The 203067-nt window shown below is 41.0% G+C and overlaps 4 protein-coding genes across 4 annotated transcripts; 2 read left to right on the top strand and 2 right to left on the bottom strand.

Annotated features, from left to right (window-relative positions):
- The first annotated feature begins 17387 nt into the window (after positions 1–17387).
- INTS6 (integrator complex subunit 6) lies at positions 17388–55330 on the top strand. Its single transcript, XM_079315158.1, is given in 20 exon segments — positions 17388–17467; positions 17790–17949; positions 18199–18276; positions 19000–19149; positions 33587–33676; positions 40493–40676; positions 41611–41736; positions 42547–42701; positions 45399–45551; positions 45688–45820; positions 46282–46376; positions 46754–46864; positions 48446–48661; positions 48769–48895; positions 50081–50223; positions 50752–50986; positions 51733–51998; positions 52000–52099; positions 52545–52638; positions 54758–55330. Coding segments are annotated over 19 exon segments (2661 nt in total). The 5' UTR covers positions 17388–17467; positions 17790–17838; the 3' UTR covers positions 54852–55330.
- Positions 55331–56769: 1439 nt separating this feature from the next.
- Positions 56770–80974, bottom strand: SERPINE3 (serpin family E member 3). The gene is made up of 9 exons (XM_079311861.1): positions 80896–80974; positions 71792–72086; positions 68891–69118; positions 68038–68235; positions 63570–63768; positions 62423–62523; positions 60341–60427; positions 58901–58984; positions 56770–56880 (listed from the first exon to the last, which is right to left on the bottom strand). Exons 2-9 carry the CDS (start codon positions 72048–72050, stop codon positions 56840–56842), a joined length of 1197 nt encoding a protein of 398 aa, XP_079167987.1. The 5' UTR covers positions 72051–72086; positions 80896–80974; the 3' UTR covers positions 56770–56839.
- A 12071-nt stretch (positions 80975–93045) lies between these two features.
- Positions 93046–134887, bottom strand: FAM124A (family with sequence similarity 124 member A). The gene is made up of 4 exons (XM_079315173.1): positions 134653–134887; positions 124372–124403; positions 107871–108610; positions 93046–98573 (listed from the first exon to the last, which is right to left on the bottom strand). The coding sequence occupies exons 1-4, from the start codon at positions 134709–134711 to the stop codon at positions 97782–97784; spliced, it is 1623 nt and encodes a 540-aa protein (XP_079171299.1). The 5' UTR covers positions 134712–134887; the 3' UTR covers positions 93046–97781.
- Positions 134888–160961: 26074 nt separating this feature from the next.
- Positions 160962–167815, top strand: LOC306800933 (uncharacterized protein C13orf42; the record flags this gene model as incomplete). The annotated part of the gene is made up of 3 exons (XM_079303464.1): positions 160962–161375; positions 164069–164216; positions 165038–167815. 3 exons carry the CDS (start codon positions 160962–160964, stop codon positions 165277–165279), a joined length of 804 nt encoding a protein of 267 aa, XP_079159590.1. The 3' UTR covers positions 165280–167815.
- Positions 167816–203067: the final 35252 nt, after the last annotated feature.

The raw sequence follows: 203067 nt of genomic DNA, 5'->3' as shown, positions 1-203067 counted from the left end.
TCCTGATTGCCCACTCAGGCTTCTGTTGCCTATGTAGTAGACAGAGGCAACAGAGGAAAAATAAAGTCAATTCCTTGTGACAGAAATTAAATTTCATCTTGTTTAATAATCTCTGTTCTGCTAAACAAACAAACATTGTCTGTGTGAGTACAGCAAGACATTTAAGCTTTCTCAACTAAACATGACAGGTCCATAAGTGTACTGTAGAGGGAAAGGTCTAAAAGGAACAGCTAGATTGCATTAAATGAATCTGCAGTCTCAAGCTATTTCTCTGAGGATGTGATTTGACTAGTTAGTATATCTTCCTCAGAATTCTTAAAAGGGAGCTACTATTGAAGAGTCAAAGACCCACTTTATGCTTTGGATGATCCTGCAGTCCTAAGGCTTGACTTACAGATAGAAATGCTTGTCTCACTACTTGGTGAGGTGTGAGGTATTCTTTGAAGATTGATAGACTTGTTAGTTTTCAGAATATATCCAACAATGTATTTTAAAAGGAAGTCAGGTAACTGGTGCTGACCTTGCAGTAGTTTGCTCTCAAGATTAAGCATTGTGACAGATCAACAGCTGAGTGTATGTTGCAGACAGCAAGCTGCATGCTCTTGGGAGACCCAGAATACATATCCCAAAAAGACTTTTAAGGAAGAAAGTAGTTGAGGAAATGAGTGTCTTGACAGGCAAAGATATGGATCACAGGACTGGAAGGAGGTCCTACATATCCCCCAAATCAGCTAGATTATCCTCAGTTGCCTACTGAAACATCACTCTTCCCTACGAATCTTGCCCAGGTCCAACTACTCCTTCAAGGTTTAAGACAGTGTTTGGAGGAAAACACTGAAAGGCAGGCATATATTTTGGACTGAAGTGAAGTAATAATATAAAAAAATCAAATATATGCTTTATATAAATGTTTGGTCTTATTTGGAAATAATTTACTCTTTGGGGAGAAAGGAAGGAGGAAAAAAAAAATAGACAGCACAATGCAAGAGAGATTCCAAAATTCCAGTGGCTATTCCAGATAAAATTCTTGAGGGCTTTAAAATTCTTTTAAAGCTTATCTGTAATGGCGATTTCCTCTGCAAGACAGGAAAGTACTTGGATAATGGAAAGGTGTCTGGAGTCTAGTACAGTGTTTTACCAGGTATGCAAACTTGAGGTCAGTGCTCTAGTCTCCTTGATGAGATGGGGAAATAGGGTTGAGGAATTATGGCACACAAAAGCAATTTTGCTATGACTGATGGAAGAAGAGGTAATGTATGGAAACCTGGGGAGAGGAGTAAGGGAGGCAGAGAAGAAATACAAAGATTTCAAAGTGAGAACCTGGATCTTCCTCTTGCATTCTCCCCAACAGGCTTAAAGAGTATTGTGATGGTGGAAAAGACATGGAGATTCCCAACAAGACTCGAGTGTTCTCCCAGGTGTACCACTGTCACACAAAACAATAAAAAACTTCTTAAAAACAATTTTCCTATAATGACAGAAAGTTGGTAATCATGTCTTGTGTGGCCATTCAAAGTTAGAATTGCTATGGACATCAAGTTTAATGAGAATTTAGAGAAGCAAAACTAGGGTACTTTAGAAAACTGTTTCCCCATATTACTGAAAAGAAAAATCAAGCAAATAAATCTCATAAATACTTCCTAGAATATATTTTTTCATTTTCTGTCATAGCTTTTAGGTCAGATTGCATAGATTAAAAGTATTGCTAGGACTGAAAGCAGGACAACAGTATCTGAATCTGAAGCCAAGAAAAGCAAGCTTATTTAGTTATTTTTCTGCATTACAAAAATGTTATAGGATTAAGAATTATAAGATGCTCCTTTGATATTTGTTTTTTTGCAGGAAATTGCAAAAATTACATGATGACATCATTTAAATGCTCTATTTTTTGTCTAGTAGGTATGCTTAGATTATGTGAACTTTCTTGGAAGAATGTATCCACAATAAGACAGAATGAAAATAAAGCTGAAAAATACAGCTTACTTTATATCAAATAAATATTACCTCATCTTTGGTTCTTAGCATCCTTTCTCTTACTCTGTGTGCTGGCATGACACCACAGTAAATGAAACATCCATCCTTCTGTAAGTGTGGCCTTTCTATTCTTGGGGCAGGCTGACTTTCCCTCTTTGGGGAAGAGCAGAATTAGGCTCCCTGCCTGTAAGCAGCAGTCGTGGCTCATGTCATTCATGTGCAGGGTGAGGACAGAACACGCTGGGGAAGCAGCTGTGCTGGTTCGGAGTGATGTGTTCACACACAGTGCAGCCTCTTCCAACCCCTCCTACTGCACCGGAGTCTTGAAGGGCTTCCTCCAATTCCTTATCTGCAGTCTTGTTTGGAGTCCTTGAGTTGGAAAAGCGAATTCCCCATCTTCTCTGGCAATTTGCTTTAAAAGCTGCTCTCTGGCTCCATCTTCTGTTTGGTTGGTTGGGCATGGGATTGGTTTTTTATGTCTATTTATTTTGACATGCAGGGGTGAGATCTTCCAAGTTTTACATACTAAAGTTGTTTGAAGAAGTAGGTAAATCCCATCTTGTGTGGCAGTTTAGACAAAGCAGAGAGAACCCCGACCTGCAGATGGAAAGATTGGTCCAGAGAGGAATCCCAGCTCTGTTGTCAGCCCTGTGTTTACAGATTCTCCTGTTCTGCAAAGTTGTTACCCCTGTTACAAAACAAGATGAAATCCTTTGACCAAAAAGCACAGCGACATGTTCTGTTTTGGTGTAATTGTGCTTTTCTGCATAATTATGACCATTACACGATCTGGCAATATAAGTGACATTTCTCATACATTTCAGCTAAAACTGTCAAGCACTGGGGCCGCTGAGTAGGCATAGGACAATTTAACAAACAGATTGGTCTTTTTGTGAATGCTATGAAAAACAGCCCTTTTACAAAGTGCTCAACAATAATAAGAGTAAAAGTGACGAAAAGAGGTCTGTAATAAAAAAAAGCAAACAGCTGGTTTCTGGTGATTAATTTTTAGGCCCAAACTATTAATGTCCTTTTGAGCCATTAAGTAATCTGATTCCAGTTGCTCTCACCCTGTAAGATAGGAACTAGTGTGGGAGCAAAACACCACTTTGACTGATTCAGTGCTTAAATTTAAAATTGCTCTGTTGACAGAAAGCCAGATTTTGGCTTCTGAGGCCTCTTCCTTAATCACCCATACAAAATCAAAGAACTTACATACACAAAAGATAACCACATAAAAAAGGTGAAAAACCACTTGGCAACAAGTAGAGTTGCCTCTCAATAGTAATTGAATACAGTGTTTTACTCTCTCTCGTGCTTTTCTTCTCTACTTGTTTGCAAATTAAATGTTTTCCAGCTTTACAATATGTGGTATTTACAATTTCTTCTATACCTGCACTTCTTTGCAACTGCAAAAGTGCATGCTTAAAATTCTCTCCTTCTCCTATTTTGTCATCAGTGACAGCCTTCATAAGATTGTTACTGAAACATATTTTTAATTTCAGATGCTACATCATTTTTGGAAGACTGTGGGAAACAAATATAGTTGAGCTCTTTATATAGGAAGGCAAACTTCATAAAGTACCAAAATGTTCTGTGGAAAATTTGCTTGTCCATCTTGCTTAAAAATATGAAACTTGTTACAAAAATGCACCCTCAAATTTAATCACTGCTCCTTATTTTGCTCCAGGTATTTATTAGTCACACAATGAATAGTGTACCACCTATCACATTTCTATTAATAATCCCTACATACTCACTGGGACAGTTTTCTTCTATATTTTAATAGTTTTGATTTATGTGACCATTGAGAAAATGAGGACCTATGAGAAACAGAGCTTGAATCTGCTCTGGGTCAAAGTTATGGAGAGAAAGATTAGCATTAAAAGATAAACATGGCAGTACAATTGTGTAGCACCTTCTCGAGAAAATATATACTCATTTTCAGCTGCCATGCAACTGCTGTTGGCTTTGTAACTGACTGCAAACATGTGAGAACAAAAAAATGATGCTGTGTCAGTGTGTGGGCTGCAAATGAGAACTCCTGGCTCATACATTTTGCCCCATAAGCAGTTCTGGCATTGTATGCAGTCTTATTGCTGTTTTCTTTGTCCTCATTGATCCTGCTATAGTATTACTCACATTTTGGGCTCCCAACTTTCTGTAAAAAAAACCTCTAATTTAATTCACTGCCATATTGGTAGAACTTTCTGACCACTAATTCTTCTCAGCTCATTATTCACATATTTTTCTAGGCTTCAGGACTTAAGATTTTTTTTTTTCCTTCCCTAAATCTTTCTTCCATGATATAGAAGAATCATAAAGCAACATCAGCAAACACAATTTTGTATCTGGAAAATACATTAAAATCACCTATGTAACCTTCATGAGAGGTAAATAAATTTGTCTTACATGATGCATGAACTATACAAAAGCTTTGAAGTATTTCCTTTTTTTCATCTAAAGTGTGTAATTAAGAGCATATCTAGCAAATAACAAGGAACAACTTCTTACAATAACTTTTTGTATGCTTGGCTTTTTTCTTTAATTTTTAGTTTTTCTCACTTTCTTTACACATGAGTCTACAGTAGATGTTGTTAGATTGACAAAATGCTTTCAACCATCGAAACCTCACCAAGTTCAACAAAGCCAAGTGCAAGGTCCTGCACCCAGATCAGTGTTTCCAATACAAGCCAGGGGATGAATAGACTGAGAGCAGCCCTGCATAGAAGATCTTGGGAACACTGGTGAGTGAAAAATTGGGTATGACCCAGCAATGGGCACTCACAGCCCAGAAAACCTGTCACACCCTGGGCTGCAACAAGAGCAGCACAGCCAGGGAGGTGATTCTGCCACTCCACTCTCCCTTTGTGAGACCCACCTGCAGTGCTGCATCCAGCTTTGCCATCCCCAGCACAGGAAGGACATTGACCTCTTAAAGCTGGTCCAGAGGGGACCCACATAAATGGCCAGAGGGCTTGAACACCTCTCCCATGAGGAAAGGCAAAGAGAGTTGGGGGTTGTTCAGCCTGGAGAAGAGAAGGTGCCAGGGAAACCTTATTGCAGTCTTTCAATAAAGGGAGCCTGCAAGAAGGACAGAGAGACTTTTTACAAATGCTTTTGGGGGCAGGACAAGTGGCAAGGGTTTTAAAATGAATGGAGGGATGTTTAGATTAGGCATAAGAAGAAAATTTTGGAAGGAAGGTGGTGAGACAAAAACATGTTCAGAGAATTTGGGATGCTTCCATCCCTGGAAGTGTTCAAGGACAGGTTGACAGGGCTCTGAGAAACCTGGTGTAGTGGAAGGTGTCTCTCCCTATGGCAGGGGGGGTGGAACTCAGTAATCCTTCAGGTCCCTTCAAACCCAAATCATTTATGATCTGAGTGTACAAAGAGAAAAACAAGAAATCTACTATTAAAATATAAACTTATTAAAAATATAAAAAATGTTAATTGCTTGTTAAAATTGAAAGTACATTTGAAGAAGGAACAAAGGAATAACTTAAAAAATACAAAAAGTCTGATAAACTTATGGTCAAAAGATCTTAGCAATGCTAGTGCTAACAAAGCTCTGGCATCATCTTAATACATACTTTCCAATAGGAAGTTTTTGGACCTGCACAGTTTTCTTGCAGTCAAGCCATTTTTACCCCTTACTGCAATTACATGGAATGCTCCATATTGTACAAACAAAGCATGAGTGAAAGCATGAAAAATAGGTGGAACCCTTGCTAAGCTGCCAGTTTTGTCAACTCAAACCTGAGTGACAAAAGATTGTTTTAAAAGCTTGTGATTCCTAAAGAAGGGCAGCTGAACTCATCCCTCCTGTAAAAAATTCTTTTTGCAAAGAGGTCCCAAGAAGCAGCTTGAGATCAAAATTGCAGAAGTTTCAGTGTATACTGGGACTTATGACTCACTGCTGCAGGGCTGTTTGGAGCTAAAGAAGGATCCCAGATTGTCTAATCAAACTTTTACATGTCTTATTCTGTGCCAACGTTATGTGCCACCTTCTCTTTAGCAGGCAGGTCACCATTTCTGGCCATCCCCATGGTAAGAGGTTCCTCAGCCTGTGAGCACATACAGACATCCCAGAAATGCCACATTTAGATTGGTACTATCACAGCTGGTGCTGTAGAGCATTTGGTTCTGATTACCTCCTGGCCACTCCTGATAATTTTTAGTCTAGATAGATTGCAGCCAGAATGTCTGATTGCTTTGAACATCTTGCACTGTAGTAGGCCCATATGTTTATCATCACAATCTACAGAGTGCCCTTTGATTTTGAAGAGAGAACCATATCTGAGTCAAGTTTAGCTGCTTTAGGGAGACTTCCTTTGAGACAAGGGTGGGTGTAAAAGCACTGGCCCACCACAGGACATCTACCAAATGTAAAAATTCATGAAAATGGAAGAAATATTCTTTATTGTAAAATATTGGAAATGCTCTAGAGACAAGAGGCCACTTGTGTTTGGAGGGCAAAACCAATTATTCAGTCATGTCCTCATCTGTAACTCAGTGGCCTCCTTGTATAAAAATATCATCTGACAAAGTAGTAGAAATACTTCTGTGAAGACCGGGGAACTGACGAGTGTACATCTTGTGCCTCTGAAAGTGCACGAGGAAACTCCAAATGGGAAAACAAAGAAAACCTGTGAGTCATTCCAGCTGGGAGAGAGGAGAAAAAAAAGTTACATTCTCAGTACTTTTCATTAGCTCCTGAAATTCAGGCTAACTAGCCTCTGTATTGTATTCTTAATATGAGCACAGGACAATTTTCACACAGAGGCTCTAAACCAGGTATTAGAATCAAAAGATAAAGGTGCTCAAAAGACTCCATAGGAGGCCAAGAGATGCTCTTGAAATCAAAAGAACTTGTCTGGCATGTTAGATCAGTTCCCAGTAACAGGAGGGGCCTATGGCAATACTTACTTGCCAGTGAACCATGACAAGAAACAATACAAATTGGAAATGTCTCCCAAAGTGTTCAAGCGAGAAGACACTGGAGAAGAGGACAGGTAGTAATTAAAAACATGTAAAGACTCTTTAAACTGTACTGAATGAGTGTTGGAAATAGGTTTTTTTTATCTGAAGAAAACCAAAAGAAGATATGCATGTAGGCACATACTTAAATTAAACAAACAAACAAACAAACAAACAAACAGACATCCTCAAACTTTCCCTACCAAAAAAAACCCAAATAAAATTCACTAAAAAACCAACCATTGCAGAATTACATTTTCTTCTTGTTTCTGAAGAAATTACTCCTGCTCCATGCTGTCCTCCAAGCCAGATCCATGTACCATCTGAGAGGTTGCCAGGAGTTTCATGCCAAAATTGCCAAGTAATCTGCCCATAGATCAATTGCAAGAGCTCTGCATGGAATGCGAGAGCACTGGCTTCTGAATCTTACCGGTGTAGATCCAGTTGATGAACCTTTCTCCAGGGTTTTGGTGCCTTCCAATCCAGCAGTTTGGCCACAAAGACCCTTCCACTGCAGAAGTAGGTACCAGTGAGGCATCTAGCAAACTTCCTGGCACCTCAGGAGCTATGTGGTGAGAGTCCCAGGCAGCTGCCAGGACTCTGACTGCTAGAGGAGCACTTGTATGCAGGCAGCCTGATTTCTCTCCTTCACAGTGGCACACAATGAAGTACAAACAATTCTTTCAAGCACTTCACTGTGCAGATTTATGTTCTAGGGACTTCAGCACCTGGCTTGCAGAATATCTCTGCAGGGATGTCTGACTGGACCTGTATCAATCAGCATTCAATTCCTTGACTCCCTCCTCTGGGAGATGAGTGCCAGATGTTAGGTACTCTCTTACCTCCTCTTTGATACAATCCTGCCTGACAATTTCCCTCTTGCAAGTGCCAAAAACTGAACAGAAAATAAAACTATCCAGAATAGAAACTAGGACAACTTTCCTGTGCAGGGATGGGCTAGAACCTGATCTGAATGGGGAAGAGGAAAGAAGGAATGGCTGTACAGCTGCAGCATGATTTCATACTGTGAACACATCACTCCAGTGCCTTCAAATTCTCTTGTAAGACTATATTTGCCATACGTGTAAATGTGACAGTCAAAAATGCTGTGCTACCAAAGGGCTTTTTAGGTATCTGCTCTTTCCTCAACTTAAAGGTGTGCAAGTCAGGTGAGTTCTGACTTGTATTTATGGGAATACTTTTTCTCTGAAACTATATTCTGATTAATTTCAGTGGTTTTCATTCATGTCCTTCAATTTTGGCCAAGGAAAAATATGGAGCTATGTGCATCTGTGTATTGCATGTACACATACATGAACAAAGACTCAGAAGAAAATGAGGGCAAAATACCACTTCTGACTAGGCATAACAATTCTGAAAAGAAAATTTATACACATTTTGCACTTTTGTTTTATAATAAGAGATGACATGCTGCTCAAGTGCTGACTTGCAGCAGAATAGATTAAAAATTCTTGGACCATCAGTAGCAAGAAATCACAGGGCTGTACTTACAGAGGTCATTAACTGTCCAGACATCTGTTGGGCTACAAATTCTGCCAAACATAGATCATGAAGCGGTTCTTGAATTATGCAGAGGATAATTTCACAATCCAGAAAACAGAGAACTCAAGCAGAGAAAGAGCTGTGTAAGACTTTCTTGTTGCCAGTTGGGAAGGAATTCATTACAATGTCAGAATGACAGGGAAGTTTGATGCTAGTGGCAGTGGTCTGCTGCACTGCTAGCAGTGCCATAAGGAACAGATTTATATGATGGTCACAATTACAGTTATATACTCCACAAAGTAATTGACATTCTAGTAAAATTGCCCATATTAATTAGAGGGACACTGTGTCAAAAGTAAAAACTCCAAATGTTTCAGGGAAAACTACTGTAAAGCATATTAACAGAAAAGTAATAGATTTCAGTATAATAAAAGGGAATTAGGAAACAATGAGCAGATGCAGAAAAGGAAAAATTGGTGCTTAGGTAGAAACAGTCTGGAGCATTCTAAACAATGTATAAATTAAAGCATAATAGACTCTAATTCCCCTTGAAAAAGGAATGCTGTCACATTTTTCATAAATTAACTGCAGTAGCCAGTTGGTAAAGGATCACAAATGAGTCAAATTATGCCACACTGGACTATAATTGGGTTAAAGGGCTGTGATTTACCTCTGAAATGAGAGCTGAAATGATATCTGTCAACCTTTGGAACCAGGAGTTATTCTGGCATCAGGAGTTACTTATTAGCTGCTGCAGAAGTCCAGGACACAGCACGACCAGTCATTGATAAAACAAAGAGGGAAAACACTCATCAGGGCAAATTAGTAATTTTGGCTTTTTTTCCCTTGGCCAGCTGAAGAGAGCTGTATCTAAGTAGATAAGCCATATCTGAGAAGTGTCAAGAAGAGCATATTGTAACTTTTTCTGAAAGAGAAGACAAAAAGGACCTGAAATGGAAGACATGAAGAAAAATAAGAATTGATAAAGGAAAATAAAATTTAAAAAAACCCCAATCTGCAAACCCTGAAAATTAATGAAAATGATATATTAGTTAAAAGGCTGTTTTTTGTTGCCTTTGCATTGTTAAATTTCATTCTTTGAGACCCCAGTTATAGAAATCACTGCTAGCTTTATTCACAAGTCACACAAACCAGAAAACAGAAATGTGTATATCAGTGTCAAGTTAATCAGAAAACAGACTAACAGAAAATAGAAATACTTTAAAAAAGGAAAAAAACAGGAGAAACTCAGAGAAAATGTTAGAATTATCACATGGCTGGTGTACACACACACACACTGCCAAACACACTGGAGAAACATACACTTACCATCAACATGAATTATGGGATGGGCTTTCTTGGACCTTTTATTTTGGCCCCATGTTTGGAAAATAACCATCAATGGTATGTTGCCTTAAAAATGGCTTGCCAACAGGAAAATATTAGAACTGATCCTGAAATGTTCCGATTGCAACATCATGAAATCGAAAGCCATCTCCAACAACAAAAGAACTCATCACTGACAAAAATAGCACTGCTTGGTGACACTGTTGTTATGAAAAAAGGTTACACTTGTGATTCAGGGTTTTCTATAAGCTGGTCTCAAATCAATTCTAAAATTTTCCTAATAAGAAATGTTTTTGTAGTCTCTAACTCAGTAAGAATTATCCTTTTGCAATTTTCAAAGCTGTGCCTTTAAGTGTCCTTCCTTCTCATTTGAAATATTTATAAAACAAGATACTCTTTTTCAGCAAATTGGTGCAGGAGAGATTTGCTCACTGTGGCACCCACTAAAGTTTTCTATGACAAATAGACCTTATATCAGGGCTTCAATGGGAGTGTAAAAGTAGAAAAGAAAAAAAATCCTCTCACTTGATTTTAATTGCATCTTTTGAATTACATGCTCTGCAACAGTCCCAAACATCTTGACATAGGTCCTTGAAGCCATGAAATACAGATGACAGATGTCCTCTCTAGATGAGAGGCTTTATAGGGTTAATTGTTTTCTGGAAGACCTGTGTCTGTGCTTTATAGATGGCTTTTGCAGAGATTTCCGATTAGCTACTAGTTGAGATTTGATTAAGTTTTTATTAACTGCTAAGTGGAAAAAGATCAACTGGTCCATATTCCATTCAACATCAGTCATCAGTCAGCTGCTTTGTAGGAGCAACAGAGTACATCTTTATTTTACAGTGTATTTGGATTTTGGGCAAAAGATGGCAACGCATAATAATCACATTCAGAGTAAAAGTTGGACAAAAAACCTCTACAGTGAGGCAGTATTTTAAAGGAAGAGCTCCCAGCTTGCAAATACCACATGCAGGTGTGATACCTCAGTGGGAAACAGCTTATGGATGAATGAATAATTCTGTCTGTTTACCAAGACTATACACATTACATTTGCCATTAAAAAACCCCAAACCAAACAAACCACAAACAAAACATCCCCCAACTCATTGCTTTGCCTCCCTGGGAAGTGCTTTAGGCTACATTTTAGCTGTAAGTGCTTTATAATCCAAGCTGACTGTAGCTGAAATTGGTGTCCCTTAGCTGCTTGATTAGTTAGATAAATTCAGCATGCTTGTGTCTGGGATCCATGGTAATGGAGTTACGTTGCTATGCTATGAAATGTGCAGGAAGGTCCAGCACTTCAGGAAGGATATGATTTCCAGGGCTAATGAAACTTGGTAGTGCAGACAAGAAGGAATGCTTGGAGGAATGAACAAAAGCAATCCCTGGAACAGTGACAGCGGATTGCTCAAGTCAGCTGGTACAGGAAAGGGTTTTTCTGGGAAGGCTGTAACAACCACCTCAAAGATCATTTTAAAGTGGTGCTGTAGAGGAAAAGTATCACAGTTCTGTTCCTGCCATCCTGAGGAAAGCCTGCATGGCACCAGCATCTCAAGGACAGAAAATGAGAGGGGAGAGAAAGGAAGGAGGGAAGGCAGGAGGGAAGGCAGGAAGGAAGGCAGGAAGGAAGGAAGGAAGGAGGGAAGGAGGGAAGGAGGGAAGGAGGGAAGGAGGGAAGGAGGGAAGGAGGGAAGGAGGGAAGGAGGGAAGGAGGAAGGAGGGAAGGGGGAAGGAAGGAAGGAAGGAAGGAAGGAAGGAAGGAAGGAAGGAAGGAAGGAAGGAAGGAAGGAAGGAAGGAAGGAAGGAAGGAAGGAAGGAAGGAAGGAAAGGAAGGAAGGAAAGGAAGGAAGGAAGGAAGGAAGGAAGGAAGGAAGGAAGGAAGGAAGGAAGGAAGGAAGGAAGGAAGGAGGAAGGAAATGAAGGAAGGAAGGAAGGACGGAAGGAAGGAAGGAAGGAAGGAAGGAAGGGAAGGAAGGAAGGAAGGAAGGAAGGAAGGAATGGAAGGAAGGAGGAAGGAAGGAAGGAAAGGAAGGAAGGAAGGAAGGAAGGAAGGAAGGAAGGAAGGAGGAAGGAAGGAAGGAAGGAAGGAAGGAAGGAAGGAAGGAAGGAAGGAAGACCTTATTGTATGCTAGACGGTTTTTATGCTAGAGGGTGTTTTCTGTTCCCTTTGGATCTTGATGCACCAGCTCAGATACTCAGGACACAGAATAAATTTAAAGGCCCAGAGTGATACAGGGTTTTGTTCTTGACCAGAACCCTAAGTTAAATGAAAGGAGCAATGCAACACATCAGGAATGATAAATAATAACTGTAAATCTGTTTGAATTCTCATGTGTGCTACCTTATTGCAACTGTAATTTTGAAAAGTTTTAAGTAGCTTTTTCCATATTACATGTAATATTCCTCCACGGTACCAAGTAGGAGAGGTCTTGCTCTGTTAAACACTTCTAAATACATATGAAGACAGTGCATAGTGTAGACCTTTCAATATATGACCAGTAATAGTAAAGAACAAGCACGTATTAAACACAGTTTATTTAATTATAAAAGCTTCCTTATCTTCTATTCAGGTGCCTTGCAACCTCTCCATCATTAACTGACTGAATTCTGCTGTCACGGCCAGATGACCTCAAAGAGGTCAGGCTTTTTCTCTGAGGATCATCTAACTGTGCACTTCCATCATAACTTTATTTTGAAGTACCAAAGTACACAAATACTCATGAACTTAAGTCTTCCAGTACTTACACTCAGTCTGCACAGTTAGAAGACAAGCTCTATCAAACTCCTGTTGTACCCATTCCCTTGCATTTCCACATTAGCTGTTTTTCACTTCAGGTCCAACTCCCAAACTGGGATACAGCAAGGGATTTGGATGACTGGAGGGGTGCTGAGGAATACAAAATCCCTAGGAAGCTTCAAAGGCTGTCCTCTGGGTTTCCTAATGGATGGACAATGAAAAAGAGGCTGTCTTTGAAGATGGGCCAAGAGAAGCCAGAATGGCACTTCTTTTAGAGGTCATTGTTCTGCAGAGAGATGTAGTTTCACTGTGTTCTGGTGCTAGGGAACCCAAAGTACAGGCTTCTAAAAGGTGCTAGTTTCAAAGGAAGGCAGCAGCTGCTGCAAGTCTTGGAAAAACAGGCAACCTCATTTAAGTCCCAGAATATATATAAAAAAAGTTTTCTGTTTACCTAGGCTGCCTGAATTACAGGATCAAATCAGGTTATATTTGGTAAGAATCTCAGGAAGAGGAGAAAAATTATGGTCAAACCACTGCATTGACACTAGTAAAAAACCCAACAGGACAAAACAAAACTGCAACAATATATGCTGCCATGTAGGCAAGACAAGGAAAGAATACAATTTTATTTGTAGCAAAAAGCAAGTGAGTTGAATGCACAGAACATGGCTAAAGGAATACTAAAAAAAAGAGGACACGAGTATTAAAAGATAAATTGAAACTCAGAATGCTGTATAAAGAGATATATTTTAATGATATGCAGTAGAATTAAATTAGGGAATGGAAAATGTTACTGTTAAATGGGGGGGCGGGGGGAAGAATTTAATAATGACAATCCAAAAGGCTACAGAACTGTATTCTAAAGGAAACCTGGAAAAATGTCCCTGTATCATTAGGACCTGAACTGACTAAGATCTGGAAATTTTCTTTGTGAAAATAATTTCATATTGAGGAGAAAGACAATTAAAAAAAAAAAAAGTTATACCATCAGTTTTACTTCTCAGACCTGCTTGAAGGTCATTAACACAGCAGCTTCCATTCAAACCTGAAGTGTAGGACAAAATAAGGCCAACACTATGTGATAAAACAACAAAAATCTTAAAACTATTAACATGGAGAAAAAGCTATTTAAGGAAAAACACAGTAACAGCAAATAATAAAAAAATGCTCTTCAGCTTTTTTCATATGATGGGGAGTTTTATGTATATTTTTACACTTTGTTTTGGAATTTTTTTGTTTGGGTTTTTTTTTTTTTTTTTTTTTTTTTTTATTGACTTAGCATTCAAATGTAAAGTAAATACACATCTTCAATACTACCTTATTTGTCCCCAGATGGACAACACCTATTCTCTGAAGATGACAAAACAAATATTCTTAGGCATACATATACATTCATGCTTCCTCATGGATGTACAAGAAATACAAACCTGCAAGGAAGCAGGTGGAATGTTCTGCATCATGAGGACAGCTGGAGAAGAGTATTCCTCCAGCCAGAAGCTTGCTGAAATCATTGATCTTGACTCAAAAGGTAGAACTGGCTCATTTGGACTGTGCATGGGGTGTCACTTTGCCCACAATATTAAAGAAAAAGAAAGATGCATTTGTTCTCGGTGGCAGCCTCACTCTCTCTCCCTGCGCAGCTGTGTCAGCTCTGCTAGTAATGAGCATAAGCACTAATATCACTGGGGTTTGTTCCTTTGCAGCCAGTCTCCCACACAGATTTATAAATGTGACTCTGATGGCAGTACCAGCCATTATGACTCTCACATCAAGAGGCTGATGCACGCTTAAGGCTTGGGCTTATTACCTGTCTTTGAAAGAATCTTTCTCAATATTAGTCAAATTGGCCTGCTCCCAGCAGCAAAGTACCCATGCCTACCACAGACAACACACAACCAGCTGTGATTCTGCCCCACAGCAGATCTAATATGGATCTAATAGAAGATGCATAGGAGTGAGAAGGACTGAATGCTCCAAATGGCCTCAAAGGTAACAGCAAAACAGAAAAGCACAGTAAATTAGTTTCCTTGTATAAATTTAATTGAAACAGTGTGTAAGTTTAGTCTGTGTGATTCTTCTATCAGTGATAATTACCAGTGCTGAGGGAACTAGGGGTAGAGTAGGGCCCGCTGCTTTGGTCTCACCTTCCTCTTGCATTGGCAAGACAGTTACAGCATGCCTACAGCTTGCAATTCTCAAAGTTGATTCAGAATCCATGCTGGTTTATAACTGATTCTACCACCATGATTGAACATGGCTTTTTCCCTGATCTTTTTTCATTTACTGGCAACAAAACATAAAAATTCCAAATGGCCTTCCAGGATTTATGCCCAGGATTCATGGCCAGGCTGCCTTTGACCATGACATTTTCTTGGTATGGCAAGGACTCTGAAATGTCTCTTTTCTAGCACTTTGAAGAAGGAACCATTCCAGGAATTTCCCATTTTTCCACATTCCCCAAGAAGATGCATGACGTTTCACACATAAAAGTGATGATGGTTTTATTAGGATAGTCAATTAAATATCAGCAACATACAAATAGATAAAACATGGCATGTCTGAACAATGTGCCTATCTCTGAAATTTAAAAGGAAGCCAGCCATCATCATAAACACAAGTCAATGTTCCTCCCAAATGAAACAACTAATCCCAAGGCACGATTTGCTAAAGCAGCACTGCAGCCTACACCATGCATCCCCCCACCTTAGGGGGACAATTACTACTCCTCCAGCAGCCAGTCTCACTGACTTTAGGAGCTGCAGCAGATACCTTTAGTTTTCTTTGGAGACCTGAGGGGACAGAAGGTCCCCAAAATACCTCTGTGGAAAGGAAATGACTGTGAACCAAGCCTCTCTTAGTCCAAATGTTTTACTGTGTAACAGGGACTGGCATGCAGCTGGATTCCAGGGTAACCCAGCAGTGTGGCCTCTGTGGCACCTGCTGGTTTTCTCCCTCTGACAGGAGGGATTCAGATTAAACAGTAGAACCTGTACCAGAACAGCCTGCTGCAGGTCACGAGACCAAGCATCACTGCTAGAGCTCTAATACTGAACTGGAAAGATACAAGCAGCTCAAGAGCCACTGGGTGCACATGAAAGCTCATTCTCAGCACCAGGAGCACGATCCAGAGTGAGAAATAATCATAGTAAAAGTTGCTGTATTTTGGTCTGCACCAACTCCAAAGATTCCTTCCCAGTTCTCCCAGGGTCCTTAAGATTGGAGATACTTAAATGGCATTGAATGGTAAACTGGGTTACTGGGTTGAAAGGAAGTGTCCTTTATTGCACCCCAAAGCCTAAGAGAGGACAGCACAGGTCACAGGTACAGCACCAACAGGAAAGCCAAAATAAGCTGCTCAAAGGCATAAGAATGCATACCAATTTGCAATGGAAATGTGATTCTACCCCTCTCTCTTCTTAGAAATGTTAATCTCCCACTAGTCTTAAAAAAAAAAAAAAAAAAAAAAAAAAAAGGATAGCAAAATAGCCCCATCAAGCTCTTGCCTAACAAGACAGAAATCTTGCCTGGAAGACCAAGCCAGAACACTGCCAATTTTATCTTGGGAGAATGAAGGAGCACAGTGGCTTTAAACCTTCTAGAGCAGTAGCTGTGGGAGCACATCAGCAGGACCAGGGAAAAAAAAACAAAAACAAAAACCAACAGACAGAAAGCAGAGCATTCTCCTGAACAGATTATGCTAAGACATGGCTCTGGAGTACTGCTCCAAGGCTGTGAGCAGAAACAGCAGACTCAACTGCTGGGGAAAAAATCAAACCCCAAACCCTAATAAATCGCAAAAAAACCTGAGAACAGACATCTTCGTCATTAGTTGGTTAGGAACACTCCATAATTAGAAGATTTATAAGAAGTAAATTTGGAGTGTCATAGCATAGATGAAAGCAACCTTAGCGTTAATAACTGCCCGTGATTATGGAAGGAAAAAGGTCACAGCTAAGGCTAGCCAATTTCTCTTTTTCCTAAGGATCGAGTGAAAGGCCAGACCATGTGTTCGGGAATTCATCAGCAGGATGGTACCGGACCGTTTCTCCATCCTAAACCCAGCGGACTCGGGCTGTGCTGGCGGCCAGGAGCCGAAGATTCCCCTGAGGAGCGCTCCCCGGCAGCGGGGCCGCGCAGGCACCCGGCGGCAGCACGGCTCACCGGAGCCCCCAGAGCACTGCCCTGCTCCCGGCCGGGACAGCACCCGCTGCGGGACACGGGCAGGCGGCTTCTCCCGCAGCCTCAAGGAGAGCGGCGGGCGCGGAGGCGGGCCGGGGCAGCGCCCGCCCTCTCCCGTCCCTCCTTCCCTCCTCCCCGCCCCCGTGACTCACCCGCCTCTCCCGGCGGCGACAAGCCGCCAGCGCCGGAGTCACCGCCCCGGCCCGGCGCGGCGCGGCGCTCCCCAGGGGCCACCCCCGCCCTCCCCGAGCGGGCAGGGCGCTGCCCCCGAGGGACGCGTCACCCCGCAGCCCTCGAAATAGCTCAGCGAGAGGGGCGGCGGCGACAGATCCCTCTCCCCGCCCGTCCCTCCCGTCCCGGCCGCGCTGCCCCTCCGCATTCTCGGCGCCCGGAGCGCGCCCACGGGGCGCGTCCCCGCGAGCCCCGGCGCTCCCCGCCCTGCCCCGTGTCCCCCGGCCGGCCGCCCCCCGCCCGCGGCTGCGCCTGCGCGCCCCCGCCGCCCGCGCCCCCGCCGGCTGCGCCCGCCCCGCCCCGCCCCGCCGATTTCAATATGCTAATGAGCGCTTACCGACGCCCTATGGTGGAGCCAGGAGCCAATCACGTGGGACGGGGACGTGTCCTTGGGGGGCGGGGCCGACCTACCCAGGCTGCCTTAAAAGCGGGCGGCGAGCGAGGAAGCGCCTCAGTCAGAGCGAGAAAGTGCCGGGCTGGCGGGGCCGCGGCTGCTCCGCCTGAAACTTCTGAGTAACATCAACAGGGGGAGGGGAGGGCGGGCGGCGGTGGAGGAGGAGGAAGGTGGTGGTGGGGGGAAGGTTAGCCAGCAGCGCAGCCCTATCCGCCTCTCCCTCATAAACCAGCCTGTGTTGGGCTGAGCAGGCCCCTCACACAAAGGAGGGCAGGGCAGGCAGGGCTGCCCCCCCTTCCCCCCCGCCTCGGCAGAGGGGCAGCGGGGAGGCGCCCTTCCCCGTGCACAGCACTCACAGCCACTTACTCCTCTTCCGTCCCCCGTCTTCTCTTCTCTCTCTCCCCCCTTCCCCTCGCCTTCCCCCCACGGTTCTCCCCTCAGCCCCCGCCCGCTGTCCATGTAGCCGTCCGGCCGCCGGCCCCTCCGCACTATGCCCATCTTACTCTTCCTGATAGACACGTCCGCCTCCATGAACCAGCGCACCCATCTGGGCACCACCTATCTGGACATAGCCAAAGGCGCTGTAGAGACTTTCATGAAGGTACCGGGCTCTGCCTTGCGAGAGGAGGCGAGAGAAAGCGAGCGAGAGTGGCTGCGCGGGGAGGGGAGGGGGCGGCAGGGAGCGGGGGGCTGCCTGGGCCGGGGGCGCGGGCCGAGGGCGGGCGGGAGCGAGCGAGAGAGTGCGTGTGTGTGCGGGGAGGGAGGGGAGGGGAGGGCCGGGCTGAGCCGGGGGGCTCCGGCGGCGGCGCCGCCTCTCGGCTCACCCTCCGCTTTGTCCCCCGCGCCGCAGCTCCGAGCTCGGGACCCGGCCAGCAGAGGAGACAGGTACATGCTGGTCACTTTCGAGGAGCCTCCCTACGCTATCAAGGTAACCCCCGCTCACCCCCCCTCCTCCCCGGCCTCCTTCCGGCCCGTCCGCCCCCCGCCCGCGCCGCCCCGGCTGCCGGCGGTCCGGGGGAGCGCGGCACACACGGGCTCCGGCGGCGGCGGCGGCGCTGACATCAACATGGCCGACGCTTTTCCCCTGTGCGGTGTGCGAGCAGCAATGAACTGTGGGGGATATTTATTCAAGTTGGGAGAAGTGACAGCAACTCCAAGGAGAGTTCGGCTTGGAAGGGGCGAGCCGGGGGAAGGACCGACTTCAGCCCGGAGAGCCCGGTCTCGGAAGGGGACGGCACTTCCCTGGCCCCGCCGCGGCGGGGGGGGACGCACCGCGCGGGGGAAGGGGGCGGTGGGTCCACATGACACGGGACCGTGAACCTGTTGGAGGTGGCTTCTCAGCGCAGTTGGCTTCCATCTGAGCGGGCCTCTGGGAGGGTGATGTAAATAGCTCTAAGGTTTGGGCACCAGCGTCCTCAAAGAAATTTGTCCCGTGGAACAAAGCAAAAACGCTCGTTTGGTAAATGGGGAGTTCTGAGAATTAAGTGCATAATTTCAGGCTTTTTGGAGCAACATCAAATACTACTGACTTTTGAGGTATTGTGTTTAGCATCTGTAGTGAGCTGCATGCAGCAGGGAAGGCTCTTTGTAGCTTAACAGGAAGGCAAAACTCGTATCTGCAGAATAAATCTTCTCATGTTTCTCTTTGCAGGCTGGCTGGAAGGAAAACCATGCTACGTTTATGAATGAGCTGAAAAATCTTCAAGCTGAAGGACTTACGACTCTTGGCCAGTCCTTAAGGACAGCTTTTGATTTATTAAACTTAAATAGATTAGTAACTGGCATAGACAACTATGGGCAGGTAGGTTGACTGTTACTAGGTGAGAAAAATCTTAAAACGCAAACTTCCCAGAGACAGCAGTTAGCTAGGTGTCCAAAGTGGCTTCTTCATGGAATATTCAATAGGGGGGCTTCTTCAAAAGTAAGCAGAGCTCAGCTAGCTTGAATACAGTCAGTGAGTATATTTGGTATGCAACTTACTTTTTTTAATTTCAGTAATTAATCAGTTTTTAAGTTGTGATGTAGCCTGCAAGTTGACCTTTTCAGTTCAAATTTTTCTATATTTGGTCAAGTCTGTGTTCAGTACCTTAGCTGGTGAGCATGATAGGGTTATGAAAACTTTGCTTTCTCTATACAGTGCTGAACAGTTTGAAAGATGAACCATTTTTCTAACAACGCTGCATGTCCAAAAGTACTGAAAGGACCACAACTTTTTCAAAACACTTCCTTTCCATTGAGTTTACCACAACATTTCTCAGCATACATTTATTTTTATAAAATTGCCTGTTGTATCTGAGCCTTGAGAAGCTGTGCTTTTTTAATCTCTCTATTGCAACTATCCCTTTAAAACGATAGTTTTTTTGGTGTGGGCCAGCACTGTCATGCTCATTAGTATGAGCTGCTAAAATACAGATGTTGATTCAACATGTGCATTAGGACTCAAAGTTCTTTCTGGTGCTGGATCAAAGCCTGGGTTTGTTTCACTTGAAGGATGCTACTAGTGTTGGGCAGAGTATACCATGTACTTTTCATGTGGGGCATACTATCTTGACTCTCTCCTTTTTCTTTGTTATTCTTGTGCATTTGGATGTCCACTCTGAGGATTAGTACTGCTCTTGGTATTTAACATGGGAATATGGTTATGAACATGAGTCCCCCTTCCCTCTCTTTCCAGTCTAAGCAGATTTTTGTGATAACATGCCATGTTTGTGAAGGAAATTTGTCATGCTTCATTGTATAGCTTCCCCACGAGATGATCAAATGAGCCTAAACATTTTTAAAATGCCTTTTTAGTGATGAAACCTCAAGTTTTTAAAGTGCAAGTTCCACACATAGGGTTTTTCCTATGGCCATCTGCTGTCCTTATACATCTGTGTGTAATTTCTCCATTTTTCCAGTGCTTTTGTTTAGTTACAGGAGCTATATGAATCTTTCTTGAACACTTAGCCCCTGTAGACCCATACACAAAATGTTTGCTCTTTCCTATTGCTACTGATAATGATTCTAGTTAAACCCATGCCAAATAATTTGCTCTTGGTGAACCAGCTGTGCTCAGCTACTGAAGTGGACAGTTGAGTTGTCATGGCTGTTTTGACTCACTAGTAGTGTTCATTACTGCAATAGCTGCTATTTTGCCTGTGAAACAATGACTTTGTCTTGTAAGTCTCCCTGGGATTGGACCCACCCCTATGCACGTTTTTGCTTTATTCCACATGTGGAGCTGGCTGTTGAAGAGGTATTCACATGTGCAGTCAGGTGACTGAATAGAAATTCTAACTCTTCTTAGTGTCTGTAAAAATAGATGGACATACTGCAAGTGGCAGATCATCTACTGCTGAAGTCAAAGGTACCCGTTTTGGCTATTCTAACCAAAATAGCAATAAAAAAAAATCAAATTCAACAACACTTAGCTAATCCTTCAGTGTTTGCAGGATGAGATCTAGGGCAGCTAATTATCCTCAACTTCACATTGGTCTTTAAAACTGTCTTGACACCCTGTCATCTTCCTGTTATTGACTACCACCTAAAACTTAGTCCAGACAAATGAGTGTTTAACCATTCACAGTATGAGAAACTTAAAAGTCCAGGAAAATTAGTCAGAGTGCTCAATTGCATTTGAAATAGTTTTCACTCAGAGCATAAATTGCTGATTAACTTTTTTTTAAGCAGCTACAAATAAGACTATAAAACCATAGTTAACTGAAATTTAGCAGGCAGATATTTGAAGACTTGAGTATGTCAGAGTAAGAAGATAATTTTACAAAAAAAAAAGAGCAACATATAGGCCATCTTAGGAGTGGTATTACGTGATGTAATAAAATCTAGACTTTTATTAATCTTCTGTGGGAAATTTCTCTGGCTAAAAATCTTTTGACTCTCATGCTTATATTTTGGTGTGTTGACAAACTTGAGATATTTGCCAAGAGCCACTTGTTACACAAAAATGAATTGTAAGCCAGACTTTTCTTACACATGCAAATGACATGATACAAGCCTGATGGGGTTGTCTGGTTATGTCTCCACTAGTGTGATATCTTGTACCCCTGCTGAGTGTGAACTGTTTGATTAAATGGCAGAGTGACTCACTATACTCTGTTTCTTCTGAAGTTGACCAGAGTTCTCCATCAGCTGACCTTCTGAACAAGAATGATGGCTGAATGGTCATTCTGGAGTTGGGGAAAATCTGCTTCATATTTTCTTGCAACTTTAATGTTTGGATTTTTATTATGGGTTTATCATACTGCTCTTTAAGCAAATAAGTACTGGCTTAGTTACTCAAAGATTGAGTTACCATGTCATCAGCTGATCACAGGATCTCAAGTTAGATCTTAAAGGACACTGTCAACACACTTAGATTGTCAAAAGCCTGGAAGATTTTTTTCATAATCTGTCTCTGATATCTATGGTATGGCTTTGTAAACATTTTGTTGCACTGAGGAGTTGCTAAATCCAATTGTTTTAGTGTGTTTTGTAAAGAAAAAATGTTTTTGAAAAATACACATTTTAAGGTGGCTGTTCCTTTAACTTTGGCAATGTTTTCAGATTGATAATTTCTGTATTATACTGCTTGGATCCAATAATAGTTTTTCCCCCCCCCCTTAGTATGCTTTGTGATGATTATGACAGCAGAAGAATGAACCTTCAAATAGGGTGTCAGCTTTCAGAGTTCACTAAAAAGAGCAATCCTTTTCACCTCCATTTTTATGGGGAGCTTAGGAGGAAATGCAGCATTTGGATGTCTCCAGGAAGAAATCACTTAATCACCAAGTTGAATAAGAGTTTACTGTCACAATACAAAATATTGTACTCCATTAGCCCAGTTTCACTTAGATAATTGACTTCTTATTTTCTCCAGTTCAGTTTTTCCATTATTTGAGGTAGTCTCAAATACAGAGTCTTTTACTGGCAGGTTTTTTTGTCCTCTTGAATACAGTCTTAGGTCTTTTAACTGTTCCTTCTTCAGCAGGACATGAATAGCCACTATTTAACCGAATAGTTTTGAGTGTAGCAAATGTGCAGCTTGTTGTAGTTGATGGAAGGGTTAAATACTGATAGATGTTTCTGTGGAAACAGAAAATATTAAAAATGTAGCAGCTGTTATGACAGATGAAATTGTAAACAAATGGTTGAAATGAGCCATCAACTTCAGTTACTTGCAGTTTGTAGTGAGGTTCCTAAGACTAAGCACTGAATCTGAGGTAGGTAAAATATGTATCAATGATGTTTTGATACTTAAGTGCAAAGGACCAACATAGCAGTACTGAAACTGGAATCTGATGGATGTTTGAAATTGCTAAAACTGATTCACTGAGCCCCCATGTGTTTCACGTTGCCTGTTATTTGCAAAATGATCAAAGTACTACTGTTTTTTCAGCAGTATTGCATAGAGTAAGGTTTGAGAGGATAAAATACACTGAACTGAAGGGATTTCAAAGTGGTTGAGTTGATATTTCAAAGTATTTTTGCAATTTTTTTCAGGTGAAATTTCTTTAAATAGAAAGTGCTTTTCAACAATATAAGGTCTTTATGAGTTTTTAAAAATCGCACTAGGTTATCTCGCACATTTTTCATACTACCACTATGAGATGAGTTTGACTTTTAAATGAATCTAATGTAACAAAAGTACATGCTAACTTTGTTGCTCCAAAACAGAAAAGTCAACTAAAATGTATCCATTAGAATAGGTGTTTCTAATTCAAAATGATGAATAAAGTACTGCCTGGATTTAGATTAGCACAAGAAACACTGGTTGATTTACCAGTGAACATTCTTGCTGAAAGCCTTTTATTCTGTAGTGTGTTTCACATATGAACAGAAGCATAACTAAGATTTTTTGAGGAAAAACTAAGAACCCAATGGAATTCAACTGCTAAAGAATATTTTGGAAACTTAAAAATGCTCTCAGAGCTGGAAGTTGGAAGGCATTCTGCACATGATGGCATTGTTTTTAAATAATTTAACTTTTTTCCAAGTGTTTTGCTCATGCCATGTATGGCCATCAAGCAACACAATCTTAGGTTAGCTGCTGCTTTATAGTTCTCTGAGTATATGTTTAGACCAATTTATAGCTACAGTAGCAGCATTAATGATGTGTTCCCTCAGTGGAACCTGGCATTGGTCTGTAGAGTTCAGGGCACTTTGCTATAATGGCTTAAATACTTTAAACACTGTAGTATTCCAGCTACAGGTAAACAACATGCCTAGGAGATAATGTCTAATCATACTTATAGGCCCAAGACAGCTTTAAGTCACACATTCTAGGCTGATTGCTTGCTTACATGTTTGTCTAGGATCTCCTGAGCTTACAAAACCACAACAATCACATGTGGAATACTGTTCCCTAACATGACTTGCATTATGCTTTTGCAGGGATCTATTTTCTTTAAATTGTTGGGCAGTTTTATTTTCCCAAGAGGTATTTGAGGATTGTTACTGGATTTTGTTGCTCTCAAAAGTCAAAATCCTTTGAAGTATGGTTTTTGTCTTGATATTTTGGGATCATAACACACTGCACTGAAATGGCCTTTGCTGCATGTGCCTCCAAATTTGGAACCAAAGTTTAGGTTAGCATTTCCTGCTTTGTCATGCTGCACAGTTGCACATTCAGTTTGCTTCTTGTGTTCGTAGAGGCAGAGATTTGCACTTCTAAAGTAGCTCTCCTGGTCTCTTTTTTTTTCCCCCCACCTTCCCCAAAAAAAGCCAAACGGGGGCATTTCAGACAGTAGTAAACAACATCACAAGTGTAAGTGTAATAATGACAGAAATATGAGAGGCTATCTGTTTTCTCTGGAGTAGCAATGGATTTAACATGAACCTGTATGCCTGCTGATGTCAAAGATCTGTATGTGAAGTGCTGGTAGAAATCTATCATTCTCCTCTACCATGTGATGAAATTAAGCATATTGATTTGAACTTACACCTTTTAGACCATAACCTTTAAACATGCCATCTTTGAAGTTTTTAGTTAGTTTTGTTTAGAACACCCTCTAGTGAGAGCTACAGCAGGCATTGTTAAAGTGTTTTTTCCACATAATGAGGTGGAACTGCTTGCCCTTTAGCCCTCCCAGCACAACGAAGTTCAGCAAAAGTCTTAAATGTTTTTAAAATCACTTGTCCAGTTCCAACCTGGTATGTTTGTAAAGAATTTGGAACAACCTTATGTGAACTACTTTTTTTTCCAATGGAAACAATCTCATGGATCTGTTCCAGTAACAGAAGATACTTCAAGCAAATTTGATTTGGAAGAGGCAGTGCCATAACATATTCATTCATAAATTGTCTGTATTTTGTCCAGCTATCTTGAATAAACACTGAATATGCCATTAGGCTCATGTAGGGCACTGGTAGTTATCTGATGCTTAGTTTACAGAATGAGTGAAATGTGGCCATCTCTCTTGCAACAGTTCTGTCCTCCCAGCTTTGAATCCCAGAAAGCCAACTTGATTGTATGCATCCATCTGCAAGGCATACTCAGCCTAGATCTCAGCTCTGGAACTTGTGGCCTCTCATGGGTTCACAGTTGCATTAACCTTGCTTCAAATTGTGTGGCTTCGTGTAGTAAAATAAATCAGTGATCAGTGAGACTAATCAACTGGACTGAACTGTAGTGGCTCAAAATTGTTTAAAACAGCTGAGTTGCTCCTGCTGTTGTGGTAATAAACTCCAGGAAGGAATTGTAGGGCATCTTCGTGAAGTTGTTCTGAAGAATTGCTATGTTCACAGGGCAAGCTACTTTTAGTCTGCTTGCCAGTTCTCTGGATTATTTACCCCCTAAAAAGGGGGGAGATTTTTGTGTACAGATCTGTCCTTTCTCCTTGGTGGTATGTTTTTTTGGTTAGGTTTTTTTCCTCTACTTAGCCTGCCAGTGACTGTAGGACTTGTTACCCTTCTCCAGCATATGGAGAACAGAGACCTGGCTTAGCACTGTGAATTGCACTGACTGAGCCAGAACCAGCTATGTAAAGTCACTGCTGTGAAGCAGAAAGGCTGCTGTAATTAGGGACTTGATCCAGGGCTTGGCAAGGTCAGTTATTTTTGGAATAAAACATTCAGAGATATTTTTAGGAAATATAACCAAAATCATCTTAAACTCAGAGTCTTTGGAGCTGACTTTAAAGTTATGATTAGTATGGATTGTGTTATTTTATTTTCCTTAGAAAAAGTTTATAAAGGCTCAAATGGAACCTATTTTTAGCAGCTCACATTTACTGTGTTCACTCAAATAACTTTGGAAACTCCTGTAACTTATTGGCTGGTTGACCATTTTCTGATTATATCAGTAGTGATGCATTTATTAATCTGTAACTAACTGATAAAGTACATCTTTTTCTGTAAGTTATGATTTCCATTACCTTAAAGATAAGATACAAGTTGTGATAGCAGTTGATTTTGCTGCTTAATGTAGTTCATTTAATTTAATTTAAGAAAAAGTTAGTTTTTCCCCTTCTGGGATTATATATCTGTCACATCAGTACTTAAATGTTTCAAATGTTAGTGGCCTTTTGTTCTTCATTTCAATGTGATTTGTCACTGTTTAGTTACTTGCTATTCATTACGTATAAAATCCCTGTTCTGTGCATGTTTTACTTTCTGTCACATAATTGTGAAAGATTGAAGGACTGAATTGTTTTTGAAATTTACCAAGGACCTCATCTAAATTGGAACACTTGCAAGTTAATCAAGAAATTATCACTTATATAATGTGATATTTAAAACTCAATTAAATCTGCTCTTAAATGAAAGAAACAGGACAAACCTATATACTAACCTGTGATTTTTGAAACTCTGAGACTTACTGATGTTGGACCTTTCTTGATTTACGCACATGAAAGTTATCTTCAAATTTTGCATTTGATGTCTGAGCAAATCTATTATGTATTCATAATTTCTTTATTGTTCAACATGAACAGTCTTAAACTGCTTCCTTAACACATGCCCTCTGTTGTCACATGTGTATTATTCAATATGGAGATTTTTGTATTCCAAAATGTCTGTTCTTGCATTGAAACTCATTTTCAGGCTGCTCTGAGTTTCCTTTTTTTTGTTTTCTCGCTGTTAGTTTTGGTTTTGTTCTTGGCACAAACTTTTTGAGAGAGTTCCAGAATGACTTAAGTTGTGCAATTAAATAATCTTTAAGCAGTTCATTCAGTCCCAGACTTGGAAACTCCAAATGTGTAAAATTATGAGCATCTATAAAAATGATACTAAGCACAGTGAATTTTCTCATGCTGTGTTTCAGGATGGATGTGCAATGAAATCATTGCCTATAGAACACAAACTTGCAAGCTTTAGCAAAGCAAGCAGCTGATTTGCTTAGATATATTTCTGTGACTTTGTTTTTGAAAATGGGTTTGCCTGTTGTGCAATTCAGATAGCTGTTTTGTTTCTAGCATTTCTAATTATAGAAGTGATGTCTGGCTGGATCGTTGATTTTTGCTATACGGCTTTGACTGGACATGGCTAGTTTAAGGTGACATGTTTGGAGGTTCAGTAGTCAATTGAAGTCATAAATGGCTATTTTGAAAAAGATTTTTGGAGATAATGCTTAGGTCCAAAATACCAAGGAGCAAATTACTTTCTTTCATCCCGTTTATTTTCTCCAATACCTTGAATTTCCTTTTCTTAAATGGAATTTAGATAGCTTGTGTTATGACATAATGGTTGTTTTCAAGAATTCTCCCTTAGTTCTGTAACTGCTGTGCTGAGGACTTTGGTCTCTGGCTCAGCTTTAGGAAGTCTGCCATTACAATTGGTTCTGATTTGAAAGCATTTTGCTGACTGATTTTGCTTTAAATTTCTTAAAGTCTATAACCTTATTTGTTCCCAGTTGCCTGAAATGCAAAAAGCTTCATACCACCAAACGGTGGTATGTACAAACACTCTGGAAAAATTATTTCATCTACTGCTAATCTGTAGTCTCAGTAAGGAATGAAACTGAAACCATGTAACTGCCTTGTAATCCTATAAAGGCAATCCAGTTAAGAAACTATGACTAGCCCATGTTTTGGGCATTGTAGTAACTCATAGGTATTTGTTATGTAATTGACTAAAAAATTGCCTAGAATGTGGGAAATTAATTTGCCTACAATAACCTTGCTGTCCGTAGTCTGTGGAGGAGGATAGCTGAATTTAGATTTTGTAATCTTGCCTCATAGCAGAAAGATATTTTTTGGTATCAGTCCTTACTGTAAAATTGTTGCAATTTTTTTGACTTTCAGAGTGTGAAAGAGTGCAGGAGAAATCATTATTTCTTGAAAAGCATTTTCTTTTTTTTTTTTTTTTTTTGAGTGGAGTGAGATATTGTGTTAACAGAAGCATGGGTTCAGACCTTGATAAATGCTAGTGGGCCTTCTTAAAACTGTTTTTAAGGTCTTCTCCAAAAGACAAAATACTTTGAGAGAGAATATTGGGGGGTGGAGGAGGAGGTTAGCTTCAAAAGCAAAGGGAATGTGTCTGTAATACAGTTTAATGTTTGTGGCTGAGCCTTCCAAAGATGGGCAGTCTGCAGCAAAAAAAGGAAGGAATGAAATGATAGTATGTGCTTCCATGGTATCTAGAAATCATGAACCAGAGGTTGGATTAAACATACATTAAGAAATTAGAGTTCAGTGATGGATTGCTTCTTATTTGTACTTGTACAAGAACATTTAGGGGTTTAGAGATATAGTTTTAGAAAGGAGGGATTAACCTGTGCCTGTGTGTTTTGAGGTAGTATGCAAATAGGTTTATCTTGTTACTCAAATGACTTCACATGAGGAAAGATTTTATTAGCTTGTGCCCCCTCTGCTGGCTGGTGTTCCAATTACAAAGTAAAATACAAGTTTACACAGATGAGGTACTCTCTGACAGGCTGTTTTGGCCAAATATCAGTTTATAAGTGTTGCTTTTATGCAGCTGGAACTATGGTAGAACCTATGTTGTAATTTGGGAGAATTGGTGGTGTTGAGAGTTGGTATTTTCATAGTACAGATACTGGATTTGGCTCAGTTAAGACTCTGTAAGCATTTGTCAAACCTGTTTCCTTCCCTCATCCCTCAGCTGAAGATATGTGATCTTTTCACTCACCCTGGGTGTGTATATTGTTCCACATGAACTAGATCTTTGCAGTTCTTGGGACCACACCTGGGTCTTCTAAAATCTGTTACTATCACCTGCCTTTCTGATAGTTGTTTCCTCCTTAATATTTAGAGTTCTCTTCTTTTGGTTGTAGTGAGGTGATCTCTCAAATTTTCTTTAACAAGTGATGAATTTTCCTGTGTTCTTTCTGAACCCTGTACTTTGGTGAGGTAGTATTCCTGACTGAAATGAATGAAAGGCAGAGCACAAGCTCTCCCATCTTGGGTACTGCAGGGAGAGCTAAAAGATGTCTGTATTATGACAGAGGATACTTGTCCATACTGCAGGTGTGTGTGGACTAGCTCTAATAGTAAGAGTCATCCTGCTGTCCTGCAGCCCTTTCAGAAAAACCCTGGGCATTTTTTCTTGGAGATAGTGTTATTTATGGAATGGGGCTTTGTCATTAATCAGGCATCAAGGGAAATTACTGGTTTGTATTAGAATGTATTAGAATTTCCACTGTGACTGAATTTAGAGGTGCTGTATTTTTCAGTCTGGCTGCAGCATGATGATGCTCTTTTGGCATATCCTGTGAGAAGTCAGATTTATCAAATCAAATGTTGTAGTAGAATTGGACTCCCCTTTTTGCATGCCCCATCCCTAGAATATTTTTCCTTGTGTTCTGATAGATCAAATATTAATTAGATGATAGAGTAACTTCATCTGTGAACTTCCATTTAAAGACATTTTGATGCTTATTGATTAATAGGAAAGAATTTACTGAACTACCAAAGTTGAAAGCATGTTCATTCTCTAGTATTATAGTGCATTACATGTATATGCATGGTTATGGTGTGTGTCTATATACATTTCAAAATCCTTAAAGGCAAAATAATTTTTGTAGAGTTTGTCAGGTATAAATTGGCTAAAATAGTGTTGTGTATTCAGCTGTGTTTGTGACTTGGGAAACAATAGTGCAAAAGCATAAAATAAACTGGTTCTATAGGATTTGCCAACTACATTGATTAATTTTGTGGGGAGAGGAGAAAATGGCCAAAGCTGCTGAAAATTGGGGTGGGACAAATAAAAGGCTGCACAAGATGCTGCAGTTCTTCTGTAACTGATGATCAGAACACTTGTTAAATATCTCTGAGTACTTGACTGATAGTGTTCTACCTTGAGCAAATGAAAGTTTCTGAGAAGCAAAAAGTGAAAACCATTATGGATTTGGACCATCTCTTTTACTTTGAAATTCAAGCTCAGTGTTTGGATTTTCTTTTTAAAGCTGTTTATCAGTTTTAAAATAGCTTTAAAGCTAATAATTTTGTCATTCTGACTTTTAGATTTCCTTTTAAGCTGTTGTTTTTGAACAATGGTTGCTCACAGATTCTCATGAGCATTTCTGAGACTCTTGACCTTCTAAATGATAAAAAACCCAAAACTGAATTCAAAAATTGATACTACAGTTTTGTATGTCTTGGTCAGATGTCTAAATCTACTGAGAGCTAGAGCTTATACTTCTGAAAATGAAAAGGCTCTGCTGAGATAATATAATGGCTGATGTGCAATACAGCTTGAAGAGTTTTCTGATTTACTGAAATGAAAGTATAGCTTTTAGACATTTGTTGCAATCTCAAAATGCATTTTTTCCAGTTCCTGGTGATATTTCTATTTAAAAAATCTGCACTTCATGTTCTATTTTAAGCTTCCAACATTTCTTGGGCATAAAGTTTTTGTACTACTAAAAACTTATTTTTGTAGTAGTTGCTTGTTGTGTCATTTTTAGTCTCTGGTGTGTTTTGGTCACATTTCTGCCTCATCAATTTCTTCACTTTTGCAACACTTCTGTCTCTGAAATTGATATTTAAATGTGTGTTTTCAGATAACAGTAGTCTTCAATTTATCTTCTCTTTCTGCATTTATAGTATTGTATATTTGGATATGTGAAGATCAGAGTAGTTCTTGAACTGCTTTACCTGTACACTTGGAAGAAAGAAAAAAATGTGTATTAATTGGTCACACTGAAATTTGATGTAAAGCTTACTTGCCAGTGGGAGTGAATTCTTAGTTGTGAGAGCCTTAACTAGGCAATAATGTCTTGATAATTTGATATGCTCCTGGCTTGATGTGAGGCTCCCTTTGAGACCATCATACAAGCTGGGATGGCATGGGATGCCTCCTACTGTGGCCCATTATGAGTGGTGTGGAGATCAGTGTGCTCTGTATTTGTGTGTTATTTGAGCACAGAGCAGCTTTAGCTGGAGACCAAGGGAAAGGCAACCAGTGCAGTTAAGTTGCTTTGTGTTTTGGAGCAGTTATGATGCTGTCAAATTGTTCAAATGGAAGTGTTGTGCAATAGAAGTTAGTGTTAAGGCTTTGAATCTCTTGTACCTTTTTAACCAAGGACACTTTCCCTAATATTGATGCTGAGTTTTAAGTAACTTAGTTTGCAAAATAGATCTGTGGGGTTTTTTGCTGTCTGGGTGAACATCTGTCCTTGAAAATGCAGATTGCAGGGAATGAAAAATCCTCCTCATACCTTGTTGCAGTGTGGCCAGTCATTAAAACCATAGGTGTTTCCTTCCTTTTTCCTTCCACTGCTACAAACTTTCAGAAGGAAAAGCAATGTGTTGAAAAGAATTTGCTTCTGAAAGAAATAAAACCTCATGCTGGTTAGCTAGTTATCACAGTAAGTTGTAAGCAGATTATTTATACCTTGTTATCCTGAGATGCTTTCCCCAGTGCATTGCAGCATACCTGTAAGCTGCCAAAGAGCTGTAGTGTCTCTCTGTCACTCACTGTTGCTCTGCATATCCAAAATACTTGGGCTGAATTGAATTACCTAGAAATTTAGTCAATGGTGTTACTATGTATTTTGAATAATGATATTTCCAAGATGTGTAAGTACTAAGTGGTTTTTAAGTGTATTTCTAGGAGAAGAGAAATAGCAAGTAATTTGTTTACTGTAGAATTAGATAGAAATTTCTTCACCAATTGTTGACAAAGGTGCTACAGTTTAGTTAAAAGAATTGGTAAGTCTTCTGGAATTTATTTTTATGATATCTGACTACTGAGAGCTTACATAAATAAGAGGGGGTTTTCTTAGAGGAATACTTGACTTAATATTTGTTTTGAATACCTTTATATAACTAAGGTGAGGAACAGGGTCAGAAGAGTCAGTAGTGGTCTTTAAAAATTAATGACATTGAAATTTTTAATTAAAAATAGTAGATCTCAGTTATAGGCATTTTTACTGAAACTCTTCCATGATACATTTTAATTATCTTTCTGAAAAGAAGTTGAATCTTTGTGTGTTAGTGACTGTCCTTTTTATATGTAAAGTGCTTGTGAAATTGTAAAGAGTAGGTTGAGGATGAAGACATTTCTCTCTGACATGTTTTGTGGGGAACTCAAGCATAGCAACTCTTGTTTCCTTCTTATCATTTCATAATCATTCTAAGACCAAACTGTTTAAGGCTTAAACTTTAGATGGGGAAAAAATTGAGACAAATTCTAGTAAGGAATAAAAAAGTTTTTAAAGATGAGGACATCCAGATAAAAGGTGTTGTCAGAGGTAAAAATTTTAATACTTGTATTTGAAATTGCACCAGAATATTAACTTAACCTTGCTTTTGATATTCTAAATCTGTTATTTTTATCAGTTGTCAATTCATATTTTGCAATAATTTACTGCAGTAGAGTTCAACTATTTTTATGGTCAGTATTCATGAGAAAAATATTCAGTTATAAACCCTGCTTTCTGTATTATTTCAATGCAATGTAATTATCTTCCTGCTGATGTTTTGCAGTTGTGGTAAACTTTTAGTTGGCAGAAAAACATATTGTAACTATTAAGAATTAAATAAGGCTAAATATTCTTAGGAAAATATTTTGATGAAAATAGTGTTTTGAGAGGTCTTAAATTCTTTTGAGTAATTGTTTAAATTATGAAGTAGCTTGGCTTTCATGGAGAGATTGATCTTTGTTTTAATTTGATTTTTGCTTTTCTTGTAATTATGGTAGGCTATTTGAAAGAAGGCTTTAATTTTTTTCACTAAGATTTGAGAAAATATTGACCACTACAAATGTAATGCTGCCACAGTATTCAAACTTGATGCCCTTCACCAAATATACTTCAGATTGTTAAATAATAGTTCTGTTTGAAGCACAAAATCAGTAGGTGATCTTTTATATTTAGTGCATTCTAAAAATTGATTTAAAAGGTCTTTTAAAACCTATTTGTTTTCTCTCCATGTTTTTAGAGTAAATCACAAGCATTCATGAGATAGTTTGTCTTTATAAGCAGAACAAGGCTGTGGGTTTAGTTACATTTTTGTTTCCTGAGGAAGAAAAACAAAGCCTTGAGATTAGCAAGGGAAGAGTAGGACCTACTGAACAAAATTTTATGGTGCTTTTATTCTAATTAGGTATTAATCCTAATTAGAGTGAAATGTGTTACTTAAGCTTGGAGTTGATGTGTCCATAGAATACTTTGGAATTCTTTTTTGGAAGGCACAGAAAGCTCCTAGAATACTGGCAGTAGATAAAGGAATACCAATAACTCACCTCAAGTTTCTGCTACAGCTAGGCTAGCTGCCTGTTTTGCTGGCATCCTAGAATATCTTGTCTTGTATATATAAATTTTCTCTGTGTATCATCGATTTTTCAAGTATTTGCTACTCAAGTAGATTTTGCATGCGTGCTGAGCTTTGGTCAGAATGGAACAGGTGCTATTTATATCAGTCTTAATACATAGAGTATTAGCTCTTAACCCAGAGGTCATGATCACAAGATGCTATGCAAATGCTTTACTTGGACACACAGTAATTAAATCACATGAAATCAGCCCTGGAATAGGGGGAATTGGAAGAACCTTTTGAGGAGATGGTTGCTTCTCTAAACAGCTGCTAATTTGTCAGAATACTTCAGCAAACATTATTCTTGAAGTCCTATGTTAACCACTTTTGCTGTTTCTGTATGCATTCATTGAATACAGCCATGCTAAATGTCTAATTTTCCATGGTCTGACTGTAAAAAGGCTCAGAAACCCATTGTGCTGTACTATGCAGTACAAGAGAATAAATACCTCAAGCTTTGTTGTTTTGTTAGTGGATATCAGTGGTTATTTAATGACTGAACAACTTGTTACATCATTTTGAGTAAAACTGTTTTTTTTCCCTTAGGGACGAAACCCTTTTTTTCTGGAGCCAGCAATAATTATAACAGTTACTGATGGAAGTAAGTTAACTACTACCAGTGGGATACAGGAAGAGGTAAGATCTAACCTCTGATTACAAGGATGTGTATTAAATATTGTTTAAACATTGATACTGTTTACAGTAGGAGTATAAGTGACTCCTCAGAAGAATGCTCATTTTTAGCTTAAACTTTCTTATGTCTTGATTTTAATTTCAAGTAGTTTTATGCAGTAGCACTACCAAAAAACCAAATAACTTTTTCCTTCACGTAAAGGAAACTTGTCATACAATTGTTGGTCTGAGTAGAATGAGTTCTTTCAGTCTAGGGACTTCATGGCTTTTCAAATATGTTAGCACAAGAAATTGATTTCTATAAAGCATGTCTTTAATTGGTCTTGATGTAAGTTTTTTGTACAGACCTCAGTTAAATGCAGTGATTTCCCAAAGGATGTGGCCACTAGGGAGTATGTAAAACATTTACAACTCTCACACTGAGTTCTTAAAAATTATAATCTATTCAGTAGTCTTTATAATTTGAGATAAGAATTGAAGAAATAGATTCCAAGTTCAGTCTGCAGAGCAGTTTAAATTTGAGATCTCTGTATGCTGGAGTACCCACTCGGATATCTGGCAAACTTGGAGGTATAGCAAATGCTGAGGCACTGTACTATTTTAACTTACTGGCCACTTTGAATTCTTCCCTTAGAAAGATGGAAGCAGTTGCAAGAGGTAGGATTGGTCTGGCCAGCTCAGTGTCCATTCCATGCAAAAAAAATCCAACCAAAACAAACAGTCTTTGCAAACTATGACAAATCCCTACACTCATTCCCTTTTCAGGGAAAAGGTTAATAACCAAAGGTCCATTTCAAAACTTAAGTGTAGAATTGAGACTTTTGCCTGTGCTGCACCACATTTGACTATACAGATTAATGTGTACTTTGCTGTTTATTAGTTACTCAGATTTCTGCTAATAATGTTTTATATTGCATTCTTACAGCACTTACAGAATTTGTCTGTATGGAAAGTGGTATTTGAGTGGTTTTTGTAATATATCTGACTTGAAGAGTTGAATGATCACATTATTCTGTGTGGACTCCTAACAAGCATAGCTAGTAACTGAAAGGGAATTCCTGGATCCATGGTAACAAGTAGGTTATCTGTATGAAACCTCACTTCCATCATACTTTTTTTTACCCAATAAGCTATTTTCACATTAATTCTGTGATTGAATATGTGCAGTCCAAAATACCAAATAGACTAGAGTAGTGTGACACTTGAAGAGTCTTCTGCAACATAGTGCTGCTAGCAGCAGAATATTGGTTTGGGTTATTTCTTAGCTGTATAAGTCCTTCCTTGAGAAGAATCTGTCTGATGATAAAATCTGGCACTAACATACTGGACTGAGGAACACCAAGGTGTTCAGGGGGTGAAACTAATAACCTCTGGTAGAGGCTGAGAACTGGGTTTGTTCAGAAGAGAAGACTGGGGTGTGCTTTACTACCCTTTGCAACAGCTGAATGGAACAGGGAGCTTGTCTTTTCCTGGAGCTACCCAGGGCTGAGATGAGAGGCAGCAGCTGCAAGTTGCCCTATGGGAAATCGTGATTGGATATCAAGAAAATTTTTAACTGTATGGGTGATCAAACACTAGGTGTGTTGTCCAGTGGTTGTGGGGATGGTAAAAGCTGCATTGGACAAGACCTTGAGAAGTCAAAAGCCTTTGGACTGTATAGCTGTCAAGTGTTCCTTCTAGTGTATGTGGTGCTATGGTTCTGTTACATTTCCTTTCACCTTTGATACTCAGAATGATTTAGGTAAGAAAGCTGCATTAGTAGTTTAGCTCTTCCTCTTATAACAAGAATCAGGACTTCTATAGCCAGCCAGTTCCTTTTCCGTTTAATGTGGATACAACTGCTTCATCTTAGTCCTCACAAAAAGATTTTTCTGGAGTCAGGCAACCATTTGCTCATACATTGACATCTTTAAACTGTTGTAACTTCGGCTGAGAAAAAGGGTTTTTTGGTGGCTGCATTTATCTACTAAATTCAGACTTGGCTCATGGGAAGTGCTGACTGATAAGTGTATACTACACCCAGAGTTTGTCATGATCATGTCAGATCAGGTCCAATGTTACAATTTTATGATTATTAAATTACATTCTAGAAATGCAGAATTTGCTCTAATAATAGTGAATTAATGTGGGGTTTGTTATAAATAAGCCAATATAAAGGTGTTCCATTCCTCCAGAAGACAAAGTGACCACTGTTTTTCCTGTGAGACAAAATGCAAGTTTGAATGCTTTTTCATATGTGTGTACTGGGTATATGTTTCATACCCAGCAAAGGATGTGTTGTTTTCCCTTTTTTATAGGTATACTGATAGGAACATTATTAACCCTATCAAAGAAGAGGAACAAAGCATCGAAGGGTGCTACTGTCTTTCAGGGATGATCTTTTGTTGTTGTTAATGTGTGTCCTATTGATCAGAATTTTTCTTGGTCTATTTTGAGTGTCTTTTACAGTTACCTCTCAGGCTGGACATGCAGAAATGAACTAAAATTAGTACAGGAACACCACCCTGGAGATATGGAAGCTCATTGCTCCTCTTTGCTTCACTAACAAAGCTTTTTCAGACGTTTTCAAATGTCTGTTCTATTCTTTGGATTTGACTTTGGGAGGCTTTTCAGAGTTGGTGTTGGAAGTGATCATATCCCACTGGCTGTGACAACAGTGTTTTTTACTTAGCATCGACTGAGGCAGAATATTTTTAGCTCTTTTAAGACGTATGTACAAGAGAACCAACAATATTGGGCTTTGGTGTTTTGTTGGTTTTTTTTTTTGGGGGGAAGCCTGTGAAGCCAGCATGGAACCTGGAGGCAAGTTTTCTCAAAGCTTTGTCATTCAGATGAACATTTGCATTCTTAGCAATGAAATCAGTTTATCACTATGGGAACACTGTCGTTTGCCTTAGTGTGAAGCAGTCAAGAGCCTGTGCCAGAGCTCTTGCTGAATTCTTCACATGTCCTGTTCCTTTGTGGACTTTAAAATGGGTGTTGCAGATAGAGCCTTGCCCTTCAGTGAGTGCTGCTTTGTCTCTCATGGGTGTTGCTACTCTGACAGAAAACAGAAAGTATTTTGTATATGCAATTTTCTCTATCTGCACAAGTCAGTAATTCTTTCAGTTTGTTCCTTCTGGCATGTCTTTTTTAATGCATCAGTGCCAATGCACTGAAAAGTGTCAGCATCAATTCTATGTTCTGCATGCCTTGTTAAACAGACTCTTCTTGGACTCACTAGTTCCAGTCAGAACTTGAGGAGGGATGGGCTCATGCTATTGGCAAACCATCATTAATTAGTTGGTCTCTTGTTACGTGCTCCTTATGGAGTGGCTTTCGCTTCTGGCCTGATCCCTCAAATTCAGTCTTAGCCCTTTTTTCATCTTATTTTAAAGAAATATTTAAATGCTTGAAGGGATTTCTTATTCCTCTTCATGTTATGAAATAGCATATTTTTCCAGCTTTACAACTGCTCAACTATGTTCCCTTGTTGTCCCTCTACATACCCTCTAAGTAGCATTAAATTTGTCTGCAAGACTGAAATGGAGTTATTAACATATTGATATATTCTGATAAATGACTATAAAAGCAAAAAGCGTGAGCAATGCTGCTTGGTATGAGAGACTCTTACATGAGGAATCTGTGATTTTCATTAGACTTCATCCCACAGCTGTTTGACATTGTCAGATTGATCCTTCCCAGAGCTGATCACCTTACATGGAACTTGTAACAACTGTGACAAGTGTCACAGCAAGGTTCTGCTGGTTCTGCTTTCTGTCAAGAAAAAGATTTCTAAACAAATGCTGCCAGAAATACATGGCAAATATTACATGTATGTTTCTGTTCTTTTTTGCCCTTATTATTCCTGTTAGCAGCAGTTTTTGGGCTCACAGCACTTGACCCTGAGCTACAGAGCTCTTGATGTGTGAATTCTTGATGTGTAACTATCAGTTCAGTGAGTACTTGGTGATGACTAATGCTGGCTTTGGAGTGGCCAAGTATATCATGACATTGACATGGTGTGTCAGTTGACCTTGATGTCCTTGGGATCTCCTTGAGTTATCTCCCATCGAAGAACAATTTGTCTTTCTATGTGTTATAACTGCATAGGATAGGATGGGAAAGATGGGGAAACATATTATTGATAACTCTACTTGGAGTTCCTCAGTCTGTCAAGAGCTGATATTCTCAGCTGGGCTTGAATGGTTACCTGTCCTTAGTCTTTTAAGGATGAAGGGCTGCATTTGCTTGGAATGTGACATGTCTTGCCTTTTTTTTTTTTTTTTTTTTGAGTACCAAAAGAGCATGCTAGGACGGTTACTTGCAGATAGAATTTTTTTTTTTTTTTGGTACAAAAAGAGAAGTTGACTGTAGGCATTTATATGTTTAATGCCTACTCTTCTAACACCCTTTTATGAGATTTCCCAAGATGGAACTGGGGGTTATTACCTGAGTACTCAAGCTTAAGAAGTGCTATTGGTGTTCCTACTAATGGATGAGTCCCCTACTTGCAGCCATTGCCAGAAGGTGATTACTGTCTTTGTCAGACTGCCCTGCCAGTGCAGAGTGTTCCAATGCTTATCTAGCTTTTTTTCATCTTAGGGTGCCTAGGATCCTCTTCCCTCCCTCCAGGATTTTAGACTGTGCTGCTTCTCACTATTGCATAAATGTAGGTAGTTAGAAGGACTGCGAATAAACAAACCTGCTCACCAATAACCTTTCACTGAAGAGATCTTCTAGAGCACTGATCTTCTGCCTCCTAGAAGTTCTGGAATATTTTACTAGGAAGGCAGGAAGAGTGGCATAAGGCACACACTGTTTGTCTACTAGCATTATCATTGTGACATTTAGGAATGGTAGGACTTCTTTGTGCTCCTAGAAGCAAGTGATGAGACTAAACACCTGGTTTCTAGTACTAAACTGGGAGGATACTTGTTGCCTCTGTACAGTCACATGTTGAAGACCACAGCTGGTAAATAACCTTCCCTTAATTAGTTCAGTCCACCTTTGTCTCTCATACTGGTGGTTGAGAAAGAGGAAAATGTGTGTATGCCTTCATATTATAATCTGTGGGGGAAAAAAATGAAATGCAAGATGTAGAATTCTAGGCTCTTCTTAGTTTCTGCTAGGTATGCAGTTGCTATGGCAATACAATACCAGATAAAAAAATGTAACTGGAGGTGACAAGACCAAGTTACCTAATGTCTGTGAGGTGGTTTGAATCTATAACTTTGCCAGTATAAATGTTAAAGGATGTTAAACTTAACTGGGATTAAGTTAAGGACTTTTGATTTGATGATGGCTTTGCATTTTGTCTTACAGTTTGAAAATATTTTTTGATAGTAATATGTGCATAATGCCATGGCCAGCTTCTGACTACGCTTTGGTTTTGGGGTTCTCTCTGTATAACCAGCTGAGCTAACAAAATATTTTGTAGCTTGAGGTAGACTGAACTCAGGATACTGTTGGTGCAGGATCCAATGGGATACTTTATATAGATAAAAATATACATAGTAAAAAATATGTAAATATGCTACCCGAAAGAAAACAATGCTGTTACATGGGTGTGTTTTGCAGATCAAATGTACTCTTTCGGGATATACTATCTTCAGTCAGATTTAAGTAGAAAAGCTTGAATGCCTTTCCTTAATAGCCCCAAGTGAGGGTAGTGGAGTACTTGCAATTCAGTCTTGTTACAGTCAGGATTCCAGGCTGTTAACTAAGAATGTGGCACTTCTTTTAACTTCTTTTAACTGAGTTTCCATTGTCTGGCAGTCGTTGTGCCTTTTGTGTAGAGGGGAAGGACATGCATGTCAAGCAGTTATAAACCACTGAGTTCCCTTTGACCAGTTTCTTGTACAACACGAAATATTTGTAGAAAATAGTTTTGTAAGCAAAAAGAAATTCTGGAGGAATCATCAGGTGTGCTACAAAGTCCAAAATATTCTGATTCTTTGCCACGGTTTGTGTAGTTTTGTCATGTTCGTAGCTTTGAGGTTATATCTATAAATTGATTGCTTTTCCAACATCGAGGTATCTATTTTTCCCAGTATGAGAGATGCTGCAATTATGTAAATAGAAATACCTGCGGTATCTGGTTTTGGAAATCAGGTTTAAAGCTTTCTAGCTATCTCTTAAAAATAAGCAAACAAAAAACCTTTTTTAATGGCTTTCTGTAAATTCTCTAACCACTATGAACTAGAAATTAAGGCAATATATAATAAGCGTTTGTGTGGATTTGCATCACATTTTGGAACATACTAGTACTTTCTTGCTAGCACTGAGCTGAGATTTGAGAATTGGGATTTTTTTGAACGCTCCATGAGAGAAAATGAGGGCATTTTGAGTTTGCTTCAGCATGTGGGTTTAACCCCCTTGTATTTGGTGTGCTAATGGAACTGTTTGCACCACTTGAGTCATTGCTTTGGGGATTTTTTTCCCCCTCCTTTTTGTTTCTGCAGAACAAAAATGTTCCAGGTGGAATGAGAATTTTGCTTTTGCTGACAGTGGTATTATCAGCCGGGGATGTATCAAATTTTCTGAAACTTGCAGTTACTTGTTGCAAATCTATCTGTTCAGGGCTTCTGTTGTTAAGTGTTTGGATAAGCTTTCTTTTTCTCCTGATCTGTGTGAAGTATCCGGATGCAAAAAGAAGATCTAGAATCTTCTGAATGTCTTGTGCTGTCATTTAGAAGCTTGTCTCATTTTGGTTAACGAGGTGTTAAATGGGTGTGGAGAGAGAAGTGTGCTTATATGGAATGAATTGCCATTGCTATGTAACCTGAGTTTTTATTTCTTTTAAAAGCTGTATATTAACAGATTTCAATCCCTTTCCAGCTCCATTTGCCTCTCAATTCCCCTTTACCTGGAAGTGAGTTGACTAAGGAACCCTTTCGATGGGATCAGAGGTTATTTGCTTTGGTTCTTCGTTTGCCTGGTATTACAGCACCAGAGTCAGAGCAGATGACAGGGGTACCTGTGGATGACTCTGCTATCACACCTATGTGTGAAGTCACAGGAGGTGAGTGCTCTTGTTTCCTTTGACAAGTCACTGCTCTCCAAAGTGTAAATTAATTCAGTTTAGTTCAATTAGTGTGTGAGATTCCCTGTCATAGAATAAGTATTTGGGTCCTTACAGTACTTGGAAAAACTGACTGTTATAGTGAAACTAAAGACAGTTTTAAAGCTACAGGCAATTAAATGTAGCCTGTCTTGAAAGAGTAAATCTACTTTCTTCAGAAATGCTTTGTAAGAGAACTTATTTTTTTTTTCTACTACATCTTGGTATTGCAATTAAAAATTATAATAGTCTGTTCTGCAGTACAGTTTCATACAGACAGAGTCATACTCTAGTCTAAAAAAGCTAAAGGGAAGGAAGTGGGTTGTTTTAGGCTTTTCCTCTCCAGACCATGCAGAATGCATTTCAGAATGCATAGTAATTCTGCAGAATTGATTATATTGTTAATATCTTAGAAATTATATTCCATATCAAACTCAGGCATCGAGTTTATCACATTTTAAACGTCTTACGATTCTTCTAATGCTTCAGAGAGGATGCGACTGAGAGGGAACAGAGGACTTTAAAAAGTATTCCAGAAGGATTTGATTCCACTGCTTTGACTGTATGTAGGCTGTACTAGCAAGTGCTTTGACTGAAATTTGTGGACAGTTTAAGTATTGATGTCTGTCACAAGGGGGAGCCCATTTTCCATGAATGCAACCAAGAATTTGAGTTGGCCGTTAAGGATCTAAACCAGACATTTCCTATAGGTACTTGTCAGTGCTTCGCTAGGGCTGCCTTGCTGCTTAAAAAAAGAGGGAGTGTTCAGGAGAAGCTTTAAATCAGTCATTCATACATAAATCAATGTGTGTGGTGGTGGAACAGTTTTCAATGATCCAAGTTAAAATAGGGGCAGACACACTGAAGATCTTTAACCCTGTCTGCTTTTTTCTAGGTCGATCATATTGTGTGTGCTCTCCAAGAATGCTGAATCAATGTCTTGAGTCATTGGTGCAAAAAGTGCAAAGTGGAGTGGTAATAAATTTTGAAAAAGCTGGTCCAGATCCTTCACCAATTGATGGTACTTGAAGTTTTTTACACTGTGTTATCAAATAGCAGGGATGACTGTCACCAATGTAACTTAGTGAACTTAATGTACTAGTTGTCAAGTTAAAAAGAAGCTATTGCAATTTGAAAGACTTAACTAGAAAAATTCTGAAATTCTATGTAGTGTTTCAAAATAGTGATTGTAGCTGCCAGACATCTCTGCATTTGGTCAAACCTCTCTGGTAGTCTTCAATGCATTTGTTAGTGACAGGCATAGTTATAGGGATTTATGGGTTTTAAGCAGTTTTCAACCAGCTGGAAATGTAAATAATGTCATACAGAAAGACCTGGACTTATCCTTTTTTCTGCACTGTGGGTAAAGTGGCTGTGTTAAGGGTTAAAATAGCAAATGCACCTGTGTGGCTTTAATTTCTCAATCTAAATGGCTTAGCTAGGTCCCTCTTTGGTTGTTACTGAGCAGTTTGTGAGATTCTTTTAAGTTTTACTTTGCTGCAATAAAAAGTCCCAGCAGTATTAGTCATGTATATCACTTCTTTAATGCTTGGATTTGAAGGTTATCTGTTAGTGACAATGGAGGAAAAAAAATATTATGGAGGGCTCCAGATAACTGCTTATCTGAGCTCTCACCCTGTAAACATTCAATGCTTATTTGGTTCCTTAGTTTGTGTTTTTGCAGACATGCTTACTGAATCTGCTATTCTTAGAAATAATATTAACTACAGGAAGGTCTTCCCTGGGAGTATAGGTCTTTAACTCTTCACAGAAGTTACTGAGTACTGTTCTTGAGTTCTAACACTGTTTCGACTGTCTTTCTCATCTGTAGATGGGCAGGTGGAGATATCCAGACCCTTTGGACCCCAACCTTGGCACAGCTGTCACAAACTTATCTATGTCAGACCAAACCCTAAAACTGGGGTTCCTATAGGTCATTGGCCTGTTCCTGAATCCTTTTGGCCAGATCAAAATTCTCCAACGCTGGTATGTACTGAATTCTTTTTTTCCAAGTCTTGTCAGATATATGTTGCATTGTAGCAGATGTGGGAGCAGTGTGAGGAGTGGCACATGCTTGCCTATAAATTACTGATGAGCAAATAGCATGGGATTTTCTTTTTAGTAACTTTGAAGCATTAGGAAATGATCCAGTACATGCATGTAAATATTTGTTTGAACCTGTTAAATATCAGTTGGTGGCACTTGGTCAAATTCTATTGCCTTGTAGGAAGTATTAATAGAAGATAGTATGATCTTGGCAATTTGAATCCCTGTGGTAGTTCTACTTGCATTCTATCAAGTGAATATTTCATTTGCTGTTTTGCAGTGTAGCCACACTTTCAATTTATCCAAACTGAGAAAACATTGCCTTTTTGGTTTATTAATTAAGAATTAATTTATTTGTTCTTTTTCACAAAAGAATGTATGCCACTGCCTTTTGGTCTGAGAACGAATTATTAGTGTAGTATAATGCATTTTTTTCTTTATATTTGAAATCATTAAAGGAGAAATCCTGCAGCAGTGTAATGGTTACCTACATTTCATAATGATTGTTATTGAGTTTTTGTGGGTTTTTTGGTATGAAACAGATGTGCTCACTAACACTCACAGGACTTCTTTCATCTCTAAATTTCATCTCTTGTTTAGAAAACAGATGAAGTCCTTTGAAATACAGGTTGTTGAGGAGTGATTTCAGTATAAAGTTTTAGTCATATTTGCAGGTTTGTTTTTTGACATCTATAGCTGCATTCATTATAGGATATGGGGATGTCCTTCTGAACTACAAGCAAGCTAGTATATATGAATAAAAGTAAATTTTCTGTAGTCATTAAAAAACCCAGTGTCTTTATGCAGCGGTTATTTAAAGGCTGTTCTGTAGGAAAGCTGGTTCTGTGTATTCCTTGTAATCACTGTTAGGAGCATATCTGCCTCATTTGCTGTGTAGAGTCTGTACAGTTTTCTACTCCAGATCATAGTCAAGATTGATAAAATAGGTCTTGTCAAGTGGAGAGTTGTTGAACTATATCTTCTAAAAGCCTGAAGTTAACTTAATCAAGTGGCAAGACAATGAGATTTTTTCCTGTTGTGTGTATAGCTCTCATAACTATAAAGTACTGTCATATACAGCTAAATCCTCATCATTAATTGGAATTCTGCATTATACCTTCCTCATGCAGTGTTGGGGAGCTAAGTTGCTGATAGTATTTCTAGACCTGTGTTTCAGTACTGTTCTAACAGCCGTGTTCAAACACAATGTATGTTGTAGTCAGTTTGTATGTATGTAGCATATCTCATCTGCTTAAGAGTTCATAATTAAATGCTTGATTTTTTCCTGCCTGATACCTCATCTACAGTAGAATTATCTCAAACAGTTTTATCACAAGAACTTAAGTCTACTGTGGCTGATGACACCATTAAGGCTTTCTAAAATGTATATGAAAGTCTGCTAATAATTATGTTGACAAATGAACATGTAAATGGCTGCTTCAACTGCTCAGAGGTAAAAATAGTTCTGTCCAGCAAAGGTTTATTGGACTCCTCAAGTCTGAGTAGTCAATTTCTTTTGCAGCCTTTTTATTCCTGATATAAATTTGGTGGCTTGGTCTAAAACTCCACCACAACTATTTTAGTCATATTCTTTGAGAGTTGTTCTTCCTCCATTGGGTTGGGCCTCCTGTTGGGTCTCCAGTTGGAGAGCCCACCTTCCTCACGGTGGAGACACTCAAGGCAAGACCAGCTCTCCTGACAGAACTTGTTGGGGTGGCTTATCCTAAAATGAAGAGCCTAGAGCTTAGACATAAAAGAATTGCTTTCAAGGTGATGATGGTCCAAGAAAACTTGTGTTTGTCTACTTCATCTTGTGTGTTTGTGAGTTATCTTTTTGTAAATAGAGTAAATGGAAGGAGGCTTCCCAATGGAGCTCTTCCTCAGATTCTAGTGGCCTTTGGGGGAAGGCTCAGAGTAAGTACAAGAGCTTACATGCTTCCCTCCAGTGGAAGGTGTACAGCTCCAGTTTTCATCACTCTGAAAAATCAGCTTTCTCTTTTGGCAAAAGAAATTTCAAGTTGTTAACTTGGATTTGAAACTTGAGACAGTTTCCTGGGATTAATAAAAAGACTGAAAAAATCCAAACACTGAAATTTCTTGAATCAAAATAACTTTTTTTTCCTCAGGCCTAGTTAAAATGTGAGTTTTAAAAGTTTCTTTTTTTCTGAATTCATGCTATTCTTGATATTTATGATTGTTTGACTTTTGTAACTGCTAAATTTGCCAAGAAGGAAAAGCTCCTGACCAAGTCAGCAAATGCAGGCGTACAGCACCTGCTTCTGTAGGGAATGAAAATGGAATGTCCCTGAGTAGCATTGATGGTGTTTTTTTGTCCCCATTAGGACTTACTCCTGTTTGTACAGCTTTTGGGTAAAGGCAAGAAGTCTTAGTTGCATATTGCTCTAGACTTCCTATGTGAAGTAACCAACATTTATTTAGAAAACAAGATTCTTTCAGAATAAGACAGTGTGCTAACATAATAAATTGCTTAGGACTCATTAGCAATAAATGAATCCTGTATTGTGTAGGTTGCTTAAATACATCTGTTTTCAAAGAAGCTGTATTACTGTAACTGTCATAGCACAAATGCATTTTAATTGTTGTGCAGCCTTATTAATAGTGGAATACTTTGTTTAGCCACCTCGCACATCTCATCCTGTGGTGAAATTTTCCTGTACTGACTGTGAGCCAATGGTCATTGACAAACTGCCTTTTGATAAATATGAATTAGAGCCTTCACCACTGACCCAGTTTATCCTGGAAAGAAAATCTCCTCAGACCTGCTGGCAGGTAAGTAGAATGCATGCTGAATTGAAGTTTATGGAATGCTGTTTTTCATATATCTTATTCTATAATCAAAATAGGATGCAAAATTTCAGAACACAATACTTGGCATATAAATCCAATGTAATGTGTTTTGTTGCAGGTGTATGTGAGCAATAGTGCAAAATACAGTGAACTTGGTCATCCTTTTGGTTACTTGAAAGCTAGTACAGCGCTGAATTGTGTGAATTTATTTGTAATGCCTTACAATTACCCAGTCCTGCTTCCACTGCTAGGTAAATACCACTTCATACAAATTTTCTCGTGTGGTAGGTAATTGAAACATTGATGTCATCTAAGTAATTACTGCAATTAATGCCAGTATTAATAACAGCAGGAGAAAGGTAAGTTTCACTGGTCTCCAATTGTCTGGCCTTCATGATTGATTTTGTAAGATTTACTCAATCATCATTTTCAGATATGTTTTGGTCTCACTTTCACTGGTTTAAGAGCCATTTTTCTCAATCTGTTGTCTCAATACCAATTCAATTTGATATTTTATCAGGTTCCATTTTTAGCTGCAGTGTTGATCTTGTGTGTGGTTTAGTTGTAGATATGTTGACTTGTAGATACTAATTTAATCATTGAGGAATTTGCATTTCTTCAAGAGTTTGTTTTATTTAGTTTAGAAAAAAGATGCAATGTTATGTAGACATGCCTTTCATTTTGTTGCTTTGCTTTTTTTTTTAACCATTAGATGACTTGTTTAAAGTGCACAAGGCAAAGCCTACATTGAAATGGCGTCAGTCATTTGAAAGCTATTTGAAGACAATGCCTCCTTATTATCTTGGGGTAAGATGCCTGCTCTGATTTCTGGGTTATAGTTGTCTTCTACTATGGATGTAGTCTTTATGTTAAGTAGAATATGTATTAATTTGAGAGAATAGTTAAATTTCCTACATAATCAGTGTTTTCACTGGAGTCCTGTGGAGGGCTTGAGACCTGAATGCTACAAAATTTTCTTAATTTCATAATACACTGGGATTTGTGTATAAGTGATATTTTTAACTGATTCTGTATAAATGGAACTAGAATGCTGCCCTGGTAGCCTTTTTTGTTGTTGTTGTTCTTTTTGAACTTTCAGAACCTCAGATTCTATTTGAAATAGGTACAGTTGGTTGAAGAATGTATAAAATTAAATATGACCATGAATATATTCCATGTTTCAGCCTTTGAAGAAAGCTGTGAGAATGATGGGAGCACCCAACCTTATAGCTGACAATGTGGAATATGGACTTAGTTACAGTGTCATTTCATATCTCAAAAAATTGAGTCAGCAGGTAATGTTGAAGCAAAAGAGCAGTAAAAACTTACTCTAATAGCAGGATAATCTTAAAATACTCAAGTTCAGTGGCTTTGTAGGAAAAAAAGAGCAGGATGATCAAGTTAATACTTTCCCATAAGCAATTAGCAAAAAATAATTTTGATTTTTTGAATTGAAGAAAAATATAGCATTTAAATACAGACTTTATAAACTGATCTATATAGAGACAGATACAAGTTGAGGTTTTTTCCTATTTAAGGAGCATTTTCACTTGTGCAGAGTGTAAGGTACTTTTATAAAAAAAAACTCATGTTGTCTTTAAAGATGTTTTAGTATTTTTTCAGGAAATAGGAATTTGTGCTCCATGCATCAGAATCAAATTATTCTTTCTTTGCTTGTGGCATGAAGTGGAAAGTGTTCTGTAAATAAGATAACTGACATAACAGAATATCAAGTAACAATACAGATGTAGAAATGACAAGTGACTGTTTGAAATTGCTGACCATGTTCAGAATAGTGCCTGAATCTTTGACTAGGCTCCTGCACCAGCTAAAGCATTTCTGCCCTGCTACCTCCACTTTTGAACTGTGCATGTTAAGCTTTGTGTACTAGATAAAAAAAAAACTTGAAACTTCAACAGACAGTAGTGCCAAGTACTTGTAATCTATCTTATGAGCTTTTATGGACCAGCTTTTTATTAAAACAGGAATATAAATGATTATTTGAGGCAGCAAATATCTTAAAGTCTAGAGCATATCCTCTTAAATCATAGTCATATTGCTCACTAGTCTGTGAACTGATGTCTCAATCTAGACATCTTGGCCTCCTCTAAGATGTAATGACACGCACTGCAAATTGTACTTAAAGATTTTGTAACTTCTGAAAGGCCCTGCCAGTAAAGACTCAGCGTTCTCAGTGAATATTCAAATTTTTGGGTACTCTATAAATTTGTGAAATTACAGAACTGAAATTGGCAGTTGTTAATAAATTCCTTTTGGCGCTTTTTACTCTATTCTGTCAAAAAGCTGGCATTTTTAAACACATTTAATTTTGCTACAAATCTAACATAATATTGGGTGCTAGGTCTGTCTGGTCAACCAGTTGGTTATTTTCATATATTTCACGTTTGTTACTGTTATAACTATTTAATGAGCTTTAAAAAAGTTGATTCCATTGGGTGACTGATTGCAACTACAGTTGTGGGAGAATCAGTCTTGTGAGAGTTTTGACTCTTCTCTACAGGAACAGCTGAACATTATATGAGTGCAGATAGATTTGCAGAGAATTACTAGTCAAATTATGGCATTCTATGAAAATAAAAGCATTGCATGCATATTGGTGCTTAGATGCTGTAATGGGCAGCAGAGGAGAAATATGCAGAGGACCTGGGCAGAAAACTGTTCACTATATTTAAAACTGTAGTAGGCATTAAGTGGTTATGTATTAAACACTCCTTAAGTGCTCAGCCTGTTTATGGTCATCATAATGTGTTAGCACATTGTTGAATCTTGTAGGTAGGAATTTAAAATGAATAAGTCTGACTAATCCTTTTAAGAGCATATTGTCAATTTTATTTATTTATTTATTTCAAATTAAGGCCAAAATAGAGTCCGATAGAGTCATTGGCTCTGTAGGCAAAAAGGTAGCGCAAGAGACTGGAATTAAGGTCAGAAGCAGATCACACAACCTGTCTATGGCACATAGGAACGATTTTCAACATCTGCTACAGGGGATTACTGGGGAAATTCCTCATAGACCTCTAGACCTCAATATGAAGGAGTATGCTGGGTTCCAAATAGCTTTGCTGAATAAGGTAAGCACCACTGTGTGTAATGTTGTTATTTTCAATATACTTCCATTGAAATGCTAGATATTGTTTCTTGTGTGGCATTAATTGGAATTTATTTACTGGAACCATAGGATTTGAAACCTCAGACATTTAGAAATGCTTATGACATACCCAGAAGAAATCTTTTGGATCAGTTAACACGAATGAGATCTAATTTACTGAAGAGTACTCGCAAGTTCCTCAAAGGACAAGATGAAGGTTAGCTAACACTTTATATTTTGTCTGCCTGTGATACAATAATTGCTAAAAACAGTGTAACAAATAATGTAGTTCTTTAAAACTTGGTGGATGTCTGATACTGCCATTAAACTGCATGGATTTTTTTAGATGCTTTTTCCTTACCTTATTGGAGGAAAAAATGGTGAGGACAGAAGATTACTGATTCACTGTTCTTTTCCTTATGTCCATATAAGGAGATGGGCTTTTTCAGAAGACTCTGTTCTCTGTTTTCTCCTAACTCTCATGGATGTATCTGATAAAATCACAGTTCTGAACATTATGATCTCTCTTTAGAAGTGGATTGTGAGCAGTGGAAAAGTAGGCTACCTCACTTGGTGCTGCCACTGTGATTGTATTGCCTGTTGAGCCAACAGCAAATGATTCAGTAGTCTGCTAATTTATTACTCTTTATCCCCTGTGTCTTCTGGCACTGCTTTGTGGCATTTAACTGAACATGTTGAAATAAGTTAAGTGAGAAGGGCTTGTGAAAGCTTGTGCTACATTAGTGCTCTCACTACATAGGTCAGATTAACATCTGTATATTTCACATTACATGATCACTTTGTCAGAGTAGTTCTTCAGGGAGGAGGACTAACTCATGTTAGGGTTTTTTTTCTGGATCAAAGGCTTGGCAAGTCTACAACTAGAATAGATTTTAAATCAGGCCCTATGGTTTTAGAACTTGATTTGCAGTGGTCAGAAGTCACCCTTGCTCCAGGAAAAGGCTAGTCTTGACTATGAAGTTTTGGGTGGCTAAAATTGGACAAAGTTATATTGAAGCTGTGTGCAGCATGACATTACTACAAACAAGATACAAAGCAAAGTAGCAATGTTTTAGTTCTAATTTGTTCCTAGGCTGTTTTTCTGTCCATCTCTGTTGTAAAGTTGGGAGACATTGGAAAACTACTACCTGTGCATGACACCTATTGCTCATTTCGCATCAAAATGATAAATCCCCGAGACATGTACTGATTCATTTGAGCAAGTCTCCTGAAGTCAAAAGTGTTATGAATACCAGTTAGGCAAGAATAAAGCTGTTGTAAAGCTGTTTTGTTAATGCCTATGATAAAAGTCTGAACACTGGAGATATGAAATGGATATGGACTAAATTGTCATAATGTGAGCAGTACTGTGTATTAATGAACTCCCCCTCTGTTATGATAGATCAAGTTCACAGCGTACCTATAGCACAAATGGGAAACTACCAGGAGTATCTAAAACAAATACCTTCTCCACTCCGAGAACTTGATCCTGATCAACCACGAAGGCTTCATACATTTGGCAATCCATTCAAATTGGACAAAAAGGTGACTTTTCTGTAACCCTTTTATAAAAATGTGCTGCTGCGTGTGTGCTATTGCCTGCATTGTTCTTTCAAATATTTGTACAAGAAAGTGTCTCAGATGCTCTTCCATCAGTAGTATCATATGGAGGGCAGTCTTTATTGGAAAACCTGTATTATGTCTTTAAATTGTGTTATAACTGAAATACTTAACTTTGAGAGTCTTGACTGTTCCTTTTATCCAAATCTCTTAAAATTGACCAGACTGCCAATATAATTTAGAGCTCTCGTGTTAAATAGGAGTCTCTTTGCAATTACTGAAAAGAAAGTTTGATGGCCTGCTCCCTTACCTTATTTGGCAGACTGTTGGATAAGGGCCTTAAGCACTTTTAGCTGGTCTTGGCTGACAATTTGGAATTCCAAACATAGTGGCATCTTGTGTCTAAGTCTTAAACATGCTGAACATCATTATAATATCAGAGCATTAATTGTACCTTACATTATGTGGTTTTGGTGTGAAGCTTAAGAATTCTTCCTGTTAAATTAATTACAGGGAATGATGATAGATGAAGCAGATGAATTTGTATCGGGACCTCAAAATAAACATAAAAGACCTGGAGAACCAAATATGCAAGGGATTCCGAAAAGGCGACGTTGTATGTCCCCCCTGCTCAGAGGGCGACCACAAACTCCTCCAGTTGTCAATAACCACATAGGAGGAAAAGGGCCACCAACACCAATTGCACAAGCACAACCTGACCTTGTTAAACCCATTGCTATTCACAAAAGTAAGTGAAACTTCAAAATCTTTAGAGTTTGTTTTTTAATTTATCTGAAAACTTTTTTTTGTGTTAAAAATACTGCTGGCTGATTTGAGAAATATGGCAATTTTATCCCTCCCTCCGAAAATGAACTACTTAAGTGTTCATCTGAGGTTACTTACAGAGTTCATGTTGTCCTTCAGATGGAAGTCTTCCATATAAATTCCAAGTATAAACTATGTATTTCCTTTCTCCTGAGGCGACAATGTAGACAATGACAAGAGTTTTCTTCATTTACCTGGAAGTTTAGGTACTCTAGAAGTATCACAGCATGAAGTTAGTTTGAATTTTGCTCTAGTGCATTGAAATCACTTTCCTGGATGTGAAGCTGAGGGGCTGTATAACTCTTTCATGTTTAGTACTAGATTAAACTTGATTTAGTACTTTAGTACTTTTTTTAAAGGGGGAAATACACCATGTCATAAGATCACTCCTTAAAGGTGGTTTTTCTTTTGTTGGTAATTTACTTTTTCATGCAAAGAATATACCATTGTTTTGTTTTTGGTTTTGGTGGGTTTTTTTTTGGAAGTAATTAATCGCCAGGAGATAGTGATGGGCTCAGTATTATAATCCACAAACAAGTTTTCTTTTGCCTGGCATGTACAGTAGATTCTATGAAGTGGAGCATAGTTTTAAGAGTCTAATAATCTGATTTGTTGATTTGTATCAGATAAGGAATCTGAATGTGGCAAATGTCATCTTTATTTTTTCAGCATCAGGAACAAACAATGAAATTGGAGTTGTCATTGAGAATCATGTTACAGACCCCCTTTCATCAGATGTTTTCCCAAATGCTGTGGATTCAGAATTTTCACTGTCCTCTTCACCATTCAATTCATTGGATCGACCAACAGCTCATACAGAGGATGTAGGCCATGAACATTTAGGGAATAATTTGAATGTTGATGGGTTTTTGGAGAATCACGAGGAATCAGGTAGTAAAGAGCCAAGTACTGAAGAGAACTTGACAATATCTTCACCTAGCAAAGGGAAAAAAACCAGTGCACTGCAGAAGTTCAAGAGAGATTAATACAGAGCTAAGAGCACAAATTATGAAAGAGATCCGAAAACCAGGAAGGAGTAAGTATACTGAATTTTTTTCAGATCATCGGCATGGGAGTTCAACAAAGAATTCATGTTAGATCACTGTTTTAGAAGTGTACTGAACCATGTGACTGAAGCAAAATTAAATCCAAAGCTGTAAAGATTTGTTTTAAAACGTCTGCTAAGAACTTACTGTAGGAGTGATTAAAGCATTGCTATACCTATCAGTGTTTGTGAAAATGTTTTTTATATCCATATTAGAATTAACTTGATAGGTGTTAGTAATATCCTAAGCTGCAATATTGTATGGTTTTTAAATGTTGGTTCTCATTAAATAGGATATTCTTGCTCCAGTTGATAGGAGGTACAGCTTAAGAGTTTACAAAAATTGCATGCTGCATTTCACTCAAATCTATTAAAACAGTTATCTTGTGTAGGCATCTTTTAAGTAACTGATGTTCCTTTTCTCTTGACCTTCAAGAATATGAAAGAATCTTCTTTTTACTGAAGCATGTACAAGGAAGCTTACAGACCAGACTGATATTTTTACAGAATGTTATAAAAGAAGCTTCAAGGTAGGTAACAGAATTGTATTATTCTTACAAACCTGCACTATGTCATGCCATGTAGAACTACTGGGCCATTACATGGTTGTTTGAAAACAATGCTTTGTACTGCAAGTAAATAATTCCCCATGAATGAGCAGAAATGCATAAGCTTTGTGAGGTGCTGTTTGTAAAAGCTTAGCTTTCCCCTTGGGTTTTGGCTTAAAGATGTTAGCAACTGTAACTGATAAATCCTTGTAAATGTAGATGGACAATGGTATAGAAAGATGGTAACATAAAAAAATAATTAAAATTAAAAAGTTCAGGTGTGTGTGTACTGCTAATTTAAAAATGTAACAGAGCTTCCAATTATTGGTAATTAGACTTTCAGAAACATCATTAGCTCAAAATCTTGTCCTAAAAATAGTTTTAAAATTCAGGTATGCTCATTAAGACATGTTTTTATTCTTCAGCATATTTCCATTCAGAGATAGTGTAGTCCTGTCTGAGACTTTGGAAGTGGAGGTGGCTTTTCTGTGGAGAAGAGTGACTTGATAAGGATTTAAACTGTTTTTCATCCAGGTAGAAACTGTTCCTTGCAGTGTTGTTAAGATCCTGACCCTACTTAACCTTCTGCATGCTTACTGAGAGGAAAGAAGGAGAAATCTATTAGAACCGATAGTGTTTGAGTTGCAGGGAACTAGTAATTCCAGGATCTTGCATGGATCATAAATATAACCAGAACTTTGAAGCTTGCTTCAGAAACCTCAAAGAATAGTTCCTTCGTATTCTCTAATCTGTTTTGTAGTAGTCAGTTCTTTTCCTGTGGCATTAAGCAAATTTCATTGTTAAAAATCAAAGTTATTTTAGGAGAAAGCCATGCTGAGAGTTTAAGGTATGCTGGATGTTGGACATTCATACAGGTCCTCTAGCCTTCTATTGCCAGCTTGGTGAGGCATGTACATCTATGTAGATTGTGCTCTTCCTATAGCAACAATTGCTTTACTGTGCTTTTGTTTGTTATATGTATCTTGGAAATGATATGTTCTTCCTTACTGTCACAGCACTCCAAAACAGTACTGTTGCTCTTGGAGTCTGTGGCAACCCTTAGTGGATAGGAATTTTTGTGCCTGTAAAATTAGACTTCTAAGATGTCCTGTAACTCTCATTTCTCTTGCACAATCTCTTCATTCTAGATATCTTTAGTTGAGATTTATAAAATTTAGAAGTGGTTGAGTGTTGCTCTTGGATGTATCAGGGTTTATTGTGATCTGGAAATTAGGGCAGGTACCATGTCTGTGTGAGCCAAGGACATGGGTTGGGGTACCTGACTGGATCTAGAGGCTTCTGCTGGGGTTTAGTGAAGTCACAGGACTGAACTTGAGATGTAGTTCAAAATATCTTCATTGCTCCCTGTCTTTGAACATACATATGGCTACCAAAGCATTGGTCAGAAGTGTCTTCTCAGAGGTACAGAAATGTTGCAAAGGGAAGGGTTTAGCTGGAAAACAGCAAGGAGCTGTACTTCCTGAGGTAGGGCTGTAAGCAGAGGTGGGAGAATGGCCTACTGATCCTATTTATACAACTGACATGGAATAGGGCTGCAGGGACTTCAGAGGCATGGAGTTTAGATGCCTGCATTATTTAATTTCTTAATTAAATAATTAATTAGTTAGTTGAAGATATAATTTGTGTTGTTTGTCAGGAAATCCGCTTTGCACTGTGTAGAACAACCAACACCAACTTTGTTAAATTTGGTGACTTCATGAAGGCATGCAAATAATCCCTGAAAGCTGTTTGCCAGCTTTAGGATTATAGTCCTTTTGATGTATATTTTATTCCTGTACTTCAGAACTTTACTCCTGGAAGCAACAAACTCTAACTCTTTTTCCTGGATTTCTCAGGGCTGAGTGATGTTCAGCTATAATAATGTGCTATAATAAACTGTTGTAAATGTAGTTTTTTATTCAGCAAATGGAACAGCAGAATGTTAGGAAACAGTGTATGTATACGTATGAGGTATGTGTAGTCTCATAATGCACTGCTCCTGAAGTAATATGTGAAGTTTCCAGAGTTCAGTGGAAGTTTTTTCAATTATGTTTCATATATTACTCTCTGCATCCATTGTAATGGTTTCTTTTAAATCCAGGTTTAAAAAACGAATGCTGATAGAACAGCTTGAGAGTTTTCTGGAAGAAATCCATCGCAGATCCAATCAGGTCAACCATATCAACAGCAGCTAAGAAACTGCATGAGAGAGCCACAGCAGAGCACTGCTGTTCTTACTTGCATTCATTTTTGACATGCACTCTTATCTCAAGTTCTTGTACCTGAAACAATGAGAAGCTGCTCAATAAAATGATGAGAAGTACCCATCATCCTTTTTTTCTTCACTTCTATTATTTTTGTAATGTGAAAAATACTGCAAAAGCATTTTTATTTAACTAAATTGAGAACTTCTTGCTTGTCATGGACATGTCACTTTCCCTCAGGTTCTATTTTTCTTAATCTAATCTTCAAAACTATCACCTCTTATGGTTGAACTTTGCCAAAAAAGTTGCTTTGTAATTTTCAAAAAAAAAAGCACATACATTAAACAAGGTAATGTTTTGTATATACAGTTATTTTGGATATATTATTGTAAGTTGTATAAATGTATTTTGAAAAATATTTAAGAAAAGCACTTTTGTTATTCCATCAATAAAATCTCTATTTTAATCTTTGTGTAGGTTTGAGTACAGTTTTTATTGTAATGTTTTACCTTCCCTTTCCAGAGCTTCTGTGTTCTGATATCAGTATTAAAGAATGAAGAGTGGTTTCCTACCGCTGGATATTTTGCTTTTAATAGGAGAATGAGTGAAAGAGCTAGTGCTGAATTGTAGCTACAGTAGGAGATCTTGTGTGCTTTGCACTTTTGCTGGCCAGCATAACAAGGTGATGTTTTATATGCACATGTGCAGCCATGACAAACCCTGCAGTTTTATTGAGAAATACATTGTAGTAAAACAAGGGTCAGTAGCCTTTGAGGAAGGCTGCACAGAGGTTTTCTGTGTCAGAAGATTTTACATGTTTACAAGTGCAGGAACAGCCCCAGGGTGCTTTTGCCTGGGCACAAAATAACACTGACTGCTTTACTGGCTGTGTCTTTCAGCTGTGCCAGATGCCCTGAATTATCTGGAAGGCTTCGTTTGATTCAGTGGGAACTGATGCTTTTCTTGGGAGTCAGTTGTTTACAGTCTTTATGGCCCTGGGTTTCTTATGCTTTTGCCACGAGTTGCTGAACACTTGCCATTTCTCAGCTTTTGTCAGGATGCTGGAAACCCCCCTTTTTTTCTTGTTGCCAGTAGTCACATTCAGTGTTCTTCTGGAATGTCCATTCTATGTTGTGTATGCTTCAAAAGCAGTGTAGAGGTAGTGCTGCTGCCTTTTCTGGCAATATTTGATCACTGAGTGGGTATTTCTTCTTATCTGCTCTGTCTGGAACAAGCTGCCCTGGCAAATGGTAGAATTGTCATCCTTGGAAACATTCAAGAAGTGTGTAGGTGTCGTGTTTAGAGACTAGGTTTAGTGGTGGACTTGGCAGGGCTGGGTTAATGGTTGGACTCGGATTTGAGAGGTATTTTCCAACCTTAATGATTCTATGATTCTGTGTCAGTTTTGAAGCAACCTTTCAACTGTATTTTCTTTTCACTGCATTTAACTCCTTGGTTGTTACCTTCTATATCAGCTGGATTATAACTGTCTGAGGTCAGAGTGAATTTCAGTTTTATTCTTAAGGTTTTGACTTCAGGACAGGGAAATAAACTCGTGCTTGAAAAATAACATCACAAAGCTTTTTTCGTGGGTTGCTTTCATTCTGATGACCTACATACTCAGCAAAAGTCAAGCTGACTTTAACCATGATGAAGTTGAAGAGAAGCTGTTGGCTCATATTGTTGAACATTTGGGAGGCTAAACCTGTTCCATTTTTTTGCAAATGTTTATTTGGATACAGTCTTTGCTATAGTTGTGGTCCTGATGATTCCTAGACAGCTCTACATTTCAGCAGTATCTACAATGTAATAATGTAGTGAAGAGCTTTTGCTCTTGTTTATTCTTGGAAAAGTGATAGGCTTAAAACTGTTTTAATAAGTGTATATAATAAATGTTTAATAATATAATGTAGCCTTTAATTTCATTGGAGGAAAGCTTCATAGGAGGAACAGAAGTCAGGGTATGCATTTAATGCTTATTATGAAGGATTTGTTACTCTTCCTATAAAAAGTATGGAACCTGTAAATTAAAACAATATTAACATTATTTCAGTTTGGGGCCACATCTTCAAAGTGTAGTACAGTTTAAATATGTAAGTTAGCAGATCATAGAATTAATCATTGCATGTTTGGAAAAACGGCTTCCATTGCATGCTTGTCTTAAAATAATCCAAACATTTCTGTATTAAAAGCACCTTTCCAAATAATTGGTAGCCCAAACCAGGAACCTGGCAAAATCAGAAACTTACACTGAGCAAAACAGAACCTGAGTTCATTGCTTTGTGTTCATAGTGTAGTTACAGAAGAGAATGAAATGACTGTCTCGGATTCACTGGATTTGTTTGGTTATTTATATTGCTGTTACCTTTTGCCTGCCCTTCAAAGGGAATGTGCTCAAACCTGAAATTTAGATTTAAAAACTCTATTTTTTTCAGTTATTTTGAGCAGAACTATGCTATTTTAAGTATTGAAAAATGTATTTCTGCTATTACTAGAACATCGATGCAATCAATACTTCTTGTCTACATAAAGATTCATTATGACCTTTAGGGGCGTAGAAGTTTTAAGCACTTCTAAACAGGTGATTGAAAAATAGATCTTGTTTACTTGTTCAAGTTTTCCATACCTCAAAAACTTGAATCACTAAGTCTGAGCAAACAAAATAACTGAATGTTTTTACTTTTTGCATTAAAATGCTTGAATTACAGAAATATATTTTTGATTGAGTTGATTGGAAGGTATGTATTTTATGCTTCACATAAAAATCCTGTTTTACAATCTGATTTCCTTCCTCTTTATATAACTTTTATATATGATGTAAACTGACCATTTTATTCCCCAAAGTAAGTTTGTTCTTAATCCTGAAGAGTTCTGTGGCTCATGTTTCATAAGTGAGCTTTTTAATGCCTTTTTGTTTTAAAATTCTGTATGTGCCAAGTAAAATACTTTTGTTCATTGACTGGTAATAATTGCCAAAGCATATTTAAAACAAAATTCCAACCCAGTCAGTAATTTTCTCTTTGGGTGCTTGCACTGTGGTTAAAATTTAAGATAGGGGTTTTTAAACAAAATGTTACCTACACAGGTATTCACTGACAAAGAGAACAGTGTGTGTTGCTTGGAAGCAGATAAGGGAAATTATTCCTGTCTTGTGCTAGGCCCCAGTGTTTTACTGAGCCCTATAAATGTCTGTATGTTCCTTGAAAATCTAAATGCCTGTGACCCCAGTTATGAGAGAAATGTGGTGGTTCAAACTATTTTTAGGAAAACACTTCAGGTGCAAAATTACTGGATTTTTAAGAATAAGAGTTGTTGGAGATTGGCCTCATGCTTCAGAGTAGCAAATAGCTGCTAGGTGGTGCATAATGCAGTTCTTAATTATTGCCAACACGCTGTAAGGTGTTTTCTTTTGGCAGACATTCTGGAGTAACTTAATGTGATTGGACAACTGAAATGAGACTGATAATCCACTGCTGAAGCTAAAGGAGCACTGTGATGCCTCAATCTAAGACATGCTCTGCACTTCTCTTGGGGTTTTTTGGGTGTTTTTTGTTTAGGGGCTAGGGGAGGTCATTTGCAAGAAAAGAGTTAACAATTGCAAAGAAACATTTTTTGGCAGAAGTCTGTTTGCTGTCAGTATAGGCATAGGTGAGTTTCCTTTATAGGGAAAGGTTTCTATTTGAAGTACTTCAGATGTTAATCCAGCTGGTCCAGCCTGTTTGTAATTTGAATTGCCCTGGAGAGATCAGTTCCTGATGCTGGAGCATTCAGCAACTTGAGATCTCTCTAGTGCCTATAGTTTTGATAGAAAATTTTTGAGCACATACTGCATGTCCAAAGAAGAGGCTAATCTGGTTTCCTAGACTTCTATGACTATTACACCTTATTTTTAAGGGGATTAAAATCTATGCTTTTAAACCCCAAACCCCACTGTTTCTATGGCTATTTGAAGTTTCCTGGATTGAAGAATGCTGTTTTATTTGCATTGATTTCAGTACTGATTGTGAGGGATTCTGCTCCTGAAAGCAGAGCATGCATACCTGTATTAGCTTGTCTCAGGAAAAATGTGAAAGGTCGATCTGCTTTGAAAATAGGTGTTCGAGATCTTTTTAGTAAGACCATTGCTGTAAAGCAACAAAGAAAGCATCAGTAACATGCATCTGCTTCCCTGTAGTGCACTCAAGCTCTGTATATCTCAATACCTTTTCAGTTGCTCCTCTGCTTTGACTAAAACAGCAATTTTATCCAACAGTGAAATCAGTCTGGCAGTGTTAACAAGTCAGGAGTTGTGAGACTACATGCAGGTGATTCATGTCTATTTCAATGCTGAAGGGTGTCTGCCTGGTGTTGGATCTCAAAGGTAATTTTTGTTGTCATCACATCCCTAACTCTGCTGAAGTCATCCCATGCTCTTGCCTCACCTGCTAGCCAATTCCTAGCTATGCTGTTCTGGTGAAAAAGGTAAGCAAAGCACAAATGTAGTTCCTTACCCAATTAGGAGACAAGCAGAAGACAAATAAATACGTGATTCTGGAATTTGTCTTGCCAGAGCTCTCAACAAAATCTTAAGTATCCTCAGCTCAGTTTATGACTGTCTTTCCTGTCTGGTTGTCGGTTAATTTTATCAGATTAAATAAAGAGTTTTAAAGAATTATAATGGCTCAGCTATTATTGAAATATACTTTGTTTAAATAAGTTCTTCCTTTTAGCTATATAGTATTAAGAATACATTGTCAACCCCTCAAAAAAAATAAACCAAAAAACAAACAAAAAAACAATGAAAAACCCCGCCAGGTCTGGATTATTTTTTAAACAGTTAAACAATGGAATTAGCTTGGAAATTCAAGTAAGACATAATAGAACTAGTTTGAGAAAGCACTATTCACTATTTTAGTGCTTGTAAAAAAAAAAAAAAGTGCCTAGTTTCAAGACATCACGTGACAAGATCCTAAAATTTTATAGTAAACAATAAATGTTGCACTTCTAAAAATCTGCTTGTCATCTTGGTCTGACTGGAGTTAAGGGATGTTTTGGCATTTGATTTCAAGGGAATAAATATCTATTCCCCTCAGTCCTTGGTATGTAACTGAAGTCACCTATAAGCTTTTAATATTGTATGGGGCTTACCACAAAGTTATTAAAAATATTACTGCTCCAATAGAGATTGAAGCTATCAAAGAACTTAAAACTGTACAGCTCTGCAGAAAGGTTAACTTGGTTGTGCCAGATGTTTTCTGTACACCCCCATATCTAATGTGTGTCTTCTTCAGGGTTGTTTCTAGAGGAATACTGAATACATCAATTCAGGTGTGCTCAGGTTCTTTTTGACATTGCAACTGTGGGATGTTGGAGTGAGGGGATGTGCAACAGATTGGGGATGCACTGCCATGCTCTCTATGTGCCTTTTGAATTCCTTTCTGGGAGCAGGGGGGGACAAGTGGTAGCTCCAGAAGTGAGAAGTTTCTGAATATTTGATTTACCTGTAGCTCCTGATGCCTTTGTACCATCTTCTGTTACTTCAATCTCTGCTTTGTGAATAGCTTCTGAAATATAAAGACTGTCTTGCTCTGCAAAACCCCAAAAACTAGTAAGTTATTTTCTGCATTTCAATATGAACATCCTTAAAAATAATCAGAATGGTTTTACTTTTTTTTTTTTTCCTGCAGAATTTAAGCATCACATAACTATTAGGTATTTCAGCCTTTGACTGTTTTCCCACTACATGGATAACAGTGGATTGAATGCTGAATAGGAGTTACTAGTTTGAGAGAAATTCATGTTGTGGTTGAAGGCAAGGTCACATAGTGAAAATAGCAACTTTAACAGAGTGAGGACAATGAAAGAACTGAAGAACCTTTGGAAGGGAAAATGTAGGAAAAGTGCTTTTCAGGAAGAAACAACTGCGACATAAAATTCATCTTGGAAATAATTTCAGAAAGATGCGGAAGAGAGTGTTACGAGTCTGCTTTTGCCAGCTGCCTGCAAAAGGCAGAAAGCAGCAAAGATTGAGAAGTTTTGAAGTTTCTTGTCTGAATTCAAGGATCAAGTCCAACGTATAGGTGAAATCAAAGAAATGCTAAAAGAGTATTTTATCGATTTCTATCTTTATTTTGTCCTGTCAGAAAAACTGGGATGGAAGTAAACAGGCCAAAACTAGGGAAAGGAAGAATTTTAAGAGTAGATAAATCTTACATATTTTTGAGGGTAAAAAATTGCAAGCTTTCAGGTATAAAAATGCTATTTCAAGTCTGAAATGAAGTTACACATTTGTTTACTAAATGTGATCTGAGAGCAAATATTCTGAAGATTATCCTTCTGCTTCATATGGAAGAGGAAATGAAAACTTACCTATTTTTTTCAGCTATCTATTGGTTAAGTGAATGATACATTTTCCTTATAAACTCTGCCTTACATGACTCTTAGACTACATAGAACCCTACTGCTATTACACAGTGGTGTAAGAGTAGAACTAAAAAGGACCTCAACATATCCTTTGTTCCACAACCCTGCCAGGGCAGGATCAACTTCTTCTAAAGCCTTTTCCTGTATGCCAAAAGGAAGCTGCTAAATTATATTGTTTATGGAATTAATTTCCCCAAAGTATTTCTCTTATTTAAATAGATATTAACTTTATAAAAATACATCCTCGTGTAGTTTATTGTATATTAACATTTGTTTGCAATAAGCAAAGCAGAAGTGAGCAGTAACAAATTATTTTAATGTGCATCTACGTGCAGTCTGAGATCTATATTGCAATAGAACATTGGCATATTCAATTCTAAAAGCAGCATAAAAAAACTCCATTAATCATGTGCCTTCTGAGGTGCATCCCAGGAAATCAACTTTTCTATAAAAGCAGGTTTGTCTGAATTGGAGCAATTTCATTTGTTCACTCACATGCACAAGAGTGTGAGTTTCTTACTGGGCAGCTGCCATTCCTGAGTCTTTACTGTGAGCAGAAATGACTAAGTTGAAATATTTTGTTGCTGGAAGGAGTCAAAAGAAAAATAATAGATAATTTTGATTTTTTTAAAAAATTTCATATTAAATTGGGGACAAGTTTTCCTAAGAGCAGTAGTAGAATTTCAGTGTTCCAAACTCAAGAATTTAATCATAACAACAGTATTTTAGCAAAGGGAAAGTATAACTTTGTCTGCTGATTACTAGATTAGCAGGACAATATAGCCTGGGCACAAACCAGTATTGTTTGCAGTGTCAGGATTTGGGATATAGACTTATTGGACCAGCATCCCTCGCTGTTAAATAACTATTTAAGAAGACAAATAGGAATGCAAGTTTTACTAAAGCATCCTAAATTTCTGAATAAATAATAAAGAACAAGAAAAATGTAAGTTCAAGGCCAAAACCACACCTGTCTTCCTCAGTTCCTCTTTCCTACAAAACAGCTCAAAATGCAATTGCAGTTGAGTGTGAATTGTGCTTCAGTATTTCACAGATAAAGTACAATCAATTCAGAAGACCCAGCTCTAAGAAATCATTCAAATGTAAGAGTCTGCAACTCTTGGGTCAAGTATCATTTTGTATTCAGTCAAGCCTCTTACCTGAAATGCCTTTAAAATTAGCAGTGATGGGATCAAATGCATCTCTAATTCCCAAGGCAGAAAGAACTGTCTTTAGGTCAAAAAGGCTTTGAATACTGAACCTGAAATGAATATGATAGACTTTATTTAAATGCAGGATTTGTAGAGTTTTGTAGAATTAAGTCATTAACAGATCCAACTTATTTCAAGCTTTTGTATTTCATCTGTTTCTTCCTGTATGAGTCCAGTGCATTGTCTGATTAAATCTATTTGCAGAAAAGTAGCTCACCTTCACCTGAAGACATTAACAGAAGGAATCCCTCACCACCTTCTGCTGCAATCAGATTGCTACTAAGTCTTCTTGACATGTGAATTCTGCATTTTCCCAATGTGTTCTCTTTCTAATATTATATTTGGCTATAGCAAATGGCCCTTGGAAACATTTCCCAAAAATTAGCTTGAAGAAAACAAACATTAATGCACACACTGGTTTTCAGTGCTTTGTTAATGTGATGAATGTTGTAGAAGGTGTGTAGTGAAGCCCTTCCCTGCTAATCCATACAATAGATATAGTCACATAAAGCCTTCTGTACCTAAGTCTTCCTGGTATGCAATTCCATTGGAGTAGATGATAGAAAATACCTCCAGCATAGATGCTTGGTAAAACAACTGAGTAAAGTGGAAAATGGATGAGTGAAACCTGCATTGTGCATGGAAAGATGGTTATGACTGCTGGAAGGGGACCAAGCTCTTTGTCCAGTGCCTTTTTAGCTCTCTGGAAAGTTAAATACAAATTAGTGTGTCTTTAGGAGGTTATATGTTTATTCTTCCTTAAATAAAGGGGAAAATGTGTGGGAAAAGTCCAGCAACATTTCTCTAGTATAGATCTTAAAGGACTTATATTCTGAACAAATTCTAAGTAAAAGCTGTAATATCTACTGAAATACTTAGGTTTTTAAAATACAGTATGGGGTGTAACCAGAAAGTCTTGTCATTCCTGGCTCACCTCTCTGAGGTTTATGAAAGGGTTAGAGTATCTCTGATAATGTGATGAATAATGAAGCCAAAAGCATGTAATTTGATTTTGCTGACACAATGCTTGTGTCAGCACTGTCACATGGAATTCTGACAGCAGAGGTAGTGAATCCATTGTGCTAACATTGCTTACCTAGGCAGAAAAATGTCCATCTTTGTTCTCTTCAAGCTGTTGGCCCAGAGGGTTATGGTTTTGGCAGAAAGGTGAGACTCAATCTGGGACAAAGGTGTTCTTTTGTGGCTGGGAAGCACTAGGAACATGCTGAGTTTCTCCCCCAGGTAGGGTAACTCAACCACGCTGAAAGCCCCCAGAGCTGCAGTCTGGAACTGGCCTGTGGGTGGGCAAGGAGAGATCTTATTTCATCATTCAGGTGGGAGGAAAACCCCGAACCACAACCCTTGCTGGGGTCAGCAGACAGTTCAGAGCAGCTGTGGTGGGATGGAAGGAGTGGTGTCCTGCACTTGGGCTCCTGTAGGTGGCTCAGGTTGCTGTTAACTCATGGCAATCTCAGCTGAGCAGAGCTGAGCGTGTCAGAGACACAGGTATCTTGGCAGAGCAGTGCCAACACCACTGACAGTACCTGAAGAACCACCTCAACAGAGCATAGCTATTTCATTACTCTGCCATATGGCACCTCTCCTCCTTGCTCAGTTTGGGGACAAAAACCCCAAAACTACCAAGGTAATGACAGCACTGGTGACTCTTCCCACAATGTATGTTCTTTGAATAAACTTACAGTTTTATCATATTTTTCATAAAATTTTACTTCAAGAGATAGAAATCACAAAAAGAAAATGAAGAGTTGTCCTTTTTGATTAGTTGAAACATACTTTAGCTCATGTTTTCATCTTTACTATCTTTAAAAATCAATTTTAACTTTATTTCAAGGAAAAAAAATAGTTGTATTAAACAAGAGCTAGTATCTGCTTATTTAAACATTAACTATTTATTTATGGTTTTTTTAAGAACCAACTTTATAATTTTTGAAAATCTAGGCACAGAGACCTATCACAATTAGATGAAGTTCATAAAAAGTAGTCTCAAAAGTAAAAGCTGGAGAGCTTCCAAACTTGCAATTAGTTTTACAGTAATTTGTAACAGCCATTTAAAAGTACCATTTTGATCCCATATTCCAAAAAAAACATTAATCCAGACCTTTCTAACGGTCTCTGTCACACAGTAGAACAGATTCGGCTGTCACAATTTTGCTTCCTTATTTTTTCATCTGAGAATCCAGTAAGTAGCATTTCAGGAACACTCAGCAAGAGTTAGTGTGCCAGGAGTTAAATGCAACTTAATTACAAGGGACGAGTGAACGTCTTTCTGCCTTTACTGCAGACCATGTGAAATAAACTCCTTCACCCACCTGTAGCAGTTGTCTCTTCAAGGGTAGATGCTCACACTGTTTGAATTAGTGGCTGTAAATAACTGTATAGATAGCTCATGCTCATAATACCTAAATGTTTGGCAATAAATACATAGCAATAGGATGTCTCAAATATTTATTGTGCAGTGTTTATTAGTTTTGCAGATACGGACTAGGTAGGATTCATTAAGTGTTGATTGTTCTGCTAGATTAAATTTTGGGCTCTTAGATCAGCCCTCCTGCCTTGCAATCTGGAGAGAATTGCTCTGTTAAAACCAACTCCCAGTATGTGGATCATTTGCTGGGAAAAGATGTTCTGGTTTCCATTGCACAGGCATGGAAGATTTATATTTTCAGTGCACTGGACATGAGTGGTATAATTTGTGGCATGCTGATACTTTAAAGTCATCACGTTATCCACAAAGGTTATACAGTCCTTATTTATTAATTAGAAAGAAAATCAAAGGCTTTAGATTATTGAGTCAGAACACTTTAGTGTTCCTTGCTTGAACTAATTTTGAGCATCCCATAAGGACTACACATATGCTAAATTAGAACTCAAACATCGTTAGCAAATCGCTTGGAAAAATGGAAATGTAAAATAGTTGTGGTGTTTAAGAAGGGTGTGTGAACAGTAATGTTGATATTTTCTTAGAGTCTTACTTGTCCCCAGACTGGTTTGTTCTGCATGGCAATGTTAAAAGGATAAACAATGTTATAAATGATACAATTGATACCCAACTGCTATCATTTAATAATGAAGGAAAGTCATCTCACTTCTCTGTTTAGTTGCATTGAGCCATCTTTTGCATTAATTTTAAACTGAGTTGTTAGAAATGTTTCTGGATTTTTTAGTGACAAAGATTGAATTGGCCCACTCAAATGTGACAACCAGAAAATTTCAAATGGTCCCTTCTATTTTGGCTTTTCTCAGAAGTCTCTCCAGCTGCAGAGATCTCCCACATTTTAGGCTGGATGAAAGGTAATCCAAGTATTCTATCTTTCCTTCTCTGTGCAAAAATTCAGTGCTTTAGCTACCTACTTAAGGATGATAGGATGGGTTCCTTGTATTTAGGCAAGTGGTCAGCAGAGCACAACAAATAGTTTCACATCAACTTTTTAAGGATTCTGGATCAAATATATGGTCAGAAAATGCAGCACAGCTGTGGAATTCCTGGTAATTGGCTTTACCAGAGATGTCTACTTGTACAAGCACCAGCAGCCCCTTGCCTTTTGTCATTTAATAATCTGGGGCCTGATCACCATCCCAGAACATGAGAAGAACTCGGATGTGGAATTGCAAATTAGACAGCAAAGGTTTTTAATAGTCTGAGGTTTCTGTTTTTTCCCATGACTAGAAAACAGGAGTTCATTTGTAAGAAAAAGAAGGCAATATGGGAAACTTTAGGTCTGTCTTGAGAAGCTTTAGGCCATATTCTGGAATAAAGAATAATCAAGTCACAGAGAGAAATAGAGAGTGAGATAAATTGGAATATAAGGTAGACTGGCAAACAAAACTCTAAACTTTTTGGACCATATTTAACTTAACTAATTTGATGAAAAGGCATAGATCCAGCCGTCTAGTTTTAGGTAAAACATTAAACATTGTTTCTCTGTGCCACTATTTACAGGTAGAAGTGGTGGCACTTAGAAACAGAAAGGAAAGGCAGCAAGCAGCCACTTGAAGGGGAAACTGCAATGACCAAAGGTGCAGGAGGTTGAAAAGAGTCACTAGTAGCTTTCCAAAGTATTGTCAATGCTGAAGACAAACAGTAAGACTGCCATGAAGACTGGAGTGGTGGAAACAAAATGGTAGGTCAAAAACACACAGGGAAGTTACATACCTCTGGAGATTTCCCTCCCCTTGATTTACCTAGGAAAAAAGTGCCAAAAGGAAAAAGGTCCAGTTGGGGCCAACCTTGAGTAACCACCCCAAGCCAGTTCTGCAATACACTGTGCAAGCTATTTTATCAAGACATAGAAATTTTGAAAGCATTTTATCAGGCATGTGTATGTCCTCATTGAAAGTTTTGTGTACATTTCTGGTCATTTGTTTTCAAAAAAGATTAATTTCAATGGGAAAAGTGCAAAAAAAGAAGTAGTAGAGATTTTGGAGCATTTGATTTTTGAATAGTTTAGAAGAGCCTGGCATCTTCATCTTAACTGTCAGGAAATTGAGAGAAAACTTGGTGACTTGCAATTACGTTTGGGAGTAAATATCAAAGCTGAAGAGAAACTATTTAACTTAAAGGATAAAGCAAGGCAGGATGTTAAGAGATATAAATCTGTCTTGAAAAAATTTAGATTTGGAATTTGAAAGGTTTTTACCCAAGTGCAGTTCTGAAATTTAGAGTAGGAGGGAAAAGAGCTTTTTATATTTTGAAAGAGATTGTATAGCTAATTGGCAGAAAATTAAGCCTGCAGCATGAGTCCTTCTGTCAGCAACCCACATGCATCAAGCCTTTGAAAGTAGCCTACACTGTATTCATATATTATACAAATAAACGTTTGACCTATATTTATACTGTTTTAAGCCCACACTGAGATCATCCACTGATTTAGTATAAATGACATAAGATTTTCTCTCCTTTTTGTAGAATTTGTCCCTGAAGATCTACAGTTTTTCCCTAAAGCATTGGAGGCAGGCTCTGACCAGATCTACATGTCTGCAGTGCTCTACTCCCTCTGGTGCTCACACATTCAAGGGACAGTGATTTGGCTGAAGTGCCAGGAAATTCCTTACCCAACAAATCAAATTGGTAGAGGCTTGATATAAATTTTAGTCTTAATTTCCCCTCTGTCGTGGGGTCAGATGTGTTTCCTACTGTAGTCCCTTCCTAGCCAGCTTTGTTTAACTAGCTCCATGCTATTGTAAAGGATATTGCAGTACCCTCAGTCTCTCATCTTTCTTTCTCCTGCCATGATATATTGGTGCCTTTTGATTGTTTCCTACAGCTGACAAGTTTGTTATGGAGTACTGGGAGGTGTTGGTCTGTGAGGGATGGGACAGGAACAGTAGATATTTTAGGAACCATTTTGAACCCAGGATCTGTTTCATAATTGCCTGGAATTATGAGGAGTCAGTTTGGTCACCAGGGTGGTCTGTTCATTTGATGGGACTTCTGAGATTTCTCTAAACTGGGAAAACAACACATCTTGGTGTGGTGTCTGTGGAAATCAAATAAGTCTGTTTCATATTGCACAGTAGATCAAATATGGATCAAGGATAGTTACCATAGTTAACTTCAGCTGTGTGGTGCATGGTAGGCACTTTCAGGGTCGAGCCCTCTGGTGTGGTAAAAGGCAACATCTGGGAATCCATAAGGGAAAACTTTTTTTGCCACGTGCTTCTGAAGTACAGGGTGCTCACCAGGGTGACCTGGCTGAGTGAGGACCCAGCACTCTCCAATGCCATCCCACGCACATCCCCATCTGCATGGAAAAGAGACAAGGGGGGGGGACACATGCAGTGGCCTAACACAGGGGCAGACACATGCCCGGGCCTAAAGCTCAGGTCCATGTGACTAAACAAAGCAAGCTGAGACCACTCTCCATCCCCAAGGCCAAGGGGCACAACTCACAAGGCACTGCTTTACCTTCCCCTCCCACCTGCACATGGACCAAACTGGGGCCGCCTGTTGGTCCATGCTCTTCCCAGAGCTGAGATTGAGCTGGTGTTTTTATTCCCCATTTTGACTTTTTAAATTTGGAGTCTGACTGCTGATCTTATTCCCCTGTGTGTGTTCTGTAGCACCATGAAAGCATTCAGCTTCATTAACATGGTCCAAGAGGAATTTGGCTGTTCCTAATTAAAAGTGAGAACACTGCAAAAGGACTGCTTTTTTAAAAATTAAGGGACAAGGCCAAGTAGTTGCCAGCTTGATACTGCTTATAGATTCAAACCTATTCCAGCTCTTGCTTCACAAGTGAGTGTTAACACAAGAACTATGTTTCCTGGCTTTCAGCCTTGGTTTGGGCAGCATGGAGTGTGGCAAAAAGCTTTAAGCTTGGTTAAATGCAATATCTCCCATTACTCCTATTTGACATTTCATCCATGTGCAACCATTCCCGTGGGTCCCTGTGGTACCTGCAAGGTGGGTGGTGCTCCATTCCTGTGCCTGGGTGCTGCTGGGGTCACTGAGGTTGGTTTGCAGCAGGCTGCTGTTGGCCCAGCGCTCGGCGCGCTCGGCGAAGTCGGGCAAGAGCTGCACGCCCACGTCCACAAGGAGAGAACATCCCAGCTGGACCACTGTGCCTTGGCTGGAGTCAGTCACTGCTTCATCCTCCGTGTGCATGGAATCCTGCACGCTTTGGTCTGCCAGGAAAGAGGAGCTGCAATAGCTGTGCTGAGGGTGAGGGTCGCAGAGCTTGCCCCAGGGCTCGCAGCTCTCAGCTCCGGTGCTGACACGGGTGTCCCCTGACTGCTAAAGCCCTGTAACCACTGGAGCACCCTTGACTTTATGGAGTATTCCTGTCAAGCACTGCTGCCACGGGCAGTGATGCACTGGGCATTGGAAAGCTCTCTTCATGTTCATGTGTCTGTAGAAATCACTCTAGTGCAGATGTGCCGAGTGGCTCATCTCACAGGCTGAGCCTGTCAGGCTCACAGCTCTGTGCAGACACAGCTCTTGGCAGTTCATAAGGCAGTTATTCTCTCTTGGGCACTCTCTGAGTTCCCACCTCTGAACATGCCTCTGGCCATGACTGGCTGTGCTGCCATCTCCTTCTCCTGATGTTATCCACCCATCCCAGGAAAGGCATTTCCCTGGCAGCCCCTCTGACACAATTTGCCCTTAGGTGGTGTTTGATTTCTTGAAGGATGGTGTCCCAAACTGTCCCAGTATTGCTGATGAGCCCTGGAAATCCTAAACTCAGCTGATAGGTTTCTTCATGTGTTACAAGTGTCTCTTTTATTCATACAGTCCCCAACAGTGGGCTTTTATCTTTTTTAAAGAAAACTAACATTGTCTGAGGTGTAAAGTGTTTTGCATTAGTATGGAAGCACTTGGTGAGATCTCTGGAAGATATGAGAAGTCAAAGATCATAAATTAGAAGCAGAGATGAGTATGAGGAGGGGTATCCCAAGCTTGTGATTCCACCAAAGTGCTTAGCTAACCAAAGCCCTGAATTCCTACTTAGACAACAGCTCTAAATTGCTATAATAAAACAGCAAGGAGAAATAATTTTACAGCATTTCATTTTGTCTGTGCTGCCTAGAGATGCATCCCATTATACATTGTTTTTGTTAGTACTAGAATAATGGTGAACAAAATTTCCAAACATTGAAAGAAGTTTACAAGTGCATATAAGAGCAGATTCTCTGTGAGCAGTGAGAGAACCATTAATGTTTTCATTGTTTTCAGCCTACTAAGGTTCATATCCTTCATTATTGTTTAGTGCAGACCAACAGAAGCATTAATGTAAATATCTACTGGAAGAAATGAATTTTATCATATATGCATACATATACAATTTGGGCTTATTCATTTGATAGGAGATTTCATCTAAGTATTTAATTTATTTATTTGGTTTAGACCATTGGAGGAAGTGGTTTCCTTCCCCTCTACTGGAAATGTGCTGTGTACCAATAACAACAGATCCCATCCTGTTTATTTTCACATACATGCATTAATATTGCTGAAAGCTAAAGCTCATGTGGTTTATGCCATAGACAGTTAAAATGGAAATAAAATGTCTGCTTGCCATGATGTGCCACATGAGAAGAAGAGAGCATAAAAGAGCTAGAAGGTCATGAACAACCCCTGCACTTCTCTTATATTTTCTATGGAGATCTGTGCTTGAATTTCACTTTGAAATGTTATTCTGTAAGATCCTTTCATAACAACTGAGCTCCTACTGACCAGAAGTGTCAAGAAAGGCATGATCCTTGTATGAATTAATTTTTAGGAATTAAATTAACAGAAATAGGAGTCCTGTAGGCAGGACTTTGTTGTATCAGCTGCCCATAATTCAGATGCACTGTTCCTGTGTCAGTTCATGCAGCTGTATCTGTATGAATCAGCCAGAGTTAGCTCTTACTGCTGTGGTGGGGTTGAATATCAATGCTGTACATTGAATATCAATAGCAATGGTGTTGGTGACTGAGGCTGGTTACACCACAGGACAAGGAAATTACTGTGGGGTTTAGTCTTCATACTCTGAAGGTAAATTTTATGCTGAGAAATAGCAGTATTATCTCTATACATAAGTATTGTATGCAAGCTGCAAATTTTGAAGATGAGGCAGTCATCTGCTTTTCATAAACATTCTGCCCATAATGTAAAATAGTTTTTGACATATGATTTGAGATGGTAGGATAATCCAGAGCTAAAATGAAAACAGCATCCTTGAATTCAGCTGACTTAATGCTGGATTTAAAGACATCTGTCTTTCCCATATCCCTTCCAAATTCCCAGTGAGTTTTATATTTTAGCCTGCTTTCAGGGAAAGATGCAACTGCACCATCCATCTGTCAACATATATCTCTGTCTGCCAGTCTCCTTCTGATAACTTCTCATCTTTTTGGCCAGTTGTAATAGCATATGAAAACTTTTAGAGATAATTCAGCTTCTACAGGTTTCATAAAATTTGTTAGTGGGATAGGAGGGAAAACCACTGTTCTCTTCCTGGCAGTTCTTTGCAGAGCACACAGAGGAGACCAGGACACAGTGGACACAATGGACCTCTGGCAAACCTGGAAGCAATTCTGCCATTCATAGAAGCAGCTTTTCTAGATATAGCTGTATTTTGTGTCATAAGAGAGTAAGTACTGATTCAGAAAAAAGAGGAATAATGACTTGTGTGTCAACTACTCCCTTGAGTTTCCTTTGTCTATCTGATACCTGGCTGTCAAAGATGGAGAAAACTACATCTTGCAGTGAGAGAGAAACCTGAAGTTTAGTATGATGTGTGCAATTTCTGTCACCTTCATAAAGCTGTGAGTTTATTGGAAAATGTAAGACAATAAGTATTTCTTATAGTACATTACCATGAATGCTGTATCCTAGGGCATCTTGCAGTTGTGTTAAAGTATTTCCTTGAGCTCCAAACTGCAGCAGCTCCAAAGCAACAGCCACACTTGCTGGAGACACTACCAGATTGGTCCTGTTGTCTGCTTCAGACATGTGCTGGTAGAGACTGATGGCAAATTCAGTCTTCAGCTCTTTCAGCTCATCATAGGACATGCAGCTCCCTTTGGTCAAGCAGCAAGCAGACAGGATAAAGGCAGGGAATAAAATAGGCAACATGGAGATGTGCTGGGAACAATCTCCACCAGCTAATACCTGCAATTAATGACATGGGTATATTTAGAAAAGCAACAGGTTGAGCTGGCAGAGGAACTTTCCATCAGTGTTGAGATATCACTTTAATGGTAATGATCACTGTTAAAATACTTGTCCAAGTCTACTCAGCAGCTACAGAAAAAAGAAAAGAAAAGAAAAGAAAAGAAAAGAAAAGAAAAGAAAAGAAAAGAAAAGAAAAGAAAAGAAAAGAAAAGAAAAGAAAAGAAAAGAAAAGAAAAGAAAAGAAAAGAAAAGAAAAGAAAAGGAGAAATATGTATCAGACATGCTGATGCCTCTGTTGACTAACAAGAACTGAATTTTCCAGAATGCTGTAGCATATAAGATGGTTGGCCATTACAGAATATGGAAACACACATCCTCATGGTTAAAAATTATCTACCTGTACACATAATGGGACATCTCAGTGCAGTCTCCATTCTGCTGAGTACCCACAGCTCCTTTCTGTCCCCAGCAGAAAGGGGGTCACACCCAGCACTCCCAGGAGGAAGGCCATCCCTTGTGAGATGCAGAAATATAATTGGAAGCTCCAGGCTGGGCTTTGGGTCCAAGTTTGCAAAAGACTGGCTTCAAATTTCCCCCCAGATATTCCTTCTAAGAAATTTATGCCAGTGAAAGAAAAGGTGGTATTTGCAAAAGGCTCCAGTGCTTGCAGCACAAAATCACCACATCAGATTTTTATGGGAAATCAAGCACTGGCCAACATTATATTAAGAGACACTTAGATTCATATTTAAAGGAATCATGTTAAAATGAGAGATTAGCTTTCCTTACAGAATTTCACCTTTTGAAGATTGTATCCAAGTATATTTTAAAAATTAATGCACCTCCTTTCACCTCAGGATTTCCTACAAATCTTTCTCCATGCCCTTTGCTCTAGAGAGCACCTCTAATGCTTCGTATTTACTCACAGTTAGCTCTGTTAAATTGTCTTGCCTTTCTGTGTCCTTCTGGGTGCCTGAATGGAAGCTGCCTATGAACGTCTTGTCTCCTTCTTTAATAGGTAGTGGAGCAAAGACTAAGTCATGAGACTGCATTTAAAGGGATAGTCAGTGATCAGAGTCTCTGTCGGCGATGTCTGTACCACTCTGTCCAAATTCCTGTAGGCTACAAGCTCTATGGAGAGCCAGGCAAAGCAGCATGCCACTGACCAGCAAATCCAAGGCAAGGAACAAAAAGGTACTCATGGTGATAGAGTCAGCAACTTCCTTGCAAGCCCTGCTTGAGCCTCATGAGACTTGTGACCTGCTGGTACCAAGCAAGGCATCTCCTATCTCTCTTCCCACCCCCCTCTTTCTTTTATATGAATTCCATTGATTCCTCTACCACAAAGGGGAAGAGAAAGGGCTCTCTGTGTACCAGGCACACAGCTATTTTTTTTACCCCCACTTTGAAACCTTATTCAGAAATCCCATGCAATTAAAATGTCTTTATTTCCCTTTTTTTTTAAATTAATGCCATCCTAAATAGCAAGATTTTCTTTCACTCTTTACTTTCCAGAAGGAAAGAAACAACAAAGTGCTGTGCTTGAAGGGCAGCAAATGAGGAAGGGGCTGCTTTGAGTGGACCAGAAGCAGAAGAGCTGTGGTTGTGACTGCTTTAAAGCAGTGGAGCTGTTCATGGCTATCTTCGTGTGATGGGATCAAATCCTGCCCATCATATCCACAGGTTCAGCCTCACAGCTTCACAATGCCACCTAACACAAGCAAGATTTGGCTAAAAAATTAATGTAAAACTGCAGCTTATTGATCTTCCCAGAGTTTAATGTTATACACTTTGCTATTTCACAATATACATTCTTGTTGTGAGTGGGAAAGAAGACATTGGGAAAAAAGGCATTGCAACCAAGCAGTAATTTAGGTGTTGCTGTTTCACTCTTAGCAGGGAAAGAACAGCCACACAATTGAATTAGGGCCCAGTCACAGTCTAATACAACAGGCAGAAATGTAAGTTTGCCACAGATTTCAATGGCAGTATCTTCACACTGAAAATTACATTTGGGCTTAGGGGTTTGGCTGAATGAGGACCTCTCTGCTGAAGTTATCATTAACAGTTTCCACTGGAGGGGAAATGCGTTCAGAGGGAATGAAACAGAGGCCACCAAGTGATTTCTCAAAGGGCTCAGAGCTGTCAATAAATAAATTAGCTCTGGCCACTGGTGAGGATTGTACACTGGCTTTGATGTGGTGTTCCCAGAGGCTCTGGACCTGTGCCTTTCTTGATACTCTCCTGTGGATTTAAACGAAGGTGGGGAACCCCTGAAGGTTTTAGGCATTACTATGTAAAAATAACACTCTATTCCCACTTTACAAAAGTGTTGTTATTCAGATTTGGGGTATGTATTTATGGAAGACATAATTAAAACTAGACCTGGTAAAAATGTTGTGTAAGGCATAATTTCAATGGGAAAGAGAAAAAAGTGTTCTGAGTCTTGTCTCATCACAAAGAAGGCTTAGAAATTGGAGTGTTTATTTCAAATCTCCCCTCTCTGCAAATGTTTTAGAAAATGAAAGCTGTGGAGAAATATTTTCAGCAGAAACAGTGTTTGCAGACAAGCAGAGAGGACTTAAGAAAACTGAAACTGGATCAACATTGTTCAAAGCAACCATGGGGAATAAGAAATGTGCTTTACATATAATGAATAGGAAAGAAATCCACTGGTGAGTGATGAGAAAGATAGGAGACACTGGAGTAAGAAAGAAGTAAGACTCAGTGAAACTAGCTGTGGCTAAAAAGTAAGTCTAGAAGCCTGGGGGAAGGGTATGAACATTTATCATGGTCAAGGTCAGAATCAAAAGTCTCATGCCTGTTCAGTTTAGCAGCCTATGTTCAAAATTTCTCTGCTCCACACTGGAATCCACAGCTGAGAGCTGGGTGTCCAAGGAGAAGCCAGTGCCACATAAGGCTGAGTCTGAAAACTGAGGTTGCTGAGTGAGCCCAGGCAGCCAGAGGCTGAGCTGTCCAGTGAGGGTAGGTCAGGGGGGCTGCAAATTAAATAGGCCAATTACAGAAATTCTGTGCCAGAAACAGCAGAGCCTTGGACCTACTGCAGTGTTAGAGTTGGGCTGCTGTGGAGGAAGGGAGTTTCTGTCTCCTTTAAGGACTGTTTTTTAGAGCCTTCACACCTGCCTGTGTCCTAGTTTAGGCATCACAGCCTTCTTTGAGTCTTAATCTGGCTCTGCATCACAAGGTACTGGGGAAAGTACTGATAAACTTTCTGGCAATAATTTTGTTTCTAAGATGCTGAAAATGCATTTTAAAAGGCATGCATTTGACTGGTCCCCAAGATAACACTTCAAAGTCAGGAAGGGGCAGAGGTAGCATCTGTATTTTGAGAAGTGCTTCTTCACATTGAAATAACTTTGGCTGCGAGGGAAGTGAGGAAAGACACAAACTGAAGATGTCTGGAGAAAACACAGCACAGGAGTGTGTGGGTAGCATTCTGGAGCACAGAGCACTGTGTCTCCTCTGAGCTTCTACAGGAGCAGCTCTGAGAGCTTCACAGGGAGCCCAACCTTTCTGCTCCCTCACCAAGCAGAGAAAACCACCACTCTTTGAGAAAGAAGACAGCAAAGAGCTTCTTGATGTGTGAACACCTCCCCACACAGGGAACCAAGCTGGTGGAAGGCACTGGAAAGAAGCAATGAGTGGTGGCTGCTCTCCACAGTGGTTTAGATCATGCCTGTGCCTGCAGTGTGCCAGTGCTGTTACTGCACAGCCCCTCAGTGACCCTTGTGTGACCATGGAGGTGGGAAAGGGATGCTGAAGCATCCCTGCTGCTCAGCACTGACAGATGCCATCACATGCTCTGCAGAGTCTGGTGTGAAAAATCTGCAGGAGTGCAAATGAAAAATGAGGGGAAAAGAAACAGAGACAGCTGTCCTCCAGAATTACATCTTCAAGGTCTTCATGGGCCAGATTCTACTCTCAGGTATAGGAGTCTAGATGCAAACCATGGACACAAACTTGGGTCCTTGAGCAAATGAAGAGCTGCTGGGGGATTTTGGAGAGGGGTGGGAGACTCCTCTGGGGAACAGGGTGCTCCATGGCTGTGGAAAACAGACTCAGGATTGAGCCTCCATGGTGGTGGCAATAGGGAGGAAGGTCAGGAACTTGTTAGCCCTGAAAGCAGCCAGAAGTCATCAGACTGAAATGAGAAACCATAGGGAAAAGGAGAGCTGCTCTGCTTTGGGATCTGGCCAGTTTGTGCTTCTGTTGCAAGCACTTCACACCATGATGTGGAGCAGAATATGGCCCAGGGAAAGGCTGGAAGAGAAAAAGATGAGAGAAACAGTTTTTCTTCTTCAGAACTCCTGTTAGCTTTTCTGTGTTAGGTCACTCTCCTGAAGTCTCCCTTCCACTTTAGCATAACCCTGTAATGAGCAGGGCTACCGTGCATTTGCCCCTTCACAAATGAGAACAGCATTTAACCTTCTATCTGCATCTGAATTTTGTGTGCTAGCTCTCCTTAATATACAGAATAACCTAAGGGAAATTAAATTGGATCCAAACCAGCTTACTTCCTGCTTATATCTCTCCTCTAGGAGCAAGCCTGTGCTGCAAGATGCCAGCACATTTGCTCAGTTAGGAAGGTGGTTCTGCTGAATCTCAGGATAAGAAAAACTGGCATCATTTCATACAGAGCTTATTCTGTGGAGAGGCAGATGGCTGTGGAGCCACAAAACGCCCAGATGAGCAAATTCAAGAGAATTTGTTTACTGCTATCCCCATGCCCATGTGAAAACCAACACTGCCTCTGCCTCTCACAGGGGTGTGAGGACAAAATCTGGCTCTTCAAAGGGTGACCTCTTTAGAGGGTTGCTTCCAAAGAAGAAATCCATCTGCTCAGTGAGGTGTTGTGTTTGAATAGATGAGCTTGGTACCAGCCTGGACCTTCTGGGAAGGTGAAACAATGCAGAATCCAACAATGGACCTCCATCCTGCTGGAGTCCCCAGATCACTTCCCTCACACCTTCCTGGCCAGCTCCAGGTGGAAAGAAGTGCTGTTAGCAGCAATGAAGGTTTTTGGCAGCTCCACAGGAGGGGGCAATCTCCCTGCCTGTGGCTGCAGGCTGGGTAGCAGAGGAGCAGTGGCCAGGCTGGCTATGTGCAGCACTTGCCTTCCAGTCCTCTTCAGCCCCTGTGGCTGTAAAACATGAGTAGAACATTTTAGTTATTTCTGTCTCTAATACTCCAAGTGAAATAACAGTAGTGGTTTCACAGCATCACCCTGGGGACTAGGGGTGTTTCCTGCCCTGAGAGATGCCCCCAGGGCACGTTTGGAGGATGGGCTGGTGATAGAGGACTGTGTGGGATCCAAGCTTGGGTGAGGCTATGCCATAGGAGCTTTTGACTTGAATCTGGGAATAAATGTGACCTGGACCTTTGCTGGTGGCAGTTTTGAAGACAGCTAGTGACAGCACCCAAAAACTTAGCCAGGCAATAAGTTAATAAGTGGTGTGAGGAATTGGTGCTGGGGGTAATTTCCAATTTGCAGGGTAGGTGCTTCTAATGTCTTATGTAATGTCTCCCGCAGTGGGAAGAATGGTGCCTTTCTCCAGTGTGAAGCAAAGCAAAGAAAACAGGAACTCCACTTCCACTGGATGAGTTTAATGCCATAACACTCATGAAGTGACAGGTGTTTCCACAGGCAGAAGTGTAGGCTGAATAAGAGCCCAAATCAAGCAGGTTTCTAACTGACAGTGACTGCTCTCACGATGTATTTTTAATAGACAAAATTCAAAAGTCCTGAGAAATGATGAGAATAAGACCACTATTTTTAAAGGTTGATGAAACTTATTTGAATTTTTAAAAAAAGGAAAAGATAAAAGAAAGAGAAGCTGATTGAGGGAAGACTAAAGATTTTGCACATCTTGGTTGTAATGCAACAGTTGTCCCACGCATGTGTCAAAAGGAAGACAGCTTAAGGAACACCAGGGAAATGATGCATGAGGTCCAAAGAGATAATCTCACTGTGTATATATTTTCAGCAGTGTTACATGAAGATCTTAGCTGTAAAGCCTCTTCCCTGTGGACTCTGAGTGCATGATAAGGGCCTGTGAGGGTCACAGCAGCTGCTTAGCTGACTGCTGTGGCTCAGAGGTGCTGCATCAGCATGTTCAGAGTTGACTTGCCAGTCTGTGAAATGCCACCTCTGCCCCCAGACTTCACTCTTTTGGTACCTGCAGATTTAAAATTCTTCTGAGATAGAATCAGTACCCTGCTTGGGGGCCTGGTAGAGATTGGTGCTCAGACAAGACACATCTGTGAGCTGAAGCAGGAGTGGGGAGCAGCATTTCAGCAGCATATTTTCCTCCCAGACAGCTCCATGAACCAACAAATTAAATGCATTTGCTGTTGACATGGAATACAAAGTAAGTTAAAAGCTGATACCCCCAAATGTTTGTCTAACTGTCTATCACAGGCTCTTACAGTGCCAAGTAAATGATGCCAAGTAAATGACATAGGAAGAGGTCCTCATATGAGCACATTGCCAGCTGAAGTTTCTGCTGCTGATCTGACTGAAATGACAGGCAACCAAACAGAAGATGAAAACATAAAGATGTTTATGAAGTTGCAGTGATGACTTCCTATAGGAAGTCTGATTTTCAGAAAGAGGAGTGGGGTTGAGTAGGCAAGATGGTTGAGATGAAATGGGAATTTATAGAGTGAATAATGTGGAAGAACATGGCTTTGCACAGGCCACCCAAGCTTGTGATGTGCCCCCAGGCTGGGCAGAGAAGCACAGTCATGTGTGTTTGCATATATTGCACATATTTCCTCCTGCATGCACTTCACTGCACACAGGTTCACCCAAACTAAGCAAACCCTCCTTCCCAGGCAGCCCCACTCTTGCATTGCCAGCCTGTGTGGTGAAATGGTCCCACTCCACCATGACAGGCAGGGGGGAAAGGGTGGGTGGGTGTTTCCATGTCCCTCTGCTAGCAGGGCAAAACAAAAAACCTTTATTCTTTGGGAGCTGATCTGCTCTCACAGCCTCAGGTTATAATCCCTTTTGGTGACATCACAGGTACTGCTGGGGCCGCCAAGGTGATGTCACAATGAGAAGCTTATGACTGGAAATGGGGAGTAAGTCACAAGAACAGATGACCTCAAAATAAGCTAATATCCTGTTATTATATAAGTGCTCCCAATACTTATATAAATGTGCCAGTAACAAAAAATAAGAAAGAGAAAAGGCCCAATGACCTATCAGGATATGTGAAGATGTGTGTAAATTTGACATTTCTCACAGACCCACAGATCCTTTATTAGTGTGTCTTGCTTCTAAAAATCTTCCCACTATCAGCTCAGTTTTTAAAATCAACCTCAGGATCTTTCCTTATTTAAAGAGAATAGCACAAAAGTTCTCCATGTTTTGACATGTCTAATAATCACATACATGCTCAGTCATAGCAAAGTATCTGAACCAAACATAATCTACATTTTAGTGTCACAAATGTGTTAGGTAATTTGATCATATAAGAACATAGAAATGTGTCCTTCCTGTGAAGCCCTCTGGGGTCCTTGGGGAGTACCATAGAATGGGTGTATATCTAAAACTATCTAATTATTACCTGCTGTATTCTTATGATAAATAGGAACTAATAAAGTTGAAAACTACATACACTTGTATCACAAAAAAACTTTATTGCAGCTGTAAAAATGATACTTTATATGCTGAACTAAATTCTTTGGAGTAGGAAATAATGTTCAGAATCTCTAAGGTACTTTTTTGTAGATGTCTTGTCTTCACTGTTCTGCAGGTTTATTATTTTCCATAGTCAAATATTTATTACATTTTATCCCGGAAAAATTTTAATGGATTCTTTTGCTTTGATAGGATAAGAAGCACGTTTAAATGCCTCTAGGGGTAAATTATTTCACATCAACACTTTCAAGCACAAAGTCTGGATCTTCAGTAGGTTTTTACATTATGCAAGTAGACATTTAAGGTACTTAATACTTTCTAACCTCTGGTGCCCTTTTTACACAGAGACAGGCAGTCAGCAGGGATTAATCTGATCCTAATTAACCACAAACTCTTCTGATATTTGGTCAGTGCACAGTAGCATGCTGCCAGGTACACAGAGGTAAACTGATCTGGATTATCTGTTGGTGTATGTGCTTCAGGGAGGGAGGTGGCTGCTCTGTCCTGGCTGAGCTACAGGCAGACACAGCTTCAAACACACAGTGGGGAGGCTACTCTGCAAAGCTGCAAGGAGAGGGGAAGGCTCCAATCAGAAGGCCTCTCCATCGTGGCTTCCTATCAAGATTTAATTCTCAGAGATGGCATTTGTTGGTGTGGCTCCCTCCCAGGCCAGATCCCTGCTCTCTGCCTCTCCTGATGCAGGTGTCGCAGGGGGAACAGAAATCCCAGACAAAGTTTATTACAGAAGTGCTCTCATGCAGCCATGAGGTGCATAAAGAACCCTCTTGCTTTCTAAACACCTCCTCAGAGAGGAATCTTGGTGCAGATGGATCCAGTCTTTGCCCCAAATTTTATGATTATATTTATAAGATTTATACGATTATATAGGTGTAATTGAATCTTTGCGTGAATCATGACCACAAGATTAAGAAAGGAAAACCAAACACGTGAATAAAATTAATTATTCATTTTATTGATGGTGATAATTATAATGATTAGACTAAAATACCTTAATCAGAATGATTTACTACACAGTGTAGATAGTTATAACTACTAGTGCAGTGCACTATTTATTGAAGCAATATTAAAACAGCAATATTAAAGCTAGCAAAACAATTAGTGGAGATTGATGTTACTCACCCATACCAACAACTGTGGGCAAATCTATTCTGCTCAGCCTTGAGGGGAGTCCCCAGTCAAGGGCAGTCTCCACACACACTCCTAGAAGGGATATAGTAGATGTGCCTGCCATTAAAAAGTGGGATTTCAGTCCCATGGGAACAGTTGCCCCTTCTGAGTCTCTGGTATTGGGAGGTGATGGTGCTCCACTCTGCTGGGATTGATCCATCCTCTGCTAAGGCTAAGCAGAGAAAACTGGGGACAGGAGGTGGCAGGGAAACCTTGCTGCAGAGCCAAAATAATTCCTACCCAGTGTTAATATTGAGGGCTAACAGCTCCGGCTCTTGATCTCCTTAATGGTGGCATGGCCAGCCCAGGAGTTGAATAGGGGGCCAAGATACTAAAATGAAATTCTTCTGGGAAGGACAGAACAGGACTTGCTGTCTGCAGGCTCTTCACAGACCCTCAGTTCTGCAGGACCATGGCTTTTACAATGTTGTCTTGTTAGTGATGGTCACCCAGGTCTTATGCACCAGATCAAGGCAGGCTGATAGGATCACCCTTACAGCTCAGGGAAACAACTTTATTTATTCTGTATTGTTGCAAATGTTCATACAGAACAAGGAAATAGCAGAACAAAAGTCAGGGGAGAAGAATGTGCCAGAAATGGAATCCTGAAATTTAACTTGCTGATCCCAACGTAGCTAAGACAAGATAAATTCACAAAGGAGTTACATGGAATTTCTTTAGTTGAAGTGGTGACCAGGGCTCCTGCAGTCCTCTGAGCATAGTGGGATTCACTGCTTGGGGTTTTCCTCTGTTCAGACTGCTCCAAAGGGCAGAGCCAGAAGCCAGCTCAGGCCATGGAGTAGGCAGGCATGTACCCACATGAACAAGTGCTGGTTTCCAGGGTAGTGTGTTTGCTTTCCAAGCTCATTCTTCTCTTTTCCCCCTCAACTCTGAAGCATTCCTCTCTGAGGCATGGTAGTTCTTGGAGATCAAGACAGTTAGAATAATCCCCAGAGAGGCAGTAATTTTGGGAAGCTGACCTCTCTTGCATCAGTGTGCAGCCTGCCTGTATCCAGCCATTAGCTCTTTCTGACACTGCTGGAGACAGGCAGGAAAAGAGAGCTGACTCCAAGCTGAGCTTTCAGGGCTGTAATGCAGAGCCAATTCCTACAGAAATCAAGCACTGCCTTCCTCTCCTTTAAACAGAAGTCTGCTGGAATAGGCATATAATAAAATAACATTGTTTTGTTTATGTTTCTCCGTAGTAAGCGGGACTATATCAGAGTTGTGCTTGGTGACACAAGGTTATTTTCAATTTTTCCTTGGGAAGACTGGGATGATGTGGTTGAGGGTCTTGTTGAAGCCACACAGAAGGCATTCAACAAGTGCCATGCACTACAGGGTGGCTGCAGATCTTTCCTCTGGAGTCCCTTTCAAGCTGGGACCCTCAGCACTGTTGTATTCCCAGCCCTTAAGGTTCTATGTTTGGAAACAGTAAATCTTTTTTCTAGAATAAAACAGAATTAAACTGTTAAACTATCTTGTTTCATCAGACACACTACTAGTAACAGAGAAGAAAAAGTATTAGAAAGCTAATTGGTCTGGTGAAGGTTTCTTCTTCAAGGGCACTGATTCTGCTTGAGATGTGGCACAGCACATATGATCTCTGCATGATTGTTGTAAATAAATGTAAAACATTCATTTCTCAGTGCTTCCCCCATCACCCCCCCACCATGCTTAATGTCTATTTGTTGCTTCTTGGTCTCATAACAACTCTATCAATTAGGAAAAAGTGTCAAAGGACCAGCTAATGAATTAATGGATCGTGAATTAAGACATTTTTCTTTTTCAGTGTTTCCTTTCTTTTAAGATAGAACAGCTACAGCCCTCTTTAAGTGCTCTTGTCAAATATGGGTGCATTTAATATTGCAGTTCCTTGGAAAATAAGACTCTTCAGCATTTCAAGAAGAGGAAAAATATTCATAGATTGTTTGAGGGGAAAAAAGCTCTAGCAGTTGTCACAGTGTCAAAATTAATTATTTTGGATTGATGCATTTGCCTTGATCTTTATGACCCTCAAGAATTTCAAATACTTCCCAGTCAATCATTTAAATTCCTCAGCTAAACTCCATACCTCATTAAATAAAGAAATAAGGGGGGCCTTGATATGCTTTTCTTTAGGCCTGTCACTCCAAAGTATGAAATATAAATAATGGCATCATAAAGTATTCTCAGTTTTCTTTTCAAATAGCAAAAAAATATTTCTCTGTACAGCTTATCACATTCTCTTCAGTGACACTTTGTTGGTGGAACCTCTTAGGACCAACTCCAAGTACCACCTGCAGTTGTAGAAAGAGACCCTGAGACACTTTATTGAATTTACTGGTAGCTGTGCTAATGTCACCAAACAACAAAGGGTTGTTGGGTGAAAGGCAAATGGAAGGAAAGGAAGAGAATACTTAGAAAACATACATTGAAAAAATTAAGATGTGTGTGAACTTCTTTGGGTATTTACTGACTTCTTAAAGATTGAGGTCTAATGGAAATATTGCAGAATGGGAAGAGAACTCGAAGTATCAGACTATGGGATAGTGTATATTATGTACAGTGCACAGATGCTGAACTTTTTCAATGTTTAAACTATGCAAACAGATTTATTTCATATGTATCACCTATTTAATCCCATCACACACCCCTATTGATTCATAAAAGCCAACTCGCCCTGATCTGTTTTTCCCATGAAAAATAATATCTCATCTGAGAGGTCAGCCTATTTTTGTTTCAAGATGGCATAGTTGGTTTGTTTTCCATTTTCAGTTTTTCACCATTTCTGTTTTCTCACTCTCTCATGATGCAATAAGAAATACAAACCAGAATCTGAACCTGGAATGCTGCCCCAGGAGAATCTGAAATCAGAAGCAAATCAGAGCCATTTATAAATCAAACCTGAAAAGTATTTTGCTGCAATTTATTGCACAAATTGTCTCACATTATTGTGCACTGTGATAGCTTAAAGGGAAAAGGCATCAAACACTCAGGTTCTACAAAGGTTCAGAGTGCTGGCATTTAAACTTAGTTCCCAGAGAGATCCCAGACCTCTCAAGTTTCTCTCCTCCCAGCAGGTAGGACATGCCCCTGGCAATGGCGCTGCTTCCCCAGGAGAGCAGAGCAGCACTGAACTCCTCTGGTGTGTGTCACAGCACTCACCTCCATGTGACCCACGGGGATGTCACTGCCACATGCACATACAGCTTGTGTGGAAACGTGCCACACCAAAGCTACAAAATTTGCCAATCTGCTTTCTTGTCATCCTGCTTGCCTCTCAGGCAGCACTTCCCAAGCTCTGGGATAAAAGTGTCCCCCTGGTGAAGATCAGGGGAGATACCTTGCACTGCCACAGCAGTTCCTGACCTCAGCCAGAGCAGCTGATGCCCCTCAGCAGGACCTGCACTCTTGTACCTGCGGTTTCTGCCCTGTAAAATCCAGATTGCACGTGGCATCTGCAGTGAGGCTTCCCAGAAAAACAATGATTATTTCAGTGGAAAGCCGTTGCTCAGTCCCTGAGACTGCTGTTCCCCAGAGTCTAATTCTGAAAACCAACAATAAGAAATAGGATTGATTATTATTTCTATTACCTTTGGGAGAATCCTCTTATGTAATTTAATTTAATTTGATTTCATTTACATAAATTTTTATTTTGGTAACATTATTTTCATGCACCCAGAATCTTAACTCCTGTATCACAGATTGCAGTCCGCTGCCTGTACATCTCATCCATCCCTATCTTGTCATCTTTACTTTTTTTTTTTATGCCAGCCCTTACATTATTGCACATCATTTTCAGAAGATCTCACACTTCTGAAAGTCCATATGGTTGTCAAAATCTTTTCTGATGCCACTTGTTTATGGCTTCAAAATAATCAACATAGATTCACACATCCTTCTTTCTTTTCCCCCTTTTCCTCCCCCTAGTCTCTTTTGTACACAACTTGAATAAGATTAATTCACTTTTTCTCTAAATTATGCTGCCAAAGTTAACACATCATCAGAGAAGGCTTGGAGCAAAAATCTGTTCCATCTTGCTATGCTCTTCATTCATGTCAGACTGCAATCTAGCTGTCACTCCAGAGAGTAGCCAATTTTTCTTTGGGCCATGTACCAAAAATGGTCACTGAATGACTCCCAGGGATGCTGGAAGCGGAGTTTTGCCCCTTGCAGTCTGCTAGAGACAAGGTAAGTACCAAACCCAGTGCATTTAGTGAGGAACTGCTCAAGAGAGGAGAGAGGGAGGGAGGAAGGAAGGAAGGAAGGAAGGGAGGAAGGGAGGGAGGAAGGAAGGGAGGAAGGCAGGGAGGAAGGGAGGGAGGAAGGAAGGGAGGGAGGGAGGGAGGGAGGGAGGGAGGGAGGGAGGGAGGAAGGAAGGAAGGAAGGAAGGAAGGAAGGAAGGAAGGAAGGAAGGAAGGAAGGAAGGAAGGAAGGAAGGAAGGAAGGAAGGAAGGAAGGAAGGAAGGAAGGAAGGAAGGAAGGAAGGAAGGAAGGAAGGAAGGAAGGAAGGAAGAAGGAAGGAAGGAAGGAAGGAAGGAAGGAAGGAAGGAAGGAAGGAAGGAAGGAAGGAAGGAAGGAAGGAAGGAAGGAAGGAAAGGAAGGAGAAGGAAGGAAGGAAGGAAGGAAGGAAGGAAGGAAGGAAGGAGGAAGGAAGAAGGAAGGAAGGAAGGAAGGAAGGAAGGAAGGAAGGAAGGAAGGAAGGAAGGAAGGAAGGAAGGAAGGAAGGAAGGAAGGAAGGAAGGAAGGAAGGAAGGAAGGAAGGAAGGAAGGAAGGAAGGAAGGAAGGAAGGAAGGAAGGAAGGAAGGAAGGAAGGACGGAAGGAAGGAAGGAGGGAAGGAAGGAAGGAAGGAAGGAAGGAAGGAAGGAAGGAAGGAAGGAAGGAAGGAAGGAAGGAAGGAAGGAAGGAAGGAAGGAAGGAAGGAAGGAAGGAAGGAAGGAAGGAAGGAAGGAAGGAAGGAAGGAAGGAAGGACGAGGAAGGAAGGAAGGAAGGAAGGAAGGAAGGAAGGAAGGAAGGAAGGAAGGAAGGAAGGAAGGAAGGAAGGAAGGAAGGAAGGAAGGAAGGGACGGAAGGAAGGAAGGAAGGAAGGAAGGAAGAAGGAAGGGAGGAAGGAAGGAAGAAGGAAGGAAGGAAGGAAGGAAGGAAGGAAGGAAGGAAGGAAGGAAGGAAGGAAGGAAGGAAGGAAGGAAGGAAGGAAGGAAGGAAGGAAGGAAGGAAGGAAGGAAGGAAGGAAGGAAGGAAGGACGGAAGGAAGGAAGGAAGGAAGGAAGGAAGGAAGGAAGGAAGGAAGGAAGGAAGGAAGGAAGGAAGGAAGGAAGGAAGGAAGGAAGGAAGGAAGGAAGGAAGGAAGGAAGGAAGGAAGGAAGGAAGGAAGGAAGGAAGGAAGGAAGGAAGGAAGGAAGGAAGGAAGGAAGGAAGGAAGGAAGGAAGGAAGGAAGGAAGGAAGGAAGGAAGGAAGGAAGGAAGGAAGGAAGGAAGGAAGGAAGGAAATGGAAGGAAATGGAAGAAGAGCATCTGTTGTGGGGACAAGCAGCATGAATCCAACAGAACTCATCTGCAAAGAAAGTGATTGGAAAAGCAAACCAGCCCAGAGCAAAGAAAACACCTGGAAAACACCGTGCACTTGGGCCCTGCTGACAACCTGACAGTTTCAGCATCCTTATCTGCCAGGGCTGATGGCTTCCCCCCACATTCCCTATCTCATCCTAGTGCCTCAAAGAGTGGGATATTGCACAGCCCCACATGCCTGAAGCTGGTTCACCATCTGGGGCTATAAAATGGGAGGAGGGTCACAGATGGTTCCCAACTTTCTGCTCCTCTCCTGCCCTCTGGCTTGTCCCAACATCATCCTGACATCATGGCCAGGTCTCTGGCAGTGGTTGTATCTGTTGTGCCTCAAGCAGCCTCAGAAACTTCTGCAGAGTCTTCACACACGTGGCAGGGTGGCCACCAGCATCCTCACCCATCCTGTGGGAAAACCAGCGGGCAATCAGCTCTTGAATGAAAGCAAGGCAGCAAAGTGTCAGGGAGGGAAACTTGGAGAGCAGAGACTGCATTTCTGTGGCTTTACATGGCACAACAGGGGAACACTGGCATCTAGTCAAATTCCATAAGTGAGGGCACAGAGTAATTAATTAAAGACTTGCTTTCTTGTGACAAAACAAAATTAAAAAATGAAAATAGCACTCAAAAAGTAGGAAAAAGTGGGACTCATAACCATATAATGGTAAACCATGTGAAAAAACCCTCTTGCTCCTAATCACAGCCCAGCTTAAATAAAAATGTGTTCATGAAACAGTTAATTCATGGAAGTGAGAGGAATTATAAAATCGGTATTATGTGTTGCATTCTTACAGAGTGTCTGTCCCGGGCAGCCCTGTCCCCAGGTTATTACACCTAAGGAGCAGGAGCTCTCCGGTAGCACTGCTAACCTCACAAGAAGCATTGTCTTGGCAGGAGTTGGGTCATACTTAGCAGATTATCTCCGTACCAGGAGGGCTGAAATTTTCATCAAAGTAAACAGAGGAATTCGTGACAGGCAGCCGGCTTACCGTGCCGTGCTCGGGGGCTCCTTCACACGGATGCTCGGCTCCATCCCAAGAGCAGGGCGAGCGCCCGGCAGAGCCCTTCGGGTCCCGGGGGATCCCGTCCGCAGCTGGAGGGGAGCGGAGAGCAGAGCAGAGCGGGGCGGGAGCGGCTCGGGGCCGGCCAGCAGCCGAGGCTGAGCTGCCGGCGGGGGACGTGAGGGGATCAGGGTACCCCGGGCCGCAGGGATCCCCCTCCGGGCCCGGTCCCGCCGGGCTGGCGGCACCGCCAGGTGGCACCAGGCGCTCGGGCAGGCTGGAGCTGCCAGGGGGGCGCAGGGACGGGCTGGAGCTGCCCGGGTGGCGCAGGGACGGGCTGATGGCTGCCCGGGTGACACAGGGACGGGCTGGAGCTGCCCGGGGGGCGCAGGGACGGGCTGGAGCTGCCCGGGTGGCGCAGGGACGGGCTGGAGCTGCCCGGGTGGCGCAGGGACGGGCTGGTGCTGCCCGGGTGACACAGGGACGGGCTGGAGCTGCCCGGGGGGCGCAGGGACGGGCTGGTGCTGCCCGGGAGGCGCAGGGACGGGCTGGAGCTGCCCGGGAGGCGCAGGGACGGGCTGGTGCTGCCCGGGTGACACAGGGACGGGCTGGAGCTGCCCGGGGGGCGCAGGGACGGGCTGGTGCTGCCCGGGAGGCACAGGGACGGGCTGGAGCTGCCCGGGAGGCGCAGGGACGGGCTGGAGCTGCCCGGGTGACACAGGGACGGGCTGGTGCTGCCAGGGGGGCGCAGGGACGGGCTGGTGCTGCCAGGGAGGTGCAGGGACGGGCTGGTGCTGCCCGGGTGACACAGGGACGGGCTGGAGCTGCCCGGGGGGCGCAGGGACGGGCTGGAGCTGCCCGGGGGGCGCAGGGACGGGCTGGAGCTGCCCGGGTGGCGCAGGGACGGGCTGGTGCTGCCCGGGAGGCGCAGGGACGGGCTGGAGCTGCCCGGGAGGCGCAGGGACGGGCTGGAGCTGCCCGGGAGGCGCAGGGACGGGCTGGTGCTGCCCGGGTGACACAGGGACGGGCTGGAGCTGCCCGGGAGGCACAGGGACGGGCTGGTGCTGCCCGGGAGGCGCAGGGACGGGCTGGAGCTGCCCGGGTGACACAGGGACGGGCTGGTGCTGCCAGGGGGGCGCAGGGACGGGCTGGTGCTGCCAGGGAGGTGCAGGGACGGGCTGGAGCTGCCCGGGTGGCGCAGGGACTCACATCCTTCATCGCCGCGATCTCGAGCCCGGGCCGGCCCCGCCTGGGATCGGGGTCACTGCTGCCGCCAGGCCCGGCCATGGCCGCGGCCATCGCCGCTTCATCGTGAGCCACTGAGGCAGCTCTCGTTCGTGACAGGCAGGTTGGATCAATGGCCTCCAGCTACCGAGCTGTTCTTCCACTTTATGCACCATGTATTCAGCAGGAAAGTGATCAAAAAGGAAATCTGATCCAAACCTCAGCCGTGCTTTACTGCAGGAGGCTGAGTCACAGCAGGGGCAGGATGCACCTGCATAGCCACAAAACCCTCTAAAACTCCCTTCTGAGGCCAAATTGAAGCAATACTGTCTAACAGCAGCAGTTTGGACTCTGTCCTTGAGCTCCCAGGCCAGCCTAGCACTGTGTGAGCTGTGTCCATGTGGACACTGCTGAAGGCCTGGCAAATTTCAGCCAGGCCCCTTCTCAGGTTCTGAGTCTTTTTCTCAGGCTGTGACACTTCATCAGCTCTGGCCAGGATTTTTCCCAGGGTGATGGCTTTCTTGAAAATAAAAATGAATTAATAAACAGAGATTAGCACCTAGTGTTGACTGTGGGACAGTGCATGATGTATATGACACGGGATGTTTTCTCCTATTGTCCAATAAACTGCTGTCCCGCTTGAGATTCATGAACAGTTCTATACATATAGGTAGGGTTTTAACAAAGTGCTTTTTTCCTTCCACCCAAGAAGTGTGTTGTTATTATTTGTTGCTGGTAGCAAACAGCAGGATGTCCACACCCCTGAGAGATGCCCCACGGGTCAAAGAGAGGCCAAAGCTTGATGTAGCCCCTTCCACAGTGGGAACAGTCCTAGGAGTGAAGGGCACCACCAGGAAGTGCCTTGGTGAAAGCTGCTTGAAGTGGTCCAAAACAGAGACAAGAAATCAAACAATCCAGTGTCTGAACCTGCTCCCTGTCCCACTTGCATTCATCACTGGAGACTATTCCACCATGGGATTTATGCCTTGGAAGGCTGCAAGGCTTTCTAAAACAAGCAGCTGGATTCCTCCACAGCTACCTCACAACTCACTGGTTCCTGAGCTCAGGGGGACACAATCCTTCCCAGCTACTGAGGAAACATGGCCCAAAAGCCTGCATTGACTTCTGGAACAGAAAGTGCTCAGTGAAACTGGGTGAAGGCTGCAAATAAATGTGTCTCTCTTCTCACCTGGAATGAATTCAGTGCTGCTCATTGCCCTGAGCTGCTGTGGAAACCTGAGGAATTAAGAGAGATTCAGCAAGAAATCTGACAAATTGAGGGAAGGTAAATCCATTGGTAGCACAATGTAGCAGTTGGTCACACAGTGATCTGAGCGGTTTTTGGCTCAGGAAGTCTGGACTCTGTGTAAATTTAGCAATTTGCACTATGCTGAATCCTGGAAGCTGGGAAAGAATGCCACAGGGAGGATTGCTCTGTACTCAAATGACACTTGGGCTCAGATGAGAGACAAGCCATTATCCAAACAGAGAAAAGTTTGAGGATTTTTTTTTTTTTTTGCAAGAGTCAACATGGTTTTATAAAAGGAAATCACACCTCTTAAATCTATCTAGGCTTCAGAAGGCATCAACAAATAGGTGTAGAGCTAAGAAGAGTTTTCCAAAGCCCTTCATCAAAGCCTTTACAGGAAATCCTGCTGTGATGGTTTAAGAGGTAAGGTTATGTGAATAAAGGGCTGATTAAATGGCAGGAAACAGAAGGTAGAAATAAATAGCCAGCTCTGACAGTGGAAGGAGGCTGGCACTGGAGTCATGCAGGGATTTGTACTCAAGCTTACATTGCTCAGCATGACTTAAACCTGGAAAAGGGGGGGCCTTGTGAGATGGGAGTTTGTTGAGGTTATTAAGCATCTGAGACAGTAAAGATGATCAACAACTGAAGAAGATACAGAAAATAAATCTCATAATAGACAGTAATTGGGAAATAAAAAGGCAGATGAAATTCAGCATAGCTAATTCTAAAATTAATTACATTTTAAAAATATCTGATTTTCCGTACATGATAGTAGGGTCTCAACTGACCTTTACTGCTTGGGAATTTACTTTAGGGCTATGTAAATATCTATGAAAAGGTAGCTCAGTGCTCAGCTGCAGCCAAAACAGCAAGTTCCATTACTAGGAGAGAAACAGAGAATAAAATGGAAAACATCTTCAAGCTGTTCTGTACATTCATATTGTGCATCTAATCTTCAAAAACTGTGTGTATTTATGGACCTTCTAGTTCAAAAAGCACACAGCCCAGAAAGGTAACAGAGGGGTGACAAGAACAAACAAAAGCATGGAATAGTTTTCCTATTAAGAATGAGTTACTGGGTTAAGACTTCTCAGCTTGATAGAAAAACAATAATCTGATTTCTGCAGTAGTTAACACATGTATTGTTTGAAACTGCTTCCTAAGCCCTTTGTGAGGTGCCAAAGCTCAGGCTGCTGAACCTGAAAATCACTCCTGGAAGACCTCAGCACTCTCAGGATGTAAAACCAGATGATTTAGACAGATGATGAGGCAGCTGGGTCCAGAGCTCTCATGGCTGGTAACAAGTTCTTTATGGAAGAGTGGAAGAAGGTGATGAGGTTTGTGCTCTCAGCAACTGAGTGGCATGAATTTGTGCATGTTTATGAGGGAGAAGAGGGTGAGAAACTCAAGAGCCCATGGGTCAGGAGAAGTAACAAAAGGGATATTGCTGTGGGCATCTCCCACGACCCAATCAATCAAGAAGGAAAGACAGATAGAACCTTCTTTAAACAACTCAGCAGTTATTCAGGACAGACTAGAAAAATTCCTGTCTTCTGTAACTGGAAAAATCTGCTAATTGGAAAAACCTCTGCCTTCAGTCACAAGGCTGTCACTCACAAGGCATTCTGTTAGGCCTGCCATGTGTCTGTATCCAGCAAAGTTGAGAAGAGAAAATTACGCATCACACTAGAGGATGAGTCAGGGATGCAGAAAGCTGCACATACCCAAGTTCATGGGGCTGGATGGGCTACCAGTGACAGTGCAACAGAACCTGGCCAATGTGATGGCCATGACTGATACACTGACGGGCTACAGTGGCTGGAGAAAGGTGCCAGTGAGAACCTCACAAGTTTAATAAAAGCAAATGCAAGCCCTGCACCTGGCATGGACTAACCAGCACAGGGGGAAGCATCTCCTGGCTAGGGAGCAGCTCTGAAGAAAGCGACCTTGGGGTCCCAGTGAGCAGCAAGCTGAACATGATTAAACAGGGCAACCTTGCAGTGATAAGCCCAACAGGATACTGGGTGGTTTAAGCAAGGGAGCTGCCATCAGGTGGACAGAAATTCTTCTTCCTGCCAGCTGAACACTCATCATCCACATCCATATATCTGTGTAGAGTTTTGGGATTGTCAGTGCAAGAGTGATATTGACACACCTGAGAGTTCAGAGAGTCAGGGAATGAGAAGACCATGGCTGCAGGAGCAACTGCAATCTTTCAGCAGCTAATGTGGGATTACAGAGAAGATAGAGCCTGGATTTCTCAAAGGTGTTCAGTGAAACAAAAGGAAAAGATCACAATTTTGGACATGGGAAATTCTCACTGCAGATTAAGAAGCAATTCTTCACCATTACAGTGGGTAAGCACTAGCATACATTGCTCAGAGACACCATGCTACCTTTAGGTATTTTCAAATCTGACCAGACAAGGTCCTGAACAACTTGATTTAACTCCAAAACATCTGCTGAAAGCAGGCACAAAGCTGCTCAAGCCTTGAGCTTTGGACTAGACAACCTCCAGAGGCCTCTTCCAACTCCTGATATTTCTACAGCTCTGTAAGTGCCATAAAAATATATTTAAACCCCACAATGTTAAACCATAAAACCAAAAAAACTAAACAAAGCCAAACCTACACAGCTTTGCATATACAATGTAGTGCTGACATGCAGATGTGTCCCATGGGGGGAATAAAGAAATGCATAACAGGTAACACAACACAGCAATGAAAATAAGAGGAAAGGATGATTGTGAAGACCAATGCATATCAAAAAAAACCCAGATGGGATTTAAGCATGCAAGATTACTAATACGTGTCACAGCTCCTATTTTATCATTTAGCTTTACAAGAGAAAATTATTTACAACACCACAGTGAGAATCAAAAGACCCAGTCTGCAGAGGCAAAACTGAGTCCAACAGAAAATATTTCTGCCGTGTTTATTTTGTAATTATCCCACCAACACACACCACCAAAAGCTATAAAGCTTATGGCACTGCAGTCATTTTGGCAACCTAGTTAAAATACTCTGTAAGTCTGCAATACTTCATGAATGAACATGCAGAAATTTACATACAACTGACTTTTCATCTCTACTTTATTTCACAGAAACAGTGCATTCTGGGATGAGAAGGAAAGTTCAGAAAAAAACTGCAGTTCTCAAAATACATTGTTGATAATTTATTAAATCAATAAGTAAATGCCATGAAACTTGTGCATATTCAAGTCTCTGAAGAGATGAGCCCCTTCTTAAATAATGGGAAGAGAATTAATGAAGCCTACCTTCAGTGAAACATGCTTCATGTCTTTTTATAGACAGAAATTTTTCTGTACACTATCACCTCTGTTTTTCCTGACAGTAGGACACTCAGTTTTTTACAAGATTTGGTTACAAGCACCATCAATGTAAACAATTAAAACTTTAAACTCTACTTAGGTATCAGTAAACAGAATAGAGACAGAACCAGTGGGGACAGTACAAATGCAGAGTCTGTGGACACTCATTTTGCTCTCTTCCCATCAGGATTATTGTGGCAAAATCTGGAACTGAGATGCTTGTGGGGCTGCTGGTTAATAACACACATGAACCTCATGACTGACACTTGAGCTGTCCTGTGCTTCCCTGTGGATCTCCACTACCAGTGCTTCCTGCCACAGCAGGTGACAGTCCCAGCTGTGATGGACTCCTTCTAGAGATGGCATTCCTTAGCAGAGAGATGGCTCCTCTTCAATAGAAACCCCAATCAGCTTTTGTTGGAATTTTCAGTGTTGGCATCATGCCAGGATCAGACAGCCACATCAACTCAAGCAAGTTTTTTATTTCATGTCCAGATCAAATGTTACCTGTATTATTAAAATATTGTGAAAACACCGTGATTATGGACAGAAAATGACAAAGCATAAATTTAAACTCATGGATGCTGACTGTCCTAGGCATCACTGTTTGTATTGTGAAATGCAAGCTGATGGAAAAAGGGGCTAGTCTGACTTCACAGTGTTTTATATATATTTTGGCAGAGTACAAACAATAACATGGGAATACAACTTTAGATAAATCAGGTTCACGTGTTCTGGAGGGGATTTGATCTAAAGGTCACAACAGTCAGAGGAAAGGCTGAGTGGGGTCTGAAGGAGCACAAAGCAAGTAAACACACCATAACAAATTCTTTAGTGCTATTTTTGGTTGCAGAAAGAGAACAGTTTACCCAAAACTGCAGTAAGCCTAAGCTGTTTTAGAGGGCAGGAGAGGGCTGATAATCTTTTGTGCTCTTTACCTTGAATAGATTTTCCTGTTTATTCATTGTGTTTAGCACAAAAGTGGAAGTCTACTCCTGGTAAATGCTATGACAGCATCTCACAGAGAGGAGACTTGGACTTCAGTCTGTTGCCTTTTTTTCCTGTGTGAAGAAAACAACAGCAAAAGGAAAAAAGCCTTAACTAGCCCTCTGGCCTCTTCTGGACTTGGGCTGCAGGTTCCTCCCCTAAAAACCTGTACTCATTTTCCTCTAGACTTTCTTCCAGTATAATTTGTAAAAACCATGCACTTACCTAAATGGGCCAGAGGAGCTATTTCACTTTTTGTAACTATTATTTACAGTATGTGTGTGCTTTTTCACCTTTTTTTTCCCCCCTCTAAAGCAGAAATCCTTTTGATTAAAATTACCTGGTAATACAACAAATATCTTTCTCTGAAAATGAGCTTTTATTCTACACACCACAATGCCATCATGGTAGATCTTCAGCATTTACATCTGTATATAGATTACACCCAGCATTATTATTACACCTTTTAACATGGTCATTTCCCCAGTGACTTGACCAGAGTTGTGATCAGTGACACCTGTCAGCCAAAAATGTACTTTTCAGAACATGCATTATAAAATCCATTTATATGACTTAAATCCTGGTGAAAGTACTTAGCTGTCACAGTAGCAGATTTTTGCTTACTTTTTTTTTTTTTAAACACCAATTTAATTAGAGCAAAACAGTTTTTCAAAAATGCATATTTTAAAAACATCTTCTGAAAGCCAGAAAATTTGACTTGTTTTCCCTTCAGGGAGAGGTATTCAAGAAGAAACTAGTTTTATCCAGAAAGAAATATGGTTGAACTGGAAATACAAAGATTAAGTTTCTGCATTAATTATTTTTAGCAGAAAAATAACAACCCCTTAAAAATCAGGGAGCTGTCTTTTATTTGAGTCTAATGGTGTAGAAATACAACAAAATTCTCTGTTGTCTTCCTTGATTTGTATTCCAAAAAGGTAAGCTGCATTGCCTGAGTTAGAAGCAGCAAACACAAGCTACTCAGGTTATCACTGTCTGTACAGGTGGTTCAGACAACAGTCCACAGGACTCCCTTCTATCTGGAAAGGATGGGCTTTCTGGGTGAGGGAGCTGAAAATGTTCTCTAAGGTTTCACTTTTGGCACTATCTGCATCCTGGTCTGTCAAAGTAAGGGATACAGTGGAATTTCCTCTTCCCTGGGGAAGGAGTGACACTTCTTCCGAAGTTCCTATAAATACATTGGCAGCAAAAGAAGGGCTAAGGAGTCTCCATTCTTTGCTGGGTGCACAGGGTGGCACAGTGTCAAGGGATGAGGAAAATGCTGAGGTACCTAATGCCTTTCTTGCCTCAGTATTTAACACCAAAGCCAGTTGCTCCCAGGATACCCAGCAATGACAACTGGAAGTCAGGGATGAGGAGCTGAGTGAAGTCACCAAAATCTGTGAGGAAAGGGAGATGACCTGTCCAGTTAGACACATATCTATGATGTTATGTACCTGAGAGTATTGAGGGAGCTGGCAAAAGATCTCAGTGAACCCCTTTCAACCCTTTTCCAGCAGTTTTGGTTTACTGTAGAAGTCCTGGCTGACAGGAAATTAGCAAATGTAATGCCCATCTATGAGAAGGGTTGGAAGGGGAAAGTCATGGAGCAGCCCATTCTGAGTCCATCACATGGCATGTGCAGGACAACCAGGGTTCAGGCCAGGCTCAGGCCAGCCAGCAGGGGTTTATGAAAAGCAGGTCCCTCTTGACCAAACTGATTTCCTTCTATGACAATGTGATCCACTCAGTAGGAGAGGGAAAGCCCATGGATGTTGTTTATCCAGACTTTAGGCAAAGCATTTCAAACAGTGTCCCACAGCACTGCCTTGGAGAAACTGGCTGCTTATGGCTTGGATAGGTGGACTTAACTGGATAAAACTGAATAATACTGGCTGGATGGCCAGGCCCAGAGAGTGGTGGTGAGTGGAACTAGATCCAGTTGGTTGCTGGTGACTGGTGGCGTGTCTCAGGGCTCAGCACTGGCACCAGTTCTGTTTCACATCTTCATTGATGATTTGGATGAGTGGGTTGTGTGCATCATCAGTAAGTTCATAGATGACACCAAGTTGGGTGGGAGGATTGATCTTCTTGCTGGAGGGCAGGAAAGCTCTCCAGAGGGATTGTGACAAACTGGATCAATGGGCTGAGGACAGTCATGTAGAGTTCAGTAAGGTGAACCAAGTGCTGGGTCCTGCAGTTGGGTCAAAACAATCCCATGCATTGCTACAGGCTGGGGGAAGAGTGGCTGGAAAAGGACCTGGGGGTGCTGGTCAACAGTCACTGACCATGAGCCAGACTGAGCCCAGATGGCCAAGAAGGCCAGTGGCATCCTGGCCTATATCAGCAATAGTGGCCAGCAGGAGCAGGGCAGAGACTGTACCCCTGTACTTGGCACTGGTGAAAGCTGCACCTTGAATCCTGAGTTCAGGGCCCCTCAAATCAAGGACACTGAGGTGCTGGAGCATGTCCAGAGAAGGGCAACAGAGCTGATGAAGGGTCTAGAGCAAAAGTCTGATAAGGAACAGCTGAGTGAATTGGAATTATTTAGTTGGGAGGAAAGGAGGCTCAGGGGTTACCTCACTGATCTCTACAACTACCAGAAAAGAGGTTGCATTGTATTGGGGATTGGTCTCTTCTGCCATACCTTGAGTGAAAGGAGGAGAGAAAACAGCCTTAACTTGGCACCAGGGGAGAGTCAAATTAGATATTAGAAAAAAAAACCTATTCACTGAAAGGGTGGTCAGACTTTAGAATAAATTGTCCAGGGAGTTGTTGGGGTCAGTGTCTGGAAGTGTTTAAGAGGTGTCAGGATGTGGCACTTGGGGATATGGTTTAGGGGTGATTATGGTAGTGCTAGGCTGTCACTTGGACGTAGATGATCTTGAAGACCTCTTCCAACTTTGATGTTTGTGTGATTCTGCTCCCCTCAGCACTGCCAGCTCTCAAAACTTGGAAGGAAAGTGTTCCTCACAAGAGGCTTCCTGCTTGACCATACTGGAGCTGTGCTGCGGGGACCTGCTGTGCTCAGAGCTGCCTTTGGGATCTGTGAAATGGAAATAAGATCCCTTTCTTTACCCATCTTTCTTGAGTTAGGGGAATTTCTCAGAAAAGTTAAAGCAGTTTGGTTTCACAAATTAGTCTTCATTTTTTGCCAAATTAAAATGGAATACTATGTGTATCTTCTGGCATTTCCTTCACCACCAGTTTAAGGGCTAGTCAGAAAACATCCACCTTGGGCTCCTGTGCAAAAACCTGTGCTGATCATATCCTCCAGTACAAAGATACAGGGTGCAATCTCAGACTTTTTACTCAGACTCTTTACTGTACCCAGTTTGGGAATGCCAATCTCAGAGGGTTCTGAGTATTTTCAAATATTATACACTTCTGCATCACCTTCTCCTCAGCAAGAAACCTTCTGTAAGCTCAGGGTGACCCACTGCTGTCATTCACAAGTAAAACACGTTTCCTCTGGAAGGTGTAAAGTAGAGAAACCTCAGATGTAAAATTCCTCTTCATTCGCTGGAGAAGCTGGGCAAACATGATCATCCAGAGAACAGGGAGCTGCTCTCAAGGGCTGTTTGTGTTGCTTGGAGAGAGAAGCTGACATGAAAGAGCTGGAAGACCATTCTGAAAGAGAAGGCAGTGAACCATCAACTGACTCAAAAGTATTGCACATGGCTGACACAGGCCTTCCACGAGTGGCTGCCTGTTTAGTCCTACTGACAGTTTGCTTCCATGAGGGAAGAGAGTCTTCCAACTCACTGCAAAATCCATTAAGGGCAGAATATGCAGAAACCACAGACAGGTCTGAGAAGGACAGCTTCATCCCTGTGTCCACATCAGTCTCTTGGGCACCCTCCAAGTCATCAATATTAAGCTTGTGGCTGCATTTCCATGTTTTTAACCTGGTTGCAGGTGACCCAGTGTTAAAAAACTGAAATGGTTCATGAAATGTCTCTGATGCTGAAGAGGAGCTCACTGTGGGCAAACAGAACAGAGACTTGCTTCGTTGAAATGACCAAGAAATTCTGGAGGCACTCCTGGATCTGCGTGTGAAGTCTCCTTGATCATCTTGTCTCAAGTCCTGCTGGGAGAAGCCAAGATAATGACCAAGGCCATTCGTGTGATGCATCTTTTTTTGACCCATTTCCTGTGGCTGTTCAGAGACAGATCGGTGGCTCTGAGGAAGAAAGGCTGGCAGAGTGGTGAAGTGGGAATCTGTTGACACAGATGGATATGGCTGCTTGTTCTGCTTTGCAGACTTCCTACACCAACTGTGTGCTTGCTGCAGTTGGGAGAGGGAGAGAAGAAGATCACATTAATACAGAATTGGCAGTTTCACAACCCTAAGTCTCCATTGCTGAGTTGTTACTGCAAATAATTATGAAGCAGACTTCAGTCAGTACACTTGCAGCAAATGTTTCACTGCAATAACAAAGACAAACCACCCTGCCAAAATCCCAAATATTTACATAAGGAGCCTCAAAGACAACAAGAATGAATGGTAGAGAAGCCTTGCCTTGTGGGCTGAATTACACTAGTTTTAATTTCTTGCTTCCTATTGACTTATTCAGATTTATTCATATTCTGTCTTTCAACATTACTATCTTAGTGGTCGGCTTGAGAAAAACATAAAGAAAAGGAAAAAGTGTATTATATAATTATAATTTCTGATTTATTCCTTACTTTTTTTTTTGTTTTTTTTTGTTTTGTCCTCCTTTAAAACATCAGAAAGCCTTCAGCAAGCAAGCTCATTCTGTCTTCTCAATGGGAATTTACTACTTCTTTCAACTCTCACATTTTCTTTCTTACCTAGTTAGCTCTATTAACTTGCTCACAGCGACATTACAGACACACATGCAGTTTGCTTGCAGACCCCTAGACTGAAGACCCAAACTCATGGTTATGATCCAAATCTGAACCTGAGTCTCAGTCCCAGGGCAGGATTCAGTTGCCTACCCATCAGATACTCAAGCATTTGAACAGGGAAAGCAGCTGTGACAAATGATGAGCCAACATCCCTCTCAAGAAGGCTCTGGAGCCAAGTGGCTTTCCTATAGAGCTAGACACTGATGTCTGGGCAACTGAACTGTGTTTGAGCAATCATAAGGTTTTTCACCTTCCCCCTTATTTCAGTGAGGCTTTTAGAAATTAGCCTTTCAAAAAGTTTAATTTAAAGTCTTCTTAATGGAATTTCGCACATAATTAAAAACACTTGATCTCTGCTCCAAAAGGACAGGAACAAATGGGACAAAGTGCAAGATCATACTCTTGAGAATAAACAATAATCTCAGCTATGGGACTTGTCAGTTGGAATCAGGAGAGGAGAAAGACCTGGGTGTCCTGATCTCTTTCTGCTATTAAAGCAGCAAGGCTGTAACAACAACACAGTATTGGGCAGCCTCAAGTGAGTTGCAAAAGCACTGCAAACAACACTGCTATGGCCTCATCTGCAATACTGCACATGATTCCAATCACACCTATGTGAAAAAAAACAAATTTCAACAGAAAAAGATGGAGCCACAGGAAAAAAATAGTAAGATGAACTATCCATTAAAAACGGAACCACAAACTAATAAAAAGTTTCTAGTACCAAGAGAAGGAGAAGAATCTTCTGGGGTGAGTAATGGATAAAGACAGACCTTGTTCATTTTGCCAAACTGACTACATGACATGACAGAAAGAGCTGAGACCTGGCAACCAAGGAGGTTCTTTGTACCCAGTCTCTAAAAGAGCTCCATACATTGCTGTTTCTAACCTCTTGCTAGTGCACATCACATTGTCTTAGTGACCCAGATCTGTCATAGACATCTTCTGGTTTTTATTGAAGTGATTTTCTAGGCAAAAAAGGGATTTTCACATCTGCAAAAAATGTTTGGTTCTTTCATGATCCCTTACCATACATTATAGGACAGCCAAACCATAGAAGTTCATTTAGATGAGTAAATATCCATATGTAGACTGACTCTATCTATCTATCTATCTATCTATCTATCTATCTATCTATCTATCTATCTATCTATCTATCTATCTCTATCTATAAATATCTACCTATATCTATCTATCTATCTATCTATCTATCTATCTATCTATCTATCTATCTATCTATCTGTAATAAGGTGTGCTCATTCATAACCTATTTCTGTGTAACATAGTAAGATATTTCCTTTAATGTCATAAAGTATTATATGAATGAAGAAACTGAGGACAAAAGAGTCAAATGCAATGACTCAGTTGTCAGCAAAGCATTTGCCAGAAATCATGTTCAACCTCTATAAATAACATTATTTTATTAGTACAATATGTGAGCCAATTTGTTTAAAAATTACTCTGCAAGATAAAAAGCTTTCCATGAGGAAAATACCAGATCTTTCTTAACTAAAAACATTTTTGGATAACCCATAAATAAGAATCTGACATGCTGTAAGTCCACAAACAGACCACTTCACTCTTTTGATGTGTTTGACCTAGAAAACACTCCTCATTATATTCTATTAGCATTAACAAAAGGCATAATTTTTTTTTTCTCTCTGCAGTAGCTCTGTTATGAGATACACTACATGAACTCAACCACCATGCTCAGTGAATTAACAGAAGCACCTTCAGAACACTTCTCCTTCTCAGAAAGAAAATAATGGATTCCCTCACCATATATTATTTTTATATTATACTTTTAGTTTTGGAGATTTAAGCTGACAATTTGGCAGATCAAACATCCACAGAAACAAAGGATCAAAGCAAGTGCAGTCTTCCTGCTTGTGAAAAGGATGGGACCACTGCTGGCACCTGGGAGAGAGCTGGAGCTGAAAACACAAGTCTTTTGGGAATAGATTGATCTCTGCAGAGAGCTCCAGGGCCAGTACAAAAGCCTTGCCTTTGCCTTGTGCAGGCCACACCACACATACATCAGGCAGAGCCCACAGAGATCACAAATTAGATTAGCTCTCTACTTAATACAGACAGCTTTTCCAGAAAAAAAAAAATCTTATATCTGGTTGGTTAGCTGAATTACTTTCTATGTCCTTGGCTGTACTGAGTACACACCCATCAACTACAGTGAGAACACAGACTGTAGCTGATAGCTGACAGCTTACTTTAGGTAAGGCACTAGTTTTAAGGTTCTGCTATTTCAAACTTTTTTTTTTTTTTTTTTTTTTTTTCTAGTTCTTTTAATGTTCCTGCAGACAGATGGAGACATTTCATTTAACACAATGTATTTGCTGTTAATCTTGCTCCTGGGTCACACTCCTGGTCAATCCCTGCTGGCCTGGCAGGAGGTAATGGTGGATGATGAGGAGAAAGGGGCAAGCACAGCCTGCCCCCAGAATGACTGCCTGCAGGGCAGGGCAAGTAACATCACTGATACAGCTTATTTTGAGCAGTTGTTTGTGGGAGGAACTGCTCACCTCAATCTTTTTTTAAAAATAATATTTAGAAGATCTATTTTTCAATGCTGCCATTCATTATATGGGCTGCATAAAAAATGGAGAGATATTACTTTAATACCTTAATTTTAAAGCAATGTAACCAAAGACTTTTCTGGCTGTGAGAACACCAGCCAGTACGAGCAGCAGTAGTGTACTACAGGTAGAACACTGTACCACAGGTAGCGTGTCAGAAGCTCCATCCCACAAAATACTAGTACATAAAGATTACAGGCTAATCCTGTACTGTAGAGAACTGGATTATGTGGACTAATAAGACTTTTCTATATCTACATTCTCTAACTTGTCAGAGATCACAGAGAGGATCCAATGATTTAGCCAGGATTAAAAGTCAGGCAAAACTAGCTCCTTGCCCCTGCCAAGGCCATTGACTGTGCTCCCCTGTGCCACCTTGGCACGACATCGAGTGCTGCACGCAGCCTGTGCATGCCCCAAGACCACTCATCTTCAGTCTTAGAGGAGGCTTCTATGCCTCCGTAATCCTGCCACTGGCTCTGAAAACATCTTTTTCTGAACTCTTTTCTTTTTCAAGTCCTCATGGTCACCCTTCTCACAGCTTGCTAATGCTCCCAGCATTGTCTGTCACCTCCCTGCTGCCTGGCAGAGCTCTGCCAATGTGCCTGCAACAGGCACAAGCACCAGGGAGATGCCAGAGAGGGCATCAGTCATCTGGAGGGACAAAAACACAACACATAGTGACACACAGGTTTTGACTGAAATGCCAAATGCAGGGAGGTAGATTTGTCAGACCTTGCCACAAAGATGTGTATCAAACCCAGCACTGACTGAACAGACTAGCTCTCTAACAGAACAGATTTTTTCATTTGGTGCTAATCTGCTGCTCATTTATAATCTCTGCACAAATCTTTGTGAAGCCTGGAGGGATTTAGAGTCTTTGTGTTTTACAATGGGCTGCAGAAGAATTTCATGATGAATATCCAGGAATGCCATAAACAACTTGGGGCGAACCTTTCAGAAACACACTTTCAACTTGGGCTGCTGGGACTGAGCAGAAAAAATCCACAAGTGTTGCTGCAGTCTATTTTAAGTTATCTGCTTTTTAAGAAAGCAGATAGAGATCTCCTTAAGCATTATCTGCATTAAGAACTGCCAGCAAGGCTTTGTGAGGTCAGGAGCCAGCCAGCACAGCAATGACATCACCATCTCCAGCCCAGATTTCGTTTGCCTTGCTCAACAGGAGTGTGGTGGTGTTTGTTTAATTGTATTAAAACCAGTGGAATCGATCCAGGGGGAAAAAAATCAACACAAGAAAAAGTGGCAGAGATTAGTCCTCTGTATCATCATAGTAAGCCTTACTTAAGAGGCAAATAAAAACACAGTATTTCAAAAGGGCAAAATGCACAGATTTTATTTAAAATTTAACCTCTTTGAAAAGTGGCTTGTAACATGTTTACAAAAATATAAAAGTTTAATGCTTTGTAACACAAAATATGTTCACTCTCAAGAATTTTTTGCTGGATGTATAGATTCATAAGAGATCCTTGTATGCCATGAAACTTAAATGGATAAAGTATCTTAGGCTGAAGAAAAACAAGCAAAAATTTCTTATATGAGTTAGTAACTGATTCTCCATCCTCCCCCAAAACCCAGACATTAGCATTAAGGACAATCAAACAAGTCATAAAAAGAAAAGGGAAAAATAGATTAAAATATTTTGAAAAACAGGATACTAGTACTAGATTTGCAGATTAATTAAATCAGTTGATGGCACCTCCCTTGACAGAGTCAATTTTTGCTCTGAAAGTATGTCACTTGTTTCAGAATAAAATAAATATAATTTTTGTAAAGGTCACCTGTACACATCCTTGCCTGCCATAGGACACAGAATGGTTTGGGTTGGAAAACACTTTAAAGATTATGTAGCTCCAACCTCTGTGCCATGGGCTGGGACACCTTCCACTACACCAGATTGTCTAAGACCAACCAAGGTCCAACCTGGCCTTGGACTCTTCTAGGGATGGGGCATCCACAGCTTCTCAGGGCAACATGTTTGAGCGGGTGCTTTTCTTGCCTTTCTTTCTCTTTGTGCTCAATTCTGCTCTATCTACACTATTAAGTATAATAATTCAGCAGGATTGAAGGTCTTTTCTCACCTCCATTTCCCTTGCTGCAGACTGAACTGCTCTCTGCAAAAGTGTCCTTTCTTTGCCTGTTTTTGTCTTTTTGCCTTCTCTGACCCTGGTTTAGCTGCACTTCTTTTTCTTCTCCACTTGTCCTAACTGAGTCCTCTTATCCCAGGCTCTTTGCATCAGTTATTGCCACTACCTTTGCTCCTGAAAAACATGATATCACTTCTCAACTCAAGATTGCAGTTGTACCATACAGATAAGAACATTGACCTATTAATTCAGCAAATCAGCTAAAAAAAGCATCCCTCTACCTCCTCATAAGCTGTGATATGTTAACATTTGCAGTGTTATTTCAAGGATGCCTTATAAAGCAACACTAGGCAGAAAATAGCTACCTCATAAACTGCACAGGGACTCTCTGACATGTAAAACAGCAGCAGGTCCTAAGATTAAGTGCTGAGTCTCTACCTAGGTAACATATTAATTTCTCTGGTGTCCACATTCCTCCTGGGTATGTCTGAATGTTCCATCTCATGTAGAGTAGCTAGGAAATCCTGCCAACATATTATTTTACTTTTCCTACTCTATCCAGAGAGGTTATCATGATTTAAAGAAGACATCTGTGCACTTTCTCCTCTCTGCTCACTATCCTTGTTTCCCCAGCATGCATGCCCAAGCCAATCCAATCAGTTATTAACCTTTCCTACTTCCCACACTGCACTGCCAGGAGTGCAAGTTGATTAGCACTTCATCTGTCTCTGTGTGGATTATGCCCAGAGGCAGCCAAGAATCTGGACAAGACCCATAAATCAGCAGTATACTCAGTACACCAGTATATGGTATATTCTTTGCTACACTATTTACATATTCTTCCCACTGCTCTGACAAAAACTCCCTGGAGCTCCTGCTTCTGGGCTTATCTCTGGTGAAGCAGTGTGGGTGTCTTCCCACAGGATATAATCGTGTTCCTAAGCCTTGTTTCTGTTCCAGCCAACTGAAACCTTTGCCTCTGCTGTTATATAGCTGCACCCTTGGAGCAATTTACCAATGTTTAAAAGCTACTGTGACAAAATAATTCTGAAGGGCTTCCTTGCAAATGAAGGAATAGTTTCTTGGTATTAAACAGATTTATCTTACCCACGAATAACTTTGTTGTCTCTTGAAGTGACTTTATCTAAGCCCCTTGATAATTGCATTTGCAAAATGGATTAAGAACATGGATCAATCTGGCTGGCAAGTACCCAATTCCCTGTCAGGACAAGCAAGATGTCACATCTCATTAGCCTAAACACGGAAATATACTCGAACTTTAAACACTGCTTGCAATTTAACAGGGATGTTAGTTTACCATTTTTGGTTGGCTGTTATAGACAATTATAATTTTAAAAAGGTGCAGTATCTGTATAAAGTAAACAAAACTATTCTGATGATTACTATCAACTGATATGGAGACGAAAAATACTGGGGTCTGTTTAAGTTTATATAACTGGGAAGAAGTTAAAGTTATCAATGCTGTGGCATGGATAATATTGCTAATAGCAACTCTCTGTGAGAAGTCAAAGTGTAGTCTTGTTACTATCAAAGGTAGATGCTGTAATTGCTTTGAACTTAGAATGAATTAAATCAATATGAGTTGCCCATGGATCACCAAATCTAATGTTTGCTATAACCCATGCTCCATCATTTCCTCTCCCTAACTGACTATCCTGCCTTAAATTAAGGTATTAACCTGCTTCCGCCTGCTGGGTGGCTGTAATGCAGTTACCTATGAATATGTACTCAATTCTATTTATTGGCAGGTTCTTGTTCCTGTATCAAAACAATCACTGAGTGAGCCATCCTTTTGCTGTTTCTGCTGTTTATCTCATGGTGTGTCTTCCAGTCAAAGCTCCCTTCAGACCTACTTTGGTTGGGCTCAAGTGACCCTACTCTTCCAGTTTCCCTTTGTAGGACTGTCTCTGCATTCCTCTGCATGGGGTGAGAGCCCTTCCCTGTCCCTGCACCTTTCTGAGGTCACCTTTCTGGAGTCCAGAACCAAAGACATGTGTGGCCCTTGGGACCCTGTGCAATTTCCCATGCTTCCTGTGGCACAGGAACTCTGGTACACACCAGAGACTGCAATTTTCTTTTCATGGTCTTGTTGCACTGGTGGCTATAGGTATCTGAGTAACAGGAAATTTTCCCTCTGATTTAGCTGTAGAACTTAACTTCGTATTGTACAGACTTGCTTAAAACCCATATACTAGGATCTAGTTTTCATGACTTTAAAATGGCATCACTTAGATCCAAAGTCTCTGTTTTCCTTCCACTTTGCATATACCAAACTTCTTTTGCTTCACCAGACTTCCAGAATGATAAATTCTATTTCTCTAACTTCATTCTTGTTTGCCATTTTGTCCTTCTGTTCAGAATCATCACTCTCACTTAAAACAGAAAATAAAATCAATTGTACTTGCAGGCCATAGTTAGGCAGGCTTCTGCTCTTCTCTTTTGATTCATATAGCTAAAATCTCTTTCTGATTTTCTTTGCTCAGCAAGTCTCACTTTACCTTTGTACTGCCTGGCATTTGCTACTTCTGAAAATTTGCTGGGTTTGAACTAAAAGTCCTATTTATAAGCCCTAGTTTTTTGTTTGTTTTTACCTTTCCCTTCCATTTGCTTGAAATCAGTGTAAGGTCCCATAAACCAAAGTTGTATCACATAGCAGAAACCTCCTGAGGAAGAACAGGGAAAAGAGACACAGGTGAGTGTGGCTGCTGTGTGTAAGTTTGGTGATGACTTGTCAGCTTCAGTCTGCAACTTATCTCAGGCTAACACAGATATGCCTAAAGTGCAACCCTGACAAATTGGTGACTCTCTTGCCAGATGGGCAAGGAAGCTGACCTCCTCAGCCTTTTACAAGTGTTACTCAGCTCTAGCATTTCTGGGATATCTCTGAGGGTGGCATCTGCAAATCAGCATCTAAAGGTTCCACTGCCACCTGTATATGACTCACCAGAGCAGAGATGTCCTGTGTACCTGGAATTCCAGTCCCAGGAACTACAGACCCAGAGGCACTGCACTACAGAGGATTGTACACATCTCTCTGCATGCTGGGTGGCCTGTGTGGTGCAAGGATGGCACCCACAATGGTCCTCCACAGAAACAAGGTCAGACAGCTGGACAAGCCACATGAATGAAATGCACTCCAAAAGAATACCCTTTGAAATCTGAACAACAGCCTTGTAAAGGTGAGGGGCTGTGCTCCTTGATTTGAATGCAAGCAGCAATAAATGCCTCTGCAGTGCCAGAATGCACATTAGCCTGGCTCTGGATTGCCAGATACCCCTCTCAGGGCTGGCAGCTATTAAGAGTTTGCTGCTTATCCTTTCATGTCCCTTGGATGTGGTGTAGTGGAGCAGAGCATGCTGATATATTGCCCAGATATGGTGCCTACAGATGTCCTAACAAAGAAACTCTCAGGATTTTGTTATAAGCACTTGAGATTAGTTCAAAAAGAGAGTCTGTGGGAATGTCTCTCTTAGACTGTTCTTTAGGGCCCATTTCCTTCATCACCTCTCTACTCATCCTGATAATCACTGTGCAAAAGAGAGATGCAGTTTGTCACATAGTGATGCTAGAAAATAATGAGTACCATTAGAACTTCTCTTTGTCTTCCATAAAACCTCATAACTGAGAGCTATTTTAAAACTCCCTGTTAGTTCTGTGCCCATACTTTTTATAAAACTACACCCACCAGCCATGGTTTCTTCTCTTGGGCTCATAATTCCTTCTCTCCTCATTTTTTTAAACAGCTATCTCATCTCACATCACTCTTAGCTGAGGTCGACTGATATCTGCATAACATCATTCACTGCTCTCGTGATCAGTTACACAACACAGCAAGGGGTTTCAAGTTCTTTCTTCAGCAGTACTACCCTGGCTCTTGCTCTAAGGATAGAGCAAAAAAACCCAACCAACCAACAAAAGGGCAACTCTCAATGCAAGTTAAGCTTTCCTGCACAAAACCAAGAAGAGTGCTTCTATTTCCCTGTGTACTGAGCTTACCTGCAAAAGGATCCTATTTCCATCATGGTCTTCTGTCTGCCACCTGCCTTCACTGATGGGGCTGCAAGGGTTGGGCAAGAGAGGCACAAGCTGCCCCACATCTTTGACTCTGAACTCCAGCACGGCTGACTCTGTCCTCACTGGAACTTGCCCCTTTGGGAGTTTTTTTAAAGAAAACTGGATGTCTATGTCCATGTTAGAATAGACAGGGAAAACACAGAAGTCTGCTTTCTTCTGACACATTGGTCTCTTCAGTATTAACTCATACAATTTCAGAATGTCCACAAAGTTTTCACTCCTGCAGTAGATGGTGAAGCGGATCATCTCTTTCCCGTAGTGCACTGGGCGAATGGCCCACAGGGGAGTGTCTGGAGCCAAAGTGTAAAAGTCCTGGCTGCATGGCATGTAAGGCAACAATTTCCCATGCATCAGCTCTGTGTGGTGGTAATGCCAAGGTGGTTGCTGAAAAGTTTCATGGAGCTGCAAGATGGGCTCTTCTCCATACTCCTCCTGCAGGAACAGAATGACAGCAAGGGCTGGCTGAGAAACGCCAGCCTTGGCCGGCTTCCTGCGCTTCCTGGGCACTCTTCTTTCTGAGACCCGAAACAGCTGCAGGTCTGGATGGATCCAGGCTAGGAGCTTATCAATGGCCTGCTGAAGAGTCTTGGATTCACCTGGGTCTGTGATAATATGTACACTAACCAGGAATGGGTCTTGTATGCCTTCCACCGAAAGTTCACCTGAAATATTTAAAAAAAAAGTTCCTTAATATTTGCAACCCAGTTGGCAACACTTAGGTGATCCTTAAAGGAGAAAGAGACTACTTAGTCACAGTGGGCTTTTCTTTTTCTCCATCTCCCTGAGTCTCATTTGTAGTAAACAACAACAACAAAATGTACAGCAATATAGCAACCAAGAAAACAATCAGAAGGCAAAAAAAGTTTCATCATGCATACCATAAGAGTTGCTGTTTCTCTGAGATAGCATCCAAAAGATGCTACTCAATGTACATTTCTGTGTTAGAAAAGATCTGTTCCATACAGTTGAGAGTCAGGAAAGACAAAAATACTGATGTAGAGTGGGGGTGTAAGGGACATAAATGATGCACAGAATGTTAAGAATGGAGAGTGTTTGTCCCACCTTGTTTTTATTTTTGCCAGTTGGCTCAGGGCATGGAAATCACACCATTGAACTCTATCACCCTGACACTGGAGTTTTACACATAGTTAAGAGTTTTATATCCTGGAGGCAACAGTCCTAATAAGCAAAGTTGTAAGGAAAGGTAATATCTTTTATTAGACCAGCTGATACAGCTGGTAAAAAAAAAGACAAAAACTGACAAGCCTTCAGGCACACAGATCCTTCTTTAGGAAAATAAATTACTTGTCCCTACAAATCCTGCATTGTTTGTATCTTCAGACTATCAAGACTGTAACACTACTGCTTCAAGGTTTTCTTGAAAAAAGGAAAGACTTATGAAGGGAGGAGGCACAAAAAATTACACTTACTCAGGAGAAAAAAGAAACCTCTAGTTAACTTGGCAGTGCTCACAGGGGCTCTATCCCTTGCTTGTCCCTGAAACTTCTTTGATAGCCCAGCAGAGCAATGGCTGGTTAGAGGTCTAGGGAGAAATTGTTACTTTATTCTGCTGGAGTTAATGCCAATAAAGAGGCATGGTGAACCAAGGCAGTTTAATAAATTAATCGAGTAACCTTGATATTTTTGCTGAAATGGTTCCCCTTGTGTGGTATTCTAAAACCACCTTCATGTCTGAGACCCTGAGCTTGGGCACAAAGCCTAAATGTGAGAAGCCTTAGAAAGGCTTCACAAGTTTTCATTGTGCAGACCACATTTAATAAGGGGACTGCCTCCAAGGCTATTCCCCCTCCTATTAGCAATCAGTGCAAACCTCTCCCTCCTCCCTCCTGGCATCACAACAACATTCCTGTGATACTTCACCAATTGCTTTAATGGAAAAGCAGCTTTGTGTGAGTAGTGCATTTTAGTTGTCTTTCAACATAGAATAACTGCAAGACCCAGAGAAAATTTAGATGCAACTGCATGGCTTTGCAGACAGAGATGACTGGTAAACACAATGCCAGCCCCAATTTAGAAGCTGCAGAAAGACAGGGTATGCAGAGCAAATAGCAAGTGAGCATCTTGCCTAGGGGAGATAAAGAAAAACCAAGTAAGTAATGAAAAATACAATTGTAGCAGAGTTCTAGTCTCTCTGCATGAAATGGGTGATGTGGAGTGACTTTGTCAGATGGCTAATGGAAGAAAAAAAAAGTGAAGCAAAAAGAGCTGTGGCCATCATTAATGGTAGTTACTCTTTGAGATACCCCCTGTGGGTAGCCACAGTGTGGGAGAAAGACAATAGGGGTGTGGGGGGAGGTGCTCTCGTGGTCCTCTACATCAGACAGCAGAAGAGGAAGGAAAACAAACTGCAGAGGACAGTGATCTAATAAAACCTGAAACCTGATAACTACACAGTCATTCATTTTCTAAGACTGGAACAGAAGATGTTCAGCTTTTTTCTCCCTCTGATTCCTGTGTTACACAAATGCTATCAAAGCCTGCAACAAGTGACAGGCTTGATATTTATGCATATAAATGACTGCAGCTCTGAAAGAAGCCCGGGCACAACAATGTGAAGCACAGAGCCATCATCGCTGTCAGCTTCTTGCTCTGCATTAAAAAAAAAAAAAATATAAAAATCCCGGAGCACGGCTTTTCTACCCTCCTGTTGCTCAGCATGGTGCATGGGCACTGAATGGCTAAAGCATTTTTCAGCAGTGGAGCCTCGTGGGAGCCAGTGGCAGCATTAGTATTCTGCAGCCATCGCCGCCCGTGCCCATCAGCACCAGCTGCTGGCAGAACCAGCCTCGGGGGCACAGCACAAAGCCACCCTCAGGAGCCAGAGTTATGCACAGCAGAGCAAAGCTTCCTTCTTTCTGACGTAGCAGCAACTTTGTGAGTGCAACACATCGCTACAGAAAGAGCTTCAGATCTATCTTATGCCTGCACAGACGCTTTTACATGTTTCATTGTGTGGCTTCTAAAATGGCCCTTTCTGTTTGGAAAACAGAAAAAGGGAAACTTAAGCAGAAATATGAGGCAACAAGCCTTCCGTGAACTGACACTAAGTTGCAAATTGTTTCTATGTTACTAACAAATCTTTTTCCTTCGTCTGACAAAGAAGGAGGGGAAACAACACCATTTCTCACGACACAGTTCAATTTGCCCCAGGCCAAATTGTTACAGAAGCAAATGAAAGCTCTGCATATGTATTAGCCTTCCTGTGTTACTAGTTAATCCCACAGAAAATATCAAAATGCTGAGGCATCTATTTGAAAATAAGCTTCACAGTTCTCACAGCTATTACATTTTTTCTCTTCCTATGACAGAAAGGGATTAGGTCCCTTTGAGCTGGCAAAGCACTAATTTTGCTAAGAGGTAATTACTATCAGGGTTGAAAGAGTATCTACAATTCCAAACTTTTTACTCCTCTGCTAGGTAGTATTAACCACCCATGAGAGGTTAAAGCAGTCAGCCCAAATGCTGTGGAGCTGTTACACTTGACCTCTTAAAGCTGGAGTGGAAGGTGGCCCTGATATTTTATGGTTGTATGGGTCCTTCTGTACATATTATTTTTATTTTGTTGCTGATGCAATATCATTAAGCTGAGATAAAAGAAAGTCCTGCAAAACAAAATGGCAGTCCAGCCCTGTGGTTCTTTCTGCCCTCCTTTTCCTGCCCATAAATCAGGACATTTTTATCAGTAAGACAATCTGAAAGAAAGCAGTGGGTCCTGGGTCCTGTCAAGTCTGCCTGTGCCAACTACCTCCTTTTGGTGACTTCTCCAAACTGAAGCTGCCTGGGCTTGGGGAAAAACAGGACAGGTACCTGTCTATCCCAGCTTCTACATCCCCTGCTGTGTGCATGGAGAGAGGCAGACACCTCTGAAAAGCCTGTGGAGGATGACTTTGCCTTCCTCATTCTTTTCCCCCACTCTCACTGTGCAGGAACAGCAGCACCTGCAAAGGACAACCCTGCTGGCATCCAGAGCTGCCTGGCTGGGTGGCTGTGAGAACAGGGGCTGGGGAAAGGTGTAGAGAAGAGATCTGATGAGGAGCAACTGAGGGAGCTGGGGGTGTCTGGAGAAAAGGAGCCTCAGGGTTGACCTTATCACTCTACAACTGCCTGAAAGGAGGGTGTAGCCAGGTAGGGGTTGGTCTCTCCTCACAAGTAACAAGTGATCAGACAAGAGGAAATGGCCTCAAATTGCACCAGTTTAGGCTTAGACTGGGTATTAGGAACAATCTCTTCACCAAAAGGGTTGTCAAGCTTTGGAACAGGCTGCCCGTGGAAGTGGTGGAGTTCCCACCCCTGGAGGTATTTAAAGGACAGACAGGTAGATGTGGCATGTGGTGACATGGCTTAGTGGTGGATTTGATGGGTTAATGGTCAGACTCGATGACCTTCCAACTTAAACACTTTGTGATTCTATGACCTAGTGACACAAATACCCATGGGTGAAGAGGAAAGCAATGGGTTATGTGGCTGGAGGGCAGTCACCACACCTGAGAGGTGCCTTAAGGACTCAGGTATCACTCTTGCTGGCTGGCCCTGACCCAAAGCTGGCCCAAGAAGGTGTAAGGTCAGGACAGCAGCCCCAGCAGCTGGGAAGCAGCCAGATTCATCTGCAGATGTGGAGAACTGGATCCAACACTCCTTCTCCCTACAGTATACATGCACTTAACTCTAACCCACACAAGAGGCAAAATGTCCCTCGAGTTTTCTTCCACACCACTTGCATAATCCTAGGTTAGAGAAGTCTCCCTCTTTTATTTACTTTTTGGCCCTATGTCTCTTGCACACCTTTCTTGAGCAAACCTCTAGCCATGACCTGAAGATCTGGTCCCTCTTTTGCACAGTGACATATCCAAGTTGCATTCCCTCTGGAGATGCCCTGAGCAAAGAACCATTCCTTCTCATGGCAGTGTTCCAACTACTTATTTATTTCAGGATAAAAAATTTACTTTTAAATTTTATTTATAACTACTTTTTATTTCACCATCTTCAGCTGCCTTGATGAGATCTGATTTTTCAGGCTTCTCCAGTGGATCAAACTCACCCCATAGCAGAGCTTAGGAAGGATATAAACACCTGTGTCCCTGAAATGTCTCTCCTCACCCTGTGCTGGTTAAACAAAGGGTGAATCTAAAGACTTATCAGGAGTTATTTAACAAAGAGTTGACTACAGGGCCAAGGAAACCTGCTAAGTTTTGTAAGATAGGAGTGAATTTATAATGAAGTGAGATTTTAGGCAGGCAGATTCCTGGTTCTAGTTTGTGCATGTGAAAGAGCATTTCCAAACTGTGGCAGATACTTTCAATTTTCTAGCTACATACTTTTTCAATCTTCTATCCAGGAAACTCAGAGGAAATATCCAACCTAAAAATACTTTTTTTTTTTTTTTTTTTTTTTAATTGAGAATCAGAACACTGAAACACAAACTCCCATTTTTTCCACTGCAGCCTGCTGCTTCATGAGAATCAACACCTGAACCTGTCTTATGCCATACAGACCAGATTCCTCTATCACTACATCAGGCAGTAAGACATCAAATTTCATTTGACCAAATTGCATGATGCAGTACCAGAGATGCAAATCAGGCAACAGGAGAGGTTCAGAGTGAATATACCAAGCTTCTGATCTGCAACTCCCATCAAGCAGTACTTCATTATCAAGAAATTACTGCTATTACGAAGTAATGAAATAATTCAAAACCAAACTTAACAAAACAGCATATTTTTTCACTGTTAATCAATCAAAATATTTCAACTGTGGGAATGTAAAATAATCCCAAACACAGTATAAATAATGTCAGGAAAAAAGGCACTATAATATTTCCAATTAAAATTTCCCAGGATTGCTTTTACACAGAAAATATCAGTGCTTCCCTACTTCAATCACATTGCTAAACACAAGGAATGTCAAAACAGTAGCATTTCTCAGTGAACAGGACCTTCACCTTTTATCTGAGTCCAAGGCAGGAGTGCTTCTTTTATTCCACTAATGGAAAGGCTCCTGGGCAGACACAAAATCAGAGGCTATTTTCATAACCAAGGACCATTGCTTCAGCTGCAGCAGAAGCAGTAACTGGACACCCCTGGCAGCAGACCCCACCACTATCTCAGTCATGTTTTGATGAATTATGCAGCATCAATAATCTTTTGAACAAGCAGGATGTGACAGATTTACCAGCTCCTCCACTCTCTTTCCCTGCTGTTTGATAGCATCTGACAAATGCAGGGCTGCTGGATAATGTGCTTCTCAGCTTGCCCTGCTTTGCACACCATGTCAAACTCAGGAAGGATGTTCAGAAGCAAGAAGAAAGGGTTCTCTCTTGGCACAGCACAGTGCCAAGAGGAGAAAACTCTTTCATGCTCCCCTCAGAGCATCATTTTCCTGAGAAACTGCAGTTGAATGTTCTACAATGCTCACTCCATGCTAAGGAAGCACAGAAAAAGCACAGAAGACCAGCATACAGACTAGCACAGCAAAATGGTAAATCTGCTCCTCCAGTTGCTGTAGAACAAAAAAACATGAGCAAAAAAAAAGCTTAAAATTAGGCCCATTATCTCTCTGATGGAGATAAAAAGCCTTCTCTGGTACATTAATATGAGCAGTCTTCTGAGGAGTCATTATTAGCCTTAGTGTACAGCACTGGAGCCCATCCTGAGGGAATGAATCTTGTCAACAACTGATACTTGATGCCCACAGAGGCCCTATATGATTAAACAAAGGCAATGGCAGATCTAAACATGAGGTACCTTTGCTCTTACATGGTAAAACTCTTGCTGAAACTCCCCATGTGCTCCAGCTCCAGTGAATTTTCATCCCTCCCCCAGCAGTTATCCTCTCCTGACCTGCCTAAGGGTTTCAATTTAAGCTGCTGTTGACAGGGGCCATCTCACATCCTTCCCCTTTCCATGTACTCCTGCTGCCTTCCCTTCTGTTGGCCTGGGTGCTTGTGTAGCTACATTTCCTAAGCTGGCCATGCCACACTACCTGGCACTCCCTCTTCCATCTGCAGTCAGATGGGCTGTGGTGCCACCTCAGCCCTCTTCAGAGCCATGTGCCCCTCATCTCCTCCATGGGAATCACAACTTTTGTGGCACAGAGTCCTCCCATGGAAGGTTATGGGCCTGCAGCCCATGGCTGGCTGTCCTGGGCTCCTTTTGTAGCCCAGGTGAGAAGTAGAGTCCAGCCTCAGGTAAGACCTATCACTCTCCACTGTACACACCTCCATCCTGGGTGCTCATCTGTGGGAGCCAGCACACATTATCTTGTTCTAGTACATTATCTTGCTGCTCTCCTTGTCCACAAATGAGAAGTGGTTTTGTGGGAAATTTTATGCAAGAAAAGCTCTTGAACTACATGGTTATCATGTCTTCCATGACATCCTCCAAAAACAACTTCTTTGACTCCTTTGCTCAGACTGCTGACTGCTCATACCAAGGCAAAGAGTCAGAGTCACTCCTCAGGTCACAGATATGTTCTCAGTCCCCATTTCCCTCTGCAGAATTCTCTCCTATCCCCTCAGCACCTGCCAGGAACGTTCATGCTTGGTATAAAAGGTTGTGTGTGCTGCCTGTGGGCTGACAGTCCAGCTGCAGGTTAGGGAAAGAGGTAATCTGAACTCACTTTAGTCTTTTTTCTCCCTCTTGTCCCAGTGTATGTCATTCAGTTCCAATGAAACCTGTGGGAAGTTAGTGTCTCTGTGAAGAAAGATGGCACAAGTTCACATTATATTTCCCTTCAGAAATAGGCTAAAAAGAAAGGGTGAGAATGCCATATTGTGTTTCTGATGTGTAATCCTGTGTCCCTGACACATTTTGCTGGGTGTGTGTATTCTACCCAGGCTTTATGGAGCCTGGAGGCATGTCAAAGCAGAGGCTGTGCTTATTGTGTATTAAGCACCCAATGAGAAAAGGACTCCCAGCTCTGAGAAGACACTGTATAGGAACCTCATGCAAACAAGCTTAGGAATCTACAGTGAGTGTTTTCACACCCTGGTTACAAACAAGTAAACTACTTGGCAATTCCTTACAAACACCTTAAGATTATGATTTTTCTGCCAATGCTCTGGGCTTCTCCATGCGCTCTTTATTTGGGCTGCCTGGTGTTCTCCATCCTCAAAATATGCTACCTGAACATTATGTTACATTGTTAGAAGTAATCTGAATTACAATTAAAAAAAACCCAACAGCCTAATCATCTACTTATTCTCTGGAAAGCACTGAAGTCTGCAATACTCTTCTCAGCCACAGATAAGGATCATAGTTCTTGGCAAGTACCCAGACACTGATATTTGGTATAAATACGAGATTCTGCAAGATCTGCAATGTGTAATTCAATTACAAGTTGTGTGTGTAATTCAATTACTATGTAAATAAATTACTACATAATAAAACTCCCATCAGCAACCGCTAGTAAATCAAAAGCTGTAAAAAACTGCATCCAACACCATAATTTCCAAAGTCCTCTGATTACAGGCATTGTGCTTAAAATTCCACTCCTGTGAAAAACTGAGATTCTCAAAAATATGTTTTTTGTAAAGGGGCAGAAAGAACACTGTGTTAAAAAACCCCAATAAACACTGCAAACTTGAGCAGCTAACAAATTCAGTCCAACAATGAGCTCCATACCACACACAATGTACTTCAGTTAACTGAAAGTGTGATTTTATGATGGGCTTAAGACAATTTAAGACTTACTGCTGGCACTCTTCCCCCTACTATTCTCAGCTAAGTGCTTCCAGTGCTTCCCATGTGTCAAGTCTAGATGCAAGTTGAACATACTGAAAAGGAACTCTCAGACTCCAGGAATAGTAAGGATTGTGTGTTCTGGTGGCAGTCAGAAAACTAATTTGGCTAAAAATAGTAATTTTCAGACAGACCTCTTTTAATCAGTCTGTGCTTTTGCATAAATTTTCCTGGTATCACAAAGATGTGGCAGGGAAAGCCAGCCAGAGGTCACACCAAAACATCTACACCAAAGACACAACCAAAAGCAGTATGGGATCAAACCCTGAGGCATGGCTGAGCACTGCCATGCTTGTGTCTCTGTAGACAATGAACAACATCAGCATTACGGCAAAGGACCCATTTGGACTTGGCAGTAGTGGAAAATTAGTTTGAATCTCATAATCCTTCCAGCTGACAGCAGCATGTGGCTCAAAAGATCTGCCCCCCACCAGCTGATGGGGAAGGGAGGCAGTAATAGAAAGCATGATTTGTTGTCACTGCTCCATCCTGGTCCCCTATGATGACCAGGAGACACCTGGTAAACATTTCACAAACATTTTATAAACTATAGATACAATTTTTTTTCCTAAACTACAAATCAACAGATGTTGTACCAACAAAAACAAGGCAGGCAGAGGACATCTACTGCTCTAGAATGTGGCATGCAGTATTAACAAATGCCAGTCTCCACCGAGCATGCATAAACAAATGGTATGTATTTATTTTTAAAAGTGCAGATGAAACAAAGCGCCCCACCATAATGTACTGTGGCCATGAGGAAACTAACTGTTGGCATTGGCAACATTCAGTAGAAACTGCCTTAATAGCTTCAGCCTTCACAAGTGTTTTGTTATTTGACTCAGTGACTCAGATGGCTTTTCCTGTTCTACCCCAGCTAGTGCCTCAGAGTCAGGAGTTGCCATGGGACAGATTTATTTTTTTAGCTTCTCTCTTTGGGCTTTAACAATTCAGACAGACATAGCAACAATTTCCAGATCGTTCTCATCGCTGTACCAGCTGAACTTAGAGTGCCAAGATCTTGCCTGCAACCCATTTCTCAGGGTTAAAATGCCCACTAAATGGCTGCCTAGCTCCTTGTGGTTTGCTGGGACAGCAGCAGCAACACTTCCACAGGGGGAAATTTAACCCACATCACCAAATAATCCAATTTAGTTTTTCTCTGACATATTTCCTGTAAGATTTTACTGCAACTGTATGGCACTTGATAGCTCAGTGTCTACCAAAGATTTCCTATGCTTCTGCAATATGCTTGGATTATTAAAAATTAGGATGTATTTGGTTACATGGTTTTGATTATGACTACATGGGCTTAAATAAAGAAGCTAGAAAAACATTTATATTGTCATCCATACACATTATTAATTTTTAATAACTAGTCCCAGTTTTAATCTGCTGTATGACAAGAAAAAAAAGAACCTGACTGGATGTGGTCAAAAAAGTATATACAAAACAACTGCAAAGAGGGTTTTGAAAACTCTGGCCCAGTAACTGTTTAGGGTACACTTGCACATCCTTGATACAGAAATCCCAATCTAGCATCAAGCCAGTACAAAGTAATTAAGACATGGGACACACAGTTTGATGCAAGCTAAATGATCCCAAAAATGAAACCCTGAATTTTACAAAAATCAAAGATACACAGGTCACCCCAAGCCAGACAAATTTGAACAGGAAATTCAGTCTTACCAAGGGCAATGGTGTGTTTATGGCAAATGCCACTTGCAATGCAAAAATCAAATCTAGGTTTGATTTCAAGTTACACATTATTTTGTGCATGTCCTCATTCATGGCTATGTCTCATCTTTAGAGGTGCCTTCCAAGCTCAGCTCTCTGCGGATCAGTACTGTTCTTTTCTATCCTGTATGCAAGATTTGGTCCTCCATCACTGTGGAATTTGATGACAAGCAGCTACATAAATGTTTTGCTCAGCCAAAGACTGCTAGGTTGCATGTACCAGTGACATTTTCCCTCTTCACCCTGCCACAGTGGGAAGCAGCATTGCACTTTACCCCTGGCATCATAACACAAGCCAGGCAAGATAAGCAGGAGGTGTATTATGTTCTCCACAGCTTTATTTTCCACTGGAGTTGACACTTCAGATTTCATTACTATATAAAACACCTGAATTTGCAACACTGACAGATGCTGCAGGCTAAGACTCTACATGATTTGGGTCTAATTTCTTCTTGCAGTTTTCCTCATACTTTAATTAGTCTTCCTTTTATAATAACACCTTCTGGAAATACAAATATGATGCTGGCAAGCCTGCTGTAAATTGTTATTATAATTGTATTTAATACAGCTTATTGCCAGCCATTGTAGAAACATCTCTGCTCTCTATGGAAATAAGAAACAATATACTACATTGAATCTTTGTATAGCAATAAAAGAATATAATTATATCCTTACACTCATTAAATTGTGTTGTTTGGAGAAATAGAAGATACCCAGTCCAGCAGTGCCTGGGTCAGAATCACTCAGAACTAGCCTAACTTAAAGTAGACAACTATATTATGAAATTCAAGCTTTGTGACATATTTTTCAAAGCTGAGATCAGACCCACTCCCCTTCCTGCTGCTGGTTAGTTTTCATCCCATTTAACAGTTCATTGAAGCCAGATTTTGAAATGATTCACAAGAAACAGGGATTTCTCCCTCTGCTTTTGTTACAAGGCATCTTGTGGTGGGTTGACCCAGCTGGACACCAGGTGCTCACCAAAACCACACCATCACTCTCCTCCTCAGCTGGGCAGGGGAGAGAAAATTTCATGAGATAAGGATAGGGAGAGACCAGGCATCAATCACTGTCATGAGCAAAACTGACTTGATTTTGGGAAATTAGCTGAATTTATTACCAATCAGAATAAATGTAGGATAATGAGAAGTAAAACAAATCTCCAAAACAAAACAAAAACACCTTCCCCCACCCCTCCCTCCTTCCTGGGATTAAATTTACCCCCAATTCTCCACCTCCTTCCCTGCAGTGGCACATAGGGACGGAGAATTGGGGGTTACAGTCAGTTCATCACTTTGCTCTGCTGCTGCTCCCTTCTCAGAGAGAGGGGTGGGGTCCCTCTCAGGGGAGACAGTTCTCCATGAGCTTCTCCAGTGAGTTCTTCCCACGGGCTGCAGCTCTTTCCAAACTCCAGTGTGGGTTCCCTTTGTGGTGTGCAGGCTTTCAGGAAGGGGCTCCAGCGTGGGCCCCCCATGGGGTCACAAACCCTGCCAGAAACCCTCTCCAGTGTGGGCTCTGCAGGTTCTGCTCTCATGTAGGCTTCCCACAGGATCACAAGCCCAGGGACCTGAAGCAGATGACACTGACAAAATGTTGACCAAACCTTGACCATACCCCTACACAAAGATCTGACTTTGTACCAGCGTAGGAGCAGAATATCAAACAGAGCATTTATTAAAAAGAAACGTGCAGTAACCCACATGCTTCATATCTGCCAAAACAAACCTTCTTGTGTTCAGTTTCTAGAACCAGAAAGTGAATGAAATTCCATGGGCTAGGAACATGGTTATGTGCAACATGGAAATAAAAATTTTAATACCCCAGCTCTCAGGTTTACCACAAAAGAATATGAACACCCTACAAGGACTCAATTGTTTCCTAGCTGCTAAAGGAAAGGCAGGGGAGCAGGAAGGTGAATTACCAGCTTTCCAACTGCAAAGCAGGTGAGTGACAACCCTTTACCTCACTGAGAAGCACAACCTGAACTACTGCCTGCTACACGGCTCTGCAATTTCAAATGCTCTAAACTCTTCCAAAAACTTGCATCTTATCCCATTTTTATATTTCATTTACCAACCTAGCTGGACCAGTACAAATATGTGTCCAGGCAGTTACCTGACTGTCAGGCTAAAAATGGTTAAGGAAAAAAAATGTCTCACTTCCACAATTATTTTTAAGACAGTCTAGATATATTGGCTCCAGGACTGAGTAGGTGTGAATATTTCAAATCATAGAATCATTAGAAAATTGGGTTAGAAAATACCTCTAAGATCATTGAATCCACTCATTAACCCAGCACTACCCTGTTCACCACTAAACTACATCCTCAAGTGCCACATCCACACAGCTCCAGAGTTGGTGAGCCCACCACTTTCCTGGGCAGCCTGTTCCAATGCCTGGCCACATTTTCAGTGAAAAAATTTTTCCTAATATCTAATATAAACTTTCCTTGGTGCAATTTGAGGCCATTTCCTCTCATCCTTTGTGAATGTTAGAAATTACAAAAGTCACGTTTCAAAATGCCTCTTTCTGGTTTGGGTCTTTCTGAAGAGCCATTATCATCAATGCAAAGATTATGCAGAAGAGGCAATAAGCAGCCCCCATCAAAACTCCTCCTCCCTAGCTGAAAATCATCCCTGAAACACATAGCTCAAAGCAATCTGAAGATAATTAAAATTATGATGTACTGACACTCTTGTTTATTGTGCCAACCCACACTAATTAATTATTTCTTTGTGATTCTGACAGTCTGTATCCATATGCCACTTATAGTTTCATATATTTGGTCACTATATTATGTATTTCAGGTAAAGGTCCCTTCTGTGGCTGTGAGCACATTTCTCTCTCATACAGAATTAGGGGTCCCTAATGGTAACTGAAAATCATAATTGTAAAGGTAAGTGAAAATATGAGGAAAAAGAAGGTTAATACATTTCCTAGATTAATTAAGAGCACACCAATAGGCAAAATATCCCAACAAGACAAAGCACTCTTCTTCCTGAAGAACAAATGTAAAAGTAACTACACATATCAGAATTCAAGTTAAAAAAAAGGCATTTCTCTTCACTGAAATCACACTGCTGAACCTTTGAAAGTTTTAATACACCAGCTGCATCATTCTGCAGATAGGCTTGTGTGACCTTTTTAGTCAATAAGACAAGGCAAAGTGGCACAGTCACCCTGACAACAGCCAGATCCTGCACAGCAGGCACCTGCTGCCTTTTCTTAGTGGAATACACACACTCTGCAAACTCTGGTACTCTTCCCCAAAATACCTACTGCACAAAACCACAAATTTTAGGTGAATGCTGCCAGTAAAAAGCATTTTTGGTTGTCTAAAGCTGGGACACAAGGGCAAAGAAGAAAAGAAGTGAGAGGTTGCCTAAAACCCAAGGTCCAACCAATCCACCAGGCAGGGCTTTGAACTGCTGAAGAAGCACACTGACCACAGCAGCTGCTGCCATGTGCTCAGGGAAAAAAGCACTAGAAATAAACACAGAATGATCCTGCCACTGCCATTTAGCAGCCAAGGAAGTTTTACTTCTGACTTGGGGGGTCTGGAATTCCTGTACAACTTTGCATTGGTGCAAAGTCCTGCAGTTTGCTCAGTTGCTGTAATAGAAGCTGCAGTTGATTCACTGTCTAAGTCTTCCTTAACCTTTTCTTGGCATGTCTGTGAAAAACCATCGTCCAGTGGAGTCAATCCAGAAAATGAAAAGACTATTCATTTGTTAAACACTGAAACTGGAGCCTCACTGGTACCACCAAATAGGACCCATGTAAAACCAAATGAGCCAGTAATCCTGGTTGAGATAAACTCCATTAGAACAGGAGCTTCAGGTGAAGCAGCTGCAGGTAATGGAGATTCCTTCCTTCATAATTTACAACATCTTACTTTGTGCTACACTAGGGCCTAGCAGCATCATTGACTAGACTGCTTTTTGTACTGTGAATGATACCACTTACTGAATCTTTTCCCCAAATAAATTTAAAGGTCCAAATCACCTTTTTAAAAAAAAAATCTCTCTTCTCCAACAATCTTTTTAAAAAAATTGCATTACATACCCATTACCAGCCTCTGACATGAAAGTATTTGTATTTCACCAAAATTCTTTTATGTAACTGCTTCTGTTACTGCTGAAGTGTCTGACCAAACAAACCACAGAAACCCCTCAAAAGGCAAAGCTAAATACTGCTACTTGTGAAGCTCTATCACTATAATTCGCCTTGGAAGCAGAAAAGAGAAAGAAGGAGACTTTTCTGTTTCCTGAACTTGTGTGTCTTTGCTGGAATGATAATACCTCCTTGTACTGACAAATTACTGGTGTTGAAACACAACTGCAGTCGCCACATCCACTGGAGAGCAGTGGCCAGCAAGACACTGAGGAGACCACAGCTAACATGACACACTGTGACTGCCACGTAACAAAGGGCTCATTCCCCTGGAAACACCTCATTTCATAAAAATCAAGGCTTACAAATGCAATTTGCTACCTTTACTTGTAAAACGTGCAGCAGTCATGCAGTTTTTAAGGTATTCAAACCAAGTTTATAAAGGAGAAATTTAAAACTTCTTGCACCTTGCTTTTTGAACTGGTCTGCCTTCATTAAGGAAGTAAGTATGAGTCACCACCCAAAAAGTGAAGGAATTTGGCAGCATATAACCCAAGCCATCATCTGAAATTGTGAGCTGAGAGGGTGCTGTGCCACATATCTGGTGTGAGCAGGCAAATCCAATATGCTTTCACTGCCACAGAGAAAATGATTGCCTGGATTTTGCCTCCCAATCATTTCAGAAATTATGCCTGACAGCGAGAATCCAGAAATCTATTTAAACAACAGAACTGAGGGAGAAGCTGCACTAAATTCCCTCCTTCTCAGACACACACATGAGCAGATGGAGGGAAAGACAGCGAGTTCCTTGCCAGTCACATCAGCTCAGGAGTCAGACATTACGAACACTGTCTCATCCAGCTCTTGTTGAAATCAATTAAAGCCCTTCAGTGGAGACCACGGGAGATGGAAAACAACCCTCTCCACACTTCAGTCAGAATGTGTGAATGAGTAAACAACTGACAGCTTTCTTCCCCTCTGATTTTCATGGTGCTTAAAGATCCAGATTATAAAACACAACTTGTCATCTAGGAATTTTTGATGTGCTTGCTTGGCACAAATAAAGCTCATGTCTGTGTGTGAATTGGGGAGGCAGCCATCACTTCACACTAGGACAAGGAGAGATACCAGCAGTCATGCATGAATAAGCATTATTGAATTTCAAAGTGCTGTGGGTACAGTGTGTTCTACAACTAAGGAAGTATGGAGTGAAAAAGTGTTCCTTGTTGCTTAAAAAAAAAAAAAGTAATTTTGCATTGGTGAAAAATAAAGAAAAAATTATCCAAACACAGGAATTTTTCTTTTATCAGTTGGACAATGTGAAAATCAACTGGCATTGTAAATACCTAGAAAGACTGTGGCACTTACTAGAGCATTTACCATCTCTGAAATAAAAAAACAACTTCACTAGAGTTGCTCTGAAGTGCTTTGTTGGCATCAGCTTAAAATAAACATTTAATTATTCCTGCATTCCCAGCTCTAATGACATTCATCACTGCAAACTCCTTTGGCCTGAGGGCCCATTCACACTGGCCCACACAGTGTCTATAGATTTTGTTCCCATTTTGCCTTGCACCCTTGTGAGCACCAATATTTAGGACTTTACACATGGCTGTATTTTGGTCATAAATATTCAAATAGTTTAATTTTCTATACTATTTCTAGATATAGATACAAGAAGAGATGGAATGGGGGCTTTACTGTGTCAATGTGAACTCTGTCAATAACACCAAGTTGATGTTAATAAATATTAGCAAGCAGAAGAAAAAGAAAATATAATAAGCCATCTTAAAAAAGAATCTCAAAGTTATACTCACTGCTGGTAGAGGACATACGGCTGTACTCAGACCTGCAAGACAAATATTTTAATTAGAATGCATTAAACATAAAAGATATAATGGAAAAATTACCAAAACTAACACACAGTGCTTATTGAAATAGTGTAATGCCCATTCATCACTGTTTTTTTGCTAAGAGAATAACTGGAACAGGTTTTGATCGCTGCTTCAGAAAAACTGGCATCTCCTGTGAATTTTGAAAATATGTAAGTAGAATGAGTAAAGTAACTAGGGTTTTATCTAGGGGTTATTCATGCTACCTAACTCTAGGTGTGAAAACAAAAGCTCAGAAGGCTCTCCATCATGAAGGAATAATCTACTTCAACACAGGTTAGAAATAGAAGCCTACTAGACTTTGACTCAGCTCCTCTCCTTCCTCACATTATGTCCTATAAATGCTGATTTGCAGATTATGTTTTTGGAGTTCTTTTTAGGAGAACTCTATTTGATGAGCAGAATTTTTATAGTTCTACAGTCACAACTGTCAGAGAAGGAAAAAGAAAAGAATGCCAAATTATATACATTCAGATGACAAATCTTTTTGCTTTAGTAGACTGTTTTCTTCTTGAAGACATCTCAATAAAACTATACAGCCATTGTTTCTAGTTCAGAGCATACTGGATTATCTGTGAGAAAGAGCAATTAAGTATTTTGAGCAACAGTACAATTAATTTTTTGGCTGTATATAATCTGAAATTCCTAAAAACTCCATTCTGAGCTGATTGAAACAGCCCATTTATGCACTGAAGATTCAGAAATAATAAGGTAAAACAAACATGTCATCCCTTAATATTTAAGGGGGAAAAAGTCATTCCCAGAGCTGAGGCCCTACCTATGACCTTTGAGTGTTTGGAGCTCACAGCCTCTACACTCACACTTGTGGGTCCCCAGAGCAGACCCCATGCACCAGAGCACTCTGCCACCATAAACACATGGCACTTGTGCCCTGCAGTGCCCTGAGCAGGCAGAGGGCTCAGGGAGCCCTGGCACAGCTCTTGGATTCAAACCTGAATGCTTGTTTTATACAGCAGTTGCAGCAAGTTTGCAACATTGCTTTAAATTAAAGAAACCACATGAGCCTTGACTCCCAAGAGATGTGTGTGGAAGTAGATACCATCTAAGCATATTCTCAGGATGCCCTCACACTCTAGGCTCCCAGGCAACCAAGGGAATAAAAGACATCAATCCCACATACCTATAGCATCTGCTTTTAATTTTAATATGGATGTATGATAGTTTTTGGAAAAGATCTGGACAATGCTGGAGAAAGAGCTGCTGGTGGGAGCTTGCAGCTGTCTTTGCTAATCCTGTATACCCTGAGCCACTTTGCTAAGGCCAAGAACAAGGAAGCATCTTTGTCCAGAGGCAGATACCACAGTTTTAGGTCATTAGCAGCCACTCTCAGGCACCCCACAGAGAGCTGCTCCACAGCACCTCCTCCATGAATCCAGTGCTGCCCTCAACCAGTCACCCCAGGACCCTTATGGAACTGGGAAAGGGAGAGGCAGTAAGGACATTGCAGTCCTGAATGTGAGCTCACACTGGTGTCATGTACAGCACCAATTTACACACCAAGATGAAGCATTCCCATTTCTTTTGTCTGGTTTGTGCAAAGCAGGGAGCTGGTGTGGGCTCCCTGATCATCAAAGCTCCACGCCACTCATACATTTCAGCAAGCAAAGAAATCAGTGCCACCAGTCACACGGTTCTGTTACTGCTCAGTATTCTCCCTTTGACTGGCTACATGGCTCTCTCACCTCCCACGCCAATGATCAGACTGTTTCCTGACTCCCAGTGGGCTCAGTGGTCACAATCTCCCCCAAATAAATTGCTTTCTACTCAGTTAGAGCTGACTTCAGCACAGTTGCTGAAATCAGTTGGCTTTGTTAGTCTCTTCTTTCTCTTGTGAGTTCTGCCAAACGTCCTTGTGGCCTGTGAATTCTGTATCCTTTATGCCCACTCACAGCAGCACATCCCTGCCCCCAAGCTTTGCTAACCTCCCCCTAGATCTGAGACCACTGAAGTACATCAAGCCCTAAAACTTAACAAGGCAATTCTACTGACTGATAAAATTATCTTTCTAACTCCTGGACATCAACATGAGCAGAGAAGAAGACCTTGTTCCTACTGTTGAGCAATGTACACACCACTGCTCTGGCTCTGGGCAGGGACCACGAGAAGTGGTGCCAGGGGCTGGCTGAGGTGCTATGCATCCCATAAAATCAAACAGTATTTTCAGCAGCAAGTCACATCAGTGTCACCTGGCACCATGTATATTTGAAAGGGTGTGAAAACTGTGTAACATGTCACTCTTCATAAGCCTAGAGGCAAGCAATATACATCCAGCTGCCTCCAAGCATCCCAAGCAAGGATTCATTTAGTCTGCACTTCTGTTTGAAAACAGCTTGGGGCTGTCCTTCAATGTATCTATGTTCAGCACTTGGCAGCTAATTCAAAATGAATCTGCACTGCTTGTATTTCGGAAGGGAGCAAGACAACATTTTGCCTTTTGCTTACTGCAAGTTGGAACCCACTCTATTACTTCACACTGTTATTTTATTATCCCAAAGTGCTGCAGGCACATTATAGGACATAGAGAATTAATGAGTCCTGAACTGAGGGACTAGCAGTCTATGTACATGCAGGACTTGAAAAATGAAACAAGAGGAAAAATAAAAAGATGGGGGGTGAGAAAGGAGGAGACAACAATGTGCTTAGAGACTAATTGCACAGACACATTTTAATTGGCTTTAGAATTGTATTGCAGGAGTTTTTTTTGTAGTTCTAATATGGTTCAAGCTAATATGTAATTCCTATTTGTTGCACAACTGACATCCACAAATTAAAAAAAAGGGTAATTAGGCTCAAAGGCTTATGTCAAACACAGATACTGAAATGAGAGCTGTACCCTCCTCTATTGTCAATAAAAACAGAGGTCTGAAGTATCCCTAGCTGTTGTCTAGACAAGAAGCCTACAGAAACCACATTTCTAATCACCTTTTCTTCTCCCTCCAGCTCCTTTCTTTGTCTTGAATCTAGTCCTTGAGAACAAAATGAAACAAAACAAAACAGAACAAACAAATATAAAACAAACAGTGCTAGCAAAATAATTGTTGTTCTCAAAGTATTAGAAGAAACAATTCAGATTCATGGAATACATTGTTAAGTGGCTTAAAAATTAATTTTTTTTCTTTGCAGTCATCTATTTAGGACACTCAATTCTGAAGTTAGTACAAGTCTTTTAAGCTTTTTAGACTGGCACACGCAACATCCCCTTTGACAAAACCATGCCTTAGAAAAATCAAGTACTGAATAAACAACTCCTGGGGCACAAAGGCTCTGCAGACATCAACTAACTGTGTTCCATTCTGTTCTATTCATTCCTGTTTTAAACACCCTGAGTATTGGCTTCTATCATTTCCCTTGGAAGAGGATTTTCCCAATAGGATAACTCAAGAGTAAAGCACTCCTGTGCTTTAATGGTGACACTTGGGATCACACCATGGCTCACAGGTTCCAGGCCTATTATGTGGTCTTGCAGCAAGCTATTTCCTCTGATAGATTTTAGATTATGGATAAAAGGAAAAAAAACATCCATGACAGAAGGTGAACAAATAGAGGACTGTTCCCTTTATAGGCACACAATGAGAAGAAAATTATCAAACAGGGTATTGAAACAGTGTGAGGTACTGAAAAGGAAGGCTTATAGCTCAGTCAAAAGACACATCAGTCTGGGGAGAATATGTGCTCAATGGTCAGCCCACCAGCAAAGAGGAGCTGTGAAGATGTCAAGAGACATTAAAATAGGAATGTAGAAGCCTGTGATAAAGGTAGGACCTCAATTCCCATTACCACCATTGAAGGATCAGGCTTGTGCATTATTAAACCTGGTAAGAGCATCAGGAGCAAAAAAGATATTGAACAATAATCCTCTGAGGTCTGTGTGCACCTTTCACTGCTGATTGTCGATACAGAGTCTCAAAATATCCAAGAGAGGGAAGCATTCCACTGAATACCAGCAAGAAGCTGTTAGTGCAACTTGCAGTTGCTGAGTGTGGTACGTGAAAACACTGTATGCCTGTTTATTTGGGTGAGAACACGATTGTTTTACAGCTCTGGCTCCCACAAGCAATGCAGCTACTCCAGCATCACAGAGTGCTTGGGCTCCTTGGGCACACTGTGGCACAGCCCCACGTTATCACAGCTACAGCACTGACAGCTGCAGCCATAAACAAACAGTCCCAAGGGAACTGCCTGGGACCCAGGCCAAGTGCCCTGAACAGTCTGCACCTGTACCAGTAAAACCTCTCGCCTTCTAAACATCCTGGCAAGCTGTCTGCTGGGAATGATCCCTGAGCCATGGCAACGTGGAAAACAAGATCCTGGCCCATGGTAAAACATATCCAGGAAAGACATGGGAGAGAGCTAGATGGCCCCCTTCAAACTGATGCCATCAAACCATTTTAAGGATCCAACAATATGGAGAACTCTGTCCTGTGCTCAGGGACACCCCTACGTTGTGTTTAATGCACTGGTGTGGCTGGAGCCAAGGTCTCTGAGCTGTGCAACAGCTCCAAAGGCAGCCTGCTGTGTGAAACAAACACATCTCAAGTAGTTCTAACATAATATGATACCCCAAAATGCCTGCAGTCTCCATTGCAAGGGCTCCTTAATCCCACTCCCCAAAATTAAATAGTGGAAAGTTTACAATCTCTTCCACTCTCTGCATCCTTTGCTTGTCTAGGACTGATGGAATGGAACCTGCTGGATCCACATTTCCCACGCCTTCTCTACCTAGAGTAGTGGCACATTTCACTGTTTCATATTAAGTACTGTATTTAATAGCTTCTTTTCCTTCTCTCCCTCAGAAAATGCTCCATGGGGCACACAGGAGTATTTTATAGCAGTTAAAGCCCCAGATATAAATTAGAAGGTTTGGCTTTATAGCTCTGTCCTGGGTTTCTTATCACCAAATTCCTGCAGGTCAGATTGCAATCTGCTTCACTAATACCAGTCCAGCACAAATCTCTTACCCTCATGGTGCTTCTACTTGTGCAGCCAGGATGACTGAAATGGAATTACTCACAGCAACTAGTCTCTGAACTCCTTGCTCTGGATTTCTAGGCAAGTGACAAAGGCAGATGATGGATTCCCATTAGGAAGTTCTAAACACTATACTCCGGGGTTTATTACCAACAGCAATGTTTGAGATCCCACATGAGAGATACCAGTGTTGTATAAGGAGAGAAAAGTTGTGTGTCATCTTGCAGAAAGCACCTGATGAGGTGTGCTTTAGTGAGCACACCTGGCTGCACACCCTGCTCACCACTCCTTCACAGAACACTCCCAGAGGGACACATCAGCTGGCATGTATCCACCCATCCCAGGCTGGGGCTCACTTATCCTCCTGAGGCCCTGGTTCTCTTAATTAACAACAGAAGAAATCTAATTTATACCAAACATCAAAGATTCACACAGCTACATTTAGCTGAGGTGAACCTCACTGCTTGCTGGGACCTAAAAATTACGTATTCAGCACAGAACTCACAGCCTCCAGAATGCAATTTAAAGTCTGCTTCAGCCTTGCTTTCCATGCCTTGCCCCAGTGCCTGGCACTCACAGGTCTGCCTGCCCTGATGTTCCACGAAGCAGCTTCACTTCACTGAGTAAATCTGGTTGGAAATGGTGCCTCAACCCCAGTTTGTGACAAACAGCTCAATTTTATGTTGTTTGAATGTCAAATCAGAGACAGCTTGAGTTTCATGGCATGTCAGGACTAATGGCTCTCTATATGAAGTGAAAGTGTCAGCAAAAAACCCACAGCAAAACGACCTCCAATACCCAAACAAAAACAAAAGAAGCCCCAAGGTAAAAATAGTCCCTAAAATAGCTTTCAACATCAGTGGTTTGTGTTCCTGTGAGTTTCTCACAGATGGATGAAATACGTGACAAGAGACTGACATGTCAGTTTGAAGGACTGCCATACAAAATCGTAAGAGTTGAACTCCTTAAAACCAGAAACATGAGACAAGAAAGCAATCTCTCATCTCAATAAACCATTCAACTGTTCATTTGATAATTTAAGTGACCTATTCTGACTGAGGAAACACATGGATTACAATGTTCTTGATATTTTACCTCTAAGTGGGGTTAAACTTCCTATATATGTGTATACATATATATATATATACACATATATATACACACACACACATAGGCAGCCTTATCTTCTATAAACAAGTGTATTTGCTATTTTAGAACCTCGCATCTTTTACTGAACTGCAACAATTAAAAAAAAAGTCTTTTTTGATCTGCTTAAGAGATAAATTAACAGAGGCCCAAACAATTTGTGACTCGGCCAGGATCACACATGCAGCTAGGGAGAGCCAAAAGGAAAACCAACAAACAAGTATAGCAAACTCCAAAAATGAACACAATCTATGCAAAATTAATTTGAAGAATAAGAAACAGGAGGAAATGTAAAGGAGGCAACAAGTACCATGAAAATTAACTGTAACCAAACAGCATTGGATTTTGCTAAATACATGTTACAAATAGCTGCTGCATGGTACAGTGTCATAAACTTCAAACATCTCTTGTTTCTCTGTTTAGCATTGGATTTCTCTATATCTTGTTGAACTGTTTTGTTGCAGCTGTTTACTACCAAAAAAATTCTATAACGTCCCTTCCTAAAATTCATCAAATACTCAACAATTAACTACTTTTTAATTCAGTTTGCATCATCAGTATTTACATTTTAAACTTGCTATACAAAACACCTCCCCACCTGGTACTTCAGCAATGTCTCCCCACTTTCTCTAAAATGATAAATATTTTGTCTAGAATACAAGAGGATAAGTTGCAAAATCAAATAAATTAAAAAGTTATAACTTCTCAAAACTTTAAATGACTTTAAAGTGACAGAAAAAACTACATGTTTAGGCAAAATTTGAGATAATCAGTAAGCTAACCAATAAAGTGTGAACCTTTTCAGTCATGGGCATTTACAGCTGTCTAAGAGAATAAATAAACTTCTGCTGGGAACTGTCATGGATGTTGAAATGTTGAGAACACGGATGTTTAGAACTGAGAAACTACCTGGTTTTCCACATTCACTTCGGGTATTGGTCCTTAATGCAGTGAATTAAACTGGTGCTTTGACCTTGATACCAGTGGTAGGCAATCTGTCTCCTTGCCTCAAAATCGGTCATGTCTAACAACTTCCAAAATTATCTTAGTTTGTCATCTTCGTTCTGCTATTCAAAGACAGTGAAATAATGATATTTGCATGGCTTGTAAAATGAAGAAAATGTTAAAATTAATATTCCTACAATTCATTTTAAGTATCTGCTATTTTTCTCACTTTTTTGTTTTTCTTTGCCATTTACCTATAGTTCTGTAAATGTGCACATTTCTTCTCTCTTCAATCTTTCTTCCACTTGTTTTTCCTCTCTGTTTTATTTCTAATAAAAGACCACAGAAAGACTATTTTATTCTTCCTAAAATGTCAAGTTGTATAGTACAAATCCACTATGGTTGTATAGTGCAAATCCACTATGAAATCCATTACCTGAGAAAGCCCTGTGTCCCATACTTCTGGACTAAAAGTTTAAAGTAGGAGATGAAATAAGGTTTTTGTACCAAAAACTCCCAAAATGTGTTTCCTGAGAATATATAACTTGTATAGGAAAAGTGTCTCAGATCAAGGATGGTGAAACTATCTCAAATCTCATTAATAAACAGCCAATATAAACTAATTGGCTTATACGTTCTACACCCTTTATTTAGGTACTTGACAACACCAGCTCAATCCATTCTTATTGGATTCAAGAACTCCAAATATGCTATTTTTGTTCAGCAGACTCTTTGCCAACCCTTTTTACCAAGGCAAATGCAGTAAGAGGAACATATTTCCCAAAGGATTAGGAAAATGAAGGGTTTGAATCGTAATTGATCTTGCCTTTAGCAGAGAGTTTTGCCTGCTTTTGTAGCTGGCAGCCACAACAAAACCTTAAGCAACATATGCCCTGTGGAGTACTTGATGTGTTCAATTTGTTAACTGCTCTAAGCAGCTTCAGCAGCCCAGGCTCTGTGTAAGAGCTCACACATCATTACATACAATCATTGAGATGACAAGGGCATGCAGTGCCTGGATTTACCACAGTCACTGTCCACTATTGTTCCCTGAGTGACAGAAAGGGACCACTCCATGCAAAACTGTTACTGAACCACTCTGACAGTTGCTCCTCCTTATTCTTTCAGAGGATGATTGCTGAAGCTCAGAATAGTTAATTAATTTTTTTTTTTAATTTTTTTTTTTTTTTTTTTTTTTTTTACCCTTGAGTAATTGGAGAAAAAGGAGTACAGTTCAATTTAGCAATAGCTGTGATGGGACTGAGACAATGCAAGTAGATCTTCTGGTAACAGGGAAAAGCAAGTGCTGTGAACAGTTGGTTTGGTGAGAAAGCTGAAATATAAACATTGTGAAAGAGACATACGCAACATGTTTATCAGAATTAAATAGCTGCTAAACAAAACTAAAAATAATAATTGAAATGCAGAGACCCACTGCTTTTCAAAATAAACATCAGTGCAAAGCACTGCAGTTATTAATTGCCATATGTCATTGTTCAAATTCCTCAGACAGCCTCTTCCACCAACCTATACTTTCCAGTGTCACAGGGCAGAGATGCTTCATAAAATCATCAGCTTTAGCACCTCATCAACACCAGACACAAGCAGCTGTCATGCTGGTCCCTGAGGTCTAAAGGCTAATGTCACCAGCTGGATCAAATCCTTCCAAGTGCCTGTCCCAAGGAAATCCAGGTTTTTCCATTCCAGATAAACATAGCAAATTAAGAGTGACTTGACCAATCAAGGGGTTTCTGAGCTTTGAACCAGGCATGAGTTCACTGATTACTTTGTCTTCCTTTACTCATGTCCCTAATGGGGACTAACCTGTATCTGGAAAAGAGGCCTGGATTTTTTTCCTTTGAACTTATGTCACATAAAGTATTTTAAAGCTTTTACTGCTAGGTGCACCCAAATACAATGTGATGGGAAAAGTCATTCACTTCTCAGACTACAGAAGAGACTAAAAAAATATTTGAATTACTATCTGGATGTATGAAAAAGATTATCATACGCCATTTTCACCTTTTCGATTTTTATTTGTAATATTGCTACTTCAGTTTGGTGTTGTGCACCTGACACCATTGTGCAAGGAAGTAGCTTTACAGTTTTGCAGAAGTCAGCCTAGAGGCCAAAGGAGATGCACCAGGCAAGGAGTTAGGAGTGAAACAGCTGGAGGAGCAAGGAGTGAGGAGAATACTCAGGAAAGAACAGGCTTAGCAGGAGTATGCAAACTCCTTTTGCCCTTCTGGAGCCAGAGGAGGAGCAAAGGCTCACTGCCATTCCTGACAAGATACCATGGCAGCAGCATGTAGGACAGGCTTGAAAGCATTTCCCTTTCTCTCCCACAGAGATGGGCTGAAGGTGTGAGCTGAATGGGAGATCCCAGGGATCACCCTTGAGGCTCCATTAACTCAGATGTCATCCAGCTAACAAACACAGCACACCTCTGGCAGCAGGGTCACGAAATCAGGGGGAAAAAAAAAAAGTCTTCTTGACTGAGAGGACACTACCAGCAAACTTTACATCAGTTCACAGGCTGGAATGGTAAATATCACAACGAAAATCACGACAACAGCAAACCACTTTCAGGGTGCCTACAAATCTAACTTGCTTTTGTAGACGGCTCTCAATGGTCATTTTAAGGAGTCAATTCTCCCTGCCTGATACTGTCTGGGTGTCACTGCCAGAAGGAGAAGTCCTGGACACGCTTTCAGACTACCCTCACCGCACTATCCTTGGGATACAGGCTGGTGCACATCGAGCCCTGACCGGCGCATCCTCAGCCCGCGGAGCGGAGCGCGGGCACCGCCGCTCAGCCACCACAGCGTGCTCTGGAGATCTAACTTAAATCCCACAGCCACGGCCTCTCCGTGTCTTCCTCCCCGTGTGCAGCAGCAGGACGGCGGGGAATGCTCCACCGCAAAGAACGCGAACTCCCCGGGGCAGGGGGAGCACGATGATGCTTCGGCGGGGGTCACGCCGTTCGAGTCCCAGGACAGGAGGAGGAGAGGAAAGACCGGGATGCTGCCGGGCTCCCAGGGGAAGCTCTGCCCGGGACACGAAGCCGCCAACGCAGCCCAGCCCCGCCGGCAACAAGTGCAGCCCGGGAGAGCCGCCCGCACTCACCCGCCCGTCTCCGCGCCCGAGTCCACGCACTCCTCCTCGCCGCCGGGATGCTTCTCCATGGCGGCGGGGCTGGGGGGCTCCGCGCCCGCCCTGTGCGACGGAGAGAGCCGCCACAGCCAGAGCAGCGACAGCCAGAGCAGAGACAGCGACAGCAGTGACAGCGGCAGCAGCGACGGCGAGAGCAGAGACAGCAGCGCCAGCGAGAGCAGCGCTCGCTCGGCCGGCCCGGCCCCCGCCCCGCGCCGGGGGAGGCGCCGCCCGCCGCGCTCGCTGCCTCCTGCAGGCCCGGCCCGGGGCACAGCCTGCCCTGCCCTGCCCTGCCCTGCCCTGCCCTGCCCTGCCCTGCCCCTGTCCCTGTCCCTGCCCCTGTCCCTGCCCCTGTCCCTGTCCCTGTCCCTGTCCCTGTCCCTGTCCCTGCCCCTGCCCCTGCCCCTGCCAACCGGGACCCCGTGGGCACAGCCTGCCCCTGACAGCCGAACCGGGACCCCGCCTGCGGGGGCTGCTGGCTCAGAAACTCCTTCAGCACCTTCACCACCGCGCTTCAGTGCATCCCAGGCTAAAGGTGCAGCGCCCCACGTCCAGTGGAAGTCAATAGAGGCTGTTTGATGTATGGACGTCCTCACTGTCCATGCGTCTTGGAATATCAGCTGTTACAGCCTTTAGTTTGAAGTCTTGTGCTGAGCTTTCTCCAGTCTCCCTCAGTGATGTCTGGCACTTGTTCATGTACATCGAATACAGTAACTTTGAAATTACACACAGAGACGAGGTGGTTTCCAACTTGATGAGAGTTTCCATAATGATTCAAAAGGAGCATTTAGAAGCATTTTGAATGCTGCCTGTGAGGAAATGCTGATGTGTGAAATCTGAGAGCTAGTGCCTATAGAGTGAGAGTAAAGGGAGAAGTTGTGGGCACGCTCCTGTATCATGTCATGCATATCTATTTATTTTGTGTTTGCAAGTGAACACCTATCTCTTTCTCCATCACTTACAGAAATACAAATATCCACCCATGTAGGGGTGAACCAAGATCTCTCCCAGCCAAAAAAAACTCAAAAAAACCCGACCAAGTCTTCCCTTAATCCACAGAGTCCATTGAGTCTGTGGCAGATTTTACAAGAGGATGTTGCAGAATTGATTTGTTAGCCAAGCTCTCTAACCTGGCAGACCAGCTCTTTGTCTCTTCTGAATCAGGTTCAAGCACAAAACTGGGATGGGGTGCTCTGTGTTCCCCACAATGTAGACATTGTGGGACAGTTAAATCTACCCCATAACTGGAGGCCTCTTCCTTTAATATTTTGTGGAAAATACTTTGACGCAGTTGAATTTTCTCTTCAAAAATCTATAACAACAACCAAATTTCTATCAGCTGCAGGAAATGGCCACTTGCAGAAAGTGATTAGAAGTAAAAAAAAAAAAAAAAAAAAAAAAATTTCTTTACCTTTTTTAAATTTATGTCTTACAAGAAAAAAAAAATAGTGAAAATCTTGACATTTAAGGCATAAAACTGACCATTATATAAAAAAATATCACACAAACCTACCTTCTGTAGATCTAAGAAATGCTAAACTGGTTTAGTTTGCCACCAATACTTTTATACCCATCTCTACATTGCATGGCACTGTTGCTCCTCATTTCAGGCCTGCCAGTGTTCTCTCAAGTTGGATATGGTAGCACAAATTAATAGTGACACCTAGCATTGTTTAACAGGCTGGGTGTAGCTCATGCTGCTGTTGCCTCCAACAGTGCATAGTCCTTGTTCTCTAAAATAATCTGGGTGTGGGTAGGACTCTTGTGAAATAAAAGGAAAGGAGAGCACTTTGGGAAGAGTTGTCAAGGTGGTGTTGCCATGTTGTAGGAAAAAGAATTGGTACCAAACCCCAAAGTGCTTGTTATGAAGCTGGTGAATTCCCATTCCTCCACCTTGGAGAGACACTGAACTCGTGTGCTGTCCTGTGGCCTCTCAGCATCACAGATGGACAACCCACTGAGTGTCTTCAAAGCTCCTAATATTAATGAAGAATTAGGGAAAAAAATGCAGTATAGGAAAGTTGGTGTTTGATCTGTTTTGACTATTTGGTAAGGATTGCATACGTGTAATTTTGGAAATGGATAAATGATTTCTCATTTTATGTGGAGGATTTCACATTAACATTCCCATAAATATAAGGATTTAGGTATGGAATAAGCCTCCTCATTATTCCCTCTTCCATCCTCCCCCCAGCAAGTTGTTAAAAGCTAGTTTGAACAAAATGCTATAAATGGGGTTCACACAGAACAGTCCTGTGCAGACACCTACATAGTAATTCAGAACACATGGAAACAACCTATTCTGTGCTTTGTGACTGGTAAACTGCCATCCAAAACAATTTACTCACAAAATGAAATTAATACCATTTCTTTTAGGACTGGGACCAAAATGCTGTGCTTGCCTGGTTCACAGCTTGCTAAAATTGAATCACCACATTCAGGTAGGAGACATTAATATTTTTAGAAAGTCTGTGTCATTAGGAGATTCCCCTAAGGCTGGACAGAGGCAAAACCTAGACAACAATTCTTGATTCCCAACTCAGAGCTCTGTTTTGGGTAAATATTTTATTCTCCATCACTGCAACAGCCACAGACAACCCTGAGACCCAAAAAAGTGGTATTGGTAGTCTCTGTTACCAGGATTGGACAGACCTGCTTGTCTCTCTGATTCTTAGCCTACACACATGTATTTATTTAGCTAGTGCAACTGTGCTTAAAAGCAGGTTGCTTTTATTTGCTTTTAAGAATGGTTTCAAAGTGAAATAAACTGACTCTAGCCACCGTTGAACTGATTTAAGATGTAACCAAACCTCCTTCAATATTTAGAAATAGGTTTAGTTAAATTGATACATTTCTGTATATAAAATTTTAGGTGGTCAGCTAATAGATCTTTTCCATTTCTGACTTTTATTATTCTAGTTAGTTTTGTTTAAACACTGGCATATGAGGGGATCTGGAATAGATTTTATGCTGCATTTAAGATTAATTTATTCCATCTGTCCCAGGGAGGGAAAAAAGAAACATTCAAAGGAAATATATAATTAAGATAGTAAGTAAAGCTACCGCAAACTGTAGGTTCTCTTATTTATATATTTGCCCCATTTAACTCTGTTTTATTCTGGTCTTTCACATAATTATGGTGAAAAGGAGAATTCTCTGCATTAAATTCCAAGCATTTAAAAGATTTTAATGAACGAGGTGTTAACTCTTGCTCCTTATTTAGGTTTTCTCTGTTACCTGTGCTTTTCATTTGCTCCTCTCTGCTATTTATTGAAAAAAAAAGAGAAGTTATGTTTTAATTACTTCATTATAGTTATGATGCTGTGATATCAGTTTAAAGACAAAAATAATAGTGACAATATTTCTAAGTTAAATTTCCTCAAATTTCAAACCTTTCATTTAATAGCAGTGGTGGCAAGAACCCAGACACAAAAGTATCAGGAGACTTTGGATCTTCAAAGATGCCAAAAAAGTAAAGCATTCTGTTGTCAAAACCAAACACTGAGGATGTGAAATGAACATTAGCTCTGTGGGAAGGTCTCTTGGTCCTACTTGCCTAGATCCAGATCTAAAATAGTACTAGGGTATTTAAAAGAGGATGTAAAGCCAATTTTTATGACTGTGTTCAACTCTATTATCATGCTAAGTCCTACACAGTGGGTAATTAGGAGGTGCCTACCTTCCCAAAACTTCCACTGTCTCTGGGGCTGTATGTGCAGATTGCCCAAGGGTAACCATTTCAGCCTGTATCAGCAAAGTTAAGCACCACCTAACTGCACCCTCCATCTGCTGTAATCTCTGTCCTCACAGAAGCAACTGCAGCACATCCTTCTTCACCACACAGTGGTCTCAGCAACTGAGAGCACAGTGCAGGAGAGCTGCAGCCCCCAGCTGAGGAAAGGCAGACTGGAAATCTGAAAGGTGAACCACATGAGATCAGACAGGGACTAAGAAGAGGGGAAGAAAAAGCATCCATTTCTCTGATGAATCCACACTTGGGTTCGCATTTCAATATCTTTTCTGCTCCCTGAGTTCTGTCTGCCGGGATATCATCTTTCCTGCACCAGCTGGGAGGATAGAATGTGAGCAAGAGTGTAGCAGGGGTAGGGAGAGAGGAGAAAAATGTGTCCCTTTTCATATGACTGAAATTCTGGTGATAGGGATGTTCTGTTAGATGTAAAAGCACTTCATTATTTCCTTTCATGTGGCATTTTAGATATCTCCCTTTTTCCGTGCAATTCCAAAACAAAAGGGGGCAGATGCCACTGAACTTCCTTCTGGCATTATGCTATAAATTACAGAGTCCTCTTAGCTTCTGAGAGACTGACCAAGAACCTAGCTCATCAGAGGATTCAGTACCATAGAAAAAAAAATTACAAATATGCTACTGGGATTTTTGCTAGATGGGATTTTTCATTCCCAACTGAAACCTTTCAAATTGTGCTGTCCCCACCCTCTGCTACCTGACTCTGGAGGCAGAATGTCAGCTTCTAATAAGGGGTTCTGGATTCCATTGCTGGCACTTTCCACACTACTCCAGGTATTGCAGTGATGAACTTCTCAGTTTACAGAATCTGGCATTTATAGAAAAGTTTTTCTCCTCTAATGGTCCCCGTGGAAATTAGCCCTCTGTAGGTCAAGGCTTTGATAACATTCACTGCTGGGCTAAAGACAGTGGGCTGTGGTTTAAAAAAATTGAGACAATTGCAGTTTTGGAAGGAGGAGGGAAATTATGGCTTGGCATGTGGTTCACTCTTCATGCTAGGTCAGCCCTAAAAGGTTGACTTTTAGACTGGTAAATGTTGCCAAAATAGTTGTGGCAGTTTCTCACACAGACTGTTGGGTTGTTTGGATTTTTAAAGGTTATGATAAGGTCAGTTTCATTTGTGGTAGGTCTCAAGCCAGACACCCAACCTCCTAAAATTCTACAATTTTGAGGTAAAATACAGCTATGCAATAAAAAGCTATTTCTTCAAAGCAGCAAGGCAAGGGTTTTCACTGAAGTTTAAGGGAGCTTTGTTCTTGGGTCCCAGCTTTTAAGTTTCATTTGAAAACTGTAGCACATACACTCCTACCCAAGTTCATGGTGCAGTACTACAAATACTCATTTTATAAGCAAATTGCTCTTTTTTTTACTTGAATTCTAGTATATTAATGTTTTTATGGAAAACTACTAGCACTCAGTAACAAATGCCATAAAAAACTTGCTATTTGGAGTCCTTTTTGGTAACATCCCGAAGCCCAGAGCTCTATGGGAGTACAAGGGGAAGTGGAGCTACACCCCATCCCTGTTCAGGCTTCTGGTTGGAGGCTTGACCAATGTGGGTGATGAAAAGCCCTTTCCAGGGGAAGTAAAGTGGAGGTGACTCTGTATTATGGACATGAGGAATTTATCTTGCCCTCACATTGCAATGACCCCATTGAGACAGATCTTTCCAGTGGATGTATTCAGTGGTTTGCTGTGTGTAGGTGACAGGATCAACACCCAGGACTGGACTTTAGGGCAGTGGCTCTGTGCCAGGCAATGCTGAGTCAGTCCCCAGACTCTGTGAGTACTCTGACCAGTCTGACATCCTAGATAAAGTGTGAGAGCCTTTGCTGCAAACTTTCACCCAGCCCCTACTGGTGAGAGGGATCTTAGAAGGGCTTAGCACCAGTTTGGGCAGCTCTGAGGGAGGAAAGCTTGGTGCACAAGGGCTGTGTGCCATGGTTGTGTGAAGGCAGGTGGAGTCATGCACTTGAATTCCCCTTTTTCTGGTCACCAGCTGGTAGTATTCCACTGCACCTCTTCTTTGGTGCTCTGCAAGAAGAGAGAGCACCAGCACAATCCAAATAAAGCCATCTCTACTTTCTCTAGGACTAGAGAGGTGCTTTCAAGATATCAGTGGATGGGTAGTTGTCTAAAAATTTTCACATTTCCGGGTACTCTTAGCCCACTTGGCCAGAGACCACTCTGTTCTGTGCTGGTGACAGAGTATGGAGCTGTCTTCTGTGGACTTGCTGAGGTAGGGAGGCAGTGCTTTATCTAGAGTGAGTCTGGTGATGCTTGAGTGTTTGTCTTGTTTCTCTGTTGATGGAAGTGTTAAGAGTGTACTGGCACACATCCACTTAAGCACAGTGGAGATGTTTCAGCTGTCAAATTAAAAAAAGTGCTAGCCGGTGTCATGGGGTGCCACATGTGTGAAAAGTATACCAGGAGAGCAGACAGTGGACTTGCTGTCACTTTTATGAGGTCAGTGAGACAGCTCTGGCCTCTGGTGAGTGTCCTGAACCCTTCACATATACTCAGTGAATGATTATTATATTCAGAAAAGCACTCCTCTATTGGTAACCATGACAACTGCTATTAAATGAAGTTTTTTCATGAAATAGTGTGTTTTACAAGGCAGAGGAAACATTTATTTTCAAGGACCAATCCTGTACCCATTGATGTTCAAACCCTATTGTAGCAGCAGTAAATATTACAGCAGCTTTTGCATGTAGACTCTTCTGAAACTGAAAATGATCTTCAGGTTTTTTCCTTTGCAGCTGGTAATGACAGTAAAAAGTTTTGCTCTGGAAAGCAGCTACATTTAAAACACTGTTGGATCTCCAAGGGAGATTTTATTTCCTAATTATTCTACCACATTTAAAAAAATAAGTTTTGAATTACCTGTGATACAATTTTTTAATCATAGGATTGGCAGTCAGATGGTTTTTCTAGGTTTAAATGTTTTTACTAAAACTTTTCATCCAGTAGTTGTGAATTTTAGCCACTGACATATCAAACCAACATCAAGAATGCCTATTTTATGTATAATCTAAACAATGGTCAACACAGTGAAGTAGATCACTGAAATAAAACGTAAGCAATTTTTGCTAGAAGATATTTGATTCTTTTCCACTTCTGAGATCTGTAAGCAGGAGAAGATTGGCTGGTGCAGAGGGAGATGTTGAATCCCCCTTGCCCTGGCTGGTGCAGGAGCTCCTGTGTCCAGTGGCTTTGAGCAGCCTGCCTTTCCCCCCCTCCTTAGACTGAGGCTGTGACTCTGGATCCCTTCTCTCATTGAGAGCAGCCTTGAACCTCTCTGCCTGTGCTGACAGCATTGGAAGGCATGAAATGTTCAGGGCTGGATTGGATGGGGCTTTGAGCAACCTGGTGCAGTGAAAGTTGTCCCTGCCCATGGCAGAGGGGTTGGAACGAAATGATCTTTAAGGTCCTTTCTAACCCAAAGCATTCAATGATTCTACCAAAACTTGGAAGGAATGAAAGAAGAGTTTTGCAGGGGAACTGTAGGAAGAAAATAATTGAGACTGAAATAAATAGAAATACTCTGCCCCAAAATATGGGCCAGTCAGTTTTTTAATATCTTATCAGAGCCATTAAATCATTGAAAGAATGTAAAATGTCCGAGTTTTCTGGTTCATCCATTTGTACCAGGGTGGTCTTTTCTGGTTTGTGGATCACATTAAAGGTCTCAACTAAACCTGCAAATTGCATCTTCCAGTGACCCACAGGGCCAGGAGGTCTCATCCTTGTGCAGCAGAGCCCTTCAGCAGCTAACACTCAGCTAAAGGGAGGATGCACATCTGCCCTTCTCTCCTGACCCTGACTGTGCATGTGCACCTCCTCATCTCCACACTGCCTGTGAAGGAGCTGATCTGACTGAAAAACAGCCCTGAAAAGGAAAGAAATGGTCCATCCTCAGACACACTGCTTTCCTGGACAGACTCAACTTCTCCTCGACCAAGTCCAGCAGCAAGACAAAAGAGAGGGACAGAGCAGCATGGTTGGCAGTGGGTGGCTCCTCCAAGGCAGAGGACAGGAGCCCAGCAGCCCAGACTAAATTTTACTTCAGCTGCTGTTCTCAAACTGCACTGAAAGATTTGCAGAATTGTAACTGGTCCAAATAAAAGTATAAAGGGCAGAAACTTGGCCCAAAAACCCATTAGCCAGAGATTATTAGGAAAGAAATTTGGATGCTATTTCTGTGGTCTGCAAGTTTTAACTGAAAATTACATAATTTTTTTGGCTTGTGTAAATCAACTTTAAAAAATATCTTTGATGTTTAAAAAGCTCAGACATGTAATAGCTGGCTCTGGCATTTTGCAAGAAGTTCATAAAACAGCTTAAGACCATTAGTATTGGTTGTAAACTCATTCTATAGCCTGAGAGCCATCTGCTTATCTCCAGAGTTTATTGCCTTCCATCTACCTTTGTGTTTTGGATGGCTGCCCATCACTGAAGCACATGAGTGCCTTTCCTTCAAATTGCAGTGCCTCCTGGATTCCCTGGCTGCTCTGCAATCTTCTTTTATTACAGACTATTGAAGTAGTGGTACTAGGTCATATCCAAGATCCATCTAGCCCAGCATCTGTCCCATCAAGTAGCCAGAAACAGACATTTAAGAAAAGCATAAGGACATGACGAACTTCTAATGATACTTCCATGATTTATCTCTAGATGCAATTGATATGTTACAAGGGCAGGGATCATAAGTGTACAGAGTGGATCAGAACTTATCCCACCTCTTACTGACCAGTAGTTTGGCTGTGAGAAAATCCTTACTACACATTCTAGCAGCATTCACATAGTTAGTGGTGAGGAAAAAAATCTTAATGCAACAAGAAAGCTGACTTGGTAGCAGTTACACTGTGATTTCATTCCCCATGGAATTCTGCACTGTGTAGGTGAAGGAGCATCTAATGGCTGCTGTCCTCAGCTCTGATGTGCCTCAGCCAGGGGTTTTGATGTAGCAAAACTTGCTGGTGAATCTGCCAGAACCTCTACACTAGTGACTGGCAGTGCTGCTGCCTGGAGCTGTCCTCCAGTGTTTTATAGTTGTCATCCTGTACACAGATCACCATAGAAATCACATCAGAGGCAGCATCCAACTATCAAAGCTGCTGATTGCACCTCTCAGTTCCAGCTGTTTGATGCACAAATCAAAGTGAAAGGAAACCCATCTGTAATTAGATGTTCTGTCTTTCAAGATAAAGTCCTGTTCATGACAGTAAGACTGAAATGTGTCCTCTTTCCACCATGCTAGAGGATTTGGCCTGGCTCTGCTCAGCCCTGCTAGTCCCACTGGCCCTCTGCCTGGTTGTCCTTGGGCCACAGCTGCAATAGCAGTGTCAGTCTGGCTCCTCTCTTGTGGCAGAGGGAAGGGCTAAATGCTCATTTCCCTGCTCACCAGTTATTTCCCTGGTTCCTATGAAGTTCCACATGGCCAGTTTGCTGGGTGTGCAGGGGCTGTGTGAGGGGTGTGCTGACACAGAAAACCCCATAACCCATAGGAAGCCTCCAGAGTCCAGGAGAATGCAAACTGCATTCCAGCTTTTAAAGCACACCAACTCTCAAAGATGAAAGGGAAAGGTCTGACTGTAATTATGCCCACTGCTGTACCTACTGTAACAGATCTCCTGTGAAAACACAGCAAGAGCATAACAGGTAAAATCTTTGCAGGTGAACTTAGAGATAATGATGCAAATAAAAACATTTACTAGTCAGGATCAGGTTTTGCAATACAGATGAAAACAAAAAATAGAAAAAATTTCTTTCTAAACTCACTTCTTTTCTCTGCTGATTGCTGGATTTTCCTCCAGACTTGGGCCCATGAAGCTCAGTGGCAAACAGAACCTTTCAGAGAGCCCAGATGGGCAGTAAAAGGATGACTTGGGGAAAGGCTTCCAGAAGCTGTTCTCAAAGCACCTAACATGTGGCAGCTAAAAGAAGGACAATAACATGTGCAAGACACTCTTAATCCAAATCCCAGTAATGGAGTTACACGATAGGCTGCTGCCTCTTGCCTCTTAATTTATGAAGGATCAAGTGGTATTAGAGCCAGTCTGCTATGCATCATAAAGTACTCATCACAGCATGTGAGCATGTAAAAAAAGCCACTCCATGGAGAATAGAGAATAAATTCATCATCTCTCTTTAACTTGATATTCAAAGAAGCTGATCAGCATGTCCCTGTCTGGGGAATGTTGTTTATACTCAAAGAAATGGGGTATGACTTATCTGAAACAATTTAGATATGGATTCTAGACAAAACAGAGTTTCATGAAACCAATGGAACAGTTAAATTCGTTGTCTGATAATGCAACACTGATCTTAACTCTAAGTCAACACTACTCATTACTTTTATCTATTCAGAAAGTGGTACTGCTATGTACTATGAATAGCATTCTCTGTTTGCAGGACTGATCTCATAAATAGTTCTTTTCAAGATATTTTCAGTGATAATGTTATAGATATGAAGACCACAAAATGTCTTAAATTTTTCTTAAGACTAAAAAGGTCTAAGAACTTATAAATATTGTATTCCAAGTCTGCCAAAGGAAAAAGTCAAATAGATAATTTTAGGCATTTGTCTTTGCTTAAAGGATGTGAAAATAAGTTTTACAAGTTATTTCAGCTTGTCCAGAAGTTGCTCCCATAAATACTCTTCAGCAATTCTGTTCATGGAGTAATGATAAAGATGCCAAGTTTACTCATCTGGGATTTATCAAATAAAATCTCATCCTACATTTAGACAATCACTTTCAGTCTCATCCATTTAACATTAGGTGTCTGCATCTGTGTTTGGGCTCCCCCATAAAGCTGATTGGATTTTCAGTGCTTACTGTCCACAGAAAAATCAAATGCTCAGTAGTCTTCAAAATCTCCCACTGTTTTATGGCTCTATGTATGAACCATTAGTTCAAATGTTGGTTGTAGAGGATAAGGAAGCTCTGTAGCATGTGAGAAAGGGTTGGAGTGGTTGATAGAAAAGGAAAAAAAATGCTCTTATACCATCCAAGATTATAGCATTCCTCTATGTTCCTCCAGTTTTCATATAGATTCCCATCTCCTGTCCTTTATTTTGATTTGTGGCCCTAAGGAGATTGCTTTCTTTACAAATACCTTTTTTTTTTTTTTTTTTAACTGCCACACCTTGACCTCCTTTATCTCATCTCCAGTGTTTCTACCCTATTTGTTCATCTTCCTCGAAACTCCACTGTTTTTATTGGTGCTCTCAGGAAGACAGAGCAGAAATGCTTCTTACTACGAGTTCCAGCATCTGTAGATTGTCCTCATAAAGTCAGCTGAAGTTTGGAGAGTGTTTGGTAAAAGGCAGTGTTAGAGCAGAGGACAATCTGTACTTCCACAAGGAAGGGCTGTGTCACCTTCTTCTTCCATTCTCCCTCTGCACAAGTCTGTGCTGATCACATAAGAGAGAAGGCAGATTTTGTCCAAAGAACCAAATAGTGTTTTGCTTCTAGGCAAAAATGAGAGGCATGAATGACCAGACCAGAGGACAAGCACAAGATAGAAAAGCAGTCTACATCTGGAGAATATTTAATGGAAATTACTTCTTTGAAAGAAGATTTGAAGGAGAAGAAGAGAAATTTTCTGTCTGTGAAAGCAGGGAACCATTCTCTGAGTGAAGATGTGTGTGCAGCTCCATTTTTTATTCAAGGTAGGCAGTGACCTTACTGAACAAGTATTGGACAGAATGAATTGTGCTTAGCAATAGACATCTTCTGAACACTCTTAAGTGAAGGAGCTAAGCTGACCTGGCCTGCCTTGGAGAATGGAGAAAGACAGGCACCTTCAGGGTAATTAGCATTGCATGGTGTCTCTTGTAAAAATTAAAAAAGAGGCCTACATGTGATAGGTGATAGGGAAACTGTGTCCAGGCTTATGATAGTTTTCTCTACAGGTACTTCAAAATTCCTTGTTCTCAAAGGAACTTTATAATGCTACCTATAAACTGCAGTGAATGTAACTGCCTCAGCATACTGCCTACTTCTGCCAGACAAACATTTCTTGTGGGATAAGATAATTTATCTGAGGAAGAAAAGTTTCATTTAGTAACTACTCTAGTTACTGTGGTTGCAGTATCATGAGATCACCCACATGAAGAAAATGTTTATTGGATTGTTTGAATGATTGCTTCCTTTCCTGTGTTTTTGGCAAAGTTTTAGGGCAGTGGAAGAAGTAAATGGACCAAAAAAGTCTTATTCACTTTCCCACCCGCATTGTCAGCCATGATTATTTCAGCCATGATATAATAACACGTGTTTAAACATTCTGTAAGTAAGGAAGAATTTTAATGGGTGATAATGGTGGAAGCTTATAGTGTAGCTTGTGACCAATTTTGCAATGGTTGGGGAAAGTGTAGTAGATGGCTCAGGGAACCATGTGTGGGCTCTGGAATATTTCACCAGCCAATAGAAAACAGCAATGGTTCACTGTTCAGTAACTATGCAGTGGTTTGTCTGCTGTAGTTTCTCTTCTGCTGTGAGTGACCAAAGATCACAGGTGTATCTATCCACCTGGTGGGGGAGGCAAAAGGCTGGACACAGGGGAGCCAACCTTCCCACAGAACAGGTGCCTGGTTAAAGTTTGGTCTTGCCAGGGCATTGAGAGGGTTGATGGCTTGTTTGAAGGTGTGGGTAAAATTTACACAGTACTAAGAAGATATGAAGAGTTGTAAGAATTTTGACTTTGTTGTTTTGCATGTTAGTGAAATCTAAAAGACTATGAATTCTGCTGCTAATCTGATATCTTTCTTTGAAAAAAACCAAACCCACAGCTTTCCACATAATCTTCAGAGTATTTGCTTAGTCTCTAACAAGAGACATTGCTATTTGATTTTCTTACTATTTGTACAGATCTGGTTATAAGAGGAAACCTTTCCACAATATTCATCATACTGTTATTTGAACTAACTTTAGAATTGCTCCTCAGTTACAACTTGGCTTTCTTTTCTTTTTCCATTCAATTAAGAAATGTCTGAAGTTCAGCCCTCACTCCTCTGCATGGCAGCTTGGCAAAAATCCCTTGCATAGCAAGGAGCTGCCCCAGGGAACAAGGGATGGGGTATCACTGTGGCTGTTGCAGCTGGACCCGTGGCTGTGGGCTGCCTGTCTGCTGCCCTGAACACCACTGGAGTGTCTGAGGGCTGGGAGACCTCCCCCTCTCCCACCTAACAGAGGTTCTTGGAGAAGAGTCATGGGTCAGCAGTCCACCTAACAAAGTTTAGACACCCAGGATGTGACATGTATCCCTCTGGACTTCCTTCAAAGTCAGGGAAGAGAAATAGGTCTTCTGAGCAATCTGCAGAGGAATTTGTTCTCAGTCAGGTAGTAGGCGGCATGCTTTTGGATAGTAGGTGGTATCTGAAACAGCTAATATCACCACTTAGAGCTGGTGAAACCAATATCCCATCCATGTACCTGCAAGGTGGATTTTGTGCCTTGAACCAGAAAATTCACATAATTCAAATCTAGATGGCAATGACCAAATAAGCATTTGTTGGAATGCTGGATTGTATGTGGTTACATGAGCTTTTACTGTTATTCAGGGGTCATCTGACCAGTTCCTGCAGGGTGGCTGGGGACATGGAAAGCAGCTGCAAAGAAGGCAGATGTTGTGTGATGAGGTGCTAATGGTGTTTATCCAAATTTCATTTTACAACAAAATCTGTAGAAGTCACATGCCTCAGATCTTCTGGAGGCATTTGAGTTTCAGCAGCTCAAGTGATATTTTGTAAGAATTTGTCTTTTTAAATGGTGGGCTTGTTTTTCTGCTGCTTTGAATTTACACTAATTAAGTTAATTTTTTCCAGCTGAAACCAGGACAGGTTCACATTAAGGGGCTCTCTCTAGTTATCTCTAGCTCCTTTAAAGCTCTTGAAATTTTTTCATGTTTATGCAGCAGGGAACATCCCTAACAGACTGGATAATCTGGCCTTAGTGCCAGTGTAAAAGCAGAGTCTGACCTTTGCATGAGTGATTACATGATGATCATTCATCTCACTAATGAGAAGGAGAATGTTTCCCTTAATCTGCTGTGTGTTTTCCAGTCCCTCCTGGTCATCTCCTTTCTAAATTGCACAAGAACAGGATTATGACTGAGAGTAAATTTTTTTCCTTATGGAAAAGAGAAAAATCTAAAGGCAGTCTATAAATAGCTGAAATCTGGCTGCACTCTGGATAATGGGCTTCGTGTAGATATATATATATATATATATATATCTAAGTGTGTGTGTGTGTGTAAATATATATATATATGGAAAAAATAAATATGTATATATATACATATACATACACACCTCAGGCTCTTTCTCAGTAAGACTTTGTAATAATTTCCATTTGATCCATATGCTAGAGGTTGTAGCTCAAAGTGGAGGCTTGCTGTACCTACACCTCTGTCTACGAGAAACCTCTATGGTAGGAGTGCACAGGTATCTGTGACATTAAACTTGGTGTCTTTGGTCTTGGTCCCAAATGTGCATGATGAGTGAGATAAGCCAATATATAACCAGAACAGTGGTTGAGGGTGACAGTTAGCCAGTCATTCCAATACTGAGTGTGTTACATCTGAATTAGAACAACAGCTTGGATGCACGTAAGTAGAAGCTAAGAAAGAAACTTCACAAAAATGGAGGTGATGAGCTGGAAGAAAATGAAGGAGAAACCCCCCATATTTAGGAAGCTGCTGCAAGAAGTTTAACAAGTTAGGGGCTTTTCCAGGGGGGTGAAAATCGTTTGAGATGAGTTCTTACTCAGAGAGAGGCCTCATTGTGATCTCTCCTAATGTTCTCATGCTATTGTCTGCATAAGGAAAGACTCAGCCATGAGGAACACAGAAATACACGTCTTTCATTAGACCAAATTGTTTCTTTGTCTGGTTTTTTTTTCTTTTTTTTTTTTTCTTTTTTTTTTTTCTTTTGTTCATTTTGTTTGTTTTTTGCTGTTGTTGTTTTGTTATTGGGTTTTCTTTTTTTTTTTTTTTTTTTTTTTTTTTTTTAATTCTGAAAAGTTCTGTGCCCGTGCCCAGAAAAACCTGCTGAAATTTCTAGGAAGTGCAAGCCCTTTGTAGGACAGCTGCCTACAGGCAGAGAGCCTGCCAGTTTTTATTCCTAAAAAGATCCTTCTAGCAACTGTTGTCATTGCTGTTCTCTTCTCTTTGACAGCAAAGGCAAATGTGACCATGGCTCTGACTCCTGGGCACAGAGCAGTCTGCCTGCATCCCCACACTCCAGTGGATTCATGCCATTAACCTAATTGTATCAGACATTGGAACCAGTGAAGCCTTTAACTTATATCTCTGGCTGGTGAAATGACATTAAACTTTGTACAACTCAGCAATCAAAACAAGTTTTCTGCGGATACCTTTATTGGTAATTAGATTAAGGAACAGATTGTGAATCTACTGAATCTGGTGCAGCTCTAGACAAGAGTTGGCTTATAAAAAGATGAAAAAAATAATTCAGCCCATTAAATGAATGTTCACATGACAGTGTTATAACTATAGTTTAAGATAAAACTAAAATCAATTATGGATTAAAGTTATAGTCATCAGACTGGCATTCTCATCTCTTCACATATAGCAGCTTCCAGTCTGTCTGTGTGGATTTTCCACTTGCAAAATCTCAGGTGTCTGCGAATCACAGAAAACTGAAAATTATTAGTATGGCAAAAAAGTGCTGTTTATAGAAGCTCACTACACATTTGTTATTTACAGTTTTCTGTTCAATAAACACAATTTCTGCCACAATAGGCAGTGATGAAATAGTCACATCATCCTTCAATCAGCAGTGGTACTGCTGTGAATGAGCCTTTTGTTTTTTTCCTTAAAATAGCTTTCACAGTAAATGGCATTTCTTGTAGAGACACTGGCAATCTGATGTGCATTTAGTTCAGATGTTAATTCAAAATGTTTTCTGATAGTGCACCTACTCGTGATTCCTTTCAGTTAGCTTTTCATGTTTTCTTTTTTAGTTCTTCCATTCAGCTATAGCTTCTTACTTTCCTTGTTACCATATAAAATATGTATATGAGCTGGATATTATTAATTCAGACTAATTGTCCTGTAATGCTTAAGTTGAGGCAAGCTTAGCCATAAGCTCCAGCTGGTGCAGGACCATGTTGTAACGCAGAGAATGAATGGGAATGTGTAGGCAAAGAAATCATGCCCAAGTCCAGGATTACCATCCATTTCAGTTATAATTACCTGCAGTGTTATCTGTGGTTGCATAAAACAGTTTTCCAGGAAAAGTAAATTTCTTGTAGTGTCTTAGATACATTACCTGTAAACTTTAAGTAGTTTATCCCACCAGGAGAACAGCTGTATGCTGTGGTCTAGCTCATAAACATAAGGTGTTGTTCTTCCTGCGGCAAGCAACAGTATTGATTATTAAAATGCAATTTCTTGACAGAGATGGCATTTCTCCCCATTTCTGCCCCAATACCTAAAAAAATGAACCAGTAAAACCAAGACCTTTCACTATCTGATGTTCCTGCACGGATGTAGATGCATAACAACTAATCTAAACTGTGCTGAATTCAGCACCACTACAGAAATTACAGCTGTGGCACTGTGTGTGGGAACAGTCACAGATATATAGCAAGATTACATCAGATACCTGCACTTTTATAAAAAAATAATTGAAGAGTAAGAAACATGGAGCTTTCTATAGGGTTATAGAAGTAAGGACTAACGATGCATGAGCATCAGAAATTCTTTTCACAAACAAATTTTCTTAGAGAGTCTTCTGACTCTAAGCAAATTTCAATAAACTGTGTTTTCTGTTTGTTTTGTCTAAGAACTGAAATGAATTTACTGTCTCCTAAAGCAGTGTAGTTCTCAGCATCTGGCTTAGCATTAGGGAGCAGAAATATTGATCTCATTGATATTGGCTTAGAGCCAACATGAGGTTTCTGCAGAAGCAAATTCTGAGTTCATAATTGGGAGTATTCAGCAGTTCATATCCCATTACTGAGAGCTACTTCCTCAGTCAGAGAAAATTCCCATGAGAGCCATGAGTCCTAAGCACCTTGAATCCATAACATAAATATTCACTTGAAAATAAGACATAAAAAAATATTCATTCATAAGAAACATTTGGGGAGCAATTTCCTATAACAAAAATTGCAAACTCACTCTTCATTTATGTGGTGCTTGCAGCCTGAAATGTTGTGGGAAAACTGGAGTATACAGCTCCTGTTTGTGTTATTTCCCAGGAACTCAATGCAAGCCCAGCTATGAACCACCAGGAATTACATCCTGTGCTGAGACTGGAGGCAAGCAGAGGTTTAATTCTCTTTCTTTCATTTATCCGTGGCAAATCCTATCTGGTTTCATATCACCTGTACAGATACAACTGCAGTAATCTCTACAATTTTGTCTAAGAGTACCACGACACCTGGGAGGTTTATACAGTTTTAAACCTTCCATGTACGAGCTACAGAAATGCCTTAGCCCAGAGATACTGTTATTTCAATTATTTCAGTTATTATATTCAGTTATTTCGATTTCAATATTGCTATACTCAGCGCAGGTGAGAAGCCACGTCACTGATAAGTTCTTGTGTGCAGCTGCATGTCCAGGAGCCTCACCCCTAACTCCAGAGGTGGAGGCTTCCATCTAGTGGTTAAACTAAAAGGTGCAAAATGAATTTGGAAATCAACATTGCTGAGATCCTTCAGAGCATCCTCCTTCTTGTTCCAAATCATAGGTGGCTGAGGAGAAGAGAAAGACAATGCTAAAATCTGGGCAACCCCCATCATCTCTGAAGTTTGGAGCAAGCAATTTAGTTCACACAAGAAGGGAGCACAGTTCTCTGGGGTGGGTGCTGTCTTTTGCTAAAGGCCAGGCAGGACATTCTGCAGATGTTCTGGCAGTAGCTGAGGTCATGCATGAGCTGTGGGACAATCCACAGGCTCAGGCAGGGCAGAAAGCAAAGCCTGGTCTCTTCACAGTAACCTGGATTTTCAGACTTTCCTCTTCTGAAAAAAAAAGTGCCTGTCATGTAGAGTGAGGAGAACAACATAATCACTTCTGTCAGGATGCACCAATGAAATAGAATAAATAGAGCACTTATTGCAAAATATAATAACATTACAGACTCCACAACAGCAGTGAACTTTGTAAATAAAGAGGTCTGTGACCTTGTGAAGGTTGGTTTTGTGAGGGTGGCCTACCTATTTCCCCCTGAAACCACCTCAATTTCCCCCCAAAAACCCCACCCAGCCACCACAGAACAATTTTTGATATCCACTGGCACACATCCAGGCAAACTGTAAAGAAATCTAAGTGCATGTTTCATAAGCACATCAATAACCATAACCATATTCACTATGCAAAAAATGAAGTACAGTGACACTTGAGTGATAAAAGATAATGTTCTGCATACTGTTGAAGTCAGTAAGGTGAACTGAAGTGAATTAAATTGAAATATCAACTCAGTTTCTGCTGCCTCATGTTTTCATACAATTGGATTTCTTTTCATACAGGAAGAATTATATATGACAGATTGCAGTCCATTTCCACTGCAGCAAATTTTTCTGGATGTTCCTGCTTAGTCCCAGTGGATGTGCTGAAAACCCTCCATGAAGCCCTTGCTGAGTGTGTTTTGACTCAGAAGTGCACTGACCTTTGCTTGCTGCCAGCTCTGGCCACTATTTATCTGTAACTTTGGCCTGTGCATTTCTGTAACTACCACAGTTTCCTTGAGATGCTTTTTCTGAATAATGGTTTCAGGAAAAAAAATCACAAGAGGAATGCTGGCTGCCTCAGTCCTTGCCACTCAGTGTCCCTTTCATTTGGTGCTGATGCTCAGATTACAGGCCTGTAAGACTCAGCTGTTCCAGCTCACCAGGGTCACATAAGTATTTCCTTCTGTTTCAGTTAACCTAGTTTCACTCCCTCCTGCCTGACCTGGATGTCTCAGAGAAAAACACAGTAAGCACCTCCATGTTTTGCCTACCTTGGGTCAAAGACACATGTTCTGCCACATTTCAGAGCATAGCATAAAAAATCTCCGTGTTCCTTTGAGCACTGGCTAAGCTGACTTGCAAGCTTTGTGAATTTAACAGGTATCTTAGCCTGGAAAGTGTCATTTGGCTTTGCAGATTACTGCAAGCACTTTACCAAGCTGCAAAACCATTTCACCATCCATGACCACCTGTGCCTGTATCTCAGAGATTTTTTCTGACCTGGCTGCATTCTCACCTTTGCTAAGACTTTCCAGGTTGTTTTAAGAATACAAATAGATAACAGTTTAATTTTTTTATCTGATTTTCTTCAGTATTATTGGTGAGACATCTCAAAGGTGGACCCACTGCAAACAATATCTTCACCAGGGACATCTGTAGTGTCCATGTCTGCAAGTTGCCAAAGGGCTTCATGTGGACCTTTTGAACCTAGATGCCCAAGAAGCAGCTGCCCTGTGCCCAACAGGCTGGCAGTGGGTCTATTTGCAGCTTCTGTTCAGCCACTGCTTTGGTGTGTTATTTCCCCCCTGACATCATAGGCCTGCTACTCTGGAAGATAGTGTTAATTGATTGAAAATTCCTCAGAGGATCTAAATGCGGGATTTTTGCCCCTGCAAATAGCCACACCTGTGTATATGATTTGATTATTCACAGTGAGTATAGGGGAAATGCTCTTTGAAGTTTAGCTTGAAAGTGGTAGCCAAGGCTGTGTAGCCACCTCTTCTTCTGTTTCCCCAATTCTTGAAATGTGTCTTAATACAGACTGGCAGAGCTGTGCTACAAGAGCAGTGGAAGGTTTGAATAAGTGTGAAGTGTGTAGAGGAAGAAGATCAAATTATCCAAGGAGAAAGAATTAATGTTTACCAGCAACCACATTTTATGTTAAAACTGGCAAATGTGAAAGAAAAACATAGACTCTTTTTTCTCCTGCTTCTTTACTGACCACTCAGAGAGAGGCAACAAAAATGCTCCTGCCAAACCTGATTAATAATTATCCTGCCTATTTTGGGTTGCTTCTCTTCAGGGAGCTACCAGCTATTAACAGTAGAAGCTTTTCCATTCTCCCAGTGCATGGAGTGATGTCAGCAGTTTTTGGAGCAGAGTCTGGTGAGGTACAGTCGTGGTGGTGATGGTGCTGTAGGATTTGGATGTTGCAGGGTGTCATGGCAGGTGTAACTGCTACCTGCTGAAGGGCTCTGGCTGGCTCCTTGTCTTCCTTAGCATGACCAAAGTTGCTTCACTTTGGAAGTGCTTCTGCAGCTGCTGAGGGAGATTTACTAGGAGATGTGTTCAAGAAACTTATAGCAAAGATAATAGCCCCCTTTTATTACTTATGTTGTGGCAGCAGGAGCAGACACAGGGCAGGATAACTTTGCTTGAGGTTATATACAGGAGTATTTTTTCCCAGAGACACTGTGATGTGAGCAGAAAAAAAAATTAACGTGCAAAAACCCCATTTTTGCTAAGTGCTTAAGATGTATTTCTTCTGTCATCCCATCTTCCCTAGAGCTCAAATGAATACCTAACTTGCCCCGAGCCCCTCTTTCTCAGATATCCCAGCCAAACTGCTCCTTTTTTTCTTCTCCACTTAAATTAGCTTAGCCCTGTTCGGCTGGGTTAGCAGGGCAGGAAGGAGATAAGTGTGGAAAGCAGAGATCCAAGAGTGCCCATGAAAAAGTCTGGAGGTATCATGAGTAGGCATTGCCTGGGAATGACTGATGGAGTCTGGCAGTTCTGTGACTTACCAAAGATATTCTGTCCCCTTTCATAAATCTTTCTTTGTGGGAAGGATAATTGTGTATTAGAATTTAACTGGAATGAACAACAGATGGTCCAGGTGAAGATCAAGACAGACAGGTCATTTAAATGTTTGTGTTCTATAAACCAATATGAAGAACGGCTGCTTATGACCTCCATTCCTCATTGAGCTTTCATGAGGAATTTTGGCTATTTATCATATTCACCTGCCAAAGACTCCATCAATGGGTGATGGATGTGACAGGCAACAAGCTGAACATCACAATAATTCTTCAGATATCCTGGGAACAAAGGACTCAAGAGGCGAGACAATATCTAATTCAACAAAGACTAACAAAGCCCTGAAAGGTTCTAACAGAGTTTCCACTAAAAGAACATGAATTCTTCCAACAAAACAAGCAAGGCCAACTGGTTGTTCCCTTGACCCCGTGTGACAGAAGAAAAGACAAAGTTCCCTTGTCAAGCTTGTCACAGAGATGGAGTTTTTAATGACAGCAGGGTTCTTTGAGGAAACAAAAGGAAGGAGGAGGCTAGATACAGCAGGGAATAAGTGTGGTAACCTCTCACCCTCTGAAAAGGCTGCCAAACAACATCTGTAGACATAGGACTAAAGCAGGGTGTGTTTCACTAGTGTTCATCTTGTTGCTTTGTCACAGAATGTACACAAACATCTTCACAGTAATGATAATAATAGTAGTAATAATTTAAAATTGCTTTTTAATTTTCAGGATTGATAACTCATTTGTGTAATCATTTTCCACGCATGTCACTGCACACTAATTGGCATTTCCTTATATTCTCATGCCTGATAGGAGTGCAGGCACTATTTTCCTGGTGCCTGGATGTGCTTGTGCTGCAACAAAATTTGTCCAATGAATGAAATTTTTCATGTGGTGAAAATTTATGAAGAGTGTATGCATTCTAAATCAAATTGTAATACTTACATTGAAATTTAGGCTAGATGGAAATATGATGTTCCAGATTTATAAACAAACCTATTTATCTTCTGATAGGAGAGTAAATTTTGTGACTCAGCTGGTTTACAGGTTAGTGTTGTCTGACATGGCTCAAGCATGTACTGTTAAAAATCAAGATTGACAAGTGGGCAACACAGGGAGATTTCATGGAATTTTCCTCTGAAGCAGCTCAAATCAAAACCTTTATCTTCATTCTCAAGAAGCTGATTTCTCCAGTTCAATGCCTCAAAGAAGCAGTCATAGATGTTTGAAAAACACAGTATCAGAATTGATCTCCTTTCCCATACTTTGCAAACTTCCTGAAAGAGGAAGAATATCAAGCAGTTCCTGATTGCAATTTTGGGAAGGCAGAACAGACTGTTACCTCTGTGGGCTGAAGTAGAGGATACAGCCATCCTTGAAGATTCTTCTTTGCTTTATAACAAGGTCAGTTCTTCTTCCATCTTCCCTTTCAGCCAGTGAAAGGTGGGAACCTGTGGTATTGCACCTCTAATAGTGGATGTTTCTTGCCACCATCCAAAAGCACTGATGATCAGCACCTGATTTAGGATTTGGAAGTGCACCACCAGCTCATATTTTCAAGTATGTGTGATCTTCAAAGCACTAAGTGTTATAAATATTGCCATATGCAGCTGGGGATGCTATATATTTTTTTTTAGAACTGAGCTGTGGCCTCAGAATTCTTCCATTTGTTGTCTTTCTCTCAAGTATTTAACAGATTTTTTTTTGTGTGTGTGTGTGTGTGTGTGTGTGTGTGCCTTTGAAGAAATTCAAGGGAATATATGAAAAAGTCAGGGACTGGGGAGCAAAGTGCTGGCATTTGCTGTTTTCCTTTGTTTTGGACTCTGTCAATTAACTCTGTCCAAACAATCTACTTTTTATGCAGTTATATAAACATGGGAGAGTTCAGCAGAGAGTGACAACTGTTCTAATTTCAAATTAGCTAAAATAGCACAAGCCTCAGTGACTTTACTATCCACTCACATATTTTATGTGTGGATTTTTTTTCCATAAAAGCAAAAAAAGTGCTTTAATTATAATTTAAAAAATATAAAGAAATGCATTATCCTAACTGATAGGATACAACAGATTGATAAAACCTTATGATAGAAAAAGAATACATTTTCGTCTACAGTTTGTCAAAGATTTTCTTCTTTGAAATCAGAACTTTGTTTCAAGGATGATTTGACATGCCCTTGTATCAGTCATGATGAAATTTAACTATCAAGTAGATAGATTTGTATGCATGTTGTCATGTTATTAAAGAGATAAAAATACATTTTGACAAATAATATTGATAAAAATACTGAAGTGTATTTTTCTGTACATTTGATTTTATGGAGTTTTGTTTTTTTCCCAACTGTGTAGTTAATTTAGTTTTAAAAAAGCACATATATTATGGATTTTCTAACTTGATTCTCCTATCCAGTAATGATGGATCAGGATCTGAATGTCAGGGCTAGATTAAAAAAAACCACCAAAACCCCACAGTTTTGGGAGTGATTGGGTGTTGTTAAATGGAACTCAGATCACTCTGGTAGCTGCAAAGAAAGCAGGTTTGTTGAAAACAGTAATAGGAAAAAAACTGACTTTAAACAAAAGCTATTGAGTAAATGAAGTCAGATTCAAGTAGCCAAATAAACAAGCAAGGTGTGAGCATTGCCTTGTCAAAGCCAGTAATCTTAGATGCCATTAAATATTTAGTGTGGTTTATTTGATGAGTCTGGTCTATTTGATCAGCTTCTCACAAGCTCTTTCTTTGGGAGGTCTTTATTTATGATTTAATAGCTGTCCATGAATTTGGAACTTTGAATTAAGAGAATTAAACTTTCTTCTTCAGCCATATTTGGCATTTGAAGAGTGTCTGTGCAGAAGGAAATCATTCTTGAATAAGACCCTTTTAATTACCCTCTGTCTTAGCTAACAGTGGCATATTCAGTCCACAGGAGTAACTCTGGGGAAGAGACCTGTGATCTGTGCTGGTGGCTGAATTATAATTGCCCTGTTATTTACTTAAAAAGGGACACTTACTGGTATTTGGGAACAGGGTGTGAGTATAAATAAATGAAACACCACTCCAGAAACATGTTACAAAGCAAATGCCTTATAAGAAAATATCCCAAAAAGACATTTCTATGGGCATTTCTCTTCTTAGAAAAAGAAGTAGAGTACATTATCCATTATTTCATCCTTTAATTTTTTAAAATCAATGGAGCTATTTAAATTACAGTAGTTTCTCTGAAGAAAACAAATAAATATTAATTTTTACAATAGGAGGGAAAGATTGCCTCACTGCCCATTACCAAAGCTTAGAATAGAACATTCATGTCTGAAATAATTGTAAATGTCTCTTTATGACTACAAATGAAATCCTATTATATAATGCGGTTGCTGTATTTTTTCATGCATTTATTAATACTTCCTTATTTTAACAATACCAGGAACAATGAGAATGACACATATGTTGGCACAGAATGAATGTGACCCAGCAAGCTTTTAAAAAAATTGGGAATGAATACGTTTGAAATTGAGAACTATTTAGAGCCTGAAAGCTTTTTTTTGTTGTTGTTGTTTAATTAGTGAGATGCCAACATATGTTTTCAGTATTCAGTAGAAGAAGGGTAGGAAAATCTATGGCCCATATGAAATGTTTTTCAAATACCAATGCATATAATCAGATTTACTCTTCACAGATGCACCTTTTCCTGTGGTTTCATCAACAGAACCTTGGGGGGTTTTCTGGTTGATTGGTCTGTTCTGGTTTTCTCTTTACTCTGTAGCTCTTTATAAGCCCAGGTGAGTTTATAAATCAATCTGCAGATGGAAGGCAAAATCTGATACTGTAAGCAGTTTCTCAGTGGAGATACCAATGACCTTATTAATTCAAGTATTTACCAATATTTTCTTGATTTCACACTGATTTTTTTGATTTATGGATTTTCTGACTAAGAGAACATAGAGGTGTTCTGAGATTCACTGTTATTGTATCATGTCTATAAACAAAGACCAGTATCTCACGTAGCAAATGCAAGTAAATTTTTATTAGGGCTATTCTGGAAAAATCTCATTTGCTTAACTGGGTAAGCAAATTCTCTGGAATGGCTATGGCAGATATTTACCTATCCCACTCAGGACAGTGCATTAAAACCCCCTTACAGCCCTTTGCTCTGAAAATGAAATCAATATGTAGACAGAATTATTATTATTCTGTGTTAGTATTGATGACCAGAAACTTTATCTATCTCAGACAGGTAATTCTGGGGAGAAAGCTCATTTTTTTTTGTAGTTCTAATGATCTATGTTAGCATAAAGTCAGCTTAATCTATTACCTATCCTGGGGATTAAGTAGACCTTTGGAGAGAATCAATAATGGAATACCTCCATACGAGTACTAGATACCAAACATCTGACTATATTTCAGAACAATCTCTAGGCTGCTTTCAGCTGCAATGGGAATTGTTACTATTAGAAGGCAGAAAAAGTGGCAAAAACTAGTTTGCCTCAATTCTTAGTTGCTATAAGTACATATTAACGTTAGCTATAAATAAAAGGAACATTTTAAGATGGTTGTGGTGTATGTTTAGTATCCAGTTTTCAGAGTTCCCAAAGTAATAGTCACAAATGTAGGTGCCAACCTATTTTACCTGTTGAGATTCTACAGACCTTAGGATGCTTAAACCTTCAAATAACACTACCAAAGGCATTAGAAGAGATTTGCTCAGTGGTGTTTGCAGGGTGATAACTATTTGATTTAAAAATAATTATTTTTCCTTAAGCAGTAGTCAGTGCTTGGGCAGGATCACTTATGAAAATTCTTTTGAACAAATTCTTGAAAACTCTTTTGGGCATCTCTGCTTGCTTTTAAATAGCTGTTGATTGCCTTAGTTCATTATCTGCTCATCTCTGAAGCATATACCATGTGGACATGTAGTCACAATTACCAGCCATGTCTCGAGTATGTCAATAATAGTCAGTTTCTCAGTACTTTCAACCAGAAATCTATCATCAAACCCACTGTATTAAATGTACTTGCATCAATCTAGGAGGACAACTAATGTGGAAAGATACAAATTCTTAGGTTTCCATCTGCAATATTTTGCCAGAGGAGTACTTTGGAAGAGTGTTTTATTTTACAGCATCCCTTACACAGGGCACCTTTGTATTGAGTGTAACAGAGCCTGACATCCGAATCCACTCGGTTCCTGGCAGTGCTGTGGTATCAGGTAGCTGAAGCCATCTCCTGGTTACTGCCGGGTGAAACCCAGAGCGACTTCTTTCAGCAGCTGCACTCCACTCAGACAGAAGCCATTCTTGTCCACCAGGCTTTGGCCCCTGTGGAGGCTGGTTCCAGCCAGCTCTTCCCGAGCATCGCCCGCGGCGGACGGGAGCGGATCAGCACCACGGCCAGCGCCCCCAGCCCGGCTGGAACCCAGGAGCGCTCGGGAATCCTGGGACCCAGAATTCCTGACACCGCGCTGATGTTTTTTATGGGGACCAGACGCCAAACAAAAGGTCAAAGCATGATATTTGACTTCAACTATGTTTTAAACCGAGGAAAGGACAAAGCTCTTTCACTGACACAAAAGGAATAGAAGTTTCTGCATTACCATCACACTTCTCATAATGTTAGACTGAAAACAATTGGTGCAGCCAGAGGTTTCTTTTCTCTCCTCATTATAGTAAGTGGCAAATTTATTTGTCTCCTGAGGGCAAAGGTAACTGCTGCTGATTGCCAGATCTAGTGTTAAATTAAGGTGCTGAAAGAGAAAAAGTATAAAGGGGAGGAAGTGGCGCATTATGTTCAAAAAGATCCATTCTATATTTCACCCCAACTCCCAGAGAAGAAACGTGACAGATGACATCCCTTACTGTGATGGAGCAGCTTCTGCAGTGAGACTGATCCGCAGCACTTCTATGTATGTCCTTGGAGGTGAGCAGGAAAAAGTTAGTGAGCCACTAAAAAAAAGCAGAAGTACAACCAGCATTGACTCTTGCTTTCAACCAAAAGAGGAAGACAGAGACTGGATGTACTCTAAGACTCAGGACTGCTTGAAATACCTACAGGATTTGCTAGCCTTGAGGAAAAAATACCTTGAAAACATCAATAACTTGAAATCCATGCGTATGGCTGCAGATTCTCCAGCGTCCACAAGATCATCCAAAACGGGAAAAAAGTCATTTCTTCCACTTCCTTCCAAAGAATCTTCTAAGGTAATGTCCAAGAATTTTTGCCATATGCTTAGTCTTAAGCAAGAAAATCATCAGAGCTGTATCATGCATGTTGGTTTTCTGTTTCATTGCTTTCAGCCAGTTGTCATTTTACTGTTTCATCATTTGAAATGTTTCTAAATATCTTAAGATTCTTTCTAAGTAGTGTAGAATTAGGAATGAATGATTGGTCATGGAAAAAAAAGTATATGACTATGATTGAGGGGGAGAAATATTGGGAGAAAGTAGGAAATGTTATGAGAGTATGGAAAACATGTTATGAAAGAGCAAGCTCTGACAGACTACTTAAGTACCTTGAAGCCCTTCACTATGATTATTTATAGCTATTAATGACTGACAAGTGCAGTAATCCCTGGATTTCCTGGCAGTCTTCTTACTGACAAAATCACTTACACAAAATAATTATAAATTCACTGAAACAAAGAGGATTTTTTTTCTGAGTGGTTGGTTAACTTGTCAGTGCTACATCTAGCATCAGTGCAAGCTCTACTGGTAGGATGTGGGGCATGAGGAATTCTTAAGACTTCCTTTCTCTGTTCATAAATTAGTTAGTAGGTCATTTCTAGACAGTGTAAATCTTCACCCTTTACTGTAATGATACTGCAAAAATAAAACTGGAATCTTTGGTGCAGATTATTTTCAAGTATCCTAGAGAAAAAAAAAAAGCTTTATAGGTTTGTATGTGACTAGACAGTTCAGTGGCTACTTTGGCTCTAGACTTGATTCAGTGAGGAAAAAACAAAGGACTGCAGCAAGTGAAATAATCTGTTTAGGTGACATGACTGCAAAAAAGAATTCAACAGGAGACTCACAGGCTACCCAGTGCAGTCTTTAAGCTGGACAATAATGGGAGTGGTGGGAAGAAGGGATGTATGATTGACCTTACTGACTAGGCCAGGTTGACTTTAAATAATGTTGCTGCCACATTTAGATGTTCTGTCACAGCAGAATGTCAGAATGCTTTGTGAACTTTTGAGATTTGCTGCTGAAAATGCTGCTTAAGGCAAACACCAAAAACTTGGGTTGTTTTTTGTTTTTTGGATAACAATTGATCTCCCACAGTCTGTGGCTGAGAGTGCTGCCATCTGACTTTGGCCAGCTGGCCCCTATGTATGCACAGTCCTGATACTGACTGGCATGCTCACTCCATCCCCTTGGAAACAGACTGGAACATCAGCAGGATATGTCATCCATATGAATCATTCTTGCCAACACAAATGGCACAGTTGCACACCTCTGGCTTTTTAAAAATTAGGGAGAGGTCAAGAAGACATTTACAAGATTCAGACTCTTCTTCTTCCTAACTACACTTTTTATGTCCACAGATTACAAGGTTTGTGTTATCACCAGGCTTGAATGATTTTATCTCAAGCTACCTGTTCTTGTTAAATTGCCTGTCAGTGGAAATTCACTTCTTTCTCTAATCTGCTGCATGATTTAGAGGAAGGCAATTTATCCAGACAGACCTGTCCTCATAGAAGTGTTGATCTCTGGGTTCTGGACTAGAGACTGACCATGGATTCAAAATGTGCCACTTGTGTCCAGAGGAAGGAAAGAATAAAGAAGTGGGTCAGATGCTGGGAGCACGTAGGCATTTCTTTAAAATGCCTTTTAAACCAGTAAGGGCTTAGTCATAATAGCAGTCACTATTTCAGTAGATGTGTGGTAGCAGCTATCTTTCATCACTTCTGAGGATGTCAATCAACCCACAATGTCAGGAGGGGAATCAGCTAGTTCAATTCTTTGCCTCACAGAACAGGGAACAGCCTGGTCCTTCAGAGGTGTGACATAGCATGTATCCTTTTCTCTCACTGAAACACAGGGTAGCAATTTTTTGAGCTGGTCTTGCAGCCTGACAACATACCTGACTTGGACTAGCAAGGAAAATAAATGTCCCTTCATCAGGTAGAGGCTGGCAGTAATTACTCATCCCTCAGAATCACTAACCAAGGTTTTATGATTGTTTCAGCATTTATAGATAGGCATTTGCTTTTTCATCAAGACAGACTTCTAATATTAAACTGTGTGGCTTTCCTGTGGGAATTATCACAGTGTTGAATGACTCATATTTTAGCATACACCATTCTTCTTCATTTCAAAAAAACTTTAGTAATTTAGATATGGATTAATTTCACCTCACCTAGGCATTTTAATAAGATGCCTAAATTAGTAACAAAGTTACCCCCCCCAGTTCCTTTTCAGCTGAGAGAAAGAGCTGCCTGCAGAGGAGGGTTCAGCCCACTTAAGGCCTGACTCATCTTCTGAAGGTACTGAAGCCCAGCATTAATTACAGAAGGAACCCTGCATGACTGCATTTCTAATGTGCAGCTCCTTAGGAACCTAGTGCTAGGCAAAATCAATTTGGCCACAAAGCCCAGCTGTCACTTAGGCACCCAATCAAATGGCCTGGTACATGGATTCTGAGGGATTTTGTAGCACCAGGCCAATACTGCCCAAGTGGAAGGCACTTGTTGTTGAACATGCAGCAGGGTGGTATTTGTTAGGCTGCTGTCCTGCTTTCTTTGATTTCTATGATGTGTAATAGTCTGGACCTGTGTTTCTTTTCTGACAGCCTGTGGTATGGAATCAATACTTGTTTCTTATAGAGTTTTCTCATTAAGAAATCATTGTGATTAACCCTTGGCTAACTTTTTTCTCCTTTGTCTGATCAACAGGCATCCATGGAAAGAAAAGGCCCACAGTCCAGCTCAGATGTGAGAGAAGCAATAGCTTTCTTTGACTCAGTCATTGCAGACCTGGATTCAGAGAGATGGCGGAGAGTTCCTGACGTGGATCTGCCAAATGTGGATGTTGATTTTGATGGTGAGGCATAAACCAGCCAAATATGATGGTTTTGGTGGGCAGATGGTAGAGGGAGGAACAGCATTGTGACATCATGTTTGTTTAAATAATTTATTTAATAATCTGTTGTCCTCTAGTTTTGCTTCCCAAATCTAGGACCATTACATGCAATATGTGAAATTATAGTAATACATCACTTGTTCCATGTTGAATGGGTACAACTACTTTATGTGTGGTCATTACATGGCAAAGGTAGCATGTGTAGGGCTGGAATAGTGCTTTCCTTCTGCTCAGGGCTGAACTCCACCCTTGCATTTCTACCTCAAGCTCTCTTTGGAGAACTACAAAAAGTATAAAAGTATTTTTTCTTTGTCTGTTTTTTTTTTTTTGAGAAATGGCTGAGTGATTCCTTTCCAACCACCAAGAAAAGAAGTCATTTAGTGATTAGGCTAAAGAATTGGAGGTTTCCATCAGAAAGGATGGAATTGTCCAAAGAAATGAAGAAGTACCAATCTAAGGTCATCACCTCTGCTGTATAATCAGCAGAGGGATATAGATATTTGTCACCTTTGCTTCAGGCTGAGGTGAATATCTGAAGCAGATCATTTTAGCTGTGCCCAAGGAATGTGTTTAAAGGGTCTAGCTCTCACATACATATTTATGCTGCAGGTGTTGAAATTCTAGATAAAATTAATCCCATCCCAGCGATATCCTGCAGTGAAACAAGGTTTATTTCTTGACCTTTCCTCCAGGAAGGACCCAGCAAGAATCCTATTCCCTCACTGTGCAGATAAAAATGTCACTGACAAACTGTTAATCCTGGATTATCTTCTGTCTTTCAGTTGCTACCAGTACGAGTGAACACAGTTTGCATTCCAACTGGATCCTTCGTGCTCCCCGCAGACACTCACAAGATACTGCCCAGGCAGCCAAGGCTGCAAACCAATCCCAAAGAAACAGTCAGAGGAGAACCACTGGCTCCAGGAAAAGGTTGGAAAGGCATCCCATGTACTTGCCCAAAGCTGTGGAAGGGGCATACAACACTTTAAAATTTAAGCCTAAAACACGCAAGCAGGAATGTTGAAAGAAGAATGTTCCCTTTTTACCTGAAGACAGAATGTATGAAATAGGGATTTTTTTTTCACCATTGATCCATCACTTACACTCTAGAAGTGACCTGAGCAGTCACTGAAGGTTCTTGGTGGAAAGATATGTTTTAAGCCATGGCTATTCCAATGTTGGACTCACGTGAAGGTTTAACTCATCAAATTTTCTGTGCCTAATAATACTGCTTTGTCATTCAGCTTGGGGGGGAACTCCAGCTTGACAAGCCTTTTTTCTAGTGCTGTTACAGAAAGCAATGATTCAGAGATTGCCTGGTGCAGTAGTTTTTCTTCTGACTCCAGTACTGCAAAGCAGTTCAAGAAATTCAGCAAATCGTTGGAGCTATTGCAGCAGTGCTTCCAATGTCAGAGCAGTGAAGCAGAATTTTCGCCTTCTGTTGCTTGTGAAAATTTGTATGTGCCATCATTGACTCTATGTTCTGAGAGTATACAGCAGCATTGAGATACACCCAGTCTGCAGTACAAGCAGAAAAGAGCTGCAGTGAGAGAATAGCATTAGAAACTTGTGTTTGGGGGAATTGTGTGCTCCAGTGTGTTTTGTACTCTGATCGCTACTGAATATGGTTCTGTGGTTGGATAGATCAAAATATTCACTGCATGCAAAAATATATGCAACCTGTTTTCATATGGTTACACCACGTGCTGGTTTTCATCTATTTTAGTACCCAGCTGATGAATGTAGACACCCCAGTGTACACTAGAAATGGAGAACATTTTTTGAATAAGTTGTGGCAAAGGTTGTTCTCAGAGGCAGAAGACAACTTGCAGACAAAGCCACCACATCACCTTTAGATTACACCCAGTATTTGGAATTCTGCTGCTCCATCATTAAAGAGGATATATTAGGATGAATGCAGTCTAGAAGTGTTCCTCTTCATCTTAGAGGTGATGTGAAATCCATGTGATACTTGGAATTAATAAAACCCATACTTCACCTGTTTTACCCAGGTCATACTTTGTCTTAAAAGTTTGTTAAGGTATTTTGGATCAGGCTTTTGCTTATTTTGGTTTTTTGATCTGGCATCATTCAGCTGGCGATGGACTATGACAGATGGATTGTGGCAGCACTGGTGTGACCAGCTGGTGATTTGCTAGTGTTTTCTTGTTTCTATGATCAGTAGTTCTTGTGTCCACAGGCTTGGATGAATTTCCTAAGGCACTGCCCATTAATATAACCCATCTGATGTACCAAAGCCTCCATAAGCCTTGTGCCCTCACACAGAACATTTGGCAGGTGGTAATTCTTGCTGATTCATGTTCCCAGTTTTTGGGACTAAGTTATTAAAAAAGCATTTCTGCCATGATTGCAAGTATCTCTCTGACCTTAATGATCTAGGCCACTTTCTGTCATAAGATAGGAAACTGCCAAAAAACCATGTGTTCCTCCATTCAGAGCTGGCATCTCCTGTTCGATTAAAGCATTTTGATTCTTTTTCTAGTGATGTTTGTGAAGGGGAGGGAAGAATGTTTCGGTAGCACTTCAGTTCTGGAGGTGCTTTTGTTGCTCCTGGCCTAGTTTTCATCCTCTTGAAAATGACAACATAATGGATACATTATGTTGTTCAAGAAGAGTTTAAATTAGGGTCTAGGTTTTGACTCCCTGCTGTTGGTGCTTTTCACAGTGGTCTGTATCCTTTATATTGTGTTGCTGCCTTTGTACCTCCCCAGTCCTGTACTGTCTGCCCTGAGCTGAATGCCCTTAAAAACCTATTCTGCCTCTGAATGTGATCATTGAATTCCACTCAGCAGGTGGGATAGCTGGAGCACAGCATGTTCCAAACACACCCCTAGGTTCTGGCATGCCTCAAGGCTGCAGTTCTGTGTATGTGTGAGAGAAGGGGGACAGTGCTCAAAATGGTACATTTTTGGCAACTGTGTCACCCTGAAACTCCTCTCCAAACAGAATTTCATACTGAAGTTGCTGAGGAACATTTTTACTGAGTGTGTGGGCATCTTTTTGCTACTAGAACCTGCAACATAGATGGGTGCTGACAGAAAATCTCACCATCTTGTTTGAGTTACTATAACAGAATTAGGCATGTGCATAATTAAAATACTGATGGAGAAGAAAGAAGAAAAGGATTCCAATGTTTTTCTGCCCTGGGCTGTGTTTCATGTTCGTAGTGCCAAGGTTTTATGCATTGGAGTAACTGATCTCTTTGCTATTGTTTTAAGAATGCATTTTGATGTGCAGAACCAGACTGCTTCAGCATGTGCAACCTTCCCTGTAACCTCTTGCCTATCCTTGTAAAACAGAGATCTCTGGTTATCTGGCTGTGACAGAGGGTGAGGGTCCCCCTGCTGTCCAGCACAGAAGCTTCAGTGTGAAATTGGGTTTGCTTTTATGAATAAGAGACAAAGGGGGAGAAATTCAGATTCATAATTTCTATTTGGATTCTGTGACTTTTTTTTCCCCCTTTACTTAAAGTTGACTTCAAGCCAGTCATCATCTTAGGAAATTCTAACTAAGCAAGTAAAATAAACTAGTTTTTCTCTGAGAATATATTCTATCATCTATCCCATGAATGCAGGCACCTTCCTTCTTCTTCTAACACACTAGCCCTTGTATGGTTCTCACTCAACATGGCTCAGCTCCAACACAGCTATGGAGAGCAGTCCCTACATCATAGGGCACTCTGTTGGAAGGTGGGAGCTGGGGATTTGAGGATCTAGTTCTATCTGTGCTAGAGCAGGCAGTTAAGCAGAAAGGGAGCAGGAGAGAGGAAAGGGAAGCATCTCCATCCCCAGTACCAGCTGCCTCCTCAGAGGAGGACTTAGTGTGGATGGCAGCACTCTCTGCATTAGCCCAAGACAGAACCCTGCCCCTGCCTGGCACTGGCTCACCCTAGGCAGCTTTCTACACACTTTCCAGGAGCAGCTGATTGCCCTACAAAAGTGCTCCCCATCTGTACTGAATCATTCCCTCATGGCTGTGCAGGCAGAGCTCTCTGCATGGACACTGAAGGGATTCTTTCTGTCATGGGTACATTCTCTAAATGACCTTGCTGAGACAGGCAGATATTTTCAGGCACTGCATCCTAGAAATTAAGCAGCTGCTAGAGGTATTCTGACAATGCCAATCACACAGAAGAGTTGTTCACAACCGGCAGAGCTCTGTATGACCCAGATTTTTGAAGAGATTGTTAGTGAGCCCTTTGAGCCATGCCCCCAGGCAGTGACAATGAAGGGCATCAACCAGGAACTCCATCGATCAAGGCTGCTGTGTGCAAGTGTTCCCTGCAGCACTGATCCCCAAAAGCTCTTTCCCAGAGTGCACTGGAATAACAGGCAACATGTTTGTGAGAATATCTCATATTTTACTGTTTCAAATCCAGCTCAGTTGAAGTATTAGGATATGTCAGGTCCCTCTAGCTTGTGTCATTGCTGAGTACTAGCTCTGAAGAGGCCCTGGCTACAATTTCTGTGACATCACACCCCCAGCTGTCTTTGAGACACTAAAGACACTGTGTACAAGAATCCAGCAACTGAAGAGAGATTAAGTCTGTTGAAGAAATCATGTCCTGGAGGATTCAAAATAATTTTGTCCTTTTGTGTTGAGCAACTCAGTGTAATCACAATGCATGTGAGTGAGGTGAAATTGTAAGGATCTTTGGCAGAAACAGAAGAAATACAGGCAGCTAATGGAAAGTTGGAAGCTGGACAAGGTGTATGCTCTGGTTTGAATCTTGCAGTGCCATAAAGTTACAATGAAGGCAGAAGGTGTCAGCATCGCCTTGAGTAACTCAGGCATTCCTCCAAGGTAATGCACAGGAAAAATAAGTGTTTATCTGCTGCTTCAGCTTGGAGGGGGTGTATTAAAATATTGGATTCTCACCTAGTGGGTGTCTTGAACATTTTCACAGTTGTAGGGTCAGTTTGTTGTTCTGCTTGGATAAATTCGGGAAAGTGCCTCCTGTGATTTGGTGGTGGGGCAGATCCACAAGGGGATGAAAGCAGCACGAAGCTGATCAGTCACAGAAGGCTGTGTTTAGGAGGCTTTTGCCAACTTTTGGGTCTGTAGCTCTGAATTATGCCTATGGTTAAGAGAAACCAAGCTGCATAAAGTCGGTAGAATGACTCTAACTATTATAAGTTTAACAGGTAGAAAAACGTGCTCTGGAGGAACTTCGAGGGCAAGTCACAATAAACTAGCCCAGCTGCTTCAGACCAGACTGAAAAGCAGAAGCTAAAGCCTGTTGTTTGATTAGCAGAAATTCAGTGCATGGTGACAAGATTTCTACTAGGCTGTCATATTAAAATATTGTCCATCTTTTATAAGGCAAGCCCAGGCATCACCACTGAATGACTCAGTGACTATGATACCCTGAATCCTCACAGAAGATGAGGTAGCCTGTAAAAGAAAATAGAAAAAGAATTTATGGAATTAAAAGTTGTATTTCACCCTTTTATTAAAGTGAGATTGAGGAGGGAGCAAGACTTTACCAAGAGGCTTATGGGCACTGACAGGGAGACATGGCACATGACACTGAAGCAAAATATGTGATTGAGCACAAAACTTATACAATTATGTGCTGGCCACTGTCACTTACAGCATCAACTCTTGAAAATTTCAAGTAAGGTACTAAAACTGTGCCTTGGCCACACGGTGGCAGTTCATTCCTAGATATTCTGCAGCCCTCTTATTTCTGTGAGCAACAAGAGAACTGAGGGTGAAAGTAAAAGTGAAGTTTTGCCCTGCTTCATAAGAGACAGTCAGTGTGTGTATCTGTTTTTCACTTCTGGGCTGCTTATTTCCCAGGCAGTTGTTTGTCAGTTTCCAATTATCATTAGTCCTTTAAATGAGTTTACTTTTCCAGGGAGATGATTTCCTTAGGATATAAACAGCCATGACATCATAGGGGACACTGAGACCTCAGTAAATCATGGCTGGGATGGTGACCAGTTGCCTTTGACTGTGTCTGGAAACAAATGGACAAAGTCATGTCATCACTAGGAGTAATGCACTCTAAGGTACAGAAAATACAAAGATCGATTAAAAACAATAAGCAGAGGAATTTAAGATTCAGAAGTTCAGTCTTGAACTTCAGGTCTGAGCTAAGGATTCTGACCTGATTCTGGAGTTTCTTTCAAAGCCCAGGAGAATCAATATATGAGGTTTCCAGCTTCTTGGGGCTTGTAATGCTGTTATTCCAGAATTTGCTAATCCAAGCAGTTTGGTTAGTCAAAATCTAACCTGCTCCTGCTCCTGCATTAGCTGCTGCTGTATCTTCCAGGGATATGTTTATATTTAGGGCATGAACGCTAAACTGCTGGCTTTTTTTCTCTGTTTTATGTCAAAATACTAATTTAAAGGCAAAAAAAGGAAGATGTCTTTGCACTGCTTATGACTACAAGTCAGCAATGGCAGATTTAGATGGCTCTCAGAATGGTCAGACTAGTAAGGCTCCCTGCATTAAAAAGGCCCATCAGTCCTGGCACTGCCCACATGCAGGCTCTCAGTCTGTGCTTGGCCATGGCTTGATGTGACACTGAGTCCCTTTGAACTGACAAACATGCTGCCATCATATTCAGGTGTTCGTATGTGGAACAGAAAGGGGAGAAGGGGCTTGATCAAGAATAAAGACTGTTCCTAAGTTAGAGCTAGCTTTAGTAGCACTTCACTGAGAGAACTGATTCACAGTATTCTTACCCTTCAATAGCTTCATTTTCAGTTTCCAATATGCAGAATTAATTTTACCACAATCACATCAGGGTTGCAGATCATTGCTGGGCCAGGAAAGCAAGGAGTTGGGTGGAAGGACTCTGGTGCAAGCAGAGCTGACCTGTAATTACAGTGAACAAACCCAAGTGAGTGCACTTGGGGCAAGATCTGCAGTCACCCTAAGTGGGATTTTAGAAAGGCACATAACTAGCATCAGTGGGACTGCAGTGACTCTGGCAAATGTGCTGGTGCCTGGCTGCTTCTGGAAAAGCTGGTCTGGAGCCAAGCTTGAGCAAACACAACCTCACTTCTAGGAATTAAATTAGACTCATGAGAAGTCCAGAATTAGGCCAGTCTGTCTGCCTGTAAGCCTACTAGCTTTAAGCCCTGGAGTTGTGTCATTCTGAGAGAAAGGACTGTCCCACACCTCTGGCTGATTTCTGCAGCCCTTGCTGCTCTCCCTGTAGGGCTGTGATTGTTACTGATCTTCCCATTTAATTTTAGCCCCAAGAATTTGTTGACAATGTTCCTCAAAGTTAATTTACTCACAAAACCAGAATTTGAATAAATGCTTTGTGAATTTGAGAAATGCTGCTGCTCTTATATTCCCACAGTTACATCTGAGGGCTCTTGAAAGAGGAATTCAAAACTGATGTACTATCAAAACCAAACCAAAACAAAACAAACCCCCAAAAAAACAACCAAACAAAAAAAAACATGGAGAAGAAAAGAAACTCACATCTGCTGTGCCAGAACAGCAATGAGCAGGAATAACTTGGTTGGTGCAAAGAAGAGAGCACAAGCTGCAATCAGACAGTCTAACCTTGGTGAGCTTCTTCCAGAATCACTGTTTAACATGAAAATATGAGGTGAGAGAACAAAACTCCAACAGAAAGCATTGAATGTCAGATAAAAATGCTAAATTTTGTGTGGTTTTCCCAAAAATATCAGTTGCCTTCCACTCAAATCTGATATAAGATCCAATAATTTCCTGTTTTTATTCTGTCCATAGTTCAGCTATATCGATTCTAAAAAGAGTCAAATTGCTCAGAGATTATTTTCTTGTAACTGTACTTAGCCACACTCTTTCTTCAAAATTTACCGTTTTCTTTATGGAAACTTGAATTATTGATTTGAAGAATTTAGTACTGGGGGCCAAAACAGCAGAACTGTTCAAAAAATAAATGTACACAAAAATGAGGGCACTGTTGTTTTCTTAGGGGTTTGCCATCACACTTCAACTATCATTTAATGAGCTCTCTTTTTCCCTTCTTATTCCATGAGGTACAATATGTTAGTGTTTTCCCTTCCTTTAGTATGGATTTATCAATTCATGTCTGAAATGTCATTACAGAGACCTTTGGCAAAGAGACCTGCTAAAAACTTATGTATTTTATTCTCCAGAAGAAAAGTACTGGTCCAAATGAGGATTTTTGTAATGGGGTCAAAGGGGGTTAAAATCTGATTACGTGTTGAGAAGAATTACCAATAGAATTGAGGTCCCAAAAGCTCTGCACTTCACAATCATAATTAATTCTGAGCAGCTTGTGCCAAAAATCAGTGCTGAGTCATATCCCCATAGATGTTGAGTGACTTGTGCTCAGGGTAAATCAGGAAAGAACTCAGAAGAGGCAAAGGCATTTCACATCAGTGGTGACAGAATCATTTGCCCATGAGATTACCTCTGTGATAAAACAGGCTCATTCATTTGGCCAATCTGTGTCAGGAGGCAGCAAACAGCTGACAGAGACCCACTTGGCTAAGTGGTGACCCTCCACCCTCTCCCAGGTGGAGGAAAGCTGTGAGCCAATGCCCCACCAACAATCCTTTGAAGGGAATGCCCTTGGCTGGAAGAACTTCCTGAGCCAGGGAAGGGGACTCTGTGGAACTCCCCCTGTACTGTGGCATGGGCTGGGAAATACTCCACTGGGAAAGTCATGCAACTCATCTCTCCACAGCCCTGGTTCATTGAAAGGAAGGATGATTTTTATTAACAGACCACAGCAAGTACATTTTTTGCTCAAATAAACCATCAACAAGTTAATAGTGTGTCTTTGACTGAGCTCATTACTTTTGGGGCGTGTTCTTATTCAGCAGGAATCTTAAATAACAGTCCATGGCAGTGCACAGCTTAATAATGATGATACTTAGGTAAAAATGACTAGTGAAGTTTCTTGCTAGTAGTTTTTGGAACAAGAGTTTCAGTGCCTGCTAGGTGGTTTACACAGCACACAGTTCTGCTCCTTGGGAAGGAATTTCCATCCCAATCTACGTTGCTTGACTTAATTATTAGTATGAAGACTAAACACAGACAGATGGCAAAATAAACTCTGTTAGGTTGGTGTGAATCTGAAGTTCCTTCCACCAGTATAACTGGGTGCAGATATTGAGCCAAAACATATAGAAAGCTCTTGATGTGAGTCTGAGATGCCACAGTTTGCACGAGAAAAGACCTGAGAGTCAAGTTCTTGGCCTCTGGGACCTGTATATCAAACCAGAGTGTATGGTGACATTTGTAGAGATTTTCTGGCTGTTTTCAGCATGCACACACATACTTAAGTTGGGTCTCACTCTCATTTTTTTCTGGATCTGGCAGCTTGCTTTCCATGCTGAGCTGATGGTAGTTTTGTCTTTCAGATGTTTACTTGTGTTGTGCCTGCAAGCTCGCCAGAAACACTCAGGCTGTTCTGCCTGTGCTCTGATTCTTTGCTTTCAGCCTCTGAAATTGTTTTGCATGCAGTGTGTTTTATTTCTCCTTCCCCCCACCCCTCACCTCCCTCTATATCTGCATTTCTCTGGTAGTGGCTTATTGCACTAATATCAGAACAGGAAGAAAAATTTGATGATAGGTGTAACCGAAATACAAGAACACGCAGAGAAAGTGGACTGGCTGATTTAAGAATTTTCTATTAGGTATAAAAAATTGCAGACATGTGAACTCATCTTGACAGGATAGATGGGCTCCTCTTCAATCTGTGTAACTCTGCCTGGAGTGACTCTTACCAGCTAAGGAATTGTGCATCCAGCACAAGCCATGGCTCAGCTCCTTGTGCAGTCACCAGAGGCTGATGCCATTCCTGCAGGATATTCATCTCAAGGGTAGGATGGGTAGGATGAATCACCTTCTCAAAATACCTTTCTCTCATAATCCATAAAGGGCTCTAGCCAATTAGCTCTGACTACATGCATGACTTCTAGCAATCCAAAGGTAGGTGAAATTGAATTGCAAATATTTTCTTTGCTATATATGTGATATATAGAGCAGTTCAGCCTGACTGTAGCCTAAATATACCTCTGTCTCTCCCTCTGCAGTTTTCATGCTGTTTTGTTAATGCTTACAGGGCAATCAGAAAAGAATTGAAAATTAAATCAGTGTCAGTAGCTGCACTGGGAAGGCATTTGAATCTAATCCTGGCTGCTTTATGTCATTGGTATTGAAGATCTAGAAAGCAATCTTGATAGGAGCTATCTCCATCAGGAGTTTCACTAGGAAGATAAGAGTGACAACTATTTATTTATTTCAAACTGGGAATCCAAACTCTACTTTGACATCTTGGTGTTAATCACTTCTATAAACTCATGCCATCTCTCTTTCCTTCTCAGCCTTTCCCTGCTCCCACTGAGACTTTCTTACTCAGTTTTTGTGGCATCTGACACACCAGGACCAAGGTCTTGTCTGGGCCCTCTGAAAGTTGCTCAGATGCAGAAGAACACATGCTCTGACAAATGATTGATGATTTTGGGTAGTTTTTTATTGATGACATCAACAGATCTTCTTTCTCAACAGAGGAGGAAAAGAGAGCTCTGTACTGAGTTGAAAAGACATAAGATAGAAGAGATAAGACTGTTTAAAGAGATAAGACTAAAGGATTTTAATTTTCTTTCCTTGCATGGCTATTTTTTTTATTTGTGTTTCTCTTTGAGGAATCATAACTCCTGGACAAAGCATGGAAGAACACTTGCATGCCCACTGTGTTTCCCTCAGTATATCATTCCAAAGATCTCTTGACAGGATTGATACAATTTCTTTATTTTTCCTTGCAAATTGCTTTTACAAAACCAAGAAGTTTAGAGAATGTTTTCTAGCTCCCCTGCATCCAGCCCTATCACTGGCAGGATCATTTTCAAATGGAACTGATTGGATGATTTTGCCTGTATGTTACCTGAATCCATATTCTTCAGAACCCAGGCAGGAATCAGAAATATCTTCATGACCTGTGCTCTGTATGTCACTGATTCAAGTAACACATGTGAGTAAGTAAAGACATTTTGCTCCTTCTCTACAGCTTGGAGACCACATCTATGCCAGTGCCTACTGCAGACCCTGCTGTCAGACCAAGGTGCTGAGTTGTTAGGAAGTTCAGACTTCTGTATGTGAGTGTCCACACCTAAGTTAGAAGCCTGAGCTCCAAGATGATAGAGATCTAGTCAATGGATTCAGGTGAAGTCTGTGGCTATTCAGCTGACCAGATGTCTGCAGCTTCTCCAGAAATAAGATAATTCCACAGACCCAGTCCACTCATCCAGGAGGAGCTCAGTTTCAGGTGTGTTTAAGCCTGTCCTAGAGGTTGGCCCTACAGAGAGATGGAGACATGGACAGGACTGCTCAGCACATAGAGAGCACAGAACCTTGTGAAGAGGCAATCCTTGTTCTCTGAGCTCACACTTGCACAAGATCAACAGCCTGCCCTGCTTTCCCCTGTAAACAATCAAAGCTTGTGGGACAGAAGCAGCCCTTCTGTGGGGCTTGCCCCAAACTAGCCTTGATTTTCATTAACAATGTCTCAAAACACAGAAATCTCTGTGAAGCAAACAGAAGGAAGGGGCTGCCTGATGCCTTATTCCAGTAGGTTAGTTTATTTTCCTGATCTTCGCTCAAGATATATCTCCTAGGTCAGACAGGGAGCATGCTGATTCCACCAGCAGCTTCTCTGTCCAAGCTTTTCTTAGTGTCTGCAGGTATTTGGGAGTTCTGCTCTGAAATGAATGCAGCATCTTTTCATTAGGAAAGAGGGACAGACAGAGCAATGCTTTTCACTGCTCTTTTCTCAGGGGTGGCCTTTGTGATGTCCTGCCAGGCAAGTACTGTCTCACCTGTGCTGCACCTGGCCAGGCATGCCCTGACAGCCTTGCTTTGAGGAGAACTGAGGACACTTGCTGAGGAAGAGTATCACATGCAGTAATTCATAATGCAAAATACTTCAGTATTTCAGCTCCAGGCCCCTCCTATTCTCCCCCAGAATATGCTGGTTGATGCTCTTAGCTCTAAGACTTTGATTATATCCAAATAGCAGTGGTTATGCAGCTGATATATGCAGTGACAGATACTCTATAAATACCATAGGCAGAAAAAAAATGCAGTAACATTGAAAGAGTCAGATGAACATCTTAATGTTTTGTTCATAATTTTTAGTGATGTGTGTGAGACACAGCTTTCTCTCCCAGATTTTATGAATAGATTCATAAAATTTCCTGGTGTTTCCATTTCAGAAAGACACATCAACTTGCACACATCCCCCCACCCCCAACACATGCACACAGAAGCCTCATGATTTGAAGTTTTTTACTCTGGATGAAATTATGATCCAGATGTTGAATTTGGTTCTTCTGGTGTAAATCTGGAATCACTAAGTCTTGACTAATATTCTTTGAGTGTTACAAATCTGTAGGAATATAAATCATTATTAAATCTTGCTATAGCTGTTACCTTATGTGGTATATTATATACTTAGTTTTCCTGTTGATGTGCTCAGCAATGTTGGTGTGCTGGTAGGTTGAACCAGACAGAGAAGAGAAAATATGTTTAATCAATAAACTTGGGTGGGATTTGACATGGAATAATTGACTTTAATCATTAAGACATAATATAAAGCTATGACTGCTTTTAAATAAGGCCATCTAGAGCCTGTTGCCAGAGTTCTTCAACGGTGAGTGCCAGTGGAAATTTTTAATCAGGAAGAAGAATGCAAAGAGAGAGAGAAGCATGTAGTATTTCTTATGCTGCAGAAGTTTAGCAGCCCAAAGAGGAAAACAAGAGTAGACACAAATTTAGAAAATGGAGCCTTTCATAAAGGTAATGAGGTGCATTCAATGATTTACAGAAATGAGGAAAATTGCTTACAATTTTCTCTATCAGTTTGGCATTTTTTTCATCTACCAGAAATATTTCAGTGATAAAATACATTATAGCTTGAAGTCTAAAGAGGGATGGGGATGAATAAGTTGGATTGTCTTTTATCTTGCCATTCACATGGGGTGATTGTCTGTGAGCCAAATCGAGGCAAGTGACTGTATTTTATACAGGTGTAAATGACTGAAGGGTATTTTTCAAGGGTGATTCAGCTGTCATATTTTGGATGTCTATTTTCAGATGAGATGAATTGCATTGCAGAAGTGCTTGTTTCTTCTTATTGACTATAAAGGGAGCCTGGAGTGACCAGCTCAGATAATGGGAAAACATAACAAAAATGTGCAAGAGAGTATTTGAGAATAAGTGTATGAGCATGTAATGAAAGAATGCATCATCACCCTTTCACAGACTGAAGCAAAATTAATCTTGCATGCACCACTGCCATCTCATGTTTAGTAAGTGCTAATCTTTCAGCCTTTGTGTTATCTAAGCGCATCATGTTAAAACAGTCTGCAAAGATGATTCATGTCATGCTCAGGAACATGTGCACACTCACATATGTTCTTCTCTGTGATGTTCCCTAGACAGAACAAGTTGAAGCTTCACAGCAGACAAAGCTCTGTTCAACATTGTCATGAAATTGAGAAAAGAAATCCAGCTGGGATATCGTGCAGAGTGTGTGAAATTAAGGCAAGGTGAGAGAACATTCCCTTTATCTCCCATACAAGGATCAGAATGAGTTATGGGCCTCAGCAGTGCAGACACTTTCCCACGAGGGAGACAGCCTGCTGAATATAAATATTGTAAGCAGTGAGTCACCAAAGGTGATGTCATTGATTTATGCAGGGATTGCAGAGTTTGGATTTGGTGGGAGAAGTTTTCTTGTCTAAATGGAGTCAGACCATGATATGCACTGAGTTTATTTTCTTCTGATTGTCGTAGACTTTTTACTTATGTTTGTGGTGCACTGGATTATCTTCTCAGGAAAAATATATATTCTGGTTCTGCCTTTGTTCCTTTCAATTGTTTTGTGTACATTTGTCCTGAAAAAAGTTGTTTTTTCAGCAGTTATATAATTGCTGTGATTGCTTATACAGCTAGAGGAGGAGACAAGAATGGTCCCATTAGATTTCCAGAGAAGTGTGTGAAGTGAAAAAATGCAGCACATCTTTGATAGCTGGTGTCAGATGGTACATTGATGTCTGGAATGATGATGAAGAGGGAGAAACTATTTATTCTTTGTTAGAATGGTAATTCCTCAGGTTTTAGATGAGCACTGGTGATGGCTGTCTACTTCCACCACCAGTATTTATACACAGACAACAACTTACATACACACCAGCTAAAGGAGATATCCCAGTTTCAAGGGCTGGTGATCTAGAACGTGCCAGGATTCATGTGCAATACATATTTGTATACATTCCCAGCTGTGTTGCAGTTCAGTGTTCTTGGGTGAGTCTTTGGCTTCTTTTTCTTATTTTTTATTTTTCTTATTTCACTGGTCAGCCCCATCATTTCAATGGGCTGTGGCATCCAAAATACTGCCATCCTACCAAACCACATGAACTGCAAGTATTGCTTTTCTGTGTCCATGGGAATATTTGTAATGAAGAAAGAGGGATCTCACAAGTCACTGGAGGGAGGGAGTCTCCAGTGTTATACAAGGAAGTTCTGTATGGCAATAAAAAAAACATGTTTGTGTTATTATGTGCAAGATTTTTTCCTGTCACCATTTTCACAAAACTGGTTTTCTGGAGTTACTACAACCTCCAGAAATCATTGTTTTCTATTTTCACACAAAAATCGTCCCATGAAAAATTTTGAGACATTTTTACTAAACAGTATTCTTAAGCTATTTTGTTTTGTGGAAAATAAAATATTTTTCTTTTAATCAGTTGAGGCTCTGGTACCTGTTTACTATGGATAAAGAAGGATTCTGAAGGTATAAAAAACAGAAAGACATTCAAGACCTTCAGCAAGGCTTTTTTTGTTTGGTTTTTTTAAGCACCATTTCTGCTTCTCAAAATCCTCTCAATTGTCTTGGTGTCTCTATTTTGTCTTACAATGTTCTTTCACAAAGAACTTGTAAGTTATTTCTGTTCCTGTTTTTCAGAGAAGCTTGGGGCTGAAGGTAGAAGATTCTGCTGAGCATTTGCTTCCCAGTCTGTGTTTGATGAAGCAGCAGGGCAGTATATTTGGGTTAACATGGTGCTAAACCTTTATTTCAGAGAAACAAGTCTGTGGGCAGGCTCCTTACCTGCACATATTGCCTCAGCCTATTGTGAAATTGAAGAACACCACATTGTCAACTTACTGCTTGCAGTAATGTACCTGGGAAATGAGAATCAACTTTGACAGCATTCCTAAAATGAGATTTATTTCATTGCTGGGAGTCTGGGGTTCTGTCATCTTCATCATTAGTGTTTCCCAAGGGAAGGGGCTGAGTTTGACAGAAGTCTGGTGTCTGTGGAGTCACAAATCTCTTAGAGATTGAAGCACAGAAATTAAGTATTTGGTTGGCTGAGGACCCCCCTACAGTCAGTGGGAAGAAGATCTTCCAGAGCATCCTCTTCAGAGGTTCAGAGTTCTTCAATTGCCTGTCTTAATCTGTTGATTACAGAGGGAACTGAGGGGGCCCCTTGTCCTTATATTGTGTGTCCCTACATTAAGTGGTTTAATGTGCCATGAACAGTACTGATATAAACATTGGTTTATGAGGTCTTTCCTCACGACAATAGAAGCAGCAGGCCCTTCTTCCAAAGTGGGAATGAAAACCTGGGTTGCATGTCATTCAGTCTCCTCTCCTCTCCTCTCCTCTCCTCTCCTCTCCTCTCCTCTCCTCTCCTCTCCTCTCCTCTCCTCTCCTCTCCTCTCCTCTCCTCTCCTCTCCTCTCCTCTCCTCTCCTCTCCTCTCCTCTCCTCTCCTCTCCTCCTCTCCTCTCCTCTCCTCTCCTCTCCTCTCCTCTCCTCTCCTCTCCCTCCTCTCCTCTCCTCTCCTCTCCTCTCCTCTCCTCTCCTCTCCTCTCCTCTCCTCTTCCTCTCGCTCTCCTCTCCTCTCCTCTCCTCTCCTCTCCTCTCTCCTCCTCTCCTCTCCTCTCCTCTCCTCTCCTCTCCTCTCCTCCTCCTCTCCTCTCCTCTCCTCTCCTCTCCTCTCCTCTCCTCTCCTCTCCTCTCCTCTCCTCTCCTCTCCTCTCCTCTCCTCTCCTCTCCTCTCCCTTTTTCCTTTCTCACCATGACATCCTAGACTCTTCCATTCACACACATCTGCAAATACACACAGTCATTATCTTACATTTCTAATGAAATAGAGCTTTTTTAATCCTTATTAATAATATTTCATTCACTCAGCTGTGTATCAAGCAAGCAGATATGAATATTTATGAGTTAAAATCAAATGTATGAAACTCAGGGGCTTGTTTACATAAACAGTTTGCTATTGTCCATCTACCAGTTACTTTCCCCATCTTGAGCAGGAAAAAGTGTACTGTCAAGTCTGTTGTCAAAGCAAAAGTAAAAACTTAATTTAATATAGAGAGAAACACAGCCTGTGATGATGCTCAGAAATATCTTTTTGCTTGTGTCTTTGTGAGAGAAATCAGAGAGAGGAGAAGATAAAAAAACCACAACAAAACAAAAAAAAAATCTAACAAACAAAAATATTAGGCAACTGAAGATTTTGTGAATATATGTTTAATATAAACTCAAATATTATACAGAATATCAGCTTTTCTGGAGATTTTTTTTTTTCAGATGGCAACCTCCATTTCCAAGCACCTGAGATCCTAAATATAATTTTCTGATATGATATGAGGTTTTTTGATGTTTCCCTACATTGTCATGGTACCTCCCAGTGAAAACTGAATTCTGACTTCAGTGGTGACAAAGAGAAATTGCCAATGAACACATTTTAAAATCTTTTAATTAATGCATCATTATAAATGAGTTTAGTTTTACTTTTGTTCTTCTTTTGGAACATCTTGTCCATGTCTCCATGAAAATAACAGCCATCGATTAAAATGTCTGGAAAACCTTCCAAGTGTCTTTGATTCTCATCCATGAAACCAGTCCTGCTTTTATTGTGTCATAGGGCAGGGACTGGAGATAAAGGCTGGCAGCAAGGATGGGATTTGTTTCCTAGAAAGCCTTTGGGCTGTACAGACCTCTTCCTAGATGGCCAGATACAGTCTTCTATTCTGTGGCCTGGTGCATCAGGCAGATTCATAAGGGAGTTGGTTGTCTACTTCTAGAGAGTACAGTGGAAAAAAGAGAATATAGTGTCTCCAATGAATGAGGTGTAGCTCTCTCTGTGGGGAGTGTGATGAAGTGAAGACACAGGTGTACCTCAGCCTGTGCAGGATTTCCTCAGTTGTTTATACTGGCCTGTTAGCTCACCCTTCCTTCCAAGGAGTCTTGGGATAAGTTCTGCTAGATGTACCTAAATAGTATTAAGTAGCTAGATTGTGTTGTTTCTAGCACCCATTAATCCATGGGTTGGGAAGGACTAAAAGAGAAAAATGTGTGTGTTACTAGTGTCATTGACCCATGCTTTTATTTAAAGGATAAACTGGGATGATCTGGGTGAAATCCATGCAATGTAGGATGCACTTGTGCTCCCTCAAGATTTGCATCTTGGTGTAAGTAGAGGAGCTGAAGGTGAAATGCCCTGACACTGCATCTCATGATGTGGCCAAAAAAAAAAAATCTTCTTGTGACGAACCAGTGGCACCCGGCAGAGACAGAGCTTTCTAACCATCTGGAGAGGAAGAGTGGAAGAGGTCCAAGAATTTGGAGGCCAAAAAGACAGAGAATGTGCTGTGTGCCATGCTGCCAAAACATGAGGTTAAGGAAGCTTAAGGAATCAGCTTCATTCCTTCCTTGCTGGTGCCTTCCTTGTCCTCTCCTTCTCCTAACATGTATGGTCTCAAACTTTGCAGCTGCCTTTGTAACAGTGAATTTACCAGAGCAGTTCCAAGGTATTACTGTTCTCCAGACAATGAATTACTACACCCAGGGCATACAAGAGCCATCCACTACAGCTAGAGGTGTCTGACTGCTTCTTGCTTAGCACACAATAATTTATAGCCCAGTGTGCATGTGTTTATTTGTGTTAGAATTCTGAGCTTCAGCATGTCTGCTAAAAATGGTGATGGTGAATCTGGAGTTAGTGCTGCAGGTGTATCCCTTTAGCATGAGGTTCCCTGTGTGGCTCTGGACACTTGCACTTCTTCAGGCAAATCTGATCTATAAATAGATGAAAAATAGAAGTGTCACAAATTCTGTCCAACATGACTGAGAGTATTAGAGTACTCAGGCTGGGACGTCAAAAGAAACTTTGGAGGGAGATGTCCATACTTCAATCTGTGTAATTCAGCTACCAAACAGGGAAAGATGGGAATCTTTCCTATCTTTGCAGAAAGCTTTTCTTCAGCTATCAAACCAGTTAATAGAATTTTGGCAAGTTACAGAAATCTCTTGTCAAAGTCTGTTACTGACTTAGTCAAATAGGAATAGAAGCCTTTATGGAGAAATGTAAGAGCAGCCTTCTTCCTCAGGAGAATATGATTCCTGCACATTACTCTTCAATGATGTTATGACAATCACAAATATCTATTCTGTCTGGGAGCCCTGCCAAACAGTGGATATGATGAATTCAATGTATCCCAAGTTTGATCGATTTGGCAATGTCCATTGAACTTGTAAATGTTTCCATTATTGTTTTCTTTGGTGGGTGACGCTTTTGTGTCTGTATTTTCTTTGTTTGAGTTTGGTTTATGATGAGCTTTCTTCTGTCTAACTCAACAGAATCTGATGTCATCAGATGAAGTGAAACTGGCTGAAAATATGGGGTGTTCAGAGTTCCTTCAGAACTTTAAACATCAGTTTTTGTAAATACTCTTTCACTCCTTTCAACTCTTTCAGACAAGACTTTTGAGATCTCTTGAATGTCACTTTCACTCATATATGTTAAAAAAAATCAACCTTGCCATTGGGAAATTTTGAAGTTATATTAAAAAAAAAAGATTGCCCTTGTTAATAATAGTTACTTATCCTTTCAATGGCTGACACCCACACCTTCAATGGCAAGGGAATCACTTTTCACATCCTAAGACTGGGACGCTGTCTGAGTGCATCTCACTCCTATGGGAGCTTTACCACTAACTTCAGTGGGTAATAGGGATTGGGCATTGCTTAACTGTAGAATCTCCTGCTGTTCAGAGGAAACAGTAGGAGATGATGGTTGGAGGCATCACAATCCCCATCATCAGTCATGCATGAAGAGCAGCCAATCTCGCATTGGACATGAGAATTGCCTCCAAGAGATCATGAACCCCATGGCTGAGGAGCCCAATCAGGGAGGTATGACTTGCTCTGGATTCTTGCTCTGAAAAAGATTCTATATATCAGTAGATGTTAAGCAGGATTACAATTTCCAGTGAATGTCAATATATTTGTGCTTCAGGTTGATATTCATGTGTAATGCTATGTTGAAATCAGGCTGTGAGATTCTAATTTCGCAGCAGGAACAACTTTGCAGTTCAGAATCCAAAAATGCACTAAAACAGACATTTAACCATAGCCAAGTAGCCAGTTCACTGACAATTTAGAGAACAAGCACTCAGAAACAAACCCTGTCTTTATTAGTATATGTGCTTAGGGATAACTAAAAATTTAGTAACTCATGCACAGACACAAAATAATTGATATAATGATTTATTTTGCACTTGCTTTTTGCTTACAAGAGCTTCTTACACAAGGGCACATTAAATTGCTCATTGAAAATATGCAATTTTACAGCTCTTCATCAGCCAGCTATAAAAGCATGACATTAATTCTATAAACACAGAAGGCTGACTTTAGCATGCTGGGTTGTAAGGAAGAGAGAATAGTCCAGTGGAGACGTGTTCAAAGTGATGTTTTTCATGAGTTCACTGGGGCTGTAATCCCTTCTCCTCTTCTGCCAATTGCTGTCACTGGGGTGACATCACAAGAGGACAGGAGAAAAGCAAAGGTGCTACAGTCTCAATCATCTTCCCCTTACAAACACTGCCCTCCTGTCATTAGCCCAAGGCTATAGCTTTGTTTCTTCAAGGAAATGCACAGGTTCCTACAGAGGAGTAAGATGTTACTTAGGCCCTAGAATGCTAAGTGGGGATCAGCCTGTTCAAGATATCAGGAGGCATGGCTGTTCAAGGACTATTAAATATTCTATGTAGAAACAAGGAGAAGCTGATATGATGTTTCCTTTTTGATTCTTAACAGCTGATCAGAGTTGAGATCTGCTCTGGACTAGTGCTTGCTGGAGCTGGTGATGAGAAAATGCCAAAGTGCTACTTGTTTGGGGTCACTGTCACCACAGCTTACTGGAGAGAAAGTCACAGTCTTCCAGGAGTACCCACCTCAGCTCAGTAGCTTTTCAGTAAGGAAAAAGAAGTGCAGATGGAGCAAACCTACCTGAGTATTTTCTTCCCCATCACTTTTGGCTGCAGCAATCATACAACAAGGGTCATTTTGGAATTATTTACAGCAGGTTACTTTGGAGATTTCTTTTTGGGGATGTCCCTAAGATCAGTCAAATCAACATGAGTCAGTGGAAAAAGGTGACTCGGGGATAATCCAGCATGTCTAAGAGAGACACCAAGGGAAGCTGTAAGTGGAGGTGTGAACACTGCCACCCACACACACACCCCATGTTAACAGAATTTTTTTCACATTACTTAATATTTCCACCCACCACCTAAAATCTAGGTGCTTAAATGGAGGAGTAAGATTGCCCTAACCCTCACCTTGTAAAAATCCTAGCAACTGCTTTACTCACACAAGAGCCAGCTGTTGGCAGACAGCTCCAGACCTCTCAGCAGTAGCGTGCTTCCCTGCCTGGACAGGTTTCCATGGGCTGAAGACCCTCAGAGCAACAGGGTGCACTGAGTGAGGTCATAACTTGGAAAGGGTCTAACATCCACTGGCTTCTGTGTTCGGACTTTTTTGCTGGCAGGCTCCTTCTCTTTCTGCTCAGGCTTCTACCTGGAGACATTTGAGCTACACAGGATCTAGAGATTCCTTGAGTATCTTAGACTTGTCCTCTCTGGTGGTGCTCGGAAGGAGTTCTGCAAGATTGGTGCAAAATGCAGGACAAATGAGTTGGAACCAAGCTTTCTGTGCATATCCAACAAAGGGAAAGCACACAACAGAGTAGTAAAGAAGGCAAAATATATACAGAATACAGAGAAATTTCTTGGGCACATAAAGATGAGTTCTTTGCAGGTACCTAAAGATTTTGTGGAATGATTGAGGCGACTCCCTTGAAAACAAGGACTTTGGATTTACACTTACCCATACCTGCAGAAGAAAAAGGAATCTATTTCCTAGTAGTCCTGATTCTGGTTTCCTATTTTATATTCTCAGGGTCTCCAGCAGGAATATGTTGTCTCTGATTTATGATTCACACATTTTTTATTGGTTGTGGTCTTTCAGAATAATTCACAGATAAAGCAATTTTCTGGGCATCCAAAAGAGCTTAAAAATAAAATTTCCATGACCTGCATTGATTTAGTACCTGGCACAAATCCTAACCAACCTTAAACTCAGCAATAAATAACTTACAAGAACAGCTTTCTTACTGTGGCATTGCTTCCTTCCCTAGTGAACAAATAAAGAGTCCAACTCTGTATTCTACACCTGGGCAAAATTTGTGTTGATGTTAGTGGGACTTTTTCCCTCAGGAGCCTGAAATCTGGTCTGCTGTTGTCACAGTGGTGGCACAGTAGATTGAAGGTGCTTCACTCTGGTCTCTGTGTAAACCCAAGGTTTTCATCTGGCTCTTACAATTTAGTCACACAGAGCATCACTTCATATCATGCAACACAGAACAATTCAGGGTTTATCTGCAGGAGAAACAGAGCCCAGTTTAAGAGATAAAGCCATTTACTTGTTGTTATAGAAAGAAGGAAAAAATGCTCTTGTAATGCACTTTAAGAGTTGAGCATCATGAAGTCTTTTCTGACCTGCTTTGGGCATTACCAACACATGCTCTCACAAGAACAGACAGAAACACTCATTTAATAAACTCACGAAATGCTGTTTGCTGTACTTGACATATAACACCTTCACATATTTCACACCATCAATAACTATTGCAAAGTGCAATAACAAATAGGAAAATAAATGTGCAAACAAAAACTTAAATGTCTAAAAAAGTCTCCTTTATGAGAAGTCTTGAAAAGCTCTCTTCTGCTCAAAAAAATTGCTAGCAACAAATAATTTTTACTAGCACTGTAGAGCTAATGGAGCTGTAGGAGAGAACTCTGGATTCCTTTCTGATTCATGCTTCACAGTGGAGTTGTTAAGTTCCAGTTGCAGGATTTTTTTTCCCCTGCTGATGATGTATGAGCCAGAAAAGAGCAGAGGCAGAATGGTTGCAGAGCTGGCACTCATGAAAGAGATTTCCTGGTAGAAACAGAACAAATCTGACCAGAATCTACAAATATGGATCCTCACACTCTCTTTTTTACCAGCTCATTTTTTCCTGGTTTATGCGTGAAATTTGGATACTTAAATGAAAAATAAATTACAGAAAGCTTTGCTGAGCCCCAGTCCTGCAACATGACATGCCTGGGCAGAGTGGTAGTTTAAACTCCATGTGGTTTATCTGTCTACCCATGTGCTGTGCATTAGGAGATACTTATTGATGGGTTATTGAATTCTACTTATTGAATTCTGCTTGAATTCTTTCATACAGCTCTTTAATATCTTGAAATCCTATCTTCCATCCAGCTTTTTCTCAATGTAAATGGGGTTTTCTATATCTCTTCCACTGCAGGTAGATCCTTATCAGAAGTAGCAAACAGTGGTATATTGGCTCCTTGAAGTGTTAGGATTAACACTATCAGGTGTTTTCATGTCATGCTGTGTAGAACAGCATAGTACACAGGAAGTGGTTTTCACTCAGAACCAATTACAGCAAAAACTGACCTGGAACAATAAACTATTGCCTTGGCCATCAAAATGCACACAGCAGTAATGAGGGTGCACTGTCATCTCAGCTTTTTAATTCCCTTTCAATAGTTCTTGGTCCCCATGTTGGCATATTCTTCCTTATCCTAACTTCCACATTTTCTTTTGTGCAGACATCTGCCAAATGATAAACTTTAAAAAAGATGGAAGAAGAGAAACTAAAGAGGAAGTGAAAGGGGAAAAAGGCTTTTCAGGGAAGTATCTGCATGCAACTGAGAATGAAATCAAAGCCTCCCTGCAGCCAGGCTGAAAAGAAAGGTTCATATAGGAGGCCTGTTGGCCCAATATAAAGCAGCTAAAACAACATTGCTCTGAATTCTGGGAAAAGGTAGCAAGCTCAATTTATTTTGAGGTGTCAAGTAATCCAGTCATTCTCCATTTCAGCCTAAAGAAAATCCCTCAAGAAATTTAATTTATATCCCAGTGCCCAGTTATATCTTCTTTTCCCCTCTCCTGTTGGCTGTCAGTGAACACACTGGGTGATATGAAAATGAGATAGCAGGATGTAAGTAGATATAGAGGGAAATTGATGCAACAGACATATAACTAGATCTATCCCTCACCATGCTGTGGAAACCACACATGTAAAAATGGATAAATATTGCCCTGGCCCAGAACAGGGAGTGACCAAGCACCTGGAATTGGGGAACACAGCACAAAACCTGTGTGATTAGGACACAAATTATATGTTTCTTTGTTGCAGTTTCTTCAATATTTTTTGAGAGTATTGGTGGAAGGGAAGACGAGAGCCAGCAAGCACTCAGAGGCAGGAATAGGGGATCATGTCTTAGAAAAATCTGGGTAAATCAGTAGAGAGACATGCAGAAGGACAAAGGAGTCTGCAAGGAGCCTGGTATGGGTCAGGAGCATGAATACAAATTTGTGTAGGAGAGGGAAGTTTAAGGGATGATTTAGATTTAGAAACAGACTCAGTGGTCCTTTTCCAGCCCCAGGATTTGGAATATGGACTGCCCCTCACCTTCACATGCAGCAGCCTGTGCTTGCACAGACAGGTGTGTCTCACTGGGCCATGTACACCCTGTCTTCTGCCAGGAAAAGGCAGACAAAATCTCTCTGTGACTAACACATCCCCAAGAGGAGGGGATTTCACTGCATCACGTGCTTAGTGATTTGTCTTTGAAATTCCCATGGGTGAGGCATTGACTTCAACCCTGCAGTAAATCAAAGAAATGCCAGCAATGTACCATGAAGTGTCCCAGGAACCTTGCTCCAGATGCAAACACTTTGCACATTTGTTGGCTCATATATCACTGCATGCAGGGATGGGACCTCACCTGGGAGTGAAATTCTTACAGAGCAGGAGCACTCGTGGCAGAAAGCAAGTCAGCAGGATCCCACTTCACATCTAGAAAGATGAAAAGGCTATTGTTTCTGGCAAAGACTGTGTTTGAACCTCAGGATTGTGAAAACAGTAACAGATTTATGAATTCCTCTTCAGGGCATGCAGCCACCAGCCTTCAGCTAGCTCAAGTGAGGAATCCATATCCTAGAGAAGCACTGAGCAGGCTGGGGGTGGTGCTGGGGCTGAGGAGGACAGCTAAGATCATTCCCCACTCTCCATGCCCATGCTATATATGGGAATAACAACCTGAAGTTGGCAGGACACGGTCAGATCAGAGGTTTGTCTAGGTCAGCATTCTAGCAGAAGGCAGTAGAAAATCCTTAGGGAAGATCTTTAAGAATGGGAAATGCAGAGACTCAGGCTCTGGTTGGCATCCTGTCCTGGCTTTCAGCAATCAGCAACTTAAAGGCTTTCTAGGCCTGGGGTTGTGTCCAGACCACCAAGTTTAACAGCCACCATGGACTTACCCTCTCTGAATCTGTCTAATCCCTTTTTGGATCCATTACTCCATAAGCTCTATGATAGCTGCACACACAAACCCAACTTGGCAACTACCCACATGCCTTTGTGTGGATGTGAGGATCCAAGCAAGCCTGTACTCATTAAAGGAAAAGAAAATGTAAGAAAACTTGGCTCTTAAAAGCCTTTCTTCCCTCCTGCTTTTGAGTCCATGTTTTCCTGGCTCCTCAGGGCACTATGTATTGTCACCCCTGCTTTCTTCCTCCTCTAAGCCCTTCAGAGGCAGATGTTGCAGGAAGCTGGGCAGAGAAGTGGTAACAGCTAAGGAGCACTGTGATGATGAGCAGCTGCTCACCAAAAGCAGCACTGCCAGCAGGGAGCTTGTTTTAAAATGGTCCTGATACTTTATTTCACACAAGGGGAGTCAGGCTGAGGATGATCCAGATGAACCTAGTAAAGCCAGGCCATATCTCACCTGGATGCTACAGCAAATAGTTCCCCAAGGGCCAAATTTTTTTCTACGGCATTTATGTGCTCCACTCCTCCTCATTAACCTGGAGAGAGAGAACTAAGCCCCTTTAAAATCTGTCCCTTTAGCTTTGCTACTGGAGTCCCCACATCCTTAGTGAGTTACCTCATCTTTAGAGACTGGGGGTGCAAGCTGTGGCTTTGTTTGCTGACCTGGGTTTGTACCTGGGTCCTGCCTGTTTCCAGGCCAGACATTCCAGGTTGCTGATGCCAGTGGAAAGCTTTGCTCAAGGCTGGTAAGCTTGCACAGCAGCAGTGGGATTTGGCAGATGTATTTATGTTAGTGTTAAACCCAACCACAGTTAAAGGGCACCACTACCAAGATCCCACCACAGCAAGCCATGCTAAACAGCAGATTTCCAGTTTTGTGCTGTGTTGAACCCACAAGTTGAGGCAGTTTTATAATCCAATTTGTCCTTATTCACACTGAAGACTGTGGATAAAAACCATACTCCATTAAATACCACTCTGGTCTGGTCACTGCAGAGTTCACAGCTTTATAGGTGACCATGAGGGTCATTTACATGGTGCAGAACAAGGCATCACCCATCTCTGTTAGCCACTTGCCTTGCAGCAGCCTCATGTCCATATCACCATCATCATTGAGTGTTCAAGAGTGTTTTTGAAGACCTTGGAGTCTCTTGGAGACATCACAGAATTGTTACTGGCTACATGGGGACCTGAAGGTAGTTAGACATTCTAAGGGAAAAAATGGCTCTAAGAATGTGGACACCTTGTGCTTCTACAGTATTGCTCCCTCAGCTCTGGTCTGCTGGGTGATGGTGACAAAACCGAAGGGAATCATTCCCAGGGTTTTTCACTCCACTTCTTTGATCTGATATGGCCCTTCAAACCACCTCACGTGCATTTGATGTGCCTGGTTATGTCCACTCTACCTGTCTTCATTCATCTTCCATAAGGAAATTTCTAGAACAGTTTTGCTTGGAGGTTTTTGGGTTTGCTGCTTTTGCTATGTGACCTGCAGTATTGGTGATATGGCAGATGACAAAATCAAAAGCAAAGTAAAAGCTCTGTCAGACACAGCTGAAGGCAGTGTATCATCCCTTCAATGGAGAATGAGTGAATCCCAGAGGACAGCACATGCATAGAATCATCATAGAGTAGATGGATGGTATGAATTGGAAGGAGTCTTAAAGATCATTTAGTTTCAACTCCCGTCACAGGCAGGGACATCTCTCACTACACCAGGCTGCCCAGAGCCCCATCCAGCCCAACACTGAACATTTCCAGGGATGAGGCATCCTCAGATTATCTGATTTCCAGATTCTCTGGAAAGCTATTCTCACAGTAAAGAAATTATTCCTAATATTTAATCTAAACTCAACTCCTTTCAGTTTAAAGCCATTTCCTTTCTCCTATCACTAGGATTTTTTCTAAAAATCATCCCCCAGCTTCCTTGTAAGCCCTCTTCAGGTACTGGAAGGATGCCAGAAGGTCCTCTCTCCTCCAGGCTGAACAGCCCCAGCTCTCTCTGCCTGTCTTCATGGGAGAGGTGCTCCATCCCTCTGATCATCTTGTGGCCCTCCTCTGGACCTGCTCCAGCAGATCCATGTCCTCCTTATGCTGGCAGTCCCAGAGCTGGATGCAGCACTCCAGAAAGTGTCTCGTCAGCCTTACCAGAGTTTTCCCCTGAGGTGGCTGACAAGCTAGATCTGTTCACACTGAGGGCTGCTGGAGATTTTCCTGGCACTTTTTTAACACCTCTTTTTGTTCTCACTTTTTATTTGCCAGCAACTAAAGCCAGTTGGCCTTAATGGAGAATGAAAAAAAAAAAAAAAAAGGAACAATGGAGAGTGGCTTTCCAATTAGCAATGGCAACAGACATTCCAGGATTAGTGTTTTGTCGTAATACATGGAAAATAAGGAACAATAAATTGCAGAAAGCCTGATATTAGGCACTTTAATGAAAAAAGATGATGAGTTTTCAGTCCAGACTTTAGGAATGCCAATACTGTGTCATAAAGGTAAACAGAAATGTTCAGTGCTTTTTGCTCTTGAGTCCCAAAATATAAAAAGATGAAGTTTTATTACCTATATTTTTAAAATAAAATACAGTCTACAGCCTTTCTCTTTGGCTGCTAATATAAAATTCAAGATGAGCTATAATGTCATGACAGAGTGACTGCCCTTTAAAGAGGGAAGAGACCCCAAATTTCAGTTTGCTAATATGACATTCATGAGAGACTATTTTAATAAAAACATATGGCATGAGGGGAGGTGTCTTCAAGCTGGATCTGGGGCCATAATTTGAGTCCTTTGTGTGACACACAAAGCTCAGAGTAACACTGACCACGGATTTTGGCTTGCTAACCTTGACTTCATTCACAGGTGAAGCAGAGCACAAAGTTAAGCTTGATGAGCCAGAGTAGGTAGCAAGTGACCCATGCAATACCTTGGCTAAGAAACTGAGATTGTGCTGTCCCATAAAGTATGGAACACGAAGCACCTAGGAGTCATTACTTACAGTTATAGCAGAGATTTTCTACTTGAATTCTCTGAGACCAGGAATGCCTCTTGTTAGTGGACTTAGATTCACTATAAAGCAATGTGTCTTTCCCTTAGAAAAACTTTGAGGGATCTGCAAAAAGGGAAGAAAATGTTGGAAGTCATGAATCTGCAGAATTGCATAGAGCTATGGTTATAGCCCTAACACCTGCATCTCACAGTGATGGGTTCTGACACCCCTTGATGTCTGCACTGACCTATGTAAATATTTTGCCAATGACTTTTTCCTTTAGTGCTGTAGGCATTCCCAAGGTCAGACTCTATAAACAGTTCATGGTAGCTTGGCTGCTCCTTGAAGCAATTTAGATCCTTCATTGTAGGAGCTCCAGATAGGTGACAGGCAGAAAGTCCTGATGCCATCTCATCTCTTCACGCTTCTGGGGGAAGCAGACATGAGTTTAGAGAGGAATGGGAATTGTGGTGAGGCTTATGGGCTCTGATGGGGCTGGAGAAACAAGAGACCTGTAAATAGCATTATAGTGGATCAGAGAAATTCCCATGTTATGGACCAGCTCAGTGGGACCAGCAAGGAAGGGACCAAGAGTGGCTGGGTGGTCAGAGCCATATAGTGAATAAACAGCCAGCAACAGGAAGGAACAGACTGTCAGGAATGAGATGCTCACCTCCAGCAGCCCAAGCTTCTAGCTGTTTGTTAGTTTTTATGCCTGGTTGTGCCATTTCATGTAAGTTTTAAATGGAACAGGAGCACTTGTGTCTTCTGGCATCTGGTGTTAATACTCCAATACCTCTGAAGGATATTCCAAAGAAGTTCTGCAAGCTCTTCCACTAGATATGAAAAAAAGTGCTTGGCCTCCTATTCTTGGAGGAATGTTATGACTCAATGACACAAAGAGAGATTAGGATGTCACAGTCACTGAATCCTTCAATTATTCCTAAAGGGAAGACCTTTTACCCCAAAGGTTGAAGAGAGATATCAGTTGTGAATCCTAGGAGTATTTTGCCTGCTTGGATACTCCATTTCTATTTCCTGTTCACTGTTCTACCAAAGGGTGCCACTGTAAATAGAGAATAGATGAATAAGTGTTTGGATTTATGCTAATTATAGGAGTTGGTGGCTAAACTGCATTTCCTTGCCATGTTAAATCACCTGTGATCACAAGCATGAAGCCTCTCCCACAGGACACACTGGTGCCTCTCCAGTTATCAAAGACAGCATCAGAGGGTCAGGCAGCAGGGCAAAGGCTGCAGCCCTAAACTGTAGGAGGACTCATGTGGGAGCAGGGATCCTGCTGACAAGGCACCCCTCTGCTGTTTTGTGATGAGCAAGCTACCCACAGAGATCAGCTGGCTGTCCTTTGAAAGGGGGGCCAGGGAGTGCAGCAGAGTGGAACTGCAGATCCATGACTGGAGGGCAACAGGACCCTGAGGGGGAGGCAAAATGTGGGATTTTGGCATTTCTGTGATACAAACCAGGCCCTGGGGGGAGGCAAGAGACTACAAACCTTCTGAGCTGAAAGGAGTTGCTTGAGTCCTTTGAGATGTTCTTCCCTTAAGAGAGCTGAATGACCTCCTTCCAGCTATCTCCCTTTTCCATCTTATGGACTATATCTGATCCTAGGAATACTGGTAATGGGTGTAGCTAAATTAGGACCACTGAGAATTATTGATTTTCCACTTGGGGAGAAGACTATCCATTAAACTCAAACAGGAAAAAAAAAAAAAAAAAGAAATTCCCAATATTCAGCAGAATGAAACAATTAATTCTGTCTGACTGAAGAATTTTAAGTGACCCCAAACAAATGCTTTCCTTCCATTGCCTTGGGGCTTTAAAAAAGTCAAAGAAGGAAAGAAGGACAGCCAAAGGGGGAGGCTAGGTGTCCTTGCCAAAGCTATCAAGATGAATGCTGCCTTTCTCCTCACTTTGTGGCTGAAGGACTTCAATGGTAATGTGGGGAGGGGGGAGGGCCTCTTGCCTGGGATGTGTAAAAATGGGCTTCAAACTTTTGGTTTTCCCAGCTGAGGCTAATGAACCTGCACTGACATCTAATGAGAAGATAAGAGGATGGACACATGCTCCAGGCATTGATATTTTTCCACTTTTTAAAATGTGGTAAAGGAAGTGAATGTGTAATGAGGAGGGTCTGAGACTGGAACTGAAGGAATTGAGATCCAGACAGCAAACACCCATCTTCTTTTGCCTGACACTGAGAATGACCAAAAACCATAAATTACCAGGATGCTGGGGAGAACATGCTGATGGTGGGAAGATTAATCTTGGGAGTCCCTGTGCAGAGCCATGTAAGAGGCAGAAGGGATATTTGAACCTATTCCAGTACTGGGTAGACTGGGAAAGTTCCAAAACCAACTCCTCTTTGCAAAAGGAGCCCAAATCCCCTTGAGAAACCAACTTCAGCAGATGGAAATATTTTGTGACAAAAATGTCAGCACAGAGGATAAATAATGCTGGTGGCCACCCATTGTTGGCTTTTGGCAAATCAAAAATGTGCCCAGCTCCTCATCTCAGAACTAATTCCTTTTATCAGCATTGCCACAGGTCGAGCAGGATGCAGGACAAGCACAACATGGGAATTTAGTGAGCCTTTCAATATACAGTGTGATGGCACATTTGTTACCTAGACCCACTGGCTGCTAACTGTGTCATTTACTTGGGCAGTTTGCTCTGCCAAGTCCACATAGGTCATCAGGAGAAATGTAAACACATTTCCATATTTTTACAGGCTTTCTTATATTTTGCTTCTACGGAAAATACATTTTCTGTTGTTTTGTACCCGGAAGTTTTCCTCCTACACATGGTGCAGACAAATAAACAGCCCCACAATCCAGTCAGGGAGGTTAGCAGGCCTGATACTGTGCTATGTCAAACTGAGCCAGTCTTTTACATATGTTATATATTCACCTTTTCTCTGGCATCTGCATTGCACTTGGGAAAACACTCGCACGCAAAGGGATGGGCTCTGGGGAATGGAGAAACATTATCTAGCACGGGAATACTCAATTAATTTTCAGCAAGCAGCTTTTATAATACATAACATACACTTAACATAATACACTTTGGTCTTGTGCCAGAGATTCTAAATGATTAGGCTGTATCAATTTACTCTTGAAACACTGATTAAAATCTCAAAACTTTCATAGCAAATGATGCATGAACCAGAATCTGAAATGTGATGATTGAAATATTGCAATGTCACAGATTCATCACACAGCCTTTCCAAATCCACTCTCAGTTTCAGCTGGCCCCTTAAATGTTCTACTCACAAGTCCTAGTGATCAGCTTTTTTCTCCTGTTCTGTCTCCCCCTCCCGACCCTCTGCCTCTTGGAAAGATAATAGCCAGGCCTTAATTGAAGCAAACAAGTCATTAAAACAGTAATTTTGCAGATATTCGCAATGACAGACATTCATTCAGTGCCAAAGACAAGTAAAGAATCGAGGACTGGTTATTCCATGAGCATTAATTCTGCCATAGACCAAATGAAAGTTAAACATCCTCCTCATTTCTTACTGTGAGAAATTTCCATTGGGAACAGAATTTAAACAAAGCAAACTGAAAAATAACTATTCAATTCTTGTCCTGTGAATGGTGCCCTAGCCTTGCAGGAGGTCTTAACAAACCATGTCACAACTTCTCCAAAGAGAAGGAAGATTCTCATCTCCTGTTTCTTGATGCACAGTCACAACTCATCATTTGTTGCAGATAAGAGAGGTCAAATCACCCCGATTATTTTTACAACCTCTGTAGCACAATCCTCATCACAGTGTTACTGAAATTCACTTAGTTCCAACTGGAACTCTGAAACTCTAGGCAAAATTGCCTGCTGCATGAAGCACATTGTCCAAAAATGATGTCTGTCCTAGGAACCATTGTACCAGAGCTTTTGTGAAATGATACTTTAGCAGAAAGCCAGCACCATAAATCTCATATTGGGTCTCAAATGCCTGTAAAGATAAGTGCACTTGGATTTCTCCAAACTGTCAGCTACAGGTCCCTTCCCCAGCTGTCAAACTGCAGTGTCTCTGGGGAGAAGTTGTGTGTGATTCAGACAGTCTGACAGTGAGGATGTCCTGACTGCTCTGGCAAAGGACAGCACTCACCACCCTGAAGAGAGACATCTGAGCCTGGGCTCATCCAGGCTCACTTCAGGCCAAGTTGAGAGTCTTATTACACCAGGACTATTCCCCACAGTTTGTCGAGAGAGGTATCACCAGACCCCTTTTAACACTCAAATGAAGATGTCTTTTTGTCCCCAGTGACCCTGAAGGAAACTGCTCCTAAATTAAGTGTTCAGTTCAATGCCTAAAATGAGATGAGGTGGCCTGGACCAGGACCCAGCCTGGTGTAGCTGCCTCCACATTAATCATCAATATGTTGAGTCCAAGTCCAGTCTTGGCAGACTAGGACCAACATGCCAGGCCATGCCTGGTGTCACACTAACATCTAAGGACACTAGGAACTGGGACTTTGGGGAGATGACCTCTGCTCCAACCATTCTGGGGCTCATGTGAAGCAGGGAGAAGTCAGAGGGAGAAGCACATCATCGTTTCAAGGTGCAGAGTAGATGCCTGGCTAGACCCAGAGGCTGTCCCTGAGGGCTCCCCTCCTCCCAGCTGGCAGTGCTCTCTGCTGTGCTTTTGGCATGCTGGAAACCATGTCCAGGATCTTTCCTGGTCCATCACACGCCACCGTTAGGGAACAACTTCTGTCTCTTTTCAGAGCTTTTACTCTGCTCCAGCTCAAACTGTATGTATGCAAGAACAAAAAAACCCAACTGAATGAGATCATTTTTCTCTTCTCATCTCAGACATTCAGCCTGCTAGCCAGGGTTACTGGAATAAAGCAGGGAAGCTCTTTTTCCATAGCAAGCCATCTGGTTGACATAGACTCACACTGATGCTAATCTGTTGGTTTCTTTCTTTTTATTATTATTTTTTTTTTCCTGAGGAACACTTCATCTGCAGCTGTAAATTCAGACCTGCTCCCTCTGTGTGCGGAGCATTCATTTTGCACACATATTTATTACCACATTATGCCCCATTGTAGGTGTCAGGAAATCATTGTTATCCTTGGTGTGTCTACGTTGTTCTAATGTCAGGGATGTACTTTCAAATGGAAATTAAGCAATTATGTTTCACATGGGGAAACCTGACAGACGCATAGATTTTTACACCACTGGCAATGTTGCTGTCACAAAAGCAGACATTGTTCTCAGTGGACTGCCAAAGAAATATAATGTATTTCAAGAGCAAAGTGGGAGAGGGAGGGGAGCAAGAAGGGGGAATGTGGGGTAATTAACTGTGTGATTTGAGTTCATAGATCATGGAGCTGTTTAACTTCAAAATGCAGAAGTGACATGACAATGAGGCCACTTAACTCATCCTTGAAAAAGAGTTCCAGTAGCCTTTTAAAATACAAATAAATGCTTTCAACACTGTCTTCAACTCCTGGTTAAACCACGATGTAACTGTACGTTTACTATTTGTTGCATTTTTTAGGAATTGGTCAAATTAACTACTAAGACAAGAGCTGCAGGAGCAAAGAGCCATGCTGGTTCAAAGTTTATTGAACATCAGCCCTCTAGCCCAGCTGGGCAGGTGGTGTCCCTGGCACAGGGAGCTGGGGAACCCTTCACCTGGCGAGGAATGGGTGCTGCAGGTTGGTGCCATACATCCTCTAGGGCTGGGAACCCTCTGTTTGTCCCCCTGGCTCTGTGGCTGTACAGCAGCACACAGGGCCCATCTGGAGCCTCGTGCAGCACAACCCGCCTTCCCTCCTCCTCCTCCCACCTCCCCCCAGCTATTTTTGGTTTGTTGCAGGCTTTATTCAGCAGCCTTTTGTGTAACTCTCCTCTGCCCTTGGTCATTAGCTTCATACTACTCCCTCGGGTGTAATAGACCAACAGCAGTCCAAAGCCAGGAGCCAGTGAGCTCAGGCAAAGGCTGTACTCATGCCCAGTTGAAAGCAGTAGAAATCTGGGGGCCAAGGAAGAGAATATCTTAAAAAAGTAGGTATTTAAAAATATTTCAGTCAAATCCTCAGGTTTTACAAAAAGGTCTGTTAAGAAGCACAGCAGTGCAGATCATAAACCAAGACTTCCCTTTAATGGATTTCTAGAAATGATCAAAAAGCACTTAGGACTCTTCAAGGAGAATTAGTTTGCTTCATGGATATTTTACATGGGCAAATCCTGTAGCACTGAATAAAACAAAAAATCTTCTAATTGAGATTGAGAGGAATAACTGATGACCAAGACTTCTGTAAGCCAAGAGCCACATGAAGATAGCTGAGAAAATGGCTGTAGCCTTAAGGACCTCATAGCAAAATACAAGGCACCACAAAACCACTGAGAGGGGGGAAAAGTAGAAATTTCTCCTCTTCCTCCCCTCCATGAGCCAAACAGGTATATTTATCATCTCAGGTCTGAGTGGAGTTTTGGAGCAAGGGAAGAAGTGTAACCAGATTTTTGGATACCAGCTGGGGCTTTGAAGCTCCTCCTCTGGCCATTCAGGTCACCCTTAGCTATGTGAGAGGGGAATAAAGCCCACAGATGTTTGTTTGGGTCCAGCTGGCTGCAGATATCCTGTGTCTGCTGTTCCTGGAGATGCAGAGCAAAAACACTTGTTGGCACCTGGACACTTCTGCCCATTCACTAACCCTGGTCATAGGCTGTAGTTTTAATTCTTTTCCTGGCTCCCCAGGGAAGGCATGTCTTGTTATTTAAGCCACTCATTCTTCTTCCTGTCTCATTTATTTCTTCCTCTATCTCCTGCAGAAGATAAACCATGGAAGCACTCCTTGAAGAGACTGAAGATCACTGGGCAAACAAGTGCTGCTCTAACACCAGTAGATTAATACCACATAGCTCTGTCAACAAGAGGGAAAAATCAGTGTCCCACAAATCAGGTGGGAAAAATGAAGCAACAGACAAAAATTATAGAGCTCCCTGTAGGTGCAGAAGGGGAATCAGTATAAGCATCAGTTGGGCTTCTGTCAAACAAGGCTGGGGATATATAACCTCTTTTGGCCCTCTGCAAATACATCTTTTACAACAACTTGGCAAAATGTCCAAAATGTTTCCTAGGAATACTTGCAGCTGATAGGGTGCTGAAGGGAGTAAACAAGTTAGTGAGAGTGTCAGGACAGAGGGTCACAAGCAATCCATGAAGCACAGCCAACCCCAAATGTAAAGAGCTCAGGCCATCCCAGGAAGCAATGGATGTGGGAAAGAGGCATGATGTGGGCTCAGTGTACCACCCTCACCAACCCCACCTCAGATGGACCACCCTCACCAACCACAATAAGGTGGCCAGCAGGGAGAATGTGATTCTTGGATATCAAACTGCAAAATCCTGAGTAGGATCCGGATTTTGAATGAAAGACTCCAATCTATTCAACTTTCCCCCCTGAAAAGTGACAACTTGGGGTACAACTTGGTGGTTATGTTCTCCACCTCAGAGGAAGAAAGCAAACCCATCTCTTCCATAGAGGAGCTCCATAAATAAAAAAGGCTCCTTGACATAGACCATAATCCCTCTCTTCATCTTCCTGGCTTTGTTCCTGAGCTTGTATCCATCCATCACAACTCTCCACTTGTGCAAACTCTCCACTTTGTCAGGTGGGACCCACCTGTTCCTAGCAGGTCTCAGTCCTCAGAATGGGTTCCATAGTTGTGAATGTCTGATTCCTGTTGGTACCAGATGTGCAGCCAGATGTTTACCCATTGAAGCTCTGTTCCTTCCCAAGCCATTACCACTATGCATGGAGACCAGGTACTGTGAGCATAATGGCTTAGGTTATGACAACCAAAAAACACACAGTTTATACTGTTAGCTCAGTGCTTCCAAACCCCAGGACTGAATTCAGATACACAGCTCCCTTTCTGCCCAATAGGATTTGTGTGGTTACACTTTGGCAGAATGGAAAATACTCACACACACATGGAACAGAACACATGGACACAAGTACAAGGACATCTGTGAATGTCACTGTTTGTAGTTATTCTGTAAGCCCACTGGGACAGATACCTCATCTCTCAGTGGCTTCTAAGCCAAGTAGGACTCTTTTGCACACTGTAAAAATAAACAGTTTTCTATGAAGAATTGCTGAAAAAGGCCCTGGCAAACTGCACCAAGAATCTTTCTGATCCTTGCAAGTGCTACTGGCAAACTCATTTCTATGGTGGTTTTTTCTTAAAATGGTCCAGTAACATTTTCTTCTTGTCATGGAGTAGCATGCCCATTCTAATGAGTTACTGCTTTCTAGTAGTTGCCTGTTACCTAGTGGTTTACACATACCACTGGCACAAGTAAAGAAGAACATTTAAAGCACAACTTCCAGAAAAAAATGAGAGCATGGAAAAGTGCTGAACCATGGTCCTCTTTGCTTCCCTGTGCTATTCCCTGTCTCTCTCCTACCTCCACTCCTTTATTTCCAATCCTATCAGAGTGACAGAATTGTTGGGGCTGGAAGTGCCCTCTGGATCATTTGGTACAACTCCCCTGCCCAGGCAGGGTCACTTGGAGCAGGTTACACAGGTCTCTATCCAGGTGGGTTGTGAGTATCTCCAGAGCAGGAGACTCTACAACCTTCCTGTGCAGTCTTTGAGACCTTCCCCTCCACTTCCCATATTTTCCTGAAAAAACAAAACTCAAACAAACCAACAACAAAGTCCTCTGATCTCTGTAATCATTTGGCCCACGCTGCTTATCACTAACCAATAGTCCTGGAAGGGAAATGCTCAACTCAGACATATGCATACAGGGACACCTTGCTTTGGAAATAAAAACCACTGAAGGTCTCCTCTCTGCCAAAGCTGCACTCTCAAACCAATGGGCTGGGAAAAAGGTACATAGCACTCACTCTTGCTTCAATTCTGTTGTGGCACATCCATTACAGATTTCACAGAATTATAGAACAGCCTGTGTTGGAAGGAACTTCGGAATTTTGTCTGGTACAACCAGTTTCATGGAAAAAGAGCCTAGATGAGATTATCTAGCACCCTCTCCAACTGTATCTTGAAAACCTCCAGTGATGGAGACCCTACCACAACCAGTGAAAGGTTGTTCCAGTGAATGATCATTCCTAATGTAAGCAATTTTTTTCTATGTCATAACAAAAGCTCTCCCAGTGCATCTCATACTTGTTTTCTACTACTCCTTTCCATGTGAACTCTGCAGGAAGACACAGTTCTCTCTTGGGAATGTCTCTCTGCAGCACCAGTAGGTGACGCAAGCAACACTCACTCATTAGGAGCCTTTAGGCACCGGTGACACCAAAGTATTTTGAAATACAAGAAAGGGTCTGGTCCAGTAGTTGCACCACCAAGAGATGATTTGAAGGGACTTGATGGTGGGGGAGGAAATTGAAGTCAGGAGAAAGATCAAACACATGTAAAGAGCTGCAAACACCACACAAGCCACCAAATGCCATCTCCTGCTGTCTAGAGATGATGTGAGCTCTGCAAAGGGTATGACATTTGGGGCTCTACCTCATATAGAAGAAGCAGCAGGATTGAGTTCAGTGCTGCTGCATCTCCATCTGGAGGAAAGGTGCTGGTAACAGCAGCCTGATCTCGGTATCCAGCATGTGCACTCAGCTGGTACCAGATCCTTGGCAAGGCCATATTATGACTGGTGTAATAAAGGTAGAGAAATTCAGCAGAAATTAAATATAGTCCTTTTCATTTGTGCCAGCATTGCTGTCCCTTCCTTCATGTCCAGCCTCATAGTGGTCTCTTTCCACATTCACTTCATCAGTTCCTTTCCCACTATTTCTGACCTCACTGCCTAGTTTTTTCTTCCTTTTCAACATTGAATTTTTATTTGTGCCAGCATTGCTGCCTTCTTCCTAATTTCCATTTCCTTGTTGTTTCTCTAACCTTTCTGCTCAACTTCTCCAGTATAGGATTGACTACAAGAGAAGAAAGTAGGTCAGGTTGGGTTTTTTTTCACTTTCACCCGTACTGAATCAACTCTGAACTGCCTTGGAAAAACTTGTAACAATGCCAGCTTGCACAAGGACATCAAGAAGAAGTGGTGATGATTCCATTCACAACTTGGGCTACAGAGAGCTTTGATTTTGGCTGTCTTCATGAATGTGAATTCCTGTTCTGAAGCAGTTTGCTCAACTGGCCTAAAATCAAGGGGAGATGGGGCTATAACAAATTAGCATCTTCTGAAAAAGAATCAGATCCTCAGATTGAAAAGAGAAATGACCATAATCCCAAATCAGAAGTCAAATTTTAAAGCAGAACTTTTCAGCTTCCTAATTAGCTTCCTCCTTTAAAAATTGATGAGTTCACCGGGGCATTGTTTTACTGACACACCATTGCTTGCTTTGCAACAATCTCAGGGTACACAATGCATTTTAAAAGGGAGCTTTGGAAAAATTAGGGCAATTTGCAATGTGACAGACCCTAAAAGACAACAGTTGTGCACAGAGAGGGTACTAGAGAGTTCAGCTTGGACACTTGAGCTATAGAAGTTAAGAATGTAAAGCAATGTGGAGTGTAAAGCAACGTGCTGCTTTCCTTAGTCTTTGCAATGCTTTATGAGATGACTTCCTTGAACTAAGAAGCATAAATGCTACTTCATATTTAAACAGATGCTGCCCTATGGCTTTGCTGTTTGCATTGGTATTTCTCTTCAGATATGTGCTGGTGAGTAATGGGTATATGAAATGGTACAATCTTACTTCTGTTCTTGTTTGGTTTCATTAATGCCAATAAGCCAACTTGACAGCTAAATAAAATACCCATCACCTTTGCTTTGCCCCTTGTTGTCTGGATTTTACAAATGAAATGGCTGTAACTATCCTAACAGCCTTGAAGCCTCATGTCTGCACTTATAATATCAGGGTGATACTGGGATAATGTTTTGGCACAGGAACAGCTTTTCCTCTGTGTTTTATTAACTTTCTGCTATTAAAAAAACATTGTGTATCAGTTCTGTGTCAGTCTGTGATGGAGCACCTATATATCACATTATGTGATGGTAAAGAATGCAATATATGTAAAAAGTTGCACAAATAATCACATCATTCTCTTCACCTCCACTCTCTTCATCCCACCATGGCTCAAAGATTCACCACCA

Source organism: Erithacus rubecula, assembly GCF_903797595.1.
Source record: "Erithacus rubecula genome assembly, chromosome: 1".
Lineage (NCBI taxonomy): Eukaryota > Metazoa > Chordata > Aves > Passeriformes > Muscicapidae > Erithacus > Erithacus rubecula.
This window is presented reverse-complemented; position numbering and strand designations above follow the sequence as displayed.

Coding starts and splice junctions, on each gene's coding strand:
- FAM124A (XM_079315173.1), bottom strand. CDS start 134,711: ATGGAGAAGCATCCCGGCGGCGAGGAGGAGTGCGTGGACTCGGGCGCG. Junction 124,404..134,652: donor TCGGGCGCGGAGACGGGCGG/GTGAGTGCGGGC, acceptor TTTGTCTTGCAG/GTCTGAGTACAGCCGTATGT. Junction 108,611..124,371: donor CCGTATGTCCTCTACCAGCA/GTGAGTATAACT, acceptor TAAATATTTCAG/GTGAACTTTCGGTGGAAGGC.
- SERPINE3 (XM_079311861.1), bottom strand. CDS start 72,050: ATGTTGCCTATTTTATTCCCTGCCTTTATCCTGTCTGCTTGCTGCTTG. Junction 68,236..68,890: donor GAGCACCACCCACCTTGCAG/GTACCACAGGGA, acceptor TTTTCCATGCAG/ATGGGGATGTGCGTGGGATG. Junction 56,881..58,900: donor CCTGAGACAAGCTAATACAG/GTATGCATGCTC, acceptor TTTAATTTACAG/GTTCCATACTTTTTATAGGA.